Genomic DNA, 288,358 nt, shown 5'->3' with positions numbered 1-288,358 from the left:
CAATTTTGTTGGGAATTCCCATTTGTACTATATGTGGCCTCCCCGAGGGACGTGGTGAGTTATCTGCAGCTCTTTTATACAGTGTGTGCTTGGGCACGGCTTGCAAATTCACTTGTTTATTTGAAATTATGAATGTAGCCGGGGTTAGGCGTCCTAATGTACAAGTACCCTTTATACCTACGGGAAGCCATTTATATGCTCCTTCTCCGCATATCCAAAATGTACCTTCAGGCAGATCCCATAGAGCTGAGTGCTGCAATACCAATCTGTGAGCCAAGTCCACAAATCTAGATACATTCTGAAGCATACACCAAGAGGGTTTTTGTCCCAAGGGGCTACAGTACCCGGCTGCGGGATTCCCACATACAGGCATTCCTTTGACATACTCATCGGATTTATTACAAACCAGGTTCCCCAGCTTACTTGTACAACTGTTTGCATCACCTTGGGGGAACAATTTAGAATGTTTCCATTTTCTATTATGTATGTATCTTTCCAATACTACAGGTTTGAAAGCATCAGAGGGGGGGACGGTTGTACTGAAACTAAGCTGTAGATTTTCTGTGGGGACCTGTCCTAAATTAGTTAATCCAGTCTTATTTCTAGGTACCCATTTTCCTCCCCTAAATGCTAAATATTGTAGATGTGTGTTACTCCCTGAGAGATTACCCTGCCACCAAGGAAATTCTACCCATCCCACAATTGGTATGGCGATTGTAGTATTCCACAGCCTAGCATTACCAATTTGGTTGTTGGCCAGGTTGTCTGAACAATTAGGCCAAGCGAATATTTCTTCTGCTAATACGGGAACTGTTAGAAAAGGTATACTTGTGGCTGATACCGGCGAATGGGTACAGATCCAACAATCTGTCAGGGTTTGTGTATTGTTTAACAAGTCATGCACTAATTTTCTATGATGTTGTACGAATCTATTGTTCAAAGGGGCTAGAGAATTCAGTCTATCCCACGCCTCCGTTGAGGTTATCATTATTAACATCAATATCATGAGTTTATACTGCTTTTCTTGCAATGGCTTGCATGTATCCATGATGCCTTTCCTTCAAGCTTGACTGATGTAGGTGTTGTCAACAGGACTTGGAAGGGTCCGTCAAACCTTGGTTCTAGAGCCTTTCTGGTGTGTCTTTTTACATAGACTTGATCACCTGGTTCCAACTTGTGACTTCCTTCTGTGTTGTCAGGATCTGGAAGGGAAGCAAAAACTTGTGCATGCACCTTAGTTAATTGTTTCTGAAGATTTTGCACATAAGAAGTCAATGACTCAATATTTAACACAAGTTGCTGTGGAAAATAACATCCTAAATTGGCAGTCCTGCCAAACAAAATTTCATATGGAGACAGTTTAGTCTTACCCCTTGGGGTATTGCGTATTGAGTAAAGGGCCAGTGGAAGGCATTCTGTCCAAGGCTTTCCTGTTTCAGCCATGGCTTTCTGTATTTTTAATTTTAAAGTTCCATTCATACGTTCTACCTTACCAGAACTTTGAGGATGGTACGGAGTGTATAACTGACTTTCAACACCCAACATTTTCAGTACATTTTGAAATATTTCTCCAGTGAAATGAGTACCCCTATCTGACTCGATCACTTCAGGGAGACCGTAACGGGGTATCAGTTCGGCAATTAGCTTTACAGCAGTGTTTTTAGCTGAAGCCTTCCGAACTGGATAGGCCTCTGGCCACCCCGAGAACATGTCCACACATACCAACACATACTCATACCCATTACTTTTTGGCAGCTGGATAAAGTCTATTTGTAATCGCTGAAACGGGTAGAGAGGTCGGACGTGGTGCTTCATAGGGGTCTTTGCTGTCTGTCCGGGATTATGTGTCAGGCATATAGCGCATGCAGCACAATAGTCTCTTGCATAGTTGCCAAAACCTGGAGCCAACCAGACTTGCTTTGCCAGTAGTGTCATTGCATTTGCAGACACATGAGTAGGGTGGTGCAGTCCACCAACTACAATCGGATACCAGGCTCTAGGTAGACATATTAGTCCATCTTTCTTCCAAATTCCCGCTTGTTCTTCTGCCCCTTCCTTTTTCCACCTGTCCCTCTCCTCTTCTCCTGCATCTTCCTGTGCTTGTCTCAGTCTATCTTCAGTATTTTCTGTGGGGTTTACAGTATGAACCTGTTGTAAGGGTTTGACAGCTGCTGCTTTGGCTGCTTTATCAGCCCTATCATTTCCCCTAGATTCCCTAGTGTCGAGTCTCACATGTGCAGCTACCTTGATTACTGCTACTTCTTTTGTTTCTTGTGCAGCCTCTAAGATCTGTTTGATCAGAGAAGCATGTTTTACAGGTTGTCCTGACGCTGTCATGTAACCTCTAGCTCTCCAGATTACTCCAAAATCAAACACAATACCATGTGCATACCTAGAATCAGTGTATATATTAGCTGTCTGGTTCTCAGCTATTTTAAGAGCTTCAATCAATGCTGTTAGTTCTGCTTCTTGTGCAGATTGTTTCGGTGGAAGTGGTTCTGCTTTGAGAGTTTCAGATTCTGACACAACTGCATACCCTGTATGGAAGTTACCTGTGTCATCTGCAAACCTACTACCATCTATAAACAGCTCTAAATCTGGATTTTGAAGTGGTGTTTCGGATACATTGGGTAAGCCTACCGTTTCTTGTAAAATGAGCTCTGTACAATCATGTGTGTCTGTAGGGAAAAAATTTGCGTGTGGATCAGTGTCCTTATTCCCCCCTTCAGACTCGAGAGGTAGCAGTGTAGCTATATTGAGAGTCTGAAGCCTAGCAAATGTGATAGTAGAGGGGAGCAACAAAGAACACTGTAGCCGCAAATGTCTGGCCATGGAAATGTGTTTTGGTTGGACCTGGTTTAATATCCCATAAACATCATGTGTAGTTTGAACTGTGAGTGGATACTCTAGGACAATTTCTGATGCTTTGTCCAACAATAGTGAGACAGCAACAACTACACGTACACAGGTTGGCGCTGCTCTAGCTACGGGATCTAACCTTGCTGAAAGATATGCAATTGGTCTTTGTTTCCCTGCATGCTTCTGGGTAAGAACTCCTGTAGCATGGGAATCAACTTCAGCAGCCATAAGCTGAAACGGTTTGGTGTAGTCTGGTAGCCCTAACGCTGGAGCTGAAACAAGGGCATCTTTTAATTGTTGGAACGAAATCTGACCTTCTTTTGTCAACAAATAAGGTTCACTTTTTACACAGTCATACAGTGGTTGCATTAGTTGACTGGCATGTATAATCCATTGTCTACAATGAGACACTATTCCTAAAAATGCTCGTAGCTGTTTATGATTTCTAGGCTCATTCATCTGTCTTATTGCTTCAGTTCTTTGTGGTGTAAGATGCTTTTTACCTTGAGAAATGCAATGACCTAGAAAGACCACTTTGGTCTGACAAACTTGTAGCTTTTGTCTATTCACTTTACACCCTTCTTTTTCTAAAAAACATAGTAAACTCACAGTGGACCTTTCTGCAGTTTCTAGATCTGGGCAGCAAAGTAGTAGGTCATCCACATACTGCAAAATTACTACCTGTGGTTCGGGTTCAAACCTCTGAAGGACTGTTTGTAGGGCATTTGAATAAAGAGTAGGGGAGTGTATCATTCCCTGTGGAAGGCGTGTCCACGACAACTGTTTGCCCTTAAATGTAAATGCAAACAAATGCCAACTATCTTGGTGTAAAGGAACCGAGAAAAATGCATTTGAAAGATCTATTACAGTAAATACTTGAGAACTGGCTGGTATCTGTGATAGTAACGTATGAGGATTGGGTACAACTGGGGTGATTGGATCTAGAACTTTGTTTATTTCTCTTAAATCATGTACCATACGATATTTGGGCATAGAACTCTTATCAAGAGTTCTCTTCTTGACTGGATACAGAGGAGTGTTAGCAGGTGATTGTATCTCTACCAAAACTCCTTTCTCTCTATATCCCTCTATCTGTTTTGTAATCGCTAGTTCCTGCTGGGCACTCACAGGGTATTGTCTGAGCTGTGGGAGAACAGTTCCTGGTTGCACAGATAGTTTTACAGGAGAGATATGCAATAGTCCCACATCGGTGTCACCCTGTGCCCACAGTGTTTCTGGGACCATTGAGAGGTCTAGATCTGTGGTGTACTCTTTTTCTTCAGCATAATCCTCAAAAGCCTGAATTCTAACATATTGTTCTAATGTTTCTGCATCATCAGGGATAGTCAGTATAACTGTGCCATCTTCCCTAAAATTGATGTTAGCTTCTAATTTCTTTAGGACATCAGTTCCTAACAAACATGTTGGGGCACCTCTGGCATACAAAAATCTGGATGCAAAACATTTAGGTCCTAATGAGACCTCTAGGGGCACAGTATATGGCAGTGTTCGAATTACCCCATCATAACCCTCAGCAAAAGTTGTTTGTTCTGAAATATCTTCCGGATTCGGAAGAAAATCTTGATTCAAAATTGAGGAAGTTGCACCTGTATCTATCAAAAATGGAATCTCTCTCCCCCCCACATTCACCTGTATCATAGGTCTTCTAGCTGGTAGGGAAGTTTGTAACACATCGAGTCAATCTGAATCTGGTATGGGACCATCTATGATGGTAGATTTCTGCTGGTTGTCCGTTTGGGGAGGGTTATTTCTGGGAACAAATTTGCCTGACTTTATATCTGCCAACTTCTTCCTGCACTCTCTTTGGAAATGACCTGGCTTTTTACAGTAGTGGCAAGGAAAGTTGTGTCTCACTCTTCCTCCTGTATTAGCTTGTGCTATTCTAACAGGCTTACGATTCTCTCTCATATCCATGACTATTCCTAAACATCGTTGTTTCACAATATTTGGTTGTTCAATTGTTCTCCAATCTGGAGTAGAGGATTTAAATTTTTCTCTGATTTTCGGATCTAGCCCCTCTATTAATTGTTTTGTAAAAAGTCTCCTTACTGAAGCATCAGTCAAATCCAATCCTTCATCCCTAAAGCTATTTTCTAATTCTTGACTATATTCTTCAATACTTTGCCCAAATTTCTGCATAATCACACCCGTAGATCCCCTTTCCCTCTGTTTTTCTCTCATGAAAATTATTAATGCCTCTGTGAACTGGGTACCTGATGCTTCTGTCTGTAAGGCACCCCCTTCTGCCACTGGTCTATTGGGCTGTAGGTGTGTCAATAATTCCTGAAAAAGTCCGGGGGACATTTTCATTCTACATAATTCTTCCCCGTCCGCCCAGACCCCAGCATGAGTCTGCATGATTTGTTGTATGTATTGTGCAAATCGGATGGGATATTGAGTGGGATCAGGCGCATTATGCAGGAGGGACATACCTTCAGCAGGGGACCAAGGAAAATACTGTCGGGTCTGGTGATATCTAGTTCCCATTACCCCGTCAGCACCAGGTTCCCTAAAGGGTCTTGGTACTACCCTAACAGGGGCAAGTACAGCGCCATGTCTAGGTGTACCACAGACTAGGCAATCATTTCTCCAATCTGGATTTTGTTGTCCACAGTGTGAACATACCCATCCTCCTACCCCACCAAGATTGGGATACAAGGCTGGAAATTGTTTTCCTCCTTCTGCTCCTCCAGATGGTACAAATGATTGGGCTTTTGGATCTAGGTAAGGTGGTGGGATTATGTCACAACTTTTTCCCTTCCCCATAATCCATTTGGAAGTGTCTGGATCATACTTCCAATTCTCCTCTTTAGCTGTTTTTGAGACCTCTATCATACAGTGTATGATTTCTTCCCACCCATTGTCTTTGATAATTCCACCTCGTTCTTTACTCAGTTTTTCCCATTCTGTACTGAACATAAGTGCTTCTGAAATTCCCAATTTTTCTCTTACCCTTCTAATCTGACTTCTGACTGTCTTCCCACATCTTTCCTGTATGATATCTGCTGCTTCCACTTGTCCTAAGACGGTTTTTGTCTGTTTATTTCCCATTTTTTTTTTTTTTTTTTTTCAATATTAGCTATTTCTACCCCAGGTGACGTTTGGACAATCACTTATCCTAGGTGATGTCTCGTTGCCTTCTCTCCTAGGGAGCTAAAATATTGAAGGGCTGATCTGCTCCATTCTTTCTAATGTGCAGAATGTACTTAAGTGCTATTATGCACGCAAACAGACCCAGCAACACCATACAGATCACAAAACTTTCTGTGTCAGTTAGCATACTTGTCCCAGGCTCATGGACCCGCGTCCTGGGCTCATTCTATCAAACCTTATCCAGAAATGAAGGAGGTTAAGCACTTATGAGAGTCAAGCATGGGCGGAGGTCTCCCCGAAAGGACGCAACCACATGACCCAGTTAGGCTGACTTCCGTGTATAAGGCTTATACCCCAACTATTTCGGCTTATTTTTCTACGCACTTTTGCTCTTCTTTCACAACAGACCACAACCTTCACACTGTTCACACACTGCCAGGGACAGGACTCATAAATCTATACAATATAGTAACCCGAGTTTTATAGGTATCTACTCACTACTAGACTAACCCAGCGTGACACGGCTCATAGAGATCTTTCGGATAATACAAGGCAGATAAAAGAGAACTAATAATGTCTCTTACCTGGCCAGGTTTTTCAGTTCATTTGCCGTCCATTATCCCAGATCTCCATTGTCCGTATCTGCAGGTGAATCTCGAGCAAATACTCTCATCTCGGGTCCCTGTTCGGTGCGCCAAAGAAATGTTAAGTCCTTCTCAGTCCCTGGCTTACTAGAGGTAGGGATCCTAAGTAAATGACACGCAAACAAGGTATTGTGTGATCATGTACAGGGGAAGCCCAGGAGCACATCTCTCTCTCTGGGCTTTGCCCTCCCTTTATATAGAAAGAATTATTCTTTTACAGACATGCGCACAAGCGCTCATATTTCACTATCTCTTACATAAACAATCTATACCAGTCTTTATCAGTAGAAAGTTACATCATCTGGAAGGTGAATGAAAGGCTGCTATTGAAAGAAGGAATGCACACATGATTACTTCCATAAAAGGAAATGTCAAGTCAGCAGAAATGTATCTTGTTGTAAGCGAGATTTCTCAGGAAGAAGACAATATGGATTTCTTTAGTTCAGTCTGATCTCCACATCACTTAGAAATGTCCTTATTTTTTAAAGAAAAGCACAGTTTTTTCCAATGAAGCTAACATTAAATGATTCAGAAATAAACTCTATACATTGTTAATGTGGTAAATGACTATTCTAGCTGCAAACATCTGGTTTGTAATGCATTATCTTCATAGGTGTATAGAGACCCATTTCCAACAACCATCACTCCAGTGTTCTTATTGTACTTTTGGTTTGGTAACTGTGTAAGAAAGCTAATTGATGGTTAGAATACCCCTGAAAACCCTTGTGCAAGTATGTTAGCACAGCTGAAAACAGTTTGGCTGATTAGAGTACCTATAAACCTGAACTTCCTTGAGCTAGTTGAGAATCTGGAGCGTTACATTTGTTGGCTCCATTAAACTCTCAAAATGGCCAGACAAAAAGAACTTTCATGTGAAACTCCACAATCTATTCTTGTTCTTAGAAATGAAGGCTATTCCATGCAAGAAATTGAAGATTTCCTACAATGGTGTGTACTTCTCCCTTCAGAGGAGAGCACAAACAGCCTGTAACCAGAGTGGAAAGAGAAGTTTGAGGCCCCACTGCACAACTGAGCAACAAGACAAGTACATTAGAGTCTGTAGTTTGAGAAATCGACGCCTCACAGGTCCTCAACTGGCAGCTTCATTAAATAATAAAAGCAAAATGCCAGTGTCAACATCTATAGTGAAGAGGCGACTTTGGGATGCTGGCCTTCAGGGCAGAGTGACAAAGAAAAAGCCATATCTGAAACTAGCTAATAAAAGGAAAAGATTAATATGGGCAAAAGAACACAGACATTGGACAGATGAGGACTGGAAAAAAGTGTTATGGACTGACGAATCCAAGGTTGAGGTGTTTGGATCACACAGAAGAACATTTGTGAGACACAGAACAATTGAAAAGATGCTGGAAGAGTGCCTGACGCCATATGTCAAGCATGGTGGAGGTAATGTGATGGCCTGGGGTTGCTTTGGTGCTGGTAAAGGGGGAGATTTGTACAAGGTAGAGTCTTCCACTGTATTCTAATTGTACTTGCCTTTCTTTTCTTCCCCTGCTCTTTAATCATGCTCACATTTGCCCTCACTGTTTTTGCTCCACTAATCCTCACCCTCCTTCTCTATCCCTAAACCCCTGCACCCTTGAACCAAATAACTATCTCCCCCTGGCGACATATCCCCCAATCCTGGCCCCGCCAGCGCCACCCCTTTCTATAACACCACCATCACTTCAGCCATAGACTCAGTCGCTCCTCTCATGCATGGCAAAGTGCGACGAATCAATAAGCAACCCTGGCATAACAATCTCACAAAAAAACTTCGACAAGCATACAGAGTCATGGAGCAGCGTTGGAAGAAAACACGCCTGCCAAACAGCTTCACTGCTTTCAAACAAGCTACACTTTCCTTCAAATTAGCCCTCACCTCTGCTAAACGGACTTATTTCACAAACCTTGTATTTTCATTATCCTACAACAAAAAAACAACTGTTTAGCACATTCAACTCTCTCCTCTGCCCACCACTGCCACCTCCAACTTCCCTCATCTCTTCCAAGGACTTTGCTACCTACTTCAAAAATAAGATCGACCAAACAAGGCAAACCTTTACTGTTCCACAACCCCAACCACTCCATATACCAGACCTCTGCCCTTCCCTAATGACCTCCCTCTCCAACATCACTGAAGGAGAGCTTAGGCTACTTTCACATTAGCATTGTTGGCTGCAAGTCGCAATGCATCGTTTAGGAGAAAAAACGCATCCTGCAAAGTTGTCTGCAGGATGCGTTTTTTCCCCATAGACTAACATTAGCGAACCATTGTGATGTATGGCCACACCGTCGTGTTTTGGTGCACCGTCGGCACAAAAAAGTTACATGTAACTTTTTTGCGCGTCGTGTCCGCCATTTTCGACCACGTATGCACATCCGAAACTCCGCCTCCTCCTCCCCGGACCTTACAATGGGGCAGCGGAAGCGTCGTAAGACTGCTTCCGCTGCCCACGTCTGGCATTATTTTCACAATGCGCATCGGCACGTCGGGCCGACGCATAGCGACAGCCCCGTGCCGACGCTAGTGTGAAAGCAGCCTTACTCACCTCCTTTCCAAATCACACCTCACCACTTGTGCACTTGACCCCATCCCTTCCCACCTCCTCCCCAACCTCATTAACAAGCTTATTCCAGCCCTAACCAATCTCTTCAACCCAGAGGTGTAGCTATTGTTTTGGTTCAGGGGGGCGAATCTTCTGAGTGGGCCCCTAAACAGGTAACCTTCATTACAATTCGGTGATGCGCCCTAATAGTGGAGGAGAACCTCAGCAGATGACCGCACTGTTACTGAAGATAATCTCTATATAACGACCAACATGGATATTACCGCCATATGGTCAGTGGTAGATACCAGCCCTACAGAACATGTAAGAGATCACAGCACAGTTACAGATAATGTCTTACCACTGATGTTCTCTGATGGAATCGTTCACTTTTCCCATCTTTTCCATCTGGCACAGACCGACATGACAACTTCTTCCAACCACGACTCGTCTGCAGAGAATACAACAAAGACACATTTCACTTCTCATATTCCAGCCCCATCACCATCTATTCCCAACCTGCACAAACTCCTCATCCTGCTGATACCAAAATACTGAGCCGCTGCTGCCGTATGTGTCCCTATTACTACCCCTGATACCCCAATACTGAGCCGCTGCTGCCGTATGTGTCTCTTTTACTTTACCTGCTGTGTGGTTCTCTGTGCCCTCTAAATTCTAAAGCACTGCTCTATAATATAGTAATGCCGGGTGCAAGTGCCCTAGAAAACAGTTCCTACATTTTGCTCCCTAAAAAGTAATATTGCCATGTGTGTCACTTTGATAGTCACAGTAACCTGAGATTCCCATAACAAGAAGTGCCCACTTTACATTTAATGATGTCCCGAGTCTGCCCCCTGTACAGCTCCCGTATACAGTATAATGCCCCCTCACTGTATAGTACCATCCACACAGTATACTGACCCCTTAGTAGCCCCCAAACTGTTTGAAGGCTCCAACACTGTATGATGGCCCCTTCACTGTAATCCAACACTGCATGATGGCCCACTAGATGGCCTCCATATAGTATAATGCACCAGATCATCCTAAATATAGTACATGTATAATGCACTCCTCATAGGTCCCCATATAGTATAATGCACTCCCCATAAGCCTCCATATAGTATAATGCACTCCCCATAGGACTCCTTATAGTGTAATGCACTCCCCATAAGACTCCATATAGTATAATGCACAACCCATAGGACTCCTTATAGTATAATGCACTCCCCATATGACTCCTTATAGTATAATTCACTCCTCATAGGACTCCTTATAGTATAATGCACTCCCCATAGGACTCCATATAGTATAATGCACTCCCCATAGGCCTACTCTATAGCACAAGGCAGTACCCATAGACAGACTCTACAGCACAGGACAGCACCCCATAGGCAAACCCTGTAGTATAAGGCAGCACCCCATAAGCAGATCCTGTAGTATAAGGCAGCACCCCATAGGCAGATCCTGTAGTATAGCGCAGCACCCATATAGACATACCCTGTAGTATAAGGCAGCCCCCCATAGGCAGACTCTAGTAAAAGGCAGCACCCCATAGGCAGACCCTGTAGTATAAGACAGCACCCCATAGGTAGACCCTGTAGTAAAAGGCAGTACCTCATAGGCAGATTCTGAAGTATAAGGCAACACTCATATAGGCAGATCCTGAAGTATAAGGCAGCCCCCATAGGCAGATCCTGAAGTAAAAGGTAGCCCCCCTAAAGGAAGATCATGAAGTATAAGGAAGCACCCCTATAGGCAGATCCTGAAGTATAAGGCAGCCCCCCTATAGGCAGATCCTAAAGTATAACGCAGCACCCCTATAGGCAGATCCTGAAGTATAAGGCAGCCCCCTATAGGTAGATCCTGAAGTTTAAGGCAGCACCCATATAGGCAGACCCTGTAGTATAAGGCAGCCCACCATAGGCAGACTCTAGTAAAAGGGAGCACCCCATAGGCAGACCCTGTAGTATAAGGCAGCACCCCATAGGTAGATCGTGTAGAAAAAGGCAGTATCCCCTTAGGCAGATTTTGAAGTATAAGGCAGCACCCCTATAGGCATATCCTGAAGTATAAGGCAGCCTCCTATAGGCAGATCCTGAAGTATAAGGCAGCCCCCTATAGGCAGATCCTGAAGTATAAGGCAGCCCCCCTATAGGCAGATCCTGAAGTATAAGGCAGCCCCCCTATAGGCAGATCCTGAAGTATAAGGCAACCCCCTATAGGCAGATCCTGACGTACAAGGCAGCGCCCCTATAGGCAGATCCTGAAGTATAGGGAAGCACAACTATAGGCAGATCCTGAAGTATAAGGCAGCACCCCTATAGGCAGAGCCTGAAGTTTAAGGCAGCCCTCCTATAGGCAGATCCTGAATTATAAGGCAGCCCCCATAAAAAGCAAAAAATAAATACTCACCTTTCTTCCTCCTTGTTCCAGCGGTGCTCCAACCTCCCGCTTATATTATGACAACGGGCGCCAGGTGGTGACGTCATCGCACCCACTGTCAGCGTCGGCGTCGGTGATGCCAGACGCTGACAGGGGGATGAAGGGAGAAGGAGCGCAGCGCTACTTCCCTCATCAGTGCGGTGATGAGTGGGGGGCCCACTACTGGCACTGGGACCCCAGCCTGCTCAAGGGCCCCATAGTGGGCACCAGAGCAGGGAGATCAATTCTCCCTGCTCTGCCGCAGAAGGTAACTGTATCGGCACGATACAGTTACAGTAGCGTAGTTCCGGGTGGGCCCCCTCTGAGCACTGGGCCTGGAGCGATGGCCCCCTCTGTCCCCCTGGTAGCTACACTACTGCTTCAACCTATCGCAATCTTCTGCTATCTTTCCCTCTGCCTTCTAACATGCCACCATCACACCCATCCTCAAAAAAACAAACCTTGACCCAACTGCTATGCCCAGCTATCGCCCCATATCACTGCTCCCGTTTGCTTCAAAACTCCTTGAGCAGCATGTCCATGCTCAACTTTCCTCCCACCTCTTATCTAACTCTCTCCTTGACAACCTCCAGTCTGGCTTCCGCCCCCACCACTCCACCGAAACTGCCCTGACCAAAATTTCTAATGACTTACTCACAGCCAAAGCCAACAGACAGTTCTTCATCCTCCTCCTTCTCGACCTGTCCTCTGCCTTTGACACAGTCGACTACTGCCTACTGCTACAGATTCTTTCTTCCCTTGACATCAAAGTCCTTGCCCTGTACTGGATGGCCTCATACTTTCCCGACTGCACATTTAGCGTTTCCAACTCCCACACTACCTTCTGATCCCACCCTCTCCCTGTTGGTGTCCCTCAAGGCTCTGTCCTGGGGACCCAACTTTTTCCAGCTATACTCTTGGCCAAGGACAACTCATAAAGTCCTATGGCTTCCAGTACCACCTCTATGCGGACGACACTCAGATCTACCTCTCTGGCCCAGATGTCACCTCCCTGCTGTCCAGAATCCCTGAGTGTCTATCAGCCATATCCTCCTTCTTCACCTCTCGCTTCCTAAAACTCAATGTAGACAAAACCGAACTCATCATCTTTCCTCCACCTCGCATATCTCCCCTACCCAATCTATCTATTAGGTAAACGGCATCATGCTCTCTCCCGCACCTGTAATCTACTGCCTCCGAGTAACTATTGACTCTGCCCTGTCCCCCTGTCCTTCAAACCGCACATCCAAACTCTTTCCACCTCATGTCGCCTCCAACTCAAAAATATTGCCAGAATCTGTCCCTTCTTCAGCCCTCAATCTACTAAAACTCTTGAGCATGCTCTCATCATCTCCTGCCTCGACTACTGCAACACCCTCCTCTGTGGCCTCTCCGCTAACTCTCTTACACCACTCCAGTCTGTCCTCAACTCTTCTGCTCTCCTAATCCACCTCTCTCCTCGCTACTCCGCTGTTTCTCCCCTCTGCAAATCCCTCCACTAGCTCCCAATTCCCCAACAAATCCAGTTCAAACTACTAACACTAATCTACAAAGCCATCCACAACCAGTCCCCTCCCTATATCTCTGAACTAATATCCCAATATCTTCCCTCGCGCAATCTTCGATCCTCCCAAGATCTCCTACTCTCCTCCACACTTATTTGTTCCTCATTCAACCGCTTCCAAGATTTCTCCCGAATATCCCCCATCCTCTGGAATTCCATGCCTCACGTCCAATTATCCACCACCCTCGGATCCTTCAGATGGATCCTGAAAACCCATCTCTTCAGGAAAGCCTACAGCCTGCAATAACCATTCTGCTGCCTCACCACCACCCGAGCTGCCGCCTCACCACCTCCAGAGCTGCTGCACCCCCGACCTTCTGTCTCATCCCCATTATCCCGTAGAATGTAAATCTGCAAGGACGGGGTCCTCTCCCCCCTGTACCAGTCTGTCATTGTAAATTCATTTACTGTAAACGATATCTATAACTCTGTATGTAACCCCTTTCTCATGTACAGCACCATGGAACTAATGGTGCTATATAAATAAATAATAATAAAAGGTAGGCTATCACTCCATTTTGCAATGCCATGCCATACCCTGTGGACAGCGCTTGATTGGAGCCAATTTCATCCTACAACAGGACAATGACCCAAAGCACACCTCCAAATTATGCAAGAACGATTTAGGGAAGAAGTAGGCAGCTGGTATTCTATATGTAATGGAGTGGCCAGCGAAGTCACTAGATCTCAACCCCATTGAGCTGTTGTGGGAGCAGCTTTTGTATGCAAAAAGTGCCCATCAAGCCAAACCAACTGGTAGGAGAGGCTTCTGGAAGCATGGGGTGACATTTCTCCAGATTACCTCAGCAAATTAACTTCTAGAATGCCAAAGGTCTGCAATGCTGTAATTGCTGCAAAGGGAGCATTCTTTGACGAAAGCAAAGGCAAAGTTTGAAGGAGAAAATTATTATTTCAAATAAAAATCTTTTTTTTGAACCTTGTCAATGTCTGGACTAGATTTTCAATTCATTTGGCAACTCATTTGATTAATAAAAATATGAGTTTTCATGGAAAACATAAAATTGTCTTGGTGACCCCAACCTTTTGAACGGTAGTGTAGCAGTCTCAGTGTATCATAGCTGATGTGCAGCAGTCTGTGAATCGTATGTGATGTATATACAGCAGTTTAAAAGCATCCTATGTGATGTATATACATCAGTCCCAGTGTATCCTATGTGATGTATACAGTTATCTCAGTGTTTACTATGTGATGTATACAGCAGGTTCAGTGTAAGTGTATCGTATGTGATCTATAGACAGCAGTCTCAGTATCTCCCATTTGATATCGTCTCAGTGCATCCTACGTGATGTATATTCAGAAGTCTCTGTGTCTCCTATGGGATCTATACACAGCAGTCTCAGTGTATTCTATGTGATGCGTGTACAGGAGTCTCAGTGTATACTATCTGATGTATAGAGCAGACCTCCTATTGCTTGAGTTCTGTAAACAGTCCACGAGCAATGATGAATTTCCCACTTTGAGACATACAGTGATGCATATATCTGTGTGCGGAATAACTGACTTCTATGAGCTCTTTTCAAAATTTAAATGAAATAATTGAACATTTTGAAGTGATAAAAGAGCATAAAAATCACACCCACAATTAATACATTATCTTTGAATATTCAAAGACGACTTAATGATAAAGAAGAAGAGATAAAAGGAAAAAAACACTCTAAATTTACAAGGGCTGAAATTCCATATATCTATAAAAATGACTAGAATAGAAAAATTATTTATGAAGGAAAACCAAAGTCAAGAGATAACACTTATCAAACACTTGATGAAATACATACAAATTGAATACAGCGGATTATGTTAGTCATAACTATACATACCACCTCATCTCAGAACTCCATTCATACATTGGAAGACAATAGAGATATAGAAGGGTACAATATTAACCCTATCACATGCAGAAATCACGAAAATTGGAACACTAGTGGTATTGGGGCAGTATCCAATATACCAGAAACACCAGTCGAACTGAAGCCTATCACTACATAAAATAGATTTAAAACTTTAGAGAATACCGATATTGAAACAACACCACAAGAAAGAACAGCAAGATCAAAGTCATCTAGGAGTAATCCCTCCCCAGTGACTACAGGATGTAGAGACAGACATACCAAGACTAATTTTAATAACAAAAACAAAGCCCAGTTAATAAGGATTTTTCTTAAAGATGAACAAAAAAACAAAAAAAAACAAAACAAAAGGGGAGGTAGAGGAAGGAAATTATCCCAAACAAACATAAAAAAAAATATCCAGTCAAAAGGACACAGGACAAAAAATATTCAATTTAAGCAAATATAATTCAATCGAAGCGGAATTGAACCTATTACAAAAAAGACTGAAATTTGCGCCAACATGCCACTTCAGCAAATTTGATGCCTTCATAGGCATAATAAATTTATGCGTAACAGCGCTAAAAACATATTTAAAAAAAAACAGTCTTTCAAAATATAATGAAAACAGATATGACTGATATAACTAACAGACACATATCCCAATATAAACAGAGGCCAACAAGAATCCGAGTGACATTATATAAATCAAAAGTGGTCAGTAAATCATCATACGGTCACTGCTGATAGGACAAGTACATAGCCGATCATCAAATATAGAACAAAACCCGAGAGGACATAAAGATGATCAAAAAGGCCAAGAATTCGTTATAAAAATATACAATTTTATTAAAGAACATCTTTTTATAAAACCAGAGTGGAATAGTGGATAAGACCACAGTGCATATAAACAACATAAGCGGGATGGGTGAACCGCGGCTAGGAATAATAATAATAAATGTCTTGCATATAACTCATGGTATACCTTATATAGTCAAATAAATCACAATACTCCGTAACCCCTATAGATAGCAATAATAAACGACATGTGCCTATCAAAAACTAAGGCTAGGGTGATAATATCGACAGAGCGATGATATAATAATGGCGCATACCTAAATCAGAGGGAGCTACTATTGGCGACCGGACTCCCTCTAATTTAGGTATGCGCCATTATTATATCATCGCTCTGTCGATATTATCACCCTAGCCTTAGTTTTTGATAGGCACATATTGTTTATTATTGCTATCTATAGGGGTTACGGAGTATTGTGATTTATTTGACTATATAATGTATACCATGAGTTATATGCAAGACATTTATTATTATTATTCCTAGCCGCGGTTCACCCATCCCGCTTATGTTGTTTATATGCACTGTGGTCTTATCCACTATTCCACTCTGGTTTTATAAAAAGATGTTCTTTAATAAAATTGTATATTTTTATAACGAATTCTTGGCCTTTTTGATCATCTTTATGTCCTCCCGGGTTTTGACATATCCCAATATGTACACACAAAACTCAAAAATAATCCATTAAATGAATATTCAGAAGCTTTTCATACCTTCCAAAATGTAGTGATTAGGGATATTAAAATAAAAAGTAAAAAACATTACAATAACCTAACACGAATGGAATATATGGCATTAAAATAATTGCAAAAAAAAAAATTGTTATACTTATCAGCAGACAAAGGCGATAGTATTGTTACTATGGTTTAGGAAGCCTACTAAGCTGAATCCATACGATTACTGAATGATGGTATTACATACAAAAAATGAATGTGGGATCCTACAGAAAAGTACAAGATTGAATTAAAAAACCTATTAGATATAGGAAAAAATAAAAAATATTACCTTATCACGGGAATATAAATGCATCAATACTTTAAACCCATGTATAGCTCCAAGATCAATAAGGATAATTGCAATCCACCAGGAAGACACATAATCTCGGGTATCAACTCCTTGACATCAAATTTATCGGAATATTTGATAACATCTTACAAAAATATATCCCCTCTATACCCAAATATGATAAAGATAAAAAACATATATTATAAACATTAAAACAGATTCAGTAGAAATCTGTTTACATTATGAGAACCTTGGACATATCTCTATATACAGTAATGAATAATCAGAAAGGATGTTAAACGGTAGAAACTTTATTAAAAATGGGTAAAGGAGATCTATAAATTCTGTTAGAACAAATCAGCTCTATTAAAAACGATTATTTATTTCAGTGTTGTTTTGTTATATCCCTTTTGTGTAATTTTTTTTAATCAAATTTGTAGCTTCCTCCCAATAGTCCTCTATTTTAGTGCAGTTTCTTCAAATTCGCATCAGTTGCCCCAGTTGGGGATATCCATATTTTCTTTTTTAGAGATTAATAAGATTTCTGTAAGGTTTCTGTGGATAATTCTTCTATATAATTATTTGATACACTGCCGATTTTGCATGTTTTCCTACCTACAAAGAATGGAAAGGTCTGTAATTTGTATTGTAGGTACACTTCAACTGTGAGAGACATAATCCAAAAATAAAAACAAAAAAAATCACATTTTATGATTTTTAAATAATTAAATTGAATTTTATTGCATGAAGTAAGTATTTTATCACCCACCAACCAGCAAGAATTCTGGCACTCACAGACCTGTTCGCTTTTCTTTAAGAAGCCCTGCTACTCTACACTTATTGCCTGTATTAATAGCACCTGTTTGAACTTGTTACCTGTATAAAAGACACCTGTCCACACAGACAATCACACTCCAACCTCTCCTCAATGGCCAAGACCAAGAGGTTTAATTACACCAGATAGAAAATTGAAGACCTGCACAAGGCTGGGTTGGGCTACAGGACAATAGGCAAGCAGCTTTGTAAGAAGGCAACAAATGTTGGCACAATTATTAGAAAATGGAAGAAATACAAGATGACTGTCAATCTTCCTCGGTCTGGGGCTCCATGCAAAGTCTCACCTAATGGGGTAAGGATGATTCTGAGAAAGATCAGGAATCAGCCCAGAATTACACTGGAGGACCTGGTCAGTAACCTGAAGAGAGCTGTATCTACATTCTCAAACATTACCGTTAGTAACACACTACGTCATTATGGATTAAAATCCTGCAGGGCACGCAAGGTCCTCCTGCTCACGCCAGCACATGTTCAGGCACATTTGAAGTTCGCCAATGACCATCTGGATGATCCAGAGGAGGCATGCGAGAAGGTTATGTGGTCAGATGAGACCAAAATAGAACTTTTTGGTATTAATTAAACTCACCATGTTTGAAGGAAGAAGGATGAGTATTGTCCCAATCATGAAGCATGATACCTTCCGTAGGGATCTGGATTTGCTCCGGACAGGTGACCATGATTGCTTCAGCATCATGCAACAGGAAACAGCAGGACTCCCCAAGGTGGCAGAAGAGCCACTGACCAACCCAGAGTTGATCCTCTGTGTGGATGGCTCCAGATTTGAGGATGATGAAGGAAGATTCCACACGGGATGTGCAGTGACCAGCAATCAAGAGATCCTGTGGTCCAGAAGTCTGCTGCCTAGTCTGTCAGCTCAGGAAGCAGAACTGATAGCGCTGACAAAGGCCTGCCAGATTGCAGAAGGCAAAACTGCGAACATATACACCAATTCAAGGTACTCGCATGGCATAGCAGACGACTTTGGACCTATCTGGGCTGCAAGGGACTTCATCACAGCAAGTGGAACAACCGTGAAGCATCATGGAGCCACCAATGACCTCCTACTAAACAGCACATGTGAAAGCTGAAGCTAGAGTACACATGTAGTTTTATGTGGGCCATGAAAGACAGTACCCCATCTTACTTGGTGGGTTTCTACAGGATAATGCTTATTGGCTCTCATTCGTCAGAACTGTCTTCATTGTGAGGGGTACACTCAGAAATTCAACCATCAATGCCTTCTAATGTTTTAGGCTGCTTTGGTGTCCAAACAGAAGTAATGAAAGCAATGTCATTATTCCATTGCTTATTTAGCTTTAATCTCCTCATTAAACTACCATGTAATGTACAACACAGTGCTTTACTTGTTAAATTTGGAAAAGGACACTAAAAAGAAAAAACTGTGTTTTTACCTCCTGCATTGCACATTTATGTATTGCATTATTGTTGGCATTTCATTTACAAATTGTTCGTATGATCTCATTCAGCCCAATTAAAAATTAATACATGGCACATGTCAGACCCCTTAAACAATTACAAACCACACATGGAGGCATCATTTGTTGTTTATTATAACTAGGGAGGACACTGTACATGATGTTAAGGGAGGACACTATAGCCTTAATAATGGTACGTTTGGAGTTGTTGTTTCACCATCGCCTTGCAGATCTTACAAGAAATATATTACTGAAATGCAAATAAAGATGAGTAGAACTGTACTAGAGTATGTTTATGTTCACCACTGTCGATGTCGGTCCCCTAATTTCACTGAAACGTGGCAGCCAATTTCAACAAACAAAGCGGTGCCCAGCTTAATACATTGATTCCATATAGCCAAAAAAGAAGAAAAACAGCGGCACTCACCGGGTTGAAAGAAAGTGTTCAGTCCTTTAATTTCACCATTCACGGTGTATACAAGAACAAGTGGATGTGCAGGATCAAGGAGGCATGCGGGAGAGACAGGTGGACTATGGCTGTTTTGCTAGTGTGCGCTTCAATGGGTCTAGACTGGACCCATTGAAGAGCACACTCGCGAAACGGCCACAGTCCACCTGTCTCTCCCGCATGCCTCCTTGATCCTGCATGTCCACTTGTTCTTGTATACACCGTGAATGGTGAAATTAAAGGGAATTACGCTACTGTTTTGGGTTGGCTTTGGACCCGTTAATCGAAGCTGGTGGCAGCATACCTTGTTCTGTGCCTTTAGGAGTCGTTGTAATGAAGGCGGCGTTGATAATTATTGTTCCTGCCTGAGTGGGAGTAGTTATATCGCCTCGCTGCAGCATGCCCATTAGCCAGTACATAGCAGGCAGCCTTTCTGACGACTAATTACCCTAGGTGCAGTACCTAATCTGACCTGAGGGTAAGGGGGGCGCCAGAGAGCTGCAAGTTCTCAAGTGGAACTGTAAAGCAGGATATACATAAATCCCTGCAGTTCGTATTATATTGTAGAGCAGTGGGATAACTAAAATAAGTGCCTGCTGTAAATCGATAGGTCAATAACCTTGTGTGTGTTTTCATCACATTGTTAGTAGTGGAGGGATAACTAAGATAAGCCCCCCTGCACATGTGATAGCCGTCTGTTGACCTAAGGTCACCCCAATCCGTGACGTAGGGGTGACAGTCACGGTGTGAAACAGCCACATAATAAAACATTTTAGGAAGTAGTGCCTCCAGCCATGCCTTGTATCAATGTCTCTCCACTAATGGTGAAAGTTGAGTTCTTGCATATGATTACCCCCCACATCCTTCATGGTGATTAGTGCTTGGCTGTTAATATAACCTCTCTATTGGGATTGTGTTAATGGCACTTCAAATGCTGAGCTTCAGGCAAAAATCCTTCTATTATTTCCTTATACAAATGACTTCACCTTTCATGACATAGAACAATGTATTGCACTTCAGTTAAGGAAACTTAGAGATGAACTCAGGCCTATAATTTTCTTTCTACATTAATTTCTTCATTCATTTCGCAAAATAGAGCTACTAATAGTACTAGTAAAATGGAGAGCATGGAGCTACCATAGACATCAATAGCAGATCATATATTGTTACTATACTTCAATGCAATCACCCAGTACAGTTTGATAGTCCAGCGTGTGTTCTGCTGAATACAGACTGTCAATTCTGAGTTGTTACGTTTATGTACTGCAAATATTCCAGAGCAACTTGGATAAGAAATACATGGAGTGTTGGTAGAAAGACATGAGAACACATTGGTAGCATGGAAATTATATGACTAAAGAAAGTGAAAATAAATTCTGGAAAATTCACACTAAAATGCATAGAATACCAGCAATAAAGGCATACATACTGTATACTTTGTCTTATACATGTCCATACACAAATACATTCATATATGTACTCATACTGTACAGTATATACAGGGTTGTTCTATGCTTGTCAAACCAAAGGTTTGAGTAGTACTGCAATACATGCACACATACACACATATACACTCCCCCCATATACACGCCTTTACACACACATACACCCCCCTACACACATATATACTCCCCCCACACTCGCATATACATACCACACACACATACACCCCCCCACACACATGCAATCAAAATTAAGAAAATAAAAGTCAAACATACTGTATACAATCTTTTGTACATGCCCATACGCATACAGGCGTATATATTTACACATACTGTGCAGTATATACAGGGCTATTCTGTCCTTGACAAATCACAGGTTGGAGTGCTACTGCACACACACATACAGACCCCCTACACAAATGCACACACGTACACCCCAACACACACATATACATCCCAATATACACACATACACCCCCTGCACACAAATATACATACATACACCCTTGTAATCAAAATTAGTTAACCTCCGCTCAAAATTTGGTTCATTAACAAAATTTCCAAACTTTGTGCTGCTTGCGATAAACCATTCAAACAAGAACAGCTCAACACAACTAATATAACACGTGTTTGTTTCAAAATTCTTCATAAAATGCCATAACTACTGCAGTTTCAGAAATATTCAACCCCTTGAATAGAACTCCTCTTAAGAGTGCACATTTGTCCCCAATATCTGATGTAATGCTCAAGAGATTTGCATCAGGCACATGAGATAAAAAAATCAAATACCTTGACAGGCTAGAGGAGTATTGTCTGTGATTTGATTTCAAGATAGGCCTCCAAAAAGTTAAGACACAAGATTATTGCCTCTTATGAATAACTAGCTGAAGAGCCCGGCGTTGCCTGTGCATAGTAAATATCTGTGGTTAGTTATAGCACCTCACTTCTCTTATTTTCCCATCACGCCTCTCATTTTCCCCATCACATCTTTCATTTTCCCTCTCACAGCTCTCATTTTCTCCCTCACACCTCTTATTTTCCCCCTCACACCTCTTATTTTCCCCCTCACTCCTCTCATTCCCCCCTAACACTTGTCATTTCGACCTCACATCTGTCATTTTCCGATCACTCCACTATTTTCCCTCACTCCTCTCATTTTGTACTCACACCTTTTCATTTTCACCTCACACTTCTCATTTTCACCTCAGTATATACATGTTTGCCATCTCCCTTATATATAGTATACACCTGTATGTCATCTCCTGTATATAGTATATACTTGTATGTCATCTCCCCTGTATATAGTATATACCTGCTGTGTGTCATCTCCCCTGTATATAGTATATACCTATATGTCATCTCCTCCTATATATAGTATATACCTGTATGTCATCTCCTCCTGTCCTGTATATAGTATATACCTGTGTGTCATCTCCCCTGTATATAGTATATATCTGTGTGTCATCTTCTCCTGTACATAGTATATACCTGTATGTCATCTCCTCCCATATATAGCATATACCTGTATGTCATCTCCTCCTATATATAGCATATACCTGTATGTCATCTCCTCCTGTATATTGTATATACCTGTAGGTCATCTGCTCCTGCATATAATATATACCTGTATGTCATCTCCTCCTGTATATAGTATATACCTGTGTGTCATCTCTCCTGTATATAGTATATACCTGTGTGTTATCTCCCCTGTACATAGTATATATCTGTATGTCATTTCCTCCTGTATTAGACCTCGTTCACACGTTATTTGGTCAGTATTTTTACCTCAGTATTTGTAAGCTAAATTGGCAGCCTGATAAATCCCCAGCCAACAGGAAGCCCTCCCCCCTGGCAGTATATATTAGCTCACACATACACATAATAGACAGGTCATGTGACTGACAGCTGCCGGATTTCCTATATGGTACATTTGTTGCTCTTGTAGTTTGTCTGCTTATTAATCAGATTTTTATTTTTGAAGGATAATACCAGACTTGTGTGTGTTTTAGGGCGAATTTCGTGTGTCAAGTTGTGTGTGTTGAGTTGTGTGTGGCGACATGCATGTAGTGACTTTTGTGAGAATTGGCAATCCATGATTGGTTCATTTTAATGAAGGTTAGATCATCTACATTTTGGGTAGCAGGACGTGTCCTTTTTTTGGTCAGTATTGAACCAGCAGCACTGAAAACTCTTTCTGAAAGCACACTGGCAGCAGGGCAAGCGAGCTCCTGTAATGCATATTCTGCCAATTTGGGCCAGGTGTCTAGTTTAGATGCCCAGTAATCAAAGGGGAATGACCTGTGAGGGAGAACATTGATAAGGGATGAAAAATAGTTTGTAACCATACTGGACAAATGCTGTCTCCTGTCACTTTGAATAGATGCAGCAGTCCCTGTTGTGTCAGCGGTCATTGAAAAATCACTCCACAGCCTTGTCAGAAAACCCCTCTGTCCAACGCCACTTCGGATTTCTGCACCTCTAACACCTCTGCCATGTTGCCCCCTACGGCAAGTGTGAGGACCATCACAACCTCTGTGTGCTGGGAATGCCTGAACCAAACGGTCTACAAGAGTTGCTTGTTTGGTACAAAATATTTGCTCAAGGTTCTCATGTGGTATGATGTTTTGCATTTTCCCTTTATAGCGTGGATCCAGGAGGCAGGCCAACCAGTAATCGTCATCGGTCATCATTTTGACAATGCGGGGGTCCCTTTTTAGAATACGCAAGGCATACTCAGCCATGTGGGCCAATGTTCCTGGTGCCAATTCACTGGTCCTGCTGGGTTGAGGAGCACTTTCTTGGAAATCCACATCACAAGTGTCCCGCAAGAAACCTGTACCTGACCTTGCAACGCCACCAGTTTCAAGTGGCCCCTGAGAAGCATCCTCCTCCCATACATAGTCATCCCCATCATCCTCCTCCTCATCCTCTTCGACCGCCACCTAGGCCTGGACAGTTCCCTGACCAGACAATGGCTGACTGTCATCAAGGATTCCCTCCTCCTCGGCTGCAGACGCCAGCTCCTTGATGTGCGTCAAACTTTGCATCAGCAGACGCATAAGTGGGATGCTCATGCTTATGATGGCCTCGTCTGCACTTGCCAGCTGTGTGCATTCCTCGAAACACTGAAGGACTTGACAGAGGTCTTGTAGCTTGGACCACTGCACACCAGACAACTCCATGTCTGCCATCCAACTGTCTTCCCGTGTATGCGTATCCTCCCACAAATACATGACAGCACGCCTCTGTTCACACAGCCTCTGAACCATGTGCAATGTGGAGTTCCACCTTGTTGCAACGTCGATAATTAGGTGGTGCTGTGGAAGATTGAGCGATCGCTGATCGTTCAGCATACGGCTGGAGTGTACGGGCGACCGGCGCATGTGCGAGCAAAGTCTTCGCACCTTCAGGAGCAGGGCTGGTAACTCTGGATAATTTTTAAGAAAGCACTGCACCACCAGGTTCAAAGTGTGAGCCAGGCAAGGTATGTGTTTGACTTGTGAAAGGGCTATGGCAGCCATAAAATTCCTTCTATTATCACTGACTACCTTGCCTGCCTCAAGATGTACACTGCCCAGCCATGACTGAGTTTCTTGCTGCAAGAACTCGGCCAGAACTTCCGCGGTGTGTCTGTTGTCGCCCAAACACTTCATTTCAAACACGGCCTGCTGCGGATGGAGTGGTCGTGCGACAGCGCTCTGTGGATGAGCTTTCGCTTCTGGAGGAGGAGGAGGAGGTGGGGTGGCGAACGTCTACAGCCAACTGTTTCCTAGATCGTGGGCTAGGCAGAACAGTCCCACTATTGCTGTCCCCTGTGGACCCTGCATCCACGACATTAACCCAGTGCGCCGTGATGGACACGTAACGTCCCTGGCCATGCCTACTGGTCCATGCATCTGTTGTGAGGTGCACCTTCCCACTGACAGACTGCCTCAGTGCATGGACAATGCGGTCTTTGACATGCTGGTGGAGGGCTGGGATGGCTTTTCTCGCAAAGAAGTGGCGACTGAGTAGGTCATAGCGTGGTACTGCATAGGCCATCAGGGCTTTGAAAGCTTTGCTTTCAACCAACCGGTAGGGCATCATCTCTAACAAGATAAGTCTGTCAATGTGGGCGTTCAAACCCTTTGTACGCAGATGACAGGATGAGTACTTTCATTTCCTAACAAGAGTCTCTTCTAGGGTGAGCTGGACTGGAGAGCTGCCTATGGTGGAACTAGCGGTGGTGGTGGTTGTGGACATGGCAGATTGAGAGTGAGTTGGTGATGTTGGCCTACATACAGTGCTTCCTACCAATAACCTTCTGACTCCCTGACTGCTTTGGCCTAGCGACGATCCCTCCACATTTGCTGCTGGTGTCCTAACCGGTGGGCTTACAGTGAGGGTGCACCAACGGTACGGGACGTTAGGTAGTTAGTCCAGGCTTGCAAGTGCATGCTGTTTAAATGTCTACGCATGCACGTTGTATTTAAATTGTTAAGAATCTTCCCTCTGCTAAAGGTCTTTGAGCATTTTTTACAGATCACTTTTGACTGATCATTGGGATCTTGGTCAAAAAAATGCCACACTGCACTCTTCCTACTATGGAATTCCTTTTCAGGCATTGCACGCTGTGCAACTTTCACAGGATGGCCACGCTGTCCTAAAACTGGTTTTGTCAAACATTTTTTGTCTGATACGCGCCTGCCAGATGACAGCTGTTGTGATGTAGATTGGTGCTGCTGTGGATAACCCTCCTCCGCTTCTGAGATAGTGGCAGCGCCACCCTCTTCCCCCAATGGCTGCCAATCTGGGTCAACAACTGGGTCATCTATCACCTCCTCCTCCTCAATGTCATGTGCACCTTCCTCAGTGTCACCATGTAAGGTGCTATAGCGTTCGGGACAGGGCACCATAGTCTCATCATGGTCAGATTCTGGCTCAGCAAACTGCGAGGGCAATGTAGTGATCTGACTCGATGGAACAGCATAATAATCTAGCTGTGGCTGTGCATCAGTGCACTCCATGTCCGATTCTTCTTGTAATGGGCAGGGTACAATTTCCCTTTCTAACCCAGGCACGGTATGTGTAAAGAGCTCCATGGAGTAACCTGACGCATGACGCATCCTTCACTTTTGGTTTGGGAGAAGGACACAAGGAAACGTCTTGTTCCTGACCGGGAGCATCCACTGACGACTGGCTGCTGTGACATTTTGAACTTTGGGAAGAGGAGGCCAAAGAGCTAGATGCTGAGTCAGCAAGGAAAGCCAAAACTTTTTCCTGCTGCTCCGGCTTTAAAAGCTGTTTTCCTACTCCCAGGTAAGGGAGCCTTTGAGGCCTTATGTAGCCAGACGATGACGCAGGCTCAACACCTCCAGCCTTAGGTGCTACTGTGCTTTTGCCACTACCACCAGATGCAGCACCACCATCAGTACCAGCTGACAACCCCCGCCCACGGCCTCTTCCACCAGACTTCCTCATTTTTGGGGGGGAGACACAGAACCACAACTCTGGCCCAGTGGTATAACAGTAAACTATGAACGTGCCAGAAAGTGGCTGCCTGATATATACGACACACTAGCAGTACAGCAGAATATACACTGTGTGCAAATTTTAATCTCCCTTTTTTTGGGAGGGAGACAGAGAAGCACAACTCTGGCCCAGTGGTATAACAGTAAACTATGAACGTGCCAGAAAGTGGCTGCCTGATATATATGACATACTAGCAGTATAGCAGAATATACACTGTGGGCGAATTTTAATCTCCCTTTTTTTGGGGGGGAGACACAGAACCACAACTCTGGCCCAGTGGTATAACAGTAAACTATGAACGTGGCAGAAAGTGGCTGCCTGATATATACGACACACTAGCAGTACAGCAGAATATACACTGTGTGCGAATTTTAATCTCCCTTTTTTTTGGGGGGGGGAGACACAGAACCACAACTCTGGCCCAGTGGTATAACAGTAAACTATGAACGTGGCAGAAAGTGGCTGCCTGATATAAACGACACACTTGCAGTACAGCAGAATATACACTGTGTGCACATTTTAATCTCCCTTTTTTTTGGGGGGAGACACAGAAGCACAACTCTGGCCCAGTGGTATAACAGTAAACTATGAACGTGCCAGAAAGTGGCTGCCTGATATATGTGACACACTAGCAGTACAGCAGAATATACACTGTGTGCGAATTTTAATCTCCCTTTTTTTGGGGGGGAGACACAGAAGCACAACTCTGGCCCAGTTGTATAACAGTAAACTATGAACGTGGCAGAAAGTGGCTGCCTGATATATACGACACACTAGCAGTACAGCAGAATATACACTGTGTGCGAATTTTAATCTCCCTTTTTTTGGGGGGGGGGGGGAGACACAGAAGCACAACTCTGGCCCAGTGGTATAACAGTAAACTATGAACGTGGCAGAAAGTGGCTGCCTGATATATACAACACACTAGCAGTACAGCAGAATATACACTGTGTGCAATTTTTAATCTCCCTTTTTTGGGGGGGGGAGACACAGAAGCACAACTCTGGCCCAGTGGTATAACAGTAAACTATGAACGTGCCAGAAAGTGGCTGCCTGATATATACGACACACTAGCAGTACAGCAGAATATACACTGTGTGCGAATTTTAATCTCCCTTTTTTTTGGGGGGGGGAGACACAGAACCACAACTCTGGCACAGTGGTATAACAGTAAACTATGAACGTGGCAGAAAGTGGCTGCCTGATATAAATGACACACTTGCAGTACAGCAGAATATACACTGTGTGCACATTTTAATCTCCCTTTTTTTGGGGGGGAGACACAGAAGCACAACTCTGGCCCAGTGGTATAACAGTAAACTATGAACGTGCCAGAAAGTGGCTGCCTGATATATATGACACACTAGCAGTATAGCAGAATATACACTGTGTGCGAATTTTAATCTCCCTTTTTTTTGGGGGGGAGACACAGAAGCACAACTCTGGCCCAGTGGTATAACAGTAAACTATGAACGTGGCAGAAAGTGGCTGCCTGATATATACAACACACTAGCAGTACAGCAGAATATACACTGTGTGCAATTTTTAATCTCCCTTTTTTTTGGGGGGGGGAGACACAGAAGCACAACTCTGGCCCAGTGGTATAACACTAAACTATGAACGTGGCAGAAAGTGGCTGCCTGATATATACAACACACTAGCAGTACAGCAGAATATACACTGTGTGCAAATTTTAATCTCCCTTTTTTGGGGGGGAGACACAGAAGCACAACTCTGGCCCAGTGGTATAAGAGTAAACTATGAACGTGGCAGAAAGTGGCTGCCTGATATATACGACACACTAGCAGTACAGCAGAATATACACTGTGTGCGAATTTTAATCTCCCTTTTTTTGGGGGGGAGACACAGAACCACAACTCTGGCCCAGTGGTATAACAGTAAACTATGAACGTGGCAGAAAGTGGCTGCCTGATATATACGACACACTAGCAGTACAGCAGAATATACACTGTGTGCGAATTTTAATCTCCCTTTTTTGGGGGGGAGCCACAGAACCACAACTCTGGCCCAGTGGTATAACAGTAAACTATGAACGTGGCAGAAAGTGGCTGCCTGATATATACGACACACTAGCAGTACAGCAGAATATACACTGTGTGCAAATTTTAATCTCCCTTTTTTCTGGGGGGAGACACAGAACCACAACTCTGGCCCAGTGGTATAACAGTAAACTATGAACGTGGCAGAAAGTGGCTGCCTGATATATATGACACACTAGCAGTACAGCAGAATATACACTGTGTGCGAATTTTAATCTCCCTTTTTTTTGGGAGGGAGACACAGAACCACAACTCTGGCCCAGTGGTATAACAGTAAACTATGAACGTGCCAGAAAGTGGCTGCCTGATATATATGACACACTAGCAGTACAGCAGAATATACACTGTGTGCGAATTTTAATCTCCCTTTTTTTTGGGAGGGAGACACAGAACCACAACTCTGGCCCAGTGGTATAACAGTATACTATGAACGTGGCAGAAAGTGGCTGCCTGATATATACGACACACTAGCAGTACAGCAGAATTTACACTGTGTGCGAATTTTAATTTCCCTTTTTTAGGGGGGGAGACACAGAACCACAACTCTGGCCCAGTGGTATTACAGTAAGCTATGAACGTTGCAGAAAGTGGCTGCCTGATATATACAACACACTAGCAGTACAGCAGAATATACACTGTGTGCGAATTTTAATTTCCCTTTTTTGGGGGGGAGACACAGAACCACAACTCTGGCCCAGTGGTATAACAGTAGACTATGAATGTGGCAGAAAGTGGCTGCCTGATATATATATATGACACACTAGCAGTACAGCAGAATATACACTGTGTGCGAATTTTAATCTCCCTTTTTTTGGGGGGGAGACACAGAAGCACAACTCTGGCCCAGTGGTATAACAGTAGACTATGAATGTGGCAGAAAGTGGCTGCCTGATATATACGACACACTAGCAGTACAGCAGAATATACACTGTGTGCGAATTTTAATCTCCCTTTTTTTGGGGGGGAGACACAGAACCACAACTCTGGCCCAGTGGTATAACAGTAAACTATGAACGTGGCAGAAAGTGGTGCCTGATATATACGACACACTAGCAGTACAGCAGAATATACACTGTGTGCGAATTTTAATCTCCCTTTTTTTTGGGGGGGGGGGGGGAGACACAGAAGCACAACTCTGGCCCAGTGGTATAACAGTAAACTATGAACGTGCCAGAAAGTGGCTGCCTGATATATACGACACACTAGCAGTACAGCAGAATATACACTGTGTGCGAATTTTAATCTCCCTTTTTTTTGGGGGGGGGAGACACAGAACCACAACTCTGGCACAGTGGTATAACAGTAAACTATGAACGTGGCAGAAAGTGGCTGCCTGATATAAACGACACACTTGCAGTACAGCAGAATATACACTGTGTGCACATTTTAATCTCCCTTTTTTTGGGGGGGAGACACAGAAGCACAACTCTGGCCCAGTGGTATAACAGTAAACTATGAACGTGCCAGAAAGTGGCTGCCTGATATATATGACACACTAGCAGTACAGCAGAATATACACTGTGTGCGAATTTTAATCTCCCTTTTTTTTGGGGGGAGACACAGAAGCACAACTCTGGCCCAGTTGTATAACAGTAAACTATGAACGTGGCAGAAAGTGGCTGCCTGATATATATGACACACTAGCAGTATAGCAGAATATACACTGTGTGCGAATTTTAATCTCCCTTTTTTTTGGGGGGGGAGACACAGAAGCACAACTCTGGCCCAGTGGTATAACAGTAAACTATGAACGTGGCAGAAAGTGGCTGCCTTATATATGTGACACACTAGCAGTACAGCACAATTTACACTGTGTGCGAATTTTAATCTCCCTTATTTTGGGGGGAGACACAGAAGCACAACTCTGGCCCAGTGGTATAACAGTAAACTATGAACGTGGCAGAAAGTGGCTGCCTGATATATACAACACACTAGCAGTACAGCAGAATATACACTGTGTGCAATTTTTAATCTCCCTTTTTTTGGGGGGGGGGGGAGACACAGAAGCACAACTCTGACCCAGTGGTATAACACTAAACTATGAACGTGGCAGAAAGTGGCTGCCTGATATATACAACACACTAGCAGTACAGCAGAATATACACTGTGTGCAAATTTTAATCTCCCTTTTTTGGGGGGGAGACACAGAAGCACAACTCTGGCCCAGTGGTATAACAGTAAACTATGAACGTGGCAGAAAGTGGCTGCCTGATATATACGACACACTAGCAGTACAGCAGAATATACATTGTGTGCGAATTTTAATCTCCCTTTTTTTGGGGGGGAGACACAGAACCACAACTCTGGCCCAGTGGTATAACAGTAAACTATGAACGTGGCAGAAAGTGGCTGCCTGATATATACGACACACTAGCAGTACAGCAGAATATACACTGTGTGCGAATTTTAATCTCCCTTTTTTGGGGGGGGAGACACAGAACCACAACTCTGGCCCAGTGGTATAACAGTAAACTATGAACGTGGCAGAAAGTGGCTGCCTGATATATACGACACACTAGCAGTACAGCAGAATATACACTGTGTGCGAATTTTAATCTCCCTTTTTTCTGGGGGGAGACACAGAACCACAACTCTGGCCCAGTGGTATAACAGTAAACTATGAACGTGGCAGAAAGTGGCTGCCTGATATATATGACACACTAGCAGTACAGCAGAATATACACTGTGTGCGAATTTTAATCTCCCTTTTTTTTTGGGAGGGAGACACAGAACCACAACTCTGGCCCAGTGGTATAACAGTAAACTATGAACGTGCCAGAAAGTGGCTGCCTGATATATATGACACACTAGCAGTACAGCAGAATATACACTGTGTGCGAATTTTAATCTCCCTTTTTTTTGGGAGGGAGACACAGAACCACAACTCTGGCCCAGTGGTATAACAGTATACTATGAACGTGGCAGAAAGTGGCTGCCTGATATATACGACACACTAGCAGTACAGCAGAATTTACACTGTGTGCGAATTTTAATTTCCCTTTTTTAGGGGGGGAGACACAGAACCACAACTCTGGCCCAGTGGTATTACAGTAAGCTATGAACGTTGCAGAAAGTGGCTGCCTGATATATACAACACACTAGCAGTACAGCAGAATATACACTGTGTGCGAATTTTAATTTCCTTTTTTTGGGGGGGAAGACACAGAACCACAACTCTGGCCCAGTGGTATAACAGTAGACTATGAATGTGGCAGAAAGTGGCTGCCTGATATATATGACACACTAGCAGTACAGCAGAATATACACTGTGTGCGAATTTTAATCTCCCTTTTTTTGGGGGGGAGACTGTTGTGAATTCTGTGGCTGAGTTCACTTCTGTGGTCACAAGTGGTATTGCAGTCTCTGGGCTTCCTCCCTCAGGTGTTTTGGTGAGCTCGTTGGCTGCCTTGCTATTTAGCTCCACCTGAGTCTGTCTTCCTTGCTCCTTGTCAATGTTCCAGTGTTGGATCTGAGCTACTGCATCTTTCCTTGGGCCTGCTGCTCTGCTAGATAAGTGCTTCTAGTTTGTTTTCTGTTTTTTCTGTCCAGCTTGCTATTAACTTTTGCTGGAAGCTCTGAGAAGCAAAGGGGTGCACCGCCGTGCTGTTAGTTCGGCACGGTGGGTCTTTTTGCCCCTTTGCGTGGTTTTCGTTTTAGGGTTTTTTGTAGACTGCATAGTTCTCTTTGCTATCCTCGCTCTGTCTAGAATATCGGGCCTCACTTTGCTGAATCTATTTCATTCCTACGTTTGTCTTTTCATCTTGCTAACAGTCATTATATGTGGGGGCTGCCTATTCCTTTGGGGTATTTCTCTGAGGTAAGTCAGGCTTGTATTTCTATCTTCAGGCTAGTCAGCTCCTCAGGCAGTGCCGAGTTGCATAGGTAGTGATAGGCGCAATCCACTGCTGCTTATAGTTGTGTGAGGATAGATCAGGTACTGCAGTCTACAGAGATTCCACGTCTCAGAGCTCGTCCTATTGTTTTTGGTAATTGCCAGATCTCTGTATGTGCGCTGATTACTGCACGCTGTGTTGCCTGATTGCCAGCCATAACAGTACAAGGAGCCAAACCAATGATTCCCAATAGAGGGAAAAAAGAAATCCTGACATCATTTTTTTTTCTTAGCTCTGTCTTCAGTCTTTTTTTTCCCCTAGACATTAGAGTGCTTCAGGACACAGCTGTGGACATGGATATTCAGGCTCTGTGCTCCTCAATGGATAATCTCGTTGTAAATGTACAAAAGATTCAAGATACTATTGATCAGAAATCGATGCTAGAACCAAGAATTCCGATTCCTGATTTGTTTTTTGGTGACAGAACTAAGTTCCTGAGCTTCAGAAATAATTGTAAGCTATTTTTGGCCTTGAAACCTCATTCTTCTGGTAATCCTATACAACAGGTTTTGATTATTATTTCTTTTTTGCGCGGCGACCCACAGGACTGGGCGTTTTCTCTTGCACCAGGAGATTCTGCATTGAGTAATGTTGATGCATTTTTCCAGGCGCTGGGATTGCTTTACGATGAGCCTAATTCAGTGGATCAGGCTGAGAAAAATCTGCTGGCTTTATGCCAGGGTCAGGATGATGTAGAAGTATATTGTCAGAAATTTAGGAAGTGGTCAGTACTCACTCTGTGGAATGAATCTGCACTAGCGGCTTTGTTCAGAAAGGGTCTCTCTGAAGCTCTTAAGGATGTAATGGTGGGATTTCCTATGCCTGCTGGTTTGAATGAGTCTATGTCTTTGGCCATTCAGATCGGTCGTCGCTTGCGCGAGCGTAAATCTGTGCATCATCTGGCGGTATTGTCTGAGAGTAAACCTGAGCCTATGCAGTGCGACAGGACTATGACTAAAGTAGAATGGCAAGAACACAGACGTCTGAACAGACTGTGTTTCTATTGTGGTGATTCTACTCATGCTATTTCTAATTGTCCTAAACGCACTAGGCGGTTCGATAGCTCTGCCGTTATTGGTACTGTACAGTTCAAATTCCTTTTGTCCATTACCTTAATGTGCTCTTTGTCATCGTATTCTGTCATGGCGTTTGTGGATTCAGGCGCTGCCCTGAATCTGATGGATTTGGATTATGCTAAACGTTGTGGATTTTTCTTGGAGCCTTTGCGGTGTCCTATTCCGTTGAGAGGAATTGATGCTACACCTTTGGCCAAGAATAAGCCTCAGTACTGGGCCCAGCTGACCATGTGCATGGCTCCTGCACATCAGGAAGTTATTCGCTTTCTGGTACTGCATAATTTGCATGATGTGGTCGTGTTGGGGTTGCCATGGCTACAAACCCATAATCCAGTATTGGATTGGAACTCTATGTCGGTAACCAGCTGGGGTTGTCAGGGAGTACATGGTGATGTTCCATTTTTGTCTATTTCGTCATCCATTCTTTCTGACATCCCAGAGTTCTTGTCGGACTTTCAGGATGTATTTGAAGAGTCCAAGTCTGATGCCCTACCTCCGCATAGGAATTGTGATTGTGCTATCGATTTGATTCCTGGTAGTAAATTCCCTAAGGGTCGTTTATTTAATTTGTCCGTACCTGAACACACCGCTATGCGCAGTTATGTGAAGGAGTCCCTGGAGAAGGGACATATTCGCCCATCGTCGTCACCATTGGGAGCAGGGTTCTTTTTTGTAGCCAAGAAGGATGGTTCGCTAAGACCGTGTATTGATTACCGCCTTCTTAATAAGATCACTGTTAAGTTTCAGTATCCCTTGCCATTGATTTCTGACTTGTTTGCTCGGATTAAGGGGGCTAGTTGGTTTACTAAGATTGATCTTCGTGGTGCGTATAATCTGGTGAGAATCAGGCAGGGAGATGAATGGAAAACGGCATTTAATACGCCCGAGGGTCATTTTGAGTATCTGGTGATGCCGTTCGGACTTGCCAATGCTCCATCTGTTTTTCAGTCTTTTATGCATGACATTTTCCGTGAGTATCTGGATAAATTCTTGATTGTTTACTTGGATGACATTTTGATCTTCTCAGATGATTGGGAGTCTCATGTGAAGCAAGTCAGAATGGTTTTCCAGGTACTGCGTGCTAATTCCTTGTTCGTGAAGGGATCAAAGTGTCTCTTCGGTGTGCAGAAAGTTTCATTTTTGGGGTTCATCTTTTCCCCTTCTACTATCGAGATGGATCCGGTTAAGGTTCAGGCCATCCAGGATTGGACTCAGCCGACATCTCTAAAAAGTCTGCAGAAATTCCTGGGCTTTGCTAATTTTTATCGTCGCTTCATCTGTAATTTTTCTAGCATTGCCAGACCATTGACCGATTTGACCAAGAAGGGTGCTGATTTGGTTAATTGGTCTTCTGCTGCCGTGGAAGCTTTTCAGGAGTTGAAGCGTCGTTTTTGCTGTGCCCCTGTGTTGTGTCAACCTGATGTTTCTCTTCCATTCCAGGTCGAGGTTGATGCTTCTGAGATTGGTGCAGGGGCGGTTTTGTCACAGAGAGGTTCTGGTTGCTCAGTGTTCAAACCATGTGCTTTCTTTTCCAGGAAATTTTCTGCTGCTGAGCGTAATTATGATGTGGGCAACCGAGAGTTGCTGGCCATGAAGTGGGCATTCGAGGAGTGGCGTCATTGGCTTGAGGGTGCTAAGCATCGCGTGGTGGTTTTGACTGATCATAAGAACCTTACTTATCTTGAGTCTGCCAAGCGCTTGAATCCTAGACAGGCCCGTTGGCCGTTATTTTTTGCTCGTTTTGATTTTGTGATTTCATACCTTCCGGGCTCTAAAAATGTGAAGGCGGATGCTCTGTCTAGGAGTTTTGTGCCCGACTCTCCGGGGTTATCTGAGCCGGCGAGTATCCTCAAGGAAGGAGTCATTGTGTCTGCCATCTCCCCTGATTTGCGGAGAGTGTTGCAGAAATTTCAGGCGAATAAACCTGATCGTTGTCCGGCCGAGAAACTGTTCGTCCCTGATAGGTGGACTAGTAAAGTTATCTCTGAACTTCATTGTTCGGTGCTGGCCGGTCATCCAGGAATCTTTGGTACCAGGGAGTTGGTTGCTAGATCCTTCTGGTGGCCATCTCTGTCACGGGATGTGCGTGCTTTTGTGCAGTCCTGTGGAATTTGTGCTAGGGCTAAGCCCTGCTGTTCACGTGCCAGTGGGTTGCTTTTGCCCTTGCCGGTCCCGAAGAGGCCTTGGACACATATTTCGATGGATTTCATTTCTGACCTTCCCGTTTCTCAAAAAATGTCGGTCATTTGGGTGGTCTGTGATCGCTTTTCTAAAATGGTCCATCTGGTACCCTTGGTTAAATTGCCTTCCTCCTCTGATTTGGTGCCTTTGTTCTTCCAGCATGTGGTTCGTTTACATGGCATTCCTGAGAATATTGTTTCTGACAGAGGTTCCCAGTTTGTCTCGAGGTTCTGGCGAGCCTTTTGTGGTAGGATGGGCATTGACCTATCTTTCTCCTCGGCCTTCCATCCTCAGACTAATGGCCAGACCGAACGAACCAATCAGACCTTGGAAACATATCTGAGATGTTTTGTTTCCGCTGACGAGGATGATTGGGTGTCATTTTTGCCGTTGGCTGAGTTCGCCCTTAATAATCGGGCCAGCTCGGCTACCTTGGTCTCTCCATTTTTCTGCAATTCTGGGTTCCATCCTCGTTTCTCTTCAGGACAGGTTGAGTCTTCGGACTGTCCTGGTGTGGATTCTGTGGTGGACAGGTTGCAGCAGATCTGGACTCAGGTAGTGGACAATTTGACCTTGTCCCAGGAGAAGGCTCAGCTTTTCGCTAATCGCAGACGCCGTGTGGGACCCCGACTTCGTGTTGGGGATCTGGTTTGGTTATCTTCTCGTCATATTCCTATGAAGGTTTCCTCTCCTAAATTTAAACCTCGTTTTATTGGTCCGTATAGGATTTCTGAGATTCTCAATCCGGTGTCTTTTCGTCTGACCCTCCCAGACTCCTTTTCCATACATAATGTATTCCATAGGTCGTTGTTGAGGAGATACGTGGCACCTATGGTTCCATCTGTGGAGCCTCCTGCCCCTGTTTTGGTGGAGGGGGAATTGGAGTATATTGTGGAGAAGATTTTGGATTCTCGTGTCTCTAGATGGAAACTCCAGTATCTGGTCAAATGGAAGGGTTATGCTCAGGAAGATAATTCCTGGGTTTTTGCCTCTGATGTCCATGCCCCAGATCTTGTTCGTGCCTTTCATGTGGCTCATCCTGGTCGGCCTGGGGGTTCTGGTGAGGGTTCGGTGACCCCTCCTCAAGGGGGGGGTACTGTTGTGAATTCTGTGGCTGAGTTCACTTCTGTGGTCACAAGTGGTATTGCAGTCTCTGGGCTTCCTCCCTCAGGTGTTTTGGTGAGCTCGTTGGCTGCCTTGCTATTTAGCTCCACCTGAGTCTGTCTTCCTTGCTCCTTGTCAATGTTCCAGTGTTGGATCTGAGCTACTGCATCTTTCCTTGGGCCTGCTGCTCTGCTAGATAAGTGCTTCTAGTTTGTTTTCTGTTTTTTCTGTCCAGCTTGCTATTAACTTTTGCTGGAAGCTCTGAGAAGCAAAGGGGTGCACCGCCGTGCTGTTAGTTCGGCACGGTGGGTCTTTTTGCCCCTTTGCGTGGTTTTCGTTTTAGGGTTTTTTGTAGACTGCATAGTTCTCTTTGCTATCCTCGCTCTGTCTAGAATATCGGGCCTCACTTTGCTGAATCTATTTCATTCCTACGTTTGTCTTTTCATCTTGCTAACAGTCATTATATGTGGGGGGCTGCCTATTCCTTTGGGGTATTTCTCTGAGGTAAGTCAGGCTTGTATTTCTATCTTCAGGCTAGTCAGCTCCTCAGGCAGTGCCGAGTTGCATAGGTAGTGATAGGCGCAATCCACTGCTGCTTATAGTTGTGTGAGGATAGATCAGGTACTGCAGTCTACAGAGATTCCACGTCTCAGAGCTCGTCCTATTGTTTTTGGTAATTGCCAGATCTCTGTATGTGCGCTGATTACTGCACGCTGTGTTGCCTGATTGCCAGCCATAACAGGAGACACAGAAGCACAACTCTGGCCCAGTGGTATAACAGTAGACTATGAATGTGGCAGAAAGTGGCTGCCTGATATATACGACACACTAGCAGTACAGCAGAATATACACTGTGTGCGAATTTTAATCTCCCTTTTTTTGGGGGGGAGACACAGAACCACAACTCTGGCCCAGTGGTATAACAGTAAACTATGAACGTGGCAGAAAGTGGTGCCTGATATATACGACACACTAGCAGTACAGCAGAATATACACTGTGTGCGAATTTTAATCTCCCTTTTTTTTTGGGGGGGGGGGAGACACAGAACCACAACTCTGGCCCAGTGGTATAACAGTAAACTATGAACGTGGCAGAAAGTGGCTGCCTGATATACAGTTAGGGCCAGAAATATTTGGACAGTGACACAATTTTCGCGAGTTGGGCTCTGCATGCCACCACATTGGATTTGAAATGAAACCTCTACAACAGAATTCAAGTGCAGATTGTAACGTTTAATTTGAAGGGTTGAACAAAAATATCTGATAGAAAATGTAGGAATTGTACACATTTCTTTACAAACACTCCACATTTTAGGAGGTCAAAAGTAATTGGACAAATAAACATAACCCAAACAAAATATTTTTATTTTCAATATTTTGTTGCAAATCCTTTGGAGGCAATCACTGCCTTAAGTCTGGAACCCATGGACATCACCAAACGCTGGGTTTCCTCCTTCTTAATGCTTTGCCAGGCCTTTACAGCCGCAGCCTTCAGGTCTTGCTTGTTTGTGGGTCTCTCCGTCTTAAGTCTGGATTTGAGCAAGTGAAATGCATGCTCAATTGGGTTTAGATCTGGAGATTGACTTGGCCATTGCAGAATGTGCCACTTTTTGGCACTCATGAACTCCTGGGTAGCTTTGGCTGTATGCTTGGGGTCATTGTCCATCTGTACTATGAAGCGCCGTCCAATCAACTTTGCAGCATTTGGCTGAATCTGGGCTGAAAGTATATCCCGGTACACTTCAGAATTCATCCGGCTACTCTTGTCTGCTCTTATGTCATCAATAAACACAAGTGACCCAGTGCCATTGAAAGCCATGCATGCCCATGCCATCACGTTGCCTCCACCATGTTTTACAGAGGATGTGGTGTGCCTTGGATCATGTGCCGTTCCCTTTCTTCTCCAAACTTTTTTCTTCCCATCATTCTGGTACAGGTTGATCTTTGTCTCATCTGTCCATAGAATACTTTTCCAGAACTGAGCTGGCTTCTTGAGGTGTTTTTCTGCAAATTTAACTCTGGCCTGTCTATTTTTGGTATTGATGAATGGTTTGCATCTAGATGTGAACCCTTTGTATTTACTGTCATGGAGTCTTCTCTTTACTGTTGACTTAGAGACAGATACACCTACTTCACTGAGAGTGTTCTGGACTTCAGTTGATGTTGTGAACGGGTTCTTCTTCACCAAATTAAGTATGCGGCGATCATCCACCACTGTTGTCATCCGTGGACGCCCAGGCCTTTTTGAGTTCCCAAGCTCACCAGTCAATTCCTTTTTTCTCAGAATGTACCCAACTGTTGATTTTGCTACTCCAAGCATGTCTGCTATCTCTCTGATGGATTTTTTCTTTTTTTTCAGCCTCAGGATGTTCTGCTTCACCTCAATTGAGAGTTCCTTTGACCGCATGTTGTCTGCTCACAGCAACAGCTTCCAAATGCAAAACCACACACCTGGAATCCACCCCTGACCTTTTAACTACTTCATTGATTACAGGTTAACGAGGGAGACGCCTTCAGAGTTAATTGCAGCCCTTAGAGTCCTTTGTCCAATTACTTTTGGTCCCTTGAAAAAGAGGACGCTATGCATTACAGAGCTATGATTCCTAAACCCTTTCTCCGATTTGGATGTGGAAACTATCATATTGCAGCTGGGAGTGTGCACTTTCAGCCCATATTACATATATAATTGTATTTCTGAACATGTTTTTGTAAACAGCTAAAATAACAAAACTTGTGTCACTGTCCAAATATTTCTGGCCCTAACTGTATCTATCTATCTATCTATCTATCTATCTATCTATCTATCTATCTATCTATCTATCTATCTTTCTGTCTATCCACCCTTCCATCGATATATTGTCAACATATTTTACCTATCTATAACTTAGGTCTCATTCAGATGTTTGTGATGCACATAGGTGTTTTGTCTATCTTCTTCCCAGATAAAACATGTATCCATTATAATCTATGGCAAATTTTCTGCTGCGTTTTACCATACCAGCAAATTCTATGAGTTTTCAGAAATCTCATACACACACCTTGTTTTTTTCCCTGACTGTTTTGTCAAAGAGCTGCGTTTTTGCAAAATGCAGCAGGTATCAGGTATCACAAATAAACAAGATAGGTAACTGTGCAGAAAGGAGCAACAGGAATTTTGCTTAAAAAAAAGCAGTTGGTTTGCACAGCACCGTGCACACAGCTATGCAGCTGCTGCACTAAAATACGACCTCCACTGTCCCTGCACAAAAAGGTGGTGTGGGACAGTGAAAATCGCTCCAGCACAAGCGGTTTGGGGGTTTATATTTCCTCCCTAACTCTGTCCCTGCTTCTGACTAACTGCAGCAACACCTCTCCCTATGCTCAGATCGGCAGAAGTAAGATGGCGGTCGGCGTGCACGCCCCTTTATACCCCCTGTGACGCCACAGACAGCAAGACAATCACTGCCATGCCCTTCTCAAAGATGGTGGGGACCGAGACCTATGTCATCACGCTGCCCACACTCTGCATCCTCCTTCATTGGATGAAAAACAGTGGTGACAGCGTCATATGAAACGCGACTTTGGCGCTCTGATCGTGTACCGCATGGCCGATCCCACTGTAGGATCGGTTCGGGTTTCATGAATCCCGACGTTGCCTAAAAGTCGCCGATTTATGAAAATGACCGATCCGTTTCGCTCAACCCTAGTGGCGAGTTTTGCGCGTGGCGAGTTTTGAGCGGCGACTTTTGTGTTTCGACTTTTATGTGGCGAGGTTGGTGTATGTGTGGTGAAATGTGTGCTGCGGGTGATATGTGTTCAAGCACGTGGTATTGTGTGGTGCATTTTGTGCGTGTGTTCATATCCCAGTGTGTGGTGAGTATCCCATGTCGGGGCCCCACCTTAGCAACTGTACGGTATGTACTCTTTGGCGCCGTCGCTCTCATTCTTTAAGTCCCCCTTGTTCACATCTGGCAGCTGTCAATTTGCCTCCAACACTTTTCCTTTCACTTTTTCCCCATTATGTAGATAGGGGCAAAATTGTTTGGTGAATTGGAAAGCGCGGGGTTAAAATTTCACCTCACAACATAGCCTATAACGATCTCGGGGTCCAGACGTGTGACTGTGCAAAATTTTTTGGCTGTAGCTGCGACGCCTCCAACACTTTTCCTTTCACTTTTTCCCCATTATGTAGATAGGGGCAAAATTGTTTGGTGAATTGGAAAGCGCGGGGTTAAAATTTCACCTCACAACATAGCCTTAGACGGGGTCCAGACGTGTGACTGTGCAAAATTTTGTGGCTGTAGCTGCGACGGTGCAGATGCCAATCCCGGACATACACACGCACACATACACACATACACACATTCAGCTTTATATGTTAGACTAGCTGAAGAGCCCGGCGTTGCCTGGGCATAGTAAATATCTGTGGTTAGTTATAGCACCTCACTTTTTCCCCCTCAAATCTCTCATTTTCTCCCTCACACCTCTCATTTTCTCCCTCAATCCTCTGACTCCCGCCTAACACTTGTCATTTCGACCTCACATCTGTCATTTTCTGATCACTCCACTATTTTCCCTCACTCCTCTCATTTTGCACTCACACCTTTTCATTTTCACCCACACCTCTCATTTTCACCTCAGTATATACATGTTTGTCATCTCCCTTATATATAGTATACACCTGTATGTTATCTCCTGTATATAGTATATACCTGTATGTCATCTTCTATAAATAGCATATACCTGTATGTCATCTCCTGTATATACTATATACCTGTAGGTCATCTGCTCCTGTATATAGTATATACCTGTGTGTCATCTCCTCCTGTATATAGTATATACCTGTATGTCATCTCCTCCTGTATATAGTATGTACCTGTATGTCATCTCCTCCTCTATATAGTATATACCTGTGTGTCATCTCTCCTGTATATAGTATATATCTGTGTGTCATCTCCCCTGTATATAGTATATACCTGTGTGTCATCTCCTCCTGTATTAGACCTCGTTCACACGTTATTTGCTCAGTATTTTTACCTCAGTATTTGTAAGCTAAATTGGCAGCATGATAAATCCCTAGCCAACAGGAAGCCCTCCCTCTGGCAGTATATATTAGCTCACACATACACATAATAGACAGGTCATGTGACTGACAGCTGCCGTATTTCCTATATGGTACATTTGTTGCTCTTGTAGTTTGTCTGCTTACTAATCAGATTTTTATTTTTGAAGGATAATACCAGACTCTTGTGTGTTTTAGGGCTAGTTTCGTTTGTCAAGTTGTGTGTTGAGTTGCGTGTGGCGACATGCATGTAGCGACTTTTGTGAGATGAGTTTTGTGTGGCGACATGCGTGTAGCAACTTTTTGTGTGTCGAGTTGCATGTGACAGGTAAGTGTAGCAAGTTGTGTGCAGCAAGTTTTGCGCATGGCGAGTTTTGCGCGTGGCGAGTTTTATGTGTGGTGCCTTTTGAGCATGTGCAAGTTTTGTGTGAGGCAACTTTTGCATGTGTTGCAACTTTTGTGCATGTGGCAATTTTTCCGCGTGTGCAAGTTTTGCATGTGGCGACTGGCGAGTTCTCCATGAGGTGAGTTTTGCACTTGTGGCGAGTTTTGCGTGAGCCTAGTTTTTGCATGTGGCGAGTTTTGCGCGTGGCGAGTTTTGAGCGCCGACTTTTGTGTTTTGACTTTTATGTGGCGAGGTTGGTGTATGTGTGGTGAAATGTGTGCTGAGGGTAATATGTGTTCAAGCACGTGGTAGTGTGTGGCGCATTTTGTGTGTGTGTGGTGAGTATCCCATGTCGGGACCCCACCTTAGCAACTGTACGGTATATACTCTTTGGCGCCATCGCTCTCACTCTATAAGTCCCCCTTGTTCACATCTGGCAGCTGTCAATTTGCCTCCAACACTTTTCCTTTCACTTTTCCCCATTATATAGATAGGGGCAAAATTGTTTGGTGAATTGGAAAGCGCCGGGTTAAAATTTCACCTCACAACATAGCTTATGACGCTCTCGGGGTACAGACGTGTGACTGTGCAAAATTTTGTGGCTGTAGCTGTGACGCCTCCAACACTTTTCCTTTCACTTATTCCACATTATGTAGATAGGGGCAAAATTGTTTGGTGAATTGGAAAGCGCGGGGTTAAAATTTCGCCTCACAACATAGCCTATGACGCTCTCAGGGTCCAGACGATTGACTGTGCAAAATTTTGTGGCTGTAGCTGCGACGCCTCCAACACTTTTCCTTTCACTTTATTCCCCATTATGTAGATAGGGGCAAAATTGTTTGGTGAATTGGAACGCGCGGGGTTAAAATTTCGCCTCACAACATAGCCTATGACGCTCTCGGGGTCCAGACGTGTGAGTGTGCAAAATTTTGTGGCTGTAGCTGCGACGGTGCAGATGCCAATCCCGGACATACATACACACACACATACACATTCAGCTTTATATATTAGATTAAAAGTATACAAAAGATACAAAGGCCTTGAAAGTTATAGATATAAATGGAAGCAGAGTTAAAGATAAAAGAAAAACTGACTACACTACCTAGATGTGACAGAATGAAGAAACTGTCACCAAGTGCCTTCAGATTCCTGAAGCAACAGAAAAACCCTCAAGTCAAAAAAAAACATCAAGATTTGGCACTGAGGTTTCAGTTTACATAGTAAGAAAAAAGGTGAAAGTCTCCATGCCACAACTACAAGATGTAGCCTTAACTGATCCAAAGGCACAAGCAAAGTCATCTCTTAAATGTTCAAAAAAATATTAATAGGCTAGATGGTGGCCCGATTCTAACGCATTGGGTATTCTAGAATATGTATGTATATAGCAGCCACATACTATATAGCACAGGCCACGTAGTATATAGGAGCCATGTAGTATATAGCATACAAATAGTACGTGGCCTGTGCTATAAAGTATGTGGCTGTTATATAGATACATACATATTGTAGAATACCCGATGCGTTGTACATAACGCAGCCCACACAGTATCTAACACAGGCCACATAGTATACAGCAGCCATGTATTATATAGAAGCCATGTAGTATATAGTACTGCCCACGTAGTATATGTCAGCCATGTAGTATATAGTACTGCCCACATAGTATATAGCAGCCATGTAGTATATAGTACTGTCCACGTAGTATATAGCAGCCATGTAGTATATAATACTGCCCACATAGTATATAGCAGCCCCCTGGGATCCAACGGCGCTGTGGCGATGGGCGCGTGGCTGCCGCCATCTTCCGTTCCCAGGATGCATTGCGAAATTACCCAGAAGACTTAGCGGTCTCGCAAGACCGCTAAGTCTTCTGGGTAATTTCTCAATGCATCGCCGGGAACAGAAGATGGCGGCAGGCGTGAGCGGCTCGGCGGAGTACGGAGGGTGAGTATAGCAGGTTTTTTTTATTATTTTTAACATTACATTTTTTTACTATTGATGCCGCATAGGCAGCATCAATAGTAAAACGTTGGGGACACACAGGGTTAATAGCGGCGGTAACGGAGTGCGTTACCCGCGGCATAACGCGGCCCGTTACCGCCGGCATTAATCCATGGTGAGCGGTGACCAGAGGGGAGTATGCGGGCGCCGAGCAGTGACTGCGGGGAGGAAGGAGGGGCCATTTTATTCCGGACTGTGCCCGTCGCTGATTGGTCGTGGCTGTTTTGCCGCGACCAATCAGCGACTTGGATTCCATGACAGACAGAGGCTGCGACCAATAAATATCCGTGACAGACAGAAAGACAGACAGGCAGAAGGACAGAAAGACGGAAGTGACTGTTAGGGCTAGCGGAACGCACCAAATAATAAGACAGATAGAGTATGGTGCGTTCGCAGCCCGGGGTCCACCGTGCAGAGATGGAACCTGCTGCCAAGTAATGACGGACTATATGGCGGTACTCATAAGTATACACACGTGGGTTAAACTTCACCCAGCGTGAAGGAAGCGATCCTGTTGCGTCACAGGACCGCGGTACCGCACATAGAGCGCGAGCAAGTAGTCAGCGAACTCAACCCCAACTAGGATTGAAGTCCGATTAGACCCTTGCTGGCACAACACCGCAACTGGGTGTGTAAGGAAACTATATAACAATATTAAAGCACAAGAGTGCATGCGGTGCCGCACTGACGAACGCCACTAACCACCCAGGCTTTATAAGAATTTTTTTGATGCTATTTCTATACATGTCTCCTGTATTTAAGCTCATTTGACTGCGGTCTTTAGGACCTTATGCACCATCATGTGACTCTGGTATAGTGGCTAAAATTTTGTTTTCCATTTCTCTTTTTGGGGTCAAAATAGAAGGAATGACATTTTATATTATCATTGTTAATATTTTATATTAGTATTTACTATTTGTATATATTTTCTGCTATTTTCCGCTTTGTCTTGCGATAGAATTTATGCAGCAGTGACCTGCAGGACCTGTCTATTTGTCGAGTGATTTCAATGGAATATGTGATAGGTCCATAGTATATATATAAGCAAGAGCAAACGTGGAATGTATATGGGCATGAATAAGATCCTGCGTGATCGAAACGCGTTGCCTACATTCATGTAACCACCGGTGTCCTTAGTAACCTGCAAGGATGTCCTTTTAAATGAAGATGGACTAATAAAGATTTTCACCATTTTTTGAGCTGGAGTTTCCACGTTTTCGTATATTGCTATCGCACATAGAGCGCGAGCAAGTAGTCAGCGAACTCAACCCCAACTAGGATTGAAGTCCGATTAGACCCTTGCTGGCACAACACCGCAACTGGGTGTGTAAGGAAACTATATAACAATATTAAAGCACAAGAGTGCATGCGGTGCCGCACTGACGAACGCCACTAACCACCCAGGCTTGGGTAAGGAAAGCACAGAGGAAGTGCACGGCGCCGTACTGGCAGTCACAGCAACTGGACGCTGTAATGTGTGATTCGTGCTGTAGGATAAGTCGGGCGCTAGATAGCAACCATACACCTTCCACGAACAGACATTCAATAGGGTAGGGGTATCCAAGGACGACTTGCACTCACAACATACACACATTAACAATTGTACACTAGCGCATGGCCGTGCGGTCATGCGCAGTTTATATAGTTGCAGCACAGGAAGTGGCCACAGAAACTTTGCCCTTCCAAGACCTGTCAAGAGGACCAATGGAATGTGCTGCAGAGCCTGAGCACATGACCCTCGATCTCCAACGGGAGATCTTGCCCTGGGCATGCTCAGTGTGTGCAGACAAGGACTTAGTCCCAGAGAAGTCCGCTCGCTGCTGACCAGCACTGGCTTTAATGGCAGAAGCTGAAGAAGCAGCAGTAACTCTCTGTACAGAGTGAGACCGAGCAAGACGCTGGGACCGACGTCCCTGCTGAGCAGACTCCACTGCGGCTGGATAAGCATGGGAGACCGCAGCGGAGATGGCTTGAGATTCCCCCTGTGCAGAAGCGGGAACTCGAGACCTAACATTACCCCCCCTCCTTGGGCCTCGCTACGCTCGAAGGCAGCAATGAGCTGTGGGGCCCGAATGTTTTCAGCAGGCTCCCATGACCTGTCCTCTGGGCCATAACCCTTCCAATCCACCAGATAGAACTTTTTGCCGCGTACCACCTTGCACCCCAAAATAGCGTTCACCTCGTAATCGTCCGTAGACGAACCCGATGTCCCGGCAGATGACTCGGAAAACCGGGACATGTATACGGGTTTCAAGAGGGACACATGAAAGGTGTCGGTGATACCCAAGCGTGGAGGAAGAGCCAAACGGTAGACCACAGGATTAACCTGTTCGAGAACCTTGAAGGGACCCAAGTAGCGAGGAGCAAACTTAGTGGACTCAACTCGCAGCCTGATGTTACGGGCGGAGAGCCACACCAAGTCGCCAGGAGCAAAGGTCGGAGCGGGGCGCCGATGAACATCGGCGGAGGACCTCATTCTCTCCTTGGAGGCCCGAATGGCATCCTGCGTGCGGTCCCAAATGTCCCGTGCCTCCACAGCCCAGTCTGCCACCCTGGGGTCAGCAGAAGACACAGGCATGGGCACAGGAACACGCGGATGCTGGCCGTAATTTAGGAGGAATGGAGTCTGACCGGTGGAGTCGGCTACGGCATTGTTAAGTGCAAACTCTGCCCACGGTAGCAAGGATGCCCAGTCATCCTGCCTGGCAGAAACAAAATGTCGTAAATATGTGACCAAGGTCTGATTGGCCCTCTCTACCAACCCATTCGTCTCGGGATGATATGCCGAAGAGAGATTCAACTCAATACTGAGTAGACGACAAAGCTCTCTCCAGAATCGAGACGCAAACTGGGGACCCCGGTCACTAACAATTTTGTCTGGCATACCGTGTAGGCGAAAGATATGCTTAACGAACAAGACAGCCAACGCCCGTGCAGAAGGTAGCCGTGGAAGAGGCACCAAGTGCACCATTTTGGAAAAATGGTCGGTGATCACCCAGATAATGGTGCAGTTACGAGACTTGGGTAAGCCCACCACAAAGTCCATCCCGACCATCTCCCAGGGCCTGTCCGCCACTGGCAGAGGATAAAGCAAACCAGCTTGCCATTGCCGAGGAGTCTTGTTCTTGGTGCAAGAGACACACGCCCGAACATACTCTGCGACATCACGAGCCATATGCGGCCACCAGTATGTCCTCGCCAGTAACTCAGATGTCCTTTTGATACCAAAATGTCCACCCACCCTGGACGAGTGTGCCCAAGAGAGAACCTCCGGTCGCAAACTGGATGGAACAAAGGTCTTGCCCGGGGGCACAGACTCTAGCGAAACCGGGGCCACAGTTCTCAAGCTCTCGGTGGGGACAATAAGCCGAGGCTCCTCCTCCTCCTCCGCAGATGACACAACGGAGCGAGAGAGAGCGTCGGCCCGAATGTTCTTCTCCCCAGAAAGAAAATGGAGGGTGAAATGAAACCGGGAGAAGAATAAGGACCATCTGGCCTGGCGAGAATTCAACCGCTGGGCTGTCTGCAGGTACACCAAATTTTTATGGTCTGTGAAGACCTGGAAGGGAAAACGTGCTCCCTCCAAGAGATGTCTCCACTCCGAGAAAGCCAACTTCATGGCTAGCAACTCCCTGTCCCCGATGGAATCATTCCTCTCTGCTGGTGAGAAGGTCTTGGAGAAAAAGAAGCAAGGATGCTTCCGACCTTGAGCATCCTTTTGGAAGAGGACTGCTCCAGCACCAACAGAAGAGGCATCCACCTCCATGATGAATGGCTTATCAACATCGGGACGATGTAGGATGGGAGCGCTAGCGAAGTGTGACTTTATAGAGTTAAAGGCCTTGGAGACCTCCTCAGACCACAATTTGGGATTCGCCCCCTTCTTGGTGAGGGCAACCAAGGGAGCTACCAAAGGTGAGAAGTGCGGAATAAACTGGCGATAATAATTAATGAACCCCATAAAGCGCTGCACCGCTTTAAGAGAATGGGGTTCCTGCCAGTCCATCACAGCCTGTAGTTTGGCAGGATCCATAGCCAATCCCTGGGCAGAGATGATGTAGCCCAGGAAAGGTAAGGACTCCTGCTCAAACATACACTTCTCCAACTTGGCATAGAGGGAGTTTGCCCGTAGGAGGTCGAAGACTTTGCAAACATCTCTCCGGTGGGAGTCAATATCTGGAGAGTAGATGAGAATATCATCCAGATAGACTGCGACCGAGGTGGAAAGCATATCCCGGAAGATATCGTTCACAAAGTCTTGGAAAATGGCTGGGGCATTACAGAGCCCGAAGGGCATCACCAGATATTCATAGTGCCCATCCCTGGTGTTAAAAGCCGTCTTCCATTCGTCCCCCTCACGGATGCGAATCAGGTTGTAAGCACCCCGCAGATCTAGTTTAGTAAATACCCTTGCTCCCCGAAGCCTATCGAAGAGCTCAGATATCAAGAGCAAAGGATACTTATTTTTAACGGTGATGGCATTAAGACCCCTGTAGTCTATGCATGGACGCAATTCCCCATTCTTCTTCTGCACGAAGAAGAACCCTGCCCCAGCAGGTGACACTGACTTCCTAATGAATCCTCTTGCCAGATTTTCCTGGATGTACTGTGACATTGCCTCCGTCTCCGGGAGAGATAGCGGATAGACTCGACCCCGGGGAGGCTCAGCACCAGGCAAGAGATCAATAGGACAGTCATAGGGGTGATGGGGCGGAAGGATCTCCGCCGCCTTTTTGGAGAACACGTCTGCATAAGACCAATACTGCTTGGGGAGAGAGGAAAGATCTGCGGGTACCTCAGTAGTAGCAACCTGAACGCACTCCCTCTGACACCTACCCCCACAAGATTCGCCCCATCCCAGGATTCTGCCAGAGGACCACTCAATATGAGGAGAGTGGTACCGTAGCCAAGGTATTCCCAACAGGACCTCATCAATTCCCTCAGGAATGACGAGCAGAGATATAATCTCCTGATGAGATGGCGACATGGACAGAGTAAAAGGGATGATCTGGTGTGTTATCTGTGAGGGCAGTGTCGACCCATTCACCACTCGTACCGTTACCGGTTGAGCTAGCATAACCAGGGGAATTGCGTGACATTGGGCGAAGGCAGAAGACATAAAATTGCCCTCCGCCCCAGAATCCACGCATAGCTCTACCGAGTGGGAGAATGAGCCTATAGTAATTGTCCCCTTAAATGACAATTTAGAGGCAAACGTCGCCGTGTCTAGTGTACCTCCACCTACTACCACTAGACGCTGACGTTTCCTCGACCGCTGAGAACATCTGGTGGCTAGATGTCCTGACTGCTGGCAAACATGACAGACCTTGAGTGCACAAGCGGTCCGGGACTTAGATCCCGCTTGTGACACTTCCCTGGCCTCATGTGACTCAGGAACCAGGGCCGGAGATTCCAGAGGTTTGGCGAAGGTAGGAGCCAGCCGAAACCTCTGCCTACACTGGGCTCGCTCTAACCTCCGCTCGTTAAAACGGAGGTCAATTCGAGTGGAGACAGTTATTAACTCCTCCAGTGTGGCAGGAACCTCCCTAGTGGCCAGAGCGTCCTTAACGTGGTCAGCCAGGCCCCTCCAAAATATGGGGATAAGAGCTTTATCCGACCAATCCAGCTCAGAAGCTAAAGTGCGGAATTGGACGGCAAAATGACTGACCAAGGACTCACCCTGAGTTAATGCCAGCAGTTGGAGCGCAGTATCATGGGTGACTTGAGGTCCTAAAAAGACCTGTTTCAGAGTGCTCAGAAACAGCGGAGCACTCTGCACCACATGATCGCCACGCTCCCACAGCAGCGTAGCCCATTCCAACGCCTGTCCGACAAGAGAGACACTATAAATCCCACCTTAGCCCGCCCTGTGGGAAAACGTGCAGCCAGGAGCTCGAGGTGAATAGAGCACTGACTCACAAATCCCCTACAAAATTTGCTATCACCAGAAAATTTTTCTGGCAGCGGGAGGCGAGAAAATGTCGGAGCAGGGGTGGCAATGGACAGGGTTGCTGCAGCCACGCTAGCAGCCTGTACAGCAACTGCGGTAACATCCACAGCTGAGGTTGCGCTCTCAAGAGCCGCCAACCTACCCTCCAGCTGCTGGATATACCGCAAGGATTGCTGTTTGTCCGTCATTACTAGCCAGACCCTGGCGCTAGTGTAATGTTAGGGCTAGCGGAACGCACCAAATAATAAGACAGATAGAGTATGGTGCGTTCGCAGCCCGGGGTCCACCGTGCAGAGATGGAACCTGCTGCCAAGTAATGACGGACTATATGGCGGTACTCATAAGTATACACACGTGGGTTAAACTTCACCCAGCGTGAAGGAAGCGATCCTGTTGCGTCACAGGACCGCGGTACCGCACATAGAGCGCGAGCAAGTAGTCAGCGAACTCAACCCCAACTAGGATTGAAGTCCGATTAGACCCTTGCTGGCACAACACCGCAACTGGGTGTGTAAGGAAACTATATAACAATATTAAAGCACAAGAGTGCATGCGGTGCCGCACTAACGAACGCCACTAACCACCCAGGCTTGGGTAAGGAAAGCACAGAGGAAGTGCACGGCGCCGTACTGGCGGTCACAGCAACTGGACGCTGTAATGTGTGATTCGTGCTGTAGGATAAGTCGGGCGCTAGATAGCAACCATACACCTTCCGCGAACAGACATTCAATAGGGTAGGGGTATCCAAGGACGGTTTGCACTCACAACATACACACATTAACAATTGTACACTAGCGCATGGCCGTGCGGTCATGCGCAGTTTATATAGTTGCAGCACAGGAAGTGGCCACAGAAACTTTGCCCTTCCAAGACCTGTCAAGAGGACCAATGGAATGTGCTGCAGAGCCTGAGCACATGACCCTCGATCTCCAACGGGAGATCTTGCCCTGGGCATGCTCAGTGTGTGCAGACAAGGACTTAGTCCCAGAGAAGTCCGCTCGCTGCTGACCAGCACTGGCTTTAATGGCAGAAGCTGAAGAAGCAGCAGTAACTCTCTGTACAGAGTGAGACCGAGCAAGATGCTGGGACCGACGTCCCTGCTGAGCAGACTCCACTGCGGCTGGATAAGAATGGGAGACCGCAGCGGAGATGGCTCGAGATTCCCCCTGTGCAGAAGCGGGAACTCGAGACCTAACAGTGACCCTTAGACAATTATATAGTAGACTATAGAAGTTTTGAGATTTTGTTTGATGCAGAGATGAGACAAAATTGTGACTTTTCGGGCTTAAAGTTTAGAGATATGCCTGGGGAAGGAAGAATGAAGCTTCCGCTCAAAAGAATATCCTGCATACAGTGAATCATATCAGTAGCTTGGTGATGCTCTGAGACACTGGAAACCTTCAGCATGTGGAAGTCAAAATGGATTCGATCAAGTATCAGGAAATTCTATGAGAAAACATCAAATCTTCTGTGAGAAAGCTGAAACTTGGATTTCATTGGTTCGTACAACCGGACAAAGATCCTAAATATACCTCAAAGTCAACCAAAACTTGGTTCAAGGGAGTCCTTGAAGACTCTGGAGTGGCAGACAGTCACCTGACTTGAGCAGCATACAAAATCTTTGGTTGACTTTAAAGATGACATTTGCACCAGTAAATTCAAGAATATTGCAAAACTGGAGGCTATTGCCCATGATAAATTGGATAAGGTTCCTTAAGAACACTGATAGAAGCAGGTGTCTGGATATGCATCACATTTTTCAGCAGGTCATAACAACCAAAGGGGTTCTAAGTACAAAAGGCTCTTGTCATAAAAGAATGGGATAATTCTGAGACTGCAGAAATTAGCATTTTGTGTTTATGTCAGGTGGGCTGATATAACCCATTTGTTATGTACCCCACTTATCAGTCAAAAGGACTTAGTCATATAAATGAGAGGTTTTGACCCTTGATCAGATTTGGCCTTTCATGAAATTCTTTTTCAGCATCTCTTTGCACAATATTTTCATAAAATTTCATAGCAAGCATTCTTATAATAATCTGAATTCTACTTACATGGCCTAAAGTCAATCTCCAGTAGCCACAGGCCACATGAATGACGTAAAAATTGAAAACCAGCAGACTTAAACATCTTTACCCAGTCACCCAACTGGTTTTACTTTGGGGCCCGGAGTTTTCTGGAAAATTATTACTATATTCTTAGTGGTAAAAATTTAATTTTTTTTAGCTATAAACGTAAAAGAGGACATATTTTTTAAGGGGTTGTCTGGTTTAGAAGACATTCTAATTTACATATATTTTAGACCCTCATCTCCTACCTTTTGGGGGCATAGTATGGCCAACTTTACATCAATAAAAATTATTTTATTTCTATAGCGCCAATATATTCTGAAGCACTTAACCATTAAGACACTTAAAAAGAATATAATGACCAGCGAAAACCTTATCAAGGAAAAAAGGCTCCTATCATGGACAAGTGGATACAGAACAAAGGGGTTATAACAGCTATACTGGCACATACATAGCCCTTTGAATTCCAACTTCCAACAACGTCCAATCAGCTATTTATTTCCGGTTCGGCTGTCATTTACTAGCCTGTTCACATGGGAGACCCCAGTTGAGATCTGTACTGAACAATCTGTAATAGATCATTCACTGCACAAATGTTGCCGTCATTCTCGACAGTACCGATCCTGTCTACACCTCATAGTAGACGTCATGTAATATTCATCCCTAATGTGTCTGTAAAGCTAAACACCCCAGCATAAAATAAAAAAACCCACGTTAAATGTTTATACTTTCCATGTAAATCACTGACTTCAAGTCATGTAGGTAGTGCTGGATATTGGTCCAGTCACGCTTCTCAAGCCAGCAGTCATACTCCTCCAGGTAGCAGTCACACTTCTCCGGACAGTGTTCACGCTTCAACAGAGTTTGAATGATGGACTGAACTACTCCAATGTCACAGCCCTTTCCAAGGAAATTCCATGCCTGTCCACTGATCATCAACCTCCCAGGCATTCCATTGAAGCTAGGCGTCCGTCTCCAGCTTAATTTTTGATTTGCGAATGCTTCGATAGCCACTGGTACTCAGAGGAATTCGCATAAAAGGTAACTAAAGATTTAATGTGTTTTTTTAATCTATTTACTGGGCCAATTAGCTTAGCAAACACATTTGGCATGCGTATTACATGACCTGTTTGGCAATGGGTGAAGTTTAGTAGGCCAAAATACAGTGACAGGTTCCCTGTAAAAGATTCAAAGTGCAGATAACATTCATACTGAGCAAATATCCATACATGTGTATATCTCACCTACATATCACAGGTTGTAAATAGCTTTATAGTGCAGTATAGTGCAACCTCCACAAGGGGATGCTGGTGAGGGAAGAGAAGTTGCACACACAGCGCAACACCACTGAGCAGCATCACAAGCTCCATCAAGTGGCGAAAGAGTGGTTAGACGAGCTGAGTCAGAAACCGTCAGGATATGAAGTACCAGAGGTCACAGCAATACACGTGGTCAAATACGAGCCAGAAGTCAGAGCCAGACGGGAGCAGATATAACCGAGATGAGAGACAGTAAACAGGTCAGAAGACAAGCCGGGCCACATAGCAAGGGGTCCAAGCACAGGGAGCAATCACTAAGACAAAGCAGGGAGCCAGGAAAGGGAAGTCACGGGAACAGAGTACACAGGCAGAGGACAAAGCACAGTATCAAGGGGTCAGCTGCGCTAGCCTGGGAGCATGAACTATCACTGACATTGGTCTGCAGGCCACAGCAGACTGAAATAGCCACACAGAACCCAAAACGAGGCAAAGAAGGTTAACCTCCACATGACCAGACTGGGGAGAAAATAACAAGAAACAAACCCCGCCTGCACCATGACGATTGGCATCTTGTTTTAGATAGCACTTAACATGACCATACATGCTGATTTAACCATTTTTGCCAAGAGTCCTCATTTTGCCAGGAAAATTCTACAGCCTGATCAAAAAAAATGATGGGGCTTGGTACACCCAAAGCAGTTGTTTTGGAGAGTTTCTAAATGTTTTAGAGATGGTCCTGGCCTGGGGACGAGGCCTAAATATCCAGATTGTGGACTTTAGTAAGTTGTTTGATGATGCCTGTATTGACGTTCTGGCAAACTGCTGATTATCCTGTATTATTGCTTGTAGAATGCACCCTTTGTGTAGGCCACAGTCTAAAGGACCAGAGTTTATTATAACTCATGTTAGGTGGCACTGAGGCTCAGATGTATGGTGCAGGGTGGCATATTTAATTCTGCTCTCTACAGTAGTCACAAACATTGTGTGCTGCACAAAGGTCTCTGCAGAAGTCAATGGGGCCGAAGCTAAGAAAGGCTCTACCCCTTTTATTATTGAAGATTTCCTTTCAATGTGACTTGTAAGTTTAGTAAACAAGGGTTATGGGATCTTGCTTTGGGTCTCAAGCTAAGCATAGGGCAAGGACAAGGGTTTGAAGCAGTGTAGGATGTCACAAGCACCTCAGCCACATTGGGTATTCCAGGTAGGTAGATGGGGTCCTATTTGCAAGTTTTGCACTGTGGTCCAGAAGCTTCATATTACAAACTGTATTTGGGGGTGGGATGCAATTCTTGGTTTCATATATAAAAATAGGTAATGGATGGAGGCAGGAGAGGAGCTGCAGGACATGGAGTATTCTACTACAGATAAGTTGGACCTCAGCATTGGAGGGACCAAGGAACATGTATTGTACATGCTGCAAGACAAATGGGAATTAGTAGAGGAGGGGGTGGTAATGGGATAACTTCTGGGGCCATTGATGGTGGTGCAGACTTTGGCCTCAAAGCAAAAAAAGCAACTCATGTGCCACATGCCATTCTGCTCTGCCTGTATCTCTAATCCTTTCTCCATAAGCATCAGCAACTAATAACCATCGCTCCAGTTGGGCTCCACTGCTTATTAGCATTAGAAATTTTCTTTCTCCAATTACTAATACAAATGTCATTCTGTCAGGGAGATAACAATGTTCTAAATCATCACTTATATTTCTGATGATCAAAGTGAACAAGACAACTCATCCCTGCAGCTAATGAGTGATGCCAAGCAGCGGGCACAACCATGGGCTCCTTCTATTCGTGAAACAATCTATCTGGAATTTGTCATTTAATTGTTTTCAAAGAATTCTCCTGACACAGAGATGTGAACCTGACTCAATTACATCGCTGAAACACAACATGAGGCTTTGCAAGGAGTTAACAAGTTAATGGCCACTGTGTGCCCACTGCAGCAGACAAGGAATTATAGTGCTGAAGCTTAGCCCTTTATGCTGGGACTGGGGGATTATGGACTTCTTTGTGTTATTAATTGACTACGTATATCAATATATCTGTGCCCCACAGATTCCCTTGTAACTGTGTACCTGTCTTAGGTGCCCCAATATAAGTTTGCTACTCACAATTCCCCATATAACACTGCCCATAACACTGGTGCACCATAACTGTTACTGCTACAGGTTAACTGCCACCGTAACACTGAGCTTCTCAGAGATGCCCTCATAATAGTGTGACTGCCATAGATGCCACTATTACAATATAATGACATACCAGAACTTATCACGAAGGACCATATTAAACCGGAATACTCCTAAACAACAATAGAAGACATACAGAAAAAACCTTGGAGCTGTACATTCCCCAATGATAACTGGTAAAGATATAGTAATGAATGCCTAAACGAAATGCTGTAAAAATATAACACTCTTTATTAATTATATAGCATAGACAAGGCACACAAATATATGAAAAAGTCACATAAAGTATACAAAAATGATACCACAACTATTGGACAGGTTTTACCCATCGGATGCCAGATGCCACAGCTCAGGTACCTGGCATCCGATGGGTAAGACGGGCTGGTGGATTTTCTCACATGCACTATTTGCACCTTACTTCTAGCCTTGTGGCTCATTCATAATATTGACAAGCCCTGCATGGTCTCTGCCCAGTTTTATAGGTTTATTCCTTGAGGTCCCCCCCCTTTATGCATATATATATGTGTGGGTACTGGGAACGCTCTCGTGTTATGGATAGCCCGCCATGCCAGATACTTTGCATCATCTGCTATTAGACCTATCCAATAGTTGTGGTATCATTTTTGTATACTTTATGTGACTTTTTTATATATTTGTGTGCCTTGTCTATGCTATATAATTAATAAAGAGTGTTATATTTTTACAGCAATTCGTTTAGGCATTCATTACTATATCTTTACCAGTTATCATTGGGGAATGTAAAGCTCCAAGGTTTTTTCTGTATGTCTTCTATTACAATATACCTGCCTTCAGTGTACTGTCCACAGGTCGTTGGATAATTTTCTACAACCCGTAGAAAATTAACTGTAACTGATATAAATTCACTTATGACAATATACCTATCTCCAACTCACCTGTAACAGTGGGCCTACCACTGAGTCCTCCATATTAGTGATAGCCACAATTTCTCTAATATAACAAAATTGAAGTACCGGTAAGGCCTCTTTCACATTTCCGTCGGTACGGGGACGTCGCCATGCATCAGCCCGACGTACTGATGGACGTTGTGAAATTATTGCACAATGTGGGCAGCGGATGCAGTTTTTCAACGCATCCGCTGTCCCATTGTAAAGTCCGGGGAGGAGGGGGTGGAGTTCCGGCCGCGCATGCGCGGTCGGAAATGGCTGATCCGACGGAGAAAAAAAGTTCCCTTGAACGTTTTTTTGCGCCGACGGTCCGCCAAAACCTAACGGATCCTGTGCACGACGGACACGACATTTGGCCATCCGTCGCAATCCATCGTCAATAAAAGTCTATGGGCAAAAAACGCATCCTGCGGGGACATTTGCAGGATCCGTTTTTTGCTCAAAATGACAGTTTGCGACGGATGGCAAACAACGGAAATGTGAAAGAGGCCTAATTGACCAAGGTAAAGACATTTTCATATGCCATATAAGAGTTAATTAAAGTGGCTCCTTTTTCATGATCCTCGCCTCTTGAAGAGAGAATAGAGCAGTTACAAAGAGTGTCTCTCAGATATAAAGAGTGTCTCTTCTTCTGGAGAACCGATCGTGGTCTGTATTACATGTACAGACTATTGATTTGAATGGGTACTGTGTAACACTTACTTTCTCCTGTGGTGGCACTGCACAGGAGCTCTACACTTACTGCAAGATTTCACCATAGATTATAGCTGATACTGGGCATTCAAGTAGGGGTCTACTTTTTCAAACTGTGAAGAGTTCATTTTAACAAGTAGAGATTCTCCAACTTGGAGAACCCTAATTTGACAATATTTGTAGATAATAGATTTGAGTAAAATTTGCAAATAATAATATAAAATGTTTGGTGGGGTCTCACAGCTTGGACTCAAACTGATCACTAGAATGGAATCCAGTCTACCCTTGAATCCCATCCCTAATTCATGTCAACATCTCTTGATCATTCCTCTACCACAGCCCAGATCTAAGCTGGCTGTTTCAATATCTATCACACAGTTTTACACAGCGGGCAATGTGTATACTAAGTCACAATTCATGCGATTACTTCTCTATGAACCATCTATAAAGAAAGGAATGGGTGGTTGTAGTGATCAATGATGGTCCCAATGGTCAAACTCCTGGTAATCTAGAATTTAGTCCCTATTTATAATGTTCCTCACTCTATATGATCTATTTATTATGTTTCTCTGACAATATGGTTGTTCTCTGCTGTTCAGACTCCCACCAATTAGCTATAATCTACACTTGAATTGGGTTTGCAAATGTTTTATTTTAATGTAGTGCCACCATTGGTCAAATACAGTATTATATAGTTCATTTCTTAATCAATGGGCTGTTCATTTAATGCTCAATTATCTCAGGTCCTCCAGAAAGAAATGCCCTTCGTGGTGGGCTGTATCATTTAGAAATCACTATTGGGGAAATATTGTATAATCCAAATGACTGCTTAATTTGCATCTAATAATCACAATAGATAGTTGCTAAATATTACCTTACCTTAATAATGCACCACTAATCTTCTAAATAAACATAACAATAAAAATGTATCAAAACTGAATATTAACAAATCTACTTCAATTCCTACTAATAGATATTAGAATTTATGTTATACAGCTCTGGCAAAAATTAAGAGACCACTGCAAGATGTTCAGTTTGTCTGATTTTTCTCTTTATAGGTATATTTTTTTAGCAAAATGTAAATTGTTCATTTAGTCTATAAACCTCTGACAACATGTCTCCGAATTTCCAAGCAATAAATTTAGTATTTTAGAGGAAATGGTGAAAATAAACCCAGTGCTTTCAGACCTCAAATAATGCAAATAAAACAAGTTCATAATCATTTAGAAATAACAATACTAATGTTTTAACTCAGGCAGAGTTCAGAAATTAATATTTTGTGGAATAACCATGAATGTTAATCACAGTTTTCATGCGTCTTGGCATGCTTTCCACCAGTCTTTCACATTGCTTCTGGCGCTAAACTTTAAGCAGTTCTTCTTTGTTTGATGGCTTGTGACTATCCATCCTCTTGATTACATTCCAGAGGTTTTCAATGGAGTTCAGGTCTGGAGATTGGGCTGCCCATGACAGGGTTTTAATGTGGTGGTCTCTTAATTTTTGCCAGAGCTGTACATAGCATCTCAAGTTCAGGGGATAAAATACTGTACAAACATCAAGGGGGCCCTCATGGGGTACAAAGATAGTCAAAATAATTGTATATACAAATGAATCAAATAAAATATTAACAATTATTACAGTAAACATGTTTTTGCCTTACCAATGGTGGGACCAGTTTTTGTGTATAGCTGTTTTTGAGACAGGTTACAACGGCCGATGATGTGCACCCTGCACTTGCATAATGTATCAACAACTGCAGCGTGTTGACGTAGGTCATGCTTAAATTGCTTGCTAGTTGCCTGCATGTGTTCCATTCAGGCTTTCCCAGACTTATAGTTCAGTCTTTTCTCCCGTTGTTGAACATGCACAGTACTTCGTCATAGTTTGCAAGGACTAGGTGTTGAACATCTTAGAGTCGGCACACCTTATAATTCAAGGAAGGTACTGTTAATGGGCTCGGTTGAGAAAATTACACTTATGGAAAATTGTAAAAAATGAAGAATCTCATATTAAGCTATTTTCTAAACACATTTCGTAGCTCTCTTATCAACTTCTTCAGATAAGTGACCTTCTTATGTAGCCATAAAAGCATCTTCAGAATTCATTCCAGCAAGTTTCTCAGTGAAACATCTTGTACATTCTTGCATTATTTATTCTCTGAAGAAAATGTTCACAAAATATGGAGACAAAGATTTACAATGTATTGTCAAAGAAAGCACGCTTGTATTTACCTGTGGTGAGGTGTGCAACAGTTTCTACACATATACAGACCACATTCTTTCTATGAGATGTTTTGTTCTCAGAGGGATCTACTGTATTTCAAAGAAAGGGGGATAACATTTCACCTGTAGTGTATGGGTCTAACCAATCAGTTGTAGAGGTGAAAGAAAGGCTTTTATTTTAAGTTTGAGAAAAAGAAATTATAAAAAAAAATAAAAATGAAGAAACACTAAAACTGTAAAACTCAATAAATATAAAATAAAGCATGCACATAAGATAAAAAAATAGCAATAATATTAAAATAAAAAATGAAACAAAGTAAATGTAATGATAAAATCTTAGTCTTTTCCTAAAATAACATTTTTCAGAAGACATCTAAAGGAAAGCTCCATATTTGATCAGTAATGAATCTTCAGCTTTCACATGGTATACATGGTATACAGTATATTTGTAATATATGCTTTTTTTTGCTTTTCTTCTTATATTCTTCAGTATTCTGATTATTATTTAGTATTGCAGCTCAGCTATAATCACATGTATATTGCAATACCAGACACTGCCCATTAAAAAAAGTGGTGATGGTTCTGGAAAAAACATACAACAATGTGGACAGAAAAATAAAAAAAGTTATGGCTCTTGGAAGAAGGGGGGTAGTGATGAGCAAACTTGTTCGGAAAACATTAGGACTTTGGCTGGGATAGTCGTGCTGTATAATGAGTGGGGGGGATGTGTTTGATGAAAGGTGGGGGTGGTGAGATATCAGAGTAGCAGCGGATTGTATTTTTTTTTTTAGTTAACTTAGTGTGGGGAAATTCCGGTAGCCAATCAAGGTGCAGAAACCATCACAACGTGCAGACACAAGGGGTCCTGTCATTGGCTGACAAAGTCACATGTCCCTCTCCATATAAAAAGCGGACACTTTGTTTCTGTGCCATTTTGTCAGTGTAACAGTGCAGAGAGGCTGCTCCTGCTGCTGCAAGTAGTCAGATAGTTAGCTAGGTGGTTTATTGTCAGCTAGTTCAGCTAGAAATGATCTTGTGTCATATCGACCTTCCAGCATCTAAATCGTTTGTGCTTATAGAGTGATGCTGTCACGACTTGGTTGTCGGGTGTCGCAGGATCAGTCAGCAGTGGTTCTCATTCTGGATGATCGCATCTTGGCACCATCCAGGTTGAAAACTGTTTATCCCTCAGACATGGATTACAGCGTGGGACAAAACGACAGACAGGTATAGTATATTGTTTTTTTTATTTTATTTTTATTACAGGAAAACGAGGGCTTCAGTGAAATTAGGCATTAGGTGAGTATAACTGTGTTTGCTATTTTTAAATAAAAAGTGTGTTTTGTTTTATTTCTAATGAAGGACTTTATACTTGCTGTGTCTTTATTTACCACATAATGTAGGATTAGTAGTGCATAGATGTCTTATAGACACCTCTCCATTACTAAGCCATGGGCTTAATGTCGCCTGACAATACAAAGGTGACATCAACCCCACAAATATGAATCCCACTTGCCACCTCTACTGGGCAAGTGGGAAAAGCTGGGCAAAGTGCCAGAATTGGTGCATCTGATAGATGTGCCGTTTCTGGGCAGCTGCGGGCTGCTATTTTTAGGCTGAGGGGCCAATATCCATGGCCCCTTACCAGCCTGAGAATACCAGCCTCCAGCTGTCTGCTTTAGCAAGGCTGGTGTCATGCCGTTCTGTCTGTTTCTGGTTTTTGGCATGACAATGCATATGTTTGCTCTAACCCTTTACTCTTTTCCCCCTAATTTGAGCTGGGATACTGTTGGCTGTTACCTGGATGGAGCCTTCTCAGTTCCCTGCTCTGCTGCGCAGCCGTACATGGTGGTTAGGTCTTTTCTGCTGTTGGACATCTGCATGTGCGGTCCCTGGTTGCCATTGTGGAAGCTGTCCGCGGGTTGTGAGGTCATCTGCAGCTGGTGCATGACTTTCCACATGGGTCAGTGCTTGCAGTCACAGCCAGGTGCCCTTAGCCTCAGTTCCTGCACTGGTTGTGCTGGAATGGTTTCTGTTTGTGCTTAGGGTGTGCGCAGCCACACCTCCACTGCCTTTATCAGGGTGAGGGTGTGTACTTTAAATGCTGTCCCCAGCCAATTGCTGAGGGGCAGCTCCTATATAAAGTTCCCCTGCCCTATGGGCGGGGCCTGAGCTACTCACAAAGCTCCTGAACTTTGCTATGTGTTTGTGTTCCTGCACCTCTTCCGTTTATGTTTTGGTACCAAAGTCCTTGCCTTGTTTCCTGTTTTGTCCTGTTCTGGCGCCTGTCCTGGAGGTGGTATATCCAGGCCTGAATCCTTGATCCTATACCTGAACCAGTCTGAACTGTGTCTGCTGTGATTATGTTCCTGGAATCCCTCTGCATCTGGAGCCTCACACCCAGTGATTTTGAGTCTCTTGAAACCGGTGTTTCTGCTGAGCATCTACTACTTTGTGCTCTGACACCATGCGGTGTTAATCCTGTCTGGCTCACGTCCAGTATAGCGGTGCTTGCACCATCACGCTTAAGTTCCTTCCTAGGTCCGATGCCCAGAGCCTGATGACCGCAGTCTGGAACCTGATGACCGCTGCCTGGAGCTTGGAGCCTGATGACTGGTGGTGCCTGTAGGTCGTGTTGGATGTCCGGAACCGAACGACTCCTGTCTGATGTCTGCCGATGAACTCGTGTTCCCTGATGTCCTGATGTCCTGTCTGTACCTTGATGTCTTGCTTGTGTCCTGATGACCTCATGGACCCTGATGTCCTGATGTTCTCGTGTGTCCTGATGTCTTACCTGCATCCTGATGACCTCGTGTTCCCTGATGTCCTTCCTGTGTTCGATGTCCTGATGTAACTGATTACCTGGGCTGCCACGCCAGTGTCCCAGATGTCTATCCAGTATTCCTGTGTCCTGATGCCCTGCCTGTGTCCTGAGGTCTTTCCTAAGTTCAGATGTCTTCGTGTACCCTGATGTCCTGCCTGTGTCCTGATGTCCTGCCTATGTGTGCCTCGGTGATCCGTTGGTGCCTTGGGGTCCACTGGGTGGTACCCTTCTGGAGGTGTGGAATCGGGAGCCTGACATCGTTATGTTTTGTTTATGTACTGTGTGACTTTACTTTAGTACACTTTACTTTATACCTGAAGTTGTGCGGTGTAATCAAGTCCTACGTGTCTCGTTCCGTGTCCACATGCTCAGCTGCCACAGAACCCCGGCCTCTGCCCTCCCCTAATTCGGGTAGGCCTGGGTCCCCTTCTGCAGTATAAAGGGTCCGTATTGCATCCCCGGGGGACGCACACCCTACGCCTTCTGAGGTTGGTCGGCTTGGGAGCGTCTATGGGCTGGGCTGCATCTGCGGCTGCAGCTGATCGTTACAGCTGGTTGTCAAAAATGGGGGGACCCCACATCATTTTTTAAAAATATTTATTTAAATAATTAAAATATATGGCATGGGGACCCCTCTATTCTTGATAACTAACCTTGCTGAAGCTGACAGCTGAGGGTCGCAGCCCCCAGCTGTGAGTTTTACCTGGCTGGTTATCAAAAATACAGAGGAACCCACACCGTCTTTTTTTTTAAATTATTTATTTATAGCACAGGAGCCAGCTAATGAATACACCCATCAGCCGCTCCAGCTCTCCCTGTTATTAGCGGCAGCAGGTGTCGGATGATGAGAGCAGTAGTCCCATCAGCTGACACCAGTGACTGGAGGTAACCTTTATACATCCAATCACAGCTGAGTGGTCATGCTGTCTTTTGACAGCATGGGAATCATGGCTCTCTGACCGGCAGGGATGATTTCACCGCCAATCAGAAGTGGCATTTGCCGCGCTGTCATACACATGACAGTGGGACAAACGCCAGGTGTTCGGGCAGTTGAACCCGAATAGTAACATGGACTTCCTGGTGAAGTCTGTGTTCGGTGTCCATGCCCGAACAATAGGCGTTCAGTATGAACACCGAACTTTACTGTTTAGGTCCGCCCATCTCTAGTCCACTTTTCAGAATCTAAATCCTTTCTGCTAATAGTGTTGTCCAGACACCATGCAACATTTCTGAATCTAAATATTTTCAGCTAATAGTTTGTTCCAGACACGTGGCCACATTTCAGAATCAAAATCCTTTCTGATAGTAGTGTGGTCCAGCCAGAAGTCCATATTTCAGAATCTAAATAGTTTTTACTAATAGTGTGGTGCAGCCAGGAGTCCACATTTCAGAATCTAAATAGTTTGTGCTAATACTGTGTCCAGCCAGTAGTCCACATTATAGAATTTAAATCCTTTCTGCTAATAGTGTGGTCCAAATGAATCGATGGCCGGGGGACCACCACGGTGCAGGAAGACTACTGTACACAAGATGAGGTGCAAACAACAAAGGGTAGATTTATTGGAAGGAAAGGAAGGAAGGGAATGAGGATGATGCAAACAGGGGTATACAATGGCAAAAGACAATTTACAAGAGCAATAAACTTTATGTTTTCCATAAAACAGCACAGTGCTCCAACTATTACAGACTCAAAATATGTCTAACAAGCAAATATAAACAATAAACAAGTAATGATGCTACTCTACGTATAACCTCCCTGGCCTTTACTAAGCAGGCCACACGGCTACCGTGTACTGACTATTGAAGCCTACACTAGGCCCTAACAGGTGCACAAAACAGGAACAGACTCACGGTGATGTTGGAGAATCAGGTCCAGTCCCAGGGGGGCCCCCAACAGTCCAATGCGGTGGTGTGCACGGCTTTCTGTCAGCTCTGTGAAACGTGGTCTTCTCCTTGCTTCTGGATCCTAGCGATGCTCCTGGAAACTGTAAATCCCTTTCTCTGTATCTTCGTGGCTCTCTTGCAGCTATAACAGGACACAGTTCTTCTCTCTTTCAGCTATCAGCACAAAAAGTCCTCTCTCCAGCAGCCTCAGCTCACACACGCTTCTCCAGCTCCACACCTGCACTCTGCACAGACTAGCTCATCACAACGATTATTGCAGGGGAGAAGCAGAACATTCCATCAAGCCAGACAAGGGGGTGCAGCCTCTTAAAGTGAGAGCGTGTTCCTTACTGTCCATAACAGCATCACCCTCTTACACAAACACAAGGCCACATTTCAGAATCTAAATTGTTTGTGCTAGCAGTGTGGTGCAGCCAGGAGTCCACATTTCAGAATCTAAATACTTTATGCTAAAAGTGTGGGCAAGACACCAGGCCTCGTTTCAGAATCTAAATTGTTTGTGTTAATAGCGTGGTCCAGCTAGGAGTCCACATTTCAGAATTTAAATCTTTTCTGCTAATAGTGTGCTCCAGAGACCAGGCCACATTTCAGAATCTAAATTGTTTGTGCTAGCAGTGTGCTGCAGCCAGGAGTCAACATTTTAGAATCAACATAGTTTGTGCTAATAGTGTGGTCCAGCCAGGAGTCCACATTTCAAAATCTAAATCCTTTCTAATAGTAGTGTGGTTCAGCTAGAAGTACACATTTTAGAATTTTTACTTTTACTTTTTTAGGAGAAGTTGGGCACTGAAGGCCCTGTGGCCTCTGTTCACACGGGACGCATTACAATTAGCACTGGGTAGCCCGCCACAGGGCGTTACTAATAGGCTATGATCCAGTTGCTGTGCATAGTCTGTGTGAACACTGCTGCAGATTATTTGTTTGCACTGGTGTGCTAAGCGGCCAATCCCTGATTGTAAGCTGGCTGTCTCATTTGGTATTACCGCACCTGTGTAGTCGCCATCTTTACTTGGGCCCACTGCATCATGATAGTGCATTTGATTTGAGGCCAAGACAGGTAAGCACCTTTGCCTGTTTTTCTGTGGTGTTTTTTCTAGAATAGTGGAGTTTTTTTCTCCTTTTTTTCCTCCTGTTGTGGATTCTGCTAATAGTGTGGTCCAGACACCAGACCACATTTCAGAATCTACATCGTTTGTGCTAATAGTGTAGTCTAGACACTGGAGCTCCCCCAGTAGGGCATTGGGGTACTCGGTACTGTGTCCTTCGGTTCTCAGTGGGGATGTCACAGTGGCTGACCCGGTCCGTGGCCCTAGGGGACGTCCATTAATAAATGGGGGAAAGGTCTTTAAAGGGGAAATGTTCATGACACCACCTGTGGTATTCGGTCAGGGTGACCGACGCTGCTTAGGGGTCCGCTGGGGTGATGTTATGGCAGCTAGATGGTATACCTTCCCACAGGTGAAGTATGTCCCCAGGGCTTCCCAGAGTGTAGATGATGGATAGTGTGAGGCGCAGTAAAGAACGAGGACACAAGATTGCAGTCTCTTTACCTTTACTGAAGGCTTCAGTGTCCACAGTCCAGGGCACCAGACTACAGGGCAGGCAGAGTCCGGCCGGTCCGAAGGCAAATCCAGAGTCCCCTTATCCAGGTGGAAATCAGTAGCCTTCCTCTAGCGCCTGAGTGTTGTAGTTCCTCCCTGCTGAGCTTCTCGGTGAGGTCCTCACAACTATCGTAAATGTAATGTCTCTTTCTCTCTGTCCCCCTGATGGATAGAATAGGACAAACCCATATGACTGATGGCCTGAGGTTTTTTACAGGGACCCAAGATGCCCCAGCCCCCACAAGTTGCCACCATGCCTCCTGGGAATAAGGTCGGCCAGCCAACGTGGAATTAACTGTCCTGCCAGTCTCTGAAGTAAAGCATAGAGATCCTTACTCCCTCGGTGTTCTGGCTACCTGCTTCTGCGCCTCAGAGGGAGGCAGCCTATTGCAGGGCAGAACTCCCTCTTGATTCCTCTCCTTCTGCTATGACTTCGTTTCTCACTCTCAGCAACGTAATTCCCTTCGTGTCCTTTCTTAGGATGCTGTCGCACGTGGGGCAGGCGCAGCTCCGTGAACCCTCGTTCTCCACAGACCTCAGTCTGTATCTGGCTCCCTCTCACTCCAGCCAGCTTCTCTCCCTCACTTCCTATCCAGACTACCAGTTTTACCTAATTGTGAGGAGTGCCCTAATAGATAGAAGCATGGCTCCCCCTGGCGGCCTGGAGTGTGAAGTGTGTTGTGTGGTTTGTGATACCTGGTAAGGTGATCTTTAATGCCATCAGACGTAACATCACTCCCCCAGGTGTAAGAGCGACATTACTGCAACGACCAGGACCCTGGGGCACTGCACTACCAAGCCACATTTCAGCATCTAAATAGTTTGTGCTAATAGTGTGGTGCAGCCAGGAGTCCACATTTCAGAATGAAAATAATTACTGTTAAAAATGCTTCCTTCTCCCATCCTAGTGATCACATGATAGCTAGGTGATAGAAGGAAGCAGAAGCTGATGGATCGAAGCAGTCTCGGATCAGCTCTGCAATGCACAAAAGGCTTGATTTGCCCTATAACTGGAACTGTAGAGGTGCCCCCAAAGGTCTTTTGTGAGATTGTGTGAAATAAAGAAAGTACATACAGGCAAAACAAAAAAGTAAAAAAATTACTAAAACAAAATAAAAAAAGAAAGCCTCTGCCAGTCCAACCTGTTGTTTCTACACTTATCGCTAATAGAACTTCCCATATATTAGAGATATAACAATATTTATTATAGAAAGGGGAACACAATTTGAAAGGTACGTTGGAATCTACCATACATTAAATAAAAAATTTGAAAAATGGACACGTTCCATTTTTCTGCGATATCGACATGAAAGAATGTTTTAGAGTGCTTGAAAAAAAAAAATATATTGCTTGATCATGAAAAGGGGTAAATAAGTTGATCTTGGGCTGCAGTTTTTACATAGTCAGCATTATCCAGATACCACATCCACATGACGGGCTGTCATCTCTCGGATGCCTCATCTTATTAGTGGTGATTGGAGTTGTTCAAAGTAATAGCAAGGTAACATATTTAGAGACAATCACTAAAGGCCCCTTCACATTAAGCGACGCTGCAGCGATACCGACAACGATCCGGATCGCTGCAGTGTCGCTGTTTGGTCGCTGGAGAGCTGTCACACAGACCGCTCTCCAGCGACCAACGATGCCGGTAACCAGGGTAAATATCGGGTAACTAAGCGCAGGGCCGCGCTTAGTAACCCGATGTTTACCCTGGTTACCATGCTAAAAGTAAAAAAAAACAAACACTAGATACTTACCTACCGCTGTCTGTCCTCCAGCGCTGTGCTCTGCTTCTCTGCTCTCCTCCTGTACTGACTGTGAGCCGGAAAGCAGAGCGGTGACGTCACCGCTCTGCTTTCCGGCTCACAGCCAGTACAGGAGGAGTGCAGAGCACAGCGCTGGAGGACAGACAGCGTTAGGTAAGTATCTAGTGTTTTTTTTTTTTTACTTTTAGCATGGTATCCAGGGTAAACATCGGGTTACTAAGCGCGGCCCTGCGCTTAGTTACCCGATGTTTACCCTGGTTACCAGTGAAGACATCGCTGGATCGGTGTCACACACGCCGATCCAGCGGTGTCAGCGGGAGATCCAGCGACGAAATAAAGTTCTGGACTTTATTCAGCGACCAACGATCTCCCAGCAGGGGCCTGATCGTTGGTCGCTGTCACACATAACGATTTCATTAACGATATCGTTGCTATGTCACAAATAGCAACGATATCGTTAACAATATCGTTATGTGTGAAGGTACCTTAAGATGTGTCTGTACCTGCGCTTCTCAGAAATGACGGCAAGAACGCCCAGGCAGGGTGCGAGGGTGATAAGCTCATGTTCACATCTACTCAACGATTCCTTGGAAATGGGTGAGGCTCAGTACAATATGTCAGTCTGAAAATCAGAGCGGTCTGAGACTTCATGTCTATTCTTTGAATGTGTGTTACAATGTATCAGCGATGACGCTGTTCATAAGAAAAACCTCATCATGGACAATGGAGAATTTACTTCTGTTTGGTGTAACGTGTGACTGCTGCATTAGACCATGCATGGTTTATTTGGGAGCTGTATCCATAGAGACACATAGGTCTGCAAAGAAGCTGTAGACAAAGAATGACAGAGATTGTTAAAAATCAAGATTATTAGCAAAATATCTTCCTTTATATTGGTGCAATCAAAAACACAGTATATACCTGTTTTTCTTATCCAGAATTCCATATTCCATGGATAGATATAGCGTTATATAATTTTAGAAGCCCACATATTGTTTTTGTTAAAGGGGTTGTTCTTCTTTCAGGAGGTGTGTTATATAAAACCAAACTGTGCATTAATAACCCTCCCCATGTCCAGCGCTGTTCTCCACCGCTGCTCCCGATTGCAGCATTAAAGTCATGACAACAGAGCAGCAGCCAATCAGTGAGATCAGCGGCTCTGAGCGGGGGGCTCTGTGCAAATGTGCCTTGTCGCTGAGCCCAGGCATTGTCTGTCGCTGACAACGTAATGTCAGCGATGCAGGCAATATCAGATACAGAGGGCAGAGGAGGAAACTCTGTAGTGGACCTAGGGAGGGTGAATAAAGCACATTTTGATTGTTTTTATAACAAAGTGCAGCCAGGGGACCTGGATTTTTCTGAACGAGGATAATCCCCTTAAATTAAATGTATCAGCAGCATCAAGTAAACTCCTAATCTTCTTCCCTTTGTTTTTCTGATACAGAGATTCAAACCTCTGTTTATTGATAGAGTAAAATGATGACATTCTTGCATCCAAATTACCCTGAACAACATTTCACATACCCTGCTGATTTTGGCCTGAGAAAATGCACAGTAGTTTACACAAATGGGTTTGAATGGCTTCTAAAGGTAACATCCTCACCTGTGACCTGTTTGCTTGTAATCAGTGTGTGTGCATAAAAGCTGAGTGAGTTTCTAGGATCCAGACAGACTCTTGCATCATCCATCCAGCCGCTAACGTTTCTGAATTGTGAGTCATGGGGAAAGCAAAAGAATTGTCAATGGATCTACGGGAAAAGGTAGTTGAACTGTATAAAACGGGAAAGGGATATAAGGTCAGGCGGGAAATCTGCGCATGCTCAGTGACGTCAGCGGTAGTCGGGCCCACCTGACCTGAGGTGAACTTGACAGAGTGGGAAAATGTTCAGAAACTTTCCCACGCTAATGAGTTCATATCCGGTCAGGCGGGGAGGCTGCGCAGGCAGCTTTTCATTCATTCCTCTGTGGTTTACAGCTGGGTTGGTAGCATTAGCACTGTTCCTGGTTGTAACCTATTTAACCCCTTAAGATGAACTGCAGCGTGGGACTTGACTGTACAGTGGACAGGTATGGGATATTGTTGCTTTTTTATTTTGGATTTTTTACAGAAGAACGAGGGCTTCGCTTGGATTGAGAGTGTAATAAAGATGGTAAACCTGTGTGCTTAATTATTTCATTAAAAGACTTTATTCTTAATGTGTGTGTTGATTTAACCCTTTACTAACTATAGGATTATTAATGGATAGGTGTCTTGATGATGCCTCTCCATTATTAACCAGGTTTATTGTCACCATACAATAGCAAGGTGACATTGACCCCTTATTACCCCATATGCCACCGCATCGCTCGTCCACAGAGGGCAGTCGCACGACCACTCCATCCGCAGCTGCCAGTGTTGCACACAAGGTGTCCCATTATCGAACAGCTAGTGGTAAGCGTCAGCAGGCTGTGTTAGAAATGAAGTGTTTGGGCGACAACAGACACACCGCGGAAGTACTGGCCGAGTACTTGCAGCAACAAACTCAGTCATGGCTGGGCAGTGTACATCTTGAGGCAGGCAAGGTAGTCAGTGATAACGGAAGGAATTTTATGGCTGCCATAGCCCTTTCGGAACTTAAACACATACCTTGCCTGGCTCACACGTTGAACCTGGTGGTGCAGTGCTTCCTCAAAAATTATCTGGAGTTATCAGCCCTGCTACTGAAGGTGCGAAGACTTTGCTCGCACATCCGCCGGTCGCCCGTACACTCCAGCCGTATGCTGAACCATCAGCGATCGCTGAATCTTCCCCAGCACCACCTAATAATCGATGTTGCAACAAGGTGGAACTCCACACTGCACATGCTTCAGAGGCTGTGCGAACAGAGGCGTGCTGTCATTTATTTGTGGGAGGATACACATATACGGGCAGGCAGTTGGATGGCAGACATGGAGTTGTCTGGTGTGTAGTGGTCGAAGCTCTAAGACCTCTGTCAAGTCCTTCAGTGTTTTGAGGAATGCACACGGCTGGTAAGTGCAGACGATGCCATCATAAGCATGAGCATCCCACTAATGCGTCTGCTGATGCAAAGTTTGACGGACATTAAAGAGCTGGCATCTGCAGCCGAGGAGGAGGGAAGCCTTGATGACAGTCAGCCATTGTCTGCTGAGGAACTCTCCTTGACGAGGTGTCAGACGAAGAGGAGGAGGAGGAGGATGATGGGGATGAATATTTATGGAAGGAGGATGCTTCTCGGGGCAATAGAAACTGGTGGCGTTGCAAGGTCAGGTACAGGGTTTTTGCGGGACACAAGTGATGTTGCTTTGCAAGAAAATACTCCTCAACCCAGCACAAGCAGTGAATTGACACCTGGAACATTGGCCCACATGGCTGAGTATGCCTTGCGTATCCTAAAAAGGGACCCCCGCATTATCAAAATGATGACCGATGACGATTACTGGTTAGCCTGCCTCCTGGATATAAAGGAAAATTACAAAATATCATGCCACATGAGAACCTTGAGCAAATATTGGCTACCAAACAAGCAAATCTTGTAGACCGTTTGGTTCAGGCATTCCCAGCACACAGCGGCGGTGATTGTTCTCACACGAGCCGTAGGAGTCAACATGGCAGAGGTGTTAGAGGTGCAAAAATCCGAAGTGGCGTTGGACAGAGGGGTTTTATGACCAGGTTGTGGAGTGATTTCGCAATGACCGCTGACACGACAGGTAGTGCTGCATCGATTCAAAGTGACAGGAGACAGCATTTGTCCAGTATGGCTACGAACTACTTTTCCTCCCTTATCGATGTTCTCCCTCACAGGTTATTCCCCTTTGATTACTGGGCATCTAAAATAGACACCTGGCCTGAATTGGCAGAATATGCATTACCGGAGCTCGCTTGCCCTGCTTCTAGTGTGCTATCAGAAAGAGTCTTCAGTGCTGCTGGTTCAATACTGACCGAAAAAAGGACACGTCTGGCTACCCAGAATGTTGATGATCTAACCTTCATTAAAATTAACCAATCATGGATTTCAAATTATTGCTGACATGTAGCTTGCCTGCAAAATGTCTTGCTTTTGGCCTCCTCTTACTGACGTCTCCAATTCTGCCATTTGCAGCTGCTGAATGTCCACCATAGGCCATTTTTATACCTCCCTAAATGGGCTGACTCCCCCCACAGGGCCGTGGTCACCACCTGGTGCAAGCACCCTTGCGAGTGCCATTTGCCTGGACAGGTGGGTGCGCCCACTCTTGGGCGACGGCACTGGCACAGGGTCCCTCATAGTACAATGATAGTACAATGAAGTGTCTCTGACGGTGGTGGTGCACAACCAATGTCAGACACACCGTCGTAATATGAAGGGCCCTGTGCCAGTACCGCCACCCACGAGAGTGTTCCCCCCCAGCTCGAACAGTGCTCTACCACTTGCAATACTTACCTCTCCCTGCTCCACCACTGTGTAGTCTGTGCTGTTAAATCCTTCAATGGCACTGCCAATACAAATTTGTTGAAATGATAGATGATAGTTAAAATATACAAGGGTCCTGGCCTCCATTTAGACCAGTTAATACTTTGCGCCTACTACCACTGTCTGCTACTCAGCAGATGAGACCACCCCAGTACCTAGCTATGCCGCCTGTTTAGTCCTGTTTCCAATTTTGAACTGCTGTTAGCCTACTTTTGTATTTGGGCCTACTAATCGTGTCAGCACCACTCATTACAGTTGTCCTCCACTGAACAAAGCTAGGCCGCATGTTTAGTCCTGTTACCAATTTTGAACTGCATTTAGCCAACTATTTTATTTTGGGCCTACTAACTGTGTCTGTGCCACTCATTACAGTTGTCCTCCACTGAACAAAGCAATGCCGCCTGTTTAGTCCTGTTACCAATTTTGGACTGCATTTAGCCTACTTTATTATTTGGGCCTATATCTGTGTTTCCTCCTCATCCTGCCCATTGCCCTGCCAATGCTAGATGAGTCTGCTGGTACATTGACCCAGACCACTACATTCTCCTTGCACTCTACACAGCCTGAATCTGACCCTGCTGAAAGTCAGGTTCCCTTTCCCGCATACTATACCACTTTAAACGGGGACAAAGAGGAAGGTGCAGATGAAAGTGCAGGTTCCTCCATCAGGTGGGGGGGGCATACTCTTTGGGGACGTCATTGGCACAGGGCCCCTCATAGTACGCAAAAGTGTCTCTGCCAGTGGGAGGCGCCACCCGCCGTCAAACACACCGCTGTACTATGAGGGGCCCTGTGCCAGTGCCAAGCGCCAACGAGTGGGCCCCCCCTGCTTGCTCAGGATCACAGCACTTGCAAAGTTGAAATACTTACCTCTCCCTGCTCCACCGCCGTGACGTATTCCACGTTTCCTCGGTCCACGAAAATCTTGAGCCAGCCCTAACCCCCCACAACTTTAGCCAAATGACCCCCTGTTTTCAATGCCTAACTATTATTATAAAGTAAATTAAGATTGACAAGCTTAAGAAATAAGAATTCATGTTTTGGCATTAAAATGGGCACTGTAGGTGTTTTCCTGTCCTCCACTCACTGCTGACTTTGATCCCCATTGACTTGCACCGGGTTTCGTGTTTCGGTCGGCCCCCGACTTTTCGAAATATTCGGCCAATTTCACCCGACCCGACTTTTGACAAAGTCGGGTTTCGCGAAACCCGACTCGATCCTAAAAAAGTAAAAGCCGCTCAACTCTAGCGAGCACCTTTTAATGCATTTGTTGCATCTTATGCCTGGACGCCCATTATTAAGTCTGATATACGAAACGGCGGCTTTGCCCGAAAGTGGTGTGTATACTCCAAAAGTTGCCAAAACTTTGCAAAACTCGGCGTTGAACAAAAAATTGTGTGACTTTACAAAGTGATTTATGCCAGTGTAGTAAATTATGGAATAAGTAATTTGACGAATTTGCCCCTCAGTGTGTACATATCCCAAAAGTGACTTACATCCTATATGCACTAGTCCTGCAGTCCTTTTCCCCATTGTACAATACCCAGTACAGGGCTAGGCAGCATCATAATAATTTACAACCTTCAGAATAGTTCTAAAATTTGCATAACCAGCTAGTTTTCTCGCTTAGTGGGGGTGGAAGAGTCCTCCTGAGATAGATACAGAGTCACACACAGATGAAAGGAATGTTTGCTGAGGTTTAAGGCTGCAGAAGACACTGACTGGGGTCGAACTTGCCGCTGGACTTGCTGGTTTTCAACTTGACCATGGAGGGGATTACTGGGAAAGTTCTTGTGGTAAGAACTAATCTTATAATCTTATCTAAGAATTTACTAAATGTAATCAAATTGTGGGGTACTTTGAATGGCTCCTCGGCTGCTGCCAAACCACAACTCTCAGCATATTCTTACTCAAACCTTAGAGCGTGACATGTGCGATCATAGGGATTAGGTGTAGGGTAGCGAAAGGTCTGACCCAATTTAGAGATTCATTATACCTCCCTAAATGGGCTGACTCCCCCCACAGGGCCGTGGTCACCACCTGGTGCAAGCACCCTTGCGAGTGCCATTTGCCTGGATAGGTGGGTGCGCCCACTCTTGGGCGACGGCACTGGCACAGGGTCCCTCATAGTACTATGATAGTACAATGAAGTGTCTCTGACGGTGGTTTTGCACAACCAATGTCAGACACACCGTCGTAATATGAGGGGCCCTGTGCCAGTACTGCCACCCACGAGAGAGTGTTCCCCCCCAGCTCGAACAGTGCTCTACCACTTGCAATACTTACCTCTCCCTGCTCCACCACTGTGTAGTCTGTGCTGTTAAATCCTTCAATGGCACTGCCAATACAAATTTGTTGAAATGATAGATGATAGTTAAAATATACAAGGGCCCTGGCCTCCATTTAGACCAGTTAATACTTTGAGCCTACTACCACTGTCTGCTACTCAGCAGAGGAGCCCACCCCAGTACCTAGCTATGCCGCCTGTTTAGTCCTGTTTCCAATTTTGAACTGCTGTTAGCCTACTTTTGTATTTGGGCCTACTAACCGTGTCAGCATCACTCATTACAGTTGTCCTCCACTGAACAAAGCTGGGCCGCATGTTTAGTCCTGTTACCAATTTTGAACTGCATTTAGCCAACTTTTCTATTTTGGGCCTACTAACTGTGTCTGCGCTACTCATTACAGTTGTCCTCCACTGAACAAAGCAATGCCGCCTGTTTAGTCCTGTTACCAATTTTGAACTGCATTTAGCCTACTTTTTTATTTTGGGTCTACTAACTGTGTCTGCGCCACTCACTACAGTTGTCCTCCACTGAACAAAGCAATGCCGCCTGTTTAGTCCTGTTACCCATTTTGGACTGCATTTAGCCTACTTTATTATTTGGGCCTATATCTGTGTTTCCTCCTCATCCTGCCCATTGCCCTGCCAATGCTAGATGAGTCTGCTGGTACATTGACCCAGACCACTATATTCTCCTTGCACTCTACACAGCCTGAATCTGACCCTGCTGAAAGTCAGGTTCCCTTTCCCGCATACTATACCACCTTACACGGGGACAAAGAGGAAGGTGCAGATGAAAGTGCAGGTTCCTTCATCTGGTGGGGGGGCATACTCATTGGGGATGTCACTGGCACAGGGTCCCTCATAGTACGCAAAAGTGTCTCTGCCAGTGGGAGGCGCCACCCGCCGTCAAATACACCGCCGTACTATGAGGGGCCCTGTGGTAGTGCCAAGCGCCAACGAGTGGGCCCCCCCTGCTTGCTCAGGATCACAGCACTTGCAAAGTTGAAATACTTACCTCTCCCTGCTCCACCGCCGTGACGTATTCCGCGTTTCCTCGGCCCATGAAAATCTTGAGCCAGCCCTAACCCCCCACAACTTTAGCCAAATGACCCCCTGTTTTCAATGCCTAACTATTATTATAAAGTAAATTTAGATTGACAAGCTTAAGAAATAAGAATTCATGTTTTGGCATTAAAATGGGCACTGTAGGTGTTTTCCTGTCCTCCACTCACTGCCGACTTTGATTCCCCATTGACTTGCATCGGGTTTCGTGTTTCGGTCGGCCCCCGACTTTTCGAAATATTCGGCCAATTTCACCCGACCCGACTTTTGACAAAGTCGGGTTTCGCGAAACCCGACTCGATCCTAAAAAAGTAAAAGTGGCTCAACTCTAGCGAGCACCTTTTAATGCATTTGTTGCATCTTATGCCTGGACGCCCATTATTAATTCTGATATACGAAACGGCGGCTTTGCCCGAAAGTGATGTAAAAACTCCAAAAGTTGCCAAAACTTTGCAAAACTCGGCGTTGAACAAAAAATGTATGACTTTACAAAGTGATTTATGCCAGTGTAGTAAATTATGGAATAAGTAATTTGACGAATTTGCCCCTCAGTGTGTACATATCCCAAAAGTGACTCACATCCTATATGCACTAGTCCTGCAGTCCTTTTCCCCATTGTACAATACCCAGTACAGGGCTAGGCAGCCTCATAATAATTTACAACCTTCAGAATAGTTCTAAAATTTGCATAACCAGCTAGTTTTCTCGCTTAGTGGGGGTGGGAGAGTCCTCCTGAGATGGATACAGAGTCACACACAGATGAAAGGAATGTTTGCTGAGGTTTAAGGCTGCAGAAGACACTGACTGTGGTGGAACTTGCCCCTGGACTTGCTGGTTTTCAACTTGACCATGGAGGGGATTACTGGGAAAGTTCTTGTGGTAAGAACTAATCTTATAATCTTATCTAAGAATTTACTAAATATAATCAAATTGTTGGGTACTTTGAATGGCTCCTCGGCTGCTGCCAAACCACAACTCTCAGCATATTCTTACTCAAACCTTAGAGAGCGACATGTGCGATCATAGGGATTAGGTGTAGGGTAGCGAAAGGTCTGACCCAATTTAGAGATTCATTATAGATGACGCTTATCATTCTGTCACTTAGAAATGTAGCAGAGTTGAATCCCTTCTTTAAACTCTTTGCGACAGCATTGGCTACAAATTCACCTGCAGTCCCATGTAAAACCCACAAAGACAGTACCGTTTACACAGATACATATGTAGCTTCTGATTTTTTTGTTAGAGGGGGCTAAATTGTTCGTAAAAGGTATTGTAAACCAATTATAACACTAAGGCTATGTTCACACGATGTGTTTTAGCTGTCGTTTTTTTGCAGCATTCTTTATTGCAAATATTCAGCTGTGTTTCACAGTACCAGCAAAGTCTATTAGATTTCAGAAATCTGATGCACACAGCTTGTTATTTTTTTTTCCTGTTTTGTCAAAGCGCTTGGTTTTTGCAAACTGCAGCATGTCACGTCTTTCAGCTTTTTCATCCATTGAAAGCAATGAGCACTGCTAAAAACGCTGCAAAAACTAAGCAAAAACATAGATATCAGGTTTTGCTGCGTTTTTGGTGCCAAAACCTGATGACGTTGTAGAAGATTATTTTAAAGCTCTAAACTTTATCGGCATGTGGAAGAGAAAAATGTACCCTGACAAAACCACAGTAATAAATGCACCAAAAACCTAAACAAAAAAAACCAGCAAAAACTAAGCAAAACCTACAAAGCTTAAACTTTGCATAAAAAACGCAGCAAAAACGCAACATGTGAACTTAGCCTTATGGGTTCTAAGGACAAACGCCACTATACTATCTATTCGGGTACAGCATGGATACATTTTGGAACCTTGGCTCTGCATTGTTTGTAGGTTTACCTGCAGTCCTCATAAATACATAAAAGCGTTATTACAATTCACTATGCCAAGTTAGAAATAGCAGAGTTAATTTTTGTCTTTAACCCTTTGGTACGACATAATTTGCAAAATAAGGTGACATATTATGTTACATGGAGACCTAAGTAGCATAAATGCAATCACTAAGACCCGTGTCCTATGACAACCTCAGCCGCACCATCGTATAGAGCAGTGTTCCCCAAGTCCGGTCCTCAAGAGCCACCAACAGGTCATGTTTTGAGGATTTCCTTAGTATTGCACAGGTGATGGAATTATTGCCTGTGCAGATGATGCAATTATCACCTGTGCAATACTAAGGAAATCCTGAAAACATGACCTGTTGGTGGCTCTTGAGGACCGGACTTGGAGAACACTGGTATAGAGGAATATGCCAAGACGTAGAGTTGAAGTTTTCAGTGAAACTCTTTCTGGCTGCCTCTCCTTTACTGTATGTTTTCTTGTAGTCCTATGTAAAACGACAAGTACAAATGCAATTTCATTATGAGTTTTCTTATGGGGTGCAAAGTTAGCGCTCACACCAGGGTGCCTAAGGGGGTTCTACGGTCCCTCTGCAGATACCAATGTTTTATCAATGGCACTTTTCTTTCGGAGATTTTCGGCTTTGCCTTTATAGATGTAGTAGAGCTTGATTTGTCATCAGAAAAACAAACTCAGCTCTGCTGCATCTCTACGGTCGCATATTACATCCACAGTGTTTTGATAACATCTGGCTTACTATATTGATGTCAGCAACCCTATTCATTGGTGTAATGTCACCCTCTGTACCTTTGTGGGCCAGAACTGCATGGGAACCATACCTAGTAATGGGGTCTAGACTCCTACAGTGAATGAGATAATGGAAGGGTAGGCTTCGGCAGGCGGTCAGGCCTTGTATGTCTGTGGCTCAAATGCCCTTCTGTAACATAAGAAGCCACCGATTAGAGATGTAGCTGTTAATTTTTTTTTAATTTCTTCTATTAATTAAATGCTAAATGACAATCTCAGCTCTGCTACATCTCTCGCTGCACATATTCCAGAATGAACATTTACAGCCCTTTGAAAGCATCAATATACTGCACAAGGCGTCTAGATGACTGCACTGATGTCCACCGGTCCCATTTACTATCATTGGCTTCGTGAAACCTCCTGTACCTGCTGCGGGCTCTTATAGTGAATGATTTATTGGCAGGGAGGGATTTGTCAGGGCGTTGTAATTTGGAACAATACCAAAACTTGTATGTGTCGAACGTATACGTGCTGCACTTAAGTGATCTTAAGCAGACATTAGTTTACAAATCCAATTCTTCTCTCATTGTGCGAAGATGAATCATAAGTCGGTGTAAAGTAAACTCTCAATAATTGTCTGCCCTTCAGGCCGCTGAAGCACAGCTCATTTTGTTATATACATGAGGTTATTATTAGGCAATGTTCACACAGAGTTTTTTGAGACGTTCAAAATATGAAAAGCTGTTCAACATAAAAACGCTTCAGGAAACGTTAATTTTTTGAGGGAGTTTTTGGAAGCGTTTTTGTTTTCTTGAAATTGAAGCGTTTTGCAGTCTTTTGATTGGATGGTGACTAGTTTGGAGCGGATTACATCGGGAGACCCTTCTAAGAAGTGACGTGTACGTATTTTCCAAGAAGCCAGAAATACTTATTTTTCATCACAAAATGCAAATAAATTTATATAATTTATACAATGTGACTTTCTCGATTTTATTTTTGATATTCTATCTCTCAAAATTAAAATTAACCTACCCTTACAATTATAGACTGGTCATGTCTTTGTCAGTGGGCAAACTTACAAAATCAGCAAGGGATCAAATACTTATTTGCCCCACTGTATATATTTACCATATATACTCGAGTATAAGCCGAGATTTTCAGCCCATTTTTTGGGGCTGAAAGTCCCCCTCTCGGCTTATACTCGAGTCATACCCTGGGGTCGGCAGGAGAGGGGGAGCGGGGGCTGTCTAATTATACTCACCTGCTCCTGGCGCGGTCCCTGCAGGTCCCTGGTTCTCCGGCGCCCCAGCTTCTTCCTGTACTGAGCGGTCACATGGTACCGCTCATTACAGTAATGAATATGCGGCTCCACCTCCCATAAGGGTGGAGCCGCATATTCATTACTGTAATGAGTGGTAACGGTGACCGCTCAGTAGAGGAAGAAGCAGCAGCGCCAGGGAAGCATGGACTGCACCGTGCCAGGAGCACGTGAGTATAAAGGGGAGGGGAACGCAGCGCTGCCTGAGCGACGGAGAGGTGAGTATGTGATATGTGATAAAAAATATGATTTTTTTTTTATCGCAGCAACAGCAAATGGGGCAAGTGTCTGTATGGAGCATCTTCTGGGGCCATAACGTTTGTGCAGCACTATAATGGGGCAAGTGTCTGTATAGAGCATCTTATTTGGCCATAACATTTGTGCAGCACTATAATGGGGCAAATGTCTGTATGGAGCATCTTATGGGGCCATAACATTTGTGCAGCACTATAATGGGGCAAGTGTCTGTATAGAGCCTCTTATGGGGCCATAACGTTTGTGCAGCTCTATATGGGGCAAGTGTCTTTATAGGGCCATAATCAACGTTTGTGCAGCACTATATGGGGCAAGTGTCCGTATGGGGCCATAATCAATGTTTGTGCAGCACTATATGGGGCGAATATCTTTATGGAGCATCTTATGGGGCCATAATCAACATTTGTGCAGCATTATATTGGGCAAATGTGTCTATGGAGCATCTTATGGGGCTATTATTAACCTTTATGCAGGATTATATGGGGAATATTTTAATATGGAGCATCTTATGGGGCCATCATAAACTTTATGGATCATTATATGGAGCTCCTGATTCAATATGGATATTCAAAAAGACTTAACCTACTGATGTCTCAATTAATTTTACTTTTATTGGTATCTATTTTTACTTTTGACATTTACCGGTAGCTGCTGCATTTCCCACAATAGGCTTATACTCGAGTCATTAAGTTTTTCCAGTTTTTTGTGGCAAAATTAGGGGGGTTGGCTTATACTCGAGTATATACGATATACTGTATATATATATATATATATATACCTTATATATAAATATATATATAGTACTATTATCAGTGTGTGAATACATACGTACATACACAGTTAATCACAGTACACGCCGATACATAATAACACTTTTGGCCGTGTGTTTATATATATATATATAGATATATATATATCTATATATATAATTGCCTAAGGGTTTTTCCGTCTGTCTGTCTGTCTGTCTTTCTGTCTGTCTGTCCAGGAAATCCCGCGTCTCTGATTGGTCGAGGCCGCCAGGCCCCGACCAATCAGCGACCGGCACAGCGACGATGATGTCATAAAGGACGTAGACATCCCGCGTCTCTGATTGGTCGAGGCCGCCAGGCCTCGACCAATCAGCAACAGGCACAGCGACGAGGATGTCATAAAGGATGTAGAAATCCCACGTTTCTGATTCAGCGACGGGCACAGTATCGACGTAGATGTCATAATGGTTGCCATGGCGACGATGATGTCATAAAGGTTGCCTCGACCAATCAGCGACGGGCACAGTCTGCCGCGAATTCTGGAATCATCATTGTCCATATACTACGGGGACATGCATATTCTAGAATACCCGATGCGTTAGAATCGGGCCACAATCTAGTATATATATATACAGTTAAGTCCATATATATTTGGACAGAGACAACATTTTTCTAATTTTGGTTATAGACATTACCACAATGAATTTTAAACAAAACAATTCAGATGCAGTTGAAGTTCAGACTTTCAGGTTTCATTTGAGGGTATCCACATTAAAATTGGATGAAGGGTTTAGGAGTTTCAGCTCCTTAACATGTGCCACCCTGTTTTTAAAGGGACCAAAAGTAATTGGACAGATTAAATAATTTTAAATAAAATGTTCATTTCTGGTACTTGGTTGAAAACCCTTTTGTTGGCAATGGCTGCCTGAAGTCTTGAACTCATGGACATCACCAGACGCTGTGTTTCCTCCTTTTTGATGCTCTGCCAGGCCTTCACTGCGGTGGTTTTCAGTTGCTGTTTGTTTGTGGACCTTTCTGTCTGAAGTTTAGTCTTTAACCCCTTCCTGACCTTTGACGCCATGTAGGCGTCATGAAAGTCGGTGCCAATCCGACCCATGACGCCTATGTGGCGTCATGGAAAGATCGCGTCCCTGCAGATCGGGTGAAAGGGTTAACTCCCATTTCACCCGATCTGCAGGGACAGGGGGAGTGGTAGTTTAGCCCAGGGGGGGTGGCTTCACCCCCCCGTGGCTACGATCGCTCTGATTGGCTGTTGAAAGTGAAACTGCCAATCAGAGCGATTTGTAATATTTCACCTATTAAAACTGGTAAAATATTACAATCCAGCCATGGCCGATGCTGCAATATCATCGGCCATGGCTGGAAACACTAATGTGCCCCCACCCCACCGATCGCCCCCCCAAGCCACCGATCTGTCCGGTACACTGCTCCGGCTCCCCTCCGTCCTGTGCTCCGCTCCCCCGTGCTCTTGTCCGCTCCCCCCGTGCTCCAATCACCCCCCGTGCTCCAATCACCCCCCCTGCACTCCGATCCACCCCCCCGTGCTCCGTTCCACCCCCGTGCTCCGTTCAACCCCCCTGTGCTCCGTTCCACCCCCCCCCCATGCTCCGTTCCACCCCCCCCTGCTCCGATCCACCCCCCCATGCTCTGATCCCCCCACTCGTGCTCCCCCCACCCCATCATACTTACCGATCCTGCCGGGGTCCGTCCGTCTTCTCCCTGGGCGCCGCCATCTTCCAAAATTGCGGGCGCATACGCAGTGCGCCCGCCGAATCTGCCGGCCGGCAGATTCGTTCCAAAGTGCATTTTGATCACTGAGATATAATCTATCTCAGTGATCAAAATAAAAAAAATAATAAATGACCCCCCCCTTTGTCACCCCCATAGGTAGGGACAATAAAAAAATAAAGAATTTTTTTTTCCCACTGTTAGAATAGGGTTAGTGTTAGGGGTAGGGTTAGGGCTAGGGTTAGGGCTAGGGTTAGGGTTAGGGTTAGGGTTAGGGCTAGGGTTAGGGCTAGGGTTAGGGTTAGGGTTAGGGCTAGGGCTAGGGTTAGGGTTTCGGTATGTGCACACGTATTCTGGTCCTCTGCGGATTTTTCCGCTGCGGATTTGATAAATCCGCAGTGCTAAACCGCTGCGGATATATGGCGGATTTACCGTGTTTTTTCTGCGCATTTCACTGCGGTTTTACAACTGCGATTTTCTATTGGAGCAGTTGTAAAACCGCTGCGGAATCCGCAGAAAGAAGTGACATGCTGCGGAATGTAAACCGCTGCGTTTCTGTGCAGTTTTTCTGCAGCATGTGTACAGCGATTTTTGTTTCCCATAGGTTTACATTGAACTGTAAACTGATGGGAAACTGCTGCGGATCCGCAGCGTTTTCCGCAGCATGTGCACATACCTTTAGAATTAGGCTATGTGCACACGGTGCGGATTTGGCTGCGGATCCGCAGCGGATTGGCCGCTGCGGATTCGCAGCAGTGTTCCATCAGGTTTACAGTTCCATGTAAACCTATGGAAAACCAAATCCGCTGTGCCCATGGTGCGGAAAATACCGCGTGGAAACGCTGCGTTGTATTTTCCGCAGCATGTCAATTCTTTGTGCGGATTCCGCAACGTTTTACACCTGTTCCTCAATAGGAATCCGCAGGTGAAATCCGCACAAAAAACACTGGAAATCCGTGGAAAATCCGCAGGTAAAACGCAGTGCCTTTTACCCGCGAATTTTTCAAAAATGATACTGAAAAATCTCACACGAATCCGCAACGTGGGCACATAGCCTTAGGGTTAGGGTTGGAATTAGGGTTGTGCCTACAGTTGGGATTAGGGTTAGGGGTGTGGGGGGTTATTGTTGGAGGTAGAATTGAGGGGTTACCACTGTTTAGGCACATCAGGGGTCTCCAAACGCAACATGGCGCCACCATTGATTCCAGCCAATCTTGTATTCAAAAAGTCAAATGGTGCTCCCTCAATTCCAAGCCCCGACGTGTGCCCAAACAGTGGTTTACCCCCACATATGGGGTACCAGCATACTGAGGATAAACTGCGCAACGATTACTGGGGTCCAAATTCTCCTGTTACCCTTGTGAAAATAAAAAAATGCTTGCTAAAACATCATTTTTGAGGAAAGAAAAATGATTTTTTATTTTCACGGCTCTGCGTTGTAAACGTCTGTGAAGCACTTGGGGGTTCAAAGTGCTCACCACATATCTAGATAAGTTCCTTGGGGGGTCTAGTTTCTAAAATGGGGTCACTTGTGGGGGGTTTCTACTGTTTAGGCACACCAGGGGCTCTGCAAACGCAACGTGACGCCCGCAGACCATTCCATCAAAGTCTGCATTTCAAAAGTCACTACTTCCCTTCTGAGCCCCGACGTGTGCCCAAACAGTGGTTTACCCCCCACACATGGGGTATCAGCGTACTCAGGAGAAACTGGACAACAACTTTTGGGGTCAAATTTCTCCTGTAACCCTTGGGAAAATAAAAAATTCTGGGCTAAATAATTATTTTTGAGGAAAGAAAACGTATTTATTATTTTCACGGCTCTGCATTATAAACTTCTATGAAGCACTTGGGGGTTCAAAGTGCTCACCACACATCTAGATAAGTTTCTTTCGGGGTCTAGTTTCCAAAATGGGGTCACTTGTGGGGGTTTCTACTGTTTAGCCACATCAGGGGCTCTGCAAACACAACGTGACGCCCGCAGAGCATTCCATCAAAGTCTGCATTTCAAAACGTCACTACTTCAATTCCGAGCCCCGGCATGTGCCCAAACAGTAGTTTATCCCCACATATGGGGTATCACCGTACTCAGGAGAAACTGGAAAACAAATATTGGGGTCAAATTTCTCCTGTTACCCTTGTGAAAATTAAAAAATTCTGGGCTAAATAATTATTTTTGAGGAAAGAAAACGTATTTATTATTTTCACGGCTCTGCATTATAAACTTCTGTGAAGCACTTGGGGGTTCAAAGTGCTCACCACACATCTAGATAAGTTCCTTTGGGGGTCTAGTTTCCAAAATGGGGTCACTTGTGGGGGGTTTCTACTGTTTAGCCACATCAGGGGCTCTGCAAATGCAACGTGACGCCCACAGAGCATTCCATCAAAGTCTGCATTTCAAAACGTCACTACTTCACTTCCGAGCCCCGGCATGTGCCCAAACAGTGGTTTACCCCCACATATGAGGTATCAGCGTACTCAGGAGAAACTGGACAACAACTTTTGGGGTCAAATTTCTCCTGATACCCTTGGGAAAATAAAAAATTGCAGGCTAAAAGATCATTTTTGAGAAAATAATTTTTTATTTTTATTTTCATGGCTCTGTGTTATAAACTTCTGTGAAGCACTTGGGGGTTCAAAGTCCTCACCACACATCTAGATTAGTTCCTTTGGGGGTCTAGTTTCCAAAATGGGGTCATTTGTGGGGGATCTCCAATGTTTAGGCACACTGGGGCTCTCCAAACGTGACATGGTGTCCGCTAATGATTGGAGCTCATTTTCCATTTAAAAAGCCAAATGGCGTGCCTTCCCTTCCGAGCCCTGCCGTGCGCCCAAACAGTGGTTTACCCCCACATATGGGGTATCAGCGTACTCAGGACAAACTGGACAACAACATTTGGGGTCCAATTTCTCCTATTACCCTTGGCAAAATAGGAAATTCCAGGCTAAAAAATCATTTTTGAGGAAAGAAAAATTATTTTTTATTTTCATGGCTCTGCGTTATAAACTTCTGTGAAGCACCTGGGGGTTTAAAGTGCTCAATATGCATCTAGATAAGTTCCTTGGGGGGTCTAGTTTCCAAAATGGGGTCACTTGTGGGGGAGCTCCAATGTTTAGGCACACAGGGGCTCTCCAAACGCGACATGGTGTCCGCTAACAATTGGAGCTAATTTTCCATTCAAAAAGTCAAATGGTGCGCCTTCCCTTCCGAGCCCTGCCGTGTGCCCAAACAGTGGCTTACCCCCACATATGAGGTATTTGCGTACTCGGGAGAAATTGCCCAACAAATTTTATGATCCATTTTATCCTATTGCCCATGTGAAAATGAAAAAATTGAGGCGAAAATTTTTTTTTGTGAAAAAAAAGTACTTTTTCATTTTTACAGATCAATTTGTGAAGCACCTGAGGGTTTAAAGTGCTCACTAGGCATCTACATAAGTTCCTTGGGGGGTCTAGTTTAAAAATGGGGTCACTTGTGGGGAAGCGCCAAAGTGTAGGCACACAGGGGCTCTCCAAACGCGACATGGTGTCCGCTAACGATGGAGATCATTTTTCATTCAAAAAGTCAAATGGCGCTCCTTCCCTTCCGAGCTTTACCATGTGCCCAAACAGTGGTTTACCCCCACATGTGAGGTATTGGTGTACTCAGGAGAAATTGCCCAACACATTTTAGGATCCATTTTATCCTGTTGCCCATGTGAAAATGAAAAAATTGAGGGTAAAAGAATTTTTTTGTGAAAAAAAAAGTACTTTTTCATTTTTACGGATCAATTTGTGAAGCACCTGGGGGTTCAAAGTGCTCACTATGCATCTAGATAAGTTCCTTGGGGCGTCTAGTTTCCAAAATGGGAAAAACAAAAACAAAGAAAAAAGACTCCACTATAAAATGCACACCACCCAACACAATATAACAAAATACAAATTTTATTGGCACAAAATTTAAAACACAATTAAAAGCACTATAGTGCTTGCAATCCTACATGGTACAAAATAGCTACAAAACATCCATATTACAGCCTGGGGCACAGATACAAACGTAATAATCTGTATACCATATATGATTTAGAAGTGCCCTGCCTAATGGCTCATGGCGAGTCCAAATACATGTAGACACTGATAGTCAGAACCATACAAGACTAAACAAAATGCCATAAGCAGATACAAACCAGCGTTTTGAAGCGAGCAGGCTGAGGGATGTCCGAGGATAAAACAAGCACTTGGCCCCACGCGTATCGCCTCCCAAATGAGGCTTCGTCAGGGGAAGTACAAAGCACTGCCAATAGCAAATTATATATACATATGCAATCAGTATTGAATAGCCTACCGGTGTGGAGCCACACATCATCAGGGAAACTGGACTGATGCACCAGCTCACACCAGACTTGGAGAGCGAGGCTATGACTCACCACTGTCCAGGATTCTCTGCGGCAGAATACTAAGCAGCCAATAGGCTGCAGGAGCAGACACTGTAATGTCATGATATCCATATAGGACGATAAGGGAAATACCCAAGGTGAAGATATCACTGCCATAAAGACATGAACCAGCCAACTTAATATAAATAGAATCCCAAAAAGGGAGGGAGGAAAGGAGGAAGGAGGGGGAGGGGGGGGGAAGGAGGGGAAGAAAAAAAAAAAAAAAAAGGGAGAGGGAGGGAAGAAGCATGCACATAAATGTACAAAAGATGACAAATGGATGGAATAGCAAAAACTCAATAGGTAGGAAAATAGGCCATATATGCATGCAGTGAGAAAGTATGCATAAAAAAGAGCAAACTAGTTTGCCCCTTCTATGCATAATATCCAGGGCTCAAACCCATAAGAGGCCATGTATCCAAGCCTGTGGAGATAGAAATACCGTCCAGTGTATACATTCACAACACACACAATTTCAAACCATCCAATACACACATATATGGTCCCCGGGGATCAAGCAGTCCCACCAATCATATCCATTCCCCACAAAAGCAATAGGAAGTAGAACAAACCATATTAGACAATCCTTTTATTATATAAAGTTTAATACATATTAAGTCATTTATTTGTTCTCCTATTAAAACCCCAACACAGATACCATATCAATATTACACATATAATACGCATAGAAAGAGAGTCCTTACAATAAATCCCAATTATAATATCAACATTACGCATATAATATGCAAAAAGGGGAGGGGGAGGGGGGAAAAAAAAACCTATTACTATAAGGAACCCCATGAGCCAAGGCCAAAAGGAGCACAATGTATCCCCTGAGCCAATATAGACATGCACTCCTTAGATTCCAATAACACCAATAAATAGCATCAGAATAGATGGATGAAAATAGGTACAACTTCAAATAACCAGTCATAAGGTCCATCCTGTGGGTAGCAAAAATCCCCTCCAAATCGCATGACCACCAGTAGGAATCCATATCCACGATATACTCTCATCCTCCAGCAGTCCTTGTAGGTAAAGAGATAGAATATAGAGATGGAATATAGAGCCACCCTGTTTTCTTCCCTCCAAATTTAGCTTCTAGGAAAGCTGTATATAAGATGGTTCTTCCCTCCAAATTTAGCTTCAAGGAAATCTGTATATAAGATGGTCCATCCAAGAATAGTCGCTCCTTCAACCCAAGAACCCGGTGAATAGAAGCTCTTCGTTTAGACCTGCGGGGGCGATAGAACCCAAATTAAATATCCAGCGTGATTCAGCCTGAAGTAGCCTTTTCTTCGGAGAACCCCCTCTCTCAGAAATAGTAATCTTTTCCAGACCCACCACCCGTATGTTGGAAACACTACCCGAATGGTGTGCCAAAAAATGGGCCGCCACCGGAGTGAGAGTCCTCCCTTTACCAATATCACTACTGGCCAAATTAATGGTGGAGAAATGTTTCTGTATCCTGCGTCTCAGTTCTTGGGAGGTCTGGCCAACATAGACCAGTTGGCATGGACAAACTAAGGCATAGATGACATGTCTAGTCTTGCAATTAATATATCCCTTAAGACGAAACCGCTTACCATCAATAGGATTGTCAAAACCATCTCTACATGGGCCCATGTGGGGACAGATATTACAATCCCCACATGGGAATGAACCCCTAAGCCTAATCCCTCGATTGAGTCTGGTAGTCTGCCGCTTATAGTGGCTGTTAACCAACAGGTCTCTTAGATTGGGTGCCCTTCTAGCCACAAGAAGGGGCCGCTCTCCGACAATATTAGAAGTGTTTAGGTCCGTAGTTAATATGCCCCAATGTTTCCGCAATATATTACCTATTTGCGGCCAATGAGTGTTGTAGTTGGTTATAAATTTTGGGACATAATCTCGTACCTTATGCTTATTGTCCAGAAGAGACTCCTGTGTGTGGGCCTTAGCCCTTTGGAATGCTTGGGATATACATCTCTGAGGATAATTTCTATCCCTAAATCGGGAAGTGAGCGTCCGAGCTTCAGAACGGAAGTCCTCCTCACGTGTACAGTTTCTTCTTGATCTTAAAAATTGCCCAATCGGGACTCCATATTTCGTATGTTGGGGATGAAAACTTCTAAAGTCGAGGAGGCTATTGGTTGCTGTTGCCTTACGGTATAGCTTGGTTAGAACAGCGCCATTTTCCACCATAATTTCCAAATCCAGAAACGTGGCTGAGGAGGAAGATATTGTATAGGTAAGAAAAATGTTGTGAGAGTTGTTGTTCAACAGTTCCATAAATTCCCTGCATTCTGTTTCCGTCCCGGACCACAGAAAGAACACATCATCAATAAAGCGCATCCAATGATGCACTTTATCCCTAAACATATCCAATAAATAGACCATGGTCACCTCCCACCATCCCAAAAATAGATTGGCGAGAGCCGGGGCACATTTGGCCCCCATTGCCACACCTGATGTCTGGAGATAATAAACTTCTGTGAAGCACCTGGGGGTTTAAAGTGCTCAATATGCATCTAGATAAGTTCCTTGGGGGGTCTAGTTTCCAAAATGGGGTCACTTGTGGGGGAGCTCCAATGTTTAGGCACACAGGGGCTCTCCAAACGCGACATGGTGTCCACTAACAATTGGAACTAATTTTCCATTCAAAAAGTCAAATGGTGCGCCTTCCCTTCCGAGCCCTGCCGTGTGCCCAAACAGTGGCTTACCCCCACATATGAGGTATTTGCGTACTCAGGAGAAATTGCCCAACAAATTTTATGATCCATTTTATCCTATTGCCCATGTGAAAATGAAAATATTGAGGCGAAAAATTTTTTTTGTGAAAAAAAAGTACTTTTTCATTTTTACAGATCAATTTGTGAAGCACCTGAGGGTTTAAAGTGCTCACTAGGCATCTACATAAGTTCCTTGGGGGGTCTAGTTTCCAAAATGGGGTCACTTGTGGGGAAGCGCCAAAGTGTAGGCACATAGGGGCTCTCCAAACGCGACATGGTGTCCGCTAACGATGGAGATCATTTTTCATTCAAAAAGTCAAATGGCGCTCCTTCCCTTCCGAGCTTTACCATGTGCCCAAACAGTGGTTTACCCCCACATGTGAGGTATTGGTGTACTCAGGAGAAATTGCCCACCAAATATTAGGATCCATTTTATCCTGTTGCCCATGTGAAAATGAAAAAATTGAGGGTAAAAGAATTTTTTTGTGAAAAAAAAGTACTTTTTCATTTTTACGGATCAATTTGTGAAGCACCTGGGGGTTCAAAGTGCTCACTATGCATCTAGATAAGTTCCTTGGGGCGTCTAGTTTCCAAAATGGGGTCACTTGTGGGGGAGCTCCAATTTTTAGGCACGCGGGGGCTCTCCAAACGTGACATGGTGTCCGCTAAAGAGTGGAGCCAATTTTTCATTCAAAAAGTCAAATGGCGCTCCTTCCCTTCCAAGCCCTGCCGTGCGCCCAAACAGTGGTTTACCCCCACATATGAGATATCAGCGTACTCAGGACAAATTTGACAACAACTTTCGTGATTCAGTTTCTCCTTTTACCATTGGGAAAATAAAAAAATTGTTGCTAAAAGATAATTTTTGTGACTAAAAAGTTAAATGTTCATTTTTTCCTTCCATGTTGCTTCTGCTGTTGTGAAGTACCTGAAGGGTTAATAAACTTCTTGAATGTGGTTTTGAGAACCTTGAGGGGTGCATTTTTTAGAATGGTGTCACTTTTGGGTATTTTCAGCCATATAGACCCCTCAAACTGACTTCAAATGTGAGGTGGTCCCTAAAAAAAATGGTTTTGTAAATTTCGTTGTAAAAATGAGAAATCGCTTGTCAAATTTTAACCCTTATAACTTCCTAGCAAAAAAAAGTAAAGTATACATGTGAGAAATATTATTTATTAACTATTTTGTGTCACAAAACTTTCTGGTTTAACAGAATAAAAATTCAAAATGTGAAAATTGCGAAATTTTCAAAATTTTCGCCAAATTTCCGTTTTTATCACAAATAAACGCAGAATTTATTGACCTAAATTTACCACTAACATGAAGCCCAATATGTCACGAAAAAACAATCTCAGAACCGCTAGGATCCGTTGAAGCGTTCCTGAGTTATTACCTCATAAAGGGACACTGGTCAGAATTGCAAAAAACGGCAAGGTCTTTAAGGTCAAAATAGGCTGGGTCATGAAGGGGTTAACAAGTGAAATGCATGCTCAATTGGATTGAGATCAGGTGACTGACTTGGCCATTCAAGAATATTCCAGTTCTTTGCTTTAATAAACTCCTGGGTTGCTTTGGCTTTATGTTTTGGGTCATTGTCGATCTGTAGTATGAAACGACGACCAATCAGTTTTGCTGCATTTGACTGGATCTGAGCACACAGTATGGCTCTGAATACCTCAGAATTCATTCAGCTGCTTCTGTCCTGTGTCACATCATCAATAAACACTAGTGACCCAGTGCCACTGGCAGCCATGCATGCCCAAGCCATCACACTGCCTCCGCCGTGTTTTACAGATGATGTGGTATGCTTTGGATCATGAGCTGTACCACACCTTCGCCATACTTTTCTCTGTCCATTATTCTGGTAGAGGTTGATCTTGGTTTCATCTGTCCAAAGAATGTTCTTCCAGAACTATGCTTGTTTTTTTTTAGATGTTTTTTTAGCAAAGTCCAGTCTAGCCTTTTGATTCTTGATGCTTATGAGTGGCTTGCGCCGTGCAGTGAACCCTCTGTAGTTACTTTCATGCAGTCTTCTCTTTATGGTAGATTTGGATATTGATACGCCGACCTCCTGGAGAGTGTTGTTCACATGGTTGGCTGTTGTGAAGGGGTTTCTCTTCACCATGGAGATTATTCTGTGATCATCCACCACTGTTGTCTTCCGTGGGCGCCCAGGTCTTTTTGCATTGATGAGTTCACCAGTGTTTTTTTTTTCTTTCTCAGGATGTACCAAACTGTAGATTCTGCCACTCCTAATATTGTAGCAATTTCTCGGATGGGTTTTTTTCTGTTTTCGCAGCTTAAGGATGGCTTGTTTCACCTGCATGGAGAGCTCCTTTGACCGCATGTTTACTTCACAGCAAAACTTTCCAAATGCAAGCACCACACCTCAAATCAACTCCAGGCCTTTTATCTGCTTAATTGAAAATGACATAACGAAGGGATTGTCCACACCTGTCCATGAAATAGCCTTGGAGTCAAAAGTCCAATTACTTTTGGTCCCTTTAAAAACAGGGTGGCACATGTTAAGGAGCTGAAACTCCTAAACCCTTCATCCAATTTTAATGTGGATACCCTCAAATGAAAGCTGAAAGTCTGAGCTTCAACTGCATCTGAATTGTTTTGTTTAAAATTCATTGTGGTAATGTCTATAACCAAAATTAGAAAAATGTTGTCTCTGTCCAAATATATATGAACCTAACTGTATATATATACTAGCTATTGAACCCGTTCTATGCCTGGGTGGCAAGCATTTATATTGGTATATAGTCTCCATCCTGGTATGTGCTGCTTCCATCCTGGGGTCTAATCTTGTCATGTGCTGCTACCATCTTGCTCCCCCTTCCTGTCACTTGCAGCCCCCATCCTGCGCCCCCTTCCTGTTATGTGCAGCCCCCATCCTGCACCCTCATCTTGTTTTGTGCGCCTTCATCTTGTCATGTGCTACTTTCTTCCTGTGCCCTCATCCTGTCATGTGCTCCCATCCTGTGCCCCAATCCTGTCATGTGCTGCTCCCATCCTGCGCCCCCATTCTGGTATGTGTTACTCCAATTCTGTGCCCCCATCCTGTCATGTGCTGCTCTCATCCTATGTCCCCATCCTGTCATGAGCTGCTCCATCCTGCGCCCCCATCCTGTCATGTGTTGCTCCCTTCCAGCTCCCCCATTCTGTAATGTGCTGCCCCCATTCTGTAATGTGCTGCCCCCATTCTGTCATGTGCTGCACCCATTCTGTGCCCCTATTTTGTCATGTGCAGTAAAAAGTCACTGGTTTGCTGCGCTGAGGTATTTTCTATATATATTCAGTAGAAAGTGGCTGGATTGCTCCGCTGATGTATTTTGTATATAGATTCAGTATAAAAATGGTGCCGGAAAGTGCTGGAGCGCCACAACCCTCCTGGGCCACAATCCCCATCCCCAGATGCGTAACTCTGTGGGGTTCAGACTGTGCAGGCGTGTCGCGCTTGCACAGTCTATAAAGGCTTCGGACAGAGTGACGCTCCTAACATTATATTATAGATATTATACACACATAGATACTGTAACTACTGTACACTCAAGTACTAATACACTTACATACATATATATAGTGTACTGTGGTTATCTTTGTGTGTATACACACATATATACACAGACAACCACAGTACACATAGATACATATAAGCACTGTGCACAGGTACATACAGTGGGTACGAAAAGTATTCAGACCCCTTTAAATTTTTCACACTTTGTTTCATTGCAGCCATTTGGTAAATTCAAAAAAGTTCATTTTTTTCACATTAATGTACACTCTGCACCCCATCTTGACTGTAAAAAACAGTAATGTAGAAATTTTAGCAAATTTACTAAAAAAAAGTAAAACTGAAATATCACATGGTCATAAGTATTCAGACCCTTTGATCAGACACTCATATTTAAGTCATATGTTGTCCATTTCCTTGTGATCCTCCTTGAGATGGTTCTACTCCTTCATTGGAGTCCAGCTGTGTTTAATTAAACTGATAGGACTTGATTTGGAAAGGCACAATACGGTAAGTCCAACAAAAGAAAAAAATGAAGTGCACTTACCCGTATATGCTGGTCACAATACTTTATTCGGACATGGTACAAAAAGTGCAGGGAGGGATGTGAAAAAAGCGGACAACGATCGTTTCGTGCCTCAGCACTTCAACGGGTCCAAACACTGAAACGGAAGTGAGGGGGATCTATATACAAGTCCAGAAGGATCTTCTGACCCTCCTCCTACTCCCATCAGTGAGGCGATTAAACACCTGTTATTCAAATGTGAACAGTGAACATATACACACAAAATATTCATAAAACCACATTAAAAAAACAAAACAAACATAAGAAATATACAGCAAAACCCTAATGACTATCATATTATCAACCCCTAAGTTTCTAAAGAAAGACCGTCATGTCGATCCTTTCATTAAGGCCAAGCGGACCTAGTGCATCCTGCTGCGTTGTTCCCAAGATTTGTTACAGCTTGTATTAAAACAAAACATGGCTAATTATGAGCTCGTCAAATAGAGCTAAGCAAAACTAAAGATGAATTAAAAGCCAGATTATCTGAAACCCAATGGATGGCCACCGATAAGAAATTGGATACGAAATCAATAAATCTGCAAAATGATTTGAAACAAAAAAAACGTGATAAATTTATACGTGACAAAAATGAGTGGAAGAGTTTTTACATGGAATAAAGGTAACCACCCTGGCAGTTATCGTAAATTTCAAAGAAAACAATACCAAAAAAAAGGCTTCACAAGGAAAAATCGCTTTCAAAATAAAAAAGACTATTTAACTGTTGCACTTTGGAAGCTGCACCCCGTAAGGTATTTGGCTCTCTGATCAGTTTGGGTTGTTGCATTTTTAGAATCTAACTAGATAGCAGCGGTGCGGTGTTTTTTGTTTTTGTTTTTTTTAGTAGGGAGATGGGAGAAAGTTCCACTAAGTCAACTATCACTGCACCCTCCACCAGTCAGGCCTTTATGGTAGAGTGACCCGATGGAAGCCTCTCCTAAGTGCAAGACATATGAAAGCCCGCATAGAGTTTTAAAAAAAAAAACACATGAAGGACTCCCAGGCTATGAGAAATAAGAATCTGTGGTCTGATGAGATGAAAATAGACCTTTTTGGTGATATTTCTAAGTGGTATATATGGAGAAAACCAGGCACTGCTCATCACCTGCCCAATACAATCCCAACAGTGAAACATGGTGGAGGCAGCATCATGCTATGGGGGTGTTTTTCAGCTGCAGGGACAGAACAACTGGTTGTCATTGAAGAAAACATGAATGTGGCCAAGTACAAAGATATCCTGGATGAAAACCTCTTCCAGAGTGCTCTGGACCTCAGACTTGGCTGAAGGTTTACCTTCCAACAAGACAATGACCCTAAGCGCACAGCTAAAATAACAAAGGAGTTGTCACACCTCCCGCATCCCCCTCTGGCTCTTCTCATACTTACCTGTCCCGGCGGCGCGCCACTGCTGCCATTTCTGCTGGGTCTTCTTCCAGCTCCCGGCGTGCGCATTCGTCTCTGCGCGCTCCCGGACTGTCCACACGCCGCCTGGTCTCCTCTCTTCTTCCCTCCTCACTGGATCCTGGTTCTTGGCGCTGGCGCGTGCGCACTTCACCTTCCTTCTCTGGCGGCGCACGCGCACTCCCTCAGGCTGGTCATCACTCCCTCCGCTCCTCCCCTTCCTGATCCTGGAGGGTTCCTGACCCGGAAGTGCAGCGCATCGCCTGCTATATCAGGTAGCCTCTCCCCCTACTCTTTGCCTGATTGTTATCTGTCCTCATTTGACCCAGGTCCCGCCATACCTTGCTCTGTCTTGTGCATTTGCCTTACCTTGCTCTGTCATGTGCTTCTGCCTTACCTTGCTCTGTCCTGTGAGTCCGCCATACCTTGCCCTGTCCTGTGCATCCGTCATACCTTGCTCTGTTTGGTGCATCCATCATACCCTGTCTGTTCTGTGTTACCGCCATACCCTGTCTGTCCCGTGTCTCCGTTATAGTCAGTTCTGCGTCTTCTCCGCTCCTACTTTCTGTCCCCGAGTATCAGCCTCCGCAGCAATAGTCTCCCTCAGGTCTGCCCCTAACGCTCCCGGTATTGGGGGTGGTCCACCTGGTCAGCTCGCCCCTGGGAGGTTCGTTGTCGCGGTACTGTGGGTTCACTCTAGGAGTTTCGGAAGATCTGACAGGAGTGACTTCAGAACAACTCTGTGACCATTCTTGACTGGTCCAGCCAGAGCCCTGACCTAAACCCAATTAAGTATCTCTGGAGAGATCTGCAAGGAAAAATGGCACAGGATCCCCAAATCCAGGTGTGAGAAACGTGTTTAATCATTCCCAAGAAGACTCATGGCTGTAGTAGCTCAAAAGGGTGCTTCTACTAAATACTGAGCAAAGGGTCTGAATACTTATGACCATGTGATATTTCAGTTTTTCTTTTTTTTTATAAATTTGCAAAAATTTCTACATTTCTGTTTTTTTCAGTCAAGATGGGGTGCAGAGTGTACTGTACATTAATGAGAAAAAATAAACTTTTTTGAATTTACCAAATGGCTGCAATGAAACAAAGAGTGAGGGAAAAATTTATAGGGATCTAAATACGTTCACACACTTTTACAAACAGATAATAGTAAGTCTGTACTCATTTTATTACTTACTTATCTTGTCCTTCTGGCTGGTGCTTTCTTCCATCTCCAGCAGCTCCATCCTCGTGGTCTTGAGTCCATCCATCAGCACTACTAGCCTGATCTCCAGCTCTTGCTAGTCCGGGCCCCTTCCTTTTCACTACCGATTGCTGCTGGGAACAGCCTATGAGCAGTCAGTGAATCTGACACTTCTCCTTCCTCCTGAGAAGATCTGACAGGTGCCTGACCCATGTGAACATCGGCCATCACATCAACCTCCCCTCCCCCTCATAGCAACTTACTACCCCCTGTAGTGAGGGGGCTTTATTGGGGAACAACTGCACTGGTACTCTCAGGCAGCATTCACTCTGTAGCTACTGCTTCTGAATGGGCCAGTGCAGCGGTTTTCTAATAAAGCCCCCTCAGTACAAGGGGTAAAGGTAGTTACAGGGGGCAGGAGGGATTTTATGTGAAAGCTCATGTGAACATCAGTCAGGCAGTTTATTTCTCAAAACTGCTCAGAAGGAAGGAGAGTTGTCAGTCTGTACTGACTCCTCGGAGGCTGTTCCCAGCAGCAATGAGGAGGGAGGAGACAGGATTGGCTGAGATCAGCCATACTTACCAGGCCTGTCATCCTGCCTGTGCCTGAACGATGATGCAGAGAAGCTGGGGGAGTGTCCAGGGATCCCGGGCCCCTGCATCATAGAGCCAGCGCCAGCATCAAGTAGGAGGTGATGAAGGGGGCTCTTCTAACATATTCTGTAGAGTGATATACCGCATAGAACTGTAGAACAGGACGGCACTAGAGCGATACCGCTTTCAGAAACCAGGACGAAAAATATAGGATCCAGAGCGCTAGGCGTCACGCATGCTAGGGGGTATTGGTGCTCAGCATACTAAATGATATCCAATAGTTCGTATATACACATAAGAGAGAAAATATGCGGCACTCACCCCAATTCAGCAGTGAAAAGCGTGAATTTTAATGGAAAACATAGACAGATGAAAATCCGTAGTCTACCTGGACCCGTCGAAGCACCTGTGGTGCGAAACGGCCGTCGTCCAAGCTCCAACACCACACCCTCCTGCTTACCTTATGTTGTAACGGATTTTCATCTGTCTATGTTTTCCATTAAAATTCACGCTTTTCACTGCTGAATTGGGGTGAGTGCCGCATATTTTCTCTCTTATGTGTATATTCTGTAGAGTGCACGCCCCTCTCTGACTGCAAAAGACTCAGGTACCAGCCCCCTTCTTCTCCTCTTAGTGTTGGAGAACAAGACATTTCAGCTGCTAATCGGGCCCCCTCTCCTCTGGGATCCCTGTGCAGCTGCATCGGCGGTATGTCCGCCCTTGATCTAACCTCTACTAACATTACTGCTGCTATCACTTCTACTCTGGAGTGATAAAGAGGAGATATCTAAAGATAAGCATATTTATTTGAGTGCAATGAATTTTTGAATTTTACAAAAATTAATATTCTACAGAATACACATTTGTTTGCAATTCGCTCACACAAATTCAGCAAGCTGGCAGCTGGCTGCAACAAGCATTTTGCCTAATTGTATAGGGCAAGGCAAACAATTAAAGGGAATCTGTCACCCTCAAAATCGAAGGTGAGCTAATCCCACCAGCATCAGGGGCTTATCTACAGCATTCTGTAATGCTATAGATAAGCCTCGATGTATCCTGAAAGATGAGAAAAAGAGGTTAGATTATACTCACCCAAGGGCGGTCCCGCTACGGTCCGGTCCGATGGGTGTCGCGGTCCAGTCCAGCGCCTCCTATCTTCTTACGATGACGTCCTCTTCTTGTCTTCACATTGCGGCTCTGGCGCAGGTGTACTTTGAGAGCAAACTACTGCAGTGCGCAGGCGCCGGGCCTCTCTGACCTTTCCTGGTGCCTGCGCACTGCAGTACTTTGCTCTGCCCTCAACAGGGCAAACAAAGTATGCCTGCGCCGGAGCCGCAGCGTGAAGACAAGAAGAGGGCGTCATCCTATGAAGATGGGAGGCCCCAGACTGGACCGTGATGCCCATCGGACCCAGACCGCAAGGAACCGCCCCTGGGTGAGTATAATATAACCTCTTTTTCTCCTCTTTCAGGATACATCGGGGCTTATCTACAGCATTACAGAATGCTGTAGATAAGCCCCTGATGCCGGTGGACTTAGCTCACCTTCGAGTTTGGGAGTGACAGGTTCCCTTTAAATAAGAAAATAATACTTCACCACGCACCTGTCCCATTGTCCCGATGGCCATCGTCTGGTCCTCCTTTCCTCTCTGTTTCCCCTTTCCTCATCACATACATTTTCTTCGGCCTCTTCACTCCAGGCTGCGGCTTCTGGCTCACCTAGGACTCAGATATCACTGTGCACTGTACCTTTGTGGTGCATGTTTTGACGCCACAACATTACTAAGTATAGAAACCAAGGAACATGAAGTATATCAACTCATCAATATGTTAAAAAAGTATATATTTATTAAATCAAAACCTAAATTTACAAGACATAACTCCAAATAAATAAATAAAGATATAACATACAGATTCAGTTGAATATTGAGAATGGGTGCCCTAAAACCAATGTTGCATCATGGATGTAGAGAAGGGATATAGGTTATAGTAATTAGATCCAGTGGATGCCTAACGGGAAAAATCACATGCTAGTGCTTACTACATCCCCAAGCAGCCATAAAGATCAGAATCATATTACTGAATGAAGCGGAAAAACCCCATGGTCCAGTGACCCCAAAGTAATATCAAGATCAATACAAGGGAGCTAGTCCCATGCTGTGTTCTTACCCTTCTCTCTATCCATAGATGACAACACGCGCCCCTACGCGCGTTTCGCCCACGGCTTCCTCGGGGGGCTCGCATAATACACGTGTCTCTCTGCTTTTTATAGTCCACGGCGCTGCCATTAAGCGGCGCATGTCTATGACGAATCCGGGCGCTGCGAGACGCATCACCACAAGCGCCAACATGACGGTGCGGGACACCGGGAACTACCGGTGACGTCACTGACCCGCACACGTCACAATCAGGCGCCGGCCATTGCCCGCGTCAGTGACATGCACTGGCTCCCCAGTGGTTTCCTATGCAGCCACAAGGATATCATACCACAAGAAGGTAATGACGGCCCATAGATTTGTCGAACACGACCCACACTATACTTCTAGATCCCCCAATATACGATCCAAGGGATGATCTTACAAATACCACTAGTGCAAACAATTATTAGAGGCACAGAAGCATTAACACTTAGCGACATCAGCATAAAACATGACATATAATATAATACAGTAAAAATACATATCTATAAATATCAAAAAGTGACGCTGTGTACAGAATACAATACTATAACAATAGTGAATTATAACAATTGAGAACATAATAATATTAAAGTGGCAAAGTGCATAAATATAATAGCATCCCGGATCCAGCAGTCTTATTCCACCAGATGAAATTTGGGGGTCCATGTCCAGGCCAGCTTTGTTCAATGAGATGTGAGAATGGGAACAAGTTTTTTACTGAAACTATAGCACTAAATAAATGAAAAAAATATAGAAAAAAGAAAAAGAGACAAATATATTAAAATCAAAGGTAATAAACAGTGATCCTACGTCCATAGATGACATAATCTATAAAAATGATGTAAAACTAAGTTGCTCATTAAGTCCATGGCACTCCTTTTGCATTAGGAGGACCCGCATAGCATCGCCACCTCTAATCCCCATGTGACACAATCAATCCCCCAGACTTTCAACTCTTTAGAATTACATTTATGTTTGAGTTTGAAGTGTCTTTTTAACATTACTAAGTATATTGCCCGAGTGATGGCGCAGTGCATGATGACGTCTGAGGCCTAGATAACATGGAATACGCAGCCTAGAGTGACGAGTCCGAAGACACCGGTCGAGATGGAGAAGGGAAAAAGGGCATGGAAGACTGGATAGCAGGACAGGAGAGTGGTGAGGTGAATATTATTATTTTTATTTTTTACATGCTAAATTTTTTTTTTTTCTTTTAGAAAGACCCCAGAGCACAAGAACGAACATTTCATTTGCAGAAAATAACTAGCTGCAAATCAAATTTCCCCATAAGATTCACGTGTTTTGATGAATTGTTATGCGGATTTGATCATCATCATCTCTAGTTACAAAACGTCGCACGGAGATGTGGGTTCAATAAATCCTGCATATTATCTCAAAGAATATGGAGTGCTGCCTGATTTTGTGAAATATATGGACCGAGGGCAACCAGTGACAGGCTATCTATCTATCCCATATCTGTCTATCTATCCCATATCTATCTATCTATCTATCTATCTATCTATCTATCTATTTATTATCTATCTATCTATCTATCTATCATATATCTATCTATCTATCTATCTATCTATCTATCTATCTATCTATCTATCTATCTATCCCATATCTATTTATCTATCTATCTATCTGTCATCTATCTATCTAATATATATCTATCTATCTATCTATCATGTATCTATCTATCTATCTATCTATCTATCTATCTATCTATCTATCTATCTATCTATCTATCTATCCCATATCTATCTATCTATCTATCTATCTATCTATCTATCCCATATCTATCTATCTATCTATCTATCTATCTATCTATCTATCTATCTATCTATCTATCCCATATCTATCTATCTATCTATCTATCCATTTCTAGTGACACTTGTATAAGCAGAGATTTGCGCATATCTCTTTATTTTACTGCATATTTTCCCTCTATAAAAGGGGCGTCTGCACAGCTCAGGCTCTGTAGCTCATTCTGTGCAGATTAACAAGCAGATGTAGCCATCAAATATTTATCCTAATTGCATATTACATAACTTCAGTTGGGCTGTTGTCTTCGCTTTCAATAATCCATGCTGACATTGTGCCCATTGTAAACTCATTCCAGGCTTATAGATGATTTTCTGTGTCATTGTAGGTACAGTCTGGGTTTAATAGGTTAAGAACACTAGATTTCTTCTTTTGAAGCAGATGTCACACTTTGTGACAGCAAACCAGCGTCCAGTTATGATAAAAGCATATCTGCTATCAGATTTCACTAGCCAACATTCATATATTACTAAACAGATCTCTTAGACCTATTAAAGATGTTGTATTTGCATTGATAATCCACATCAGAAAGCCACTTTAATCCTTTATGAAAGTTTAACTCAATTTCCAACTTCCAAGCCTGGTTGACAGCTCCTCAGTGTCCCTCCTCCCTGCTGCTGATATCTCACTCTGCTCAGTACAAGCTGCAGCTGTTAGGCTGGGTGGATGTAGATGAAATACACTTGCTCTCATACGATACTGGATACATAAAATGCTCACTTTAAAATGAGCTGAACTTCATTCATCCATTTTTACTGTTGTATTGCAGTATCTTATATATAATTGCCTAGAATACTACTTCCTGCAATTTGTGCCAACTTCCGTGGCTTTGTCCGGAGCTAATGTCCGGAGCTAATGTCCGGAGCTAATGTGCGGAGATAACGTCCGGAGCTAATGTCCGGAGCTAATGTCCGGAGATAATGTCCGGAGCTAATGTCCGGAGATAAGTGACGTCAACAGTGTCTAGTGTCTGATTGGTTGCCGCCTGCTGCGAGCGACCAATCAGAAACGTGCCGTACTGTGACACACTCCGCCCGCCATTTTGGTGTGATTTTTGAATTTTTACCTCACAGCAAGTTTGTACGGCGTGGAGGCGGGCCCAGTGACGTTGCTCTTCAAGCTCCTGCCGAATTTCAAGTATATATGGATTCTAGACTCCCGATTCTTTAGAATCGGGCTGCCATCTAGTATAGTATAAGCAACCAGACAATTGCAGTCTCAAGTCCCCTAAGGAGAGTAAACAAATCCAAGTAATATATGTTGAAAAAGTTTTTAAAAATATTTTTTAAAATATAAACATTTGAACCGCCCCCAGTTAGCCCATTAAAAATAAAGAAATTGCAAAAACAAAAACAAACATAAAAGTACAGTTTTCAAAATAAATAAAAAATACCCATAGGGTACATGAGATAAAATATGGCTACACAAACCCAGACTTTATTTATTTATTTTTTTTACAAACTAATGATTTTTTTTCACCCCTGTCTTACTGACCTGGAAAATGATACTAGCTGGTATTTTTTTTTTACTATAAAATAAAAGTTAAAAACAAAACCTTTAAAAAAATGGCAGATTCACATTTTTTTCTAACATATTATCCCTCATGTATTTTTTTTTCTGTTTTTCACTACGCTGTATGGTAAAATGGATTGTGTCCTCATCTCATCTCACAAAAAAACAAGCCTTCCTATGGCTGTGTCTACATAAAAATAATAAAAGTTATTATGGCTCTTGGTAGAAGGGGAAGAAAAAATTAAAATGCAGAAACTAAAATTTGCTGCAGATGCAAGGGGTTAACCTTTGCATTCCAAAAGCCATACTTTATTTTATTGTCATTTTAGTTATATTGAGAGTGATTTCAAGAACAGTTGTATTTTATAATGGCACCATTTTGGGGAACATATTACTTGCTTTTTGTCTTTTTTTAACTATCTGTGGCGGAATTAATAAAAAAAACTGCGATTCCACCGTTGTTTTTTGCACCATAATTAAGATGTTAAATATATTCTACTGGTCATTGAATGATACCAAATAAAAAGATTTTTTTTAGATTTACTATTTTTTTTGTTTTGTTTTATGTTTGCTTTTTTATTGTATTGCAAAAAAAAATTGTGAAAAAAACAATTTTGTTTGTGTCACCATATTGTGAAAATCTTGTTTTTTCACAAATTGAACCGACAATGACATTGGCACTATCTTGGATACATATGCGTTTTATCACTTTTCATTCAGTTTATTTTTTGGGAGGTAGTAGGAACAAAAAAAAACCCGAGCTATTTTGTCATCTTGCTGCACTTTTTTTTTTTTTTTTACAATTTTTGCAATGTTACAAGAAAGACATGGTAACTTTATTCCATGAGTTATGACAACTACAGTTATAGAAAATATATACATATTTTTTCATATCTAATAGGACTATTATGGTGGCAGCCATTGGGAGCCATTGTTACACCGGAAGATGCCATTGCATGTCATGAGCAATCAACAATCCTGGCTGTTTCTTCTGGACTTCAGCTGGCATTAGGCACATGCCCCAGCTGCCACCCCCTAGATACGCTTCTGGCTTTAGGGGTCATAAGCACAGGTAAAAGTGGGATATGTTGCAGAACATTGGGAGTCCATCATGATGATCAAGCATACATGGACGGTTGAACGTTTTTTTCCATGTCTTTGGACATTTGGGTCAAGCCGTGTTTTAATATTTGTAAAATAACTCTTTCCTGATTATTGGTCTGCATAAACATGCCACCAATCAGCTAGCGAATCAGCTGAATGTTCATTTGTAATGTGATTCGATCTATGCTGGCATGAAAACCATTGTTGTTGACAGCACATTTCCTCATGTATGCAAATGAAGTGCTGCCGACAATGTGCACACTACAGTGGTAGAGAACAATCATATAAACAATCAGTTTATGTTGGTGGTGAGAACTGCCCATTATTCCAGTTCCGATCAACTTGTGTATTGGCAATAGTCGCTTCTTTATGACCAGAAATTAGTCAGTGTAAATAGTTACATAATTACATAGTTATTAAGGTTGAAGGAAGACTTTAAGTCCATCTAGTTCAACCCATAGCCTAACCTAACTTGCCCTAACATGTTGATCCAGAGGAAGGCAAAAAAAAAACCCATGTGGCAAAGAGTAAGCTCCACCTTGGGGAAAAAAATTCCTTCCCGACTCCACATACGGCAATCAGACTAGTTCCCTGGATCAACGCCCTATCAAGGAATCTAGTGTATATACCCTGTAACATTATACTTTTCCAGAAAGGTACCCAGTCCCCTCTTAAATTTAAGTAATGAATCACTCATTACAACATCATACGGCAGAGAGTTCCATAGTCTCACTGCTCTTACAGTAAAGAATCCGCGTCTGTTATTATGCTTAAACCTTTTTTCCTCCAAACGTAGAGGATGCCTTCTTGTCCCTGTTTCAGTTCTATGATTAAAAAGATCATCAGAAAGGTCTTTGTACTGTCCCCTCATATATTTATACATTAACATAAGATCACCCCTTAGTCTTCGTTTTTCCAAACTAAATAGCCCCAAGTGTAATAACCTATCTTGGTATTGCAGACCCCCCAGTCCTCTAATAACCTTGGTCGCTCTTCTTTGCACCCGCTCTAGTTCAGCTATGTCTTTCTTATACACCGGAGACCAGAACTGTGCACAGTATTCTAAGTGTGGTCGAACAAGTGACTTGTATAGAGGTAAAATTATGTTCTCCTCATGAGCATCTATGCATTAAAAGATGCATCCCATTATTTTATTTGCCTTTGTAGCAGCTGCTTGACACTGGCCACTAAATATGAGTTTGTCATCCACCCATACACCCAGGTCTTTTTCATTGACGGTTTTGCCCAGAGTTTTAGAATTAAGCACATAATTATACATCTTATTACTTCTACCCAAGTGCATGACCTTACATTTATCCCCATTAAAGCTCATTTGCCATTTATCAGCCCAAGCTTCTAGTTTACATAAATCATCCTGTAATATAAAATTGTCCTCCTCTGTATTGATTACCCTGCAGAGTTTAGTGTCATCTGCAAATATTGAAATTCTACTCTGAATGCCCCCTACAAGGTCATTAATAAATATGTTAAAAAGAAGAGGGCCCAATACTGACCCCTGTGGTACCCCACTGCTAACCGCTACCCAGTCCGAGTGTGCTCCATTAATAACCACCCTTTGTTTCCTATCCCTGAGCCAGCTCTCAACCCACTTACACATATTTTCCCCTATCCCCATTATTCTCATTTTATGTATCAACCTTTTGTGTGGCACCGTATCAAAAGCTTTTGAAAAGTCCATATACACTACATCTACTGGGTTCCTTTGGTTCAGTCCGGAACTTACCTGTTCATAGAAACTGATCAAATTATACAATTATAATTGTAAATAGATCTGTACTCTGAAAAATCTAAACTTTGTGATGGTGGAGCTATGAATCCATTCTCGCGGCGGGAGCTCACGGTGTGACCTAATTACCTCAACACACCCTCAAGAACAGTTGAAAAATGCAGTAGAGTTGTTACTGAAACTTGTGTGGAGGCCCAACCCCGTCTCCTTTCCTTACCCATGCATAGCTCTCCACATAATGGACGATGATGGGAATCTTACATTGCTTACACTTTATGTCTCCTATATAATGTTTACGGCTCATCGAGTTTTGGTTGTTACTCCAGCTTGACCACTGATTATACCCCTGGAGGTTGACATTTGGCCATTTAGTTCAGTGTCTTCTTGCTGAGTCTTGTTTGGAAGCGACGAGAGTGTTTAAGTTTCTACCTAGGGCTGTTTGTGAAGCTCTGTTGATTCTTGCTATGCTGGGCCCAGAATGCAGCCCAGGGCTTATTCCAAAATCTATTCAAGGTCACAGCCAGAATACACATTGTAAATGAACACACACAATATTAACCACTTCAAGACCAGTAGAGACATTTCAATGCATTAATGCAATGAGGCCTTTAGATTTTTCTGTTGTCTACCATGGTTTATTGATGAAACGCTTGGATGCAAATATTAAAGACAGCCGATGGGGGATATATAAATTACATTTTTTTTTTACATATGTATTATTATTTTGTATAGTTTTCTTTTGGTAGCAGAATACTAAAATATGAGCACAGCGTAAGGGTTTGAGACTAGTGATGAGCGAATATACTCGTTACTCGAAATTTCCCGAGCACGCTCGGGTGTCCTCCGAGTATTTTTAGTGCTCAGAGATTTAGTTTTTCTTGCCGCAGCTGAATGATTTACATCTGTTAGCCAGCTTGATTACATGTGGGGATTCCCTAGCAACCAGGCAACCCCCACATGTACTTATGATATAAATCATTCAGCTGCGGCAAGAAAAACTAAATCTCCGAGCACTAAAAAATACTCGGAGGACACCCGAGCGTGCTCGGGAAATCTCAAGTAACGAGTATATTCGCTCATCACTATTTGAGACCATTGGAGGAAACATCTTGTAGGCTAAGCCAAGATTCTTATAAATCAATGATGGCCAGGAAATATTAAAATCATAATAAATGTTCCAAGCTTCTCTTTACTGGACCACAAGAACTTGCATTCTTGTTTGTAATTTTAAAATAAAGATTGGGTTACTACCTTCTTTCTTAATAGAAGAAGATGATGCCTACGGAGAGGGGAAACCCTACTCAGGATGATTCCCTTGTATTTGGAAGTGTTGGGAGAGATAAATGTAGATGTCTGCCCAACAGTTGTTCAGTCAACAGCTATTTATTAACTACTAGATTGTGGCCCGATTCTAACGCATCGGGTATTCTAGAATATGCCCAGCTTGACTGATTTGGATAGTGCTAATTCTGTACAGTGCTGTGGCATATGTTTATGCTATATATGCAATGTAAATAAATACAAATTCTTAAATTATTCTGTGGGCTCCATAAACCCTTCCTTGGCATCCGCAGCTTTGCAAAACCGCATGCCACTTTTATATATATATGGCATGCTCATTCAGTAGGCTGGAGTAGCATAGGTTATACCATGTAATAGATGCATGAAATATACAATATCGTGAATAGAACATACAGTACATATTCTATAATGCTTTATTTTAAAGGGGGTTTCCAGATTAATATTATTAGGGCTTAAAATGAATGTTACAAATTTGTAATATGCTTTCATGTACTGTATTAATTTCAAGATCTCTCCTTGCTCTTAGAGAATAACAGTATTTATTTAAAGTGTTATTCCCACCTTCATATTTGGGTATTGTAAAATAGTAATAGTAAATACAAGCAATTTTACAATATATTGCTAATTAAAATTTTCAGCTGTTCTCGAGATATTAATACTTTTCCTTTATTTACGGCTTGTTGTTTTGGAGATCGATCATCCCTGCTAGACAGCAGAGCATGAACAGTGCTTACTAGCTTTTTTCTATTGAGTTTTTTGACACTAGCCAGGATCACTGGAGCGTGATTTTACCTCTTAATCCAGACCAGCTTCAGTGCAGTGCTTACGAGCTAGTACTAGTGGTCGGTTTCCTAGGCAACAAGCTACAAAGAAAAGAGCACTGTTGATATCTTTAACTGGTTTACTGCAACAGAGAGGGGCCAGAAGACCGCAGTGGAGGAGTATTGTTCCCAGGTGGTACACTGATACAAGATGGTATGACCCCACACTCTGTAGCCAGTTCTATCAAGGGTTATCTGTAAGGGTAAAGGATGCTTTTGCCCTGCAGGAGATGTCAGGCTCCACTGAGGCGGCCATGTCTCTGGCCATCCGTGTGGACCCCAGTTTTCATCAGTGACATAAGGAGACACTCCAATTTGTGGTGGGTCTGGAGTCTAGGGAACCTGGGCCTGAGACTACTGAGGAACTCATGCAGTTGGGTGGGGTGGCATGTTCTGTTTGTACAACTGTAGTTTGGTGTAAAGGGGCAGTGTTTCTTCTGCAGTGGAAGGGTCATTTTGTGGGGGCTTGTCCTTGCATATTCAATTGTAAACAGCCACTGGAAACTAAGGAGACTGGGTTGCGGGGAGCTTAGCAACCTGTGTGTAATTGTTTCCTCCGTTGGTAGATCTCATTTTTTTCTACTGGCCGAGATCTATTTTGGCAAAGATAAGGTGATCATTTCTGTCTTTCAGGACAGCAGGGTTTAATTTGATCAACGTTAGGTCATCCCGGCTCTTGACTTCAAACCACAAATATCGTGTAGATCAATATCTACTATCGATATTGACTCTGCACCCTTGAGCCAGGGTTATTTTACTCAGGTCATTCCTAAGATGCATTTACAGGTAGGAGCTATGCACTTTGAATTTAAAGACTGTTATGTGCTAAAGGACTTGCTCTCTCTTGTGGTTCTTGAACTACTTTGGCTTACTCTGCACAACCCTGTGGTAAACTGGCAGACTCGTGAGGAGGTGAAATGGAGCTAGTAATGCCAAGAACACTGCTTGGGTACCCAGCTAGCCAGGGTAGGTATCCAATCTCTACCTGAATACCTGTCTGACTTCGGAGATGTGTTTTCATAACAAGGTTGTCAGGAACTTCCTCCACATTGTTCTTTTAATTGTACCAATAATCTGATTACTGGAGCCAAGTTGCCAAAGAGCAGGTTATACAATATCTCTGGTCCAGTGAGGGAGGCCATGAAGGACTATATCACTGAAAGTCTAGCAAAGGGTCATATCGGACCTTCTTTCTCTCCTGTTGCTGCAGGGTTTTTCTTTGCTAAGAAAAAAATGGGGGTTTACGCCCTTGCCTAGACTTTTGTGAACACAATTGAATCACGTCTGGGATCCATACCCTCTCCCTCTTATCCCGGGCCTCTTTAATCAGATTGTGGGAGCAAAATGGTTTTCTAAACTGGATGTTCTACCTTGATGAGCTTTTGATTTATTTGCCTGACCTTGAGTCACACCAGTGTTATGATCTGGTGGCCTTGGAGCAGCATGAGACGTACTCTGGAGAAGGTGGCCCCTGTACTGACCGCAAACCCTGAACCTAGCGGCACAACTAGAAGTAGCCGTGGGGGGTACCTAACACTCCCTAGACCCATCGACACAGCCTAAGAAACTAATTACCCCTAAAGACAGAAACAGGAAACCTATCTTGCCTCAGAGAAAATTCCCAAAGTACAGACAGCCCGACACAAATATTAACTGTGAGAGGAGAGGGAAAAAAACATACGCATACATGAAATCAGGATTTAGCATAGGAGGCCATACTAGCTAAATAGAAAGAATAGAACAGAGTACTATGCGGTCGGTATTTAAACACTAGAAAATATCCACCACAGAAAATACAAAACACCACATCTGACTAAAGACATGGTGGCTATATCTGCATCTCCAGAGACACAGCAAGGCTGCAAAAAATACTTCACAGACAAAGCTGGACAAGACAAAACATGAAAATGCACAGAACTATAAGGTCCACAGCAGGTGGACAGCAAAAACAAAGCCAGGACTTATCTTTGAAGAAAATCACAGTGAACAGGAGAGACCAGAAGGGATGTGAATCCTCCAAAAACAATGGACAACTGGCAGGGACTAAAGAGTCCTGCAAAGCTATATACCCCAGTCAGTTTTGCAATTAGTAGATACACCTGTCCAATCCTGCAGTCCAGGCACAACTGCATTACCCTCTACAACCCAAAAGCTGAGTTCACAACAGTACCCCCCCTTGAGGAGGGGTCACTGAACCCTCACCAGAGCCGCCAGGCCGATCAGGATGAGCCCGATGAAAGGTACGAACCAAATCAGTGGCATGGACATCAGAGGCAGATACCCAAGAATTATCCTCCTGGCCATAACCCTTCCATTTGACAAGGTACTGAAGCTTCCACCTCGAAAAACGAGAATCCAAAATCTTCTCAACAACATATTCCAACTCCCCATCGACCAACACAGGGGCCGGAGGATCAACAGAGGGAACAATGGGCTCCACATATTTCCGCAACAAAGATCTATGGAAGACATTCTGAATAGCAAGAGAGGCCGGAAGCGCCAGGCGAAAGGACACCGGATTAATAATCTCAGAAATCCTATAAGGACCAATAAATCGATGCTTAAACTTAGGGGAAGAAACCTTCATAGGAATATGACGGGAAGATAACCAAACCAGATCCCCAACCCGAAGCCGGGAACCAACACACCGACGACGGTTAGCAAAACGTTGAGCCTCCTCCTGAGACAGCACCAAATTGTCCATCACATGAGCCCAAATCTGAAACAACCTGTCGACCACAGAATCACCACCAGGAAGGTCAGAAGGCTCAACCTGCCCAGAAGAAAAACGAGGATAAAAACCAAAATTACAAAAAAAAGGCGAAAGCAAAGTAGCCGAACTAGCCCGATTATTAAGGGCAAACTCGGCCAATGGCAAAAAAGCCACCCAATCATCCTGATCAGCAGACACAAAGCATCTCAAATAGATCTCCAAGGTCTGATTAGTTTGCTCAGTCTGGCCATTTGTCTGAGGATGAAATGCAGAAGAAAAAGACAAATCAATGCCCAGCTTGGCACAAAAGGCCCGCCAAAACCTAGAAACAAACTGCGAACCTCTGTCGGACACAATATTCTCCGGAATACCATGCAAACGTACCACATGCTGAAAAAACAACGGAACCAAATCAGAAGAAGAAGGCAATTTAGGCAAAGGCACCAAATGAACCATCTTAGAAAATCGGTCACAGACAACCCAGATAACCGACATCCTTTGGGAAACAGGAAGATCGGAAATAAAATCCATAGAAATATGTGTCCAGGGCCTCTTGGGGACCGGTAATGGCAAAAGCAACCCGCTAGAGCGGGAACAGCAAGGCTTAGCCCGCGCACAAATCCCACAGGACTGCACAAAAGAACCCACATCCCGCGACAAAGAAGGCCACCAAAAGGACCTACCAACCAAATCTCTGGTACCAAAAATCCCAGGATGGCCAGCCAACACAGAACAATGAACCTCAGAAATCACTTTACTAGTCCATCTATCAGGAACAAACAGTTTCCCCACTGGACAGCGGTCAGGTTTATCAGCCTGAAATTCCTGAAGAATCTGTCGTAAATCAGGGGAAATGGCAGAAAGGACCACCCCTTCCTTCAGAATGCCGACCGGCTCAAGAACCCCAGGGGAATCAGGAAAAAAACTCCTAGAGAGGGCATCCTCCTTAACATTCTTAGTACCAGGAATGTACGAGACCACAAAATCAAAACGGGAGAAAAACAGGGACCATCGAGCCTGTCTAGGATTCAGCCGTTTCGCAGACTCGAGGTAAATCAGATTCTTATGACCGGTCAGGACCACAATACGGTGCTTGGCCCCCTCAAGCCAATGTCGCCACTCCTCAAATGCCCACTTCATAGCCAACAACTCTCGATTGCCGACATCATAATTGCGTTCCGCAGGTGAAAACTTCTGAGAAAAGAAGGCACACGGTTTCATCAAGGACCCATCAGAATTCCTCTGAGAAGATAACGGCCCCTGCCCCAATCTCAGACGCGTCAACTTCAACCTGAAATGGAAGAGAAACATCTGGCTGATGCAACACAGGGGCAGAAGTAAATCGGCGTTTAAGCTCCTGAAAGGCAGAAACAGCCGCGGAGGACCAATTTGTCACATCAGCGCCTTTCTTTGTCAAATTGGTCAGAGGTTTAACCACACTGGAGAAGTTGGCAATGAAACGACGATAAAAATTAGCAAAGCCCAAGAATTTCTGAAGGCTCTTCACAGATGTGGGCTGAATCCAATCATGAATGGCCTGAACCTTGACCGGATCCATTTCTAGAGATGAGGGAGAAAAAATGAAGCCCAAAAACGAAACCTTCTGCACTCCAAAGAGGCACTTCGACCCCTTCACAAATAAAGCATTATTACGGAGGATCTGAAATACCATCCTGACCTGTTTCACATGAGACTCCCAATCATCGGAAAAAATCAAAATATCATCCAAATATATAACCATGAATTTATCAAGATAACTCCGAAAGATATCATGCATGAAGGATTGGAACACAGATGGAGCATTAGAGAGTCCGAATGGCATCACAAGGTATTCAAAATGGCCTTCGGGTGTATTAAATGCAGTTTTCCATTCGTCACCCTGCTTAATACGAATAAGATTATATGCCCCTCGAAGGTCTATCTTGGTAAACCAGCTAGCCCCCTTAATCCAAGCAAACAAATCAGTAAGCAAAGGCAAAGGGTATTGAAATTTGACTGTGATTTTATTCAAGAGGCGATAATCAATACAGGGTCTCAAGGAGCCATCCTTCTTGGCAACAAAAAAAAAAACCTGCTCCCAATGGTGAAGAAGATGGCCGAATATACCCCTTCTCCAAAGACTCCTTAATATAGTTCCGCATGGCGGCATGTTCTGGCACAGACAGGTTGAAAAGTCGACCCTTAGGGAACTTACAACCTGGAATCAAGTCAATAGCACAATCACAGTCCCTATGCGGTGGAAGGGAACTGGATTTGGGCGAATACATCCTGGAAATCTGACAAAAACTCAGGAATTTCAGAAGATGGGGAAGAGGAAATTGACATCAAAGGAACGTGACCATGAACCCCCTGACAACCCCAACTAGTCACAGACTTAGATCTCCAATCTAACACCGGATTATGTTCCTGTAACCATGGGAAACCCAGCACAATATCATCATGCAAATTATGCAACACCAGAAAACGACAAACTTCCTGATAGGCTGGCGCCATGCGCATGGTCAGCTGTGTCCAAAACTGAGGTTTATTTTTAGCCAACGGTGTAGCATCAATGCCCCTTAAAGGGATAGGGTTCTGCAAAGGCTGCAAGGGGAAACCACAACGTCTGGCAAATTCCAAGTCCATTAAATTCAGAGCGGCGCCTGAATCCACAAATGCCATGACAGAAAATGATGATAATGAGCAGATCAAGTTCACAGACAACAGAAATTTAGGTTGCGCAGTAGAGATAGTAACAGAACTAGCGATTCTCTTTGTACGCTTAGGGCAATCAGAAATAACATGAGCAGAATCGCCGCAGTAAAAACACAACCTATTCTGGCGCCTCAATCTTAGACGTTCAGCTCTAGACAAAATCCTATCACACTGCATAGGCTCCGGGCTCCGCTCGGAGGACAACGCCACAGTGTGCATAACTCTGCGCTCGCGCAAGCGCCGAACAATCTGAATGGCCAGAGACATAGAATCACTCAGACCAGCAGGTGTGGGGAACCCCACCATAACATCTTTAACGGATTCAGAAAGACCCTTTCTGAAAATTGCCGCCAAGGCATCCTCATTCCATTTAGTCAGTACAGACAATTTTCTAAATTTCTGGCAATACGATTCTGCCGCTTCTTGACCCTGACACAGGGCCAACAAGATCTTCTCAGCTTGATCCACAGAATTAGGCTCATCATAAAATAACCCCAATGCTTGAAAGAACGAATCAACATTAAGCAAAGCAGGATTGCCAGTTTCCAGGGAAAATGCCCAATCCTGTGGGTCACCACGCAGCAGGGATATGTGTTATGAAAGGCAATTCAGTAACACAATGTACATAGCGATCAGAGCACATACAGTGATCTGACAATAACCCAAAATAATAGAACGAGCTCTGAGACGTGGAAACTCTGCAGACCGCAATTCCTGATCCTCTCCAAACACAACTAGAGGCAGCTGTGGATTGCGCCTAACGCTCCCTATGCAACTCGGCACAGCCTGAGAAACTAACTAGCCTAAAGATAGAAAAAAAAAGCCTACCTTGCCTCAGAGAAATGCCCCAAAGGAAAAGGCAGCCCCCCACATATAATGACTGTGAGTAAGATGAAAAGACAAACGTAGGGATGAAATAGATTAAGCAAAGTGAGGCCCGATATTCTAGACAGAACGAGGATAGGAAAGATAACTTTGCAGTCTACACAAAACCCTAAAGAAAACCACGCAAAGGGGGCAAAAAGACCCTCCGTACCGGACTAACGGCACGGAGGTACACCCTTTGCGTCCCAGAGCTTCCAGCAAAACAAATAGACAAGCTGGACAGAAAAAATAGCAACAAATAGCAAAGAAGCACTTAGCTATGCAGAGCAGCAGGCCACAGGAATGATCCAGAGAAACACAAGTCCAACACTGGAACATTGACAGGAAGCATGGATCAAAGCATCAGGTGGAGTTAAGCAGAGAAGCAGCCAACGACCTCACCAGATCACCTGAGGGAGGAAACTCAGAAGCTGCAGTACCACTTTCCTCTACAAACGGAAGCTCCCAGAGAGAATCAGCCGAAGTACCACTTGTGACCACAGGAGTGAACTCTGCCACAGAATTCACAACAGTACCCCCCCCTTGAGGAGGGGTCACCGAACCCTCACCAGAGCCCCCAGGCCGACCAGGATGAGCCACATGAAAGGCACGAACAAGATCGGGAGCATGGACATCAGAGGCAAAAACCCAGGAATTATCTTCCTGAGCATAACCCTTCCATTTAACCAGATACTGGAGTTTCCGTCTTGAAACACGGGAATCCAAAATCTTCTCCACAATATACTCCAATTCCCCCTCCACCAAAACCGGGGCAGGAGGCTCAACAGATGGGACCATAGGTGCCACGTATCTCCGCAACAATGACCTATGGAATACGTTATGTATGGAAAAAGAATCTGGAAGGGTCAGACGAAAAGACACAGGATTAAGAACCTCAGAAATCCTATACGGACCAATAAAACGAGGTTTAAACTTAGGAGAGGAAACCTTCATAGGAATATGACGAGAAGATAACCAAACCAGATCCCCAACACGAAGTCGGGGACCCACACGGCGTCTGCGATTAGCGAAAAGTTGAGCCTTCTCCTGGGACAAGGTCAAATTGTCCACTACCTGAGTCCAAATCTGCTGCAACCTGTCCACCACAGTATCCACACCAGTAAAGTCCGAAGACTCAACCTGTCCTGAAGAGAAACGAGGATGGAACCCAGAATTGCAGAAAAACGGCGAAACCAAGGTAGCCGAGCTGGCCCGATTATTAAGGGCGAACTCAGCCAAAGGCAAAAAGGACACCCAGTCATCCTGATCAGCAGAAACAAAGCATCTCAGATATGTTTCCAAGGTCTGATTGGTTCGTTCGGTCTGGCCATTAGTCTGAGGGTGGAAAGCCGAGGAAAAAGACAAGTCAATGCCCATCCTACCACAAAAGGCACGCCAAAACCTCGAAACAAACTGGGAACCTCTGTCAGAAACAATATTCTCTGGAATGTCATGCAAACGAACCACATGCTGGAAGAACAAAGGCACCAAATCAGAAGAGGAAGGCAATTTAGACAAGGGTACCAGATGGACCATCTTAGAAAAGCGATCACAGACCACCCAAATGACTGACATCTTTTGAGAAACGGGAAGGTCAGAAATAAAATCCATAGAGATATGTGTCCAAGGCCTCTTTGGGACCGGCAAGGGCAAAAGCAACCCACTGGCATGAGAACAGCAGGGCTTAGCCCGAGCACAAATCCAACAGGACTGCACAAAAGTACGCACATCCCGCGACAGAGAGGGCCACCAAAAGGATCTAGCCACTAACTCTCTGGTACCAAAGATTCCAGGATGACCAGCCAACACCGAACAATGAAGTTCAGAGATAACTCTATTCGTCCACCTATCAGGGACAAACAGTTTCTCCGCTGGGCAACGATCAGGTTTATTAGCCTGAAATTTTTGCAGCACCCGCCGCAAATCAGGGGAGATGGCAGACACAACCACTCCTTCCTTGGGGATACCCGCCGGCTCAGATAAACCCGGAGAGTCGGGCACAAAACTCCTAGACAGAGCATCCGCCTTCACATTTTTAGAGCCCGGAAGGTACGAAATCACAAAGTCAAAATGGGCAAAAAACAACGACCAACGAGCTTGTCTAGGATTCAAGCGCTTGGCAGACTCGAGATAAGTCAAGTTCTTATGATCAGTCAATACCACCACGCGATGCTTAGCTCCTTCAAGCCAATGACGCCACTCCTCGAATGCCCACTTCATGGCCAGCAACTCTCGGTTGCCCACATCATAATTTTGCTCAGCAGGCGAAAACTTCCTGGAAAAGAAAGCGCATGGTTTCATCACTGAGCAACCAGAACCTCTCTGTGACAAAACAGCCCCTGCTCCAATCTCAGAAGCATCAACCTCGACCTGGAACGGAAGAGAAACATCTGGTTGACACAACACAGGGGCAGAAGAAAAACGACGCTTCAACTCTTGAAAAGCTTCCACAGCAGCAGAAGACCAATTGACCAAATCAGCTCCCTTCTTGGTCAAATCGGTCAATGGTTTGGCAACACTAGAAAAATTGCAGATGAAGCGACGATAAAAATTAGCAAAGCCCAGGAACCTTTGCAGACTTTTCAGAGATGTCGGCTGAGTCCAATCATGGATGGCTTGGACCTTAACCGGATCCATCTCGATAGTAGAAGGGGAAAAGATGAACCCCAAAAATGAAACCTTCTGCACACCAAAGAGACACTTTGATCCCTTCACAAACAAAGAATTAGCACGCAGGACCTGAAAAACCGTTCTGACCTGCTTCACGTGAGACTCCCAATCATCCGAGAAGATCAAAATGTCATCCAAGTACACAATCAGGAATTTATCCAGGTACTCACGGAAGATGTCATGCATAAAGGATTGAAACACTGATGGAGCATTGGCAAGTCCGAACGGCATCACTAGATACTCAAAATGACCCTCGGGCGTATTAAATGCAGTTTTCCATTCATCGCCTTGCCTGATTATCACCAGATTATACGCACCACGAAGATCTATCTTAGTGAACCAACTAGCCCCCTTAATCTGAGCAAACAAATCAGATAACAATGGCAAGGGGTACTGAAATTTAACAGTGATCTTATTAAGAAGGCGGTAATCTATACACGGTCTCAGCGAACCATCCTTCTTGGCCACAAAAAAGAACCCTGCTCCCAATGGTGACGACGACGGGCGAATATGCCCCTTCTCCAGGGATTCCTTCACATAACTGCGCATAGCGGTGTGCTCAGGCACGGATAAATTAAACAGTCGACCTTTTGGGAATTTACTACCAGGAATCAAATTGATAGCACAATCACATTCCCTATGCGGAGGCAGGGCATCGGACTTGGGCTCATCAAATACATCCCGGTAATCAGACAAGAACTCTGGAACCTCAGAAGGGGTGGATGATGAAATTGACAGAAATGGAACATCACCATGTACCCCTTGACAACCCCAGCTGGACACCAACATGGAATTCCAATCCAATACTGGATTATGGGCTTGTAGCCATGGCAACCCCAACACGACCACATCATGCAGATTATGCAACACCAGAAAGCGAATAACCTCCTGATGTGCAGGAGCCATGCACATGGTCAGCTGGGTCCAGTATTGAGGCTTATTCTTGGCCAAAGGTGTAGCATCAATTCCTCTCAATGGAATAGGACACTGCAAGGGCTCCAATAAAAACCCACAACGTTTAGCATAATCCAAGTCCATCAAATTCAGGGCAGCGCCTGAATCCACAAACGCCATGACAGAATACGACGACAAGGAGCATATCAAGGTAACGGACAGAAGAAATTTTGACTGTACAGTACCAATGGCGGCAGACCTAGCGAACCGCTTAGTGCGCTTAGGACAATCAGAGATAGCATGAGTGGAATCACCACAGTAGAAACACAGCCCATTCAGACGTCTGTGTTCTTGCCGTTCAACTCTGGTCATAGTCCTATCGCACTGCATAGGCTCAGGTTTAATCTCAGGTAATACCGCCAAATGGTACACAGATTTACGCTCACGCAAGCGTCGACCGATCTGAATGGCCAAAGACATAGACTCATTCAAACCAGCGGGCATAGGAAATCCCACCATGACATCCTTAATGGCTTCAGAGAGACCCTTTCTGAAAATGGCTGCAAGCGCAGATTCATTCCATTGAGTGAGCACGGACCATTTTCTAAATTTCTGGCAATATAGCTCTATCTCATCCTGAGCCTGACAAAGAGCCAGCAAATATTTTTCAGCCTGATCTACTGAATTAGGCTCATCGTACAGTAATCCAAGCGCCAGGAAAAACGCATCGATATCACTCAATGCAGGATCTCCTGACGCAAGAGAAAATGCCCAGTCCTGAGGATCGCCACGCAAAAAAGAAATGACGATCCTAACCTGTTGCGCTGGGTCACCAGAGAAACGAGGTTTCAAAGCCAGAAACAGTTTACAATTATTCTTGAAACTCAGAAATCTCCAAAAAACAAATCTGGAATAGGAATTCTCGGTTCTAACAAAGAATTCTGAACCACAAAATTTTGTATATCTTGAACTCTTGCCGTGAGCTGATCCACACATGAAGACAGACCTTTAATGTCCATTGTAACACCTGTGTCCTGAACCACCCAAATGTCTAGGGGAAAAAAAAGACAAATCACAGTGCAAAGGAAAAAAAATGGTCTCAGAACTTCTTTTTTCCCTCTATTGAGAATCATTAGTACTTTTAGGCTTCCTGTACTGTTATGAAAGGCAATTCAGTAACACAATGTACATAGCAATCAGAGCACATACAGTGATCTGACAATAACCCAAAATAATAGAACGAGCTCTGAGACGTGGAAACTCTGCAGACCGCAATTCCTGATCCTCTCCAAACACAACTAGAGGCAGCTGTGGATTGCGCCTAACGCTCCCTATGCAACTCGGCACAGCCTGAGAAACTAACTAGCCTAAAGATAGAAAAAAAAAGCCTACCTTGCCTCAGAGAAATACCCCAAAGGAAAAGGCAGCCCCCCACATATAATGACTGTGAGTAAGATGAAAAGACAAACGTAGGGATGAAATAGATTAAGCAAAGTGAGGCCCGATATTCTAGACAGAACGAGGATAGGAAAGATAACTTTGCAGTCTACACAAAACCCTAAAGAAAACCACGCAAAGGGGGCAAAAAGACCCTCCGTACCGAACTAACGGCACGGAGGTACACCCTTTGCGTCCCAGAGCTTCCAGCAAAACAAATAGACAAGCTGGACAGAAAAAATAGCAACAAATAGCAAAGAAGCACTTAGCTATGCAGAGCAGCAGGCCACAGGAATGATCCAGAGAAACACAAGTCCAACACTGGAACATTGACAGGAAGCATGGATCAAAGCATCAGGTGGAGTTAAGTAGAGAAGCAGCCAACGACCTCACGAGATCACCTGAGGGAGGAAACTCAGAAGCTGCAGTACCACTTTCCTCCACAAACGGAAGCTCCCAGAGAGAATCAGCCGAAGTACCACTTGTGACCACAGGAGTGAACTCTGCCACAGAATTCACAACAGATATGATAATTTTAACCTGCTGAATGGGATCACCAGAAGACCGGGGTCTCAATGCAAAAAACAGTTTACAGTTATTTTTGAAACTCAAAAATTTGGATCTGTCACCAAAGAATAAATCAGGAGTGGGAATCCTAGGTTCTAAGGCAGGAGTCTGAACAATATAATCTGAAATACTCTGTACCCTAGCAGCAAGCTGATCCACACGAGAAACTAACTCCTGAACACTCATGTTATTACTAGGTTCCGCAGCAACCCAGAGATTAAGAGGGAAGAACAGGCTAAGGAGAAAAAAATGGCTCAAAACCTTCCCTCCCTTCTTCTGAGATGCAAATAACTCATTGGTGCCAGTTGTACTGTTATGATCTGGTGGCCTTGGAGCAGCATGAGACGTACTCTGGAGAAGGTGGCCCCTGTACTGACCGCAAACCCTGAACCTAGCAGCGCAACTAGAAGTAGCCGTGGGGGGTATCTAACACTCCCTAGACCCCTCGACACAGCCTAAGAAACTAACTAACCCTAAAGACAGAAACAGGAAACCTATCTTGCCTCAGAGAAAATCTCCAAAGTACAGACAGCCCCCCACAAATATTAACTGTGAGAGGAGAGGGAAAAAACATACGCAGACATGAAATCAGGATTTAGCATAGGAGGCCATACTAGCTAAATAGAAAGAATAGAACAGAGTACTATGCGGTCAGTATTTAAACACTAGAAAATATCCACCACAGAAAATACAAAACACCACATCTGACTAAAGACATGGAGGGTATATCTGCATCTCCAGAGACACAGCAAGGCTGCAAAAAATACTTCACAGACAAAGCTGGACAAGACAAAACATGAAAATGCACAGAACTATAAGGTCCACAGCAGCTGGACAGCAAAAACAAAGCCAGGACTTATCTTTGAAGAAAAGCACAGCGAACAGGAGAGACCAGAAGGGATGTGAATCCTCCAAAAACAATGGACAACTGGCAGGGACTAAAGAGTCCTGCAAAGCTATATACCCCAGTCAGTTTTGCAATTAGTAGATACACCTGTCCAATCCTGCAGTCCAGGCACAACTGCATTACCCTCTACAACCACCGGAGGGAGCCCAAAAGCTGAGTTCACAACAGTACCCCCCCTTGAGGAGGGGTCACCGAACCCTCACCAGAGCCCCCAGGCCGATCAGGATGAGCCCGATGAAAGGTACGAACCAAATCAGTGGCATGGACATCAGAGGCAGAAACCCAAGAATTATCCTCCTGGCCATAACCCTTCCATTTGACAAGGTACTGAAGCTTCCACCTCGAAAAACGAGAATCCAAAATCTTCTCAACAACATATTCCAACTCCCCATCGACCAACACAGGGGCCGGAGGATCAACAGAGGGAACAATGGGCTCCACATATTTCCGCAACAAAGATCTATGGAAGACATTCTGAATAGCAAGAGAGGCCGGAAGCGCCAGGCGAAAGGACACCGGATTAATAATCTCAGAAATCCTGTAAGGACCAATAAATCGATGTTTAAACTTAGGGGAAGAAACCTTCATAGGAATATGACGGGAAGATAACCAAACCAGATCCCCAACCCGAAGCCGGGAACCAACACACCGACGACGGTTAGCAAAATGTTGAGCCTCCTCCTGAGACAGCACCAAATTGTCCATCACATGAGCCCAAATCTGCCGCAACCTGTCGACCACAGAATCCACACCAGGAAGGTCAGAAGGCTCAACCTGCCCAGAAGAAAAACGAGGATGAAAACCAAAATTACAAAAAAAAGGCGAAACCAAAGTAGCTGAACTAGCCCGATTATTAAGGGCAAACTCGGCCAATGGCAAAAAAGCCACCCAATCATCCTGATCAGCAGACACAAAGCATCTCAAATAGATCTCCAAGGTCTGATTAGTTCGCTCAGTCTGGCCATTTGTCTGAGGATGAAATGCAGAAGAAAAAGACAAATCAATGCCCAGCTTGGCACAAAAGGCCCGCCAAAACCTAGAAACAAACTGGGAACCTCTGTCGGACACAATATTCTCCGGAATACCATGCAAACGTACCACATGCTGAAAAAACAGCGGAACCAAATCAGAAGAAGAAGGCAGTTTAGGCAAAGGCACCAAATGAACCATCTTAGAAAATCGGTCACAGACAACCCAGATAACCGACATCCTTTGGGAAACAGGAAGATAGGAAATAAAATCCATAGAAATATGTGTCCAGGGCCTCTTGGGGACCGGTAATGGCAAAAGCAACCCGCTAGAGCGGGAACAGCAAGGCTTAGCCCGTGCACAAATCCCACAGGACTGCACAAAAGAACCCACATCCCGCGACAAAGAAGGCCACCAAAAGGACCTACCAACCAAATCTCTGGTACCAAAAATCCCAGGATGGCCAGCCAACACAGAACAATGAACCTCAGAAATCACTTTACTAGTCCATCTATCAGGAACAAACAGTTTCCCCACTGGACAGCGGTCAGGTTTATCAGCCTGAAATTCCTGAAGAATCCGTCGTAAATCAGGGGAAATGGCAGAAAGGACCACCCCTTCCTTCAGAATGCCGACCGGCTCAAGAACCCCAGGGGAATCAGGAAAAAAACTCCTAGAGAGGGCATCCTCCTTAACATTCTTAGTACCAGGAATGTACGAGACCACAAAATCAAAACGGGAGAAAAACAGGGACCATCGAGCCTGTCTAGGATTCAGCCGTTTCGCAGACTCGAGGTAAATCAGATTCTTATGACCGGTCAGGACCACAATACGGTGCTTGGCCCCCTCAAGCCAATGTCGCCACTCCTCAAATGCCCACTTCATAGCCAACAACTCTCGATTGCCGACATCATAATTGCGTTCCGCAGGCGAAAACTTCCGAGAAAAGAAGGCACACGGTTTCATCAAGGACCCATCAGAATTCCTCTGAGAAGAAAACGGCCCCTGCCCCAATCTCAGACGCGTCAACTTCAACCTGAAATGGAAGAGAAACATCTGGCTGACGCAACACAGGGGCAGAAGTAAATCGGCGTTTAAGCTCCTGAAAGGCAGAAACAGCCGCGGAGGACCAATTCGTCACATCAGCGCCTTTCTTTGTCAAATTGGTCAGAGGTTTAACCACACTGGAGAAGTTGGCAATGAAACGACGATAAAAATTAGCAAAGCCCAAGAATTTCTGAAGGCTCTTCACAGATGTGGGCTGAATCCAATCATGAATGGCCTGAACCTTAACCTGATCCATTTCTAGAGATGAGGGAGAAAAAATGAAGCCCAAAAAAGAAACCTTCTGCACTCCAAAGAGGCACTTCGACCCCTTCACAAATAAAGCATTATTACGGAGGATCTGAAATACCATCCTGACCTGTTTCACATGAGACTCCCAATCATCGGAAAAAGTCAAAATATCATCCAAATATACAACCATGAATTTATCAAGATAACTCCGAAAGATATCATGCATGAAGGATTGGAACACAGATGGAGCATTAGAGAGTCCGAATGGCATCACAAGGTATTCAAAATGGCCTTCGGGTGTATTAAATGCAGTTTTCCATTCGTCACCCTGCTTAATACGAATAAGATTATATGCCCCTCGAAGGTCTATCTTGGTAAACCAGCTAGCCCCCTTAATCCTAGCAAACAAATCAGTAAGCAAAGGCAAAGGGTATTGAAATTTGACCGTGATTTTATTCAAGAGGCGATAATCAATACAGGGTCTCAAGGAGCCATCCTTCTTGGCAACAAAAAAAAAACCTGCTCCCAATGGTGAAGAAGATGGCCGAATATACCCCTTCTCCAAAGACTCCTTAATATAGTTCCGCATGGCGGCATGTTCTGGCACAGACAGGTTGAAAAGTCGACCCTTAGGGAACTTACAACCTGGAATCAAGTCAATAGCACAATCACAGTCCCTATGCGGTGGAAGGGAACTGGATTTGGGCGAATACATCCTGGAAATCTGACAAAAACTCAGGAATTTCAGAAGATGGGGAAGAGGAAATTGACATCAAAGGAACGTGACCATGAACCCCCTGACAACCCTAACTAGTCACAGACTTAGATCTCCAATCTAACACCGGATTATGTTCCTGTAACCATGGGAAACCCAGCACAATATCATCATGCAAATTATGCAACACCAGAAAACGACAAACTTCCTGATAGGCTGGCGCCATGCGCATGGTCAGCTGTGTCCAAAACTGAGGTTTATTTTTAGCCAACGGTGTAGCATCAATGCCCCTTAAAGGAATAGGGTTCTGCAAAGGCTGCAAGGGGAAACCACAACGTCTGGCAAATTCCAAGTCCATTAAATTCAGAGCGGCGCCTGAATCCACAAATGCCATGACAGAAAATGATGATAATGAGCAGATCAAGGTCACAGACAACAGAAATTTAGGTTGCGCAGTAGAGATAGTAACAGAACTAGCGATTCTCTTTGTACGCTTAGGGCAATCAGAAATAACATGAGCAGAATCGCCGCAGTAAAAACACAACCTATTCTGGCGCCTCAATCTTAGACGTTCAGCTCTAGACAAAATCCTATCACACTGCATAGGCTCCGGGCTCCGCTCGGAGGACAACGCCACAGTGTGCACAACTCTGCGCTCGCGCAAGCGCCGAACAATCTGAATGGCCAGAGACATAGAATCACTCAGACCAGCAGGTGTGGGGAACCCCACCATAACATCTTTAACGGATTCAGAAAGACCCTTTCTGAAAATTGCCGCCAAGGCATCCTCATTCCATTTAGTCAGTACAGACAATTTTCTAAATTTCTGGCAATACGATTCTGCCGCTTCTTGACCCTGACACAGGGCCAACAAGATCTTCTCAGCTTGATCCACAGAATTAGGCTCATCATACAATAACCCCAATGCTTGAAAGAACGAATCAACATTAAGCAAAGCAGGATTGCCAGTTTTCAGGGAAAATGCCCAATCCTGTGGGTCACCACGCAGCAGGGATATGATAATTTTAACCTGCTGAATGGGTTCACCAGAAGACCGGGGTCTCAATGCAAAAAACAGTTTACAGTTATTTTTGAAACTCAAAAATTTGGATCTGTCACCAAAGAATAAATCAGGAGTGGGAATCCTAGGTTCTAAGGCAGGACTCTGAACAATATAATCTAAAATACTCTGTACCCTAGCAGCAAGCTGATCCACACGAGAAATTAACTCCTGAACACTCATGTTATTACTAGGTTCCGCAGCAACCCAGAGATTAAGAGGGAGGAACAGGCTAAGGAGAAAAAAATGGCTCAAAACCTTCCCTCCCTTCTTCTGAGATGCAATTAACTCATTGGTGCCAGTTGTACTGTTATGATCTGGTGGCCTTGGAGCAGCATGAGACGTACTCTGGAGAAGGTGGCCCCTGTACTGACCGCAAACCCTGAACCTAGCAGCGCAACTAGAAGTAGCCGTGGGGGGTATTTAACACTCCCTAGACCCCTCGACACAGCCTAAGAAACTAACTACCCCTAAAGACAGAAACAGGAAACCTATCTTGCCTCAGAGAAAATCTCCAAAGTACAGACAGCCCCCCACAAATATTAACTGTGAGAGGAGAGGGAAAAAACATACGCAGACATGAAATCAGGATTTAGCATAGGAGGCCATACTAGCTAAATAGAAAGAATAGAACAGAGTACTATGCGGTCAGTATTTAAACACTAGAAAATATCCACCACAGAAAATACAAAACACCACATCTGACTAAAGACATGGAGGGTATATCTGCATCTCCAGAGACACAGCAAGGCTGCAAAAAATACTTCACAGACAAAGCTGGACAAGACAAAACATGAAAATGCACAGAACTATAAGGTCCACAGCAGGTGGACAGCAAAAACAAAGCCAGGACTTATCTTTGAAGAAAAGCACAGCGAACAGGAGAGACCAGAAGGGATGTGAATCCTCCAAAAACAATGGACAACTGGCAGGGACTAAAGAGTCCTGCAAAGCTATATACCCCAGTCAGTTTTGCAATTAGTAGATACACCTGTCCAATCCTGCAGTCCAGGCACAACTGCATTACCCTCTACAACCACCGGAGGGAGCCCAAAAGCTGAATTCGCAACACACCAGGTACATGTCAGGCAGGTATTCCAGATACTCAGGGACAATAAATTTTTTGTTAAACCAGATAAATGCTTCTCGGTTCAGGAGATCGTTTTTCTGGGCTATTTTTTATCTTCCACCAGTTTTTGGACGGATCCAGCAAAAGTCCGGGCATTACTGGATTGGGATCATCCTGAGCACCTAAAGGCCTTACAAAAGGTTATTGGGTTTTGCCAACTACTACTGAAAGTTCATCAAAAACTTTTTGGTAGTGGCCAAATCCCTGACAGATATGACCAGGAAGGGACAGCCTTTTCTAAATGGTCCAGTTCTGTTTTTGACACCTTGAAAAGATGTTTTGCAACAGCGCCAATCCTTATACAGCCTGATTTTACTCAGCCATTTATTGTAGAAGTCGATGAGTGTGAAGTGGGGGTGGGAGCTGTATTATCGCAGGGTGCATCTCCTAGTAAACGGCATCTGTGTGCATATTTTTCTAAGAATCTATCGTGAGAAAAAATATAACCTTGGTAACAGGGAACTCTTGGCAATTAAGTGGGCTTTTGAAGAGTTGCATCATTTTATGGAAGAAGCAGTTAATCTTGTCATGGTAATCACAGATCATAAAATATTTTCTATTTAGAATCAGATTTACTTTTTTGTAACGTATAGGCCAGGGAATAAGAATGTTAAAGCCTTATCCTATTGTTTTCCTGGGGGTGAAGATAATTATGAACCAGTTCCTATACAACAGAAAGGGTGGTTATTGCTGCTATAAGATCTGACCTTGAGAAAGACTTTGTAGAAGCTCAAGGGACACCCCTGCTGCCTGTTCTTTAGGTAAACTGTTCGTACCTATGAATCTCCATATTAAAGTGATAAGTGAACATCATGATATGGTCTTGGCCGGTCACCCAGGTAGTAGAGCCACCATGTATATCCTTACCCAGCATTTTTTGTGTTCTGGGGAGCATCAGGATGTTTGGGAATATGTAGGAGCCTGTAGTGTGTGTGCGCGCTTTCTAAGACCCCTCATATTCGTCTGGCTGGGTTTCGCCAACCATTGGCAATTCCCAGTAGATATTGGACTCATTTATCAGTAGATTTCATTACATATTACAGTTATACAGTTATTTTGGTGGTAGTGTACAGGTTCAGTAAGATGTGCCATTTGAGCTTTCCGTATTACCCAAGAGCCAAGACCTTGGCGCAAATTTTCATCAAAGAGATCATGAAACTACATGGGGTTCCTACCGATATTGTTTCTGACCAGGGGGTGCAATTTATTTCTAAATTTTAAAAAGTCTTTTGCACTCGAGTGGGGATCCATCTGTCCTTTTCCTCAGCCTTGCATCCACAGTATAATAGGCAAACTGAACGTGTTAACCAGAATCTTGAAACTTATCGTAGGTGTTTGTGTCTGAGAATCAGGAGGATTGGGTTACTTAATTACCTCTAGCTGAATTTGAGGTGAACAACCATTGTCATGAGACTACTGGTAAGTCCTTTCTTCAGGGAATTCAGGTTTCATCCTCAGTTCAGCTCTTTTAATAGGAATTATTCCTTGGGAATACCAAAAGAGGAATGGTTTTAATTATCAATTACGTCCGGAGTGGCAAGGGGTTCTTAATAGTTTGAAGAAGATGGGGTGCAAGTATAAGAGTATGGCTGATTGGAGTAGGTTGATAGATCTGGACCTGTGTGTGTTAATAATTTGGTGTGATTGTCCTCAAGAAACATTAAGATAAAAGTCCCCTCTTGGAAACTGGGTCCCGGTTCATCGGTCCTTATAAGATTGTGGCCGTTGTCAATGCGATATCATTACGTCTTGCTTTGCTACCTACTTTTATGATTTATAATGTGTTTCACCAGTCCATGCTAAAAAAATATGTCCTCTGAACCATCACTATCACCTCCATCCCGGTCAATGTTGATGGAAACTTGGAGTTTCAAGTAGCCAAGATTGTGGATTCCCGCTTGGTTCATCGGTCTCCTCAGTATCTGGTACACTGGCTACAGTCCTGAATAGAGAATGTGGGTACCAGCAACTGATGTCCATGCAGTCCTTTCACACAGAAAACCCTGATAGATTTGGCCCTGAGGTTCTGAAGGTCCCTTTTATAAGTAGGGGTACTGTTACAGGTTTTTCTGTGACAGAGAGGGGCCAGGAGACGGCAGCGTCTGATTTCATGTACTCGTGCACTGATTAAAAGCATGTCTCCATCATTTAAATGGTGCAGGTTGGAGTTAAACTGTTTAGCTTAGAGTCTCTGAATCTTTCCTTTTTGGATGATCTCAGTTGTTCAGTGTTGGCCATTCACCTGTCTTATATATACTCTTGTTAGTTTTGCACTGCCTGGCATGGAGTGGAGGTTGTTGTTAGAGGCGTTTGGAGGGTTGACTTGATTGGTGTCTCTTCTATGTGCGATTCCTTATCCTCACCTATTTTGTTTTCCTCCCTTTTCTCCCTGGTAAACTTTCTGTTATCTGTGTATGTTTGGTATTTTCATTTAACCCTGTATGTCCTCCTTTGTCAGTCTGAGTTGTGTATATACACACTTCCCTGGGTGGGGTAGGGGGACAAATATAGGGCTAATTCAGGAGGTTAGCAAAGTACTTAGCCTTGGTGTCTTCACCATCAGAAGTAATCCGGGAAGAAGGGATAGGTAGGGCAACCCTAGCGTTAGGGAAGGAGCCCCTGTCCCGGGTATTTTGACAACATAGTTGTGACAATATCCCAATAACAAGTGCAAATTTTAATAAGCAAGGAATATTTTTACAAACACTATCCAACCATATCCATTTAAGAAGATGCTTTTAACCCTTTAAAGGGAACCTGTCACCGGTTTTGTGATATATCAGCTAAAACTGTCAGCTTATTCATCGCCTGTGTTGCATTCTATAAATACTTACATAAGCCCCTGATCCTCCTGTATGAGCCCCAAAAAATGTTTTTAAGTTCTCCCTTGCTGTATGGTAATCCGGTTAGTCCGGTCTGATGGGCATGGTTTCGGGATTCCACATTCCTCCAGAAATTGTGCTTCACAATCGCACAATATGATTTGCCCTACTGTGGGCAGAGAAGAAAACATAAATGCACATGTGGCTGCAGTAGGTCACAGCATAGTGTGCAGGAGCGAGTCACAATTTCTGTGAGCAGGCATGATGTTTTGCCCGGCAATGTGGATGACACAAGGCCTTATCGACGTCAATCAAAGAAGGAAGACAGTGAGCAGCAGGGGAAAGGATGGAGATGCCTGATACTATGTCCATTAGATCGGACCGACCAGGTTATCATACAGCGTTGAAAAACTTAAAAAGGTTTTTGGGTGGTATACAGAGGGAGTCGTGGGGTTATATAAGCATTTGTGGAATGCAGCACAGGTGCTGAATAAGGTGATAGTTTTAGTTGATATATGACAAAACTGGCGACAGGTTCCTTTTAAAGGCAATTAAATACCTGTACAGATCTAATGTATTATAGCTGTGGGTTTATTACAATTGATTTCAGTATAAACAATCCTTTGTGAACTTCTCAGTCTAGAATCCAGGTTAATATGCTTTTACCTGTACTGATACATTGCAGCAAGTAATCAGAATACAAGAGAAATACTGCTGATTTGTTAGGCTCAGAGAGGATTGAATGGCTAGAACGGATAGATTTGTAACAACGGGTAAATTTTCTCTTTAAAAGATTGCCAGACTGGCAAATATCCTTATGGGCCATGCAAGGCTTCCTGGGAAATGACATATGCAAATTACCTATCCATAAACACATGGTTAGGATTTCTGGTGCCACCTTTTGGAAGTATCAATCCTTGCAGCATGACTTGGTACAGGAAGCACTATCAAACAGCACACAAAAAGGAAAGACTTCCACTAGCAGACAGCTGTTATGGATCGTGCCCCTCGTCAGGCCCAAGGAGCATTAAATGGCGTATGAGTCTCCCTATGCCAATTGTCGGTTTGCTTAAAAACTTTACCCCTACAAATCCTTCGAAGACTTCCCACCTGGTCAACCAGTCTTCTATTTTATACTGATGACCGGAAAGAATCCTGATACAGCTGTTTGTAAATGAAAGTATTTTTCTTTTGGGGTAAGATGTAGGTTTGGTTTTATATTTTGTGTTATGTCAAGGTCTTTAAAGGGTTAGAATTGATTTTTAGGATTCCAACTTTCACTAGGTGGCACTTGATCTCTAGGAGTCCCTGATCTCTTTCTCCATGAAGAGGATATTTGCATTATTGATTGGGGTAATGTTAAAAGGACCTGGCACTTTTTAAAAAATATGATTTTAATACCATCTAAAAATCCCTGAGATCCCCTGAGATTACAGAGATATTGAAACTGTTTTCTCTTGTAGTTCAGTATGTGAAATTTCTGCTGTGCAGTCCAACCAGGTATTCTTTCAGAGTCTGCTCTGGGGGCGTGTGCTTTCATCCTTCCCTCGCAGATGCAGCCAATGACAGCTCAGCAGGTGATCCAGCTACTACTGAGCTTCGACTGGCATCATCTGGGAGGGAGGGGTGAACGCACACGCCCCCGGGGAAGACTCTAAATGAATGCCCAGTTGGACTGTAAAGCAAAAGTTTTGCTTAAGGAAAAAATGATGGAATTTCTCTGCAATTAACTGACACAGCACAAAAGGAAAATAGCAGCAGAATCAGGGGTGCTCAGGGAGTTTTTTCATAAGGTATTACCATTTTTGTTTAACAAGTGACTAGTCCTTTTTAAAGAAAAATGACGGGAGGTATCACTTATGTGCTGCTGAGATGAAATCCTTAAAATCAAATCATTTATTTGAACAGGTTTACAAGTTAAAGCGTTTGTCTCGATGAAGAGGTCCTGCGTGACCTCAAAATGTGTTGACTTGTAAACCTGTTCCAATAAATGATTTGATTTTAAGGATTTCATCTCAGCAGCAGATAAGGGATACCCACCATTGTTTTCCTCATACCAGTGGTCGTACTCTCGACCGCTTTCTGTGCATCAGATGTTACATGTCGTTCATGTGTTGCCATTAAGCAACTCAGCAAGGTGAGTGTATCTTACTTTTTCACAAACACCCTATTTTCGTTGGATAAGACCCTATTGCACTTTTATTCTTCCCAGTTTTATTCATATTTTGGTCCTCTTTAACTAATTTCTGAGCTAACTTCCTTAGTCAAAGATGGTACATGTTGGATCCTTTGATGAACATGATAGGAATGGCCCTAGCTCAGCAGACAGCAATTCCATTGACAGCATGAACCTATGCAGAACGTACCTCTTTGAAGGCACTGTTATATTAGTACTGAATTAACAGGGTTTGTTGGCCACTTTTGCACTGGCCTTTTTGGATCTGAAGGTGGTGTTTGTATTTGAGGGGTAGATATGCCCAACAAGTGCTGTTCCCTTTTCACCTAGGAAAGGATGAAGGGGTTGTGTGATCAAACGATCATATCAATGAGAAAGTAGAGGGTTAGAGTATGGCACAGGAATACACTGTGGCACATTTGTTCTGTGGTTGTTTGGGGCAGGCTTGTCTGTGATCAATAAAGGGATTGTACAGGATTAGGAAAACATGACTTCATTCTTCCTGGAACAACACCATACTTTTCCATAGGTTGGACAGGCCTAGTATTGCAGTTCGGATTTAATAAAGAAACAAAATTTTGCCACAATACCACACTATCAGTGGATAGTTGTAGCACTGTTTTTGTAAGAAAACAGCCATGTTTTCTGCTAAACCCCTTTAACTGAGCTTTGTCTTTGACTTGAGTGAACTTGAAGGTTCACGCTTGAAGGTGCACGCTTGTACTGAACCAATTCTTTAGTTATACCTTAGAAATGTGAGCTGAAAACACAATTTTTAATATGTGGTAACATCTCAGAAAATCGGAATACTGAGGTGGAACAAAAAATGTGGGCTTTGTAGTGACTGTATAAATAACAATGAACCCGAACGGCCATGGGTGGCTGTCACTAGCGAGAATCAAGCTACAGAGCCTCAAAAACCTGACAGCAGAAGCAGTGACTAAAACCTACTCTATGGTTTTACTACTCCGGGTCACCTGTCTATGGTGTGCAGAAGATGACATTTTCACCAACCTGTTCATGTCTCGCAGATATCTTCATAAGAGATTCATGACCCTTTTTGAAATGTGACCCGCTTCAGCAATTGTTGGGTCACACCTGTTCCTGCATTATTGTATTGTCTCTGAAAAGACCCCTGTACATAGAAGAGATTGGCGATCCCCCAGGGTGGTGGGGGGAAGCCTTCACAATTTGCTATATTACAAGGATTGACAATCTTTGCCTCTTCAGCTGCTTCCAAACTATTTCTCCAAGCATACTGATTTCAAGATAAAAGCATAATAAGCAAATACCCTTCAGTACATAATCACCAATAGTGCATGAAAATAATTTAGGGCACTAAGTTAAAAGAATTTTGATAAATAATGTAATAGCCGACCCACCACGCCACGGTGACCCTATTCAGGACGGTCCTAACCCCTAGTATTAAACCTTATCATTTGTCAAGTGACATGCATATGAATAAGGGCTGAGAAGCGCTGAATCCGGCTAGTAGACACACAGCCATGGAGGGCCACCTGAATATAATGTCCAGCTCAAAGAAAAAAAAGGCCACACCTTTATATGCATATAGTGCATAATACTGAAAAAACCTAAAGAATATTGGGAGTTGTAGTATTGCAATAGTTCGAAACTCATGGGTTGTAGACCAGAGCAGTTATAATGATTATTCATCCCTAACTTTACCAGGTAAAATATGCTTTATGTAGGGCTCACTGTTACACATTTTTGTCATTTTAGACACTTCTGGTGGTGCTGTCAAGTGTTTGCCAATGTGAATCTTCTTCAAGGACTATAAGGAATATCATCAATAAGGTAAGAAAAATTTCAGTGGAGACACATTTTACAATTTGTATATAGATATAGTCTACATAGAAAGTTGAGTCATTTGGTAAAGGTATTATATTACTTATACTGTATTAATTCTGAGTTACATCCTGTATTATACTCCAGAGCTGCACTCACTATCCTGCTGGAGGGGTCACTGTGTACATACATTACATTACTTATCCTGTACTGATCCAGAGTTACATCCTGTATTATACTCCAGAGCTGCACTCACTATTCTGCTGGTGGAGTCACTGTGTACATACATTACATTACTTATCCTGTACTGATCCTGAGTTACATCCTGTATTATATTCTAGAGCAGCACTCACTATTACGCTGGTGCAGTCACTGTGCACATACATTACATTACTTATCCTGTACTGATCCTGAGTTACATCTTGTATTATACTCCAGTGCTGTACTCACAATTCTGCTGGTGGAGTACATACACTACATATCCTGTACTGATCCTGAGTTACATCCTCTATACTCTAGAGCTGCACTCACTATTCTGCTGGTGGAGTCACTGTGCGCACACATTACATTACTTATCCTGTATTATACTCCAGAGCTGTACTCACTATTCTGCTGGTGGAGTCACTGAGTACATACACTACATTACTTATCCTGTACTGATCCTGAGTTACATCCTGTATTATACTCCAGAGCTGCACTCACTATTCTGCTGGTGGAGTCACTGTGTACATACATTACATTACTTATCCTGTACTGATTTAGACATATACAGCTCTGGCAAAAATTTAGAGACCACCACATCAAAACCCTGTCATGGGCAGCCCAATCTCCAGACCTGAACCCCAGTGAAAACCTCTGGAATGTAATCATGAGGATGATGGATAGTCACAAGCCATCAAACAAAGAAGGACTGCTTACATTTTTGTGCCAAAAGCAGTGTGAAAGACTAGTGGAAAGCATGCCATACTCCTACTCATAAATGGCTCTTATCAAGTATACCATCAGATAACAATAGTGACTACAAAGTGCACAGATAAAGAAACCAGCTGCGAAACGCGCGTCGAGGTGAGGGAACGCCACCACGATTTCTAGAAGGTATATTGGGCTCTTTCTATTTTCTATATACTTATGGTCTTTATACTTATAGCCCTCCACACGGTTTGGTATATGGCATTATGTCATTGGGTTAAGTTAGACTTTTTGGTGTTATTATTATAATATAATTATGACTTGAAATTAAATACCTTAAACCTCTTTTCATGTCCTCTGTGAATTTCTCATATGGTATGGCTATATACCTGCTATCTCCACATTTTTTGACTCTGTATCTTGATCTTACAAGATGCATAGATTTTACATAGATTTGAATATTAGTGATTTGCATTCTTGGACGAAAATAATAATGACCATCACTCCAAATCAATGACTCAACTTTGTATGCAGATTATATCTAGAGGAGAGAAGATGGAATGTACTCATTACTTAATTGTACAATGCCATTCAAAGTCTAGAACTCAGAGCAAAATCGATTCCTAGGCTTGTGAAGTCACCAAGACTTATCGGACGTCACCTGAGTTTTTGTCTATTTTACGCCATTAATACCCGGTCAATGACTGCAGTGCCCCAATACTCTGATTTCTCTGAATAGCAGCAATGTATGGATACTCTGTGTTATTACAGGGGGTTGTGAGGAAAGAGGGTGCGGGGGTTCCTAAATGAGTGACAGCCGAAGTGAACAATAAGCATGAAGGATGGAAAGGTATCAGCCAATAGGAAATGGGTTGAGCTAAGCTTCTTTACAATCTGTGCAGTCTATGACATGTGGGGGATGTAGAGACGACTTCAGGAATGCCCTGTTACTGTCTTGCGCTGGACACCTGAGGGCTGAGTTGTACAGTGATTATGGATAACAAGTGACTAGCACACTCCAAGAGATTGTGATGCAAAATAAAGGGGTTTATTACATACAAAGTCACAAACGTTTCGGTCAACTCTTGACCTTCATCAGTGTGCTAGAAAGAAAATTATATACAGAACAAAAAATATATATTAACAAAATAGGACATAGTGATAACAAAACAACAGAAGTATATACATCACGAGAACAAAAAGTCATAAGACGTAAAGAGATATACAATCATGGAGTACAATCAGCAAAACCGCGTCTATGTTAGAGTAAAGCTGCAGATTGTTGTATGTGCAAGGAACCACAAGAATAGAACATAAGTACCAGTGTGGGACTAGAAAAATATATACAGTGGCAAGGCAAGGAGAAGACTAGAGTAGTATGGCAGTGGAGCGAGGGTGGGGGAAGGGGTGGGTATAGTAAATGATAGGAGACCTACCTAAGTACACCTGTATGTATGGATGAGCCCCAATATGGAGTACAATAAATTGCATCTATAGAGAATGGAAATATAATAATGACCTATACAGCTGTAGTGTCGTTACAGTGTGCTATGTGAGACTAAACGTAGTACTAGCATGAGGGTAGATACCAATTAGATAGTTCTGGTAGCTTGAACCAGATAAGGTAGCAGGGAAAAGTCTATAGAGGAGAATATGCTGAGTAAAACAGGGGGTATATATCGGTAGAAAATTTATAATTTAATATAGTAGAGTGCCAACTGACTACGACAGGGGTACATACCCGGTAAGATGGATAGGCCAAAGGAAGGAACCTTACGGCTGAAAAACTAGAACGCCGATCTATAAGGGTAAAAAGTATATATACGTAAGCCGAACGGCTGCTGGGAAGGCCTGACACATGGGCAATAGGTGGGACTAGTATAGGTAAAACCTGATCCAAAGAACTTACCAGCGCACAGAAAGTATAAGTCTCCGCGGAGTCCACCGCAAGGAGGAGTGTGTGGTAATGTGCCTAGTTAAGCTATAAATAGAGAATGAAAAGGCGCGCAGTAGCAGCCGGAATGTGGTCCGGAAAAGGGGCGGGGCGGTGATGACGCCGGTGTCAGCTGGCCACAGGGGGCGGTAACATGTGCGTTCCACAGTGGAAAAAGAAGATGGAGGTGCGTTCCAGAGAAGAAAGCGGTGATGACGCCGGTGTCAGCTGGCCATAAGGGGCGGTAACATGTGCGATCCATAGAGGAGAATGAAGATGGAGGTGCGTTCCAGAAGAGAAAGCGGTGAATCGCTGTGCGGGTGGCCGTGGAGTGTCACAGACAGCAGAAGCATGGAATCAAAATGGACGGTTCTTTGAAAACAAAACTATAATTAGTATATGATGGTACTAGGGCCACACATGGTACATAATAAAGAAACCAAAATTGCTAAAGGCATATCATAGTGTAGAAATATGTACATATAAATGCAGTAACTCTACCAAAAGGCATGACTACTACAAATCCCAAAATTTGGTTACATGCTAAACATAAATGTACTATTACTAAAAAAAACCACACTGCTTAATATCATGTCTATATGAGACAAGGGGGTAAAGACCCCTCTGGGTAAAATAATGCCCATGGTATAACAGAGAATGATGTCAGGGATAGAATCCCAAAGTACGTATGAAAAGACCTGGTATAAGGACATCATGTATGGTTCCCAACATGTAAAATTCTTCTATTCCAGGGGAACGGCTGTAAAGTTATAAATGATGGTGAAAACAAGTTGCATGATAAATAGCAGAGACACATGTATCATCCGGCTCTCAAAATGACACTAATTACATAAAGGACATTAATTCATAGTCCCTGTTAAGTCCTCTAGGGGTGAGGGTATTGAGCTCATGGATCCAGTATGCCTCCCTACGTTTAAGCATAGAGATGCGATCCCCGCCGCGTCTAGGTGGTGTAACTTGTTCTATGATTTGAAATTTTAATTGTGACAAATTATGACCCTTTTCAATAAAGTGTGATGGAAGGGGAAGCAAAAGGTTCTTACACCGGATAGTGGATTTGTGCTTAGATATCCGTGATTTAACCGGTTGGGTGGTCTCACCTACGTACAACAAACCGCAGGGGCATTTAATAAGATATACTGCAAAATTGGTATTGCACGTGAAGAAGCCGTTAACTTGATATCTTTTCCCAGTATGTGGATGGTGAATGCTATTGCCCTTAATAACATTATTGCACTGGTTACAGCTGAGACAAGGAAAAGTACCCGTTTTTGGATTACTCGAGAATCGCTGGGATGACCCAGGGTGTGTAGGGCCTATGTCGGCACGAACCAGATTGTCCTTAATGTTGCGAGGTCGTTTAAAACACGGAAGAAAAGGGTTTTGGAACTCTTTCACCATGGGGAATGCTGTTTGGAGAATATGCCAATGTTGGCGCATGGTTTTGTGTAGTCTGTATGCCGTGGGATGGTATTGGTGCACAAATGGGATACGTGACATAGCAGAATCTCTTTCCCTTGTGGTATCGTTGGGATTAATGGTATCCAGGACACGAGGGGGATACCCTCTCTCTCGGAATTTGGACTTCATCTCTGATGTCCTCTGTACTCTGATAATGGGATCAGAGACGATTTTGTTGACTCTATGTAGCTGTGATTTAGGGATGGATTTTTTCATATTTCTAGGATGGAAACTGTCATAGTGCAACAAACTGTTACGGTCCGTGGGTTTGGAGTATAGATCTGTTGAAAGATTACCATTGGTGTCCTTAATGATTAAGGTGTCTAGGAAGCTAATTTGGTAAGGATCATGTGTCATGGTGAAGTCCAATCCGGGCCACGATGTTCTAAGGAATTGAAAAAAATCTTGTAAAGAGTCAAGACCACCCCTCCAGATACAGAAGACATCGTCTATATAGCGCTTCCATGTCAAGACATGGTTCTGGAAGAGTTCATGGGCATATATAGATGTGTTTTCGAAATGGGCCATATAGGCATTCGCGTAAGGAGGTGCCACATTCAAGCCCATAGCTGAGCCCCGTATCTGGAGATAGTAGGTATCTTCAAACAGGAAAAAATTGTTGTGAAGAACAATAGACAAAAGGTCACTGCATAGGTCAATAAGATCAGGATCCATATCACTAGTGGAGAGAAGCCAACGGGTAGATTGTATACCATTTGTGTGGGGTATTGACGTATACAAATCTTTAACGTCGAAAGAGACTAAGAGGCTGTCCGGAGGGATGGGTGTAATGCTCTTAACGATTTCAAGGAACGCTCCGGTATCTAGTAAAAATGAACTGGTATTCCTGATAAGAGGTGTCAGGATTTTCTCCAGATAGATGGAGATAGGGGCCAAAATGGAGTCTGTGGACGCTATAATAGGTCTGTCGGGTGGATTTTGTAGACTCTTATGTATCTTAGGTAGGATGTAAAAAACTGGTGTGATAGGATGTTTTTTGTTAGGAACTCTCGTGTTTTACAATCAAGAATACCACGGGACTGAAAATTTTCTAAAGTTGTCTGAATGGTATTTTGAATATTAGTTGTGGGGTTGTGAGGAAGTTTTTTATATGTGGTCATGTCACTGAGTTGGCGGTATATCTCATTCCTATAGAAAAGTTTATCCATAACCACTATAGCTCCTCCCTAATCCGCTGGTTTGATGATAATACTTTCCTCCTGCTGTAGGGATTTCAGGGCTTGGCGCTCAATTGTTGAAAGATTGGAGGGGTAATGGATCTTACCTTTATCGATATCATTACGTAATTTTTGGAAAGAACTATCAACAAATTGGATAAAAGTCTCTAGGGGGTGTGATCCTTTCGGTGGCTGATATGTACTTTTGTCTCTCAGACCAAGGCTAGCTGCTGTGATCCCTATAGATGGAGGGGTTTGTGAGCTGGAGGGTACCAACTGGTCAGTATTAGAGAAGTGTACTTTCAACCTTAGAGATCTATAAAACTTTTGTAAGTCCATGTCCATTTGAAATGTATTGTGTCTGTAGCTAGGACAGAAGGATAGGCCTTTTTGTAAGGCGCTATATTCAGCCACTCCTAGGGATTTAGAGGAAATATTCACAACTAATGGTTGTATACCTGTGACCGTGTTACTCTCGTGAAGTCCATGTTTTGTGGTCCAGTGGAGCCCCCGTCTAGTCCTCTTCTTTTCCCCTGTCGTTTTGGTCGGTCTAAAAAAGGACCTGGGTAGGGGTATCTGGCTGGTCGCTCTGGGTCCGAATCGGAGGTAGTGTAGTCCATGGATGAGCGATATCCATCCTGTCTGGAGGGCTTTCTGATTGTGGATTTGTCTTGCCATTGATAAACTCTATTTTGTTCGTAGTCCTCAAGGTCCCTCTGAAACTTAGTTCTCTTCTTGAGTTCAATGTCACGACGATGTTGGGTAATGTTGGACTCAATCTTCTTTTTGAGGGCGTTGAAATCGTCCACCGATAAAGTTGAGGAGAGTTGATTTTCGATACTTTTGATTTGTTCTTGGGTTGTAGAAATCTCCTTGTGTAAATGTTCTAATGTGAGAACCATAAGATCAAAAGAGCATTTATTCAGTATAAGTTCAAACTTGGTACAAAATTCTATTGAATTACTAAAAAGGGTGGGACGCAGTGCAACTCTTAAGCCCCGAGGAATCCTCTGGGCTTTAAGATACTCAGTTAGAGTGGCCCCGTGCAATTCAAGATTAGTGCAGCGTCGAAGTTCGCGCTCCCAATCCCTGCCCCTTGTTTCGCAGGGGGGGATCTTAAGGAAGTCGCTCGGGATCTTAGATAAGGCGATGATGTTGGATGTCTCCTCCGGATTGTATGAGAACGTTAGGGCTGACATGACAATATCAGCGTGCTGAACATACGGGAAAATATAGTGATATAGAAGAAGCAAAGCACAGCCGAGAAGGGAGGTGCACAGTCAATAGGTGCCCAAACCTTGACGTATAGATAACAAGTGACTAGCACACTCCAAGAGATTGTGATGCAAAATAAAGGGGTTTATTACATACAAAGTCACAAACGTTTCGGTCAACTCTTGACCTTCATCAGTGTGCTAGAAAGAAAATTATATACAGAACAAAAAATATATATTAACAAAACTGGGAGTGTAACAAAATAGGACATAGTGATAACAAAACAACAGAAGTATATACATCACGAGAACAAAAAGTCATAAGACGTAAAGAGATATACAATCATGGAGTACAATCAGCAAAACCGCGTCTATGTTAGAGTAAAGCTGCAGATTGTTGTATGTGCAAGGAACCACAAGAATAGAACATAAGTACCAGTGTGGGACTAGAAAAATATATACAGTGGCAAGGCAAGGAGAAGACTAGAGTAGTATGGCAGTGGAGCGAGGGTGGGGGAAGGGGTGGGTATAGTAAATGATAGGAGACCTACCTAAGTACACCTGTATGTATGGATGAGCCCCAATATGGAGTACAATAAATTGCATCTATAGAGAATGGAAATATAATAATGACCTATACAGCTGTAGTGTCGTTACAGTGTGCTATGTGAGACTAAACGTAGTACTAGCATGAGGGTACATACCAATTAGATAGTTCTGGTAGCTTGAACCAGATAAGGTAGCAGGGAAAAGTCTATAGAGGAGAATATGCTGAGTAAAACAGGGGGTATATATCGGTAGAAAATTTATAATTTAATATAGTAGAGTGCCAACTGACTACGACAGGGGTACATACCCGGTAAGATGGATAGGCCAAAGGAAGGAACCCTACGGCTGAAAAACTAGAACGCCGATCTATAAGGGTAAAAAGTATATATACGTAAGCCGAACGGCTGCTGGGAAGGCCTGACACATGGGCAATAGGTGGGACTAGTATAGGTAAAACCTGATCCAAAGAACTTACCAGCGCACAGAAAGTATAAGTCTCCGCGGAGTCCACCGCAAGGAGGAGTGTGTGGTAATGTGCCTAGTTAAGCTATAAATAGAGAATGAAAAGGCGCGCAGTAGCAGCCGGAATGTGGTCCGGAAAAGGGGCGGGGCGGTGATGACGCCGGTGTCAGCTGGCCACAGGGGGCGGTAACATGTGCGTTCCACAGTGGAAAAAGAAGATGGAGGTGCGTTCCAGAGAAGAAAGCGGTGATGACGCCGGTGTCAGCTGGCCATAAGGGGCGGTAACATGTGCGATCCATAGAGGAGAATGAAGATGGAGGTGCGTTCCAGAAGAGAAAGCGGTGAATCGCTGTGCGGGTGGCCGTGGAGTGTCACAGGCAGCAGAAGCATGGAATCAAAATGGACGGTTCTTTGAAAACAAAACTATAATTAGTATATGATGGTACTAGGGCCACACATGGTACATAATAAAGAAACCAAAATTGCTAAAGGCATATCATAGTGTAGAAATATGTACATATAAATGCAGTAACTCTACCAAAAGGCATGACTACTACAAATCCCAAAATTTGGTTACATGCTAAACATAAATGTACTATTACTAAAAAAACCACACTGCTTAATATCATGTCTATATGAGACAAGGGGGTAAAGACCCCTCTGGGTAAAATAATGCCCATGGTATAACAGAGAATGATGTCAGGGATAGAATCCCAAAGTACGTATGAAAAGACCTGGTATAAGGACATCATGTATGGTTCCCAACATGTAAAATTCTTCTGTTCCAGGGGAACGGCTGTAAAGTTATAAATGATGGTGAAAACAAGTTGCATGATAAATAGCAGAGACACATGTATCATCCGGCTCTCAAAATGACACTAATTACATAAAGGACATTAATTCATAGTCCCTGTTAAGTCCTCTAGGGGTGAGGGTATTGAGCTCATGGATCCAGTATGCCTCCCTACGTTTAAGCATAGAGATGCGATCCCCGCCACGTCTAGGTGGTGTAACTTGTTCTATGATTTGAAATTTTAATTGTGACAAATTATGACCCTTTTCAATAAAGTGTGATGGAAGGGGAAGCAAAAGATTCTTACACCGGATAGTGGATTTGTGCTTAGATATCCGTGATTTAACCGGTTGGGTGGTCTCACCTACGTACAACAAACCGCAGGGGCATTTAATAAGATATACTGCAAAATTGGTATTGCACGTGAAGAAGCCGTTAACTTGATATCTTTTCCCAGTATGTGGATGGTGAATGCTATTGCCCTTAATAACATTATTGCACTGGTTACAGCTGAGACAAGGAAAAGTACCCGTTTTTGGATTACTCAAGAATCGCTGGGATGACCCAGGGTGTGTAGGGCCTATGTCGGCACGAACCAGATTGTCCTTAATGTTGCGAGGTCGTTTAAAACACGGAAGAAAAGGGTTTTGGAACTCTTTCACCATGGTGAATGCTGTTTGGAGAATATGCCAATGTTGGCGGATGGTTTTGTGTAGTCTGTATGCCGCGGGATGGTATTGGTGCACAAATGGGATACGTGACATAGCAGAATCTCTTTCCCTTGTGGTATCGTTGGGATTAACGGTATCCAGGAAACGAGGGGGATACCCTCTCTCTCGGAATTTGGACTTCATCTCTGATGTCCTCTGTACTCTGATAATGGGATCAGAGACGATTTTGTTGACTCTATGTAGCTGTGATTTAGGGATGGATTTTTTCATATTTCTAGGATGGAAACTGTCATAGTGCAACAAACTGTTACGGTCCGTGGGTTTGGAGTATAGATCTGTTGAAAGATTACCATTGGTGTCCTTAATGATTAAGGTGTCTAGGAAGCTAATTTGGTAAGGATCATGTGTCATGGTGAAGTCCAATCCGGGCCACGATGTTCTAAGGAATTGAAAAAAATCTTGTAAAGAGTCAAGACCACCCCTCCAGATACAGAAGACATCGTCTATATAGCGCTTCTATGTCAAGACATGGTTCTGGAAGAGTTCATGGGCATATATAGATGTGTTTTCGAAATGGGCCATATAGGCATTCGCGTAAGGAGGTGCCACATTCGAGCCCATAGCTGAGCCCCGTATCTGGAGATAGTAGGTATCTTCAAACAGGAAAAAATTGTTGTGAAGAACAATAGACAAAAGGTCACTGCATAGGTCAATAAGATCAGGATCCATATCACTAGTGGAGAGAAGCCAACGGGTAGATTGTATACCATTTGTGTGGGGTATTGACGTATACAAATCTTTAACGTCGAAAGAGACTAAGAGGCTGTCTGGAGGGATGGGTGTAATGCTCTTAACGATTTCAAGGAACGCTCCGGTATCTAGTAAAAATGAACTGGTATTCCTGATAAGAGGTGTCAGGATTGTCTACAGATAGATGGATATAGGGGCCAAAATGGAGTCTGTGGACGCTACAATAGGTCTACCGGGTGGATTTTGTAGACTCTTATGTATCTTAGGTGGGATGTAAAAAACTGGTGTGATAGGATGTTTTTTTGTTAGGAACTCTCGTGTTTTACAATCAAGAATACCACGGGACTGAAAATTTTCTAAAGTTGTCTGAATGGTATTTTGAATATTAGTTGTGGGGTTGTGAGGAAGTTTTTTATATGTGGTCGTGTCACTGAGTTGGCGGTATATCTCATTCCTATAGAGAAGTTTATCCATAACCACTATAGCTCCTCCCTTATCCGCTGGTTTGATGATAATACTTTCCTCCTGCTGTAGGGATTTCCTAGGCTTGTGAAGTCACCCAGACTTATCGGACGTCACCTGAGTTTTTGTCTATTTTACGCCATTAATACCCGGTCAATGACTGCAGTGCCCCAATACTCTGATTTCTCTGAATAGCAGCAATGTATGGATACTCTGTGTTATTACAGGGGGTTGTGAGGAAAGAGGGTGCGGGGGTTCCTAAATGAGTGACAGCCGAAGTGAACAATAAGCATGAAGGATGGAAAGGTATCAGCCAATAGGAAATGGGTTGAGCTAAGCTTCCTTACAATCTGTGCAGTCTATGACATGTGGGGGATGTAGAGACGACTTCAGGAATGCCCTGTTACTGTCTTGCGCTGGACACCTGAGGGCTGAGTTGTACAGTGATTATGGGCTCTTTTTGGAGATCTGGATCACTTGGTTCCACTCAGTTAAAAGAATGGCTCTTTTGGATCCCAAATGAATCCCTAATAAATATGTGTTCACCCCAGATAAACACAGTTTTAAGATAAAACCCCGCCCACCCGTGGCCAAAATCTTCCCCATACCTGCAGCCAGCCAATGAAATCACTGCGTGGGCCGGGTTTTGGCTGGGTAGGCCGAGGTTTTGCTGAACAGTATCATTTTACTCTCAGTGAGAACCATTCAGAGACTTTGATTGGCTCTCACAGGAAAGTCGGCTCTTGACTGCAGTATTGTAGAAGATTCCCTCTGACTGCCACCTTACTATCATCCAGGTACAGACTGGGACTGAAATTCAGTCCTGGCATTTGAAATCACACAGGCCCATGCTGTCCCCATCCCCAAGCACCTGATGAGATATATATGACTAACATTACCTTGCATGGAGGAAAGTTAGATTTACTACAAGACCAATATTTCTAATGACACCTCCGTCACAACTCTTAACAGTATGGGTGTCTTGAGAACACTGATTCTGTTAATAACGTAGCAGACACGGTGGCCCACAACCAGATGGGCCCTGCTGTCATCCAGCCATTTCACAACATGACCCAACTTCCACGTATCCTGACCCGATAAACACTCGTACCTCCTTTCTTTGGATTAATTGGCCAAATAGGCCTTTTATTATACAATCATTACAACAATAAATAACTTGTCAGTATGGAGGTTCTTGGAGCTCCAAAACATGGCAAAAACCAATCTACTATATAATTGTCTAAGGGTCACTTCCGTCTTTCTGTCTGTCTGTCTTTCTGTCTGTCACTGATATTCATTGGTCGCGGCCTCTGTCTGTCATGGAAATGCAAGTCACTGATTGGTCGTGGCAAAACAGCCACGACCAATCAACGACCGGCACAGTCCGGTGGAAAAATGGCCGCTCCTTCCTCCCCGCAGTCAGTGCCCGCTCCATAATCCCCTCCAGTCAGCCCTCACACAGGGTTAATGCCAGCGTTAATGGACCACGGTGTAACACACTCCATTAATGCAGCTATTAACCCCGTGTGACCAACTTTTTACTATTGATGTTGCGTATGCAGCATCAATAGTCAAAAGAGCTAATGTTAAAAATAGTAAAAAAATAAAAAATCATTATATACTATCTATATCTTCCGCCGCCTTTCTCGCTCCTCGCGACGCTCCGGTGACCGCCCCATGCAAGCGGCAGGCTCCGGTGGCAAGGATGGTATGCGAGAAGGACCTGCCATGACGTCACAGTCATGTGACCGCGACGTCATCACAGGTCCTGCACCCATACCAACCCTGGGACAGGAAGCTGCCGCACGCACCGCACACAGGGCCAGGACTTCAACGCCCTTTCGGAAGGTGAGTATATGTTTATTTTTTATTTTAAGTCTGTATACTATGTGGCTCTGTGCTGTATACTCCGTCGCTGTGCAATATACTACGTGGCTGGGCAATATACTACGTGACTGGGCAATATACTACGTTGCTGGGCAATATACTACGTGGCTGGGCAATATACTATGTGGCTGGGCAATATACTACGTGACTGGGCAATATACTACGTGACTGGGCAATATACTACGTAGCTGGGCAATATACTACGTGGCTGGGCAATATACTACGTGGCTGGGCAATATACTACGTGACTGGGCAATATACTACGTGGCTGGACAATATACTACGTGGACATGCATATTCTAGAATACCCGATGCGTTAGAATCGGGCCACTATCTAGTAAATAATAATGAACCATCCAGCATTTCCCCCAGATGCGACTCGGGGGGCTCCTTTGTTGCCAGAAAACCTTTTCCATAACACCGACTTCCAGGGACCCCATCCTGAAGAGTCCCAAAATTAGCCAGGCAATTAATCAAAATAAAAATATAAAGGGCAGCTTACCATCCACCCGATGTACCACAGTTTTGCTACCAACTCCAAGAACCCCCTCACCACCACTCGTCGAAATGACCCAACAAGACCCCCATCCACCAGTTTCCATAATTCAACTTTACTTGAACCCCCAAAGGGCGGGACCTTTGCTCTTGGTGCCTTGTGATGAATAATAGCCCTCACCCAATCTCAGATAATATACAGGCTTGCTCTATTATCCACACCCCCACTTCTCCCAACCCCCTTAAACTTTGGAGCCCATGTTTCTTTTACCTTTATTCATTTAACCCATGCTAGCTCTACACAGCTGAGTCATGGGTCTGGTCTGGGCTTCGTTTACACTGGATTGTCTTGATACTGTCATGCAGCTGTGTTGTAATATGTGGGTGCTGGAAGGCATACAGCTGATCATGCAGGTTAGATCGTTCAGCTGACAGCTATCTTTCCCAACTCTCCCCTAGGCAGGTGCGCTCTACTCTGTCAAGCGCTCTTGTGTTTTCTATAAGAGAGCTGCTGCCAGATTCATCTATCAGAGTCTTATCTCTCACTGAACAAAAGATCCACAGGGAAGAGTCTGGAGCACCCCTATAGACATTAGACTGTCAGCAGATCCTGCCAAAATACATGAGTTTGGTCAACTTTTATTTAATGTGTATCAGGACTTTTAAGGGGTTGTCCAGGTTTGTGATGAAAGTCTGCAGTCACCGTGTGTGCACCTTGTACTGTCAGGATTCTCCAGTGTCGGCGACAAGAGTGAGTTTCAGGTGACCGCAGTATACATACAACTGGTCACATTTCAACTACAGTAGATGTTCGTGGCTTCACTCAATTCATTTGTAAGTCTAGTCAGAATGTAGCCAGAAATAAGCATATTGGATACTTGCAGTCACATGTCCTCTCGTTCTTGTCGCAGTGCACGCGCTGGGAGGATTCAGTAAGATGCAGTCACATAAAGTGACTGCAAACTTTCATCCCAAACCTGGACAACACTTTTAAGTAGAAAGAAGCATGAGACAGCAGGAACGCTAGTGACAGGAGCAGCGTAAGTTTATGTGTGTAACAGCAGGGAGGCTTGTGACAGAAGGAGCAGCATATGAAGATATGTGACTGCAGGAAGGTTACTGACAGTGGTTGGAAAAAAGCGAGGTGTATGACAGCAGCAGGACCTGTTGTGATAGGCAATTCAGTATCACAATGGACATAGCGGTCAGAGCACATACAGTGATCTGACAATAACCCAAAGTCATAGAACGAGCTCTGAGACGTGGGAACTCTGCAGACCGCAATCCCTAATCCTCTCCAAACAACACTAGAGGCAGCCGTGGATTGCACCTAACTCTGCCTATGCAACTAGGCACAGCCTGAGAAACTAACTAGCCTGAAGATAGAAAATAAGCCTACCTTGCCTCAGAGAAATACCCCAAAGGAAAAGGCAGCCCCCCACATATAATGACTGTGAGTAAAGATGAAAAGACAAACGTAGGGATGAAATAGATTCAGCAAAGTGAGGCCCGACTTACTGAACAGACTGAGGATAGGAAAGGTTGCTTTGCGGTCAGCACAAAAACCTACAAAAAGACCATGCAGAGGGCGCAAAAAGACCCTCCGCACCGACTCACGGTGCGGAGGCGCTCCCTCTGCGTCCCAGAGCTTCCAGCAAGCAAGACAACAATAAAAATAGCAAGCTGGACAGAAAAATAGCAAACCAAAGAAAAACTAGCAGGAACTTAGCTTCTGCTGGGAAGACAGGTCACAAGAAGGATCTACACAAAACCCTAAAGAAAACCACGCAAAGGGGGCAAAAAGACCCTCCGTACCGAACTAACGGCACGGAGGTACACCCTTTGCGTCCCAGAGCTTCCAGCAAAACAAATAGACAAGCTGGACAGAAAAAATAGCAAACAAATAGCAAAGAAGAACTTAGCTATGCAGAGCAGCAGGCCACAGGAATGATCCAGGGAAAAACAAGTCCAACACTGGAACATTGACAGGAAGCCAGGATCAAAGCATTAGGTGGAGTTAAGTAGAGAAGCACCTAACGACCTCACCAGATCACCTGAGGGAGGAAACTCAGAAGCCGCAGTACCACTTTCCTCCACAAACGGAAGCTCCCAGAGAGAATCAGCCGAAGTACCACTTGTGACCACAGGAGGGAGCTCTGCCACAGAATTCACAACAGTACCCCCTTCTTGAGGAGGGGTCACCGAACCCTCACCAGAGCCCCCAGGCCGACCAAGATGAGCCACATGAAAGGCACGAACAAGATCGGGAGCATGGACATCAGAGGCAAAAACCCAGGAATTATCTTCCTGAGCATAACCCTTCCATTTAACCAGATACTGGAGTTTCCGTCTTGAAACACGAGAATCCAAAATCTTCTCCACAATATACTCCAATTCGCCCTCCACCAAAACCGGGGCAGGAGGGTCAACAGATGGAACCATAGGTGCCACGTATCTCCGCAACAATGACCTATGGAATACGTTATGTATGGAAAAAGAATCTGGGAGGGTCAGACGAAAAGACACAGGATTAAGAACCTCAGAAATCCTATACGGACCAATGAAACGAGGTTTAAACTTAGGAGAGGAAACCTTCATAGGAATATGACGAGAAGATAACCAAACCAGATCCCCAACACGAAGTCGGGGACCCACACGGCGTCTGCGATTAGCGAAACGTTGAGCCTTCTCCTGGGACAAGGTCAAATTGTCCACTACATGAGTCCAAATCTGCTGCAACCTGTCCACCACAGTGTCCACACCAGGACAGTCCGAAGACTCAACCTGTCCTGAAGAGAAACGAGGATGGAACCCAGAATTGCAGAAAAATGGCGAAACCAAGGTAGCCGAGCTGGCCCGATTATTAAGGGAGAACTCAGCCAAAGGCAAAAAGGACACCCAGTCATCCTGATCAGCAGAAACAAAGCATCTCAGATAAGTTTCCAAGGTCTGATTGGTTCGTTCGGTCTGGCCATTATTCTGAGGATGGAAAGCCGAGGAAAAAGACAAGTCAATGCCCATCCTACCACAAAAGGCTCGCCAAAACCTCGAAACAAACTGGGAACCTCTGTCAGAAACGATATTCTCTGGAATGCCATGTAAACGAACCACATGCTGGAAGAACAATGGCACCAAATCAGAGGAGGAAGGCAATTTAGACAAGGGTACCAGATGGACCATCTTAGAAAAGCAATCACAGACCTCCCAAATGACTGACATCTTTTGAGAAACGGGAAGATCTGAAATAAAATCCATAGAGATATGTGTCCAAGGCCTCTTCGGGACCGGCAAGGGCAAAAGCAACCCACTGGCACGAGAACAGCAGGGCTTAGCTCGAGCACAAATCCCACAGGACTGCACAAAAGTAAGCACATCCCGCGACAGAGATGGCCACCAAAAGGATCTAGCCACTAACTCTCTGGTACCAAAGATTCCAGGATGACCAGCCAACACCGAACAATGAACCTCAGAGATAACTTTATTCGTCCACCTATCAGGGACAAACAGTTTCTCCGCTGGACAACGATCAGGTTTATTAGCCTGAAATTTTTGCAGCACCCGCCGCAAATCAGGGGAGATGGCAGACACAATTACTCCTTCCTTGAGGATACCTGCCGGCTCAGACAAACCCGGAGAGTCGGGCACAAAACTCCTAGACAGAGCATCCGCCTTCACATTTTTAGAGCCCGGAAGGTACGAAATCACAAAGTCAAAACGGGCAAAAAACAGCGACCAACGAGCCTGTCTAGGATTCAAACGCTTAGCAGACTCAAGATAAGTCAAGTTCTTATGATCAGTCAATACCACCACGCGATGCTTAGCTCCTTCAAGCCAATGACGCCACTCCTCGAATGCCCACTTCATGGCCAGCAACTCTCGGTTGCCCACATCATAATTTCGCTCAGCAGACGAAAACTTCCTGGAAAAAAAAGCGCATGGTTTCATCACTGAGCAATCAGAACCTCTCTGCGACAAAACAGCCCCTGCTCCAATCTCAGAAGCATCAACCTCGACCTGGAACGGAAGAGAAACATCTGGCTGACACAACACAGGGGCAGAAGAAAAACGACGCTTCAACTCCTGAAAAGCCTCCACAGCAGCAGAAGACCAATTGACCACATCAGCACCCTTCTTGGTCAAATCGGTCAATGGTTTGGCAATACTAGAAAAATTGCAGATGAAGCGACGATAAAAATTAGCAAAGCCCAGGAACTTTTGCAGACTTTTCAGAGATGTCGGCTGAGTCCAATCATGGATGGCTTGGACCTTAACAGGATCCATCTCAATAGTAGAAAGGGAAAAGATGAACCCCAAAAATGAAACCTTCTGCACACCAAAGAGACACTTTGATCCCTTCACAAACAAAGAATTAGCACGCAGGACCTGAAAAACCGTTCTGACCTGCTTCACATGAGACTCCCAATCATCCGAGAAGATCAAAATGTCATCCAAGTACACAATCAGGAATTTATCCAGGTACTCTCGGAAGATGTCATGCATAAAGGACTGAAACACTGATGGAGCATTGGCAAGTCCGAATGGCATCACTAGATACTCAAAATGACCCTCGGGCGTATTAAATGCAGTTTTCCATTCATCGCCTCGCCTGATTCGCACCAGATTATACGCACCACGAAGATCTATCTTGGTGAAACAACTAGCCCCCTTAATCTGAGCAAACAAATCAGATAACAATGGCAAGGGGTACTGAAATTTAACCGTGATCTTATTTAGAAGGCGGTAATCTATACAAGGTCTCAGCGAACCATCCTTCTTGGCTACAAAAAAGAACCCTGCTCCTAATGGCGACGATGACGGGCGAATATGCCCCTTCTCCAGGGATTCCTTCACATAACTGCGCATAGCGGCGTGCTCAGGCACGGATAAATTAAACAGTCGACCTTTTGGGAATTTACTACCAGGAATCAAATCGATAGCACAATCACAATCCCTATGCGGAGGTAGGGTATCGGACTTGGGCTCATCAAATACATCCCGGTAATCAGACAAGAACTCTGGAACCTCAGAAGGGGTGGATGACGAAATTGACAGAAATGGAACATCACCATGTACCCCCTGACAACCCCAGCTGGACACCGACATGGATTTCCAATCTAATACTGGATTATGGGCTTGTAGCCATGGCAACCCCAACACGACCACATCATGCAGATTATGCAATACCAGAAAGCGAATAACCTCCTGATGTGCAGGAGCCATGCACATGGTCAGCTGGGTCCAGTATTGAGGCTTATTCTTGGCCAAAGGCGTAGCATCAATTCCTCTCAAGGGAATAGGACACTGCAAGGGCTCCAAGAAAAACCCACAACGCCTAGCATACTCCAAGTCCATCAAATTCAGGGCAGCGCCTGAATCCACAAATGCCATGACAGAATACGATGACAAAGAGCAGATCAAGGTAACGGACAGAAGAAATTTTGACTGTACTGTACCAATGGTGGCAGACCTAGCGAACCGCTTAGTGCGCTTAGGACAATCAGAGATAGCATGAGTGGAATCACCACAGTAGAAACACAGCCCATTCAGACGTCTGTGTTCTTGCCGTTCAACTCTGGTCAAAGTCCTATCACACTGCATAGGCTCAGGTTTAAGCTCAGGTAATACCGCCAAATGGTGCACAGATTTACGCTCACGCAAGCGTCGACCGATCTGAATGGCCAAAGACATAGACTCATTCAAACCAGCAGGCATAGGAAATCCCACCATGACATCCTTAAGGGCTTCAGAGAGACCTTTTCTGAAAATAGCTGCGAGCGCACCTTCATTCCATTGAGTGAGCTTGGACCACTTTCTAAATTTCTGACAATATACCTCTATCTCATCCTGAGCCTGACAAAGAGCCAGCAAATTTTTTTCTGCCTGATCCACTGAATTAGGCTCATCGTACAGCAACCCAAGCGCCAGGAAAAATGCATCAATATTACTCAATGCAGGATCTCCTGACGCAAGAGAAAACGCCCAGTCCTGAGGGTCGCCACGCAAAAAAGAAATGACGATCCTAACCTGTTGAACTGGGTCACCAGAGGAGCGAGGTTTCAAAGCCAGAAATAGTTTACAATTATTTTTGAAACTCAGAAATTTAGTTCTATCTCCAAAAAACAAATCTGGAATAGGAATTCTCGGTTCTAGCAAAGAATTCTGAACCACAAAATCTTGAATATTTTGAACTCTTGCCGTGAGCTGATCCACACATGAAGACAGACCTTTAATGTCCATTGCTACACCTGTGTCCTGAACCACCCAAATGTCTAGGGGAAAAAAAAGGCAAAACACAGTGCAAAGAAAAAAAAAAATGGTCTCAGAACTTCTTTTTTCCCTCTATTGAGAATCATTAGCACTTTCGGCTTCCTGTACTGTTGTGATAGGCAATTCAGTATCACAATGGACATAGCGGTCAGAGCACATACAGTGATCTGACAATAACCCAAAATCATAGTACGAGCTCTGAGACGTGGGAACTCTGCAGACCGCAATCCCTAATCCTCTCCAAACAACACTAGAGGCAGCCGTGGATTGCGCCTAACTCTACCTATGCAACTCGGCACAGCCTGAGAAACTAACTAGCCTGAAGATAGAAAATAAGCCTACCTTGCCTCAGAGAAATACCCCAAAGGAAAAGACAGCCCCCCACATATAATGACTGTGAGTAAAGGTGAAAAGACAAACGTAGGGATGAAATAGATTCAGCAAAGTGAGGCCCGACTTTCTTAACAGAACGAGGATAGGAAAGATAACTTTGCGGTCTACACAAAACCCTAAAGAAAACCACGCAAAGGGGGCAAAAAGACCCTCCGTACCGAACTAACGGCACGGAGGTACACCCTTTGCGTCCCAGAGCTTCCAGCAAAACAAATAGACAAGCTGGACAGAAAAAATAGCAAACAAATAGCAAAGAAGAACTTAGCTATGCAGAGCAGCAGGCCACAGGAATGATCCAGGGAAAAACAAGTCCAACACTGGAACATTGACAGGAAGCCAGGATCAAAGCATTAGGTGGAGTTAAGTAGAGAAGCACCTAACGACCTCACCAGATCACCTGAGGGAGGAAACTCAGAAGCCGCAGTACCACTTTCCTCCACAAACGGAAGCTCCCAGAGAGAATCAGCCGAAGTACCACTTGTGACCACAGGAGGGAGCTCTGCCACAGAATTCACAACAAGGACCGTCTACGCACTTGGACTTCCTGGGGATTTCCCATTTTTCAGATTCCCTTAAACAGTCACCATTGTGGATCTCATGGTCTGCTACCCCTGATATTGATTAGCTGGGCCTTTTCTATAAGCCCTTTCTCTCAAAAAGGTCACTTCCCAGCATGTTGCTTCATTTTAATTTAATGACATCTTTCTAGACGGTCTATATAATCCCATTGTAAAAAAATGCTAAACCAATCATGATTTTATAAGAGTTTGGTACTTTTAGGAATCAAACTTGAAAGAAATATGGTAAAACTGCTCTAGAATACACATACGAACCGGCTAGTTTTCAAAGGAGAGTATAGAGGAGATGGCTAGTCCTTCGTCTCAACACTTGTTGATGAGACCTGACATTAGGGCTCCCTATACTGTATATTCTTTGGTACTATTGCGTTGGTAGGGAGATGGAGACAGTGTAGGTCCATTCTATACAGGAGAATGAGGTCAGCTAAAGTTCATTAGTCAGATAATAGGATGAGTTCCCTTTCTTTGGCCCTATCCTTCCATACCTTGTTGAATTAAAAGGCAGCTGGGCATTTAGGAGTGTTCTTCATTAGTTCTATGGTAATATGGACAGTTGGAGGACAGGGGAAACTTTGTATAGGTAATGGGACGAAGATGAGCTTGGGGTCCTTTTGTCAGGTGAGATTCTTTGGCACAAAAACATTACTAGTAGTGATGAGCGAATATACTCGTTACTCGAGATCTCACGAGCACGCTCGGGTGACCTCCGAGTATTTTTTAGTGCTCGGAGATTTAGTTTTCATCGCCACAGCTGAATGATTTACATCTGTTAGCCAGCATAAGTACATGTGGGGGTTGCCTGGTTGCTTGGAAATCCCCACATGTAATCAAGCTGGTTAACAGATGTAAATCATTCAGCTGCGGCGATGAAATCGAAATCTCCGAGCACTAAAAAATACTCGGAGGTCACCCGAGCGTGCTCGAGAAATCTCGAGTAACGAGTATATTCGCTCATCACTAATTACTAGCAATTGTAAGTAATGGTGGATAGTCCCATAAGTGATGACTGAGAAAATAATCTGTTGGGATATGGGTTGTTATTCATTTAGGCAAACACAGAGAAGTGGCCCTTGTTGGCCTTTTCACTTTGAAAATCCTTGTTGAAGAAAAGGGCAAAAAGACCTTTATAACAGGTGATTCTATGATCACTAAGAGAGTAAGTTCTCAACATCCATGTGAATGATGCTGACATGGGATTGGTATTCTTTTTTTCATAGATACCACAGCGAGTGCCACATCTGTCTCTATAGTACACATTTCTGTTAGTCAGTACTAAGGACAATGACGGAGGACTGTGTGGCGCCCGCTAGGGCCATTGTTGTGAATTCTGTTGTCGGGCTCCCTCCTGTGGTCATGAATGGTACTTCGGCTGGTTCTGTCCATGGACTTTCTCTGGTGGCTGTGGGTGTTTCTGAGTTTCCTTTCACAGGTGACGAGGTTAATTCGTTAACTGGCTGCTCTATTTAACTCCACTTAGATCTTTGCTCCAGGCCACCTGTCAATGTTCCAGTATTGGTCTAGTTCACTCCTGGATCATTCTTGTGACCTGTCTTCCCATCAGAAGCTAAGTTCCAGCTTGTATTTCTTTGGTTTGCTATTTTTCTGTCCAGCTTGCTATTTAATTTGTTGTCTTGCTTGCTGGAAGCTCTGGGATGCAGAGGGAGCACCTCCGCACCGTAAGTCGGTGCGGAGGGTCTTTCTGCGCCCTCTGCGTGGTCTTTTTGTAGGTTTTTGTGCTGACCGCAAAGTAACCTTTCCTATCCTCGGTCTGTTCAGTAAGTCGGGCCTCACTTTGCTAAATCTATTTCATCTCTGTGTTTGTATTTTCATCTTTACTCACAGTCATTATATGTGGGGGGCTGCCTTTTCCTTTGGGGAATTTCTCTGAGGCAAGGTAGGCTTTATTTTTCTATCTTCAGGGCTAGCTAGTTTCTTAGGCTGTGCCGAGTTGCATAGGGAGCGTTAGGCGCAATCCACGGCTATTTCTAGTGTGTTTGATAGGTTTAGGGATTGCGGTCAGCAGAGTTCCCACGTCCCAGAGCTCGTCCTATATTATCAGTAACTATCAGGTCATTCCGTGTGCTCTTATCCACCAGGTCCATTATTGTCCTGACCACCAGGTCATAACAGTACAGGTGGCCCAAAGTACTAATGCATCTCAATAGAGGGATAAGAGAAGTTCTGAGACCATTTTTTTTTCTTTGCAGTGTGTTCTGTCTCTCTTTTCCCCTTTACATCTGGGTGGTTCAGAACACAGGTGTAGACATGGACATTCAAGGTCTGTCCTCTTTGATGGATAATCTCACTATAAGTGTACAAAAAATTCAAGATTTTGTGGTTCAGAATCCGATGTCAGAGCCTAGGATTCCAATTCCTGATTTGTTTTTTGGTGATAGATCTAAGTTCTTGAATTTCAAAAATAATTGTAAATTGTTTCTTGCCTTGAAACCTCGCTCCTCAGGTGACCCTGTTCAACAAGTAAAGATCATTATTTCTTTGTTATGCAGTGACCCTCAAGACTGGGCATTTTCCCTTGCACCAGGAGATCCGGCATTGCGTGATGTTGATGCGTTTTTCCTGGCGCTTGGATTGCTTTATGACGAACCTAATTCAGTGGATCAGGCAGAGAAAATCTTGCTGGCTCTGTGTCAGGGTCAGGATGAAGCGGAGATATATTGTCAGAAGTTTAGAAAGTGGTCTGTGCTCACTCAGTGGAATGAATGTGCCCTGGCAGCAATCTTCAGAAAGGGTCTCTCTGAAGCCCTTAAGGATGTCATGGTGGGATTTCCCATGCTTGCTGGTCTGAATGAGTCTATGTCTTTGGCCATTCAGATCGATCGACGCTTGCGTGAGCGTAAAGCTGTGCACCATTTGGCGGTACTATCTGAGCAATGTGATAGGACTTTGACCAGAGCTGAACGGCAAGAACACAGACGTCGGAATGGGCTATGTTTTTACTGTGGTGATTCCACTCATGCTATCTCCGATTGTCCTAAGCGCACTAAGCGGTTCGCTAGGTCTGACACCATTGGCACGGTACAGTCTAAATTTCTATTGTCCGTTACTCTGATTTGTTCTTTGTCATCCTATTCTGTTATGGCATTTGTGGATTCAGGCGCTGCCCTGAATTTGATGGACTTGGAGTATGCTAGGCGCTGTGGTTTTTTCTTGGAGCCCTTGCAGTATCCTATTCCATTGAGAGGAATTGATGCTACGCCTTTGGCCAAGAATAAGCCTCAGTACTGGACCCAATTGACCATGTGCATGGCTCCTGCACATCAGGAGGATATCCGCTTTCTGTTGTTGCATAATCTGCATGATGTGGTCGTTTTGGGGTTGCCATGGCTACAGGTTCATAATCCAGTATTGGACTGGAAATCTATGTCTGTGTCCAGCTGGGGTTGCCAGGGGGTACATGGTGATGTTCCATTTTTGTCTATTTCGTCTTCCACTCCTTCTGAAGTTCCAGAGTTTTTGTCGGATTATCGGGATGTATTTGATGAGCCCAAAGCCAGTGCCCTACCTCCTCATAGGGATTGCGATTGTGCAATTAATTTGATTCCTGGTAGTAAGTTTCCTAAGGGCCGATTGTTTAATTTATCTGTGCCAGAACACGCCGCTATGCGGAGTTATATAAAGGAATCCTTGGAGAAAGGCCATATTCACCCGTCGTCATCACCGTTAGGAGCAGGGTTCTTTTTTGTGGCCAAGAAGGATGGTTCTTTGAGACCTTGTATTGATTACCGCCTTCTCAATAAAATTACAGTCAAATTTCAGTATCCTTTGCCATTGCTGTCTGATTTGTTTGCTCGTATTAAAGGGGCTAGTTGGTTCACCAAGATAGATCTTCGAGGGGCGTATAATCTTGTGCGTATTAAACAAGGCGATGAATGGAAAACAGCATTTAATACGCCCGAGGGCCATTTTGAGTACCTGGTTATGCCATTCGGGCTTTCCAATGCTCCATCAGTATTTCAGTCCTTTATGCATGACATCTTCCGAGAGTACCTGGATAAATTCCTGATTGTGTATTTGGATGATATTTTGGTATTTTCGGATGATTGGGAGTCTTATGTGAAGCAGGTCAGAATGGTGTTCCAGGTCCTTCGTGCGAATTCCTTGTTTGTGAAGGGGTCAAAGTGTCTCTTTGGAGTTCAGAAGGTTTCATTTTTGGGGTTCATTTTTTCCCCTTCTACTATCGAGATGGACCCTGTTAAAGTCCAAGCCATTTACGATTGGACTCAGCTGACATCTGTGAAAAGCCTGCAAAAGTTCCTGGGCTTTGCTAATTTTTATCGGCGCTTCATCGCTAATTTTTCTAGTGTTGCTAAACCGTTGACTGATTTGACCAAGAAGGGTGCTGATGTGGTCAATTGGTCTTCTGCAGCTGTAGAGGCTTTTCAGGAGTTGAAGCGTCGTTTTTCTTCTGCCCCTGTGTTGTGCCAGCCAGATGTTTCACTCCCGTTTCAGGTTGAGGTGGATGCTTCTGAGATTGGAGCTGGGGCTGTTTTGTCGCAAAGAAGTTCTGATTGCTCAGTGATGAACACATGTGCTTTCTTTTCTAGAAAGTTTTCGCCTGCTGAGCGCAATTATGATGTTGGTAATCGAGAGTTGTTGGCCATGAAGTGGGCATTCGAGGAGTGGCGTCATTGGCTTGAAGGAGCCAAGCATCGCGTGGTGGTCTTGACAGATCACAAGAATTTGACTTATCTTGAGTCTGCTAAACGGTTGAATCCGAGACAGGCTCGATGGTCGTTATTTTTCTCCCGTTTTGATTTTGTGGTTTCGTACCTTCCGGGCTCTAAGAATGTGAAAGCTGATGCCCTGTCAAGGAGTTTTGTGCCTGACTCTCCGGGTGTTCCTGAGCCGGCGGGTATTCTCAAAGAGGGGGTAATTTTGTCTGCCATCTCCCCTGATTTGCGGCGGGTGCTGCAAAAATTTCAGGCTGATAGACCTGACCGTTGCCCAGCAGAGAAACTGTTTGTCCCTGATAGATGGACTAGTAGAGTTATCTCTGAGATTCATTGTTCAGTGTTGGCTGGGCATTCTGGAATCTTTGGTACCAGAGATTTGGTGGCTAGATCCTTTTGGTGGCCGTCTTTGTCACGGGATGTGCGTTCTTTTGTGCAGTCCAGTGGGACTTGTGCTCGGGCTAAGCCCTGCTGTTCTCGTGCCAGTGGGTTGCTTTTGCCCTTGCCGGTCCCGAAGAGGCCCTGGACGCATATTTCTATGGATTTTATTTCGGATCTCCCCGTCTCTCAAAAGATGTTGGTCATTTGGGTGGTTTGTGATCGCTTTTCTAAGATGGTCCATTTGGTACCTTTGTCTAAATTGCCTTCCTCCTCTGATTTGGTGCCATTATTTTTCCAGCATGTGGTTCGTTTACATGGTATCCCGGAGAACATCGTTTCTGACAGAGGTTCCCAGTTTGTTTCGAGGTTTTGGCGATCTTTTTGTGCTAGGATGGGCATTGATTTGTCTTTTTCCTCGGCTTTCCATCCTCAGACAAATGGCCAAACTGAACGAACTAATCAGACTTTGGAAACATATCTGAGATGCTTTGTTTCTGCTGATCAGGATGATTGGGTGTCCTTTTTGCCGTTGGCTGAGTTCGCCCTTAATAATCGGGCCAGCTCGGCTACTTTGGTTTCGCCGTTTTTCTGCAATTCTGGTTTCCATCCGTGTTTCTCTTCAGGGCAGGTTGAGTCTTCAGACTGTCCTGGTGTAGATACTGTGGTGGATAGGTTGCAGCAGATTTGGACTCATGTGGTGGACAATTTGACATTGTCCCTGGAAAAGGCTCAACGTTTTGCTAACCGCCGGCGTTGTGTGGGTCCCCGACTTCGTGTTGGGGATTTGGTTTGGTTGTCATCTCGTTATGTTCCTATGAAGGTTTCCTCTCCTAAGTTTAAGCCTCGTTTCATTGGTCCGTATAAGATTTCTGAGGTTATCAATCCTGTGTCATTTCGTTTGGCCCTTCCTGCTTCTTTTGCCATCCATAATGTGTTCCATAGGTCGTTGTTGCGGAGATACGTGGCGCCTGTGGTTCCATCCGTTGATCCTCCTGCCCCGGTGTTGGTCGAGGGGGAGTTGGAGTATGTGGTGGAGAAGATTTTGGATTCTCGTATTTCGAGAAGGAAACTCCAGTACCTGGTCAAGTGGAAGGGTTATGGTCAGGAAGATAATTCCTGGGTTTTTGCCTCTGATGTTCATGCTGCCGATCTGGTTCGTGCCTTTCATTTGGCTCGTCCTGGTCGGCCTGGGGTCTCTGGTGAGGGTTCGGTTACCCCTCCTCAAGGGGGGGTACTGTTGTGAATTCTGTTGTCGGGCTCCCTCCTGTGGTCATGAATGGTACTTCGGCTGGTTCTGTCCATGGACTTTCTCTGGTGGCTGTGGGTGTTTCTGAGTTTCCTTTCACAGGTGACGAGGTTAATTCGTTAACTGGCTGCTCTATTTAACTCCACTTAGATCTTTGCTCCAGGCCACCTGTCAATGTTCCAGTATTGGTCTAGTTCACTCCTGGATCATTCTTGTGACCTGTCTTCCCATCAGAAGCTAAGTTCCAGCTTGTATTTCTTTGGTTTGCTATTTTTCTGTCCAGCTTGCTATTTAATTTGTTGTCTTGCTTGCTGGAAGCTCTGGGATGCAGAGGGAGCACCTCCGCACCGTAAGTCGGTGCGGAGGGTCTTTCTGCGCCCTCTGCGTGGTCTTTTTGTAGGTTTTTGTGCTGACCGCAAAGTAACCTTTCCTATCCTCGGTCTGTTCAGTAAGTCGGGCCTCACTTTGCTAAATCTATTTCATCTCTGTGTTTGTATTTTCATCTTTACTCACAGTCATTATATGTGGGGGGCTGCCTTTTCCTTTGGGGAATTTCTCTGAGGCAAGGTAGGCTTTATTTTTCTATCTTCAGGGCTAGCTAGTTTCTTAGGCTGTGCCGAGTTGCATAGGGAGCGTTAGGCGCAATCCACGGCTATTTCTAGTGTGTTTGATAGGTTTAGGGATTGCGGTCAGCAGAGTTCCCACGTCCCAGAGCTCGTCCTATATTATCAGTAACTATCAGGTCATTCCGTGTGCTCTTATCCACCAGGTCCATTATTGTCCTGACCACCAGGTCATAACAGTACAGGTGGCCCAAAGTACTAATGCATCTCAATAGAGGGATAAGAGAAGTTCTGAGACCATTTTTTTTTCTTTGCAGTGTGTTCTGTCTCTCTTTTCCCCTTTACATCTGGGTGGTTCAGAACACAGGTGTAGACATGGACATTCAAGGTCTGTCCTCTTTGATGGATAATCTCACTATAAGTGTACAAAAAATTCAAGATTTTGTGGTTCAGAATCCGATGTCAGAGCCTAGGATTCCAATTCCTGATTTGTTTTTTGGTGATAGATCTAAGTTCTTGAATTTCAAAAATAATTGTAAATTGTTTCTTGCCTTGAAACCTCGCTCCTCAGGTGACCCTGTTCAACAAGTAAAGATCATTATTTCTTTGTTATGCAGTGACCCTCAAGACTGGGCATTTTCCCTTGCACCAGGAGATCCGGCATTGCGTGATGTTGATGCGTTTTTCCTGGCGCTTGGATTGCTTTATGACGAACCTAATTCAGTGGATCAGGCAGAGAAAATCTTGCTGGCTCTGTGTCAGGGTCAGGATGAAGCGGAGATATATTGTCAGAAGTTTAGAAAGTGGTCTGTGCTCACTCAGTGGAATGAATGTGCCCTGGCAGCAATCTTCAGAAAGGGTCTCTCTGAAGCCCTTAAGGATGTCATGGTGGGATTTCCCATGCTTGCTGGTCTGAATGAGTCTATGTCTTTGGCCATTCAGATCGATCGACGCTTGCGTGAGCGTAAAGCTGTGCACCATTTGGCGGTACTATCTGAGCAATGTGATAGGACTTTGACCAGAGCTGAACGGCAAGAACACAGACGTCGGAATGGGCTATGTTTTTACTGTGGTGATTCCACTCATGCTATCTCCGATTGTCCTAAGCGCACTAAGCGGTTCGCTAGGTCTGACACCATTGGCACGGTACAGTCTAAATTTCTATTGTCCGTTACTCTGATTTGTTCTTTGTCATCCAATTCTGTTATGGCATTTGTGGATTCAGGCGCTGCCCTGAATTTGATGGACTTGGAGTATGCTAGGCGCTGTGGTTTTTTCTTGGAGCCCTTGCAGTATCCTATTCCATTGAGAGGAATTGATGCTACGCCTTTGGCCAAGAATAAGCCTCAGTACTGGACCCAATTGACCATGTGCATGGCTCCTGCACATCAGGAGGATATCCGCTTTCTGTTGTTGCATAATCTGCATGATGTGGTCGTTTTGGGGTTGCCATGGCTACAGGTTCATAATCCAGTATTGGACTGGAAATCTATGTCTGTGTCCAGCTGGGGTTGCCAGGGGGTACATGGTGATGTTCCATTTTTGTCTATTTCGTCTTCCACTCCTTCTGAAGTTCCAGAGTTTTTGTCGGATTATCGGGATGTATTTGATGAGCCCAAAGCCAGTGCCCTACCTCCTCATAGGGATTGCGATTGTGCAATTAATTTGATTCCTGGTAGTAAGTTTCCTAAGGGCCGATTGTTTAATTTATCTGTGCCAGAACACGCCGCTATGCGGAGTTATATAAAGGAATCCTTGGAGAAAGGCCATATTCACCCGTCGTCATCACCGTTAGGAGCAGGGTTCTTTTTTGTGGCCAAGAAGGATGGTTCTTTGAGACCTTGTATTGATTACCGCCTTCTCAATAAAATTACAGTCAAATTTCAGTATCCTTTGCCATTGCTGTCTGATTTGTTTGCTCGTATTAAAGGGGCTAGTTGGTTCACCAAGATAGATCTTCGAGGGGCGTATAATCTTGTGCGTATTAAACAAGGCGATGAATGGAAAACAGCATTTAATACGCCCGAGGGCCATTTTGAGTACCTGGTTATGCCATTCGGGCTTTCCAATGCTCCATCAGTATTTCAGTCCTTTATGCATGACATCTTCCGAGAGTACCTGGATAAATTCCTGATTGTGTATTTGGATGATATTTTGGTATTTTCGGATGATTGGGAGTCTTATGTGAAGCAGGTCAGAATGGTGTTCCAGGTCCTTCGTGCGAATTCCTTGTTTGTGAAGGGGTCAAAGTGTCTCTTTGGAGTTCAGAAGGTTTCATTTTTGGGGTTCATTTTTTCCCCTTCTACTATCGAGATGGACCCTGTTAAAGTCCAAGCCATTTACGATTGGACTCAGCTGACATCTGTGAAAAGCCTGCAAAAGTTCCTGGGCTTTGCTAATTTTTATCGGCGCTTCATCGCTAATTTTTCTAGTGTTGCTAAACCGTTGACTGATTTGACCAAGAAGGGTGCTGATGTGGTCAATTGGTCTTCTGCAGCTGTAGAGGCTTTTCAGGAGTTGAAGCGTCGTTTTTCTTCTGCCCCTGTGTTGTGCCAGCCAGATGTTTCACTCCCGTTTCAGGTTGAGGTGGATGCTTCTGAGATTGGAGCTGGGGCTGTTTTGTCGCAAAGAAGTTCTGATTGCTCAGTGATGAACACATGTGCTTTCTTTTCTAGAAAGTTTTCGCCTGCTGAGCGCAATTATGATGTTGGTAATCGAGAGTTGTTGGCCATGAAGTGGGCATTCGAGGAGTGGCGTCATTGGCTTGAAGGAGCCAAGCATCGCGTGGTGGTCTTGACAGATCACAAGAATTTGACTTATCTTGAGTCTGCTAAACGGTTGAATCCGAGACAGGCTCGATGGTCGTTATTTTTCTCCCGTTTTGATTTTGTGGTTTCGTACCTTCCGGGCTCTAAGAATGTGAAAGCTGATGCCCTGTCAAGGAGTTTTGTGCCTGACTCTCCGGGTGTTCCTGAGCCGGCGGGTATTCTCAAAGAGGGGGTAATTTTGTCTGCCATCTCCCCTGATTTGCGGCGGGTGCTGCAAAAATTTCAGGCTGATAGACCTGACCGTTGCCCAGCAGAGAAACTGTTTGTCCCTGATAGATGGACTAGTAGAGTTATCTCTGAGATTCATTGTTCAGTGTTGGCTGGGCATTCTGGAATCTTTGGTACCAGAGATTTGGTGGCTAGATCCTTTTGGTGGCCGTCTTTGTCACGGGATGTGCGTTCTTTTGTGCAGTCCAGTGGGACTTGTGCTCGGGCTAAGCCCTGCTGTTCTCGTGCCAGTGGGTTGCTTTTGCCCTTGCCGGTCCCGAAGAGGCCCTGGACGCATATTTCTATGGATTTTATTTCGGATCTCCCCGTCTCTCAAAAGATGTTGGTCATTTGGGTGGTTTGTGATCGCTTTTCTAAGATGGTCCATTTGGTACCTTTGTCTAAATTGCCTTCCTCCTCTGATTTGGTGCCATTATTTTTCCAGCATGTGGTTCGTTTACATGGTATCCCGGAGAACATCGTTTCTGACAGAGGTTCCCAGTTTGTTTCGAGGTTTTGGCGATCTTTTTGTGCTAGGATGGGCATTGATTTGTCTTTTTCCTCGGCTTTCCATCCTCAGACAAATGGCCAAACTGAACGAACTAATCAGACTTTGGAAACATATCTGAGATGCTTTGTTTCTGCTGATCAGGATGATTGGGTGTCCTTTTTGCCGTTGGCTGAGTTCGCCCTTAATAATCGGGCCAGCTCGGCTACTTTGGTTTCGCCGTTTTTCTGCAATTCTGGTTTCCATCCGTGTTTCTCTTCAGGGCAGGTTGAGTCTTCAGACTGTCCTGGTGTAGATACTGTGGTGGATAGGTTGCAGCAGATTTGGACTCATGTGGTGGACAATTTGACATTGTCCCTGGAAAAGGCTCAACGTTTTGCTAACCGCCGGCGTTGTGTGGGTCCCCGACTTCGTGTTGGGGATTTGGTTTGGTTGTCATCTCGTTATGTTCCTATGAAGGTTTCCTCTCCTAAGTTTAAGCCTCGTTTCATTGGTCCGTATAAGATTTCTGAGGTTATCAATCCTGTGTCATTTCGTTTGGCCCTTCCTGCTTCTTTTGCCATCCATAATGTGTTCCATAGGTCGTTGTTGCGGAGATACGTGGCGCCTGTGGTTCCATCCGTTGATCCTCCTGCCCCGGTGTTGGTCGAGGGGGAGTTGGAGTATGTGGTGGAGAAGATTTTGGATTCTCGTATTTCGAGAAGGAAACTCCAGTACCTGGTCAAGTGGAAGGGTTATGGTCAGGAAGATAATTCCTGGGTTTTTGCCTCTGATGTTCATGCTGCCGATCTGGTTCGTGCCTTTCATTTGGCTCGTCCTGGTCGGCCTGGGGTCTCTGGTGAGGGTTCGGTTACCCCTCCTCAAGGGGGGGTACTGTTGTGAATTCTGTTGTCGGGCTCCCTCCTGTGGTCATGAATGGTACTTCGGCTGGTTCTGTCCATGGACTTTCTCTGGTGGCTGTGGGTGTTTCTGAGTTTCCTTTCACAGGTGACGAGGTTAATTCGTTAACTGGCTGCTCTATTTAACTCCACTTAGATCTTTGCTCCAGGCCACCTGTCAATGTTCCAGTATTGGTCTAGTTCTCTCCTGGATCGTTCTTGTGACCTGTCTTCCCATCAGAAGCTAAGTTCCAGCTTGTATTTCTTTGGTTTGCTATTTTTCTGTCCAGCTTGCTATTTAATTTGTTGTCTTGCTTGCTGGAAGCTCTGGGACGCAGAGGGAGCCCCTCCGCACCGTGAGTCGGTGCGGAGGGTCTTTCTGCGCCCTCTGCGTGGTCTTTTTGTAGGTTTTTGTGCTGACCGCAAAGTAACCTTTCCTATCCTCGGTCTGTTCAGTAAGTCGGGCCTCACTTTGCTAAATCTATTTCATCTCTGTGTTTGTATTTTCATCTTTACTCACAGTCATTATATGTGGGGGGCTGCCTTTTCCTTTGGGGAATTTCTCTGAGGCAAGGTAGGCTTTATTTTTCTATCTTCAGGGCTAGCTAGTTTCTTAGGCTGTGCTGAGTTGCATACGGAGCGTTAGGCGCAATCCACGGCTATTTCTAGTGTGTTTGATAGGTTTAGGGATTGCGGTCAGCAGAGTTCCCACGTCCCAGAGCTCGTCCTATATTATCAGTAACTATCAGGTCATTCCGTGTGCTCTTATCCACCAGGTCCATTATTGTCCTGACCACCAGGTCATAACAGGCCATGGGGATGCTCGGTACTGGGTCCGACACAGTTCTAAAAGGGGAAGGTCAAGGCAGCAGTGACCCGATCAGTGGCCCTAGGCATACAATAAAAAAGCCAGTGAATGAAAAGGAAAAATAAAGTTTATAGGGGGTTGTTCGTGATGCCACCTGTAGTACTCGGCAATAAAGGTGTTAGCCGATGCTGCTTCAGAGTCCACTGGGGCTGATGGTGATGCAGCAGAGTTGGTACAGCTCTCTACAGGTAGAGCTAGACCCCAGGGCAACTGTATGAGTAAATGATAAGATGATGGTGGTAGTGGTAGGCCGGGTAGGTGTTGTAGAAATAATGCAAGGATACAGTAAGGTGCAGTTTCCACTTTACTTACAGTTCTCCAGTCCACAAACGCCAGCTGTGTTCTCCGGGTCAATGGCCCAGCAAACTCCCAGGTAGATTGGGATGCACTTCTCCAGGACTCCTTTCGTATGCCTTTCTCTGGCCATCTCACTACACTGGCTTTCACTTCTCCTGCCCAGAATCTCACCCACAGTGTCCCAAGCCAGCAGCCACAAACCTGGTTGGGCGACGTCCTCTGAGTCCCCTGGATTCTATCCGGCTGCCTTTTTTGGCGAGTTAAGGGTAGATGTGGCTGTAACTCTTGCAAAAGTCACAGTCTCCGGTTTCTTAGCTGAACTTGAAGTATTCCACTAACTTGGGGCTGGTCCCCTGAATGCAGCTTGGGCCCTCCATGCCTAGATACAGGCCCCACGGGTGGCTTCTGCACTTCCCGTGTCCCTAGGACCCTTTCTTCCTCTCTCCTTCTCTGCAATCTCTCTCTTTTGGTCTTTTCTCTCTCTGTAGCTCCCTCTGATAAGGAGCTTCTTCTCTCCTTGTCTGCGCCACTCCATCTCCTCCCTCCTGACTGACTCCCCTCTAATCTGCTCCTCCCCTACTCCACCTACCCCACCCACTCCCACCACCCATTCCTATCCAGCCTAGGATGAGGCCTTCCTCCCTAAGGGTACGCACAGGAGCCCCAACTGAACTGGTGTGTGTTTGATGTGAGTGTTAGAGTCCTGGGTAGTGCTCCCTCCTTACCCGAGAGTGGGATACAGCACCTCTGGATGAGGTGCAGTACCTCAGGGGTGCCACAACTGACACATTATTGTTAATGTTATAAAGTCCCAGCACTGGATCAAGAATGCCTTGTTAATGTGTAATTAAATTGAATTTAAGAAACCCTGATTTTCTATGAATCCTCGCAAGCAACCATCAAATAACATCAAGTGACCAACCTGTTACCAATACAGGATCTTGATATTGAGATTCTACTTTGCCGTATGTCTTAAGGTTTGAAGATGTTAGCCATTTAGAGCAAGTATAGAGTAAAAGTTGTCCATATTAACCACCTCCAAACTCATCTCTCAGCAAAAAAGAGTGTGTCTTTGGATGGACGGCTTGTCTATTCTAAGGGAATCTTGAACTTTTGGTAGGCAGATGAAGATTCGTGTATGGTCATACCACCTCTGGAATGGGACCACCTTGCCTTCACAGTCTGTATAGACAGTGCTTCCATGGAATGAATGCTTGCATTAGTCATTATTGGCCATTTGGGCATCTGTAGGTAATGGAAAATAGTCTCCATGTCTATGTCTTTACTATATACCATTTACGATTAGATTTAGTTTGTGCTATTAGTCTGTTTTTATAAGTTGAATCTTTCAGAGGTTATTGGGTCTTTGTAAGAAACAAATTTTGCTCATCAATTCGACATCTGTCTCCTCTAATCACATTAGCGCTTGCAGTCTTCCTCCTGCTAATTTGTTACCTTCTACCAGTCAATTTAGTATTTCTGTTTGATATATTTTTTTACATGTCTATGTTCTACGTTGTGTTTTTTTGAACAGTATTCTGGTAGATGCCTGCAGGGTCAGTAACTAATCTCCTAGGAAATATCTCACACTGTCAAGGTATTGCGACGCTGAATGTGCCATCATTCTACCAGGTGATGTGGACAACCAATTAGTCCTCCTAAGCATTAAATAATCTTTGGTGAGTGAGAAGAGAAGGAAAAAAAATCTTCCCGATATCATAGAAAAAACAGTGACTTATTTCTCACCTTTCAGTACCTTGAAAAAGTGATATTTTTTCTTGCTGTGCTGCAAACTTAAAAATAGTTCTTAAAAAGGAAGGTAAAGGATTATTGTTTCACAATAACTTAATCAGAGTCTTGTTAACAAGTGTAGACTGTAATGTATGGAGATCTCCTATACCTTCCTGTACTGACTGTAAGAGCTTCCCTATACACTTTATGCTAACATTGGCTGAACATGCCTATATGGTCATGCTATGGAAGTAATTGGAGCTACATTACATCAGTGTGCCGCTGTATTTTTTGGTTTGTAGTTCTACAGAAGATAGGTAGGTAAGAGGCAGATAAGAAGGTAGCCCTAAATAAAAAAAATGTCTTGCTACTGGGATTCCAAAGATTGTTAGTAATTTGCAAGGAAACTAGATTATTCTACAGTACTGGTCTTGGAGAAATAATGCATTACATGGTGTCAGTTGAAATCAATGAGCTGTATGTGCCAAGACCTACAGAGAGTGATGCCATTTGTAGTTGTTTTCTAATAATTAAAATCAGACACTTAAAAACAATAATAGCACCACCACAAACACACTGAGGACCCTCGTCATTTGCTGAGAACCTAACCCCAGAGTACCACAGAACATCTAATCACTGATACAGGAGCTGCTTGCTGCTGCTGCCACCCTTCCATCACGCGGTAGTTTAACAGTTCCCTTCTTTTGCTACTGATATGTAACCAAAATATCTGAGTTGTTCTCTATAATGATGTCCAAAAGACATTTCATTTAATAGTTGCCTTTGTATTCTGTTTTTCGTAAATATGTTGAGAACAGTAGGTCTTAAAGATCTGAAACCTATTCTAAAACCTTTCGAAGAGCCCGATTTACCCTTGAGGCAAATTTGTTGCAGATTGGTGCAGTCGTTTTGGCTGTAAATTAATATTGACTACTGTGCTCCATTTTTGGATGATTAATCTACAGTATGTGCCAAATTTGGGGCAGATTGGTCCAGCTATTTGGTCATGCATAGTAATATACAATAGAAATTCATTTTTATACATATAAAGATGACTGAACAGAGGCAGCTATCTCCTAACATGGCTCCACCCATAATAGAGGTGAACAATTGAAAACCCCGTTTCCCCACATGTTGTCTGTATGCCTATTAGGGCATATGAAAAGAGTTGTAGTCTCAAGAACACCCCTTTTACCCAATGTCCTCTTTATACAATTTGTTCTTCTAAGATGGGTTCAAGAGAAAGTTTGATTCGATATTGTGTAATTACGTAGAGTTTGTTACTTTGTGGGTGATACCTGGAGAGTAGGGTGGGACCGACAAGTGACAAAAATTATACTGAGTGAATTTTTTGCTTAAATATTGACGCGTGAGTAGAAAAAATGTGTTATTGCCCCTTTAGCTATGCTCCCTAGGCATTTGCCCTCTTAGCCTGACTGCCTTGGCCATGTGCTTCTGAGGATATTGTTCAAAGTAAAAGCTTCTACCTGGGGCGGTGGAATAACAGGATCCGGCACACCCACCATTGTTTGCCATACATGCCTTCATCGTAGATACTTTCTTTTGTTCCTGCTCGGAGCATTTTTTAAATGACTCAAGTTAGTACCTAGAAATTAGAGAAGCTGAATATGTAGTGTAGAAAGTCTGCATGCATGCCTAATTAAAGTGCAATGTGGTGCAATTACCTTTTTAAATGTGGAGCCCCAGGTAACAGCTGTTTACTTTGAGTTGTCACTAAATGATGACAATTAATAGATACTGTCATTATTTTTGGTTCTGATAAGGCTGCTCCACTGTCAGTAAATATGAAATATGTCTTCATGTTACTCTGTCACTACTCATGTTCCAACAGAGATTGCAGCGCAGCATCGCACAAAGCCGCCAGAAGAGAGATTGGATCATCGACACCTTCACCCTTGAAGAAGAGTTGCCAGGTCCTTACCCCAAACTAATTGGCACGGTAAGAACTGCAGTATTTCCTTGTGTAAAATGACAATGAACACTTAAAGGGGACCTGCCACTTGCCATAATATGTAATTTTTTTTATCTAGAAAAAATGACGCTATTCTCCTGAATCTTGTAATGATTTTATTTTGTTCCTACGCCTCTCCATTCCTGAGATATGGCCTCCTCTTCCCTGTATATAAATCTAGCCTTTTCAACCAAAGTGGGTGTGGCCCTCAAGAAGACTTCCTTAAAGAAGAGCTAAAGACCACACCCACATGGTTGAAAAGACTAGATTTATATACAGGGAAAAGGAGGCCATATCTCAGGAATGGAGATGCGTACGAACAAAAGAAAAACGTCGCCAATCTCAGAGGAACAGCAGCATTTGCAGCAGATAAAAAAATCATATGTATGGCAAGTGACAGGTCCTATTTAAAGAGATCCTACCAGATCTTAGGCTTTCAGATGTGACCTGTTCAATTCTCTCCTGTGGTAAAAAAAAAATTAGACAGTTCACATGGCAGTGAGCGGGCTATCCGTGTAATGCATGGATGTGCCAGGTTCTCCAAAGAATGATGCTTTACTCAAATACATGAGGGTCCTGAACAGGAAATGACTTCTATAACTTCTGGGTATTTTAAAATGGATTTTCTAACTTAGACAACAGACACCTTGATCACAAGGCCACATTGTCAGATTAAACGAACCCAATGGGCCGCAATAAAAAATCATGAAGATCACAACATAAATATGTAATGGGCACTGATTCCGTCTTTAGGACTCTCAAATATCAGGAGGATAGATGGCGTCTTCCCTTCCATTCACAATCCAGAAATGAAGAGATGGTGGATTCAGCTTTCTCAATGGTAGTTTATGCGACACACTGACACAGTTGAGTCTTTGTATTCTCCCATAAACCACAATGAATATGGCGGCGTCATGCATTTCCTCTTCTTTACTTTATCTATTCCTTACCTTGATGATGACTTGGTCACAGATGTGACCACACAGCGCACCATTAATAGTCACCCGTCCTTACGGTGCTATCTGACTCTACTCCCTAGCATGGAAAATATACGTGAGCGGCCTCCAGACTTTGTTTAAGGTTGTACAGAAAGGCATCAATGTGATATGTAAACCCTCAGGTAACAAGCTGTGCACTCCCGCTATATGTCCATGTCGGGTATATAGACATCATGTTGGGGAGGTGGAAGTTCTCTACATGTGAACTTCTGTTTGACCAAATGACACTTCATATGAGAAGTCAAACACAGGGATATATGACATTTTATAGCAGACACTGTACAATCAATCTAATATTTCAGTATAAAATCAGAGTATCATCAATAAGTGATTGTTCCTGTTTACTTTTTCCAATAGCAAACAGTTGAATTGTGAGTATAACTGCGGAGTGTAATACAGGCTGTGCCAAAGGATTAAGAAAATTAATGTAACATATTCTGTCACCGATGTATGTGGGTGAGATGTGTCTGAAGGATGTGAACACAGTTCTCTGTATGAGCAATAGCAGATAGCATCAACTTATTAACTCACTAACTTGTGCTAATATTCCTGATGAACTGCACGTGATTAGTCCGGAAGGATGATACAGTACCTTGATGCGATGAGGTGAGCTATCAGGGATGATGAAGGGATGAAGATGAGGTAGAAGCTAGTACTGCAGGTTAGAAGCACGAAGTTAGTTGTAACAAGAGAATCATTTCTCCAGTCCTGAAGCATGTGTTATACAAGATGGCGCTGACCAAGAAGAAGGAAGTGAGATAGATAGGAGGAGTTGCAGAAAGGAAGGTATTATGGTTAAAGCAGAGTAATATTACATGAACTACACAATATAACAATGGCCAGTAGATGACAGCAAAGTAAAACAAACACAATAGATGGAATTAAACCATATACATTATATAATGTCCTATAATGACTATATGTCTTGCAAAAGATTAGCTAACAGCACATAGCATACTGTAGTTAGAAAGTGACTCCACCAGCATAACAGTGAGTGCAGCTCTGGGGTATAATACATCATGTAAATCAGGAATACTGATGTAATGTGTGTACACAGTGACTCCACCAGCAGAATAGTGAGTGCAGCTCTGGAGTATAATACAGGATGTAACTCAGGATCAGTACAGGATAAGTAATGTATGTACTCAGTGACTCCACCAGCAGAATAGTGAGTGCAGCTCTGGAGTATAATACAGGATGTAACTCAAGATCAGTACAGGATAAGTAATGTAATGTATGTACACAGTGACTGCACCAGCAGAACAGTGAGTACAGCTCTGGTATATAATACAGGATGTAACTCAGGATCAGTACAGGATAAGTAATGTAATGTATGTACACAGTGATTCACCAGCAGAATAGTGAGTGCAGCTCTGGGGTATAATACAGGATGTAACTCAGGATCAGTACAGGATAAGTAATGTAATGTATGTACACAGTGACTCCACCAGCAGAATAGTGAGTTCAGCTCTGGAGTATAATACAGGATGTAACTCAGGATCAGTACAGGATGAGTAATGTAATGTATGTACACAGTGATTCACCAGCAGAATAGTGAGTGCAGCTCTGGGGTATAATACAGGATGTAACTCAGGATCAGTACAGGATAAGTAATGTAATGTATGTACACAGTGACTCCACCAGCAGAATAGTGAGTTCAGCTCTGGAGTATAATACAGGATGTAACTCAGGATCAATACAGGATAAGTAATGTATGTACTCAGTGACTCCACCAGCAGAATAGTGAGTGCAGCTCTGGAGTATAATACAGGATGTAACTCAGGATCAGTACAGGATAAGTAATGTAATGTATGTACTCAGTGACTCCACCAGCAGAATAGTGAGTGCAGCTCTGGAGTATAACACAGGATGTAACTAAGGATCAGTACAGGATAAGTAATGTAATGTATGTACACAGTGACTCCACCAGCAGAATAGTGAGTGCAGCTCAGGAGTATAATGCAGGATGTAACTAAGGATCAGTACAGGATAAGTAATGTAATGTATGTACACAGTGACTCCACCAGCAGAATAGTGAGTGCAGCTCAGGAGTATAATGCAGGATGTAACTCAGGATCAGTACAGGATAAGTAATGTAATGTATGTACTCAGTGACTCCACCAGCAGAATAGTGAGTGCAGCTCTGGAGTATAACACAGGATGTAACTAAGGATCAGTACAGGATAAGTAATGTAATGTATGTACACAGTGACTCCACCAGCAGAATAGTGAGTGCAGCTCAGGAGTATAATGCAGGATGTAACTAAGGATCAGTACAGGATAAGTAATGTAATGTATGTACACAGTGACTCCACCAGCAGAATAGTGAGTGCAGCTCAGGAGTATAATGCAGGATGTAACTCAGGATCAGTACAGGATAAGTAATGTAATGTATGTACACAGTGATTCCACCAGCAGAATAGTGAGTGCAGCCCTGGGGTATAATACAGAATGTAACTCAGGATCAGTACAGGATAAGTAATGTTCAATATATGTAAAAAGAAGGGAAAACTAATTAAGGACCTCAAGTATTACATGGGGAAGCACTGCTTATTTTTAGGAAAGAAATTAAATAGCTTAACAGCAATAGGCAACAGATGCTGAAGACTGTGGAATTAATTATGTTATTGTGACTGCAAAACAACCCATGAATGCCATTTTACAGCCACATAACATTCCAGCCATTTACCGGCTTTTATAATCAGGCACATCGCTCAGATGAAGTTACTGGCCCTTTTAACGTCGCAGGAATGCACTTGCAGGAATCTTTTGTGATACTTCCCACATGCTCACCTTCTGCTAATTATTTTGGCATTTACTGTTCTTACTTCTTAATAAGCTTGCCATACTGCTCAAGTAATTATGTTCTGCAATCATCTACTACCTGAGATACAATTGTCTCTGTTTTCTTATAATAACACAGTGCTGAACATGGAATGTAATGCAGTCCCTATTGTGTAGCTGGGGGTTGGTAAGATGTCTGCTACAGACATGACGAGTAATATAAAGTGCATTTAGACAGGGGGCGCTACACACAAGTCTCTTATGCCAATGTGAACTATGAATAATAATGTTGGCATCATTATACTCACAATGCCTGAATGCAAAATGTGTAGCAAGCCTCTTTGTGCCATTAATAATACAGGTGACTTCTTATGGGAAAGAGGTATTTGCAGTCCCACAAACACCAGGCCCTGAAGTTTGTTTCCCACTCCCCATCCCCTTTCATAATAACCACCCCTACATTGATTCCAGCTACCTTAGCACCAAAGTGAATAGGCCCAACCAAGAGAACTTACAAACTCCATTACAAAAGTTGTCCAAATATTTAATGGCAGCTTGCTAAGAATGAAACCAAGAAAGTTCAGTCATGCTAAAGTGAATTTTTATCTTTAAAAACAATTTACAGCTTGTGTTATACACCAGAGCCTCATTCACAATTCTGCAGACTTCAGAGCTGAGATCTTCTAGCATTGCCTACTTACTTAAAGGGAATCTGTCACCACGTTTTTGCCATCTGAGTTGAGAGCAGAATAATGTAGGAACAAAGTCTCTGATTCTAGCGATATATCACTTAATGGGTTGCTTGTTGTAGTTTTGATAAAATCACTGTTTTATCAGCAACAGATTATCACTAGAGGACTAGGAAGTGTGACATGATTTACAATCATCCAGCAACTATAGAGGTTAAAATGGTTATAACTGACAGGGAGTTGGTTAGCTCTTCTCCAGGGAATCCTGGGAAAGTTGTTAGTGTGTCCTGGACATCCAAGATGTGTGTTAGAAAGTCTCCTATCAGACTGAATTCAGACAAACTGTATAGCCCAGTTCTTCCTGGGAAGTGATTTCTGTAATCATAGAATCACCAGAACAGCCAGAAGCATCTTTATTACCTCAAAATAGAATTGAGAGAGCTACAGCACCGGACTCATCCCCTCCCCCCACCTCACTGCATGAGAAATGTACAATTCTGCTTAGGTTAAGACACTTGTGTCGGAAGAGAAGTTATCTGTGAAGATAAATTATCTGTGAATTTATATCTGTTGCTAAAGCATTGCATAAAAAGTACTGATTCTGTGTGATGAACAGAAGCTTGAATAAAATCCTTGTGATCAACTTCAGATCAGAACCCTGTCATAGCTCTGTGCTTGTAAACCGTTACCTCCCCTCTATTGTGAAGAATTATAATTAATGGTAGCCCTGAGTAAGGTTTCTCCAGGATTCAAAAAGAACTCATGTTTCCTTTGCATCGCCCTCATGGCCTTAGTGGCGTGCATGTAACATAAACTCGCTGCCATGTAATTCTCCATATTCATGAGCTCTAGTTTAGCTCACTCCCACCACTAATTGGCAGCTTTATGCCTATGCAGAGTGTAGACAGAAAGCAGCTTATCAATGGTGTAGGCGGGGTTATACAGAGCTCAGCATTCAGAGAACTGGTACGTCTTCAACAGATAAAAGTGATTTCATCAAAATTGCAGCAAGCAGCCTAGTAAATAATACATCACTGGAATCAAGTTCTCTGTTCCTTTATCATGCTGGAGTTGCAAAAACCAGGTGACAGGTACCCTTCAATGTTCCCGCAGACTTTGGTCTGGTTGTAAGCTAAGAATTTAGGGCTTTGTCAATGGTTTCTAACAAAATTTAGTGAGGGCAGCTCTGGAGAATAATACAGTCTGTCTCTCAAAATCAGTACAAGAATAGTAATGTAATATAATTGCACACTGTCTCAACCTATTATATAAATTATTTCTATTAATATGCAGATGGTCAACATGGATGTGGTCTTTTATTATAAAGTATTTTCCACTGTGAGTTATGCTTCCATTCCCAGTATGGACTGGGGACTGGGAAAATGACTACATAATATTTTGTTGTCATGCAGATAAAATCTAAATGCTTCATGGTCTGTTTGATCACTCTTATGTAGCGTGGCGCACGGTGGTAGCCATAGGTGAGGTACTTGGCTTCCATGACTCAACACGCTACATAAAAACAGGGGTCCTGACTGGGTGTGTGTGGTTGTATTACTGCTGTGGACATCTTCAGGTTCATTTCTGACACAATTTGTGCAGTGCCAGACCCTTTTAAACCCATAATGGGTAAACCACACAAATTTGTAAAAATAAAGTCCTTTTTACTGTCAATTAAACTTATGTACAGAGGGTAGCAGGAAATAAGCTTGCTATTTTCTTCTGCGCAATACATATTCTTGGTGGTCACGGATTGTGGTGAATGTTACAGATGAACAGCAGGGCAAATTGGGTAACTCAGTCTTACTGGTACAGACCCACACGGGTCAATGTGTTTCGCTGTGACCACTTCACCCAAACTACACTCTAGGACCCCATGGGTCAATTTGTTTAGCTGTGGCCACTGTAAGGGACGACTCGCTAGCTGCCACCTTACTACCCCAGCCTGACTGACCTTGCCTTCCTTCACAGCTGGTCTCCAGGTCTATCTGAGGGTATCCTTTCTTGTCTCCTGCTCACTAACAACTTCCCTCACTCCCAGGAACTAATCCACATGTCCCTATGACTACTCCCTAACTATGGACCGGCCCTACACTTAACCCTGTCACCCCTAACTAACAGGAACTGCAGTGTCCAGAAGGATAACACATAAAATATAGTACATGTTCATACATGGGTCTACAGCGAGGTGTTACACCATCTTCTCCACCTTCACACAGCCTAGTCATACACCTATAAATATGATAAGACCTATAGGCGACCAGGAGTCAAGAAAAGTCCAGAAAACAAAAATATAAAAATATAACAAAGTTTATTAAACATGAGAAAATCACAATAACATGATATAAGCAATGCAAAAATAAGAAGTAAAACAGCAGAAGGTGATGGCACGGGATGTCACAAAAATGCAATCTCACATAAAACAATATAGGGTAAGTCAAGAAACCTATATCCGCATAAAAGTGGTATGCCAAGAAACCAATGTTCACAGTGTAAGCATAAAAGGTGTGAAAAATAGTGACCAATTTCAATGTCTCATTATAATATTTTGGTACACTATATACTATCAGGTGATCTCCATAAGGAATATACTGTATATAGGGGGTACAATGGGTATCGGCCCAGTGCCAAAAAAATGCAAAAGCAATAAGAACCACATAAAAATATGTGGTGGAAAGGAGATCAAATCATGCTGTGGTTATCTTACCCATTGTAACCCAGGTGAGAATGCACAGCAAAACAGGCAGCCCCAAGGGGACTATGCATTCTCACGTGGGTTACAATGGGTAAGTTAGTACATGCATACAATGCAATTGGTCAGCTTTTTTGACACCATACTATTTTCATTGCTATGTTATAACATAAAGGGCATAATTCCCATTCTACAACCTGAGTTACCCCAAGAAGTATACACGTTATCTCCAGGGAGTACATTTACTGTCCCTATGCTATATGGTAATATAGAGTTGGTAACATAAAATATAATAATACATAGATAAAGTTAAGATACAAGTAAATAAAGTTCTAAATATATCATACTAAATTAAAATAATAATGGTGTTTTTAGTATTTTTATTTATAGAAACCCCACAAATAAACATCCATATACTGTATTTGACATACAGGATAATATTGTATCTAAAGGGGGAACCTCAGTGACGTAACTAGATTTTGATGTTACTCAAAGAAACTTATAAATGGAACCCAACTACTGGTCATTCCATGGTACCTCCCGAGGGGTCTATCTAGATTATAATGAGTGTAACGGAATCTACTGTGCTGGAGTACCTCTTTCAGCACCCCCCGTGTTTCAGGAGGTCCACTCTGCTTTTGCTAGATTCTGAATGAAGGACGCTGGCAGGAATTTCTTGATTACATGAGAGCATATAAAAGCTGACTGCTTCTCCACGTATTTCCAGTCTAAGAACACCCTTTATTTACAGCACACAGAATATATAACACAGATACACCGGGCAGGCCAATAGGAAAACAGCAGGCCAGACATACATTTCAATAGCCGCAGGGGGCCGGAGCCTGCCGATATTTACTGTGGGAATTTCAAAGGTGGGGGAGGTCAGAAAGAGAATATCTTGTCCAGGGGCGCTGCCTGTGGACTGATGCATTTCACATGGACACTATTATACATACATATACTGCATAACATATTCTTGGTGCTGGGGGTTCTGTAACAATGAGCCCCAATGCAAACTATTGAATTCCCCTGTTCTTTTTATTTTGCAGTGCTCCACTCGTTGGCTTGTCATTCCGTTCCATCTCTCCACATCATTCCACATAACCTCCCCACTTTCCACTCACTGTTTGTTGGCTCATCATTCTGCACCCTGCCACTCCCATTCATGACTCCGTGGCATGCTACCCCTTCTACAGTTCTTCATTTTACTCCTTTCAGTTCTTCATTCTGCTCCCTCCTTTTTGTAATTTGCTCACCGAAGGGTGACCGCTGCTTCTGTGAAGACCCTCCAGAACCCAGTTGCAGTCCCCCCTCTTGTGACCACAGTTGTTATGCCCCCGAGGAGCCTCCTCTTTTAGCTCCATTCTCTTCTCCTACCTGGAGTCTTTTGCTTGGGATTCCAATGTGATTTACTCAATTGAAGATCTACAAAATATATGGACCTCCCAGCAGTGGCCATGTCATTTTTGGAAAAAGTATTTTACAACAACGACAAGCTTTTATGTTGTGTCTGTACTCATTATACATATTGCTTGTGAGATGATGGAGCTCAACTAGCATTTCTACTTTTGTTGGAATACTACAACTCTCAGTATGCTGATTAAGGCCGGTTTAATATTCAGTAACATTTTCCTGATACTGCTGATTTCATTAGCAATATAGTATACCTAAAAATAATCCCATTTGGTTGTCACACTTATGAAAGATGACACAATGAATACACACATCACGTGAATTTTGGTTAATAGGTTTTGCTGCCTTAGGGGTGTACTGGAGTGTCACATGCCCTGTGGGCAACCTTGGCACGTATATTTTAATGACACTGCATTATATTTTTGTCTTTCTTTGAACCCTTTTCCTGGTATCTGGCAGGTGCAACTGGAAGACGATGATCAACTTATATATAAGCTGCAGGGTAAAGGAGTGGATGAAGAACCCAAAGGGCTTTTCCATATAAATGAAGACAGTGGAGCAATTTACGTGCATGAGAAAATAGACTATGAAGCCACTTCTTTATTCCAAGTAAGTGACAGTTCTCAGCCTCAGGAGGAGAGATGATCTATTCACCCTGACATAGGCCAAGTCCTATGGATTTACATGGTATTTCAGGGACTAGGCAAATATTGTATCTACAGTTAGGGCCAGAAATATTTGTACAGTGACACAATTTTCGCGAGTTGGGCTCTGCATGCCACCACATTGGATTTGAAATGAAACCTCTACAACAGAATTCAAGTGCAGATTGTAACGTTTAATTTGAAGGGTTGAACAAAAATATCTGATAGAAAATGTAGGAATTGTACACATTTCTTTACAAACACTCCACATTTTAGGAGGTCAAAAGTAATTGGACAAATAAACATAACCCAAACAAAATATTTTTATTTTCAATATTTTGTTGCAAATCCTTTGGAGGCAATCACTGCCTTAAGTCTGGAACCCATGGACATCACCAAACGCTGGGTTTCCTCCTTCTTAATGCTTTGCCAGGCCTTTACAGACGCAGCCTTCAGGTCTTGCTTGTTTGTGGGTCTCTCCATCTTAAGTCTGGATTTGAGCAAGTGAAATGCATGCTCAATTGGGTTTAGATCTGGAGATTGACTTGGCCATTGCAGAATGTGCCACTTTTTGGCACTCATGAACTCCTGGGTAGCTTTGGCTGTATGCTTGGGGTCATTGTCCATCTGTACTATGAAGCGCCGTCCAATCAACTTTGCAGCATTTGGCTGAATCTGGGCTGAAAGTATATCCCGGTACACTTCAGAATTCATCCGGCTACTCTTGTCTGCTCTTATGTCATCAATAAACACAAGTGACCCAGTGCCATTGAAAGCCATGCATGCCCATGCCATCACGTTGCCTCCACCATGTTTTACAGAGGATGTGGTGTGCCTTGGATCATGTGCCGTTCCCTTTCTTCTCCAAACTTTTTTCTTCCCATCATTCTGGTACAGGTTGATCTTTGTCTCATCTGTCCATAGAATACTTTTCCAGAACTGAGCTGGCTTCTTGAGGTGTTTTTCTGCAAATTTAACTCTGGCCTGTCTATTTTTGGTATTGATGAATGGTTTGCATCTAGATGTGAACCCTTTGTATTTACTGTCATGGAGTCTTCTCTTTACTGTTGACTTAGAGACAGATACACCTACTTCACTGAGAGTGTTCTGGACTTCAGTTGATGTTGTGAACGGGTTCTTCTTCACCAAATTAAGTATGCGGCGATCATCCACCACTGTTGTCATCCGTGGACGCCCAGGCCTTTTTGAGTTCCCAAGCTCACCAGTCAATTCCTTTTTTCTCAGAATGTACCCAACTGTTGATTTTGCTACTCCAAGCATGTCTGCTATCTCTCTGATGGATTTTTTCTTTTTTTTCAGCCTCAGGATGTTCTGCTTCACCTCAATTGAGAGTTCCTTTGACCGCATGTTGTCTGCTCACAGCAACAGCTTCCAAATGCAAAACCACACACCTGGAATCCACCCCTGACCTTTTAACTACTTCATTGATTACAGGTTAACGAGGGAGACGCCTTCAGAGTTAATTGCAGCCCTTAGAGTCCATTGTCCAATTACTTTTGGTCCCTTGAAAAAGAGGACGCTATGCATTACAGAGCTATGATTCCTAAACCCTTTCTCCGATTTGGATGTGGAAACTATCATATTGCAGCTGGGAGTGTGCACTTTCAGCCCATATTATATATATAATTGTATTTCTGAACATGTTTTTGTAAACAGCTAAAATAACAAAACTTGTGTCACTGTCCAAATATTTCTGGCCCCAACTGTATCTATCTATCTATCTATCTATCTATCTATCTATCTATCTTTCTGTCTATCCACCCTTCCATCGATATATTGTCAACATATTTTACCTATCTATAACTTAGGTCTCATTCAGATGTTTGTGATGCACATAGGTGTTTTGTCTATCTTCTTCCCAGATAAAACATGTATCCATTATAATCTATGGCAAATTTTCTGCTGCGTTTTACCATACCAGCAAATTCTATGAGTTTTCAGAAATCTCATACACACGCCTTGTTTTTTTCCCTGACTGTTTTGTCAAAGAGCTGCGTTTTTGCAAAATGCAGCAGGTATCAGGTTTTGCTGCTGTGACGCCCAGGAGACCGGGATACCCAGCACCGGACCAATGGAGTCTGTCTCTTGAGGGGGATGTCACGGGTGGCTTGACCCGGTGCTGTGGCCTCAGGCAATGCACAGTGTAAGGGGTATCCATAATTTCCCACGGGATCAATAAAGTGTATCGTATCGTATCGTATCGTATCGTATCATGAGGGGACAGGCACTTACTTGATCAGCAGCAGGTTCTCCCAGCGGTGACGATCTCGATCCTGGATAAATGGCTATTGTCCAAATGAAAGACTGAGGCACTGAAACGTTTAACCAGTTTACTTTAACATAAAAGGATTTACAACCAGTCCTGTCACCGGAGTCTGTATGGGAACTCTGAGTTACTTTGACCCTGCCGGGGTCTTCGCCTCTTATTGTGCGCAATTTCTGTGTGGCCCTGCTGCTGTATGTGAACTGGCTGCCGGCCCAATCTGTCCCCTCCGGGTCCTGGTTCGACGGGCAACCCGAGTCCTTTTATCGGTTTACCCCCTCTGGGAGTACCGCTGAACTCTGTATCTGTTGCTGCGTCCGGCCCTAGTGAAGCTGATATCACCTCACGTTTTTCCGGTTGCTGTATTATATATAATGAATACAGCCACGGATCCGGTATCCGTCTTTGCGCCTGTTCTGGGTAGTGATTAATGCTACCCGGTTCTCACAATGTCCTTTTTCTCTATCCCTCTTCTCCTCAGGCCGGTGATTTAGGCCTGGTAACAGTCACAGGGCTGTTAGAGATTCAACTGTATGACCTCTCACTATCAGCTCCTTGGCCCAACTGCCATTTCTTCTCTCAGACCAGAATGGATCAAGGGGAGTCTCTGGAGCTCCCCCTTCTGGCCGGAGGTGGTAGTGCAGTCTTGCTATTTTAGTATTTGTACTTACTGTCAGTAACTATTTTTGTGGCAAATACCCCTAGGGGTGCCACATTCCCCCTTAGTTAAGAACAGTACTCCGGGACTGTGGGACAATAACATTTTGAAATAACAATTAATATGTACAGAGTCTTAAAAATGAAAAGTTACAAAAACCACTCAAGGAAACAAAAATAGAGTTCTGTAAAAAGTCACTTCAAATAGCGTCCATTAATACAGTTCTATCCTTGAAGGTATTAGGAACGGCACTGTACTTAGTGTCCAGGAATTTAGTTCCATTTTTCCAACGGAGTTATCAATATAAAGTCTAAAGAAAGTTCAAAAAGAGCAAAAAGCAAAGTTCAAAAAGCAGTCTTTCCGGAGCTTTGATTTAGTGCCTCTGGGCTGATAAAAAGTTCAAGAATATGCAATAAGTTCATACAGACAAGTCTCTGTAGGCACTGGGCTTAAACGTTGCAGACTGATAGCAATGACTATACTACATTTTCTGTTTAACTATATACGGCATAACATATATACAATTCACATTATGAGCTTTATAGTTGGTAATCTGCATACCTTGCCGGTAATTGACCCTGGGTACTACGCTGTGATCTACGTAATAGCGGTGTCTCTTCATGTGGTGTACTACTGTCTACTGCGGATGTAGTATCTGCCCGCTCTGCTAAAGATAATTCCACGACTATGGAGTTGGCAAGTCCACCGTGAATGGGATTACTCTGACCAGGAATCTGTTCTTCCTGGCCTGGAACCTCCTGTAGTACGGGGTCAGCCTCTTCCTGTCTTGGGACTTCTGGTATTGGGTTCGGTGTTGGGTAAAAGGCCACCATGGGAACCACTACTGCACCATGGTATGTTAGTAGGGTTTTGGGAAAGTCTCCTATACAGGTGTGATACACTTCCTCTTCTTTTTCCTTTACTGGTTGAACCTGTATGGGTTGAATAACTTCTGGTTCTGGCTGGACAACGTCTGGCTCTTTCAATGCTTCAGTGCTGCGCCAATCCTCTGGAATGCTCTACCCCAAGATATTAGGACCATCCATAATTTGCATAGTTTTAGGCGCTCGATCAAAACACATTTGTTCAGAGCGGCCTATCACGTTCACTAATCAAAGTTATGTTGTGTTTGTGTGTAGCCCATTCACTATCCCCATCTATTCCCCAACCCCTGAAGATGGCTGGACCATGATTGTAAATACATCATTGTAAATACACACCTGTACTTTGTATCTCCCCCACCTCATTGTAGATTGTAAGCTCTCACGAGCAGGGTCGTCTTATTTTGCTTTAATTATTGTATTGTTAACGTTGTTACTTATGACTTTTGTGTTTGAAACTGTTAAACTGTAAAGCGCTGCGGAATATGTTGGCGCTATATAAAGATTATTATTATTATTATTATTATTATTATGCTTCCGGACATAATTTAAGATTGTCTCTTGACACTAGTACAGATGTTAAGCCTCCGTTTTTGCTAATGAGACACATTTTAGGATTATCCACTCTTGTTGGTAAAACTGTGTAGGGTACGGCTTCCCACTGATTGTCCAGTTTATTGGTTCGACGATTTCTCTTGAGCACTTGGTCACCCGGTCTTAATGGGGTCGCTAGAGCATTCTGGTTGAAAGTTCGCTCTTGTCTTTCTCTAGTTTGCTGAAGGCTTCTTTCCACACTCTCTTGCACTTGGCGATACTGCTTTTGCCGTATGATATCCCAATTGGAGTCTTGAACTTCTGCGTCTGGTTTCAGAATTCCCATTTCTAGATCGATTGGTAATTGGCCGGGTCTTGCACGCATAAGGTAAGCTGGGGTGCAGTTGGTGGAGCTCACCGGGACATGATTATACAGATCCACCAAGTCAGGCAATTTCTCTGGCCATTGATTCCTTTCTGTCTCAGGTAAAGTCTTTAGTAGGTCTATTACAATATGGTTCATCTTCTCGCATAAGCCGTTTGTTTGTGGATGATAGGCCGTCGTCCGGATCTTTTTGCAACCATACATATTACAGAATTCTCTGAAGATCTCTGATTCAAAGGCTGTACCTTGGTCGGTGAGAACCTGTTCCGGATATCCATGGGGTCTACAAAAGTACGTTTGGAACGCTTTGGCTGCTGTTTTTGCTGTCAGATCTTTTACGGGTACTACTACCAAGAAACGTGAATAATGGTCCACGATGGTCAAGGCATAGACATAGCCGGACCGGCTTGGTGTCAACTTCACGTGGTCCATGGCTACAAGTTCAAGTGGTTGTTTGGTGATTATGGGCTGCAGTGGTGCTCTTTGGTTCTTTTGATCGTTTCTTCTGAGGTTGCACGGGCCACAATTTCTGCACCACTGTTCGATTGATTTTCTCATCTCGACCCAATAAAATCTTTCTCTTAGAAGTACTTCTAACTTTTTCCAACCGAAGTGACCAGCACCATTATGGTAAGCTTCGAGGACCATCTTCACATCTTGTTTAGGCACAATAATCTGCCAAACCAATTCATGTGTTTTCGGATTGGTGTATCTTCTACAGAGCTTCCCTTGATACAGGAACATTTTGCCTCTCTCTTTCCAGAGTTGATGCGTCTCTTCTGGGGCATCCTCATAGGGATATGCACTTTGCTCAGTCAACAGTTCCTTCACCAACTTCACAGCCGGATTGCTGTCTTGGGTGTCAGCCCATCTATGGTGTGCTAACGGATTAAAATTCACCTCTTGTTGTTTCTGATAGGTACTTGACTGATGATGTTTTGCCTTGGGACGATGGAAGGCTGGTAGTTCAATTTCTTCAAGCTCCCCCGTTTCCTCTTCTACATCTCTCAAGTATGGCATCCGGGATAGGGCATCGGCATTTCCATTCTTGCGACCTGCTCGATACTTGATTATGAAGTTGTAATTAGATAACCGGGCTATCCATCGCTGTTCTAACGCACCTAATTTGGCTGTGTCCAGGTGGGTCAACGGATTGTTGTCAGTATAGACAATAAATTCTGCAGCGGCCAGATAGTGTTTGAAACGCTCCGTCACAGCCCAAACTACTGCCAGTAGTTCCAATTTGAAGGAGCTGTAATTTTCTGAATTTCTTTCAGTAGGCCGGAGCTTTCTACTTGCAAAGGCGATGACTTTCTCCCGACCTTCTTGCTTTTGTGACAGCACCGCTCCTAGTCCCACATTACTGGCATCGGTGTAGAGGATGAAAGGTTTATGGTAATCTGGGTATGCCAGAACCTCTTCTCCGGTTAGTGCCTTCTTTAGTTGTTCAAAGGAGTCTTCCCTTTCGTCGTTCCACTGAAAAGGAGGGTTTCGGTTTGAAGGTTTCTTCGTCTGCCCTACCAAGGTGTCTTGCAAGGGTGCTGCCAACTTGGTAAATCCTTTTATAAATCTGCGATAGTAACCCACCAATCCCAGGAATTGTCTCACTTCTTTTGCGCTGGTAGGTCTTGGCCAATCCCTTATGGCGCTTATTTTCTCGGGATCTGGTGCTACTCCCTCCGAACTCACGATGTGTCCCAGGTACTGTACCTTTGGCTTGAGAAGGTGACATTTGGATGGCTTGACTTTCATGCCATACCTGGATAAGGCTTCGAACACTTCTGCCAGGTCTATTAAGTGTTGTTCGTAAGTCTTTGAGTAGACGATCACATCATCTAGGTACAGGAGGACGGTCTCGAAGTTCTTGTGTCCGAGGCAGCATTCCATCAGCCGCTGGAAGGTACCGGATGCGTTGCAGAGTCCGAACGGCATGCGATTAAATTCACATAGACCCATTGGTGTGGTGAATGCCGTCTTTTCCTTATCTCTCTCAGCCACAGGGACTTGCCAATACCCGCTTGTTAAGTCTAAGGTGGAAAAATAATTAGCAGATTTCAAAGCAGTTAAGGACTCTTCTATCCTAGGCAAGGGGTAGGCGTCTTTATGGGTGATGTTATTAATCTTCCGGTAGTCTACGCACATTCTCATGGTTCCGTCCTTTTTTTTGACAATCACTAGAGGGGCCGCCCAGGGGCTACAGCTGTCTCTTATTACCCCGGCCTGTTTCATTTCCCTCAGCATATCTTTTGCACATTGATAGTGAGCGGGCGGTATGGGTCTATATCTTTCTTTTATTGGGGGATGGTCACCTGTGGGGATTGTGTGTTCTACCCCTTCTATCCGTCCGAAGTCCAATGGGTGTTTACTGAAGACTTGTTCATATTCCGTCACTAGCCTATACACCCCTTGTTTTTGATGGGTAGTTGTTGAATTTATGCCCACGTGTAGCTGTTGGCACCAATCCTCCATTTCTCCATCTGAGCCATTGCCTTCCACCTGACAGGTTGGTTCTAAGGGCTCAATGGTTGTGATGGCATTGTTGTCAACAGTATATAGCTTTGCCATTGTAGCATACCTTGGCAAAGTGACCTCTTCCTCTCCACAGTTCAAAAGTCGTACCAGCACTCGTCCCCGGTGTACCTCGACTATCCCTCGTGCTGTGAGTATAGTGGGCCTGCTGTCGGTGTACACTGGTTCTATTAAGGCTTGATAATCTCGTCCCTTAGTACCAATGGCTGCTCTACACCATACCAGCATTTCTGTTTTTGGTGGGATTACAATAGACGTTGGATCACTTACCCTCACACTGCCGATTTCTCCACCTGCAACTTCTACCTGTTGCCTTAACATCAATACTTTTATTTCCCTCCGGAGAACTCTCTGCTGGCAGGATTGGGCAGTTTCAGCAATTTGCTGTAAGACAGAAATGACTTCGGAAAAGCAGTTCTCTAACACATTCATTCCTATCAATACAGTTGGTTCACAGTTCCGCCGGTCAACATCAACAACAATTATACCCTGTTTCTTCAGTTCTACTTTACCAATCTTTATGGTCATCTCCCTGAATCCTAGTTTCGGTACCAACTTACCATTACTGGCCCATATATCTAGTTCAACATCAGAGGGCCCTTTATCAATATCTGCATCAGCCCAGTACCTCTTATAAAGGATATACGGTATAGATGAAATCTGGGAACCTGTGTCCAGCAAAGCGTTGAGGGGAATTCCGTCCAGCACGATAGAGATAATGGGTCGTCCTCCGATGTACCTGTCGTGCCAGGGTGTTGGGCCTTGAAAGTTCATTCCTGCGAAGCGGCCCGCATTCCCAGGGGATTCCCGTTTAAATCACAATCTCGTGCAAAGTGGCCCGGCTGCTGGCAACGGCGGCAAATGGGCTGTCCATCCGGTTGGTAGCGGTCGCGGGGTCGTCCTCTCCATGTCGGGTATCTCCGGGGTCTCATCCATGGAACATCCTCTCTACAGTTTGCCAACTCCATCTTGTGTCCTCTCATCTCCTGCATGGTTTTAGCCATTGAAGCAACAACATCAGCTAAAGAGTCAAGCTTTTGTTGAAGAGCCTCATTAGTACTGGGCCCCAGGGGCTTAGCAATGGCCCCAGACATAGCTGATGTCACTGGCACTCCCTGTTGTTGAGGTGCCTCTGCCATGGGTTGCGCAGGATCCTGATCCCGAGGTGCCTCTGCCAGCTGGAGACGTATAGCGCTCTCCTTTAATTGGGCAAATGTCAATTCAGGGTTCTTAAAAACAAGCATGCTCACATGCCCCCGGTGAGAAGGGGTGTAGAGTCCCTCAATAAATTGATCTCTTAGCAGTTTATCCGCTCCGGTGTTAAAAATGGGTTCAGCCAGTGTAAGTGATTTAAGGGCTTCCTGCAGGTTTAAGGCAAAGTCTCTCACGCCCTCATTAGCTTTTTGTTTGCAACTAAAGAATCGTATTTTAGCTTTGCTGCTGGCCGTGGTTTCAAATGTAGCTTTTAATCCAGCAAATATGCGTTCAACAGTGCCTTTTAGATCAGCTGCCCATGCTGTGACTTCTCGCTTAGCATGGCCACTTAACTGCATCATCAGGAGACTAACACGCTGAACTTCACCCACAGGGAACATGTCAAAATGGGCCAGCATCTTTTCTCTGAAATCGTCAAGGGTATTAGGCTCACCTTCATACATTGGAAGCCATGGGCCACCCGGGGTATATGGCATCAGCACCGGCATGATGGGCGCCACTCCTTGCACCGCTGCGCTGCCGGACTCTCTATTGACACTCTGTCTTTCAGCTGCATTAGCGTTGCCGAGTGCTGCGGCGTCTCCGTGCTGCGACATACTGTGCCCCCTTAGTTAATCCGGACCCTTCCGGTCCTCCGCTTCCGTCGGGATAGTGTAGATTCGTTCCGCTGTGCAGCAGGATCGATTTTCCCCTTGCTCTGATGTCAGAGCGCTCAGCTTGGTGCCGCCCACAATGACACGCCCCCTGCTGCTCCCACCCACCGCGCTCTGTAATGGCGGATTCTGAAGTTTTTCAGTTAGACTGGGGCTCAGGTGATGGCGTAGCTCAATTAACAGTCTCGTGCCTAACGGTTATGAAGTGATTACCTCAGGGGATGGCGGCCATCTTTACTCCATTATAACCAATGGGGAAAAGTCACTTTCAATAGTTTTCAATGGGGAATGGATTTTTCTTTAATAAAGTCAATTTTCAAGATTTTTCATCCCAGTTTTCACAGTTTTGGGCTCCAATCACGGCACACAATACCCGGTATACGGGCTGGCTAGATCCTGTTCGTGACGCCAATTGTGACGCCCAAGAGACCGGGATACCCAGCACCGGACCAATGGAGTCTGTCTCTTGAGGGGGATGTCACGGGTGGCTTGACCCGGTGCTGTGGCCTCAGGCAATGCACAGTGTAAGGGGTATCATGAGGGGACAGGCACTTACTTGATCAGCAGCAGGTTCTCCCAGCGGTGACGATCTCGATCCTGGATAGATGGCTATTGTCCAAATGAAAGACTGAGGCACTGAAACGTTTAACCAGTTTACTTTAACATAAAAGGATTTACAACCAGTCCTGTCACCGGAGTCTGTATGGGAACTCTGAGTTACTTTGACCCTGCCGGGGTCTTCGCCTCTTATTGTGCGCAATTTCTGTGTGGCCCTGCTGCTGTATGTGAACTGGCTGCCGGCCCAATCTGTCCCCTCCGGGTCCTGGTTCGACGGGCAACCCGAGTCCTTTTATCGGTTTACCCCCTCTGGGAGTACCGCTGAACTCTGTGTCTGTTGCTGCATCCGACCCTAGTGAAGCTGATATCACCTCACGTTTTTCCGGTTGCTGTATTATATATAATGAATACAGCCACGGATCCGGTATCCGTCTTTGCGCCTGTTCTGGGTAGTGATTAATGCTACCCGGTTCTCACAATGTCCTTTTTCTCTATCCCTCTTCTCCTCAGGCCGGTGATTTAGGCCTGGAAACAGTCACAGGGCTGTTAGAGATTCAACTGTATGACCTCTCACTATCAGCTCCTTGGCCCAACTGCCATTTCTTCTCTCAGACCAGAATGGATCAAGGGGAGTCTCTGGAGCTCCCCCTTCTGGCCGGAGGTGGTAGTGCAGTCTTGCTATTTTAGTATTTGTACTTACTGTCAGTAACTATTTTTGTGGCAAATACCCCTAGGGGTGCCACACTGCATTTTTGGTGCCAAAACCTGATGAAGTTGAATCAGATGGTTTTTTTATGCACTAAACTTTATCAGAATGCTAGAGACAAATGTACCCTGACAAAAATGTAGAATAGCAGGAACGTGGGATGCAGTGACGAGCAGGAGGCAGATCAGTTAAAGGGTTTATTACAGGGGATACTCCATGCAGGGAGAGAAAAATTTAAGAGGGGATTAAAACTGGGGTAAGATCAAATGGTTATGAAACAGGTAAACTTATCAGTCTGGTGGTTTCTGGGCTGTGGAAGCTTGAAATCCCATAAGTGACGCGTGAAGTCTCTGGCCTGTTCCTGAAGGAAGTTGATGCACTGTCTCCGGACGGAAGCGGCGTATCCTGGCTCTCCAAAGTCCTGGGTTACTTGACAATTGGGTATACGTGAATCCCCATGAGTTTCTCTACCCATCTTTTTTTACTCATTTACCCCTTCAACCCAACGGCCCGACCACTTTATCTGAAATAAAAACTGACCACAATGGTTATTTGGATAAGCTGGCCACAGCAGCCGTTTTATTAACACATAATAACAAACAGTTTATTTATTAAACATTAACCACGGGGAGGGCGGTCCTCGAAGCCCCAAAATGTAATAAACTTGGCCTCCAGACCATAAAACTTGTCCTCCATAACCGTAAAAACTTGGCCTCCAGGTCGCGTCTTGCCTCTAGCCGCTACGCTCCAGCTCAGAGACGCCTATAGACTCACCCGGCCAATTTCCTCCAAAATTACCCATGTATCCTAATTATCACCTCCATGTGATCTTTTGTTCCATTCCAAATTTGTTCACCCACGGGGGAGTCCAGGACCTTTGAGATCCCCTCCCCTCCGATCCACCATTTCCATCACCACCAACCTCGAGGACCTCCCCCCCACGCCTTGCTGCCGCGACAAAAACAACAGAAAACATACTGCAATAATTCAAGCAATACAATAATAATAACCCCTTTTTTTTTAATGACCTTGACGTCACCTATGGACGTTCCCAAAGCAACCAACAAAATAGAGGGAGGGTGGGTGGGAGCTTGTTTCTAGTACGGTGGGGAACCTAAAATGGTTGCCCCACTGAGATGGCCGTTGCCCCTTATACTGCCCGCCCTTACTCCGCCTCCTCTCCCTATTCCCCCCCCCAGCCATACATCATTCCCCAGATTCAAACTTATTAACCCTTCCCCACCCAAAATTCCTTCTACCCAATGCTTTCTCATGTATTATCACTTAACCCTGTCACGGCGTCCTCCCTTTGAAGGCCTGCGGCCCAGTACGGCCTTACTTGACAATTGGGTATACGTGAATCCCCATGAGTTTCTCTACCCACCTTTTTTACTCCTCATTTACCCCTTCAACCTAACGGCCCGATCACTTTATCTGAAATAAAAACTGACCACAATGGTTATTTGGATAAGTTGGCCACAGCAGCCGTTTTATTAACACATAATAACAAACAGTTTATTTATTAAACATTAACCACGGGGAGGGCGGTCCTCGAAGCCCCAAAATGTAATAAACTTGGCCTCCAGACCATAAAACTTGTCCTCCATAACCGTAAAAACTTGGCCTCCAGGTCGCGTCTTGCCTCTAGCCGCTACGCTCCAGCTCAGAGACGCCCATAGACTCACCCGGCCAATTTCCTCCAAAATTACCCATGTATCCTAATTATCACCTCCATGTGATCTTTTGTTCCATTCCAAATTTGTTCACCCACGGGGGAGTCCAGGACCTTTGAGATCCCCCCCCCCCTCCGATCCACCATTTCCATCACCACCAAACTCGAGGACCTCCCCCCCACGCCACCAGCATAAATGTTCTGATCCCTTAAACATTTATGTCACGCCATACCAAAATACCTTTCTCAATGCCCTCTTGAATCGCCAGACACCACAGATCTAGACCTATCGCATTTAAATGGACCCCATCTTTCCTCCAGTATTCCCCTTGCCCAGACTCTAGATCCTTATGCCGAACCACAAGTGCCCCATTTCTCACCATAAAACGTGAAATCGCTCTGTTTAACTTAATCCTCGCCTTGTTCACACCATGAACAGATCTTGCCCCGCGCCAAACCTTCCTGGGCACAATGTCTGACCAAACCACCAACAAACGTGGAAACATAGACCAAAGCCGTAACATGTCAAACTTGATATCCCTGATTAGTTCCCTACAGGGACGTTTGCCCAAGTCATTGCCCCCCAAATGAACCACCAACAAGTCTGGTACCCGATCCAATCGAACAAATCTGTGGAATTCTGACAGCAATTGCTTCCACATCATACCCCTTTTTCCGATCCACCTCAGGGTTCCAAGCGATCGGGTCACTCCCAGTTGTCTCCCGTCCGGATGCACGTCGGCCCTCACTGCCGCCCAATAGACAAATGAATGACCCATGATCCAAATAAGTAATTGCCTCGGCTCTGAAAATAGAAAAGAAACATCAACACTGTATAACTGAAAAAGGAAAACCGTGGTCAATTAGATCAATCCGTCACAACAAAGAAGGGCGAATGTAAGAACGAAATCTTACTGATTCCCAACGACCGATCCTCTGAACCATTTCATCTCCCAAACCCCTCCTGGCAGCCTCCGTTGCCGCCCCAATCCGGAATGAATGTCCACTAAAATTTTTCGCTGGAATGCCCCCTTTTTCCAAACAACGTCTAAATACAGTCAAAAACTGAAAACGGGAGAGGAATGACCCATCCTTATGCACTAACAATGGGCAGTCCCCCAAACCTGGCCCAGACAGGAATTCTCTCAAACATTTTACCGGGCAAACTGGCGAGCCGTTTACCTCAAAAAGAACCACTCGACAACCTTTTCCTGAAGTATCCGTTTTGGAAGAACGCAAAAATATCACTAGCCTGTCCCCAAACATGTCCACATCCTGCCTCAGTATACCACCTTTTTTATACCTGGAAGGACTAACCAATTCACCTAAACGAAAAGCACCGAAAAATGCTAAAGAAAATGCTAATCTAAACAAAATTACTTCCCCCATATCCGAACACACTGCCTCCAACTGATTTTCCAGATTTAGTAAAACTTCATATGACACCGGACGCCTACCGTCTGACACCTTCCAACCTTTACGACAGCCTTTTACCACCTGCCGGACCAGAAACGATTTTGTCAAATCCTTCAACCCCCTAAGTTTAAAGCCAAAAGCCAAACCTGATAAAGAATTATTGATTTTTGACACTGACCATCCTGTCTCCCAGATATGACCGATAAATAAAATCAATTTGCTTTCGTCCTCTAAATCCACACCCATCTGATATTTCCACCGTACCCAAGAATCCCAGGCCCTCATATAGTGCGACCAAGCTCCAGCCGACAGCGATCTGGCCAACAAGTCTCTCACTGCCCCAGCGGAAGATTCCATAGCTCCTCTGAACAAACCTTCCCTGTGGGTTCCACTTGAGGTGCCAACTCCCGAACACGATCCCACTGTGAAGAAGAAAGAGCTTCAAGAATGTTGTTATATTTCAAAACCCCAAGCTCCGCCGTGACCCACAAATTAAAATTCAAACCAACCCAAATCAGGTGCTGCAAAACTCGCAGAAGAGAGTGTTTTGATGATGACAACGAATTAATAGCCTCCATGGCCCCAACTGAGCCGCAACGAAAACATATTTTCTTGTCTCGAACATTGCCTCCCCATAGTGTCAAAGCTACCACGATAGGAAAAACTTCGCAGAGTGTAAGATCAGCTACCAAACCGTTATCTTTCCACGTTTTTGGCCACTCGGCCACAAACCATTCGTTCCGAAAGAACAAAGAAAAACCTGATTCGTCCGCCGAACCGACCAAGATGCCGAGAAACTCCGCCGACACCACCGGCGCAATCCAAAGTGACTTTCCATTTTATGATTCCAGAAAAAATTCCCAAACTTTCAAATCATCCTTCAGGTCCCTCCTAAGCCGTATGAAATGATTCGGCGCTCTAATCCCAACCGTGGCCAATGAAAGTCTACGACAAAAAACTCTTCCCATTGGCATGATCCGACATGCGAAGTTCAGTTTACCAAGCAACGACTGGACCTCGCGAAGTGTTACCTTCTTCAAGCTACCCACACTCTTCACCTCCAATCTCATGTTCACCAATTTGTCCTCTGACAATCTACACTCCATTGCCACCGTGTCGATTTCAATACCCAGAAAACTCAAAGATGTAACAGGCCCAACAGTTTTTTCCGCTGCCAACGGAACGCCAAATCTTTTAGCCACCCCTTCCATCGAGTGAAGTAAAACCGAACAATCCGAAGAAAAAGCTGACCCGACAAACAGGAAATCATCCAAATAATGAACACAAGAACCGAGTCCTGTCACGTCCTTAACTACCCATTCTAGAAATGTACTAAATGCTTCGAAATAGGCGCATGACAGTGAACACCCCATCGGCAAACAACGATCCACAAAAAATCCCCCGTCCCAAAAACAACCAAGCAAATGCATACTGTCCGGGTGAACTGGTAGCAGTCTAAACGCTGCCTCAATGTCCGTCTTTGCCAACATGGCCCCTTGTCCACATTTCCTAACCCACGACATTGCCGAATCAAAAGAAGTATATAACACAGAACACAATTGGGGGTCAATTCCATCGTTAACCGAAGAGCCCTTCGGAAATGAAAGGTGATGAATCAACCTGAACTTGTTAGGCTCCTTTTTTGGCACAAGCCCCAATGGCGACACTCTCAGGTTATCGATGGGGGCCGTGTCAAACGGGCCAGCCATTCTACCTAAGGCCACTTCTTTTTGTAATTTTTCAGTGACCACTTCTGGGAATTCCCTGGCTGATTTCAAATTCTTGGTTGATAACCTCACCTCCATCTCGACAAAAGGGATCTTGAATCCCTCCCGAAAACCATCACGCAACAATTTTGCAGCCTCTTTGTCCAGGTATTTATTTAGAAAGTGCTCCATCTCTTCCAGCCGAACTGGTGTCACCCCTTTTTTCAAAACCCTCAGATCCCTTCTGTCTTCCTCCCTTGAAGCACTTCGACACCCCGTGATTACCTCCGCAGGCGAAACACTCGTGTTTAAATTTGCACTTGGTACCAAACCTGCATGCGCCGTCATTGTATAAGAAGCACAGTCCTTTCTGTGCTGCCACCGAGTGCCCTGACTGCCCTGAACCCCCGGTGCCCCCAAGAAACGATTGTGAACCCGGACCCCTTTACCAGGGGCCGTCACTCTCATCCAAAGAGCTATGTCTTTATGATCCCACCTAATGTTCGGACGAACTGCTTTCCTCTGGCGGAATTGCTCATCATATCTCAGCCATCCTTGTCCCCCGTATACTCTATATGCCTCCCCTATGATATCCATATAGCAGAATAGGGGCGAACAATTTTCTGGCGCTTTTTCCCCAATCACGGTAGCCAATATAGCGAAAGCCTGTAACCAATTATTGAATGTGCGGGGTATCAAACGAAAACGTCTCTTTTCCTCGTCTTCCTTTTTAGACTCATCCCGTCTGACCCTATCTAAATTAAAACGTTCGAGTGGGAGAAGCGAGAATATTTCCACGTATTCCCCCTTCGAAATCCTATCCCTTGCTTCCTGCTTTAAATGTGTTCCCAGTGGCCCCTCAAAACAGACATACACTTCACCTTTCGCAGCATCCCCTATCTTTTCCCCCGTTATCAACTGCCGTGGATACCTGACCCGTTATCGCGTTGCCCGAAGCCGCCACATCCCCAGCCGCCGCAGTAACCCCCATTGCCTCGCTCTGGACCACAGGGCGTGACTCTAGACCCCTTCCTCCATCCCCCATACCCCTTCTATTACCTAACCAAGCCGCCGAAGGAGATAACGTGCCCTGTGTACTCCCCGCCTCCCATAAACGCACTAAATCTTTAAGACTTTGTAATAAAACACCAGAGCCGCCACTAGCCCCCCCAACAGATAAATCCTCCCCCCCGCGTTCACATTTGAGGCTAGTACAGGCAAGTAAAAGGAAGTGACATCTCGCTCACCTGGCTGCCTGGGTGCTGTGTTCCCAGCAGCCCCCAGTCCAGCGTCCTGACGCGATCTCTCTGGGCGCGTGCTTCTTCCATCTTCATGCTGTCCCATGGATGTTGACATAGTGTGCAGCCGGCCCGACTCGACCGCTGCCTCCCCAGTGTCCATGAGTCCTACATATCCTGGTTCAAATCCGGCTGATGCTCTTCTTCTTCTAGATGAATGGCCTAATTCATGCTCCCCCCTCCTCTCCCCCTCCCCAGTGGCCGGAGATTCCCTCTCTCCTTCTTCACAGCGATCCCCACCAGGCCTGCGTTCAGCTTGGCCCCCCCTCTCCCTCCCAGCTGCAGCACAGGGACCTCGAGCTCTGTTCTCTGTAGCAGCAGCAGCCAGTGAGCGGGAGGAGTTTCCCCACTGCCACTCATCAGCCACCCTGCGTGCTGGTGCTTGCCCCGCCGACTCCTCACTGCTGCTGGAGGAATGCCGAGCCTGGGACCGAACCGAAGGGGCCCCAGCCGTACCTGACCCTGGATCCCTGGTTCCTGCTGCTGCCGGTGAGTGCTCGCGTTGCCGGCTATCCCCCTGCGCTGAAGGCACCTGACTAGCAGGCCCTCGTGTGCACCGCAGTACCTCTCTGCCCCGCCGAGCCGAGCCCGTTCCTGGTTGGGCAGCGGCCGCTCCTGCTCCTGGATCCACACTTCCTCCAGACGCCATCGCTGCAGGGGAGGCCGACACCTCCCCCTGTTGCAGGCCCCGCCGGTTTTGCGCATTCCTCCCTAGAGGGGCTCCTAATACGGCGCCGTGCCCTGGGGGTAGCCTCAGGGCTGAGGCGCTCCGGAGGCCTGGACCTCCGAGTCCGTCGCCCTGCACTTAATCCTTGGGGTTGCACGGCTCCCCCGTCAGGCAGCAGGCCCTGAATGGATGCCTGCAGCCATCCCGCACCCCTGGTTCCCGCAGCAGCTCTCAATTGCTGCAGAATCGCCTCAATCTCCATAACTAAAAAATAGCTCTGAGCTTGTTTCTAGTACGGTGGGGAACCTAAAATGGTTGCCCCACTGAGATGGCCGTTGCCCCTTATACTGCCCGCCCTTACTCCGCCTCCTCTCCCTATTCCCCCCCCCAGCCATACATCATTCCCCAGATTCAAACTTATTAACCCTTCCCCACCCAAAATTCCTTCTACCCAATGCTTTCTCATGTATTATCACTTAACCCTGTCATGGCGTCCTCCCTTACTGGAACAACGTACGTGATGTGAAGCAATCTCTGACACCGCCGGAAGATGTCTCAGTCCAGTGGCGGTGATGGGGATGAAGCTACCTGGCTCTAGATGATTAGCCTGATCAGATTCAGCCCGCACAGTCGCGTCAGTCAGCGGAATGATGCGGGTTGGGCTCTCAGTCGCAGGGGTGAGTGGGCACACAAATATATGTCCCTCACAATCGGTGTGTGCAAGGGCTAAGGAGCTGCAGCGCAGGCCTGATTTATCGCGTGGCCCCATGGAGAGTGAGTCAACCTTCTCCTGCTGTGCTCTCTGTCTTCCCGCCAATTGTCCCGCTTTCCTGCCCACCGTCCCTTTTGTCCCTGACATGCCCCCTACAGTTGAGTGCAAAGGTCTGTCTGGGTCAGAAAGCTTTCCTACCAGCAACAATGGTGACAGCCCCGATAGTTCCAGAACCGACACGAGAGAGGCATCACCGGTCCGGTCCATCTTCCTACAAAAACACAGCAATAAAAACACAGCAAAAACTAAGCAAAAAAGACAGCAAAACCTGCTTTTTGAAAGTAGTTTAAACGCAGCTTAATCTTTACATAAAAAAGGCAGCAAAAACTCAATGTGTGAACATAGCCTATGGGGCTGTTCACAGGGCCATTTATTCCGGCAGCTTATAAGAAAAGTGCCAATACTAGTCTATGGGTCACTGAAAAACGTACAATCAAATGTATGGCATCCATAAGATATCTGATCTGCGTGCTGTTCGTTTTTAACAATGCAAAAGATAGGAGAAGCTTTGTCATTTATTTATCCTTATGTGAAAACAGTGTTGTCACACTAAACGAAACACTGAAGACACACTGACCAAAAGGGTTCCCTCACACTGGTGAGTAGCCAGTGTATATTTTATCCGATGTTTCAAATGACCATACGAGACCCCTCATGTGCGTTCAAGAGCCCCACAACCAGGAAAGCAGATAGTCCCAGTAAACCATAGGTGAGGCATACACTGCAGGTTTTGGATGTCCAACCCCACCAGCTTAGCCGTGAGAAGGGACTCAGGAGTTGTGCCAGCTTCGACTGATTGAAAACAGGGCCACCGACACTCTGTCGGATTTGATACAGGAATTGGTCCTTTAGGATACCCGGAACGTCGAGGAGGACGATAAGCTTGACCGAAAAGAATTGGCTACCTGCCAAATCAAGGATCAAGTGGAAGCCTGGAATCAAGTACCCAGTCCCAAACAGCCTGAACCTAGGAGTTGTTTGTCGCATTGGGACCTGGTGCCTCAAGCGGGAGAAGGAGCTGGAGAAGTTGTTCCGTTGGTATTGGCAGAACAGTATTATTGAGCTGAAGACATATTATTCTTCGGTGTGTCAAGAGAAATAGACCATTGTTCAGATGAGCCTAAACGTTGACTCTTGAATTGATAGTTGTTGCAACTTATTGTGCTGCTATCCTTGGAAGACAGGGACGCAGGGTAATTGAACAATCAATGTTGCTAATATGATGATTACCCATTGTATTAGTACATGCAGCTTGTTTACCTGCAAACAGTGAAGGACAAACTATGGAGATTGAATACTCGAACAATGAAAGATAACCTCATTCCACCTTCTCCCTGGCCTGTGTATGATGGCCTGAAGGACAATTGTGAACTGTAAAAGGGATCTGCCTCTGTTCCCAGAGAGACTCTACATGAGAGTATCTAATTTACCTAGGCTTCATCTGGGGGAATACAGATTTGAGACACTCTAAAGGACACCAGCTTAGGGGACCACAGCCCCAGCTCTAGGAATACAGAAATCCTCAATTGACCATCAGTGAACCCATGGAGATGTTTGAAGAAGCCAGGGTGGGACAATCAGGTCCCCTGGCCCCATGGAGACATATGAAGAAGCCAGGTTGGGATAATCAGGTCACCTGGACATGTATCTCAATGGACTGTCAGCTTCCTAACCTTGCCGCTACCCCCTCTCTGTGGGTGCCCAAAAAGCGGGGTGCCACTTGCTGGGGTATTTGGCACTGGAAGCCTTGAAGTCGCAGCTGCTTGTCACGACATTGTTGGGTGTCCCAGGACCAGAGGCTCCTTCCCTTTTGCTAATGATAGGGATGCCTTAGCTTGCCCTGTTTCCCGGATTACTTCTGATGGTGAAGACGCTAGGGCCACGTACCTTGCCTTAGCTCCTGAATCCATGCTCAATCTGTACTCTTCTTCCACCCAGGGAAGAGAGGAGTAGTAGTGTACCGTAATACACCAACCAGACTAACAAGGTAATACGAACAGTGATAAAGGAAAATACCAATCATACAAATATATTTACATAATCAATAGAGGTAAACATCATGGAGTGGAGGATGGGGTTAAATCAAAGTAGGAGAAGAAAGGGAATTATCACACACTCAAAACCAAGCACCAACAATCTCCAGCCATGCAGCAAAAGCTACTCTGAAAATGAGAGCTAGCCAGGACACAGTTTGTATAGGAGATGGGAGTGGCTAACAGTGCACAGATGAGAGCCTTATGGCAGGAAAGCTCTCCAGGAGCTCTCAACTAAGCAGATTAACCCCTGCACTGATAAAAGAAACTTACACCATTTAATATGAGGTTGAAGAGCTTCTAATTATTGCAAGAGTAGGAGAAATCAGACACTGCAGTCTTCTTGCTCCTCTCTGTTGTGGTAAACCCCTGACACTGCTCTAATCCAGGCGAGTCAGTGGAAGAATGAGACTCTGTTATTTGCACCATCTTGTGCATTTACTGGGACTGTACTATGTGGTATTGTCTGTTGGTGGTTCAATAAAGTATTGCCACACTATTTTACCCTCACTCTGTGTTGTCTGAGTAGTATTCTGCCCACAGGAAAGGAGTGCGAGCATTCAGTAGGATAAGCCCTGGTCCATGCGATCTCTCTAAAGACAGCTGGGCCAGCGGATGAGAGCACCCACTGACCCTCGTGTCTCCACAAGATACTTACTAAATATCAATGACACACTGACCAAGCACACATATCACACCCATACCATTTTTTTTTTGCATACATGAAAAATGCTGTTGTCTAAATCACGTCTTACATGTATCTATCTATTTATCTATCTATCTACACGTAGCTATCTATTTATCTATCTATTATCTATCTATCTATTTATCTATCTATCTACACGTAGCTATCTATTTATCTATCTATTATCTATCTATCTATCTATCTTTATTTTCACGTAGCAAATTAGGTGTTGATTTAAATCATTTTAACACCCCAATTAAAAACAATCACCTTTCCTATAGATAATTGGCCAGAACTTTCTGCGGACCATATGCTCGGCAGCTGCTTTGTTATCTCTCACCATTGCCGCGTTTTGCTTTATTAGCACCAACTGCTGAAGTTCTCTGCAACTTTAGTAATCCTTTTTGTTTCTTTGCAGTGGAAATTCAATGCAATCAACAAAACTTCCATGAAAGTGGGTACAAGACTCGGGATTCATCTGAAGATCCTGGACATCAATGATAATGCCCCAGAGTTCAAAAACAAGACTTTTTACATATCAGTTAATGAATCCACTCTGCAAGGTACAGTATGGCGAGACAAGTCTCTGTACCATCTGCTTGCTGCTGTCGGGTCAGCTCATTTGCTCCATTCTGCTTCTTCCTAATTGCACTGCTAGGCACAAATTGCCATGTGATGTAGGGATAATAAACAGCTCCTGTCAGGCCCATGCTGCCGCTTATCTGCTGTTTCCGTACATTTTTTATCTTATTTTATTTCTATCCGTCACTATATTAATGTCATACTCTGTTTTATCCTGAGATGTCATGTATGGTTTTTACTATGTGTATTAAGTGCAGAGTGCACAGCATTATTATTATTATTTATTATTATAGCGCCATTTATTCCATGGCGCTTTACATGTGAGGAGGGGTATACATAATAAAAACAGGTACAATAATCTTGAACAATACAAGTCATAACTGGTACAGGAGGAGAGAGGACCCTGCCCGCGAAGGCTCACAATCTACAAGGGATGGGTGAGAATACAGTAGGTGATGATAGGACAGCATCATATAAGGCGACAATAGCTCCAATATGGCATCTGAAATTGTATGGGAAATAGGAGCTGCAGAGCAGTATAGTACGGCCCCGGAGGAGCTTATTAATGTTCGGAGGCGGTATCGAGTAATCAACTTAAGGCCTTAGTTGTGGCATCATAATAGTTGGTGATCGGGAAGTATTCAACATATTCTGCAGAGATATGAGCATTGTCAATCATGGTAGCCATCATGCATGGCAGGCCTCTCAATGGGTATGAGATACATAAGAATCACCTGGACTAGTTTCCATGGGTCCTTTGGAGAAAATGATTCTGAGGTACATCCTCTGCTTAAAGGGAACCTGTCACCCTTAAAATGGAAGATGAGCTAAGCCCACCAGCATCAGGGGTGTGACGCTTCCAAGGAGGTGGAGCTAGAGTGGACCCTCTGGAGTGTGGAAAAGACCTACCCCTGGGCGAGCTGACCTAGTGAGGCCGACCCTTATACAGGGACCGTCAGGAGCAGGCCCAGAGGTCACCAGACCACAGCAGCTAATACCGAGAGGGACGGCTCAGAAGGAGGGAGGAAGGAAAAGAGACAAAAACCTAGAGGGACCAGGGACAGAAATACAAGAACCTAGAAGACAACAGCTATGGGAAGTACACACAGAACAGTACTGGAGTACGGAGAGGCTGGGATGACGACGGATCTGCAGAGAGAGAGAGCGGATTAAAAGAAAAATGAACGGTAGGAAATGCCACGCTGAGACAGAAAGGAGCACGGACACAGAATAGCGCAGGACGCAGTGAAAGGCAGGAAGAAGCCAGACACTGAGAACAGAGGAGCCAGAGACAAAAGCGGAAGGCTAATGAAGATCAGGCACCCCCATGCAGGGGAGGCGGACTGATATACCAAATACCTCACTCTGATTGGTTGTAGGGGATCACCGGATCCAGGTATCCAGTAACAGAGGGATTGTAATGCGTGCACCCTCTGGTGAAGCCAGGACGCCTGCGCAGGAGACGGATCCCTCCAGCAGAGCCAGAGACCGGAAGTAGAGCAGGAGCACCTTGGAGACGGACACGCTGAAACCCGGAAGCAGAAGGAGCAGACGCCGCTGCAGGACCATAGAGAACAGCGCACTGGGACCGTGGAACAGAGAGGCAGGGACGAGCAAAAGGAGCAGCCGCCGAGGAGGCAGAGCGAGTGCACCGGGACCCCGAAGTGAAACGGCAAGGGTGAGTAGGAGCGGCGACACTAACAAGGGGCTTATCTACAGCATTCTAGAATGCTGTAGATAAGCCCCCGATGTAACCTGAAAGGTGAGAAAAAGAGGTTAGATTATGCTTACCCGGGGGCGGTCACGGTTCTGTTCGGGTCCGATGGGAGTTGCGGTCCGGTCCGTGCCTCCCATCTTCATAGGATGACGTCCTCTTCTTGTCTTCAAGCTGCGGCTCCACTTGATGTGATTCAGAAATCAGCTGAGAGGAGCTTAAAAAAGATAGACAAGCGAGCTAGAAAGTCTCCCATTGGATTCTCAGATAACTCATTATGCAGCCATACACAGTGCAACACAAAGACTATAGAAAGCAAACAGTGCAACATCTTTCATTAAACCCCATTACAAATATATATTTAGCCCAAAGTACAAGCATTTAGGTGAGGAAAAAAATGTCTCCAAAAGTGGACAACCCCCCCCATACACATTACAGTAAAGTCAGCCGAACTCACCAATATTAACTTGAACCAATATCAACGGGATTGGCCAACAGTAATGTGTATACGAACCTCCCAACTCTCCCCCACAGAATAAGCAGGCCTGTTGAATTTAAATGGCCATTTTGTTTTGTAGCGGGGTTAAGCGTGTCTCAAAGAGAACACAGGAACGCCTGGCTAAGCCAAACTGTGTATGAGGGAATCGGGGGAGATACCTGTTGGTCAAACTATTATTTAATGGACAGCTGTCTAACATATATGGGGATCACAGTGTAACACTTTCCAACCACCATTATATACCTACTAGCTATTGAACCCGTTCTACGCCCGGGTGGCGAGCATTTATATTGGTATATGGTCTCCATCCTGGTATGTGCTGCTCCATCCTGCGTCCCCATCCTGTCATGTGCTGCTCCATCCTGCGTCCCCATCCTGTCATGTGCTGCTCCATCCTGCGTCCCCATCCTGTCATGTGCTGCTTCCATCCTGCGCCCCCGTTCTGTCATGTGCTGCTGCCATCCTGCGCCCCCGTTCTGTCATGTGCTGCTCCCATCCTGCTCCCCCGTTCTGTCATGTGCTGCTCCCATCCTGCGCCCCCGTTCTGTCATGTGCTGCTCCCATCCTGCACCCCCGTTCTGTCATGTGCTGCCCTATTCTGTCATGTGCTACTCCCATCCTGCGCCCCCGTTCTGTCATGTGCTGCTCCCATCCTGCGCCACCGTTCTTTAATTTGCTGCTCCCATCCATATGCCCCATACGCTGCTCCATAAAGGTTTATGGCCCCCATAAAATGCTCCATAGTATATGCCCCCGTACACTGCTCCATAAAGGTTGATGGCCCCCATAAGATGCTCCATAGTATATGCCCCCGTACACTGCTCCATAAAGGTTTATGGCCCCCATAAGATGCTCCATAGTATATGCCCCCGTACACTGCTCCATAAAGGTTTATGGCCCCCATAAGATGCTCCATAGTGTATGCCCCGTACGCTGTTCCATAAAGGTTTATGGCCCCCATAAGATGCTCCATGGTATATGCCCCCGTACACTGCTCCATTATGGTTTATGGCCCCCATAAGATGCTCCATAGTATATGCCCCGTACACTGCTCCATTATGGTTTATTGCCCCCATAAGATGCTCCATAGTGTATGCCCCGTACGCTGTTCCATAAAGGTTTATGGCCCCCATAAGATGCTCCATAGTATATGCCCCGTACACTGCTCCATTATGGTTTATGGCCCCCATAAGATGCTCCATAGTGTATGCCCCGTACGCTGTTCCATAAAGGTTTATGGCCCCCATAAGATGCTCCATGGTATATGCCCCCGTACACTGCTCCATTATGGTTTATGGCCCCATAAGATGCTCCATACTCTATGCCCCCGTACACTGCTCCATTATGGTTTATGGCCTCATAAGATGCTCCATACTCTATGCCCCCGTACACTACTCCATTATGGTTGATGGCTCCCTTAACATGCTCCATTCTATATGCCCCCGTACACTCCTCCATTATGGTTGATGGCCCCCTTAACATGCTCCATTCTATATGCCCCCGTACACTGCTCCATTATGGTTGATGGCCCCCTTAACATGCTCCATTCTATATGCCCCCGTACACTGCTCCATTATGGTTGATGGCCCCCTTAACATGCTCCATTCTATATGCCCCCGTATGCTGCTGCAATATATAAAAAAAACAAAAAAAACAAAAAAAAAACATACTCACCTATCGTCACTGGGCGCCGAGTGCTGGGGGGCCTGAGCAGGCGGGGACACGGGGGTCAGGTGCCGGTATCGCCGCCAGCACAGGCCCCCCAGCACTTACTATATTCACCTGTCCTCCGTTCCACCGCTGCGCGCATTAAGCGCATCATCGCGCCCTCTGAACTGAAGGTCACAGGCCGAGGACCGGGAAGATGGCGGCGCGCAGCGGTGGAACGGAGGACAGGTGAATATAGCCGATACTCACCCTCCTGGCGGTCCCTGCTTCTCTGTTGGAGATCGCGGTGCGCGTTCAGTGTTTACGCATACCGCGATCTCCCGGGAGCGTCACTCTGTGAGGCCCAGACTGCGCCTGCGCTTGCGCAGTCTATAAAGGCTTCGGACAGAGTGACGCTCCCAGCGTTATATTATAGATAGCACCACCCCCTACTTAGCAGAACACCAATGGGGATACAGCACAATACTTAGAAAAAACATATACACATAAATACATATAAAAAACACATTACAAATATAATAACCATAACAGTGTCTAATCTAACAAAGATCTACTAACCCTGATCGCTCTAATGTCAAAAATCCAGCCTACAGCAGCATAAAAAGTCTTTTATGCTGCCGTAGGCTGGATTTTTGACATTAGAGCGATCAGGGTTAGTAGATCTTTGTTAGATTAGACACTGTTATGGTTATTATATTTGTAATGTGTTTTTTATATGTATCCCCATTGGTGTTCTGCTAAGTAGGGGGTGGTGCTATAGGTATATAATGGTTTTTGGAAAGTGTTACACTGTGCTTGATAAAGGTCATTGGACCGAAACGTCGCCGCAGGAGGCAGATTAAAAGCATAAGATTGTTATCACTGTCCATTGTGGCGCTGTGTTTTTTCTATTTTGGATATGGACTTGTAGCCAGGTTGGACCCCCTGGCATTGACGTGCGCCAATATGCGTATAGAAGCTGTATGGACATAGGGTGCGGTTTAACTTCTTTTTGGATTTTTGCATTCTTCATGGTAGTGATAATCTCTCACAGGCTTTGGTACAGTCTGACCTTCAGGCTTGGAGGCAATTGTCTGTCTAGATTTCTCCTTTTTAAATCAAATTTTTCAGTTGATTCTCCCATGTCCTGTATAGAGTCTTCCCTGAGCTCTTGCTGACTCTCCTGTGTCCTGTATAGAGTCTTCTCTGATCTCTCGCCGACTTTCCTGTGTCCTATGCAATCTTCTTTGATCTCTCGCTCACTCTCCTGTGTCCTGTATAGAGTCTTCCTTGATCTCTCGCTGACTCTCCTGTGTCTTATGCAGTTTCCCTTGAACTTTCGCTTACTCTCCTGTGCCCTGTATAGTCTTCCTTGATTTCTCACTGACTCTCCTGTGTCCTGTATAGTGTTCCTTGATTTCTCACTGACGCACCTGTGTCCAGTATATAAAGCAAGGGAATGTGCGATACATGAAATGTGAATAGCATAATGGCTTGTGAAATCTATGAAAAAACACATGAGATGCTTAGCATAAGATTTGGCCAAAAAATGTGAGCCCATCCACCAAACGTCAAGGTAATCTCAGATCGGATGGGTACCTGACCTAACTGCCTACTGTGAACACTTACCTCTGGCTAATAACATGGTAAAGCCTGCATTTATAGGAAGGTCGGAACCAACTGTGTTTGGATGTAATTAAAATCACAGCTGTGATTTTAAATACATCCAAACACAGTTGGTTCCGACCTTCACAAGCCATTATGCTATTCACATTTCATGTATCGCACATTCCCTTGCTTTAGTACAGTTGAGTGCAGCCATTGATCTATTTGCTATATGACTTTTTTTGGTTATGCACCAGTTCAGACTAGATTGCTGTTCAGTCACTTTACCTATATTTACTGTGTCCAGTATATAGTCTTCCCTGATCTCCTCTTTGACTCTCCTATGTCCTGTATAGAGTCTTCCCTGATCTCTCGCTGACTTTCCTGTGTCTTGTATAGAGTCTTCCTTGATCTCTCGCTGACTTTCCTGTGTCTTGTATAGAGTCTTCCTTAATCTCTCGCTGACTCTCCCGTATCCTGTATAGTCTTCCTTGATTTCTCACTGACTCTCCTGAGTCCAGTATAGTCTTCCCTGATCTCTCGCTGACTCTCCTGTGTCCTGTATAGAGTCTTCACTGATCTCTTGCTGACTCTCCTGTACCTTGCATAGAGTCTTCCTTGATCTCTCGCTGACTCTCCTGTACCTGTATAGAGTATTCCTTGATCTCTCGCTGACTCTCCTGTGTCCTGTATAGAGTTTTCCTTGATCTCTTGCTGACTCTCCCATGTCCTGTATAGAGAGTTTTCCTTGATCTCTCGCTGACTCTCCGGTGTCCTGTATAGTCTTCCTTGATCTCTTGCTGACTCTTCCATGTCCTGTATAGAGTCTTCGTTGATCTCTCGCTGACTCTCCTGTGTGCTATATAGTCTTCGTTGATCTCTCACTGACTCTCTGGTGTCCTGTATAGTCTTCCCTGATCTCTTGCTGACTCTCCTTTGTCCTGTATAGAGTCTTCCTTGATCTCTCGCTGACTCTCCCGTATCCTGTATAGTCTTCCTTGATTTCTCACTGACTCTCCTGAGTCCAGTATACAGTCTTCCCTGATCTCTCGCTGACTCTCCTGTGTCCTGTATAGTCTTCCTTGTTTTCTCACTGACTCTCCTGTGTCCAGTATAGCATTTCCCTTGAACTTTCGCTGACTCTCCTGTGTCCAGTATAGTGTCTTCCTTGATCTCTTGCTGACCCTCCTGTGTTCTGTATAGTCTTCCTTGATCTCTCGCTGACTCTTCTGTGTCCTGTATAGAGAGTCTTCCTTGATCTCTCGCTGTCTCTCCTATGTCTTGTATAGAGTCTTCTTTGATCTCTTGCTGACCCTCCTGTGTCCTGTATAGTCTTCCTTGATCTCTCGCTGACTCTTCTGTGTCCTGTATAGAGAGTCTTCCTTGATCTCTCGCTGACTCTCCTGTGTCCTGTTTAGAGTCTTTCCTGACTTCTCGCTGACTCTTCTGTGTCCTGTATGAAGAGTCTTCCTTGATCTCTCGCTGACTCTCCTGTGTCCTGTTTAGAGTCTTCACTGATCTCTTGCTAACTCTCCTGTGTTCTGTATAGTCTTCCTTGATTTCTCGCTGACTCTCCTATGTCCTGTATAGAGTTTTCCTTGATCTCTTGCTGACTCTCCCATGTCCTGTATAGAGAGTCTTCCCTGATCTCTCGCTGACTCTCCTGTGTCCTGTATAGAGTCTTCACTGATCTCTCGCTGACTCTCCTGTGTCCTGTATAGAGTCTTCCTTGATCTCTCGCTGACTCTCCTGTGTCCTGTATAGAGTTTTCCTTGATCTCTTGCTGACTCTCCCATGTCCTGTATAGAGAGTCTTCCTTGATCTCTCGCTGACTCTCCGGTGTCCTGTATAGTCTTCCTTGATCTCTTGCTGACTCTTCCATGTCCTGTTTAGAGTCTTCCCTGATCTCTTGCTGACTCTCCTGTGTCCTGTATAGAGTCTTGCCTGATCTCTCGCTGACTCTCCTGTGTCTTGTATAGAGTTTTCCTTGATCTCTCGCTGACTCTCCTGTGTCCTGTATAGAGTCTTCCTTGATCTCTGGCTGACTCTTCTGTGTCCTGTATAGAGTCTTCCTTGATCTCTTGCTGACACTCCCATGTACTGTATAGAGTGTCTTCCTTGATTTCTCACTGACTCTCCTGTGTCCTGTATAGTCTTCCTTGATCTCGCTGACTGTCCTGCGTCCTGTATAGAGTCTTCCTTGATCTCTCGCTGACTCTCCTTTGTCCTGTTTAGAGTCTTCCCTGATCTCTCGCTGACTCTTCTGTGTCCTGTATAGAGAGTCTTCCTTGATCTCTCGCTGACTCTCCTGTGTCCTGTTTAGAGTCTTCCCTGATCTCTCGCTGACTCTCCTGTGTCCTGTATAGAGTCTTCACTGATCTCTCGCTGACTCTCCTGTGTCCTGTATAGAGTCTTCCTTGATCTCTCGCTGACTCTCCTGTGTCCTGTATAGAGTTTTCCTTGATCTCTTGCTGACTCTCCCATGTCCTGTATAGAGAGTCTTCCTTGATCTCTCACTGACTCTCCGATGTCCTGTATAGTCTTCCTTGATCTCTTGCTGACTCTTCCATGTCCTGTATAGAGTCTTTGTTGATCTCTCGCTGACTCTCCTGTGTCCTGTATAGTCTTCGTTGATCTCTAGCTGACTCTCCTGTGTCCTGTATATAGTCTTCACTGATCTCTAGCTGACTCTCCTGTGTCCTGTATAGAGTCTTCACTGATCTCTCGCTGACTCTCCTGTGTCCTGTATAGAGTCTTCACTGATCTCTTGCTGACTCTCCTGTGTCCTGTATAGAGTCTTCCTTGATCTCTCGCTGACTCTCCTGTGTCCTGTATAGAGTTTTCCTTGATCTCTTGCTGACTCTCCCATGTCCTGTATAGAGAGTCTTCCTTGATCTCTCGCTGACTCTCCTTTGTCCTGTATAGTCTTCCTTGATCTCTTGCTGACTCTTCCATGTCCTGTATAGAGTCTTTGTTGATCTCTCGCTGACTCTCCTGTGTCCTGTATAGTCTTCGTTGATCTCTAGCTGACTCTCCTGTGTCCTGCATAGTCTTCCTTGGTCTCTCGTTGATTCTCCTGTGTCCTGTATAGAGTCTTCCCTGATCTCTTGCTGATTTTCCTGTGTCTTGTCCTATTTTTCTAATCTCCAACCAAATTCATCACAAATATTACATTTTGCCATACAAAATGACACTTTTGTTGTAATAAATATGCTACTTCAGCAGCTGCACTGCCACACATAGTATATACAGACCCTGTTATCAGTCAGATCTAACAGGTCTTTGTGAATCATTCCGTAAGGAATGGATTTAGTTTTAAAGTCTTCTCCTGGACCTTTTGAGCCCAGTATTAGATCAGAGCCTTGGCTCTTTGAACAATACTCAGGTTCTCTACCCTAGAGATTGCTGATGTAAAAATTAGAGATTCAAGATGGCAGACAAACAGACTGACAGATAGATAGATAGATAGATAGATAGATAGATAGATAGATAGATAGATAGATAATCAGATCGATGGGTAGATATATTGTGTCTGGCGTTGCAGCTATGCCCTATTCACTTGAAAATTGCAGTACCATACACAATTTCCCTAATTTTGGACAACCCCATGGCCATAGTTAATTAGTGTGTTTAAGACATTCTTGGGTAATAAAACACCTTTCTGTCTATTAACCCCTTTCTTTCTCTGTGAACAAATCTTAATTGGGTTGTCCTATAAACATTGCGTAACATGGATCCTACATGAATGTTCCTCTCCTTCCCGGAACCACTGACCAGCGGTGTAACATTCTTCTTTCCTGGAGTGATGAGTGGATGGGAAATTTCACAGCTGGATATGAAATAGGAGTCAGTAATATGAATAATGATGAGCGTAAGACTGAATTCCCGGTATGTTTTCCTGGGCCTGAGGACATGTTTGGTTCCACCTGTGACACAAGAACGTATGTGTGTTTTAGGTAACACAGTCTACACACTGCTGGCCTATGACAAGGATGAAGAAAACACCCCCAACTCTATAGTCAGCTACTACCTGAAGTCCCAGACTCCCAGCGATCCCAATGCTGAGTTCACCATTCACAAAGACAAAGGTTTCATCTCCTTCAAGGGATGCCTAAATTATGAGGTAGATAACCAAACACTGCTGAGCAAAACGTAGCCAAAAATGTTTAATGGCATATTGTAATATGGATATTTCTAAGTGCAACTATCCAGAGCAGGTCCATGGTGCCACCTTTGTCCACAGGCTGTGCGTGGTATTGCAAGCGACGTTCATTTTAATAAATCCGATCTGTAATAACAAACACAACCCATGGACACAAGTGATGCTGTTTCTCGGGTTTTTCTAATCCTGGATCCTTGTTGTCTTGTGTTTCTATATGAGTAAAACCAATCAAAATGATTTTAGAAGTTTATAGAGCAGCTATGTAAATTGCCCCTTAAAGGGGTTATCCACTAATAGGACGACTCCTTCTGCATCAGACTGTAGAGTGTTTGCCCTTGTTAAAATAAAAACACCTATACTCACCTCTTGTGGTGGCGCTGTTCCAGCCGTGTCGGCACTCACGTTCCTGGGGTTGACATGAGATTGTTGTGTCACGTGAGCTCTGGGCCCAATCAGCGCTGGCGTCACTGTCCCCGCCTTTGGACATATAATAAATCAATAGGATTACCGCAGCTCTCTCTTCAACAACCTCACATGAGCCCCAGGATTGCAAGTGAAGACACCATTGGAATGCCGCTGGCACAGGAGGTGAGAATCAGTATTTTTATTGTAACGGGGGCAAACATTCAGATTGAGAAGGGGTCGAACTAGTAGTGGACAACCCCTTTAAACCCCTATCAACATATAACACACTAGTACTGTACATTTTGTTAGGTGCTGCTCTATGGAGGTGGCATCTGCCTCTAGCAGCATAATTGTTGTGGTGCGATTGCAGTGGCACCCCATCCATCGCCCCTTTGAAATGTGATTGTGGGTAGACATGCCAGGCAGGGGCCTCCTGAAGGTTCCCCCTTGGCTAACATTTTATTACTCCTGTGAAGTCCAAATTTTGCAGTCTCAGGGTATCTGCACACGCTGCAGATTTTGCTGCGGATCCGCAGCGGATTTGACGGATTTGGCAGCAGTTTTCCCTGAGTTTACAGTACCATGTAAACCTATGGAAAACAAAATCCGCAGTGCACATGCTGCGGAAAAAAAACACGTGGAAACGTAGCGTTGTTTATTCCGCAGCATGTCAATTCTTTGTGCGGATTCCGCTGCGGTTTATACCTGCTCCATAATAGGAATCCGCATGTGTAAAACCGCAGGTGGAATCTGCACAAAATCTGCAAAAAAATCATGGTAAATCCGTGGTAAAACCGCAGTGCGGTTTACCTGCGGATTTACCAAAATCAGTCTGGAAAAATCCGCAGACTAATCCGCAGCGTGTGCACATACCCTCAGAAAAAGTCAGATAAATAAAGTAAAAAGTTTAAAAAAAAATAAAAAGTGAAAACATTTTTTTAAATCAATCACTATCCTTTCACAGTTTAGAAATAAAGAATTTAAAATAGACCAAAAAAGTGTAAATGGATCTTATGTGATTAGTAAAATTGAACCACTTGTTTTCTTCTTTTAAGCGCCAGCGACCCGCTACAAAAAGCGGACCCTGTTAATAACAGGTTATTATTGGACTTTGGTTGAATTCCAATTAATTTGAAGATCCGAATCATTCTGTACTTTTCTTTTTACAGAAATGAGTCAATCAATATTACTGTGAAATGATTTAATTTATTTATTTTTACAGACTAATAAATTTTACAAGTTGGTGGTTCAAGCTGAAGACAATAGTGCAGAAGAGCGACAGACGAGCACCTGTGAGGTCCATATTTCTGTGGTAGATAGGAACACGATACCTCCAACATTGTCAGAGAGCGGGGTGCGTAATGTATAGTTAAGTCCTCCATTAGTGATTGTATCCAGAGCGGTGGTCTCCAGTCTGAGGATTCTCAGCTGTTGCAAAATTATTACTATTATGCTACCTCCAAGCCATACCGGGAGACCACTCACATGCTCAAATGCCATTGTTTGGAGACCACTGAGGTGATGCGCGTCCTCCCCATGGCGAGAGTCTCTATCAGGAACAATAGCAATGACATTTAGAACATTTTCCTTGTAGAACCCTTGGTATCAATGTTACATGAGAAGGTCCACCTGGGTGACCAAGCAAGTGACCACTCTATTTTTGGAATTCTACGTTTTATCGCCTCTCCGCCCCCTTACAGCTATGGAGGGAATGATGGTTCTTCTAGCTTAGATTCTGATTGAAGGCTCACTAAGTCTAAAGGCCCATCTCCATCACATGGCATTGATGGATGCTAGGAGGCCAAGGGAGTCACTACAGATGCATATTATGGCCATATAATGTTGCAGATTCAACTGAGTCCTGGATCCTAGGGGGGCTAAAAGTACTCTTTGGTCCATATTAGAATACCAATGCTATTAACAGAATGTCAGCAGGCTTTTATTATGTAATCTGACGGCACCATAATATATGGGACCCTGATTACAGAGATTTGTCACTTACTCGGTTATATTTCGCTATTTCAGTATAATCAGTGTTTTATCAGCAGACGATTATCACTACAGGACAGGGTGTGTCATGCCTCCCACCACGCCCACACCAACTGATTGTACACGGTGGTTTGGGCGGGGTTATGCAAGGCTCAACATTCTGAGCTCTGCAGTAGAGAAATCTGTGATTCTATCACAACTACTGCACCTGGTAAACTAAGTGATACATCGCTGGAATCAGGGTCTCCGTCCCTACATTACGCTGCTGTCAGATTATGTAGTAAAAAACTGCTGACAAATTCCCTTCAGAGCCTTCTGATAGTTGATACCACAAACGTGATACTAAAATTTAGAGAGGGGAAGTCAGCATGTTTGTCCAAAATTCTACATGTTCTATATATTCCCGTTCATTTTATGTCAGACTGTACGAAAGATCATTTTATTCTTCTCCATATAGATACGTGGTGAAGTGCTGGAGAGAGACGTCAATGTAACCGTGTTGCGAATTGGAATTAATGATGGTGATACCCCATACACTCCAGGATGGAGAGCAAAATATTCGATCATAGAAGGAGATGATAATGAGCATTTCTCAATTTCAACAGATCCAAAAACAAATGAAGGACTTCTTAGGGTGATTAAGGTAAATGTAATATGTGTTATGATGTACAGGCCTAGACTGATATTGGTGGACATTAGCTCATTTGTTTAGTTTGGTGCCTCTCTCTAGTGATAATATTGAGAAGTTTGAAATATTTCTAATGGGGCCTGATTAAGGCCTTCTCCTGCCCCGGGTGGTGGTGGAATCAGTTTGACCTCACTATTATCCAGTACTGGTGGCCCAGCAAAATAATACAAATGAGACAATCCATTGTAGATCCCATGGCATAAATGTTATGCCAACTCGTCCACGTAGGTGACAAACTTAGTGACAACCCTATTTTTTGGAATTCTCACATCCCCGCACAGATATGAAGGTAATGGTAGCTCCACGAGCTTATGGTCTCAGTATCTATGAAAACTTAGACCAGACCAGGGTCAGACGAACATTTGAAAAATTGTCCTGTTTCCATCCAAAAACCTCAGACATTTTATACATCAACAGTTTAAAATCCGCATGATCAAGAGCACCGTCCTTGGTTAACAATGGCAGAAAATTGAAAAATCAAGATGCATTACGGACGATCTCCTGATCAGCTCTATTGAATAACGTTGGTCAGTTTACTATGCAATTTTCACTCGTTCAGCGCATCCATTCAATTGGGCAGTTCAGATTTCCACATGGACCGAGCGCCCGTGCGAGAAAAGTTGCAGCATGCGCGATGCCCTTGTGAGTATCAGATGAGAAACGCCTATAGAAGTCTATTAATCGTATTCCATACGGATCATCTGTGTAGCATTCAATTTTTATGAATACATTGCCATTATTAACCTAAGAAACTGTATTTGATCATGTACGTTTTAAAATGTTAAAGTATAAAATCTGATGTAACATGGATGTAAAAAACGGACGCACGGATGGCATATGGATGACAATATGGATGGTAATCTGAGTTTTCTAGATTAACAATTTCTCATGCTCTTGTCTGAACCTGACCTTAAAGGGAATCTGTCAGTAAGTTTTTTGCTATGTAATCTGAAAGCACCATAATGTAGTGGAAGAGACCCTGATTACATCGATGAGTCACTTACTGGGCTGTGTTTTGCTGTTTCAATACAATCAGGGTTTTATCAGCAGGAGATTATTACTAGAGGACAAGCTGAGTAGTCCAACCAGACAGAAAACCTGCTGAGAGATTCCCTATAAGCTGCAGTCACCCAAATCTTTGGGGATTTGTATAAAACAGAGAAGACAGACTTGTTACTTCAGTTTCCATCCAAGTATCATTAGTTTTTGATTGATAAATTATTCAAAGTCAATGGATTTTAAGTTCAGACAATTTGCCTGCTTCAGAAAAAAAAATGGATAAAAAAAGTAACTAGGAGTGTAATCCCCACATGGATGTGTGAATGTAGCCTTATGACTCCATTTACAGACAGTCTTTCCAGCATACATTGATATTTTTTGTATCTACAGCCCTTGGATTATGAAGAAAGTGCCTTGAGCAATCTAATCATTACAGTTGAAAATGAAGAACCAATGTATAGTTGCAAAATCCTTCAGAAGAAAGCAACAGGAAAATGGGATGTAGATGCAGGCACAATCCAACCACGGCAGTCCAAAGGGAAGACCTCAGTCGCAGTAGATGTCTTAGATAGGAATGATGCTCCGATATTTAAACCTCAGACCATCCTGGTAACGGCAGAGGAACACTACATTAAACCAGGCGCTGTGCTGGTGACCGTAGAGGCCAAAGACCCCGATATAGTTGCGCCCAATAAAATCAAGTAGGTATTTAAATGAGCTGCCAGGACTCAAGTTCTGATTCTGGTCCTTGGAGGTTACTCAATGTGCAATTTTTCCAGGTACTTTTTGACTAATGATAGCGCAGAATGGCTATCGGTAAATGAAGACACCGGAGTCATCACCACCAAAAGAGAACTGGACAGAGAGTCTGAGCATGTGAAGAGCAGCAAGTATGTTGTGGAGGTCCTGGCTGTGGATAACGGTGAGTATAGATAGGGCAGATTTGTAGATATAGTAATCTGGCACCTTTGCTCTGACGTGCATGTGTCCTGTCTAGTGCATGCATTGGAAAACTGAATATGGTAGAGGAGGACAAAGACAGAAAAGGGCCAATTTGTGACACTTCCTACTTTACATGCTATACCTTATTCAACGATCTGGTTACATACACCTTACTTACTAACTAGCAGTGAGATGACTATTATGGTCTGTACATCGCAGCTTAATATGCGTCACTTAACATACTAGGCCTATCACCACATAAGTTTGTCTAGGCACCTATGGTTGTTACAGTGGCTCTAACGGGGGTCACAGATACTTATTACCGTTAAGCCACAAGTCTTCAATATGTACGTTGCTTGATACCCAGTGTGTTCTTGCTGGCTGCCTTCATTCTCTGAAGCGTGGCTCCAACCCGCATCCTGTACCGTAAGTCTGCACTGGAAGTAACAGCCCGATTCATCCAAGGCTCTTCTAAGCAAGACAGACGCTCCGTCTCATCCAACCAACAGTGTCTGACCTTTGGAGCTTGACCTGCGGAGTCTGGATGCTGGGACTTGACTGGCGAAATCTGGACGTCGGGTCTTTATTGGCGAGGTCTAGACTTTGCGTCTTGACTGGCGAAGTCTGGACTTCGGTGCTTGACCAACGACGTCTCGCCTGCTTTGGTAGCAAGTCACTCTTGACTATTTTTGCTCTTGGGATGCCCACATGCTTGTTATACAGCTACATCCTCCTCTTATCACATCCTAGCACCAATTGCTTTCCCGCTTTGCCATATTAGCATTTTAAATTTAGCAACTCTGCTACAGCGGTCACCTTACTCAGCCCGTACCAGTACCCAGTACTTGCAGTTGTAGCGATACTTCCTGCACTGGGCTCACATCCGGGTGGTCCAGCTCCAAAAATTTCTGTTCCACCAGCCGTCTCAGCGTCTGTAGCCAATGTCTATGTTCTCGCACTCAGGGACTTGGACTGCCTCTAGTAAAATCTTCCTTCGGGTTGAGCTCCAGGTCAGTGATCTCTTGGCCCTTCTGATCAAATAGCAGCATGTTTGGCATGTACCCAGTGGTGGTATGAACCTCATCTTTGTACATTCACACTAGCTCTGAGACAAATTCAGGTTACCTCATCTTCCTGGGTAATTAACATCTGCAGTAATGACCTGTTGAAGCGCCCACAGACAGAGTCTGTGCAATTCCTCCATGACTTTGCGTTGAAAGTAGGCCCCCTGGTCAGAGTGGATCATCTTTGGGAATCCGTACACATGCATGCAGTCTCGGCATATCACCCTGACGCCCGCCTCAGCTGTCTAATTTCTGGCTGGAGTCATGACTGCGAATTTAGTGAAGTGTTCGGCGATTACCAGGCAGTATTCCTAGTCATTATAGAGACAAACTATTCATTAGGTAGTCGACCATTAGCACCTCCAATAGAGCAGATGTCTGGATCATTCGGGTGGGGGCCCTTTGTTCTGGGGGCTTGGTCAGTTCACACTGGTGGCACCTTCCACAAACTTCTTCCACCACCCAGTGTAATTGGGGCCAATACACCAGCCTCTGTAACCACTGGAAGGTGCTTTTTACCCCAAATTGTGTTCCCTTTTCGCAGACCTCTTTTGCCAAGCTCAATGCCATCAATTCTGGTATCACCACCTGCCATATGGTACCGAATTTTTGAGACAGCTCTATCCACCAGTATAGTAAGCCACTCTTCATGCAGAGGTGTTCGCATTGTCCTTCTATCTGTAGGATATTGAGCGACAATGCCCCCCTCCCTGCTGGGCTGCTGACCTAGAGGTACCCATTTCTGCACTTCGCCATTTAGGAATTAGATTGCTGTAACTGTATCCATTTGTCTCTTGGGTGTCCAAGTATTTGGGTGAATTGGGATTCATCTCCTGACTATTGAGCGGCTACCAAGGTTGTCACAAAGCGCTTGTAGTCTCGTCTCTCTCCAACTCTTGATCTGTGTCGCTCGTTTGTCATCCTCCGGTTACCTTGGACAGCGCATCCACTTGCATATTCTCAGCCATTGATTGGTAGGATATCTTGTATTAGTATTTGGACATTCTTGCAACCACACCTTTGTTCTAACGACCCCATCTTTGCATTTTTCAGGTGGGCGAGTGTATTGTTGTCGGTTCTAACATGAACTTCCGACCCCGACAGGTACTTCCCAAATTTCTCTGTCATGGCCCACACCAGGGCTAGCAACTCCAAGGAGATGAAGGAGCTGTAGTTGTCAGAATTATTTTCCGAGTCCTTTAAGGACCGACTGGCATATGCAATCACCTGTTCATGACCTTCATGGACTTGAGTCAGCGCTGTTCCTAAACCATAAAGCAGTGTTCCCCAACTCCAGTCCTCAAGAGCCACCAACAGGTCATGTTTTGAGGATTTCCTTAGTATTGCACAGGTGATTGAATGCTTGCCTGTCCAGGTGATGCAATTATCACCTGGGCAATACTAAGGAAATCCTGAAAACATGACCTGTTGGTGGCTCTTGAGGACACTGCCATAGAGACTTCCATCCGTATATAGCACAAAGGGTTGGGTGACATCTGCATATGCCAGAATAGGAGCATTACTTGGAAACCTTCAGGGTCAGGAAGGCCTCTTCTTGTCTTGGGTCCCACTGGATCGCCCAACGCTTAGCATCACTTGCTGTCCCCTCAATAATTCATATAATGGTGCCCCAGTATAGGAAAAGTCTTTAATGAACCTCCAGTAATATCGAAATAGACCCAAGAATACTCTCAGCTCTATCAATGTTGTGGGCATCTGCCATTTCGGAACAGCAGAGCCACCTTTGTGGTCGGATATACCCCTTCGCTGGAGTGTCCTAGGTACTCAGTCTCTTTCTGGAACAGATGGCATTTCCAATGTTTTTTTTTTATCTTCAAGCCATGTTTCTGGAGTCGCTCCAACACTTGTCCAAGTCTGATGAGGTGTTTCTCAAGCCAAATCCCTCCCTACATTAGGTGACTCGGAGACATGATTTCGGACTCATGGGGTGCTATATATATATATATATATATATATATAAATATATATATATATATATATATATGTACACACACAAAATATTATGGGTAATGACAATAGAGATAATACAGTATGTTATGACACTTCATACATGACATGCGATACCTTATTCAACGTTCTATTTACATACACCGTACTTATCAGCTAGCAGTTAGACGACTAATGTGGCCTGTACGTCTGGACTTAACAGGTGACACTCACAATTCTATGCCTGTCGTCAGCGTAAGTTCAGCTAGACACCTCTGGTTTTTACACTGACTCTAACGGTGTTCGCCGGCAATTCCGGCTAGGCCACAAGTCCCCAATATGTAAATCGCTATGTTTCTCACTATGTCTGTCTTTGCTCTCTGAAGTATGGCCGTGGCCCACACCCTGTACCGTATGTCTATGCTGGAAGTAACAGCCCCATTCATCCAAAGCTCCTCTTCAGCGAGACATATGCTCCGTCTCATCCAACGATCAGTGTCCGACCTTCGGAGCTTGAACTGCAGAGTTTGGATGTTGGGTCTTGACTGCCGAAGTCTGGACTTCGGTGCCTGACCAACCACACCTCACCTGCTCTGGTATCAATTCACTCTTGACTATCTCTACTCTGGGGATGCCCACATGCTTGTTGCACAGGTCATACGTCCACCTCTTATCACATCCTGGCACCAACTGCTTTCCCAGTTCGCCTTCCCGGCTGTTTATATTTAGCAGCTACGCCACAGCGGCCATCTGACTCAGCGTCCTTTTTAAGCTCTTCCTTCTGGGAATCCTCTCCCAATATTTCAGTTCCTACCTGTTCGGCATAGCGGCGTTTGGTGGTGAGTGCTGTGGAGCATTGGCTAATTTCATCTTTCACTTCTCACTAGTGAAGGGCGAGTAGCATTGTTGTTCGGGTCTCCCCAAGCATGCTCGGGTGATCTCCACGTATTTTGGTGTGCTCGGAGATTTAGTTTTCGTCGTCTCAGCTGCATGATTTGCGACTTGTAGACAGGCTGAATACATGTGTGAATTTCCTAACAAACAGGCATTCCACACATGTATTTAAGCTGTCTAGCAGTCGCAAATCATGCAGCCGAGGCGACGAAAACGAAATCTCCAAGCACGCCAAAATACTCGGAGACCACCCGAGCAACGACTATACTCACTCAACACTACTTCCCACCCCCTTATATTGCATTGACCCACATATTGTACAACTTACATCCCAGACCTTTTAACCCTATTGGTAAGTTAATGTTGAAGTTTACAGGATGACAGCCACCATGTTTAGCCCTTTTCATAGTTTCACTATGTGTCACGCTCACGCCCTGACTGGTGGGCGTGAGCTCGGGGGGTTTGTGGCCCCACTGTGCCACAAACCAGACAACCCTGGAAGAGGCGTGACTATGACAGCTGCCTGGGTTTTCACTGGAGCCTCTGATGGTGAGGACAGGCTTGTGCAGCAGGCAGCTGCCAGGTGCTACTCCAGGGTGGTGTCTGGCTGTGGCTGCTGATCCCACTTGGGAGACAGGAACACAAGGATTGGTGCGGGCATTAGGCAGGACTGGCAGAAGAGCACGGCTGGAACACAGACGAGTAGGCTGGCACGGCTGAGACAGGGCTGGCAGAGACACGGCAGAGAACTCAGGGCTGGCAGAGACACGGCAGGAAACAGGACTGGCTAGGACAGCAGGAACACAGGACTGGAAGGCAGGGCAGGAACGGCAGGACTGGAAGGCAGGGCAGGAACGGCAGGACTGGCAGGAACACAAGATACACAGGACTGGTTGATGTGGTGTATGAATCAGGCTGCACTCAGATGACACCCGAGTGCAGTCCTATTGTGAGTGTGATGAAGGAACAGGTAGGGACCTGTACACACAGAAGATGCAGGTACGGAAACAAGCCGGAAGGAAAGGAGAATGAAGAAACAGGTAGGGACCTGTTCACACAGGAGGACCAAGTAACAAGTAGGTGGAACTAAGAGAAGAGAAGGAGAAGGCAGAGCCAAGGGCGGAGACGCTGGAGGCGGAGCCAAGAGCGGAGACGCTGGAGGCGGAGCCAAGAGCAGAGACGCTGGAGGCAGAGCCAAGAGCGGAGACGCTTGAGGCGGAGCCAAGAGCGGAGACGCTGGAGGCAGAGCCAAGAGCGGAGACGCTGGAGGCGGAGCCAAGAGCAGAGATGGAGCCAAGTGCAGAAACACAGGAGGCGGAGCCAGATAGTACCGCAAAGAGTGGAGCCAGATAGAACCGCAAAAAGAGGAGCCACAGAGCAAAGCCAGAGAGTGCGAAGCAAGGTCTGAGTGCAGAGCCGCAAGAGTACGGAGTGAAAGCAGACAGAAAACACAAGGAAAGAAAGCAGGGAAGGAAGCCACAGACAAGGAGACCGAGAAAAGACAAAGTACAGACAATGCAATAGAACAAGACACAGGGACAAAGACACAGGGACCAGGATATTCTGCCTCCTGGAGGGCGGACTACAAGAACAAGGCAAAAGCACAGAGAAAAGCTCAGAGGGAGTAACTCAGAGCAAGGCCAGGCAAACTCAGCAGCTAAACACTAACTGAGCTAACACATTGCACAGGCCCAGACCACAGGGTGGAGCTGCACTATATACAGGAGGCCTCTTGGTAATTGGTCAGGAACTGATTGGACAGGTGCACCTGATTCCTATAAGAACCAGAGAGTTCAGGCGCCCGGCCCCCTATACACATAGCCATGAGGCATGCAGAGAGCAGAGACACAGAACATGGAGCTGGCATTAAAGAGAAAGCACATCATGGCCTGGAGCAGTGGGTAAGATTGTGTGAGAGATGTGAGGCCATGCTGTGATGCCAGCAGAGTTGTTACAGTACCCCCCCCTTTACGGCCCCTCCTCTTCAAGCCCGCCAGAACAACCTGTAGAAGAAGGATAGGAGGACACAGTCATAGCCATCACAACATTCCTCTCGTAGAATGAGGTATTTGAGACATTAAAGATCTCAGGATGCTCAGTCTCTTTGAGTCCAGTAAGATCAGCCTCCCACTCAGAAGACACAAGGGACAGGACTTCTTTCACCTGGTCAACAGAAAGCAGGGACTTGGAAGCTTGTGATTTGACCACAACATAGTCTGATTCTTTGGACACTGAAGACACCTTCACTGGATCCAACTTAAGTCCATCATCACAAGAAAATTGGACCTCCTCCTTTAGACCGGTGGGAAGCAGAGATGAGAACACTTCAGTCTTGGGATCTTCGCCCGATAGCCAGATGGAAACTGGTGGCATACATATAGGAAACATTTTCAACCTGGTACCCTGAAAAAACTGGACCTCCTCTTCAAGATTAGAGGATGAGTAAGTCTCTGTCTTAGTATTATCAGCAAGTAGCCACTTGGAAGCAGAAGACATACATTTAGCAAGCCCCATCAGTCAGTTGCTCTGACAAGACTGGACCATTTCTTCCTCCGGATTGGTGAAGAACAGAGATGCAAGAGCTTCAGCTTCAATTTCTTCATCCACCTGCCACATGGAATCCGAAGGCATCATTACAGGAAGCATCTTCTTCCCAAAGTTCATAGAAAATTTTTTAAGTGACAGGGATGTTCCTGGGAACTGGTCACAGGTATTGACACTGGAGGTGTGCGGAGAGGACGCCACTGTTTCCTTTACTTCAGTGAGGTCAGCACACCGTGACTTAATAGCCAGCTGATTGGGTGGAGAAGATATCAACACTGTAGGTTGACCTAGCAGTTTAGGAACAAGAAACTTCTGGAGACTTGATAGTTCCAAACGCAGAACCACGCTGGGTCTTTGGACCGGAACGGGCAGCAGAGTGTCCGGTTCAGAACGACCGATGGGCGGACTGGTCAACAAGTGGAAAACAAATCTCTCCGCATACAATGCTCCGATTTGGAGCTGTAGTTGTCCCTTCAACACTGGACTGTTCATAAGTAGGACTCGGCAATCACCAAACACCTTCACAGGATTCTGGAGCAGTGGAACAGGAATCACACTTAGACTCCGTCTGGTTAGCAGCTTTAACACATCTGCAGGACCGAAGCTCCCACAAGGCACTGGAACAGACACAGACTTTAGCGGAAGGGAGTTATTCTCACCAAGGGCAGTCTCTCCTACTGGCCCGAGGTTTTGGAGCTTTAGATCCCCTGGACAGAGGTCTTCCAGGTGTTCCTCACAACAGCAGCGACATAGTAAGCCCTTCTTACGACTGGTCTTAGACTGATGCTTTGCCAGTCCACTCTTGACAGTCTTTTTGGGTTCTCTTAGAGTAGCTGCTTTAACGGGTAGAGGAACTGGAGGATCACAGACGGTCATGGCTTGACGTGGAGGTTTCTTCACAGGTTTCGCCCGTCTGGAGCGCCTCTCGGATCTAGATGGGGAAGACTTCACAGGAGCAGCAGGACGAGGCTTGTCAAAGACTTTACGGAAGGCCACCAGAAAGGCCCCAAGACTCATGACGATAGGATCCCCTGCTTCCCAGAGGGGACAAATCCATAATAAAGCATCTCCTGCTAGGTAGGACATGATGTAGGCCACCTTAATCCGGTCAGAGGGAAAACAAGCTGCCTTCTGCAGGACGTAGCGCAAGCACTGTTCCAGGAAGCTTTGGCATTCTTCTGGATTCCCATAGAACCTAGGTGGGTCAGCTGGGTCGTGCTCCTCCTCATAGGCCCGGAGTTGATCGTAGAGAGCGTTTGAAATTATGATTGGGCCCGAGGTCTCCTCAATTGGAACGACACAGGGTGGAACAAATTCTTCAGCTTGCTCATACTGGTAGACAGAAAGTTAATCATGCTCTGAGAGCGGTAGGACATGGGATACAGCGGAGGCCATGGCCTGTGCAAACTGTCACGCTCACGCCCTGACTGGTGGGCGTGAGCTCGGGGGGTTTGTGGCCCCACTGTGCCACAAACCAGACTACCCTGGAAGGGGCGTGACTATAACAGCTGCCTGGGTTTTCACTGGAGCCTCTGATGGTGAGGACAGGCTTGTGCAGCAGGCAGCTGCCAGGTGCTACTCCAGGGTGGTGTCTGGCTGTGGCTGCTGATCCCACTTGGGACACAGGAACACCAGGATTGGTGCGGGCATTAGGCAGGACTGGCAGAAGAGCACGGCTGGAACACAGACGAGTAGGCTGGCACGGCTGAGACAGGGCTGGCAGAGACACGGCAGAGAACTCAGGGCTGGCAGAGACACGGCAGGAAACAGGACTGGCTAGGACAGCAGGAACACAGGACTGGAAGGCAGGGCAGGAACTGCAGGACTGGAAGGCAGGGCAGGAACGGCAGGACTGGCAGGAACACAGGATACACAGGACTGGTTGATGTGGTGTATGAATCAGGCTGCACTCAGATGACACCCGAGTGCAGTCCTATTGTGAGTGTGATGAAGGAACAGGTAGGGACCTGTACACACAGAAGATGCAGGTACGGAAACAAGCCGGAAGGAAAGGAGAATGAAGGAACAGGTAGGGACCTGTTCACACAGGAGGTGCAGGAAAGGAAACAAGCAGAAAGAAATGAGGTATGAAGAAACAGGTAGGGACCTGTTCACACAGGAGGACCAAGTAACAAGTAGAAGGTGGAACTAAGAGAAGAGAAGGAGAAGGCAGAGCCAAGGGTGGAGACGCTGGAGGCGGAGCCAAGAGCGGAGACGCTGGAGGCGGAGCCAAGAGCGGAGACGCTGGAGGTGGAGCCAAAAGCGGAGACGCTGGAGGCAGAGCCAAGAGCGGAGACGCTGGAGGCAGAGCCAAGAGCGGAGACGCTGAAGGCGGAGCCAAGAGCGGAGACACTGGAGGCGGAGCCAAGAGCGGAGACGGAGCCAAGTGCAGAAACACAGGAGGCGGAGCCAGATAGTACCACAAAGAGCGGAGCCAGATAGAACCGCAAAAAGCGGAGCCACAGAGCAAAGCCAGAGAGTGCGAAGCAAGGTCTGAGTGCAGAGCCTCAAGAGTGCGGATTTAAAGCAGACAGAAAACATAAGGAAAGAAAGCAGGGAAGAAAGCCACAGACAAGGAGACCGAGAAAAGACAAAGTACAGACAAGGCAATAGAACAAGACACAGGGACAAAGACACAGGGACCAGGATATTCTGCCTCCTGGAGGGCGGACTACAAGAACAAGGCAAAAGCACAGAGAAAAGCTCAGAGGGAGAAACTCAGAGCAAGGCCAGGCAAACTCAGCAGCTAAACACTAACTGAGCTAACACATTGCACAGGCCCAGACCACAGGGTGGAGCTGCACTATATACAGGAGGCCTCTTGATAATTGGTCAGGAACTGATTAGACAGGTGCACCTGATTCCTATAAGAACCAGAGAGTTCAGGCGCCGGCCCCCTATACACATAGCCATGCGGCATGCAGAGAGCAGAGACACAGAACATGGAGCTGGCATGAAACAGAAACCACATCATGGCCTGGAGCAGTGGGTAAGATTGTGTGAGAGATGTGAGGCCATGCTGTGATGCCAGCAGAGTTGTTACACTATGTACAGTATGACCTATAGATCGACTTTACCATTAAATGTACCAGTTACCTTCTTAGCTCAGCCCAGTTTCAAAAGTAGTGCATCCAAACCGCGCTCATGTTGACAACCTGAAGGTTTTGGACTTTTCTAATATGCTTTTTGTTTGAATTTCTCAACGTTTTAAGATGTCTGTTGGCCGTCAGTGTATGAAAAAAAAAATATTCATCAAAGCATCTCATGCCTACCTGCAGCTAACAATGAGCGCTTTTGAAAACTTATGGGCTTATACGCTCCTGCAGGTGGACAGGATTCGGTAGCTTGTGCCCAAATCATGTCCAACTGACACGGGTATAGGGTCTGTTTTAGAGCTTTCTCTTGTTTCAAACCCTGCAGCTTGGATATGATTAGGAAGGGCAGGTTACTCTGATATTTCTTCTTGAAAATGGCAAGGGAATGAAGAACTTACAAGTGAAAATCCCTCAATAGAAAGTATATGATTTCTTTGGATGTCAGGGGAAAAGTAGACAAGGTACCAGGATTTATGTAGTAAATATTACATGTTCTTACAAAAGAGAAAAAATATCATACTCCAAGTTATAGCTGCTGCCTTCAAGAAAGAGTCATTGTCATTAAAGGACTGTGTTTGATATGGCAGCTTAAAGGGGTATTCTTAAGTTTGAAAGTTACGACCGCAATTTTCCCTACTGATCCCGAGAACTGGAGCTCTGAATAGTTCTTGAAGAATGGAGCGGAGCGCGCTGCCGCTCTGTTTATTCCTAATAGTAGTGCCAAAGATCATCAGCGTGCAGCACTCAGCAATCTACGCGCTCTCTCATAAGAATGCATGGAGTGGCAGTGCGCATGATCGACTTCTGCTCCATTCATCCAGGGCTCTTCAGAGCTCTGGTTCTCGGGATTGGTGATGGCCTCAGCAGTCAGGCCCCCAGTGATTGGAAATGATCCCTTATCCGGTGGATAGGGGATAACTTTAAAACTTGAGAATATCCTTTTAAATATCTACACATTTTCTGCAATACCAGACACCGCCATTGGTGAACCCATTTCTGTAAAATAGCAGCCAGGCTTATCTAATGAGAATAACCTATCCTCTACTTGATACTGTATCATTTTTTATATAATCTTTAATGGCAGGTTCTCATGTAAATATTTTAGGTGATCCTGCAATGACCGGTACGGCCACCTTAATTATTAATCTAAAGGACATAAATGACAATGTTGCAAGACTGCAAACTCCATACATAACAACCTGTGAGAAGAATGAGGACATCGTTCTCAGCACACCCATCATCGACAAAGACCTCAAACCCTACTCTGGACCCTTCTACGTCAACGTCGTAGACAAAAAACCTGAGAAGTTGCCCATCAAAATGATAGACTATGATGGTAAGAGACAGATCGCCTGGCTATATATGTTTGTTCCCTAGACCTCTAGAGTGGGCTTTCCCCTTTCTTCTTACCGATGGACTGCTGTAGTGGGCTTTCACCTTAGGATGGCTGTAGTTTTTTTCACTGACTGATGGGTCAATATAGTAGAATTTTGATTTTTGTTGGCTGAGGGGGTTGTATAGTGGTCTTTCATCGTTTGTGGGTAAGAAAACTGATTCCCTGTACCGAATGAAGGACAAAGGGGTCCCAAAAGCTTCTAAGTTTTTGCTGTCGATTTGCTGTTTCTCCCAAAGCTCTGCACAGTAATCAATTACATGAAGCAATTTGCATCGATTTCCTTAGGGTACGTTCACACAATGTCTTTTTCAGGCAGGATTGGAGAGGGTCTGCTCAGAAACTTGCTTGAAAAAGTTAATCAGGATGAACATATACATTTCTATGTAAAAAGTCAATTGCTGTGCATATGTTCAGGTTTTTGTGAGTTTCCATAGATGCCATTCGGATGAAAGAAGTGACCTGACCATTCTTCAGGCGTTTTCCGAGTGGAAGATGTTCGGTACCTTACAATAGAAAAAGAACACTGGAAAAATGGTCCAAAAACGCACAAGTGGTCAAATACATCTAAAAAGCGCTTAGTAAACAACCAAACAAATGCTAAAAAAGAGGCTTAACATTTGCAAAACTACAGAGAAAAACAGCAATTCCTGAAGAACTGATGTTTTTGACCACCTGAAAAAGACTCTGGACCCAAGTTTTTTTTTTGCATGAATGCTTCTCAATTAGTTACTTTTTGTTTTTGCGACAATTTAGTGACTATGATTCACAGTTTACCCGAAAACCGTCAGTCGCGCTGCCTGTATAGAGCTAATAAATGTCCAGTTTTTTTCTTTATTCAAGTACCCCATGCCCATCTATTTCTTATTTTTTATTGCCCTTTGGTCTGTAATTATTAAGCACCTGAATGAAAGCCATCTTGCTACCTAGAACCCATCAGCAAACTGCTGTTGACTATTCCGTAAATCAGATTTTAATCTTACAAGTTGTTCCCCGGAACCTTTACATTGATGGCCTATCCTTAGGATGTCATCAATGTCTGATCGGTGGGATGCAACTGTAAGGTGACCAGGGTGGTAGCCGTGGCAACAGGGGTTAATGTTCCCTCACCCTGGCGCCTCACAGGTGAAATATAAAGTTCTTTTAGGTGCATAGCACTTACAGTTTCTGCCATTTTTACTTCAGGCTTCCAAGTTCCAAGAATCACTGATGAGTCACAGTCCTTTGCAAACATATCAACTTTACTGAAAACACAGGCACGTGTCACTTCAGCAGCACAGTTCATACAGAGTTTCATTTCCTTTTCTCTCCCTGGCTTCCAGGCAAACTTCAATATTTCTGTGACCTCTCCTTTCATACCTTCAGTAATCCCAGCTGCGTCTGTGGACACTTCTTGTCCCGTCTGTCCTTCTGGATCACCAGCTTCTTCAAATCCCCTCGTCCGGCTTCCATAGTAAAAGGTGTCGGGAGCAACATCATAGCTGCTCCTGTCCTGATCATAGACCCCGGATCTTTCCTGGAGATAGTTCCACTAAGCTGGTGCCCGCTCACATTATCCCAAGGCTTGAGGCCCTCTCCTCCAAGCAGGTCTATCTTCACAGCCTGAGGCTGTCCCATAAGCAATATGCTCCCTGTCCTTGTGCAAGATGCAGGGGCTCAACTCACTCTAATCAGTAAGTCCTTCTATATCCGTGCTCTGTGCTGATCTGCTCTGTAGCCCCTGCCAACTTCTTAACCCCTGTGCTGCCTTTATCTATTAACCCTCTCTATCCATTATCCTTATTCTAATCTGCCCTTCCTAAGCTAATCCCACTATTATCCTATGAAAACCTCTATGCTATCCCTAAATTTAGGCATAATACAGGACAAATGCATTTACATTGTGGTACACACATAATAATAAAACATTCACATTAATAAAATGTCAGAGTGCTGCATGTATTACATGTGCACAGCAATAAAGGTGAAGGAGGCACGTGACGTACCTAGTCACCCCATTACATTCCTCCCTTCTTAAATATGGTCATCATCAACCATAGTGACACCTGTTATTTAAAATGGTTAGAACACTTTTTTTTCACTTTTTAAAATAACACATAAAACATCAATAAAATGCACACAGTCTCTATTAACTTCAGTGGGTCATTCATGACCCCAACTCCACTCGGTTGAAGCCCTAGAACAAAGAGTTCAAGTTCTTTAACAAGGGCCATGCTGACCCCAGTCCTTTGGCTCCTGGAAGCTATTCGCATAAGAAGCAACAATTTGGGGCCCGTAGTCCATTCCTTCTCTGGGTATCCAAACACAGGAATCAATCATTAATTATGATGCACATAATAATAAAACATTCACATTAATAAAACTTCAGATGCCGCATGTATTACATGTGCACAGCAATAAAGGTGGGGGAGGCACGTGACATACCTAGTCACCCCCTTACACAATAACTGGTAAACCCAGCGATCAGCTGTTCCGGGCACCAGCCTGGACTGGTCAGTTATGGAGCTACACAACACAATCAACTGTATAGTGGCTGCAGTTGTCGACTCTGCATTTGCCCCTTATTGATTTGAATAGGGGCAGACATGCAGTACGCTGCTGCGACCACAATATAGTTGACGGAGCTGTGCAGCTCTGCCACTTAACAGTTTTGGCCATCGGTGGCAGCGCTGGGAACAGCAGGGGTGCTGGGTGTTGCACTCCACAGATCACATATTGATGACTTATCCTGAGGTCAAGCTGTAATAAAGTCCTGGACAACCCTATTAACATTATGTTAAAATGAGTATTTAAAGGGCGGAGGAAGGGCATGAGATTGACAGTTATCCTGTCGGCCTTATCCCCTGGATTTTTACAAACACTTTTGTTTTGTCCTTGAAGTACAGTATTAGATGACTGGTAAGGAGAATTATGTTATGTTTTCACTACCCCAAATGTGACCTGTCAAAAATATGTACGGACAGTCGCTGATTATACCTGCAGAGCTGGTTACCCCAAGTATGAGACACACCTGCAAGCTCCTTGTCATTCCCCGTAGGCAAAACCCCAGTGAAGGCCTTGACGAGGCCTGACACTTTACACAGAAGTTCAGACACAGCTTAGAAATGGCATGTTTCTAGGTAATATATTAGCGAGTTCTTCAACTGTTTCTTAGACAAAAGGTAAAAATCACGTCACATTCCTTTGTCAATGAAGCCAACAATAATATCTAACGTTGTGGTAATAGGAAGATCAGAAATGTGTGCCGTGTTATGTTCTGTAAAGACATTTCATTTCTTAAAGCGAAGCTTCACTTATGATCAGAAAATGTGAGATCAGGCAAAAGGGTAGTCGCATACAGACAGCATCTGTTGGTGGACAACAAGGTGGCTCAGTGGTTAGTATGGCGGCTTAGCGGTTAGCACGGTGGCTCAGTGGTTAGCACGGTGGCTCAGTGGTTAGCACGGTGGCTTAGTGAGTAACACGTTGCTTAGTGGTTAGTATGGTGTCTTAATGGTTATCACTGTGGCTCAATAGTTAGCACAGTGGCTCAGTGGTTAGCACTATAGTTTTGCAGCGCTGGGGTCCTTGCTTAAAATCCCACCAAGGACAAGATGTGCAAGGAGTTTGTATGTTCTCCCTGTGTTTACATTGTGAGTTTCCTCCCACATTCCAAAGACATACTGATAGGGAATGTAGATTGTGAGTCCCATTGGGGACAGCGGTGATAATGTGTGTAAAGCACTGTGGAATATGATGGTGCTATATAAGAAGTAAAATAAATAAACTAAAGCATCATTTGGCTCAGTGAAGAGATTTCATCAGTTTTACCCACAGCGACCACTTGGCTAGATTAATTTAAAAAGGAAGGTCGTCACAATGAGATGATATGTTTACCTGTAAGGCCGGCTTCACACTCAGCGTATGAAAATACGGTCCGTATATTACGGCCGTAATACGATGAAAAGTCCCGAAAATAGTGGTCCGTAGCTCCTCCGTAGGCAGGGTGTGTCACCGTTTTTTGCGCATGGCATCCTCCGTATGTAATCCGTATGGCATCCGTACTGCGTGGTTTTCTCGCAGGCTTGCAAAACCAACATACCGCTATAGAAGTGATCCATGTGTCCCAAAAAGAAAAAAAAATATATATATACTGTCTATATATATATATATGTATATATATATATATATATATATATATATATATATATATATATATATATATATATATATATATATATATATATATATATATATATGTCAGTAGACACATATATGTATATATATTAATAATTTCTCCAGCGCTATACAGCTTGAAAGCCGGTAATTCAATTACCGGCTTTTTCTTTCTCCTTCCTAAAACCCGACATGATTTGAGACATGGTTTACATACAGTAAACCATGTCTTATCTCCATTTTTTTTGCAGATTCCACACTACTAATGTCAGTAGTGTGTATCTGCAAAATTTGGCCGTTCTAGCTCTTAAAATAAAGGGTTAAATGGCGGAAAAAATTGGCGTGGGCTCCCGCGCAATTTTCTCCGCCAGAGTAGTAAAGCCAGTGACTGAGGGCAGATATTAATAGCCTGGAGAGGGTCCACGGTTATTGGCCCCCCCCTGGCTAAAAATATCTGCCCCCAGCCACCCCAGAAAAGGCACATCTGGAAGATGCGCCTATTCTGGCACTTGGCCACTCTCTTCCCATTCCCGTGTAGCGGTGGGATATGGGGTAATGAAGGGTTAATGCCACCTTGCTATTGTAAGGTGACATTAAGCCTAATTAATAATGGAGAGGCGTCAATTATGACACCTATCCATTATTAATCCAATTGTAGTAAAGGGTTAAATAAAACACAAACACATTATTTAAAATTATTTTAATGAAATAAAAACAACGGTTGTTGGAGTATTTTATTCTACGCCCAATCCAGTCACTGAAGACCCTCGTTCTGTAAGTAAAAAAACATAATAAACCAACAATATACTTACCCTCCGCAGATCTGTAAAGTCCAACGATGTAAATCCTTCTGAAGGGGTTAAAACATTTTGCAGCAAGGAGTTCTGCTAATGCAGGCTGCTCCTTGCTGCAAAACCCCGGGGAATGAGGCTAAATATAGGTCAATGATCTATATTTAGCCTCATTCCCCGGGGTTTTGCAGCAAGGAGCAGCCTGCATTAGCGGAACTCCTTGCTGCAAAATGTTTTAACCCCTTCAGAAGGATTTACATCGTTGGACGTTACAGATCTGCGGAGGGTAAGTATATTGTTGGTTTATTATGTTTTTTTACTTACAGAACGAGGGTCTTCAGTGACTGGATTGGGCGTAGAATAAAATACTCCAACAACCATTGTTTTTATTTCATTAAAATAATTTTAAATAATGTGTTTGTGTTTTATTTAACCCTTTACTACAATTGGATTAATAATGGATAGGTGTCATAATTGATGCCTCTCCATTATTAATTAGGCTTAATGTCACCTTACAATAGCAAGGTGGCATTAACCCTTCATTACCCCATATCCCACCACTACACGGGAATGGGAAGAGAGTGGCCAAGTGCCAGAATAGGCGCATCTTCCAGATGTGCCTTTTCTGGGGTGGCTGGGGGCAGATGTTTTTAGCCGGGGGGGGCCAATAACCATGGACCCTCTCCAGGCTATTAATATCTGCCCTCAGTCACTGGCTTTACTACTCTGGCGGAGAAAATTGCGCGGGAGCCCACGACAATTTTTTCCTCCATTTAACCCTTTATTTTAAGAGCTAGAACGGCAAAATTTTGCAGATACACACTACTGACATTAGTAGTGTGGAATCTGCAAAAAAAATGGAGAGAAGACATGGTTTACTGTATGTAAACCATGTCTCAAATCATGTCGGGTTTAGGAAGGAGAAAGAAAAAGCCGGTAATTGAATTACCGGCTTTCAAGCTGTATAGCGCTGGAATAAATATTAATATATATACATATATGTGTCTCACTGACATATATATATATATATATATATATATACCTATTCTATGTGTACACATTTATTCTACCTATTGGACTGTAAGCTGTCAGTGTGATTTTACTGTACACCGCACTGAATTACCGGCTTTTCTCTCTAACAGCGCTGCGTATTTCTCGCAAGTCACACTGCTTGTCCGTGTGTAATCCGTATTTTTCACGCTTCCATAGACTTTCATTGGCGTATTTCTTGCGCAGTACGGTGACAAACGCAGCATGCTGCGATTTTGTACGGCCGTAGAAAGCCGTATAATACTGATCAGTAAAATACGGCAGATAGGAGCAGGGGCATAGAGAATAATTGTGCCGTATTTTTTGCGAGTTTTACGGACGTAGTTTCTGCGCTCTTACGTCCGTAAAACTCGCAAGTGTGAAGCCGACCTAAATATTTAACAAATAGAAATATGAATGAATCAACAGCAGCTTGTTAAAGGGATTACTTCAATCTTCATATATGGATATTGTTGTTAAATACAAGTAATTTTACCATTTGTTGCTTATTCAAATTGTCAGCCTTTCTTGAGATACATTACAATTTTCTTTTGTTTACAGCTCGTTGCCTTCGAGACCGACCACCACTGCTAGATGGCAGAATATGCACCGTGCTTACAAACTCTTTTCTGTTGCGCTTGTAAGCACTCTTTTGAAGTTGGCCAGGATCGCTAAAGTTCGCTATTGCCTCCTAGTCCCTGCCAGCTGCAGCGCAGCGCTTACAAGCTAGAGAGCAGCGGTGGTCGGTCTCCTAAGCAATGAGATGGAAAGAAAAGAAAAGTGTTAATATCTCAAGAACGGCTGCAAATTGTGACAAGCAGAAAAGCAGATTCCACAGGCAAAATCTGACAATGGCCATTTATGAAGATAGGATTAACTCTTAGCTTCCTGACGGCAAAAATAGTTTGATTTATCTAATGCACATGTTAATACTAAATTAGACTCGAGGGAACATTTCGGGAAAATCTGATGCACTTTGTTATGTGCAGGTCCTCAGGGGCAGGGCATGACTCCTTTCTTTCGTGTAGCTCCATGCGTCATGTTCTCATCCCTCAGGCCCTGCATCAGGAACAAGACGGCTTATCATCTTTGACTTGACTGTTCCATTACAATTTTTTTAAATTCTTTACATTTTTACTACTTGTCTATTGGTTCGTGACAACCAAAGTCTCGGAATCTCTGACAATTATACAATATTGATCTTTCCAGATGATATCCTCAAAGTGAAGAAGGAGAAAGATGCTCGTCAAGGAAACTACACATTGCATCTGGAAATCTATGACCTCCAAGGAGTGGTCTCTCTGGAGAACATCACGGTGTACGTGTGTGACTGCTTGGGTGGCGATGTCTGTATAGAGAAAATGCCAGATCCCCCAACCCTAAGTGGAAGCGCCATTGCACTGATCCTCTTGGTTCCGGTATTCTTCCTCTGTGAGTAGCTCTATTTCTTATGCATACTTTGTCCATAGAACTTTCCCACGGTTTTTGGATACCAGACTGCAGTACCTTATGCTCCCTTTAGGGGCACTGTAGAAAAATACTTTAATTCACTGCAGTTTAGAAAATACAATTGTTTACATTACGGGATTTTTAAGGAGCTGGAACTGCTTTACCATGGAAAGAGGTTTAATTTACCATATGTAAGTGCTCCAACTTGTGAATATCCAGCTCTTGTGAAACTATAATGTCCAGATTACCCTGACAGCTGGAAATGCTAGACAGTTCAGAAATGTGACTTGATTAGGATTGACAAGCTGTATAATTTTCTTGTTGCACTTTTAATTTTAATGGAAATAACAGATTGAACATGATTGTTACAAGTGTTCTAATCATGATCTGATGCATTACCAGAGCTGTCCACTAGGGGGCAGTGTTACTTCTCGCAGTCTCTGCTGACATTTAACTGCCTTCTGTTCTGTTCGCACATTATACAGGATATATCAGGGGTGTCAAACTGCATTCCTCGAGGGCCGCAAACCCTGCGTGTTTTCAAGATTTCCTTAGCATTGCACAAGGTGCTGCAATCATTATGTGTGTAGGTGATCAAATTATCACCTGTGCAGTACAAGGAAATCCTGAAAACATGACCTGTTTGCAGCCCTCGAGGAATGCAGTATGACACCCCTGGGATATATGGTATGGGATTGATTGATGGCAGGGGGCTTTCACACTCCTCACTTGTCTTTTCTTAAGATTTACTGTATTTTACCAGTCTGGTCTCTGTTCTTGTTACAGTGCCCCCTGCTGCTGTGTCTCCTCCAAGCACTCACCTTCATTTTCCCTTTTCATACATACAGTACTATGTCTCCTGCTGTGCAAGATAGAAACTAAGAAAGTCATGGTTCCTGTGGAAAATGAACCTCTGAACTCACTGATTACATACAATGAGGAATCGGAGAATAAAGATTGCATGGTAACGTTACCTTTGTAGTAACTGGCGACTATCTATAGTGGGGGAAATAAGTATTTGATCCCTTGCTGATTTTGTAAAGGCCCCTTCACATTAAGCGACGCTGCAGCGATACCGACAACGATCCGGATTGCTGCAGCGTCGCTGTTTGGTTGCTGGAGAGCTGTCACACAGACCGCTCTCCAGCGACCAACAATGCCGGTAACCAGGGTAAACATCGGGTAACTAAGCGCAGGGCCGCGCTTAGTAACCCAATGTTTACACTGGTTACCATCCTAAAAGTAAAAAAAAACAACCACTACATACTTACCTACCGCTGTCTGTCCCCGGCGCTGTGCTCTGCACTCCTCCTGTACTGTCTGTGTGAGCACAGCGGCCGGAAAGCAGAGCGGTGACGTCACCGCTCTGCTTTCTGGCCGATGTGCTCACAGCCAGTACAGGAGGAATGCAGAGCACAGCGCCGGGGACAGACAGCGGTAGGTAAGTATGTAGTGTTTGTTTTTTTTACTTTTAGGATGGTAACCAGGGTAAACATCGGGTTACTAAGCGCGGCCCTGTGCTTAGTTACCCGATGTTTACCCTGGTTACCAGTGAAGACATCGCTGGATCGGTGTCACACACGCCGATCCAGCGATGTCCACGGGAGATCCAGCGACGAAATAAAGTTCTGGACTTTCTTCAGCGACCAACGATCTCCCAGCAGGGGCCTGATCGTTGGTCGCTGTCACACATAACGATTTTATTAACGATATCGTTGCTACGTCACAAAAAGCAACGATATCGTTAACAATATCGTTATGTGTGAAGGTACCTTAAGTTTGCCCACTGACAAAGACATGAACAGACTATAATTTTAAGGGTAGGTTAATTTTAACATTGAGAGGTAGAATCTCAAAAAGAAAATCCAGAAAATCACATTGTATAAATGATATAAATTTATTAAAATTTTGCAGTGAGAAATAAATATTTGATCCCCTGCCAATCATTAAGGCTACGTTCAGACTAGCGTTGCGCGCCGCTGCGTCGGCGACGCAACGCACGACGCACACAAAATCGCGGCAAAACGCACGCAAAAACGCTGTGTTTTGCGACGCATGCGTCGTTTTTTGCCGAAAATCGGACGCAAGAAAAATGCAACTTGCTGCGTTTTTTTGGTCCGACGCTAGCGTCAAAAAAGACGCAAGTGTTGCAAAACGCAACACACAAAAACGCATGTGTCCCCCATGTTAAACATAGGGGCGCATGACGCGTGCGTCGCCGCTGCGTCGCCCGACGCTAAGGCGACGCACACTAGCAGAACGCTAGTGTGAACGTAGCCTTAGAGTTCTGGCTCCTACAGACCAGTTACACGCTCCTAATCAATTTGTTACCTGCATTAAACACAGCTGTCTTACCTAGTCACCTTTATAAAAGACTCCTGTCCACAGACTCAATTAATCAGTCAGACTCTAACCTCTACAACATGGGCAAGACCAAAGAGCTTTATAAGGATGTCAGGGACAAGATCATAGACCGGCACAAAGCTAGAATGGGCTACAAAACCATAAGATGCTGGATGAGAAGGAGACAACTGTTGGTGCAATAGTAAGAAAATGGAAGAAATACAAAATGACTGTCAATTGACATCCATCTGGGGCACCATGTAAAATCTCACCTCGTGGGCTACCATTGATCATGAGGAAGGTGAGAGAAAACTACACGGGGGAACTTGCTAATGATGTCAAGGCAGCAGGGACCACAGTCACCAAGAAAACCATTGGTTGCACATTACACTGTAAAGATTTAAAATCCTGCAGTGCCCACAAGGTCCCCCTGCTCAAGAAGGCTCATGTGCAGGCCCGTCTGAAGTTTACCAATGAACACTTGGATGATTCTGTGAGAGATTGGGAGAAGATGTTGCGTCAGATGAGACAAAAATTGAGGTCTTTGGCATTAAGTCAACTCACTGCGTTTAGAGAAAGAAAAATGTTGCCTATAACCGAAAGAACTGCATCCCCACTGTCAAGCATGGAGGTGGAAACATTATGATTTGGGGATGTTTATCTGCTAATGGCACAGGACTACTTCACCGAATCAATGGGAGAATGGATGGAGCAATGTACCATAAAATCCTGAGTGACAACCTCATTCTCTCCGCCAGGACATTAAAAATGGGTCATGGCTGGGTCTTCCAGCAAGACAATGATCCAAAACATACAGCCAAGGCAACAAAGGAGTGGCTCAAAATGAAGCACATTAAGGTCATGGAGTGGCCTAGCCAGTCTCCAGACCTTAATGCCATAGAAAACTTATGGAGGGAGTTAAAGCTCCAAGTTGCCAAGTGACAGCCTCAAAATCTTAATGATTTAGAGATGATCTGCAAAGAGGAGTGGACCAAAATTCCTCCTGACATGTGCGCAAACCTCATCATCAACTACAAAAACGTCTGACTGCTGTGCTTGCCAACAAGGGTTTTGCCATCAAGTATTAAGTCTTGTTTGCCATAGGGATTAAATACTTATTTCTCACTGCAAAATGCAAATACATTTATATAATTTATACAATGTGATTTTCTGGATTTTATTTTTGATATTCTATCTCTCAATGTTAAAATTAACCTACCCTTAAAATTATAGACTGTTAATGTCTTTGTCAGTGGGCAAACTTACAAAATCAGCAAGGGATCAAATACTTATTCCCTTCACTGTATATCTACTATCTATCAAATATCTCTCTCTCTCTATCTATCCATCATATATCTATCTATCCCATATCTATCTATCTATCTGTTATGAAAGGCAATTCAGTACTACAATGGACATAGCGGTCAGAGCACATACAGTGATCTGACAATAACCCAAAATCATAGAACGAGCTCTGAGACGTGGGAACTCTGCAGACCGCAATCCCTAATCCTCTCCAAACAACACTAGAGGCAGCCGTGGATTGCGCCTAACTCTGCCTATGCAACTCGGCACAGCCTGAGAAACTAACTAGCCTGAAGATAGAAAATAAGCCTACCTTGCCTCAGAGAAATACCCCAAAGGAAAAGGCAGCCCCCCACATATAATGACTGTGAGTTAAGATGAAAAGACAAACGTAGAGATGAAATAGATTCAGCAAAGTGAGGCCCGACTTTCTTAACAGATCGAGGATAGAAAAGGTAACTTTGCGGTCTACACAAAACCCTAAAGAAAACCACGCAAAGGGGGCAAAAAGACCCTCCGTACCGAACTAACGGCACGGAGGTACACCCTTTGCGTCCCAGAGCTTCCAGCAACAAATTAGACAAGCTGGACAGAAAAAATAGCAAACAAATAGCAAAGAAGAACTTAGCTATGCAGAGCAGCAGGCCACAGGAATGATCCAGGGAAAAGCAAGTCCAACACTGGAACATTGACAGGAAGCCAGGATCAAAGCATTAGGTGGAGTTAAGTAGAGAAGCACCTAACGACCTCACCAGATCACCTGAGGGAGGAAACTCAGAAGCCGCAGTACCACTTCCCTCCACCAACAGAAGCTCACAGAGAGAATCAGCCGAAGTACCACTTGTGACCACAGGAGGGAGCTCTGCCACAGAATTCACAACATCTATCTATCTATCTACAATCTATCTATCTATCTATCTATCTATCTATCTATCTATCTATCTATCTATCCCATATCTATCTACAATCTATCTATTATCTATCAATCAATCAATCTATCTATGACATCTGTATCTCACACTAGGCTGCAGAAGTATTGAATGGAGTAGGAAACATACCTGATGGCACAACCAATGATCAGGTAATCTGCCTGTGACTCATATAATACTTTATATTAAGCTATAATATTTATTACTTACATACAGAATCTATTCACTTGTTTATCTAATGGTGTTTGTGTCTAGAGATGGTAGGGATAGTTGTAGGGCAGAAGCTATTAAGCTTGTACACTTGCCCAATACATGGCTATGAGAAGAGCATCATATAATGCCAGTGGATCATAGATGAACCAGTTTCTGAAGTGTGTGCCACTGTGGGATCACTCTTACCGAGACTGAAAGTTAGAACCCTGTTCATGGCAGTGTATGGCATTGCAGCACTTCCATGTAGCGGAGACGTAATGCCACACATAACCCATGGACAGGTGGCACGGTTTCTGGGAGAAACAGCCATGTTTTCTTAACCTGTACAGCTGCTTTAATACGTTCATTTATTTACCAAAGCAGCAAGCGACTACAAGGAGCCGACTACAAAGAAAGTCCTGTTATCTGGAGAACGCAGCATGTCCATATATTACACAGAAACAACATTGGTGTCAATGTGAACTGTGTAATATTTCATTTCACCTGTGGGGGTGCTGCAGGGAAACTGAACTTTTACTGCTAGATTGCTCCAGCTGACCTTAGGAGCTCCCAGAACCTGGGAACCCAGTGATTACCTTATTTAAGGGAATCCTTCTCACAAAAAGGGAATGCCAAAAATCCCTTTAAGACATGTGCCTATCTCTTGGATAGGAGGAGCTTGACTCGGCTTTCCGCCGATCCAGTACCAGAAGGTTATCGGTAAGTAGAAGTTTAAACTTTCTGCATGTTAGCATGCATGGGGAGGGGAGAGGATTATGGAGCGAGGTGATACATTGCTTCCGTTCAGGTTGTAAGCAATTTCACAATTTCCAATGAAAATCTCAAATCAGCAAACTTGTGAATTATTCTCAGGTCTGCAGCAAAGGCTTCAGGAATAAATTTACATATTTAGAGGTAAAAGGTAGAAATAGACTCCAGTAAAAGCTGACTAATTAGAAGGAAAAAAAAAACAGCTCCCTATTTCTTATTTTTATTTTCAACAGACCAGCGAGCTCTACTGTAATCCTTTACCCCAGAGACTTCTCTAGGATTATGAGAGTGGTGGGGGAGGGGGCAGAGTAATTTATGGTAATATTGAGTAAAACGTAAAAAATGGATCTGTTTATCCTATCATTGCAAAGGCAGGAGAGGAATTTTTAAGAGAGTTCATTAAGGAGAACTGCAGTTTTCCAGGCAGCACTCAGAAAGTTAAGGTGAATGTTTAGCAATTCCTGTAGCGATCTGTTGGGGTGTCCAACAAAAAAATCCCTTATGTTGAGAAAGCTTATGAGGGTGTTTAGAAACTAGGCCATACGAATTGATCCACACTAGCTCTAAGGCCGGGGTCACACTTGCGAGTGCAATGCGAGAAACTCACGCGAATCTCTCACATCAATACCCGGCACTGCCACCGGCACTCGGGACCGGAGTGTGCGGCTACATGTATTTCTATGCAGCTGAATGCTCTGGTACCGAGGGCCGGTGGCAGTGCCCGGTAGTGATGTAAGAGACTCGCGCGAGTTTCTCGCATCATACTCGCAAGTGTGACCCCGGCCTTAGAGTTAGTGTGGATCAATTTGCAGGATCCACATGGTCACATTGGTAATCTGTGACAGCTGGGCAGGAGCCCTGAGAGCCACGTCCTACCTGGCAGCATTCACGGCTCTTATTTTGATTATCCGGCCTAGTGAGATGTCACCTGTGCATCATACATCACTGATGACATCACACAGAGTCGACTAATCAGAAGAGCTGCAGATTACGTCAAGTAATGGTGGTTCTCAGGGCTCCTGTCCAATGACTACAGATCATCAACATGGAGATGGACCAGGTCCTTTGGATTGATTCTCACCACCAGTTGATGACACCCATTCATTTGTTTGTTGCTGGGGAAATTATGGGGTGTCAGATGTATAAATCTGAAGACCATGTATATGTATTGAGGAAATATGGGTGGCTGCTTAACAAAATGTTGGCACTACTGACTTTAATTGATACTGTGTCGATTGGAGGACATCAACTCAATAGTATCGAAGACTCTTGTGTATGTATTGAGAGGGTTCACTCAGTTGTTTAGTTTAGGTAACTTGATGGCAACCTGGGCCACCATGATTAGGTGGTGCTATGTCATCTCCATGCTGATGTGGGGATCTTGGTGTTCATCTTGAAGATAATAGAAGACTATACAGCATCTTTTGAAGGTCCTTAGGTGTCTTCTTAGTTTAGGTTGTTAACAACTTAGTCCACTGTCAGTTAGTAGTAGTCAGAACTAAAGATCATGCAGATATGGAGAACCCGGGGCGCCACTGGAATACAACCAAAAATCTGGTATACCGTATGTAGCCAGGGTGTTTAGATGACACATAAATCTAAGCACTTTCTTAGCAACATGTGTCACCATCAATCTCCGCGGTGGTGTGGATATCTGTAAGTGTCTACTGGTGACAAAGACCCTCCCTATCTGTTTTGGTCTATTAAAAACTCTGATTGGTCTTGAGATGTGACCTATTCTTCTTCCCTATGCCCATGGATCATTCCTGCATGAGATCAGAGGGGGTGTTAGGCCCGTCTGTTACGGTCATTGTGGGGTTGCATGAGGAATGATGTTGTTGTTGCTGTTGCTCTTGGTCCACTAACCTATTAATTCCAATGTGGATGTATTGGCAGCTAGGTTCTCCAGCGGTAGAGACTGCCATTGTTTTTGGGCCCTTGTGTTCTTGCCTGTCATACCTCCTTGATGCTTGATAATTCCCCAATATTTCTCTCTCACACGCAGGCACCAACAGTGATCGTCCACAATAAGACAAAAGTGGGTCGTTCTAACAGCATTCAGGTAAGTGTTCCTAGATTCTCAGACAGTTGTCAAGAAATTATTTTTTCTTTCAGTTGGAGTAATTTCTCATTCCCTAATTTTTTTTGTTTCTCACAGGTTCATTCTTTCAAAAATAAAGATGAAAACCGAGTAGGAGCAGGAACAGGAGGTTTTGATCGATCTAACAGACGTCGACATTCGGTAATTTTAAAACACCATTTTGTTTGAGGTGTAACTGAACCTCAATGCAAAATCTATAACATAGTCAGCCCCCCACGGACCATGTACCATTTAGAATACTGGAGTTGTAGATGTAGCAGCTTCACCCAGGGTTTCAGATTATGACTCATGAAAATAAGAAATATACAGGCTTATGATTTCCAACATTCTCCAACGAATTCTGTAGTGTCCGTTTAATTTATAACCTTCATGAATGTAAGCAAATAGCATACATACATGATACATGATAGCAAATAGCAGAATGCATAGCTGCATAATAAGTATAAAAACAATCCTTGTATCCCCCCAGGTTAGGGCAGGTGCAGACTGCCATAGATTCTCGGCAAAGAATCGGGTAAATTATACAAATAACACTCTGGTCAATGTTTGATCAGAGTATCAGCATCGCGTGATCCGATTCTCTCAGATGAGAGAATCGAAGCACACTGTGAGGAGAAGATGGAGAACAATATTTCTCCATTTTGTCAATGTGTGGAAATTGGACTGCACTCATATGACTTCCGAGTGCAGTCCGATGATTCCCACGCACTGGTTGACTTACTTAGTGCAATCTGTATCAGATCAAACTCGGACATGCACTGTTTTCTTTCTCGGACAGACTCTGTTCAAGGAAAAAATTGGACATCTGCACAGCCCCATAGACTAACATTGGTGTGATCTGTTGTGTTGCCAACCGATACAATGGTCGCTTGCATGAGTCCTTAGTCGCACCCCGTTAAGAGTCTTTGATTAAGTGAGTTCTGAGAATTACCACACCCTACACTATATGACTACAACCAAAGAATAAAGAGAGCACAAGAATCCAAAGCCACAAATTACACATAGTTTATTCAATTTATATAAAAATAGACACAGTAGCAATACATTTAAAGACAAAGTAGAAAAGTGTATCACACAAGGTCCACCTACATTAAGAAGAATGGGGGAGCAGACTATGGTAATCAATTTTAAAGAAGAAAGTAATAAGGGAAAAGGGAGAAAATCTTAAAGTGCAAGTGCAAATCAACACTCCCATGTACCCAAGACAAGTACAGGTGCCAGCTTGCACAAAATCCTATACTATATGGCAATTCTGAAAACATCAACCCCTTCCTTATCCTAATAATTGCCAAATGCATTGTTACTCTGTTGTGCTATTTATTTTGCTCCTAGCTTTAAAGGGAGAAGAAGTGTACGGATATTAGTCTGCAATTTGTCCCCTATGCAGCATTCACATTAAATAATATTTTTTATCTACAGAATCAAATATATCACTGAAACATCTGAGACACCCAGTTCCAAGAAGTATCGTTTCTCCTTGCGGAGAGTCACATGTTAAGCATGTCGAGAAGAGGAGACTTAAAACCGCAATGCTCCTCTGGGAAATATGCAAATTGTCTCTTCAGAGAGGAAGAGGACAAGAACTCTAGTGCCACCTATTGGAAGTAGCAATCCTAACAGTCAATGTCGACCCTTTAACGAGCCTTGTCACATGACTTAGGATAAAAGCCAAACCAAAATCTCAATTTGCAGACAGAGCTTTAAGTCTCCTCACCTCGACATGCTTAACATGTCACTCTCCGCAAGGAGAAACGATACTTCTTGGATCCCAGTTAGACGCCTCTCACTCAGCCAACCAGATCTCCACTTTGCACTGACAAGGGGCAGTACCCCGAAACACAGTGTCTGAAAATTGAGATTCTGGTTTGGCTTTTATCCTAAGTCATGTGACAAGGCTCATTAAAGGGTCGACATTGACTTTTAGGATTGCTACTTCCAATAGGTGACACTAGAGTTCTAGTCCGCTACCTCTCTGAAGGGACAGTTTGAGAGACACCCAGTTGAAAGAGCCATTGTAGCTAATAAAAATGTATGATTTATATCACCAAAACCATCCAAAATATATAAAATGAATGATTTTGTTTTTCAAAGATGCAGAAACAAAAGCAAATAAGACTAGAATAAAGCTTCCCTATGCATGAAACCCTTATGCCATAGTAACATATATCACTGCATTGGGATTTTCTTGGTTGATCCCTGAAATGTGCATGTAATGTGTTTCAGAGCTATCACGTTGGAAGAAAGCAAAGTTTTGAAAGAGTCAGCTCCCTGAGAATTCAGGTAAGTTTCTTTGGATCCAACGGGTTTCATGGTTGATGATATTTTAGTTAGTTCAGAGATACTCAAGGTTAATACAACAATGCACTTTTATTGGTTGGTCAATAGTTAACTCTTTGGGGAACTGGGATTATTGTATTGAATTTAGTTTTATATTTTGCGCAGTGCATATTAATATTATTGTCTTATTTTTTAGCATGCAAATGCTGGACATCGTACTTTGACTAATCACAGTTCTTTGCAAAGAAAATTTTCCAGGACACTGGAGACGACGCTAACAAAGGTAGAATGTTATATTAATACACTGACAGCAGGGTGGGCATAGACAGCACAGGGTTTTTTACAAAGATGGTGTAGAGGTCTTTTGGTTCCTAATAACTTGTCACATACTGTAATACTCTTGTATGTCTTTCTTTCTACTGAACTAAAATATATTAACTCAGTTCCTTATATGCAGTTTAAAGGACAGTATGCTCTTTATTCAATAGGGGCTATTAATTAGCTTGTTCGTTATGCAACTGCATAGGTTGTACAAATGGTATGTGTATCCCTGTAATTTATCACCATAAATTGCAACTCTGTGTTTTACCTGCCACGGAATCAGGCCACAGAACTACAATAGGCTAATATGGTAGAGATATGTTGTCTAACTGCCCCTAAATATTAATGCCAGCTAAAAAGTAGCTTCTATTCAGTGAAACGCTTAGTCAAATATAACAGCCATCCATGACTATCGGCTTATAGTGTTCACATATTTCCTTGTATGGAGTAACTGAAGACCCCATTACAGTCCCCAGGCTTCTAAAGAATTAAATATAAGGAGGCATATAAAATTTTCGCATGATATTTAAATGGAACCGAAGTCTAAATTGAGAGCCTTAACATTTTCCTCCGTAAAAAACTCTACATTGTACCCTGTACCCTCGTTTAGATAAAGATCTTGTGTGTACCTTTATAATATTTCTGATCATTTTAATATTTTGTTTTACTTTTATCTTAAAAAAATTGCTGTTCCAGTGATGTTGGTGTGTTGCCACCAGTGCTTGGATGACAGTGATTTGTCCAGACCTCTGAGGGAGATGTGTGTGCTGCAACCCATTATAGGCCCCTGATTGTTTTCAGCACTGGTATAATAACAAGGGGATACAGTATTTGGGAAGAGATTGTCCAAATAGTAGACAACCCCTTGAATAACTCACTTTTAAATACAGTAATAGTGCACTTAAAAAAGAAATTTTACCCTGAGGGCATTTGGAGCCATAGTGCAAATCTCTTGAGGCATTTTGAATGATAAGTTAGCAAATCAAATAATATTTTGTCTTACTAATCATTAGAAATCAGTGTTGCCACAGCATCAGGTCGCAGTAATGAAGTGTTGTACTATATTGCAGGAGTTTTATAGCACTGATTTTCTCCTGAATGAGAGTTCTTGCTTTACCTCAGCAGCAGGCTTCTGACTTCTAGTCTGCCTTATTTCCTCACATGGAGTAATTGCAGACCCCATTACAGTCCCTTTGCAGCTTCTAAATATTGAGAAAAGTGCATGGTCACATCGAACATTTTATCACTAAATAAAAGAAGACAGAGAGAATGTGAGCCCCAAGAGTGCCTGTGAAAAAACCCTGCAGTCTTCATAGATGCCTTTGGTCTATATTGCACACACCTTTATCATATTTCTTTACATATAATTATTTTGCCTTCTTATTTTATTTAAATCTTACTTTCTCATATCTTAGCAAGTATTTGTCATGACCATATATTCTAATTTTCAGACACAGGGAGGTTTAAGGATGTCAAATGATATGGATCTCTAAGTGGCCTGAATTGAGCCTAAGTCATCTACAAAATACTATAGTCCCAGATAAATGGGTGATTGTTCTATTCCACAAACCCTTAAATAATTATAAAATTTGATTTACCAATATGTTATTCAGTGAAATTTACCTTTTAATATTGCAAAGGGTTGCATACACCATTCAAACACTTGAATTATCTTCTGATTTTATCCTCTGTTATCTCTAACACCTAATAACGAATGTAATCTTTATGCTGAAGTACAGAGATATGAGAGTTACAACTATAAACTGGATGAGAGAGGCTGCATTCTATTCTTGGCATTTAATGATCGCTCCCAGATCTCTAAAAACACAAATCAGCAAACAGAAAAAATAATGATTCTGCACTAACAAATTACTGTCTTTATACTGGAAAATGCTTTCCTTAAGTTTGATGTCTCCTGGCCGCTGTGTGCTAGGTGATATATATATAATTATCCAGCAAATATAAAAACTGCTGTGGCTAGAATGATGAAAAAAAGAACCATTGAGACATTGTACAGAATCCTAGCCATCAATGCACTATTAACAATAGGCTACAAATAATTTAATTGCATGTCATTTTATACATTTATTTTTTTGAGTTGTATTAAGTGATCAGATTTTAAGTAGTCATTTGGCCACTTAGCAATATATGGACAGAAAGGTAGATTTCCAGCATAGACCTCAGTTCCATGTACTATGATTTTGCTTTACCTCACAATCCAATTCAAATGGCACATATGCAGGGGCAAACTGACCATTGGGGCAGTGTCTAAGGACTCATGGTCCGAGGAGGCCGCAACCTCTAGGTCACTAATGTCACTTAATGTTCAAGTGCAGAGCTTGCTAAAAAGAAAAGCAAGTGATTAGGGCCAAATCAAAAGTTTTCATGGACTACACTTGTAGTAGTAATGGGTAGGTCATTACTATAATCTCTGAACTCCATATAATTATGACGTTGAGATATTTGATGTTTATGGCATCTGATGTGACACGTTTCTACAGAACATTCATGGAATTTATTCTAAGCATTACTTTTGTCTACAGAAACTGCATGCCCAGATGAACGTACCTGACATGTACAAGCCACGAGTATATGCTGAAGAAGGAGATGTTTCTTACGCGTCTTCTCTGGAATCCATCAGCATTTCAGGCAGTAGTGTCAACATCTCGAATGTCCAGAGCTTTGGTTCCAAGTTCAATATGCTGGAGAACATTTGTGAAGACCACAAGATGAAAGTTCCCACCACAACTGATCTATAAAAAAAACATATTGTTTGTCTAGAAACAAACTTCGATATCTCTTGAACTGTGTATAGTGAGATCTGATGTTAAAAATGGAAGATGAAGTATCAAGAAACAACTAAAGTCACTTTTCCCGAGAGGTTGCCCTTTTTTTCTCGAGGGGGAAGGTGTCATATTCTGGATAGAGTATCCATAACTGTTTATGCAACTTGGACTCTTACATTGACCGAAGATGATAGTCTCAGTCAACTGATTCATTTTAAGACTATATTTTCTATTAAGTCAAGATGGGATACTATTTCTTAACTTCATCTCATAGAAGATCTTGGAGATTTTTCATAGCGTGTGTCTTTGATGGACACAATGAATGGTGTTGGGTTATCTTTGGAGTTGTTGTAAAAGGTCAATCAGTTATGTACTGTATAGTGGACAAGTGTGTGGTGAGTGGTGAGAGACATCACATAATGTGGACCTGCAAGCACAATATGATCCATTCCTCTTCTGACATTTTTATTATGAATCTCCCATCATATCTCAATAGCTTTCCGCTATGCCCATTGCTGCCCCCCTCTGAGTGAATAAACAGAACAGAAATGTTTATGCCCCAATATGTGTTGGTCTGACCAAAATTGGGTTTAATTCTAGCTTTTTTAATACTGCCTGTATAGACAAGACTATAACTATTATAAAATTGTTTACAAGAATATTGCTCCCTGTGGGGTAGAATATCACTATTATAAAATTGCTTCCTTTGGGCCAGATTATAACTATTATAACACTACCCCCTTGGACAGGAGAATTGCCACCTACTGCTTGAATGATGGCTAGCTATGTGTTTGACTGGAATTATGCTTGAAGATAAGAATTAAAAATTGATTAATCAAATGTAAATATTCTTTGATATGGTGAATCGGTGAAAGGGAGTACATATAACATACAACAGCATAGCAGGCTACCATTAAAGGTTAACTGTACTTTCAACTAACATTTCAGAATCAGCTGTCCTGTGTGTCCGTTATATGATTTGTATCCTACATTTTAACCAGTTTACCTCATGGCAGGCTCTATCTCTAATTTGCAATCCACTCTGAGCTGCAAGGAAGAGACTAGTTGCAATGATGTGTCCATTTACTGTGTGGCACACAGAGAGGGATTCCTGATCTTCGTTCAGTTTTAGCTCACAGATAGAAGCAGCAAGGCAGAAATTATACAGAAGTACTGAGCTGTGTAAATGTGAATCCAGATCTACTATGAGGTAAAATACTTGTAGGAAAGCTCAGCATGATATTACTGTGTTTCCCTCTGCCTTTTTCTCACTCTGCTCCTTCTTCCCCACTCCTCTATCTATATAATGTAATAGGTTAAATAATCTGGCACCCCACTCTGTTAGCACTCTTTTCTTGAGCAAAAACGAGCTGTTTTTTTCAGATTGAATGTCAAGGTTAGGAGGCAGGAGAGAGGAGAAAAAGTGGCTCCTAAGGGGAGAAAGAAACAGGATTCTATATTAATATATATTTCAAAGTGTCTTATATTCACATGTGCTATTGATTTTTTTCAAAGTTTGTTGAAACTACAGTTCCAACTGAAATTACAGTAGCCACAGATGTGAATCTTTCACCCGACTGGATCCAATATTTTTTCATATTCAGACAACAAATTTTACTGGTCATCAGGACTAATTTACTTAGGAGCATAGACAATATCTGGTAGTTATTATAATGGCATTGGTAGCATCCCCATAACTGTGTTATGTCAAATGCAAGGCTGGGAGTGGGTGGTGCATGACACAGGAATTCAAACAATACCAATGAGAAATTCAGGCTCTGCCCCTCAAGCCCTTCATCAGTGATTGCACAATAGATCAGTTGCCTGGAGTGTTCCTTTAAGAGTCATCATATGGTTAAGGTATCTTCAGGTATTATATGTTGTAAATATTGTTTGGTGTTTTAGGAATTTTACTGATCAAAGATAATCTGTAAATATAAATGAAATACAAAATATTACTGTTTTTTTGCCAACATTGGAATATAAAAGTTTTCCTTCTAACAAAGGAGTTGTTTTCTTCATTAGTCTTCAGACATATTTGTGGAAAGTGCAGTCAGAAATGTGTGTAACCTGCAGATTTTCCTCTTTTTTTGCTTGCTAGGACTCTTCATGATATAATATCAGAGCTGTGATAGAATTTGTCAGACTACTACTTTGAATAAGGGCCTTGCAAAACTGATTGCTCGGGGACAGCTGGTATTATGTGACCTGCAAACTGCTCTGACAGAAGTAACAAATATCTAGTACTGCTTTTCTATAAGTCAACACCATTTGATCATCCTTACAACGTGACATTTCCTAAAAGGAGTCATCTAAAAAAAAAAAAAATGAGATACCCTTATGCAGACAGCTCTTTGGGGTCAGTGTCACTCATCAGTGAAGAGCAGGGTACTGGTTGTCTGGTTTTCTTCTTGTGGAGACCACCGGGTTCCGTACGGAGTCCTATAGACCAGGCATCATGGAAAAAAATGTATGCAAATTACCTCTCCGCCAGAAAAAATAAAGCTAAGAATGATGTCTTACAATTGCCACCTATTGGAGGAAGATGTCAATGTCTGACCATTTAACGAGCCTTGCATCATGACTAACGATATATGCCAAACCAGAGTCTCTGCCAAACAAGAGCAGACAATGACAGTAGCTTTCCTTCTTCGGGAGGGGAGCTAATTTGTATACCTTTTTCCAGGAAGCATTGATTAGCCCTAGGCTATAAGGTTCCCAATGTCAGGGCTCTGGGGTTCTTTACTCTTCCATATTGGTAATATCTGAATAGTAGACTTCAGACAGAGCAATGACTTTAGTCTTGAGGTAGGCCATTTTGAATATCTCCATGGATGACTAAAGTCATTTCGGTTAGAAAGTTTTGTCTACCTTCCAAGTAATTCGGCCACCCCTTTAGGATGCCGCCAGAGGTTGATATGTTGAAATGGTCATAATTTTGGAATCCAATGCTGTTACTTACATTTAGTAGAAGGGATGATGGATCGCAAGCAATGACATCACTTCTGATAATGCGGCATGGAAACATGGTAACTGGAGGATCCAAAGAGAAAAATAAACTTTTATCGCCAGCTAGAGTTTACCTTGAAGCAAAAGGTTAGCAGCCGGATTTATAGGGTAGGAATTCAGTCATTTTTAAAAGACACTTCATGATAGTTTGCCACAATGTTGCGAAATTAGTCTTTAATGAAATGTGACTTTAACATATCGTTAGTGGAAAGGGTCATTTCTGAAATATTACAGTAACTTAACTTTTAATTAGTCATATTTAATGTCTACTTCCTCCATCTCAGGTCAGAAGTTTGTTTGTTTGGAAAATGGAATTTTATGTCTTATAAGAATTTGTTGGACACATTTAATAGTTTATTTTACTTCAAAGAAAATCAAAAAATTAATTTTATGTTTCAGAGATATAGAAAAAGTGCTACTCTTGTATATAGATTATGTCTGGTACTGCAGCTCATCCCTGCTTAAAGGAGCATTCATTAAATTGGTTGTCCTGATTTGGTGCTCAAGTCTGCAGTCAGTGAATCCTCAAAATCGCTCAGTGTGCACACTGTCAGGATTCTCTGGCGATGCGCCGGGAGTGGGCATGTGACCGAAAGTATGCGATTTGGTGTGCTTGGCCTTGTTCAATACAAGTGAATTAAGCAAAGCAGGATCCGTCTAGTCAGAATGTGTTTGGTAGCATGCATATCTCATACTGATGGTCACATGTCAAAAAAGGGGAGAAGCCAGCGCAGCCTAAGGTTAAGACGCAATACATAAAGTGCAAATGCACATATTAATTTCTAACTGTATTTTCAAAATGAGACATTTAGCAAACAATTGATCAATTCTTTGAGCCACCCCGCCTGGTTATGTGCGCCATTCTTTCTGTGTCTCAGTGATTGATAGGCTGCTGTACACACACAGCAGCCCTGCCCTGCCTCAGGCTTTGTTTAATTATGCACCTGTGCCTCAGCCTGTCTCACTCTTCATCTGTGGTTCTGGATGGCCAGTGTGGAGGTTGGATCCGAAATGTCTGTTTGGACCTGGTCAACCTTTATCCTCGCTTGCCTACTCTGGCGCCATGGGGGTGACTCAGTTATGCTCCAGGTACAGCATGCTTTTAATGTGGTCTTGCTTTTAGTTCATTTAGGAGGCCTTTATGGCACAGCGAATATAAAAAACGTAGTGTAGGACTGCCCCAATATGAGATTGCCGTGAAGAGGCGGGGTGGCTCAAAGAATTGATCAATTGTTTGCTAAATGTCTCATTTTGAAAATACAGTTAGAAATTAATATGTGCATTTGCACTTTATGTATTGCGTCTTAACCTTAGGCTGCGCTGGCTTCTCCCACTTTTTTGCTCGATGGTCACATGTCCACCCGCTCCTGGCGAATCTTGACAGACTGCAGACTTGAGCCCAAAGCCTAAACAACCCCTTTAATGTACACATGAAACAAAAAATGCAGACCCTCATCAACATTAGACTAATGTTGTTTGAACCTGCTGATACGGACAGATCGAGCCGACGTTCTGATGTGGGTGGAACTAGAGCTCCTGTATATAGGACAGTCAGCTGAGATTGTTGGCAGCCGAATGATCGTTTTAGTACGGTGTGAGGCAATGACAGGTATTATATGCGAGGGTCGGTATGTGTCCTCCAGGATGCACATAGAAGTGCATTAAGACCGCTGGAGTGCATTGCAGTCACAGATATAGCTATGATTGTAGTGCAAAATAAAAGTAAGTTTGGCTTTGGGCAAGCTTTTTGCCCAAGGCAGATTTAATTTAATTTATTTTTGGAGCGAACTACAGGATGGTAGTGGGGCGGTTTGCTCTCTCCAGCCGAGTCTTGCAATTGGCCCATGGCCACAGATTCCATTTAAAAACCCTGCAGCAAAGGGTTGGGTGCGTCAGTGTTTGTTTGCAAGCAGCAGAGCATGTGGCTCTGCAACAGCCGGCTTGTGAGGTAACACAGAACCAAGAGAAGTGAACGCGTGGCACCCCTCAGCATGACACGGTGGTGCAGTAACCATGGCAACCGATCTCTGATACTGACTGGCTTGACCCCCCGACTGTGATCCAGAGGATACTGTGTGATTTTCATTTTGTATGAGTTTTTTTGGACATTAAACACGTTTGCTTTGAATTTTTCTGAGTCACTGCCTCATTACTGTACGGTAGTGTTCCCCAAGTCCGGTCCTCAAGAGCCACCAACAGGTCATGTTTTGAGGATTTCCTTAGTATTGCACAGGTCATTGAATGCTTGCCTGTGCAGGTGATGCAACTATCACCTGTGCAATACTAAGGAAATTCTGAAAACATGACCTGTTGGTGGCTCTTGAGGACCGGACTTGGGGACCACTGCTGTATGGTGTGGACACCACTGCACTACAATAGCCATCTTTAGTCTCCAGCATTTTCTGTTTGATCCTGAAACAATCAGTCTTGTGGAGATCCTGCAAAGGGCAAAAGGGTTTATCTCTTGCTTGGTTGCTGTCACACAAACAGCTCTCCAGCGACCAACGATGCCGAAGTCCCCAGGTAACCAGGGTAAACATTGGGTTACTAAGCGCAGGGCTGTGCTTAGTAACCCGATGTTTACCCTGGTTACCAGTGTAAATGTAAAAAAAAGCAAACACCACATACTTACATTCCGGTGTCTGTCGCGCCCCCCCGGCGTTCTGCTTCCCTGCACTGTGTCAGCGCCGGCTGGCCGTAAAGCAGAGCGGTGACGTCACCACTGTGCTCTGCTTTACGGCCAGCCGGCGCTGACACAGTGCAGGGAAGCAGAACGCCGGGGGGGCGCGACAGACACCGGAATGTAAGTATGTGGTGTTTTTTTTTTTTTTTACATTTACACTGGTAACCAGGGTAAACATCGGGTTACTAAGCGCGGCCCTGCGCTTAGTAACCCGATGTTTACCCTGGTTACCAGTGAAGACATCGCTGGATCGGCGTCACACACGCCGATTCAGCGATGTCTGCGGGAGGTCCAGCGACGAAATAAAGTTCTGGCCTTTCTGCTCCGACCAATGATGTCACAGCAGGATCCAGATCGCTGCTGCGTGTCAAACACAACGATATCGCTATCCAGGACGCTGCAACGTCACGGATCGCTAGCGATATCGTTGTTAAGTTGTTCAGTGTGAAGGTACCTTAAAGCCCCAACCTTTTAATAAGTCAGTTATCTTTTGTTTAACTACACAATGGGCAAGTGGGGAGGATTATGCTGCAGACCAGTGGTCCCCAACCTTTCTGACATTGAGAGCCACATTCAGCTAAGAGAGAGGGTCACGAGCCACATTCAGCACTGAGAGAGAGTCGTGAGCCACATCCAGCTCCCACCCCCTTCAAAGTAGGGTCAACCAAAGCCCCCATTACGGGTATAATGATAACCGAAGCTTTTCTACAGAAATCACTCCAAAGCAGTAGACTGAGATCTAGAGGTTCCCACAATACCCCCATTCAGTATTCTACCAGCAAGGACTCCCAACACACTGTCACATCCAGCTTTGAGCACCTCAAATTTATCAGAGCTTAGATACCGAGCTGTATAACTTGCAAAACCACTGAGAGGTAGATTTTGTGTGTACAATGTATATTGACAGAAAGCTGCTAATCAGTTCTCGGGGTGCGGTTGGACTAGGAGGCATGAGGCAACTTGTCTTCCAGTGATAATTTCCTGCTGATAAAACACTAATTGCATTGAAACAGCAAAGCCCAGCCCATAAACATGACACATTTCTGGAATCAGGCTCTCTTCATCTATTGCTGCTCTCAGATTACATAGCAAAAAGCTGCAGACAAATTCCGTTTAAGTGAGTTGGGCTGAAGTGATATAACCAATGGATAGAATGAAAAGAGAACATAAATGCAACTGGAAAACTCCTTGAAATAATAAAAGGGAAGGGAGAAGGACTTGGGGATCCTAGTTAATGATAAACTTACCTGGAGCAGCCAGTGCCAGGCAGCAGCTGCCAAGGCAAACAGGATCATGGGGTGCATTAAAAGAGGTCTGGATACACATGATGAGAGCATTATACTGCCTCTGTACAATCCCTAGTTAGACCGCACATGGAGTACTGTGTCCAGTTTTGGGCACCGGTGCTCAGGAAGGATATAATGGAACTAGAGAGAGTACAAAGGAGGGCAACAAAATTAATAAAAGGGATGGGAGAACTACAATACCCAGATAGATTAGCGAAATTAGGATTATTTAGTCTAGAAAAAAGACGACTGAGGGGCGATCTAATAACCATGTATAAGTATATAAGGGGACAATACAAATATCTCGCTGAGGATCTGTTTATACCAAGGAAGGTAACGGGCACAAGGGGGCATTCTTTGCGTCTGGAGGAGAGAAGGTTTTTCCACCAACATAGAAGAGGATTCTTTACTGTTAGGGCAGTGAGAATCTAGAATTGCTTGCCTGAGGAGGTGGTGATGGCGAACTCAGTCGAGGGGTTCAAGAGAGGCTTGGATGTCTTCCTGGAGCAGAACAATATTGTATCATACAATTAGGTTCTGTAGAAGGACGTAGATCTGGGGGTTTATTATGATGGAATATAGGCTGAACTGGATGGACAAATGTCTTTTTTCGGTCTTACTAACTATGTTACTATGAATGTTATTGAAAATGAGGGGAGGCTGGGACAGTTTTCCATTTATTTTATGATAGAAATGTGAACTGACATTATTCATAAATAGTAAGAATATTAATGAAAATTGGGCACAACTGTCACAAAGTTCTAATCATGAAAAATAGAGACATAAAATGGAGATAAATGGGTTAATCTGTGCTGCTGTGAAGAAGTAGAAGATACAAGTTCCAAGCCGGCGGTTTATTTGTCAATGTGTGATCATGGTTTGTTGTGATGAAGAAGTTGTAAACTTTGAAGGGCGTTGATGAATAAATCCCCTGCACTAAGAACTTGTATCTTCTATTTCTTTACATCAGCGCAGATTAACCCATTCATGTCCATTTTATGTCACAGTCTCCTTGTAGGTCTGCAGTAGCATCAAGCCCTATCAGTGGTTATGTGCACACAACTATACCAGGTGAGCACCATCGGGCATAACCTCTAATACTTTATACCCACAGAAGACCCTATTTGCACTTTTTTTCATCTCCAGTTTTACTACTCATTAATCAGGAGATGTTTTGGAAATGATAATTGACAGCTGAGTCCATACTGTCCTTTTTGGATCTCAGCTCCTGCGCCTACAGATCTTGATGCTGAAGATGAGCCTTATAGGTGATGTATTGTGGCAGGAAATCTTCTGAACCGCTGTCATTTACATTGTCCGTCTTTTATATCCTACAACAAAGAGCTAATATTATCTGAATGTTTCATAAATGTCCGTTTTTGAGAGATAAAGCCGGCATGTCAGAGGATGTGTAAGAAGGTGAAGCCAATCTCCCATAGACCAGCCGGGCTCCTGCCACTTTTCTTATCTTTATCCTTAGGACTGTGGTAATCCAAGTATCGGATGGTTAGGCAGGGACATGTGTCGATGCTGATGCACCCAGAATGGGAGATAAGGGGCCATCAGCAGCCTCCCACTACAGTACAAAGAGCAAAGATCTCACCGGCATAGCTTAAGATCCCACTTAAAAAGAACCTGTCAGCAGGATTTAACACTATAAAGTAAAGGCATGGCCATAATGGCGCCATTATGCCGATTGAATTGATACCTGCGGTGAAGGAATCCAATTAATGGTTGTTGTTTAGCGAGCCTCTAAAATTCTTTTCTGATTATATATCTGAGCATTGGGGTGAGCCTACAGGGCAGTTTTTTTCTACTCCTTCGCCCCTCTGCCAGCCTCCTGTGATTATTCAGTGACCTGCCTCCTTTATTAAATTCCATGCCCATTGGGATGGGCGGTGCGTGGGTAGTCTGATTCCACAGACAGTCTTCAATAACATGGAGCCAGAAGTGGCGCATGCTCAGATCGAGATTGAGGATTAATGAAAACGACATTGAGCCGGAACGTCAATCTGCTTCCGGCATCATTTTATTAAAGAACTGAAGACTGTCTGTCAAATTGCACTACGCATGCGCCGCCCACTCCAATGGCAGCAGTGTGGAATTTTGAAAAGTAGGCAGATCACGTAAAAGAATCACAGGAGGCTGATTAAGGAGCAGAAAAGACCCTTCCCGCACCTATTAAACAACAAGCACTGCCGGATTTCTTCATCACAGGTATCTAATCAGCACCATTATAGTCATGCCTTTACTTTATAGTGTTAAATCCTGCTGACAGGTTCTCTTTACAGGAGAGCCTAAAAGAGTCCTGGCGACAGTCACAAGAATGTGCAAAGTAAGGCTATGTGCACACGTTAAGGTTTTTTTCACGATAAAAATGCATAAAAAATGCATACATATGCATCCTATCATTTAGAATGCATTCTGCAATGTTTGTGCACATGATGCGTTTTTTTCCGTGGAAAAAAAACGCATCACAGTAAAAAAAAAAAAAGCAGCATGTTCATTAATTTTGCAGATTTTTTGCGTTTTTCCCGCTATTTAATGCACTGGGAAAAGTGCAAAAAAACGCACGCGGATTTCTGGCAGAAATGTCTGGTTTTTGTCAGGAAATTTCTGCAAGAAATCCTGAACGTATGCACATACCCTTACAACTCTGATTTGACAGGCTATGTGCACACGTTGCGGATTTGCCTGAAAACGCTGGTGCGGTTTTGTTGCATTTTTGCTGCTGTTTTTGATGCGCTTTTTCCATGTGGTTTTGTATGCGTTTTTGAAAGCTAAATAAAGATCTATTATTGACAAAAAAAAAAAAAGTTTTCTGATGTAATTTCTTGTCCAACCTCCTCTTTTACATTTGTCCAACCCACACTCCATTACACACAGATAGACAAACAGGTAGATAGAAAGAATGAGATAGATAGATGATAGATAGATAGAAGGAATGAGGTCGGCGTCACACTAGAGAGTTTTACGGACATATGAGAGGCGCAAAAACTACGCATTGCACATGGACCAATGATTCTCTATGGGGCAGCTCCTATCTGCCGTATATTTCGCAGCCGCATTTTACGGGCGTAGAAAATCGCAGCATGCTGCGTTTGTCACCGTATTGAGCAAAAATTCTGCCAATAAAAGTCTTGCCAACCTTGCCAACGGATTACATACAGAACACTGTTTTGGGAACATTTCTGCGTATTGCGCCAAAAAACCTTTTCCTACGCCGGCCTAGTGTGACGCCGGCCTAAGATAGAAAGATAGATAGATAGAAAGAATGAGATGAATAGATGTAGATAGATACAGTGGGGCAAAAAAGTATTTAGTCAGTCAGCAATAGTGCAAGTTCCACCACTTAAAAAGAGGAGAGGCGTCTAATTTACATCATAGGTAGACCTCAACTATGGGAGACAAACTGCGAAAAAAAAAATCCAGAAAATCACATTGTCTGTTTTTTTAACATTTTATTTGCATATTATGGTGGAAAATAAGTATTTGGTCAGAAACAAAATTTCATCTCAATACTTTGTAATATATCCTTTCTTGGCAATGACAGAGGTCAAATGTTTTCTGTAAGTCTTCACAAGGTTGCCACACACTGTTGTTGGTATGTTGGCCCATTCCTCCATGCAGATCTCCTCTAGAGCAGTGATGTTTTTGGCTTTTCGCTTGGCAACACGGACTTTCAACTCCCTCCAAAGCTTTTCTATAGGGTTGAGATCTGGAGACTGGCTAGGCCACTCCAGGACCTTGAAATGCTTCTTACGAAGCCACTCCTTCGTTGCCCTGGCGGTGTGCTTTGGATCATTGTCATGTTGAAAGACCCAGCCACGTTTCATCTTCAATGCCCTTGCTGATGGAAGGAGGTTTGCACTCAAAATCTCACGTTACATGGCCCCATTCATTCTTTCATGTACCCGGATCAGTCGTCCTGGCCCCTTTGCAGAGAAACAGGTCCCTGATATTTTAAGGGTGCCTTCTCCAAACTGCCATTTTTAGATCTCTCCACAGGTGTTCTATGAAATTCAGGTCTGGACTCATTGCTGGCCACCTTAGAAGTCTCCAGTGCTTTCTCTCAAACCATTTTCTAGTGCTTTTTGAAGTGTGTTTTGGGTCATTGTCCTGCTGGAAGACCCATGACCTCTGAGGGAGACCCAGCTTTCTCACACTGAGCCCTACATTATGCTGCAAAATTTGTTGGTAGTCTGCAGACTTCATAATGCCATGCACATGGTCAAGCAGTCCAGTGCCAGAGGCAGCAAAGCAACCCCAAAACATCAGGGAACCTCCACCATGTTTGACTGTAGGGACCGTGTTCTTTTCTTTGAATTCCAATTTTTTTCTCCTGTAAACTCTATGTTGATGCCTTTGCCCAAAAAGCTCTACTATTGTCTCATCTGACCAAAGAACATTCTTCCAAAACGTTTTAGGCTTTTTCAGGTAAGTTTTGGCAAACTCCAGCCTGGCTTTTTTATGTCTCGGGGTAAGAAGTGGGGTCTTCCTGGGTCTCCTACCAAACAGTCCCTTTTCATTCGCGCCGACGGATAGTACGGGTTGACACTGTTGTACCCTCGGACTGCAGGGCAGCTTGAACTTGTTTGGATGTTAGTCGAGGTTCTTTATCCAACATCCGCACAATCTTGTGTTGAAATCTCTTGTCAATTTTTCTTTTCCGTCCACATCTAGGGAGGTTAGCCACAGTGCCATGGGCTTTAAACTTCTTGATGACACTGCGCACGGTCTTTGGAGATGGACATGTAGCCTTGAGATTGCTCATGCCTCCTCACAATTTGGTTTCTCAAGTCCTCAGACAGTTCTTTGGTCTTCTTTCTTTTCTCCATGCTCAATGTGGTACACACAAGGACACAGGACAGAGGTTGAGTCAACTTTAATCCATGTCAACTGGCTGCAAGTGTGATTTAGTTATTGCCAACACCTGTTAGGTGCCACAAGTTACAGGTGCTGTTAATTACACAAATTAGAGAAGCATCACATGATTTTTCGAACAGTGCCAATACTTTTGTCCACCCCCTATTTTATGATTGGTGTGGAATTATATCCAATTTGGCTTTAGGACAATTCTTTTTGTGTTTCTAAAGACAAATTAAATGAAGATAATAATACCAAAGAATTTGTGTTTGCAATCCTTTTCAGGAAGAAAATGAGTATTATCTGAAAGAATTGCAAGGGTGTCAATACTTTTGGCCACAACTGTATGTTGTATGTATGTTGTATGTATGTAGTATGTTGTATGTATGTATGTACGTAGTATTTTGTATGTACGTAGTATGTTGTATGCATGTAGTATGTTGTATGTATGTAGTATGTTGTATGTATGTAGTATGTTGTATGTATGTTGTATGTAGTTAGTATGTTGTATGTATGTAGTATGTATGTTGTATGTAGTTAGTATGTTGTATGTATGTAGTATGTTGTATATATGTAGTTAGTATGTTGTATGTATGTAGTATGTTGTATGTATGTAGTATGTATGTTGTATGTAGTTAGTATGCTGTATGTATGTAGTATGTTGTATGTTCGTGTTTTTTTTTTGTACATTCAACACATTAGCCAGATGATGGGACTACTACTGTCCCATCATTGCCTAATTTGTCAATCACTGTCATTGTAGCAGGCATCGCCCGATGGGATCGGACGATGTCTGCACGCGCACACACCCCCAAGGACCCCCGACAGCCTGGCGCAGACCGCCCACAGCCCGGCACAGACCCCCCGCAGCCCGGCACAGATTCCCCGCAGCCCGGCACAGACCCCCCGCAGCCCGGCACAGACCCCTCGCAACCCAGCACAGATCCCGGCAGCCCGGCACAGATCTCCCGCAGCCCGGCGTAAACCCCTGTAGTCCGGCACGGAGCCCTGCACAGACACCCGACAGCCCCGCGATCCCCGCAAACCCCCGCGATCACCCCCGCAGACCACCACAAACACCCGCACACAGACACACGCATCTTCCTCGCATACACACAGTTTCCACACACACACACAGTATCTGCCAACGCACTCTTCCCCCCTCCTGATCTCCAGGGTTACTCACAGCAAAAACACAGATCTTTTTTAGATCTACGGTTTTGCTGCGGATGTGCCCGACTCAATGCAAGTCAATAGGTGCAGAAACGCTGCAGATCCGCACAAATAAATGACATGCTCCTTCTTTTAACCCGCAGTATTTTCAGTGCGGAATTTTCCGCACCATTAGAACAGCATTTTTTTTCCCATTGATTTAAATTGTACTGTAAATCACTTGCAAATCTGCAGCGTTTCTGCACGGTAAAAACGCTAGCCTAATTACTTTGAAAGCAGGTTTGAGCACAAGGACATTCCCATTTTTAGGCTTAAATAGTTGCAGTGAGAAATACCAGCAGATCATGAGATACTTGAACATGACCAGAGAGTTGAAAAGTAGAAATTCTTGAGAAAACTGTACTCCCCGGAATGATCAGCAGATGGAGCCGATAAACCGTACAATGATTTTTTTTTAAAGCAGAGCTAATTTGCAGCTTTGGTCAGTTTTGGACAAAGGGGCAAGAGATTCCTAAAATCTAAGGTACTCAGGATACTATTAATTATATTTTTAAATCTATGTCTGAAAGTATTATTGTATCCCTTTGTAATATTTCCCTATGTATTATTTCCAGTATGTTGGAGAAAAGGAAAATTTTGAGGTTCTACTGCTTGGTGGGACCCCATCTTTTAAGGAGGATCTTTCTCCAAATTTTTCATTTTGAACTGAACACAGGTAGAAATCGTAGCTGCGGAAGAAATCCTGTTTTTTTTCTTCTTTTTTTTTCCTTGTGTGTTGGGCTCTCCATGCATGTGTCAAGATTGTAACGCAGCCGCAACACATGCTGCTGCGGAGCCAATCAACTGATCAACCGGAGTGATGCAGGTATCTGGGTTCCCTCTGTAGCTTATTCGGTAAGCGCTATAGCTTGCCGAATAAGAGGGAACGGGAACAAATTCGCTGAACACTACTGTCTGGGAGCTGTAGTTCTAGAAGTCGGTGCCTGAGTCACTCTGTGCTGACCATAACTATCTATGGAGTCACAAGGAGGATTGTCTGAACCTGTGGAATCCACAGACCCTGATGCCGCGATCATAGTTAGATATGTTGAAGAAAACCTCCTTGTGACACTATTAACTAATTAGGGGCCAAATACTTTGATTTCTAATATCTCAGTGTAACACCCCAGGTAACGAGTTGTTACAGTGATGTTGCCTTCCCTTCGGGGAGGGTAATATCATGCTTGGAGGCATTGGAGTTCTCTTTACCAGGTAAGGCACTCACATACAACACATTCCGAATCCAGGCCAGAAGAGGGAGCTCAGAACCCGGATTCAGGGGAGCTTCCCTGAGCTATAGGCTTCCTGGTCTGGAGGAAGAGTTAGAGAATTGGTCCAGGGAGACCAAGGAGAGCAGACGTCTAGGAGAGACGCATAGCTGGCAGCCAGGATTGAGGTGCAGCTCCAGGAAAGACAGAGAACCCGAGGGGTTGAATGTGGTGGAGCTACAGAGGAAAGGAGCAGAGGAGAGATAAAGGGCTCTGAGGGGAACTGCAACCGGGCACCCTCAGAACCAGAGCACAGCAACTGGGTACCGGGAGCTCGAGGCTTCAGGCAGCAGGGACCTCATACAACAGCGCAAGGAGGAAAGGCTCACGGACCTCAACTGGGAAGGAGATTCTCCCGTTTCCTCCGAGCCGGCTGGACCACAGGAAACCTGTACCTGGTACCCTGGACTGTGGACTACTACCACCAGTAAACCGAGTAAAGACTTTACAACACTGTGTCCTCCACTTATTTACCAGCAAACTACCATCTCTGCCATACACCTTGGGAGCCCTGGGGACCCCGCTTCACCTGTCGGAAGCGTTACCAACTGGCCACCATTTCATCACCCTAGGGGACGCCTTTAAGCGGCATCAGTCCCTACTGACCGAGAACCACAGGTGGCGTCATGAACAATAGACTTTATTCACAATTCCCCTTAAAAACCGTTCCCTTTAATTGGGCACCCAGGGCCACGGACCGGGTCGCAGCCACCATGACATCCCCTTTAAGACTTGACCCGGTACCGAGTACCCCAGTGCCCAGGCGGGTGACTCATCAGCAACAGAGATGAAATGTTTTATTCCACTCTGCAGCCGCTATTATATCGTGTATCCAGTTCAACATGAAAAATTTGGTGAAAGATCCTTTCTAACCAGATCAGGGCAGCTAATAAAAATAATCTAACTCTAAAAAAGCTTGCTAGTCCTTGAACTATGTGGTCCATTATTGAGCAGAAATAATTATGTGTAATGCTTCACTTCTACTGTAAATAGCACTGCAGTGTGACCCAAGAAGCCTAACTACTTGCTGTTAATGAAAAATAACTTATTTTAATGCTTGGTTGTCCAATTGTGAGATGGTAATGAACAGACATTGTTGCAGTATAGGTCACAAGAGGCCACTGTTGCCTCTTGAATAAACTCTACACGTATTGCAGACCTCATGGTGTTTTTCAGTTCACGCTGAATGCTGATGGAGTAGGATGATCAACCAGGCCCGGATTTAGGGGTGGGCCCAAGGGGCCCGGGCCCTGGGCCACCCACCAAGCAGGGGCCTCCCATCAACATAGGGACAAATATCTCAAAACATGTAAAATACACGCCTCTTTGCTGTGAACCATTTCTAATGATAAGGAACATTTAACAAAAGAGAAACTATTGAAAGTGTAGAGACCTGGCTACGGTCTGACATCTCAGTGGCTGGAACAGAGCGGCAGAGTCATGGCACCTGACCTGTGTCAGCATCCACTGACCTGGCAAGCCAGACGTCCTTAGTACCCTCCCTGTACCTATTGCTTAGCTTATGGCATGTGGCTGCCTTCTCAGATCCCAACAGAAGCTTCTAGGCGCTACCTATTCAGCTATATGATCGCTCCCTCGGATTAGATCAGATGAGAGTTTGTTCAGCTACCCTCGAGGAAGGAGGCGGAGCCACTATGTCGGCGAGAGAAGAGGATTCTCCGCCGCGGAGAGCAGCAGGACTTCACTCTGGATCTTCAGTCATATATAGCTCAACGGCAGCTTCTAATATATACAGCCCAGCAGCAGCCGACAAACTATATACAGGTCCTTCTCAAAAAATTAGCATATAGTGTTAAATTTCATTATTTACCATAATGTAATGATTACAATTAAACTTTCATATATTATAGATTCATTATCCACCAACTGAAATTTGTCAGGTCTTTTATTGTTTTAATACTGATGATTTTGGCATACAACTCCTGATAACCCAAAAAACCTGTCTCAATAAATTAGCATATCAAGAAAAGGTTCTCTAAACGACCTATTACCCTAATCTTCTGAATCAACTAATTAACTCTAAACACATGCAAAAGATACCTGAGGCTTTTATAAACTCCCTGCCTGGTTCATTACTCAAAACCCCCATCATGGGTAAGACTAGCGACCTGACAGATGTCAAGAAGGCCATCATTGACACCCTCAAGCAAGAGGGTAAGACCCAGAAAGAAATTTCTCAACAAATAGGCTGTTCCCAGAGTGCTGTATCAAGGCACCTCAATGGTAAGTCTGTTGGAAGGAAACAATGTGGCAGAAAACGCTGTACAACGAGAAGAGGAGACCGGACCCTGAGGAAGATTGTGGAGAAGGACCGATTCCAGACCTTGGGGAACCTGAGGAAGCAGTGGACTGAGTCTGGTGTGGAAACATCCAGAGCCACCGTGCACAGGCGTGTGCAGGAAATGGGCTACAGGTGCCGCATTCCCCAGGTAAAGCCACTTTTGAACCATAAACAGCGGCAGAGGCGCCTGACCTGGGCTACAGAGAAGAAGCACTGGACTGTTGCTAAGTGGTCCCAAGTACTTTTTTCTGATGAAAGCAAATTTTGCATGTCATTCGGAAATCAAGGTGCCAGAGTCTGGAGGAAGACTGGGGAGAAGGAAATGCCAAAATGCCTGAAGTCCAATGTCAAGTACCCACAGTCAGTGATGGTGTGGGGTGCCATATAAATGGTATAGTCTCTAACTGGGTCGCTGTGACCAGTGGGGTACCGCAGGGGTCAGTATTGGGACCTGTTCTCTTCAACATATTCATTAATGATCTGGTAGAAGGTTTACACAGTAAAATATCGATATTTGCAGATGATACAAAACTATGTAAAGCAGTTAATACAAGAGAAGATAGTATTCTGCTACAGATGGATCTGCATAAGTTGGAAACTTGGGCTGAAAGGTGGCAGATGAGGTTTAACAATGATAAATGTAAGGTTATACACATGGGAAGAGGGAATCAATATCACCATTACACACTGAACGGGAAACCACTGGGTAAATCTGACAGGGAGAAGGACTTGGGGATCCTAGTTAATGATAAACTTACCTGGAGCAGCCAGTGCCAGGCAGCAGCTGCCAAGGCAAACAGGATCATGGGGTGCATTAAAAGAGGTCTGGATACACATGATGAGAGCATTATACTGCCTCTGTACAAATCCCTAGTTAGACCGCACATGGAGTACTGTGTCCAGTTTTGGGCACCGGTGCTCAGGAAGGATATAATGGAACTAGAGAGAGTACAAAGGAGGGCAACAAAATTAATAAAGGGGATGGGAGAACTACAATACCCAGATAGATTAGCGAAATTAGGATTATTTAGTCTAGAAAAAAGACGACTGAGGGGCGATCTAATAACCATGTATAAGTATATAAGGGGACAATACAAATATCTCGCTGAGGATCTGTTTATACCAAGGAAGGTGACGGGCACAAGGGGGCATTCTTTGCGTCTGGAGGAGAGAAGGTTTTTCCACCAACATAGAAGAGGATTCTTTACTGTTAGGGCAGTGAGAATCTGGAATTGCTTGCCTGAGGAGGTGGTGATGGCGAACTCAGTCGAGGGGTTCAAGAGAGGCCTGGATGTCTTCCTGGAGCAGAACAATATTGTATCATACAATTATTAGGTTCTGTAGAAGGACGTAGATCTGGGTATTTATTATGATGGAATATAGGCTGAACTGGATGGACAAATGTCTTTTTTCGGCCTTACTAACTATGTTACTATGTTACTATGTCAGCTGCTGGTGTTGGTCCACTGTGTTTCATCAAGGGCAGGGTCAATGCAGCTAGCTATCAGGAGATTTTGGAGCACTTCATGCTTCCATCGGCTGAAATGCTTTATGGAGATGAAGATTTCATTTTTCAGCACGACCTGGCACCTGCTCACAGTGCCAAAACCACTGGTAAATGGTTTACTGACCATGGTATTACTGTGCTCAATTGGCCTGCCAACTCTCCTGACCTGAATCCCATAGAGAATCTGTGGGATATTGTGAAGAGAAAGTTGAGAGACGCAAGACCCAACACTCTGGATGAGCTTAAGGCCGCTATTGAAGCATCCTGGGCCTCCATAACATCTCAGCAGTGTCACAGGCTGATTGCCTCCATGCCACGCCGCATTGAAGCAGTCATTTCTGCCAAAGGATTCCCGACCAAGTATTGAGTGCATAACTGAACATTATTATTTGTTGGTTTTTTTGTTTGTTATTAAAAAACACTTTTATTTGATTGGATGGGTGAAATATGCTAATTTATTGAGACAGGTTTTTTGGGTTATCAGGAGTTGTATGCCAAAATCATCAGTATTAAAACAATAAAAGACCTGACAAATTTCAGTTGGTGGATAATGAATCTATAATATATGAAAGTTTAATTGTAATCATTACATTATGGTAAATAATGAAATTTAACACTATATGCTAATTTTTTGAGAAGGACCTGTATATATATATATATATATTTATACATACACACAGCTCAGCAGAAGCCACTCATATATATATACAACCCAGCAGAAGCTCCTCATATATATACAGCCCAGCAGAAGCCTCTCATACACATTCCGCCCAGCAGAAGCCTCTCATACATATACAGCCCAGCAGAAGCCTCTCATACATATACAGCCCAGCAGAAACCTCTCATACATATACAGCCCAGCAGAAACTTCTCATACATATACAGCCCAGCAGAAGCCTCTCATACATATACAGCCCAGCAGAAGCCTCTCATACATATACAGCCCAGCAGAAGCCTCTGACACATAGAGCCCAGCAGAAGCCTCTGACATATAGAGCCCAGCAGCAGTGTTTGATATACACAGCCCAAATTTCTACAATATACGGTACATACATATGTACATATTTTAATCTTTAACGCCCTTTCAGGACTTCAATGGTTGACAAGGTCAGATATACTACGTGAATTGGACTTTAATAATAACTAGCTGAAGAGCCCGGCGTTGCCTGGGCATTGTAAATATCTGTGGTTAGTTATAGCACCTCACTTCTCTTATTTTCCCATCACATCTCTCATTTTCTCCCTCACACCTCTCATATTCCCCCTAACACTTGTCATTTCGACCTCACATCTGTCATTTTCCGATCACTCCACTATTTTCCCTCACTCCTCTCATTTTGCACTCACACCTTTTCATTTTAACCTCAGGTGAGTTTTGCCCGTGTGGCGAGTTTTGCGTGAGCCTAGTTTTGCATGTGGCGAGTTTTGAGCGGCGACTTTTATGTAGCGAGGTTGGTGTATGTGTGGTGAAATGTGTGCTGAGGGTGGTATATGTGTTCAAGCACGTGGTAGTGTGTGGCACATTTTGTGTGTGTGTTCATATCCTCGTGTGTGGTGAGTATCCCGTGTCGGGGCCCCACCTTAGCAACTGTACGGTATATTCTCTTTGGCGCCATCGCTCTCATTCTTTAAGTCCCCCTTGTTCACATCTGGCAGCTGTCAATTTGCCTCCAACACTTTTCCTTTTACTTTTTCCCCATTATGTAGATAGGGGCAAAATTGTTTGGTGAATTGGAAAGTGCGGGGTTAAAATTTCACCTCACAACATAGCCTATGACGGGGTCCAGACGTGTGACTGTGCAAAATTTTGTGGCTGTAGCTGCGACGGTTCAGATGCCAATTCCGGACATACACACACACACACACACACACACACACATTCAGCTTTATATATTAGACTAGCTGAAGAGCCCGGCGTTGCCTGGGCATAGTTAGTGGTTAGTTATAGCACCTCACTTCTCTTATTTTCCCATCACGCCTCTCATTTTCCCAATCACATCTCTCATTTTCTCCCTCACACCTCTCATTTTCTCCCTCACTCCTCTCATTCCCCCCTAACACTTGTCATTTCAACCTCACATCTGTCATTTTCTGATCACTCCACTATTTTTCCCTCACTCCTCTCATTTTGCACTCACACCTTTTCATTTTCACCTCACACCTCTTATTTTCACCTCATCACCTCAGTATATACATGTTTGTCATCTTGCTTATATATAGTATACATTTGTATGTCATCTCCTGTATATAGTATATACCTGTATGTCATCTCCCCTGTATATAGTATATACCTGCTGTGTGTCATCTCCCCTATATATAGTATATACCTGAATGTCATCTCCTTCTATATATAGTATATACCTGTATGTCATCTCCTCCTGTATATAGTATATACCTGCATGTCACCTTCTATATATAGCATATACCTGTATGTCATCTCCTCCTGTATATAGTATATACCTGTGTGTCATCTCCTCCTGTATATAGTATACACCTGTATGTCATCTCCTCCTGTATATATATATGTACCTGTATGTCATCTCCTCCTCTATATAGTATATTCCTGTGTGTCATCTCTCCTGTATATAGTATATATCTGTGTGTCATCTCCCCTGTATATAGTATATACCTGTGTGTCATCTCCTCCTGTATTAGACCTCGTTCACACGTTATTTGCTCAGTATTTTTACCTCAGTATTTGTAAGCTAAATTGGCAGCCTGATAAATCCCCAGCCAACAGGAAGCCCTCCCCCTGGCAGTATATATTAGCTCACATACACATAATAGACAGGTCATGTGACTGACAGCTGCCGTATTTCCTATATGGTACATTTGTTGTAGTTTGTCTGCTTATTAATCAGATTTTTATTTTTGAAGGATAATACCAGACTTGTGTGTGTTTTAGGGCGAGTTTCGTTTATCAAGTTGTGTGTGTTGAGTTGCGTGTGGCAACATGCGTGTAGCAACTTTTTGTGTGTTGAGTTGCATGTGACAGGTTAGTGTAGCAAGTTGTGTGCAGCAAGTTTTGCGCATGGCGAGTTTTGCGCGTGGCGAGTTTTATGTGTGGTGCCTTTTGAGTATGTGCAAGTTTTGTGTGAGGCAACTTTTGCATGTGTTGCAACTATTGTGCATGTGGCAATTTTTCCGCGTGTGCAAGTTTTGCGTGTGGCGAGTTTTCCATGAGGTGAGTTTTGCACTTGTGGCGAGTTTTGCAAGAGCCTAGTTTTTGCATGTGGCGAGTTCTGCGCGTGGCGAGTTTTGAGTGGCGACTTTTGTGTTTCGACTTTTATGTGGCGAGGTTGGTGTATTTGTGGTGAAATGTGTGCTGAGGGTAATATGTGTTCAAGCACGTGGTAGTGTGTGGCACATTTTGTGTGTGTGTTCATATCCCCGTGTGTGGTGAGTATCCCATGTCGGGGCCCCACCTTAGCAACTGTACGGTATATACTCTTTGGCGCCATCGCTCTCATTCTTTAAGTCCCCCTTGTTCACATCTGGCAGCTGTCAATTTGCCTCCTACACTTTTCCTTTCATTTTTTCCCATTATGTAGATAGGGGCAAAATTGTTAGGTGAATTGGAAAGTGCGGGGTTAAAATGTCACCTCACAACATAGCCTATGATGCTCTCAGGGTCCAGACGTGTGACTGTGCAAAATTTTGTGGCTGTAGCTGCGACGGTGCAGATGCCAATCCCGGACATACATACGCACACACACACACACACACACACACACACACACACACACATTCAGCTTTATATATTAGATAATCTTTATTTTTATAGCGCTAACATATTCCGTAGCGCTTTACAGTTTGCACACATTATCATCACTGTCCCCGATGGGGCTCACAATCTAAATTCCCTATCAGTATGTCTTTGGAATGTGGGAGGAAACTGGAGACCCCGGAGGAAACCCACGCAAACACGGAGAGAACATACAAACTCTTTGCAGATGTTGTCCTGGGTGGGATTAGAACCCAGGACTCCAGCACTGCAAGGCTGCTGTGCTAACCACTGCGCCACCGTGCTGCCCGTGACTTTAGTCAAATAAGCGAGAAAACAGCCGCACTCTCGGGTTATAGCTTGCAAAGTGGTGTATTTATTCACATGTGTTTGACATTCAAATATATGTACACATACAGCAGGATAAGAAAAAAAAGTGACGGTTCGACCCAATTCCGGGTCTTTCTCAAACTGCAAGCAAACATAAAATACAATTAGTGTTTATGTACATAGAGCATAATGCGTGAAATTAATATTTACAACTATATATACAACTGTAATCACTAATAAAAATTTCATGAGTCCCCTTAAGATGAAGGATCTTTTTGAAGGTACAATAGATGCACTGCAAGTCCTTTCCCTGGTTACGAGTGGATATACACAGTATATGGACGGTTTTGTACCGCGAGATTTAGGACCAGAGACACAATAGTGGAGAGAATATGTGTGGTCAAAATGAATAATCTAGGTTGCCCAGTGGTGAACTAAATGCATAATGGTATATAGTGGATGAAGTGGATGAAAACCTAGTGCACTGACCTGAGTAGCTGACACGGTTTGAAAATTTGAAATTAGGTCCCAAAAAGGGCTGCGGGTAGAAAAGGGAGATAAGAGGGGGAATCCTTAGTAAGAAGAAATGAGGTCTGTGTGGTATGGAAGGAAATGTAGATTGTGGGCAAGTTACCAACCTCCTCTCGGTGTGGCACTGGGGTATCCTGCTTCCTGGAAGTGTGTGGGCTAATGTGAGCATTGTAGCTCCATTTATAATGCCTGCTGGCCATAAAGTGAGGTCATGTCAGGGCGAGCTGTGGAGCGCAGAGTGCGAGCTGCATGGATTGTGTCTAGGAGTCAGATGTGATGCAATGGCTGGGTTGCCTACATAATGCTGCTCATACTTATAAGGCTACGTTCACATTAGCGTTCTGCCGGGCTGCGTCGGGCGCAGCCGCGGCGACGCATGCGCCATGTGCCCCTATATTTAACATGGGGGCGCATGGACATGCGTTTGCATGCGTTTTGCGATGCATGCGTCTTTTTTGCCGCAAGCGTTAGGGCGCAGAGGATGCATCAAGATGCATTTTTTTTTTAGTCCAAAATCCGGCAAAAAAAGGACGCATGCGTCGCAAAACTATGCGTTTTGCATGCGTTCTTGTTTGCGTTGTGCACAACGCAAATGTGAACGTAGCCTAAGAAAGGCCCAGAGTGTATCGGGAGTCCACCTGGGTAAACTGCTAATGTGAAACCCCATAGGAAATATATATTGGAAAAAATTAAAAAAATAAAAAAAATTAAAAATAAAAATAATAATAAACAATAAAAATGGAAAAATGGGAATAAATATACATAGACCGTGGGAAAAGAATGGAAATAAAATAATGGGTAATGAAAAAAAAATGAATAAGCCCCAGTGCAGTCCATATTGGAATAGAAATATAGATTTATGTCTATAAAGGGTACCAAAGCTAATAATTTCGTAAACAAGAGAAGGGGAGTGCTAAACTTATGGAGCGAAATAAAACAATAAGAAAAAATAAGAAAAAATGATAAATGAAAATAAAAATAAAAAATAAGAAAAAATAAAAAAATATAAAGAAAAATAAAAATAATAAAAATAAAAATAGAAAAAAAATAAATAAAAATAAAATAAAGTGAAATGAAATAAAATGAAATAAAATAAAATAAAAGTAAAAATAAAACACAAACCAAAACAAAAACAAAGACAAAAATAAAAAAATAAAAAATAAAAATGAAAGTAAATATAAAAATGAAAAAAATAAAAAAATAAAAAATAAATAAAAATAGAAAAATAGAAAAAAAGAGAGATGGAACTTTCTATAACTTACCCAAGGCGGGTGTTAGGAATATTTAGTCAGGTCAGTGTGTCTGTAAGAATAATTGAAAGGTTAGAACCAAAGCAATAGCTCTAGGATATTTTGACCACATACGTCAACTACTAAATACATAAATACATTTTCTACATGTAGATTTCCACATAAAAGAACAGTTCAATTTTCAAAATCACGAATCACATTACAGAGTATAACAGACACGGCAGTTCAACCCTGTGTATTAAGTTAATAAATCTAACTCCCTGTTGAGTCCCTTTGGCGTGAGGGTTTGCAATGTGTGTATCCAATAGGATTCCCTTTCTTTAAGTAATCTGTTGTGGTTGCCGCCTCTCCTTGGTCTCTCAACCTGTTCCACAACCTGGAATATCAGTTGTGAAACTGAATGATTAGCTGTTGCAAAGTGTTCTGGAATGGGTGGCCAAGTTTTTTTTGCATCTGATTGTAGATTTATGGCTGGATATGCGGTCGCGAACGTGTTGTGTTGTTTGGCCTATATAGATAAGGCCGCAAGGGCATTTAACCAGGTATACCACAAAATTGGATTCGCACGTAAAGAAACCCTTTGTCTTATACCTCTTACCAGAGTGGGGGTGAATGACATCCTCCCCTCTGATGACGTTTGAACAACATGCACAACTAAGACATGGGTAAGTCCCCACCCGTTTTGAGCCAATGAAACTCTGTTTGGGTTGTTTTATTAGGCTACCTATGTCCGCCCTCACCCATTGGTCCCTAAGGTTTGGTGGTTTTCTTTTGCACATGAGTGCTGGATTTTTGAAGGCTTCGATGTCGGGGTATGACCTATGGAGAAGTGGCCAGTGTTTATTAATGATGTTGTAGAGTTTAGGCATTATCGGGTGGTGGGTATGTATAAATGGAATGCGTTCGGGTTTAACTAATGTGGTACGGGAGGGTGTAGTTTCAAGGGCTCTCAGTTTCTCGATGATCAAGAGTTGTTCAGGATACTTTCTATCCCGTGACTTTAGTGACATCATTAGCGATTTTGCAGCACACAAATCAAGGAAGGTGACAGGATTGTAAAAAATGAATGATTTTACTTAAATTACTCTGCGTAAATGATTTTTGTAAATAAACTTGCGTTCATTTCATGTTGTGTTTTTGCATTACATATTGCAGCACCTTGAAAAATGGGCCTCCCTCCAAAATGGGCCCCGGGTCACCCACCTCTTAAATCCGGCTCTGTGATCGACTGCCATCCTGGGAGCTCAGAGTCCCTGTGTTCCAGAAACTGACCAGAGTACTGGAGAAGCGTGTACCTGTTCCCTTGACTCCTGTTAGAGAGAAATAATTACTTTGAGGGGATGACTACAGTTGGATGCTGAGTTGGATTTCCTCCCAAGGTATCTCCTGCAACATGGAGGACCTCCTGCTAGACTATCAGGCTAAAACTATGCTCCAGGTGACAAGTCTTGGATCGGCCTCCCAGCTAACTGGCAGATCGGACGATCAGCCAGCCTCAACAGTGACATGGTTACAGTTGGTAAGTCCTGAGCTCAGGCCTCACCACAGAGATCCCAGTGGGATAGTGCACGCAGACTTAGAGAGAGTTTGGCACGAAACATAGACTTTCAGCTAGAGACATTGGTTGCTAGTACAACTGTATACTCACCTCATTAGGGGGAACTTATATACAAATAACCTAACAGAATTGTAATTTTAGGAGTACGCCACACCTGTGGTCGAAAAAATAAAGAGCAGCGCTCTAGTGATGGGAAGCCGGGTGAAGTCCAAAAGACTCAGAGACTCTGAAGGATGTGGTTCAGGCTCTGTGAGGAGAACTGAAGTGTCCCAGATGCAAATGAAACCGGTCAAACTTCTGGGAAGAGCTCTGGGTCCACGATCTCCTTCATCTGTTCTGACTCGTGAGAGTAGGCCAAATGGAAGAAATGTATCTGGTGCTCAGAGACTCAGGAGGTCCCTCTGTAGAAATTGTCGACGAGTTGGTCACCTGACCTTGAGATGATGGTGCCAGCTTTAAACTACCAACCGCTGCCATAGCTGGGCGCCCTGCAGCGGCCTCTAATTTGTAAAGCCAACAACATGGAGAACACGATTTGTATTCATGCAGTCTGGTGCTAGAGGCTGATTTTGAAGGACAGAAAGTGAGGTCTTTGGTATATACCTTGTCAGAATGCACCATTATGCCCCTAAAGATCTTCGAGAGCTATTTCGGCCGTATGATAGAACCCGAAGATGGGAGTGTTATTTGTCTTGCAGCAGCTAACAATGGGCAGCTGCTCGTGAAGGGAATAGTGTGGATGAGACTGAAGCTATGTGGCCAAGATATCGGCACAAAAGGAGTGGTTCTGGTAGACCACCTCCCAGGGAGGAGAATGGATATGACCTTGGGAATGAACATATTACAGGATCTCGATCACCGTCTGTTTGCTAAGGAAGGGCTGCGGTACTGACAATGCCTGACAACCCACCGCCCCACTCAGAGGGTCCTGCAGCAGGTGGTGAGAGGTTGCAGCTTTCAGAAAAGTGCCTCATCCAGTCGTCCCATGGGCCTGGTCAAAGTTCCTTCATGCATACTAGTGGTGATCGCACTGAAGAAAGAACAACTGCTGATATTACCTGTGGGGTGGGGTCTATCGGAGGCTGAATGGACTGAAGGTGCTGATTGAGCCAATATTCGAGAAGGGGTCCCAGACCAGACCTATGGTGGCCCTTGCACAAGTAACTAAAATATGGCTGTGTACACTTCCATTGCATTAACATGCTGGATAGCCAAGTCACTATACCTGGGGATACACTGCTGGCTGAAGTACATGCGTCTTGAAAATTGAAAATCAGCCTGGACTTATGCTCTTCAAGTGGCCAGGAATGAAAACCAGATTGGATGGATAGGGTGGATTGGAAGACACTGACCGCTGTGCAGCCGAGGCTTCTGGAAGATACCCTATGGTAATTTCAGGAGGCTTTCTCTTGTGTAGTTGTAGTGTACTGGACTATCAAGCTATCAAGGTAATACAAGCAGGAATAAAAGAAAATAGCAATCAATACATACCAATACATACACAAACAACAGAGGTAAATACAGGGGAGTGGAGGATGGGGTAAAACCAAAGTAGAAGAAGGATGGGAATTAGCCCACACCGAAAACCAAGCTACAGTCTCAGATAAATCCACCAAATGACTTGTCAAACAACAACCACAAACCACTATCTTCTAACCATGCAGCATGGCAATGAATGCTTGCCAGGGCCCAGATGATATAGGAGATGTGAGTGGTTAACAGTGAACAGTGAAGAGCCTTAATGCAAGAAAGCTTTCAAGAGCTTGCAACTGAGCAGATTAACCCCTGCACTGCTAAAAGGAACCTGCACCGTTTAATATGAAGGTGAAGTGCATCTAAACAGAGGAGGAGTAGGAGAAATCAGAGACTCTGGTCTTCTGGCTCCTCTTTGTCGCCATAAACCCGTGACAGCATAGCAAACCTAACAATAGACCAGTGTCCCTATTTTTTAATTGGATACTGAAGATGACAAATACAAAAGTGTCCTAAAATCAACCAAATATTATTTAGTGTTACATGGTGGTAATTTTTGAGAATTGAATTGCAGTAGGTCAGAACTATGTGTCAGTATTTCATGTATACTATATTGCAGTACTATCTGGGCACGATATTATAGTATTATGTGAACTATATATCTAGTGTTATGTGGACTCTATGACAGAATTTTGTAGGCATCCTATGGCAGTATTATTTTAGCATTGCATGTAAGTTTTATTTGACATGGTAGAATATTTTGATAACATTCTGTTTCACTATAGCGGTATCATGTGGGCCTTATATAGCAGTATTTAAGCTACGTTCACATTTGCGTTGCGTCGGGCACAACTGCGGCGACGCATGCGTCATGCACCCCTATATTTAACATGGGGGCGCATGGACATGCGTTGTCTTGCGTTTTATGATGCATTCGTCATTTTTGGCGCAAGCATCAGGGCGCAGAGGACGCTGCATGTTGCATTTTTTTTGCATCCAAAATCAAGCCAAAAATGGACGCATGCGTCACAAAACAATGTGTTTTTGCATGCGTTTTGCATGCGTTGTGCGTTGCGTTGCCGACGCAATTTCCAACAACGCAAATGTGAACGTAGACTTAACTTATTAACATGACATTATAAAGTGGTATGATTTGTGCTGTATATAGCATTATTATATTGTCACTATATAATGGATTATAAGCTGTATATAGCAGTAATATCTTGACACTATGTAACTGTGTAATGGTATTATTTGGGCTACATATACACTGCTCAAAAAAAATAAAGGGAACACTAAAATACCACATCCTAGATATCTCTGAATGAAATATTCCAGTTGAAAATTTTTATTCATTGCATAGTGGAATGTGTTCAGAACAATAAAACATAATAAAACAATTATCAATGGAAGTCAAAATGAATATCCCATGGAGGTCTGGATTTGGAATGATACTCAAAATCAAAGTGGCAAATCAAATTACAGGCTGATCCAACTTCAGTGGAAATGCCTCATGACAAGGAAAATATGCTCAATATTGTGTGTGGCCTCCATGTGCCTGTATGACCTCCCTACAGTACAATGCCTGGGCATGCTCCTGATGAGGCAGCGGATGGTCTCCTGAGGGATCTCCTCCCAGACCTGGACTAAAGCATCCACCAACTCCTGGACAGTCTGTGGTGCAACATGGCGTTGGTGGATAGAGCAAGACATGATGTCCCAGATTTGCTCAATTGGATTCAGGTCTGGGGAACGGGCGGGCCAGTCTATAGCTTCAATGCCTTCATCTTGCAGGAACTGCTGACACAATCCAGCCACATGAGGTCTGGCATTGTCCTGCATTAGGAGGAACCCAGGGCCAACTGCACCAGCATATGGTCTCACAAGGGGTCTGAGGATCTCTGTACCTAGTGGCAGTCAGTCTACCTCTGGCGAGCACATGGAGGGCTGTGCAGCCCTCCAAAGAAATGCCACCTTACACCATTACTGACCCACCGCCAAACTGGTCATGATGAAGGATGTTGCAGGCAGCAGATCGCTCTCCACGGCATCTCCAGACTCTGTCACGCCTGTGCAGTGCCCCAAAGACCTGGTCGTTGCAGTATAACGCTCTGCCGCTAAGGGGAGTGATGGTACGTCTGATGGCACTAAAGGAGTTCTTCTGACCAGGTATCACCAGCACACTTTACACTTCACACTCTGGCCACTAGGGGGAGCAAAAGGTTTTTACTAGGCCACTCCTCACACTGGTAAAACTAGGGGTTGGATAAGAAGTTAGTCAGAAGCTGACTGGGATGGATTCAGGCAACATCCCGTGGCAGGGGGTGTTGCAGGGAGAAGATTCAGGGGGGTGCCTGTCAGGCGTGGGAAACTGGCAGGTACCTAGCGAACAGAACAGAATGTTACAGAACCGCGCCTGCACTACCTTGCGGCGGTATCCTAAGAAGGAGACACGAAGCAAAGGATATTGTGGAACAGTGAGAAACAAGATCAAGCACAAAGGAGAGCCAGTAGGAGTCGTGCCCCGAGAACGGCAACATCCTACTGAGGCGTGTAGCCAGTGGCCGGAACACCGAGGAAGTAACTGACTCTATGCCTTACTTCAAACTCCGCAGGACAGTTAATTATAGGTTGGCTGTCTACCTTAAATTTCCTACGAAGACATAGGGGGCAACGCATGGAGAGGGGCGTCTCTAGGGTCCCGGAAGAGCTCCGAGCCTTGCCGTCATACGGGTGCGTCTTAGCCATAACATACCTGGGGGACGAGAAACTAGAAACATCTGGAACGAAAGAGAAAGAATTAGAAAGAACTAGAAAGAACGAACGAACGAGAACAGAAGTTGTGAGGACTATTCCGAATGCTCAGCAGGGTAGCACTACAACACACAGGCGCTATTGGTAGGCAACGATTTCCACCTGTAAAGGGAACTCTGGATGTGCCATCGGACCGGCCGGTCTCAGACAGCCCTGTTAACTGTGCCCTGGGGACATACACCTGTGGGATGGTATACCATCTAGCTGCCATTCCATCACCCCAGCGGACCCCAAGCAGCGTCGGTCATCCTGACCGAACACCACAGGTGGCGTCACGAAACCTTGAAAGACTCCTATCACCTTTTATTGAACGCCCCTTAGCAGGGTCACGGACCGGGTCCAGCCACCGTGACAACCCCAGAACTGAGACAGAAAGGAACGGTACCGAGTAACCTGTGGCCCTGTGTCTGGGGGCGCTCCACCTGTCTCATGTGCTCAGTATGAACCTGCTTTAATCTGTGAAGAGCACAGGGCGCCAGTGGCGAATTTGCCAATCCTGGTGTTCTGTGGCAAATGTCAAGCATCCTGCATGGTGTTGGGCTATGTGCACAACCCTTATCTGTGGACGTCGAGAACACAGACCATCCTCATGGAGTTGGTTTCTAACCATTTGCGCAGACACATGCACATTTGTGGCTTCTGGAGATCATTTTGTAGGGCTCTGGCTGTGCCCCTCCTGATCCTCCTTGAACAAAGGTGGAGGTAGCGATCATGCTGCTGGGTTGTTGCCCTCCTACAGCCCCCTCCACATCTTCTGGTGTACTGGCCTGTCTCCTGGTAGCACTGCCACAGCCTCTGGACACTACGCTGACAGACACAGCAAACCTTCTTGCCACAGCTCGATTGATGTGCCATCCAGGATCAGCTGCACTACCTGAGCCACTTGTTTTGGTTGTAGAGTACGTCTCATGTTACCACGAGTGTGAAAGCACAACCAACATTCAAGAGTGACCAAAACATCAGACAGAAAGCATTGGTACTGAGATGTGGTCTGTGGTTCCCGCCTGCAGAACCACTCCTTTATTGAGTGTGTCTTATTAATTGCCAATAATTTCCATCTGTTGTCTATTCCATTTGCACAACAGCATGTGAAATTAATTGTCAATCAGTGTTGCTTCCTAAGTGGACAGTTTGATTTCACAGAAATTTGATTTACTTGGAGTTATATTCTGTTGTTTAAGTGTTCCCTTTATTTTTTGAGCAGTGCAGTATTATGCTCTTGACAATATGTAGCATTATTATTTGGGCTTCATATAGTATCATGACTGACTTTTGTGTTTGAAACTGTTAAACTGTAAAGCCCTGCGGAATATGTTGGCGCTATATAAATAAAGATTATTAGTATTATTATCATTATCTTGACACTATGTATCGGTATTCTTTGAGCTGTTTATAGCAGTATTACGAGGTAACTGTGTTGTGGTGTTATTTGGGCTGTATATAATAGTATTATCTTAGCTCTGTCAATTCCTCACAAGTGACAATTTAATTATTTTTGAGGGGGGAAGGCTGCACTTTAATATCCAATACCTCGATACATAGAGGAGACATGTCTGTAATAAAAACTGTCTTTATCTGTTCATGTACTGTACGTTCCCATACAATAAATGTATCAGTCCTCTGCAGATAATCCAGTGATGTACACTGCCTTGGATTATCGGCAGTGGAACCAATGCCGCTTGCAGTCATTTTGTGCAAGTTATACCGTGCTTTGTCAGAGCTGCAGGATTGTTTTATTTTTGCTACTGAAAGGTTTCATTACAATTCTGATATGAAGTGCGGCTCTGAGCTCATAGGCTTTTAAAATGCCAATCTCCAGTGCAGGGAAGGGGCAAGGGATGTACGTGGATATGCTGATCGCTGTTTATAGTACATAGATGATACTTTATAGGACGGTGGGGAGGATAGAGTGCTGAAAATAAATCTTATGTATGCAGGGTGAAGATGGAAGAAAAGCTTAGAAATATTAGATTGCACTAAAGCTCTCATCTGAATATTAGTCAGGTACCTCAATCTAACATACAAATCAACATCTATCTATTTATCTGTCTACAGAATAAAGCACCCTATGTATGAGCTACACTATATGCAAATATTGAAGAGTTAAACTGCAATACTGTCATTTTACTGCCTTATAGACAATACTTACAAAATTATGGTATTTAGTGCCAAAATTATCCAATTACCGTATATACTCGAGTATAAGCCGACCCGAGTATAAGCCGACCCCCCTAATTTTGCCACAAAAAGCTGGGAAAACTTAATGACTCGAGTATAAGCCTAGGATGGGAAATGCAGCAGCTACCGGTTAATGTCAAAAGTAAAAATAGATACCAATAAAAGTAAAATTAATTGAGACATCAGTAGGTTAAGTGTTTTTGAATATCCATATTGAATCAGGAGCCCCATATAATGCTCCATAAAGTTTATGATGGGCCCCATAAGATTCTCCATATTAAAATATGCCCCATATAATCCTGCATAAAGGTTAATAATGGCCCCATAAGATGCTCCATAGACACATTTGCCCAATATAATGCTGCACAAATGTTGATTATGGCCCCATAAGATGCTCCATAAAGATATTTGCCCCATATAGTGCTGAACAAACGTTGATTATGGCCCCATACAGACACTTGCCCCATTATAGTGCTGCACAAACGTTATGGCCCCATAACATGCTCCATACAGACATTTGCCCCATTATAGTGCTGCACAAACGTTATGGCCCCATAAGATGCTCTATGCAGACACTTGCCCCATTATAGTGCTGCACAAACGTTACGGCCCCATAAGATGCTCCATACAGATATTTGCCCCATTATAGTGCTGCACAAACGTTAAGGCCCCATAAGAGGCTCTATACAGACACTTGCCCCATTATAGTGCTGCACAAACGTTATGGCCCCATAAGAGGCTCTATACAGACGCTTGCCCCATATAGTACTGCACAAACGTTATGGCCCCATAAGATGCTCCATACAGACATTTTCCCCATTATAGTGCTGCACAAACGTTATGGCCCCATAGATGCTCCATACAGACACTTGCCCCATTTGCTGTTGCTGCGATAAAAAAAAAATCACATACTCCCCTCTCCGTCGCTCAGGCCCCCGGCACTTTCAATATTCACCTGACTTCGTTCCGGCGTCGCTCCATCTTCAGCACTGACATTCAGGCAGAGTGCGCGCACTAACCACGTCACCGTGCCCTCTGACCTGAGCGTCACTGCTGAAGACAGAGCGGAGGCGGCTGGAATGAGGAGCAGGTGAATATCGCGCAGCGCAGCACTCCCCTCCCCGTTATACTCACCTGCTCCAGGCGCGGTGCAGTCCCTGCTTCCCGGCGCTGCTGCTTCTTCCTCTACTGAGCAGTCACCGTTACCGCTCATTACAGTAATGAATATGAGGCTCCACCGTTATGGGAGGTGGAGCCGCATATTCATTACTGTAATGAGCGGTACCATGTGACCGCTCAGTACAGGAAGAACCTGCCAGCTCTAGGGAAAAGACGTGTAGAGACCGCGCCAGGAGCAGGTGAGTATAATTAGACAGCCCCCGCTCCCCCTCCCCTGCCAACCCCTGGGTATGACTCGAGTATAAGCTGAGAGGGGGATTTTCAGCCCCCAAAAATGGGCTGAAAATCTCGGCTTATACTCGAGTATATATGGTATTATGTGCCCACCAGTTACGACAAGGTGATCTATCTATCTATCTATCTATCTATCTATCTAATTACAGTCTTGGCTGAAAGTGTTGGCACCCTTGAAATTGTTCCAGAAAATGAAGTATTTTTCCCAGAAAATTGTTGCAATTACCTGTTTTTGTTGTAAACATCTTGATTATGTTGCACACCATGGACAAAGGAACATCAAGATCTCTGGATATAGATTTATAACTTTGCTTGTTGATATTTTTCAACAATTTTCGTTCTCAAGTCCTCAGACAGTTCTCGTCTCCTCTTTGTGTTCTCAATGCTTGGGGTTTCACACAATGCAAAGATTGAGTAAACGTCTCCCATTTTTATTTGGTTTCAGGTGTAATTTTCTTATTGCCCCACCTTTTAGTTTCAATAAATTTAATTTACTGGACAATAATTTAACAGCAGGTTTCCCGTGTAAGGGAATGATACACATTTTAAATCGTGAAAAATAAACATAAGTCGAACAACGACTAAATTTACACATTAAACATTAAAAAACGACAAGACACAGACAAAGGGGAGAAGTATATGAGGGGGGGGTCAATTAGCTATTTCACACTGTATAACAGGAGTGAACGCGCACAAAAACATAGCCGTCACAAGGATAATATTAAGGTCTGCCCTAGATTTACATTGGTGTCCAGTTCCATCCAGGGTCGCCAGGTCTGGTAGAAGATGTCCCATGTGTCATTCCTTGTAGCTTGAATTCTTTCGTAGAGTAGAATGGTGTTCATCCTGTCCACCACTAACGACATTGATAGAGAAGTAGTCCTCCATCTCGATGCAATATGCATCTTTGCAGCCATGCAAAGTTGGCTGACTAGGTTGTGAAGTTTATTAGAGAAGCCAGGTACCTTAGCTCCCAAGAGGAAAACGGCTGGGCTCAATAGGACCGATTTGCCGTACATTTTCTCCACCGTGGACTGTGCCTTCCGCCATAGAGCTGAAATCACCGGGCACTCCCACCAGATATGTTTTAAGTTTCCCTGGGCCCCACATCCTCTAAAGCAACGATCTGTGTTATGTTTGCTAATGACAGGTGTTATGAAGGCAATCCAGAAACACAGTGTGCTTAGCGATCAGAGCGCACACAGTGATCTGACAGATACCCAAAAATACAAGAACGAGCTCTGAGACGTGGAAACTCTGTAGACTGCACACCTGATCCTATCCTAAACACAACTAAAAGCGGCTGTGGATTGCGCCTAACAACTACCTAGGCAACTCGGCACAGCCTAAGAAACTAGCTAGCCTGAAGATAGAAAAATAGGCCTGACTTGCCCAAGAGAAATTCCCCAAAGGAAAAGGCAGCCCCCCACATATAATGACTGTGAGTAAGATGAAAAGACAAAACGTAGGGATGAAATAGATTCAGCAAAGTGGGGCCCGATATTCTAAGACAGAGCGAGGACAGTAAAGCGAACTTTGCAGTCTACAAAAAACCCTAAAGCAAAACCACGCAAAGGGGGCAAAAAAAACCCACCGTGCCGAACTAACGGCACGGCGATACACCCTTTGCGTCTCAGAGCTTCCAGCAAAACAAAAGACAAGCTGGACAGAAAAAAAGCAACAAAAAAGCAAAAGCACTTAGCTATACAGAGCAGCAGGACACAGGAACAATCAGGAGAAGCTCAGATCCAACACTGAAACATTGACAAGGAGCAAGGATAGCAGCATCAGGCGGAGTTAAGTAATGAAGCAGTTAACGAGCTCACCAGAACACCTGAGGGAGGAAGCTCAGAAGCTGCAGTACCACTTGTGACCACAGGAGTGAATTCAGCCACAGAATTCACAACAGTACCCCCCCCTTGAGGAGGGGTCACCGAACCCTCACCAGAGCCCCCAGGCCGACCAGGATGAGCCGCATGAAAGGCACGAACAAGATCGGAAGCATGAACATCAGAGGCAAAAACCCAGGAATTATCTTCCTGAGCATAACCCTTCCATTTAACCAGATACTGGAGTTTCCGTCTAGAAACACGAGAATCCAAAATCTTCTCCACAATATACTCCAATTCCCCCTCCACCAAAACCGGGGCAGGAGGCTCAACAGATGGAACCATAGGTGCCACGTATCTCCGCAACAACGACCTATGGAATACATTATGTATGGAAAAGGAGTCTGGGAGGGTCAAACGAAAAGACACAGGATTGAGAACCTCAGAAATCCTATACGGACCAATAAAACGAGGTTTAAATTTAGGAGAGGAAACCTTCATAGGAATATGACGAGAAGATAACCAAACCAGATCCCCAACACGAAGTCGGGGACCCACACGGCGTCTGCGATTAGCGAAAAGTTGAGCTTTCTCCTGGGACAAGATCAAATTGTCCACTACCTGAGTCCAGATCTGCTGCAACCTATCCACCACAGAATCCACACCAGGACAGTCCGAAGACTCAACCTGTCCTGAAGAGAAACGAGGATGGAACCCAGAATTGCAAAAAAATGGAGAAACCAAGGTAGCCGAGCTGGCCCGATTATTAAGGGCGAACTCAGCCAACGGCAAAAAGGACACCCAATCATCCTGGTCTGCAGAAACAAAACATCTCAGATATGTTTCCAAGGTCTGATTGGTTCGTTCGGTCTGGCCATTAGTCTGAGGATGGAAAGCCGAGGAAAAGGATAGGTCAATGCCCATCCTACCACAAAAGGCTCGCCAAAACCTTGAAACAAACTGGGAACCTCTGTCAGAAACAATATTCTCAGGAATGCCATGCAACCGAACCACATGCTGAAAGAACAAAGGTACCAAATCAGAGGAGGAAGGCAATTTAGCCAAGGGCACCAGATGGACCATTTTAGAAAAGCGATCACAGACCACCCAAATGACTGACATCTTTTGAGAAACAGGAAGGTCAGAAATGAAATCCATCGAAATATGTGTCCAAGGCCTCTTTGGGACCGGCAAGGGCAAAAGCAACCCACTGGCACGAGAACAGCAGAGCTTAGCCCTAGCACAAATCCCACAGGACTGCACAAAAGTACGTACATCCCGTGACAGAGATGGCCACCAGAAGGATATAGCCACTAACTCTCTGGTACCAAAGATTCCAGGATGACCAGCCAACACCGAACAATGAAGTTCAGAGATAAGTTTATTAGTCCACCTATCAGGGACGAACAGTTTCTCTGCTGGACAACGATCAGGTTTATTCGCCTGAAATTTTTGCAGCACCCGCCGCAAATCAGGGGAGATGGCAGACACAATGACTCCTTCCTTGAGGATACCCGCTGGCTCAGATAAACCCGGAGAGTCGGGCACAAAACTCCTAGACAGAGCATCCGCCTTCACATCTTTAGAGCCCGGAAGGTACGAAATCACAAAGTCGAAGCGGGCAAAAAATAACGACCAACGGGCCTGTCTAGGATTCAAGCGCTTGGCAGACTCGAGATAAGTCAAGTTCTTATGATCAGTCAATACCACCACGCGATGCTTAGCTCCTTCAAGCCAATGACGCCACTCCTCGAATGCCCACTTCATGGCCAGCAACTCTCGATTGCCCACATCATAATTACGCTCAGCGGGCGAAAACTTCCTGGAAAAGAAAGCACATGGTTTCATCACTGAGCAATCAGAACCTCTCTGTGACAAAACCGCCCCTGCTCCAATCTCAGAAGCATCAACCTCGACCTGGAACGGAAGAGAAACATCTGGCTGACACAACACAGGGGCAGAACAAAAACGACGCTTCAACTCCTGAAAAGCTTCCACAGCAGCAGAAGACCAATTAACCAAATCAGCACCCTTCTTGGTCAAATCGGTCAATGGTTTGGCAATGCTAGAAATATTACAGATGAAGCGACGATAAAAATTAGCAAAGCCCAGGAACTTTTGCAGACTTTTCAGAGATGTCGGCTGAATCCAATCCTGGATGGCTTGGACCTTAACTGGATCCATCTCGATAGTAGAAGGGGTAAAGATGAACCCCAAAAATGAAACTTTCTGCACACCGAAGAGACACTTTGATCCCTTCACAAACAAAGAGTTAGCACGCAGGACCTGAAAAACCATTCTGACCTGCTTCACATGAGACTCCCAATCATCTGAGAAGATCAAAATGTCATCCAAGTAAACAATCAGGAAATTATCCAGATACTCACGGAAGATGTCATGCATAAAAGACTGAAACACAGATGGAGCATTGGCAAGTCCGAACGGCATCACTAGATACTCAAAATGACCCTCGGGCGTATTGAATGCAGTTTTCCATTCATCTCCTTGCCTGATTCTCACCAGATTATACGCACCACGAAGATCTATCTTAGTGAACCAACTAGCCCCCTTAATCCGAGCAAACAAGTCAGATAACAATGGCAAGGGATACTGAAATTTAACAGTGATCTTATTAAGAAGGCGGTAATCAATACACGGTCTCAGCGAACCATCCTTCTTGGCTACAAAGAAGAACCCTGCTCCCAGTGGTGATGACGATGGGCGAATATGTCCCTTCTCCAGGGAATCCTTCACATAACTGCGCATAGCGGCGTGTTCGGGCACGGATAAATTAAATAATCGACCTTTAGGGAATTTACTACCAGGAATCAAATTGATAGCACAATCACAATCCCTATGCGGAGGTAGAGCATCGGACTTGGGCTCTTCAAATACATCCTGATAATCAGACAAGAACTCTGGGACCTCAGAAGGGGTGGATGACGAAATCGACAAAAATGGAACATCACCATGTACCCCCTGACAACCCCAGCTGGATACCGACATGGAATTCCAATCCAATACTGGATTATGGGTTTGTAGCCATGGCAACCCCAACACGACCACATCATGCAGATTATGCAACACCAGAAAGCGAATAACTTCCTGATGTGCAGGAGCCATGCACATGGTCAGCTGGGCCCAGTATTGAGGTTTATTCTTGGCCAAAGGTGTAGCATCAATTCCTCTCAATGGAATAGGACACCGCAAAGGCTCCAAGAAAAACCCACAACGTTTAGCATAATCCAAATCCATCAGATTCAGGGCAGCGCCCGAATCCACAAACGCCATGACAGAAAACGACGACAAAGAGCATATCAAGGTAATGGACAGAAGGAATTTGGACTGTACAGTACCAATGACGGCAGACCTAGCGGACCGCTTAGTGCGCTTAGGACAATCAGAAATAGCATGAGTGGAATCACCACAGTAGAAACACAGACCATTCAGACGTCTGTATTCCTGCCGTTCAACTCTAGTCATAGTCCTATCGCACTGCATAGGCTCAGGTTTAACCTCAGGCAGTACCGCCAAATAGTGCACAGATTTACGCTCGCGCAAGCGTCGACCGATCTGAATGGCCAAAGACAAAGACTCATTCAAACCAGCAGGCATAGGAAATCCCACCATGACATCCTTAAGAGCCTCAGAGAGACCCTTTCTGAACAAAGCTGCCAGCGCAGATTCATTCCACTGAGTGAGTACTGACCATTTCCTAAATTTCTGACAATATACTTCTATATCATCCTGACCCTGGCACAAAGCCAGCAAATTTTTCTCAGCCTGATCCACTGAATTAGGCTCATCGTACAGCAATCCGAGCGCCAGGAAAAACGCATCGACACTACTCAATGCAGGGTCTCCTGGCGCAAGAGAAAATGCCCAGTCTTGAGGGTCGCAGCGCAAAAAAGAAATAATAATCAAAACCTGTTGAATAGGATTACCAGAAGAATGAGGTTTCAAGGCCAGAAATAGCTTACAATTATTTTTGAAACTTAGAAACTTAGTTCTATCTCCAAAAAACAAATCAGGAATAGGAATTCTTGGTTCTAACATAGATTTCTGATCAATAGTATCTTGAATTTTTTGTACATTTATAACGAGATTATCCATTGAAGAGCACAGACCCTGAATATCCATGTCCACACCTGTGTCCAGAATCACCCAAATGTCTAGGGGAAAAAAAAAAAAAGTGAACACAGAGCTGAGGAAAAAAAAAAAAAATGATGTCAGAACTTTTTCTTTCCCTCTATTGAGAATCATTAGTTAGGCTCCTTGTACTGTTATGTTTGCTAATGACAGGTGTTATGAAGGCAATCCAGAAACACAGTGTGCTTAGCGATCAGAGCGCACACAGTGATCTGACAGATACCCAAAAATACAAGAACGAGCTCTGAGACGTGGAAACTCTGTAGACTGCACACCTGATCCTATCCTAAACACAACTAAAAGCGGCTGTGGATTGCGCCTAACAACTACCTAGGCAACTCGGCACAGCCTAAGAAACTAGCTAGCCTGAAGATAGAAAAATAGGCCTGACTTGCCCCAGAGAAATTCCCCAAAGGAAAAGGCAGCCCCCCACATATAATGACTGTAAGTAAGATGAAAAGACAAAACGTAGGGATGAAATAGATTCAGCAAAGTGGGGCCCGATATTCTAGGACAGAGCGAGGACAGTAAAGCGAACTTTGCAGTCTACAAAAAACCCTAAAGCAAAACCACGCAAAGGGGGCAAAAAAAACCCACCGTGCCGAACTAACGGCACGGCGGTACACCCTTTGCGTCTCAGAGCTTCCAGCAAAACAAAAGACAAGCTGGACAGAAAAAAAGCAACAAAAAAGCAAAAGCACTTAGCTATACAGAGCAGCAGGTCACAGGAACAATCAGGAGAAGCTCAGATCCAACACTGAAACATTGACAAGGAGCAAGGATAGCAGCATCAGGCGGAGTTAAGTAATGAAGCAGTTAACGAGCTCACCAGAACACCTGAGGGAGGAAGCTCAGAAGCTGCAGTACCACTTGTGACCACAGGAGTGAATTCAGCCACAGAATTCACAACAGATCTGACACATTCGGGTATATGGTATGTAGTTTACTCGGAACTTGGTAGGTCCTATGTAATAGTTTGATGGATGTCTCAACCAGCGAGGACTGATAAGCTACCCCTGGAGAGTGTATCACAACTTCTCCTCCATTCCTCCAGGGACATCGGTATATTCAAATCTGCCTCCCACTGCTCCATGAATTTAAGCTTTTCGTCTCCCTGAGTGTTATTTAAAGATGAGTAAATAAGGGAGATGGTTATTCTGCCCAGGGGATCATTCAAGCATCTCTGTTCGTAAGTTGTAGGGCGTGGGGGGACTTTATGTTGTAGGATCTGGTTAGCAAAATGGAAGATTTGTCATATGTGCAGAGTCTCCTCGGCTGGAGGTGTGAGTTTTTGGATGAATTCTTGTCGGGTAAGTAAGGTATGGAAGGGTGTGCAAAGCTGTCTCAAGGTGGTTATGCTATTAGAGGTCCATCAGGAGAAGGGACGGGGATCTAGTCCTGGTATAAAATCTGGGTTATGGAAGAAATGGGTCAATAGGGAGGGTCTAGATTGTAGGCCATGCTTAAACCTCTCTTTTCGCCAAATGATCAGGGAGTGGAAGGAGAATGGTGCTGTTATATGAAGACCCTTCGGAAGTTTCTGCATAGTCCAGAGCAGGCCTGATAAAGAGAAGGGTGCCATGAAGGAAGATTCCAGACCAATCCACCTAGGCTGGCTATCCCTGTCAGTACAGATATTAATTAACTGGGCCAGTTGAGCCAACTTATAATATAATATAAAATTGGGCAGGGATAGTCCCCCCAATCTTCTGTGTATAAATAAGGTTTTCTGTCGAATCCGGGGTCTCTTACCCTGCCATAAAAACTTTGAAATCATGGTATGGATTTCATGTAATGTCTTGGGTGGCAACGGGATAGGCAAAGATCCGTTTCCAGGATGCATTGCGAAATTACCCGTGAGACCACTAAGTCTTCTAGGTAATTTTGCAATGCATCGCCGGGAACGGAAGATGGCGGCAGGCGCGAGCGTCTCGGCGGACTACGGAGGGTGATAATAGCAGGTTTTTTGTTTTTTAATTATTTTTAACATTACATTTTTTTACTATTGATGCCGCATAGGCAGCATCAATAGTAAAAAGTTGGGGACACACAGGGTTAATAGCAGCGGTTACGGAGTGCGTTACCAGCGGCATAACACGGTCCGATACCGCCGGCATTAACCCTGTGTGAGCGGTGACTGGAGGGGAGTATGCGAGCGCCGGGCACTGACTGCGGGGAGTAAGGAGCGGCCATTTTCTTCCGGACTGTGCCCGTCGCTGATTGGTCGTGGCTGTTTTGCCGCAACCAATCAGCGACTTGGATTTCCATGACAGACAGAGGCCGCGACCAATGAATATCTGTGACAGAAAGAAGGACAGACGGAAGTGACCCTTAGACAATTATATAGTAGATGATGGTGACTTGTGAATACAAATGGGTTATCTGTAAAAATAACTGCACATACTGTATATTAGAATTTTTTTAAAATTACTTTAAAAAGCAACAGGAAATATATTCCTAATACTCATTTCAGTCCCTTTATATACTAATAAGGACAAAAAGTTTCACCTGGAGGAATCTTAGTCACGGTTAGGCTACGTTCACATTAGCGTTGCGCGCCGGTGCGTCGGCGACGCAACGGCGACGCAACGCGCAACGCACCAAAAACGCGCGCAAAAACGCTGCGTTTTGCGACGCGTGCGTCGTTTTTTGCCGAAAATCGGACGCACGAAAAATGCAACTTGTTGCATTTTCGTGCGTCCGACGCTAGCGTTGAAAACGACGCACATGTCGAAAAACGCTAACAAAAAAACGCACGCGTCCCCTATGTTAAACATAGGGGCGCGTCGCCGCTGCGTCGCCGCTGCGTCGCCGACGCAACATCAACGCACATTAGCGTAACGCTAATGTGAACGTAGCCTTAGGTAATAGAATGAGCTTTAAAATCTACATTGAGTCCCATTGGTTTGAGGGTATTCAACTCATATATCCATTTGAGTTCCCTCTTCTTCAGGAGGCGCTCCCTCTTCTTTGAATGGGGATTGTGTCTATTATTCTGAACCTCAGTTGTTTTTCTGTATGATTAAATTCAACAAAATGTTTAGAGACCAGAAGATCCAACCTCTTTTTCCTAATGGTATATCAGTGGGGATTTCTTCGGGTTTTGAAATCACAGGTGGTCTTACCGATATACCACAGGTTACAAGGACATTGGAGAAGGTAGATAACATAGTCGGAGTTCACATCAGATATTGTTTTATTGTATAAATCTTATGAGTACCTGGATGTTCAAAAAGTGTACCTTTTATCATGAGAGTATGATTTATGCATGCTAGACATGGGAAGCAACCTTTCCTCTCCCTCCCCATTAGGGAGACTTGACAAGATTTTTTTTAAAGGGCTAATGTCCGATTTTACCAAGTGGTCCCTAATATTTTTATTTTTCCTATAGGAAAGGAGTGGTGGGGTTCTAAATCCTTCTATATTGGGGAAGCATTTAATTAACATCCCCCAATGTTTATTAACCCCTTCATGACCCAGCCTATTTTGACCTTAAAGACCTTGCCGTTTTTTGCAATTCTGACCAGTGTCCCTTTATGAGGTAATAACTCAGGAACGCTTCAACGGATCCTAGCGGTTCTGAGATTGTTTTTTCGTGACATATTGGGCTTCATGTTAGTGGTAAATTTAGGTCAATAAATTCTGCGTTTATTTGTGATAAAAACGGAAATTTGGCGAAAATTTTGAAAATTTCGCAATTTTCACATTTTGAATTTTTATTCTGTTAAACCAGAGAGATATGTGACACAAAATAGTTAATAAATAACATTTCCCACATGTTTACTTTACATCAGCACAATTTTGGAAACAAAATTTTTTTTTGTTAGGAAGTTATAAGGGTTAAAATTTGACCAGCGATTTGTCATTTTTACAACGAAATTAACAAAACCATTTTTTTTAGGGACCACCTCACATTTGAAGTCAGTTTGAGGGGTCTATATGGCTGAAAATACCCAAAAGTGACACCATTCTAAAAACTGCACCCCTCAAGTTACTCAAAACCACATTCAAGAAGTTTATTAACCCTTCAGGTGCTTCACAGCAGCAGAAGCAACATGGAAGGAAAAAATGAACATTTAACTTTTTAGTCACAAAAATTATCTTTTAGCAACAATTTTTTTATTTTCCCAATGGTAAAAGGAGAAACTGAACCACGAAAGTTGTTGTACAATTTGTCCTGAGTACGCTGATACCTCATATGTGGGGGTAAACCACTGTTTGGGCGCACGGCAGGGCTTGGAAGGGAAGGAGCGCCATTTGACTTTTTGAATCAAAAATTGGCTCCACTCTTTAGCGGACACCATGTCACGTTTGGAGAGCCCCCGTGTGCCTAAAAATTGGAGCTCCCCCACAAGTGACCCCATTTTGGAAACTAGACGCCCCAAGGAACTTATCTAGATGCATATTGAGCACTTTGAACCCCCAGGTGCTTCACAAATTGATCCGTAAAAATGAAAAAGTACTTTTTTTTCCCAAGAAAATTCTTTTAGCCTCAATTTTTTCATTTTCACATGGGCAAC

At 44.1% G+C, this 288,358-nt stretch overlaps 1 protein-coding gene across 2 annotated transcripts; it reads left to right on the top strand.

The window, feature by feature from the left end:
* The first annotated feature begins 76,201 nt into the window (after positions 1-76,201).
* LOC138664477 (cadherin-like protein 26) lies at positions 76,202-246,461 on the top strand. 2 transcript variants are annotated; one of them, XM_069751208.1, is made up of 20 exons: positions 76,202-76,354; positions 131,708-131,782; positions 167,847-167,954; positions 177,002-177,151; positions 198,257-198,401; positions 207,842-208,008; positions 209,675-209,806; positions 210,899-211,084; positions 212,519-212,829; positions 212,908-213,050; positions 223,720-223,950; positions 231,192-231,413; positions 232,280-232,395; positions 236,104-236,160; positions 236,873-236,920; positions 238,977-239,033; positions 239,130-239,213; positions 241,296-241,352; positions 241,546-241,632; positions 244,214-246,461. In XM_069751208.1, the coding sequence occupies exons 1-20, from the start codon at positions 76,325-76,327 to the stop codon at positions 244,427-244,429; spliced, it is 2,622 nt and encodes an 873-aa protein (XP_069607309.1). In that variant the 5' UTR covers positions 76,202-76,324; the 3' UTR covers positions 244,430-246,461. The 2 variants fall into 2 exon arrangements, with proteins under 2 accessions (XP_069607309.1, XP_069607310.1); XM_069751209.1 differs by lacking the exon at positions 236,873-236,920.
* Positions 246,462-288,358: the final 41,897 nt, after the last annotated feature.

Source organism: Ranitomeya imitator, chromosome 2 (assembly GCF_032444005.1).
Source record: "Ranitomeya imitator isolate aRanImi1 chromosome 2, aRanImi1.pri, whole genome shotgun sequence".
Taxonomy (NCBI): Eukaryota; Metazoa; Chordata; class Amphibia; order Anura; family Dendrobatidae; genus Ranitomeya; species Ranitomeya imitator.
Note: the sequence above shows the minus strand (reverse complement) of the source record. Positions and strands in the feature narration are given on the sequence as shown.

What these genes read in the sequence shown, in the direction of transcription:
- LOC138664477 (XM_069751208.1), top strand. Translation starts at nt 76,325, where the DNA reads ATGGAGGGGATTACTGGGAAAGTTCTTGTG. An exon ending in CAACATTGTCAGAGAGCGGG is followed by an intron (nt 209,807 to 210,898) that starts GTGCGTAATGTA and finishes TTCTCCATATAG; the next exon opens with ATACGTGGTGAAGTGCTGGA. An exon ending in CTAACAGACGTCGACATTCG is followed by an intron (nt 239,214 to 241,295) that starts GTAATTTTAAAA and finishes AATGTGTTTCAG; the next exon opens with AGCTATCACGTTGGAAGAAA.